The sequence below is a fragment of the Jaculus jaculus genome, chromosome 15 (genome assembly GCF_020740685.1).
Source record: "Jaculus jaculus isolate mJacJac1 chromosome 15, mJacJac1.mat.Y.cur, whole genome shotgun sequence".
Lineage (NCBI taxonomy): Eukaryota > Metazoa > Chordata > Mammalia > Rodentia > Dipodidae > Jaculus > Jaculus jaculus.
The window spans coordinates 74,936,864-75,225,221 of NC_059116.1; the positions used below are offsets into that span (position 1 = coordinate 74,936,864).

The 288,358-nt window shown below is 44.0% G+C and overlaps 4 protein-coding genes, 1 non-coding gene and 2 pseudogenes across 9 annotated transcripts; 6 read left to right on the forward strand and 1 right to left on the reverse strand.

The window, feature by feature from the left end:
- The first annotated feature begins 57,374 nt into the window (after positions 1-57,374).
- On the forward strand, positions 57,375-91,769 carry Gdi2 (GDP dissociation inhibitor 2). Its single transcript, XM_045135149.1, has 11 exons — positions 57,375-57,636; positions 66,868-66,975; positions 70,937-71,036; positions 76,022-76,156; positions 78,596-78,794; positions 79,816-79,947; positions 86,008-86,107; positions 87,751-87,922; positions 90,402-90,546; positions 90,758-90,812; positions 90,898-91,769. Exons 1-11 carry the CDS (start codon positions 57,592-57,594, stop codon positions 91,042-91,044), a joined length of 1,338 nt encoding a protein of 445 aa, XP_044991084.1. The 5' UTR covers positions 57,375-57,591; the 3' UTR covers positions 91,045-91,769.
- LOC105944320 lies at positions 61,950-62,497 on the forward strand (annotated as a pseudogene).
- Positions 91,770-98,267: 6,498 nt separating the features above from the next.
- Tasor2 (transcription activation suppressor family member 2) lies at positions 98,268-177,922 on the reverse strand. Of its 3 annotated transcripts, XM_045134594.1 has the most exons (20): positions 177,819-177,921; positions 150,938-151,060; positions 150,675-150,799; positions 150,574-150,593; positions 150,382-150,481; positions 143,493-143,593; positions 143,032-143,135; positions 141,562-141,634; positions 141,400-141,462; positions 139,192-139,881; positions 136,092-136,325; positions 131,057-131,927; positions 128,875-129,304; positions 123,937-127,689; positions 117,780-117,905; positions 116,500-116,653; positions 103,486-103,591; positions 99,387-99,568; positions 98,811-98,925; positions 98,268-98,483 (listed from the first exon to the last, which is right to left on the reverse strand). In XM_045134594.1, the coding sequence occupies exons 3-20, from the start codon at positions 150,698-150,700 to the stop codon at positions 98,480-98,482; spliced, it is 7,152 nt and encodes a 2,383-aa protein (XP_044990529.1). In that variant the 5' UTR covers positions 150,701-150,799; positions 150,938-151,060; positions 177,819-177,921; the 3' UTR covers positions 98,268-98,479. The 3 variants fall into 3 exon arrangements, with proteins under 3 accessions (XP_044990529.1, XP_044990530.1, XP_044990531.1); XM_045134595.1 differs by lacking the exon at positions 98,268-98,483 and having other exon boundaries at positions 98,807-98,925; XM_045134596.1 differs by lacking the exons at positions 98,268-98,483; positions 98,811-98,925; positions 99,387-99,568; positions 103,486-103,591 and adding an exon at positions 110,670-110,718 and having other exon boundaries at positions 177,819-177,922.
- Positions 100,299-100,406, forward strand: LOC123455148. The gene has a single exon (XR_006633707.1). It is a non-coding gene; the product is annotated as a U6 spliceosomal RNA (small nuclear RNA).
- On the forward strand, positions 150,928-151,941 carry LOC101594581 (40S ribosomal protein S7-like). Its single transcript, XM_045134769.1, is given in 3 exon segments — positions 150,928-151,028; positions 151,337-151,759; positions 151,761-151,941. Coding segments are annotated over 3 exon segments (705 nt in total).
- On the forward strand, positions 167,210-167,550 carry LOC101594868 (annotated as a pseudogene).
- A 34,742-nt stretch (positions 177,923-212,664) lies between the features above and the next one.
- On the forward strand, positions 212,665-241,292 carry Asb13 (ankyrin repeat and SOCS box containing 13). Of its 3 annotated transcripts, none has more exons than XM_045134916.1 (6): positions 212,665-212,740; positions 227,206-227,393; positions 229,046-229,196; positions 231,077-231,211; positions 237,402-237,593; positions 239,715-241,292. In XM_045134916.1, the coding sequence occupies exons 1-6, from the start codon at positions 212,698-212,700 to the stop codon at positions 239,840-239,842; spliced, it is 837 nt and encodes a 278-aa protein (XP_044990851.1). In that variant the 5' UTR covers positions 212,665-212,697; the 3' UTR covers positions 239,843-241,292. The 3 variants fall into 3 exon arrangements, with proteins under 3 accessions (XP_044990851.1, XP_044990852.1, XP_044990850.1); XM_045134917.1 differs by having other exon boundaries at positions 237,402-237,638; positions 239,715-239,842; XM_045134915.1 differs by lacking the exon at positions 239,715-241,292 and having other exon boundaries at positions 237,402-238,825.
- Positions 241,293-288,358: the final 47,066 nt, after the last annotated feature.

Consider the following 288,358-nt stretch of genomic DNA (forward strand, 5'->3'; position numbering starts at 1 on the left):
TCATATAAAGATCACAAAATACAACTGGCTCTCTGCCCTCTTAGTAAACAGAATAACTTTTGCCAGATGTCCACGGTTACTGGACTGTTTTGCTTGCTTGCTTGTCTTCTACGAGGTAGGGTCCAGGCCTCACTGGCACTCACTCTGTAGTCTCAGGCTGGCCTCAAGCTCATGGCGATCCTGGTACCTCTGTCTCCCAAGTGCTGGGATTCAAGGTGTGTGCCACCACAACTGGCTTCTCTGGGACATTTCTATGTAAATGTGGAAGACTGCATTTGCTACACACACTTGAGAAATGTCCTTTCTTTGTCTTATTATCAGTGACCAGCCTATTCTAATCACCTGAATACAATTAATGAAAGAAAACTCGAGAAATGCACTTGACTTCCCACTGGGGCCCAATTTCCCCTCATAAGTCTTACTCAGTTTTTCTAGCACACAGGGCTGTGTGTTACCTGTGATAACGTTGACACTGGTACTGAGCTAAGATCAACCTGGACTAAAGTAGGTTGTCAGAGACAGTAGACAAATAGCTTTGATTACATTTTTTCCCGTTTTATTACTTGGTTTTCAAGTTAGTTTCACGTGACCATTTCACCAGACCTCACCCAGGGTGCTGATCCCTCAGCCGCAGCCCCTGGCCATGGGTGACTGCACATCCAGGGTGGCCAGAATCTGTGCTGTGGGCCTGACTTCTCGTCACCCTGTTCTCAAGAGATGTCCCTGGCAACCCGTCCTGTCACTGCCTGACTAGAACTCCCTGGCAACCAGTCCTGACACTGCCTGACTAGAACTCCCTGGCAACCAGCCCTGACACTGCCTGACTACACTTCCCTGGCAACCAGCCCTGTCACTGCCTGACTAGACGTCCCTGGCAACCAGTCCTGTCACTGCCTGACTAGACGTCCCTGGCAACCAGTCCTGTCACTGCCTGACTAGAACTCCCTGGCAACCAGCCCTGACACTGCCTGACTACACTTCCCTGGCAACCAGCCCTGTCACTGCCTGACTAGACGTCCCTGGCAACCAGCCCTGACACTGCCTGACTAGACGTCCTTAGCAACCAGCCCTGTCACTGCCTGACTAGACGTCCCTGGCAACCAGCCCTGACACTGCCTGACTAGAACTCCCTGGCAACCAGCCCTGACACTGCCTGACTACACTTCCCTGGCAACCAGCCCTGTCACTGCCTGACTAGACGTCCTTAGCAACCAGCCCTGTCACTGCCTGACTAGACGTCCCTGGCAACCAGCCCTGACACTGCCTGACTAGAACTCCCTGGCAACCAGCCCTGTCACTGCCTGACTACACCTCCCTGGCAACCAGCCCTGTCACTGCCTGACTACACCTCCCTGGCAACCAGCCCTGTCACTGCCTGACTAGACGTCCCTGGCAACCAGCCCTGACACTGCCTGACTAGACGTCCTTAGCAACCAGCCCTGTCACTGCCTGACTAGACGTCCCTGGCAACCAGCCCTGTCACTGCCTGACTAGATGTCCCTGGCAACCAGCCCTGACACTGATTGATTATACCTTCCTAGCAACCAGCCCTGACACTGCCTGACTAGATGTCCCTAGCTTTGGGACCTACTGCAACAGCTTTTGCCAGTTTCTTCTGTGGCCCTTTCTCATTTGCCAAAGATAAGAATTTAAATAAAAATTTCTTCCAGTTCTTAGAGACAGACAATGATTTTCCCTTTTCTCTGGACCCAAAGCTGAGATGGAATGCTTCTTAGGCAAATAACTGTGAACCTTTCAGAGATGTCCTTTGAAATGATTAACCCACAAACAGCTCAAGATATTTTCAGCAAGCAGAAAATACCATTTGGGTTGGAGATGTGGCTCTGTAGGCCTTGAGTTCCATATCCTTACCACAACCCAAAATAACCATTCTGTAGTCTCGTTATCTCCACAGGGCAAATCGCAAGCTGAAACACACTCCAGATACACGCTCCACCTTGTGCGTCTGGCTTATGTGGGTCCTGGGGAATTAAACCTGCATCCTTTGACTTTGTAGGCAAGCGCCTTAACCACTAAGCCATCTCTCCAGCCCCTGTTTCATCTTAATGCTACTAGGTAGCCTTACAGTCAGCTAGAGTTGCTGTGGATAGCCTAGAACTCAAGATGTATCTGAGAGAGGCAGGTGCATTTATTTTCATTGGTTTGCCTTTTCCATTTCTTAACTTTGGGCCAGGAAGGAATGACTCATTGTACTTACTGGTATCAACTAACCCTGTGGATTTGTGGACATTTTAAAGCCCTTGTTATTGGTTCTTCTTCAGACTTGTGATGAGGTACAACCAACCTGTGGACCTTGTCATTACTGGGAGACCAGTGCTGGTTTATTTTTAATCTAGCCATGGAACGCCACTGCTTACAAAGGAGTAAGAAACAACTTGGAGATTTTCCATTATAGTGCTTGAAATATGCCTCTTTTAACTTTTTTTTAAATTAATTAATTTATTTATTTGAGAGCGACAGACACAGAGAGAAAGACAGGTAGAGAGAGAGAATGGGCGCGCCAGGGCTTCCAGCCTCTGCAAACGAACTCCAGATGCATGCGCCCCCTTGTGCATCTGGCTAACGTGGGACCTGGGGAACCGAGCCTCGAACCGGGGTCCTTAGGCTTCACAGGCAAACGCTTAACCACTAAGCCATCTCTCCAGCCCCCTCTTTTAACTTTTAAAAAAGTTTTTTTTTTTTTTTTTGAGGTAGTGTCTCACTATAATCCAGGCTGACCTGAAATTCACTATGTACTCTTAGGGTGGTCTTGAACTCAAGATGATCCTGCTACCTCTGCCTCCCAAGTGCTGGGATTAAAGGTGTATGCCACCATGCCCAGCTGTCAAGTAGCTAAATTTAATGTAAATAAAAAATTGTGGAAGCCGACTGTGGTGGCACATGCTTTTAATCTAAGCACTCAGGAGGCAAAGGTAGGAAAATCGCTATGAGTTCAAGGCCATCCTGGGCTAGAGCAAGACCCTGCCTCGGAAAAACCAAAAAGAGAATTGTGCAAAGAGGAATAGAACTTTCATGAAACTTTTGTTTTGTTTTGTTTTTCAATGTAGGGTCTCACTCTAGCCCAGGCTGACCTGGAATTCACTATGTACTCTCAGTCTGGCCTCGAACTCATGGCAATCCACCTACCTCTGCCTCCTGAGTGCTGGGATTAAAGGTGTGCACCACCACTCTAGGCTGGAAACAGTTTGATTGAGATGCAACTCACATGCTATATAGTTCCTCTATTTAAAGAATACACTTCCCCTGAGAAACATGGTTCATGCTTGTAACCCCAGCACACACACACACACACACACACACACACACACACAAACACACAAAACACAGCTGGGCGTGGTGGCGCACGCCTTTAGTCCCAGCACTCGGGAGGCAGAGGTAGGAGGATTGCCATGAGTTCGAGGCCACCCTGAGACTCCATAGTGAATTCCAGGTCATCCTGGGCTAGAGTGAGACCCTACCTCGAAAAAAAGCCCATAAAGTATACGAGCAAAATGGAGAGTGTGCGTGAGAAAAAGCTCTGGGGCTTCTGAGTGCGCAAGAAAGCTGCGCTCATTATGGAAAAGAAGGTAAAGGATCAGGACTTGTGACATGAGGCTTTTGAGCTATGGACCAGCCCAGCTTTCTAGTCACTTCTATTCTTTCCCTCCCAATAAACTGTTTCTGTCACTAGTCATGTTTCCTTGGTCCAACCCTTTGTTGCAGAATGCAAGAACCTGAAAAACTCCCAGAGGGTGCCTTGTGGACTTGGATCCAGCCCTGTAACAGTTTGGGAGGGATAATACATCTTAACATGGATCTGGTTACTAACGTTACATTTAGAATTTTAAAAAGTAGTAACTGCTCTGTCTCTTTCTCTTTGATGCACACATCCCCTTTCTCTCTCCCTTCTCTCTCTCTCTCTCTCTCTCTCTCTCTCTCTCTTTTTTGTTTGAGATAGAGTCTTACTCTAGCCCAGGCTGACCTGGAATTCACTATGTAGTCTCAGGGTGGTCTTGAACTCATGGTGTTCTTCCTACCTTTGCCTCCCAAGTGCTGGGATTAAAGGCATGCAACACCATGCCCAGCTTCTCTCTCTTCTCTTATTTCCCCTCTCCCCACTTCTTCTTCCTCCTCCATTAATAAGTCTAAGATCCAAGAAAAAAAAAAAAAAGCAGGGGATGGAGAGCTGGCCCAGGCTGGAGAGCTGGCTTAGCAGTTCAGGTGCTTGCCTGCAAAGCCTAAGGAGCCAGGTTTGATTACTCAGGACCCACGTAAACCAAATGCACAATGTGGCATATGCATCTGGAGTTCATTTGCAACAACTAGAAGCCCTGTAACACCCATTATCTCCCTCTCAAGTAAATAAATTATTTTTTTAAAAAAAGGCAAAAACTGGGCTGGAGACATGGCTTAATGGTTAAAGCACTTGCCTGTGAAGCCTGAGGACACCATTTCAAGGCTCAATTCCTCAGGACCCACATAAGCCAGATGCACAAGGTGGCACATGCATCTGGAGTTCGTTTGCAGTAACTGGAGGCCCTGGTATGCCTATCCTCTTTCTCTCTCTCTCTCTCTCGGTCACTGTCAAATAAATAAATAAAAATTTTTAAAAATCAGGAAAATGCAAATTAAAACTACTTTGAGATTCCATCTCACTCCTGATAGATTGGCTACCATCATGAAAACAAATGACCGTAAATGCTAGTAAGGATGTGGAAAAAGAGGAACTCTTCTACACTATTGGTGGGAATGCAATCTGGCCCAGCCATTGTGGAAATCAGTGTGGAGGTTCCTAAGACAGCTAAAAATAGATGTACCATATGACCCAGCTATAGCACTCCAAGGCATATCCTAAGGACTCATCTCATTTCCTTAGAAGTACGTGCTCAACCACGTTTATTGCCATTCAATTCATAATAGCTGGGAATGGAACCAGCCTAGATGTCCCTCAACTGATGAGTGGATAATGAAGATGTGGCACATTTTTATACAATGGAGTTCTACTCAGAGGTAAAGAAAAATGAAGTTATGAAATGTGCAGGAAAATGGATGGGTCTGGAAAGGATTATACTAAGTGAGGTAACCCAGGCCCATGTTCTCTCTCATATGTGGATCCTAGCTACAAATGACTAAACACTTGCGTAAGTAGAAAAAAAAACTCAGTAGCGTAGGCCAGTAAGCTAGAAAGGAGATATAAAGGGAATAGAAAAGGAAGGAGGGGGGACTTAATAGGATGGTATTGTATATATTGTAAGTAGAACAGATTAATGGGGGTGAAAAAGCCTAAGTGAGGTCAGGGGAAGAGATTGAATAAAGGGAAGGTGGAGGAAGGGCTAATCAAAATCTAAAAGGAGGGCTGGAGAGATTGCTTAGTGGTTAAGCACTTGCCTGTGAAGCCTAAGGACCCCAGTTGAAGGCTTGATTCCCCAGGACCCACGTTAGCCAGATGCACAAGGGGGTCCACACATCTGGAGTTCATTTGCAGTGGCTGGAGGCCTTGGTGTGCCCATTCTCTCTCTCTCTCTCTCTCTCTCTCTCTCTCTCTCTCTCTCTGCCTCTTTCTTTTTCTATCATTCTCAACTAAATAAATAAAAATAAACAATTTTTTTAAAATCTGAGGCTTATTAATAAGAGATTTATTAATAAATAAGTCATATGGAAACCTACCTTTTTGGATAATGGGATACATAGGAGCCATATATTGTTACTAGAATATTTTCAGTGCCATAGATGGGATAGCTTCCAGTGAGTTGTTGGCCAGGGAGGTCCTTGATGCCCCCCAAACATTACAGGCCATTGCCAAGGCCCTTGGTTTCCCACCAGGAATAGATGGTAAGACCCTATTGCTGAAGATTCCACATACTTGGGCTGCAAGGTCCCTGAGAAACCCTGCTGGAGCTGAGCTGAAAACTGCTTCCATGTAGACCAGCTGACAGAAAGCCAGAAAAAGCCACACTGCATGCAATTCAATGGGAGAGAGACAAATCACCAGTGAAGATACTCAACAGTGGACACTGCAAGCCTTATATTTGGCCAGCCAGGCCAATGGATGAAATCGTGGCATTTCTGTTATGGGGGAAACCAGCCACCCTCTAATTTGACTGGAGGCCCGCTCCATGGGAGGTAAGACATCCCTGATGCTGCAAACCTACAACAGGGGTAGTCATGAGCCCCATGAGTGTAATGTCTGCTGCTGTCTGGATAAAACTATATACTGTGCTCACCAAATTGCCCAGTAAGCACTTCTCTTAATGTTCATACCTATATATTAATGCTACTCTCACTTTTGGTTAAAGCAGCTTCTCTTTAAAAAAAAAAAAAAATTAGCCAGGCGTGGTGGCTCACGCCTTTAATCCCAGTGCTCGGGAGGCAGAGGTAGGAGATTCACCATGAGTTCAAGGCCACCCTGAGACTCCATAGTGAATTCCAGGTCAGCCTGGGATAGAGCAAGACTCTACTTCAAAAGACAAAAAATAAAAATAAATAACAAACTCCAGACACATGCGCCCCCTAGTGCATCTGGTTAACGTGGGTCCTGGGGAATTGAACCTGGGTCCTTTGGCTTTACAGGCAAACGCCTTAACAGCTAAGCCATCCCTCCAGCCCCAGAAGCTTCTCTTTTCAGATGGCAGTGACCTTGGGATGACTCAGAAGGCATCATGGTGCTGGAAAGAAGTGACCACAGGGCTTAGTACTGCAATATCTCGACCACACCTTCCAAGGCTCAGGGTCTAATGCAGAAGAGGTGGTGGAAAGAATGTAAGAGCCAAAGGAAGGGTAGGACTCCTTACAACGTGCTCCTCCAGACACAAAATGGCCTGGATATCCATGTCCTCACAGTGCCTGACACTACCTGCACAAGACCATCATAATAGGAGGAAAAGATGATGACATCAAAATAAAAGAGAGACTTCCTTTTCCTTTGTAATTATCACTTTTCCTATGTGATAATTACATAATTAGGATTAAATGAACCAACATGTGTTAGATACCTTAGCAAGGGTCTGGTCAAAATGGAACGTGAAAATTCTGGTGTGAATTTGTGTCAGAGTGTGCTTCACAAAGAGCGCTGGAACACAAAACAGGTGACACTGTTTCTGAAGGAGCGCCGTATTTTATTAATGAACTGAACCGCATTCACTGTACTAGTCATGTGCTGCTGGAGAAGATTACTAGGAGGAACCCAGTTTTAATTTTTTTACTTTATTTATTATTATTATTTAATTTTTTTGTTTTGTTTTGTTTTGTTTTGTTTTGTTTTTCAAGGTAGGGTTTCACTGTAGGCCAGGCTAACCTGGAATTCACTATGTAGTCTTAGGGTGGTCTTGAACTCACGGTGATCCTCCTACCTCTGCCTCCAGAGTGCTGGGATTAAAGGAGTGTGCCGCCATGCCCGGCTGGTTTTTATTTTATTTTAAAGTTTCTGTTATTGTTTTTTCGAGGTGGAGTCTCACTGTAGCCCAGGCTGACCTGGTACTCATTCTGTAGTCCCAAACTGGCCTTGAACTCACAGATCCTCCTACATCTGCCTCTGGAGTGCTGGGATTAAAGATGTGCACCACCGTGCCTGGCTAGTTGCTTACTATTAAAGGACATTAGAATGGAAAGGGGCTTCCAGCAAGGAAGGAAATGCCAGAAACACGGGGGTGGCGAGGAGCTGAGGGCTGAGGACCGATGGGCCCAAAGCTCACTGTCCCGCACCGCTGCCAAGCCAGCTGCAGAGGAGGAGCGCTTCCGGGAAGCAGGGTGTGGACGGGCCGTCTCCTCGTTCATCAGGCCTTGTCTGATTTTCTCCTCCAGGCATCAAGGGGCCTGGGGGTCTGGGGGTCTGGGGAGCACCGTGCTGAGCATGCAGGCATGAGCACCAGATAAAAGGTGGGCCTCAGGCCTCAGGTAGCCTTGGACCCTAGAGAGCCCTTGACCTCAAAACCCCTGAAACGTGATGTGATTATTTTGCAAAATGGAAATAAATCTGCCTCCTGGTTCACAGTGCCAGCAAAGAAAATTCTACTTTCTAACTGCTTTATCCACACAACAATGGGGCCTTTGTTCCTATCCTGTAAATCTGTGGACTCCCCCTGCCACACAGGCCTGTAATGATTAGGCAGGGAACATGCAGTCCTTTGATAATGGCTCTTTCTCCCATGTCTAAATCAAAGTGACAAACTTGCGGGTGAGGACTCGGCAGACATAAGCGAGGCTTTGAGGCCTGACCCTGAAATGAAGACGCTCCCCAGGGGAGACAAAGCGCCAGGTCCCTGTGGACAGCGACACTCGCCTTAGTAGCTCACACTATCATGGAGGGAAATCTAAGCCACCCAGAAACATGTTTTTCTGACCCCACGTGTGGAGTTAATCAGCCCTCTGGCCTGCCTTCTCATGTGCTTTACAGGGCTCAGTAACGTTGACACAAAATGTAAAAATAGTCATTTAAGTGGAACAATTCAGTGACACATAGGATTCACACATGTTACCTCTTCTTCCAAAGCATTTTTCGACACCCAAATGGAACTGTAGCCATCACGGTCACTGTCGATTCTCTGGCAGCTTTCACAACAACCAGTCTGTGTTTTGTGTATTTACTTATTCTGAATATCTCATACCAGTGGATTCATACTAGATGTGATTTTTTTTTTTTTAATTTATGTGTGTGTCTATTTGAGAGAGGGGACACACAGCTAAGAGAATGGGCTTGCCAAGTCTCCTAGCCACTGCAAATGAACTCAGGCACACGCACCACCTTGTGCATCTGGCTTTACATGGGTACTGGGGAATTGAACCTGGGTCCTTTGTTTTTGCAGGCAAGTGCCTTAACTGCTAAGCCATCTCTCCAGCCACTGTATGTGATCTTTTGTTATTGTTAATTAATTTTTTTTTTGAGGTAGGGTCTCACTCTAGGCCAGGCTGACCTGGAATTCACTCTGTAGTCTCAGGGTGGCCTCAAACTCACAGCGATCCTCCTATCTTTGCCTCCCCAGTGCTGGGATTAAAGGTGTACGCCACCATGCCCAGCTTTATAATGTCAGTTTTACATGTTGAAGCCTGTATCGGTACTTTTTTTTTTTTTTTCTTTCTCTCTTCCTTCCGTCCTTTTTTTTTTTTTTTTTTTTTTCTTTTTTGCTGTTGTTGTTTTGAGGTAGTATCTCACTCTAGCCCAGGCTGGCCTCAAACTCACAGCCATAATCCTTCGACCTCATCCTCCAGAGTGCTGGGATTAAAGGCATGTGCCACCACACCTGGCATCAATCCTTTTTTCCTATTCCTGTGTGTACCTGTGTGAACGCACGTTTGGAGGCAGGTGTGTGGAGGCCAGAGGACCACCTTGTGTGCCATCCTCGAGAATGCCGTCCACCTCCTTCGAAGCAAGGTCTCTTGTTGGCTTGGAGCTCTCCAGTTAGGCCAGCCGGGCTGGCCAGTGCCGCCCTGGATTCTGTGCCCGCACCACCGTGCCTAGCGCTTTGTTCAGTGGATTCACGGAAGTCAAACTCAGGTCCGCATATTTGTGATGCAAGCACTTTGCTTTCTGAGCTATCTTCTCAGCCCAGCTCATTTCCTTTTATAGTGAGTGGAATTTGACTGTACGGAGGATCACATTGTGTTCATCTACTGCTGGACACTTGGACTCTTCCTTCTGTTGTCAGCAGGGCCACCGGGAACACCCGTGTGCAGAGCCCGCTGGGTACATACCTGTGAATAGAACTGCTGGGTTATGTGGTGATTCTGTGTAACATTTTTAATTTTTTTTATTTATTTATTTGAGAGCAACAGACACAGAGAGAAAGACAGATAGAGGGAGAGAGAATGGGCGCGCCAGGGCTTCCAGCCTCTGCAAACGAACTCCAGACACGTGCGTCCCCTTGTGCATCTGGCTAACGTGGGACCTGGGGAACTGAGCCTCGAACCAGGGTCCTTAGGCTTCACAGGCAAGCACTTAACTGCTAAGCCATCTCTCCAGCCCTGTATAGCATTTTTATTTATGTTTGTTTATTTATTTTTATTTTACTTATTTTTTAATTTATTTTTGGTTTATTTATTTATTTTATTTAGTTTTGGTTTTTCGAGGTAGGGTTTCACTGTAGTCCAGGCTGACCTGGAATCCACTGTGTAGTCTCAGAGTGGCCTTGAACTCACTGTGATCCTCCTACCTCTGCCTCCCAAGTGCTGGGATTAAAGACGTGCACCACCACACCCCACTATTTATTTATTTTGAGTCAGGGACTTGCCAGACTGGTTTCTGACTCATGATCTCTGTATCAGCCTCCCAAATACTAGGATTGTGAGCACTATTATGATCTGTTATGTTTTTATTATTATTATTATTAGGTTTTTGAGGTAGGGTCTCACTCTAGCTCAGGCTGACCTGGAATTAACTCTGTAGTCTCAGGATGGCCTCCAGCTCATGGGAATCCTCCTACCTCGGCCTCAGGAGTGCTGGGTTTAGAGGAGTGTGCCACCATGCCCAGCTCTATTATTATTATTATTATTTTGAGGTAAGGTTTCTGCTCTAGCCCAGGCTGACCTGAAGTTCACTATGTAGTCTCAGGCTGGCCTTTTCTTGAGGGCTGGGATTAAAGATTAAAGGTGTGTGCCACCATGCCAGACTGTTTAACTTTTGTTTTTATTTTTATTTTTTTGAGTTTTGATTTTTGAGGTAGGGTCTCACTCTAGCCCAGGCTGACCTGGAATTCACTATGTAGTCTCAGGGTGGCCTCGAACTCAAGGAGATCCTCCTACCTTTGCCTCCCAAATGCTGGGGTTAAAGGCATGAGCCACCACGTCTGGCTCTTTCGATGTACTGACGTATCCTGGTTCTCCTCAGTGTTCCCCACCATCTGCCCTGCACAAGCACACCCCAGAAACTGCAAAAAATTATTATTTTATTTGTGAGCAGAGAGAGAGAGAGAATATGGACATGCAAGGACCTCTGGCCACTGCAGACTCCAGACGCATGAGCTACTTTGTGCATTTGGCTTTAGTGGGTACTGGGGACTGAACCCAGGGGATAGGTTTCACAAGCAAGTGCTTTTAACCAATATGCCATCTCTCCATCCCAAATTAAAAACTAAAGATAAAAAGCTAATAAAGGGCTGGAGAGATGGCTTAGCAGTTAAAGTGTTTGTTAAAGTGTTTGCCTGTGAAGCCTAAGGGCCCAAGTTCAATTCCCCAGTACCCAGGTAAGCCAGATGCACAAGGTGACTGTTGCAGTCAGGTTTACATTGCTGGCAGAAAATATTTGACCAAGAGCAGCTTATGGAAAAAAAAAGAGGGGGGTTTATTTTGGCTTACAGACTTGAGAGAAAGCTCCATGGGGGAGAACTATGGCATAAGCAGAGGGTAGCCATCACCTCCTGGCCAATATCAGATGGACAACAGCAACAAGGGGGTGCACCAAACACTGGCAAGAGGAAGCTTGTTTTAACACCTATAAGCCTGCGCCTAACAATACACTGTCTCCAGGAGTCTTCCGTTCCCAAATTGCCACCATCCAAGGACCTAGCATTCAGAACATGTAAGTTTACGAGGGACACCTGAATCAAGCCACCATAGTGGCACACGCATCTGGAACTCATTTGCAGAGGCTGGAGGCCCTTGTGCACCCGTTCTCTCTATATATCTGCCTTTTCCTCTCTCTCTGAAATAAATACATACATACATACATAAAATATTTAAAAGGCTAATAAATGCAGGCATATACATTCTCCCTTTTTCTGTCTCTCTCAACACACACACACACACACACACACACACACACACACACACACACACCCTCCCACAATGATATTTCATTCTCTCAGTTCACTCTGGCTCCCCACTTGCCCCTGGAGCACAGAATCTACAAGCAGGTCCCTCACCCACAGCGAGCAAATTTCAAATCCGGGCCTGTAGGTTCTTAGCTAGTAGGTGCTGGGCTGGGGTGTCATGGCACCCCATGACACTATACAAACACAGAGGTGCTGGGAACACAGCTGATGGGTACCATGCAGCCTTCGGGCTGGTGACTGTGAACCCTGGGACATGTGGAGTGTGGGCTGATTTCTCTGAGATTTGTCCCACATTTTTGATGCTGATACAATCAGATGGAAGAGAAAAGGAGCCACTAATTTGTATCCAAGTGGATCTTCCTTTTGTTTTAGGATAAAAATGATCCAGAGGAGCAAAACATTTCCTTGGACATTGACATCTTGATAGAAACCAGAGGCTTAAAGCAAAGAGATTCAATTCTAAGGAAGAAATTGTAGGATTCCAAGTACTTTACAAGACAGAGGGAACTGCCTTTATTCTAGGGGCATATTCTAGTGAAGACCAGTAAGTGAGAATCAGCATTTCAGCTGTGAAGAGAAGGGCTGAGCTCTGAACTTGGAGGTCACTTGCATCTGAAGGCAATAATGTGTTCCAGCCCCTTCAGATCTGGTCCAGGATGGACCCTTAGCAAGCATGTGACAGAAGAATGGACCGACAACCTATGAAAATTCCTCGTGGAAGCAAGGACAGTTTTTAGGTGGCCGGGGGGAGGGAGGGAACTCCAGGGGAGAAGCCCAAGAGAGAGAGACATTACACGTACAAGCAGCAGTGCCCCATTGAGAGGAACAGGGTGTTACAGAGCCCAAGGCGGGAGAAGCTAGGTAAATCCACACCGGTAGCCCAGCGTGCCTCATGGACTACCATGATGCTCTGGCATGGGCCTCATCCTCGTTTTACAGATGAACAACTGGAGCCTGAAGGGATTAGACACCATGCCCAAGGCTATGCCACCAACAACTGGAAGGGCTGGAAGCCAAACATGTGTTTGGCACCACACTATAGGTTATTTTATTTTTTGTCTAAAGAGCACAGAAATGGAGCTGAACATATTGTCACACTCCTTTAATCCTAGCAGTGGAGAGGCAGAGGCAGGCAGGTCACTAAGAGTTTGAGGCCAGCCTGGGACTACAAGTGAGTTCCAGCCTGGGTTACAGTGAGATCCTATGTTGGAAACCATGCCCCCCCCCCTCAAAAAAAAAAACCAGGGCTGGAGAAATAGCTTAGTGGTTAAGGCACTTGCCTGCGAAGCCTAAGGACCCAGGTTCAATTCCCCAGGACCCATGTAAGCTAGATGCACAGGTGATGCATGCATCTAGTGTTTGTTTGCAGTAGCTAGAGGCCCTCTGAAATAAAAAATAAAAAGGAGAAAGTTTAAAAAAAATTACAGAAATGAAGCCAGGCGTGGTGACACACACCTTTAACCTCAGCACTTGGGAGGCAGAGGTAGGTAGATTGCCGTAAGTTCGAGGCCACACCCCGAGACTACACAGTGAGTTCCAGGTCAGCCTGGACTTGAGTGAGACCCTACCTCGAAAACACAAAAATTAACAACTAAAATAAATAAATAAATAATTACAGAAATGTACTGGAGAAGATGACAGTGGTTAGAGGTGCTTGCATGCAAAGCCTGCCAGCCAGGTTCAATTCCCCAGCACCCACATAAAGGCAGATGCTCAAAGTGGTTTGCACATGTGGAATTTGTAGCAGCAAGAGGCCCTGCAACACCTATATACTCTCTCATCTCAACAAACAAACAAACTTACAGCTGTGAGTTCTGGTGTCCAGCTTTTACACGGGCTTGGGAGAGCTGGACTCGGATAGTCAGGGTTGGGCCGCGGGTGTTTTATCCACCAAACCCCCAGCCTCGCAAGGGGAGTGAGCGTCTCCTACCTCCAAATGCTAGTTTCTCAAAGTGAAACCGGCTGTGGTGGCACACTTTAGTTCCAGCACTCAGGAGGCAGAAGTAGGAGGATCGCAGGAGTTCGAGGCCATCCTGAGACTACAGAGTGAATTCCAGGTCAGCCTGGGCTAGAGTGAGACCTTACCTCAAAGAAAAATTTTAAAAAAAAAAAGAGTTTCTTTCATGGGAACCTGAAGAGGGCCTTCCCTGACCTCATTTGGGTCACATGTCCATCATTTCTCAATGCAAAACACAGACACAGCTGTTAATCCAGAGGGAGTCAGAGGTTCTTTATCTGAGCCAAATATGAGCAGCCACGGCCTGGGAACAGAGTTTCAAGTTACCCCGGATGACATGTTCCATTGTGTTAGAGATTACATGAACTTTTGTGATCACAGGACAAGAGAAATTAGGTCCTGACAGGAAGGAGGGATTCTTTCTCCAAAAGATAAAGGTGGGCTGGAGAGATGGCTTAGCAGTTAAGGCACTAGTGTGCAAAGCCAAAGGACCCAGGTTTGCTTCCCCAGGCCCCACGTAAGCCAGATGCACAAGGCAGCACATGTGTCTGGAGTTCACTTGCAGTGGCTGGAGACCCTGGCGCACCCATTCTCTCTCCTCTTTCTCTCTCTCTTAAAGAAATAGATTTTTAAAGAGAGAGAGAGAGAGAGAGAGGAAGGGAAGCTAATCAGACAAAAGAACAAGTGGCTGGGAACCGCCGTGCTGCGGCCTGAGCTGCTTCTCCAGTTCCTGCTCCGCTCTACCCACCAGCGCTCAGAGGGCGGAATGCCTTTTGCGTGCAGGACAGAACACAGTGAATGCCAAGGAAGAGCCCCATTTTCTGTCACAAGGTCACCTAAGAACAAAAACACAATCAACCCGATTTAAAAATGAACAAAGAGGAGCCCGTGGCGCACACCTTTAATCTCAGCACTCAGGAGGCAGAGGTAGGAGGATCACTGTGAGTTCAAGGCCACTCTGAGACTCCATAGTGAATTCCAGGTCAGCCTGGGCTAGTGTGAAACTCTACCTCAATAAACCAAAAAATTAAAACATATTAAAAAAATAACAAAGAGGGCTGGAGAGATGGCTTAGCAGTTAAATTGCTTGCCTGCAAAGTGTAAGAACCCAGGTTCAACTCCCCAGTACCCATCTAAGCCAGATGCATGAGGTGGTGCCTGCATCAGGAGTTCATTTGCAGTGGCTGGAGGCCCTGGCACACATATTCTGTATTCTCTCTCTCTCTCTCTCTCTCTCTCTCTCTATCTATCTATCTATCTTCATCTATATGACTCTTAATCCTTCTCCCTCTCTCTCAAATAAATAAGTAAAAATAATAAAATGTCTTCTGATTTCCTCTGCTATCGTGGTTCATTGCATTTGCCTGATAGCTCTCCGTGTCTTCTTACAAGACCTTCAGAATCAAATGATTCCTTGCCAAGAAACAAAAGCAAAAATGTCCCATTGCCCAATGGATTTGGATAAAAACTGGTAACAAAATCAGGTACAACTCCAGGAGGAGAGATTGGAAAAGCACCGAGCTGGGTCTGTGAGACTTTGCTTGCTGGTGCAGCTAGTCATGTCACGCCGAGTCAGTCACTGATTGATCCTACCAAATGGAGCCAAAAATGTCTGCCCTGCAGAGGTTTCTGCATATTAAATTGGAATCTGATTTTACTTTCTATCTGATCTACATGGATGTGTTGGTCCAAAAATAAATATAAATCCATTTGGATGGCTTAGCGGTTAAGCGCTTGCCCGTGAAGCCTAAGGACCCCGGTTCGAGGCTCAGTTCCCCAGGTCCCACGTTAGCCAGATGCACAAGGGGGCGCACGCGTCTGGAGTTCGTTTGCAGAGGCTGGAAGCCCTGGCGCGCCCATTCTCTCTCTCTCCCTCTATCTGTCTTTCTCTCTGTGTCTGTCGCTCTCAAATAAATAAATAAAAAATTAAAAAAAATATATAAAAAATATATAAATCCATTTGAAAAAACTTAAATTTAATTTAATTTTAATTTTAAAATAAACAAGGAGCATGAATAGTCATTCCTCCAAAAATATCTACACAGGGTTGAGGAGATGGCTCAGTGGTCAAAGGTGCTTGCCTCAAATAAATAAGTGAATAAAGCACACAAATATGTACATACACACACACACACACACACACACACACACTCTCTCTCAATCAACAAATGTGTGAGAAAATTGAGCCGGGCGTGGTGGTGCATGACTTTAATTCCAGCACTCCGAAGGGAGAGGTATGAGGAGGAGGATTGCAAAGAGTTCAAGGCCACCCTGAGACCATGTAGTGAATTTCTGGTCAGCCTGGGCTACAGTGAAACCCTACCTTGAAAAACAAAACAAAAAGGTAGTGGGTTCTCCCAACTGATATTCACAGTCAGATGATTGTCACTAGGAAAATGCAAACTCCACCACTTCATAACTACTAAAATGGACATAAGATTAAAAGAGGCTGGGACTGGAGGGATTGCTTAGTGGTTAAGGCGCTTGCCTTCAAAGCCTAAGAACCTAGGTTCCTTGCCTATTTCTCTCTCTCCCTCTCAAGTAAATAAATTAAATTTTAAAAAAACAACATTCCTACGGAGGGGTGTGTGTGTGTAGCAGCAGAGGGCCTCAGGTGAATGCTGTCTATCATCCTTTGAATTTTGTTTGTTTGTTTTTGTTCAAGGTAGGGTCTTGCTCTAGCTCAGGCTGACCTGGAATTCACTATGTTGTCTCAGGGTGGCCTCAATTCTCCTGCCTCTGCCTCCCAAGTGCTGGGATTTTGTCTATCATCTTTGGAAACAATGTCTCCCATTGGCTGGCCAGGGAGCCTCAGGTATCCACCTGCTTCTACTTCCTCAGTGCTGGGATTATGAGTGCTACTGCGCCTGGCTTTTTTTTTTTTTTTTTTTTTTTGGAGGGGGGAGTTGTTTTGTTTTGTTTTGAGATAGTTTTTTTTTAAAGAATTATTATTTTTGTGTATTATTTATTTATTTATTTGAGAGTGACAGAGAGAGGAAGAGGCAGATAGAGACAGAGAATGGGCGCGCCAGGGCCTCCAGCCACTGCAAACGAACTCCAGATGCATGCGCCCCCTTGTGCATTTGGCTAATGTGGGTCCTGGGGAATCGAGCTTAGCTTTCACAGATAAGCACTTAACCGCTAAGCTATCTCTCCAGCCCGCACGCCTGGCTTTTTTTTAAACATAAATTCTGCCTGGTGTGGTGGTGCACACTTTTAATCCCAGCACTCAGTAGGCAGAGGCAGAGGTGGTAGGATCGCTGTGAGTTTGAGGCCAGCCTGGGCTACAGTGAGACCCTACCTTGAAAAAAACAAAACAAAAACCATGGCTTAGTGGTTAAGGCACTTGCCTGCAAAGGCAAAGGACAGCAAAGGTTTGATATCCCAGAACCCACGGAAGCCGATGCACAAGGTGGCACATGCATCTGAAGTTCATTTGCAATGGCTAGAGTCCTTAGCATGCCCATTCTTTCTCTCTTTCTCTTTCTCTCAAAAAAAAAAAAAAAAAGCAAAAAATATCATGAATTCTGAGCATGAAACTCAGTCCTCATGGCAAGCACTTTACTGACTGAGCTATCTTCCTGGGGAAATTCTTTTTTGTGTGTGTGTGTGGCGGGGGCGGTGGTAGGGTCTCACTCTAGCTCAGGCTGACCCGGAAATCACTATGGAGTCTCAGGGTGGCCTTGAACTCATGGCAATCCTCCTACCTCAGCTTCCCAGAGTGCTGGGATTAAAGGCATGTGACACCACGCCCTGCTCTTCCTGGGGAAATTCTTGAAGCCCTTTCTAAGTAGTTATATCCCCACTGCTACAAACAATGTACTTATAATATCCAGTTTGGCCCAGTGAGGAAAATACTTTTCAAAGGATAGATGTTGAGAATCAAGCTGGAGCTGAGGTAAAAACCTTCTCCTTCTAGACCAGCTGACAAAAAGCTGGACAAAGCTATGCTGCATGCAGCCCTATGGGAGAGACAGAAGTCATCAGTGAAGAAAAAAAAATAAATAATGGACACTGCAAGCCTTAGGTTTGGCCAGTCAGGCCAAATGACCAAACGAGTACAATACTGGCCTATTTGTTATGGGGGAAACCAACTGCTCACCAATTGGACTAGAGGTCAACTCCACGGGAGAGAACACATGACTGGTCACAAAAGCCTATGGTGTGCGAGCTCATGAGCCCTAAGGGTGTAGTGCCTGCTGGTGTCTTTGCTTAATGCACATATTATGCTCCAAACTGCCCAGTAACCACTTCTCTTAACATTCATGCCAATACACACACACACACACACACACACACACACACACATATATACACACATATATATATGTTTCTTTTAGAACAATACAAATTTATTGTTACAGTTCTGAAAGTCATAATGCAAAGAGATTTCCCAGGCTAAAACCCAACTTGACCTGGACATTAGCAGGGTCATGTTCCTTTGGAGCCTCTGGGGGAGAATCCACTTCCTTCCCAGGCCCAGAGGCTGCCTTCCTAGACATGAGACATCCCTCCGGCCAGCAATCATATGACTCTCCCTCTGATGGTCCTCACATTTCCTCTGCTCTCTTCTACTGTCTTCTTTTTTCTTTTTCTTTTTAAACTCTTTTTTTTTCTCTTTTTTTAAAAAAAATTTTTGTTCATTTTTATTTATTTATTTGAGAGTGACAGTGACAGAAAGAGGCAGATAGAGAGAGAGAGAGAGAGAAAGAGAGACAATGGGCGCACCAGGGCTTCCAGCCTCTGCAAACGAACTCCAGACGCGTGCGCCCCCTTGTGGCATCTGGCTAACGTGGGTCCTGGGGAATCGAGCCTTGAACCAGGGTCCTTAACATGCCCATATATTAATGCTACTCTCACGTTTGGTTAGAGAAGCTTCTCTTTTCAGATGTGAGTGGCCTCTGGGATGACTCAAAAGGCACCATGGTGCTGAGAAGTGAGAGAAGTGTTGAGCACTGAAACATCTTTATCACACTTTCTAAGGCTCAGAGTCCATTGTGAAAGAGGTGGCAAAAAGAATGTAAGAGGCAAAGGAAGAATAGGCCAGGTGTGGTGGCACACACCTTTAATCTCAGCACTTGGGAGGCAGAGATAGGAGGATCACTATGAGTTTGAGGCCAGCCTGAGACTACAGAATGAATTCCAGGTCAGCCTGGGCTACAGTGAAACCCTACCTCAAAAAAATAAAAATCAAAGGAAGTGTATGACTGCTTACAATGAAATCTTCCACACACAAAATGGCCTGGATATCCATGACTTCACAATGCCTAACACTACCTACACAAAATCCTCATAATAGGAAATAAAAATAAAAATAAAAGAGAGAGCTGGGCATGGTGGCGCACGCCTTTAATCCTAGCACTTGGGAGGCAGAGGTAGTGTTGTGCCATGACCCCTGACCAGGAGCCAGGACCCCCGGTCACCCAGGAGTCACCTAGAGGACCGCCACAGAAGCCAAGACACTCGAATGTAAAAGCAACAGGTTTCTTTTAATGTCAAGCTTAAGCAGGGACTCAATCCACACAGACCGACGCAGCGGGAGTGGGAGAGAGCCCCGACCTTCTAAAAGTAGGGGTTTATAAAGGAAAAAGAGTGGGAAGGGGGCAAAAGGGTTACATCACATAGCATCTTTTAAAATGATTGGTTCCAAGAAGGCGCGCGCGCGAACATTTCTAGTTACTCATCTCTGGTCAGCAGACTGCTTGCAGATCCTATCTTTTGCAAGGGGCCGGAGGCCCCCAGAGCTAAGTATTTCTGGAATGTCCTGTTGAGCAAGCGAGCATGAGTTTCAGAAGCAAAGGTCGGCACTTTAATCAGTTAGTTCCTTATCTGAGCCGAGCCCGGGATCCTCCTTTGTTCACAATGGTTTGTCCTACAATGGCAGTGTCATTGTTTAATTAGTTACGTGTTATTTCTTTCTGGTCTCTCATTTCCCCCTCTCTATGTGTCTTGGGGAGCCTATCTAGGGTCCCTATTTGAGTGTTTAAATATTTCCTGTATCTATATTGGTTGTCACTGGTTGGTAGGAGTGATTTCTTTGTACCATCAATTGGATGGTGCCTAGCCGTTGTTTCATAAACTGTACCAGCTTATTTAAAATACAGGGGCCAAAAGTAAGCAATAGAAGTAGGATGAGTAGGGGTCCTAGGAGGGTGGATATCAAGGTAGTGAACCAGGGGGAGCGATTGAACCATGATTTAAACCATCCTTCTTGAAGTATGCGTTCACGTTGCCGCTTCTCTAATCTCTCCCTTATTTTAGTCATTGATTTTTTAATTACTCCAGAATGATCAACATAGAAGCAACATTCTTCTCCTAAAGCTTGACATAGTCCCGCTTGTTGTAGAAGGAGTAAATCTAAACCCCTTCCTTTAAGAACACCAAATCTAGCCCTCTCCGGTTTTGAAGTACAACCTCAGAGAGCGAGGCCAAAGAATCTTTGAGATCTTGTATCTCCTCATGTATGAGGTTAAGATCTCTGTCCACTAAGGCACTGAGTTGTGAAAAATGCTGTTGGGAGGTTACCAGCAAGGCAATGCCTGTTCCCGCTCCCGCAATACCAAGTCCCAGGAGCACAGTCAGGGTGAGGGCAGTTAAAGGCTCTCTATTTGGTTTAATGGCAATGCCTTGATCTATAGTAGATGTAAAACTTTCAGAATCATGAATGAAAAATCGTGGCAAAACTATAACTACAACACAATAGTCCTTAGTCTGTAAAAAGTCCTTGTTGACAATAAAGGGAGTCAGCCCCATGGAACAAGCAAGATAGGAGTTACTAGGGGCTTTAGTATATATAAAGGAGTCATTGATAATAGCAGTTTGGTTGCATACCAGTTCAAGAGTCAGAGGAGGGAGCATATCAGGGCCTAATAGACACAGTCCGAGGCCAGAAATGGATGCAAGAGTAATACCCCCCTCTGGGGCAGAGTGTCAGAATAATCCCTCTGCACTGTTAGTAGACACAGGAGATGGCAATTCCCTCATAAAAGGGAGGTCCTAGAACTTTTAATCTGTATGGCATTTTAACCAAGCTCTATAATTTTATTTGAGGAACTTTAAATAAACTTATTTTAAGTAAACTTTATCTATGACAACAGGAACGTATGGTATAGACAGTCTGTTTCCCTTTTATTTCTCCCTCTCATGAGAAGACACTCTAACTGCTTTAGGGGACTGGGTCGAAGACATCAGATCATTTACTACTTCCTGCTGAACGGGACATGAAGTGGAGACTTGTTGCAGTTAGAGAATCTCTCCTAGAGAGGGGAACTATTTTAATGTACCCCAGAGTGTAGGAAGATAATCTTGAAAGATAACTTTGGAAAGAAAGAATAAAAGTAAGGAGTTACTGAGAAGTGAACACACAGCAAACTGGTCTTTTTGTAGGTCGAGGGAATCCAGGTAGACAGGCTTGGATCATCTCAGGACCATCTGAGGATGAGCTGGCTGAGATTTTCTTTCAGAACTGTTCATTAAATGGCACAGTAGTATTTAACATGGCTTGTAAAACAGATGAGATGCTAGCAGAGTTATTAGAAACATATACATAACATTTAATCTTAATAATAAAGAGCTATTTTTTTATCTTTGGTTATACATTTCTCTCTGAGTGTTTAAGACCTTGTAGATAGCCAAAAGTTAATTAAGGATTAATTTTGGAGGTCATTAATGGCTCTCCAAAGAGACTTTAGGGACACAGGAGTAGCCCCATAGCTTACTGGTGTCTTTTGCCTGTTAGGATGAGTCAGCGCCATGCTAGCCAAGTAGTTTTCCCTTCTTTGGGAAGTCAGGAGGACTGATTGCTCCTCAATTGTGACTCTCCTGTTTTACATTGTACACCACTTTTGTTTGGGTCTCCATATCCTCCCTGCTCAGGAAGACAGGTGACTTACCAGGGGGCCAGTGTAGAAGTGTCCCATCATCTCCAGTGGCCTCATGACATGGGAGCATAGGCCAAAATATTGACACTTTTTACTCCGATGATTCCAATTGGCTTTGGCTTCTACATAGATGATTAACACACTTAGAAAGGAAGTTACACCAGCTTGGATGTATATACATATAGAGCACATTTAATTACTGAAATAGACTTAACTAAAGAATGGCACAGAGCTTCTAAAATCATTTTGTCCTATCTTTAAAATTTTTGTTGTACTGTGGTAGCATAAGTCATATATATATCTGAGGTATAGAAAGTAGGCACATCTCCCATTTTAAAAATCCAACATTTATAAGTATAGGCAGAACCTGTTAACAGTCTTGAAAACAGTACCAGTTGATTTACTTATTTAACCTAGAAAACATGTAAGACAGTATAAGGTCTTAGCACCTGTGTGAAAACATCTTTGATTAGTTCAGATACCTGTGTGGGTACAAGTACCCAGAGAACATTGGAAACAGAACCATGGAGCTTGATTTTTTTTTTCTTTTTTTTTTTTTTTCATATGAGGACCACTGTTTGAGCATGAGGCTGTGCCCTAAAGTAGGGAATATGTCTTAAGGGTTAATTTTGTTATAAGCACTGGACTTAAGATGCCAAAATTGAGACAGTTACTTTACATATAACAGAGTAGAATCTGGTCTTTTCTGAGCCCAAACAGCTAGCTAAATATTAATATAACCCTTGATAAATCTTTTTGAAAGAAAAAAAACATTATTTGACAACCAATGATTTTGACTTAAACTTGATAACTATTGATTTCATGCACCACAGAAATTTATTATTAACATAAAACAATTTTATGTTTTACCCATGACTTAAATTTGATAAAGCTCAAGCAAACTATCCCAACATACTTCAGCCTGAAAATTTTTTTTTTTTATCACTGTAGCCAATATCCTATTTAAGTTCCTTTCTTGTCTCCTTTTCCTCTTTATTTTTTCTCTCTTTTGCTTCCTTTTTTTTTTTTTCTCTCTTATGATAAACCTTTTTAGCTTCCTTAATTATGTCTGTCAAAGCTAGATCTTGTAAACCCTCCAGATGTTGTAATTTTTTTTTAATGTCTGGAGCGGACTGCCTTATCTATGTCATTGTTATCGCTGCCTGTTGACCCGGAGAAGTAAGGCCAAAAGGAGTATATCTCCGGGAAGCCTCCATCAAGCATTCTAAAAAAATAGAGGGAGGTTACCTTAGCCAGATTTGCGGGGCGGCGAGCAGCCCCCCTGAGACCTGCCATCAGATCCTGGCAGTAGACTGTCAGTTGCTCCATACCTTCTGCCGTATTGTAGTCCCAGGTGGGGCGGGTAGTCGGGAAACTGCCATTTATTATGGCAGGGTCGGTGGTGGGATCTCTTGTAGGCCCTGGAACGAGTTTGCGGGCACTTTCAGTGATCCTGCCTCGCTCCTCAGTGGTGAACAAAACCTGTAGGAGCTGCTGACAATCATCCCAGGTGGGCTGGTGGGTGAAGAGCACAGTTTCTAACAGATTAGTCAGTCCCCTAGGATTCTCAGAGAAGGGAGCATTCTGAGAACGCCAGTTGTACAGGTCACTGGTGGCAAAAGGCCAATAGTGAAAGGGCTGATTCCCATCCGCATCAATGGGTCCAGCAGGGCGGAGCGGTAGAGCCATTGTCTGGTCAGGGACTTGTGGGGTAGCTGCCCTCCGGCTCCGTGTAGCCTGAGCTGGTCCCTGTGGATTTGGAGGCAGGCTGGCTGGGGCTGGGGCCTCTAATGGAGGTTGGGGAGGATTAGGGTTGGGAGGAGGTACATAGGGGGGAGGGAAGATGTTGATTTCCTCGTTTCCTCCTGTGAGGATGGGGGCCGTCACCTCTGCAGTGGGTTTGGTATCTCTTTTAGGGGAGGCGGCCAGCACCTGTGAAGAAAGGGGTAGGGGAGGAAGGAAGGGCTTTATCCAAGGAAGAGGTTCTTCTATCAAATTTCTCCAGGTCGCAATATAAGGAATTTGGTCAGGGTGTCCACTCCTAGGACGAAAAACAATTTTTTCAACTTCTAATATGGTATTCAGGTGAAAAGTTCCCTCTGGTGGCCATCCTACATTAAAGGTGGGCCACTCAGAGGTACAGAGTGTGATCCATTTGCCTTTTTTAACAGCTATTCCGTTCTCTCAGGCGACACTTTTGACATCCTTCCAGTGTGCCTGACAGAGTCCTAGAGGAGAAGAAGGTGTCTGTCCCATGTTATAAACGTCCAGGAAAAAGCGTCCGTAGGATCAGGGTGAACGTAACACACAGACATACAAGTACAACACAAACACAGAGGGCCCAATAGAGAGTTATGCACACTTCAGAGCTAAATTCAAATCCGTGATGGCCAAACGAGTCTGTGTCCTTAAGAGACAGCTCAACAATACCAAACACGATACAAATGGGAGCTGGTCTCCCCAAATCCGTGATGGCCAAACGAGTCTGTGTCCTTAAGGGACGGCTCAACAATACCAAACACGATACAAATGGGAGCTGGTCTCCCCAAATCCGTGATGGCCAAACGAGTCTGTGTCCTTAAGGGACGGCTCAACAATACCAAACACGGTACAAATGGGAGCTGGTCTCCTCAGTAGGTTGGCTCTGTCCTCCAGGACAGGGTTCCTACTCAAATGAGGGGGCAAGACGTCTCAAGCCTCCTCCAGGTCTGCCCTTACGGTGCGTCCACCAGGGACATAAGACCTGTCCAAAATTACAGGACTACAAATGCCATGAATGCGGCTTGCCAGCAAACTGAAAGTAAAAGGGAAGAAAAAGAAAAGGAAAAGGAGCGCTCAGTTACTCACCCGGCCGGTCAGAGAAGAAACCTTCGGGGTCTTGGGTTCGTTGGGGGTCTCTAGGGATCACGGGCGAGCCCCCAAGATGTTGTGCCATGACCCCTGACCAGGAGCCAGGACCCCCGGTCACCCAGGAGTCACCTAGAGGACCGCCACAGAAGCCAAGACACTCGAATGTAAAAGCAACAGGTTTCTTTTAATGTCAAGCTTAAGCAGGGACTCAATCCACACAGACCGACGCAGCGGGAGTGGGAGAGAGCCCCGACCTTCTAAAAGTAGGGGTTTATAAAGGAAAAAGAGTGGGAAGGGGGCAAAAGGGTTACATCACATAGCATCTTTTAAAATGATTGGTTCCAAGAAGGCGCGCGCGCGAACATTTCTAGTTACTCATCTCTGGTCAGCAGACTGCTTGCAGATCCTATCTTTTGCAAGGGGCCGGAGGCCCCCAGAGCTAAGTATTTCTGGAATGTCCTGTTGAGCAAGCGAGCATGAGTTTCAGAAGCAAAGGTCGGCACTTTAATCAGTTAGTTCCTTATCTGAGCCGAGCCCGGGATCCTCCTTTGTTCACAATGGTTTGTCCTACAATGGCAGTGTCATTGTTTAATTAGTTACGTGTTATTTCTTTCTGGTCTCTCAGTAGGAGGATTACCGTGAGTTCGAGGCCACCCTGAGACTCCATAGTGAATTGCAGGTCAGCCTGGGCTAGAGTGAGACCCTACCTCGAAAAACTAAAAAATAAAAATAATAAAAGAGAGACTGATTGAGAGGAGGGAGAGGATATGATAGAGAGTAGAATTGTGAAGGAGAAAGTAGGGGAGGGAATTATCATGGTTTATTGTCTAAAATTCTGGAAGTTAGCTGGGTGTTGTGGCGCACACCTTTAATCCCAGAACTCGGAAAGCAGAGGTAGGAGGATTGCCCTGAGTTCGGGGCCACCCTAAGGCTACATAGTGAATTCCAGTTCAGCCTGGCTTGAGCGAGACCCTACCTCAAAAATAAAATAAAATAATAAAATAAAATAAAATAGAAAAGAGTCCTTCAGAGTGGAGGAGAGAGCTCTGCCTTTGACCCCCTCTGGCCATCATTCAGTGGAGAAGCCTTGGGAAGGTCATGAACAAAGGTTTCTCTTGAGCAGAGGGCTCACCAACATTTGGGCAGGAAGTTCCTGTTCATGGAGATTTGAGTGGTGCATTCTAACATCTGGGCCTTTTCCCTTTTCCTGAGTCATTTGGGTTTGCATCATGGTTAGTGAATGGCAAAGATCATGCAAGGCCAACCTGAGGCAGGAGAAGGAGCTTGTTATTGGGGCTGTCTCATGGGAGAAGAGAGCAGCCAGCCTGAATCCGGATGGTTTGGGTTTTTTATAGTTTTTCTTTTTGGAAGAGGGGACAAAAGAACTGAGGAATTCAGGGGAGAACAGGGACCAAACTAATTAATCAGGAGAGGCAGGGACCAAGCTGAGGAGCTAATCAGAAAACAGATTGCCATCAGAAGAGAAGCCAGGTGGTCTGCAAGATAAGATCAGCAGGAAACTGTGGCGGGGGCATTGAGGGGTCAGGCAATGTAACCCTCGAAAGTTGCATCAGTCAGGCTGCTGTGGTTCTCTTCCTTCACCTCAACCCCATCTTGGGACTCTTGTCCTAACATTCCACATTGTGCCAAGGATAGAGGGTTCATTTTTCCCACTGAGGCTTCCCGCTCTCAAGGAGCATCGGCCGGGTGTTTCGGGGGATGCTGCCGTCAGCTGTCCCCTGGGAGCAGCAGAGAGTCAAGTCTGAGGAGGCTAATGAGTCGGTACTGAGTGGAAGAAGGATAGGTTAGTAGAATTTGGATATTCTGTCCTCTCCCTCATCCATCCTACTGGTGAGATTTTCTACAGTTTTTTATTTCATTAACTGTGTTCTTCATGCTAGTAATTCTGACTGGTTTTTCTTTATTATTTCTATTTCCCTATTTATGTCTTGTATTGCCTTCTTTATTTCATGAAATTGGTGTCCTGCCTCTTCTTTGATTCCTTTGGTTTCCTCTTTGATTTCCTCTTTGATTTCTTCTTTGATTGTTTTCATGTGTTCTTTGACCTCTTTGAACATATTTATAATTATTCTTTTGAACTCTTTCTCAGGCATTTCCTCTAACTCTTTCTCACTGGAGGACATTTCTGATGCATTAATACTTTTAGGTGGATTTATATTGTCTTGCTTTTTAGTGTTTCTTGTGTTATAATGTATATATTTTTGCATCTTGGATTAAGTTAATGCTTGGGTTTTTCTAGCTAGCTGTGTATTCTTAGCTGTATCAATTGATTTGATGTAATATATTTTCAGGGTAGGACCTTAAGGTATTAGGTGTGGCTCTTAAGACTCTCAGAGTATCTACAAAGATGTTCTTAGGGGTTGAGTTTCCCTGCTATAGGAGTATTCAAGCAGGCTGAGTGGAATAAAATACAGGTAGATTCTAAAATTTAACTAAGCACTGTACACATTCAATCAAAAACAGCCCCGAGTGTGTATGCAAGAGTAGTTATTATAATGACCAGATCCTCTATCAACAAAGAGGTTTAGATTTCTGGTCTGTTGAGGGTCCAAGTCAGCTTGTGACCAAGTGAGACCCTTCCCTGGTGCAATCCCAGTTACCTTGGGTGATTTTGGTCTCAGTCAAGTTGCTGCCTGGGTCATCGGGCTGCTGTTCTGATTTCTGGAGCTGGGCACTTGCTTTTCCTACGGGGCAAACTGAGCCGCTGCTGCTGCCTCTGCTGCTGCTGTAGTTGCCACTGCTGGAGCCACCACCGCTGCTGAAGCTGCTGCTGCCATGTCCACTGCCGCTGCTCCCCCCGAAGCCGCTGCTGCGGGATCTGCTGCCGCTGCCGCTCCTGGGTCCGCTGCTGCTGGGGCCGCTGGTACCGGTGCTGGAGCCGCTGAAGTTGCTGCCGAACTCTGCTCCTGCTTGGGTCCCGCTGTCAGCCCAAGTTGGCGTGGCCGGGTCCCGGGCCGCTGCTGTGTTCGCTGGAGCTGGGCTCAGGCGGTGGGGGAGGGGAGGGAGCCGCGGCTGCTCTGGTTGTCTCGCTGCTCCACGTGTTCTTCTACCTCGCGGTCTTCTCCGCTGCTCGCTGCCACTCTCCCCTCACGTTTCCCGAGTTGCGGAGAGCGCGGTGTGAGGGGAAAATCCCGCGCCTGGCTTTTCCTGCGGCTCGAGCTGAGTCTGGTGGTTTTCTGCTGCCCCGCGGCTGCGGCGGTTGGCCGAGCTCCCGGAGCCACTTTTCCCGCCTGTGCGGGCTCTGGATGCTCTATAACTCTTCTACTTCTCCGCTGCTGCCTCAATTTCCTATACACCTCACTTTTTAGTAAAAGTGTGTATTTTGCTGAGTTTTTTTAGTCTTTTTCCCCCCTAGGCTGCTTTGGCGTGTTACCTACGCCGCCATCTTAACCGGACTATCGGTTAGTAGAATTTGGTTGAATGAATGATTTGTAAAATTATGTGCCTGGTTTTGGATGCATTTCCAAAGACAGAGGGCTATCAAGAGCAAGAGAAGCTAGGCAAGGTAGCACATGCCTTTAATCCTAGCCCTTGGGAGGCAGAGGTGGGAGGATTGCCATGAGTTTGAGGCCACCCTGAGACTCCATAGTGAATCCCAGATCAGCCTGGGCTAGAGTGAGACCCTACCTCAAAAAAACAAAAAACAAAAACAAACAAACAAAAAAAGAGTAAGAGAAATATCCCCATTAATGGCTCGAGTAATGGTAATGGCCATGACCAGACAGTTCCAAAGATATCCCATGGTTCTGAAGACAGTGGGGCTCCAGGATAGACTATCAGCCAGAGTTTGGAGCTTTTTTTTTTTTTTTTTTTTTGAGGTAGGGTCTCACTCTGGTCCAGGCTGACCTGGAATTCACTCTGTAGTCTCATGGTGGCCTTGAACTCACGGCGATCCTCCTACCTCTGCCTCCCAAGTGCTGGGATTAAAGATGTGCGTCACCACTCCCAGCTTGGAGCATTTTTATCTGTAATTCTACTTTACCCAGTTGGCTTATATAACAGCAACATTCCTCGTCTAGGAAGAGAGAGGCTCCTCACTTTTCAGCTGTGAAGAGGTCGAGGCCTTGATGGTTCTGAGGACAACTGATATCAGTGAGGTGAGCTGTGCCGCAGCAGGTGCAGGGCTGAAGCGGAGTCCTCAGTGGCTGCACTCAGTGCTGTGAAACTATTGATAAGAGATTAGGCTGAGTCTCAGCCCTGTAGCTGCTATAGAGAAGTCAAGACTTATTCCTGTTAGTATAGGTAAATGGGCTGCAACCAGCTCTGGATGCACTTTCCTCAGGCAATGGGCCAGTCTATTTTATCTGGTCATCTGAAACAACAGCAAATCCTGTTCTTCAGGACCCCTGTGGGGTGGTAGTAGAGCTTTCATCTATGTATACCATGTGTGGTCAAGGTCAGGTTGGGGAGCAGTGAAATTCTGGAGCTTTAGTAGGTAAGCTCTTCTAGAGTGTCTAGACAGGAGTGTGTAAATTGCTCAGGTAGAGCTAGCAGGGTAGCTGGGTTAAGCAGGGGATAGGAGTCTACAGTAACGTTTGAATTGTCTAGAAAGGAAACATGAGAAAGTTGGTTTGGATGGGTTATGGTTGAAGTGGCCTCCACTCTAACCTGGGGTTCCCATTAGCATTTCATGTCCTGGCGGGCAACCCAGGGGACCCAGGTAGATGGAGCTGGATTGTCACAGAACCTCTGAGTGTGAGCTAACTGTAGATGAGAGGATACAAGGTTGAGATTGCAGTTAAGGGCTGGAGAGATGGCTTAGCGATTAAGGCGCTTGCCTGCCAAAGCCAAAGGACCCAGGTTCGATTCCCCAGGACCCAAGTAAGTCAGCTGCAGAAGATGGCACATACATTTGGAATTTGTTTGCAGTGGCTGGAGGCCCTGGCATGCCTACTCTCTCTCTCTACCTGCCTCTTTCTCTCTCTCAAATAAATAAAAATTTAAAACAATATATTAAAGATTGCAGTTAAGTACACAACATACCAAAATTAGCAGAATTATTATCAGAAGCGACAGGCATGATCATCAAGAAGATCTAGAAATTTACAAATGGTGTGGTTTATGTCTGTTCTTGTCACAGTGAGCATGTCTATCTAAAGTTACAGTCTGGGCTGTAATGCTTAAATTCTTTAAGATATACCTTACTTTCTGGTTATATTTTTCTATTGAGTGCTAAGACTAAGTAAGTTGCCAATGTTTAAATATATATATTTTTTTTTTATTGAGGTAGGGTGTCACTCTAGGTCAGACTGACCTGGAATTCACTATGTAGTCTCAGGGTGGTCTCAAATTCATGGCGATCCTCCTACCTCTGCCTCCCAAGTGCTGGGATTAAAGGCATGCGCCGACACGCCTTGCAACCAATGTTTAACTTTATACTGTAATTTTGAAGGCCAGCGGTGGCCCTTTAGGGACCCAGGAGGAGCTCTATGGCTCTCTCAGCATTTGTGCCGTCTGTGGGGATGAGTGAGGGCTGTGCCGACCACATGGTTTCCCTTCCCTTGCAAGTGTTAAGGATCTTTCCCTGTTTTGACTCTCCTTCTGTAGACCAGACAGTGAATGGAATCCATTTTCTTGGTCTCCATGTCTTCGTTGATTAAGAAGATAGGTGACTTACCAAGAGCTTTAGGGCACCCTAGAGAAAGAAGTGTCCCATCATCTCTTGTGCCCTTTTGATCTGGAAGGACTGGGACCAAAATATTGGGTATGCTTTTAACCCTAAAGTCCTCATTGGTTCTGGCTGCTACATCTGCTTGTTAAGCACCCAGAAAAATGGAAATATACAGTATGCATGTACCTTTTCCTTTAACAAAACAGAGCTAGTAAAAACATGGTATTACAGGCATGGTGGTGAATGCCCTTAATCCTAGCACTCTTGGGAGGTAGAGATAGGAGGATCGCCATGAGTTCAAAGACACCCTGAGACTGCATAGTTAATTCTAGGTCAACATGGGCCAGAGTGAGACCCTACCTTGAAAACACAAAACAAAAGAAAGAAAGAAAAGAAAAAAAGCATGATATAAAAAAAAAAAAATCCTTGCCAGATATGGTGGCGCACAACTTTAATCCCAGTACCTGGGAGGCAAAGAGAGGAAGATCGCTGTGAGTTCGAGGCCACCCTGAAAATACATAGTAAATTCCAGGTCAGCTTGGGCCAGAGTGAGACCCTACCTTGAAAAACAAACAAACAAACAAAACCCTTAACATTTTGTTGTAACATTTAATTTATGTTGTCTGATGACATGGTAAGCCATATCTGAAAGATAGGAAACATCTATTATTTACTATTTGTAAATACAGACAAATTATGTTAACAGTCATGGAGACAATTTTTATTAACAAAAAGATAAGTATTAACTCTGACTTTCATTTAGTTTGAGTGGCCTGGTGAGAGCCACCAGTTTTTTCCAGTGCACCATGAGGGGTGTACTTTTAATCTCACAGGTATTTCTAGGAGGACAACCTGTTATCTCAGGGGACAGTTAGTTATAGTGGCCAGAAATTTTTCTTGGAGATTAACAGGCCTAACACATCACGGCTGTACACACGGTTGTTTATCACAGTTAATTAGAAGGGCCATTGCTGTCAGTGCTGGGAGTCAGGCCGGCCTCAAACTCCAGATTTGTGTCTGTTTCCTGAGCAATTCTTTATTTTTTTTTAGAGCAAGAGAGAGAGAATTGGTGTGCCAGGGCCTCAGCCACTACAATCAAACTCCAGATGCTTGTGCCATCTAGTGGGCATGTGCAACCTTGCACTTGCCTCACCTTTTGGCATCTGGCTTATGGTGGGATCTGGAGAGAGATCAAACATGCAACCTTAAGCTTTGTAGGCCAGTGACGTAACTGCTAAGCTATCTTCAGCCCCCAAGCAACTCTTTTTTTTTTTTTATTGACACCTTCTGTACTTACAGAAAATAAACCATAATAATTCCCTTAATTCCCTCCCCTCCCTCACTTTCCCCTTCACAAATCCATACTCCATCATATCCTCTCCCTCTTTCCATTATTCTTTCTTTTATTTTATTTTATTTTATTTTATTTTATTTTATTTTATTTTATTTTGATGTCATCATCTTTTCCTTCTATTATGAGGTTCTGTGAGGTCATGGATATCCAGGCCATTTTGTGTCTGGAGGAGGATGTTGTATGGAGTCCTACCCTTCCTTTGGCTCTTACGTTCTTTCCACCACCTCTTCTGCAATGGACCCTGAGCCCTGGAAGGTGTGATCGAGATGTTTCAGTGCCGAACTCTCCCCCATCACATCATCTTACCACTATGGTGCCTTTTGGGTCATCCCAGTGGTCACCTCCATCTGAAAAAAGAAGCTTCTGTAATCAAAAGTGAGAGTGATCTGGGTGTGGTGGTGCACACCTTGAACCCCAGCACTTGGGTGGCAGAGGTGGGAGGATTGCTGTGAGTTTGAGGCCACCCTGAGACTGCATAGTGAATTCCAGGTCAGTCTGAGCTAGAGTGAGACCCTACCTCAAAAAAAAAAAAGTAGAATTAATATATGGTTATGAATGTTAATTAAAGTGCTTTCAAGGTAGTTTGGTGGGCAAAATATATGTATTTAGCCAGACAAGAGCAGGAGTTATACTCCTAAGGCTCATGACCTTCTCACCATAGGCTTTTGATTAGGTTTTCAGTATCAGGCATGTCTTCCCTCCCATGGAGTGGGTCTCGAGTCCAACTAGAGAGCAGTTGGTTTCCCCCATAACAGATATGCCACTATTGCACCTGTTGGTCTGACCAGCCAAACTTGAGGCTTGTAGTGTCTACTGTTTTCACCATTGATGGCTTCTGCCTCCCATTGGGCTGCAAGCAGTACAGCTTTTTCCAGCTTTCTGTCAGCTGGTCTACACAGAGGAGGTTTTTAGTTCAGCTCCAGCAGGATTTCTTGGTGACCCTGCAGCCCAAGCATGTGGAGTCTTCAGCAATAGGGTCTTACCATCTATTCCTTGTGGGAAGCCAAGAGCCTCGCCAATGGCCTGTAATGTTTTGGGGGCATCAAGGATTTCCCTGTCCAACAACTCACTGGAAGGTATACCATCCCTGGCACTGAAATTTTTGTAGAAATAGTCTACGGCTTCTGGGTGTGTGTCATTATCCAAAAAAGTAGTTTATCATATGACTTAATCACAATTTCCTGAATTTTTATTAACCCTCCCCCACCCTTCTTTTACTCAATCTCTTCCCTTGATCTCGCTTAGGACATTGCACCCTCAGTAACCCATTCATCTACTTACATATATATAATACCAGCCCCTTAAGTCCACACCTTTCCTCCCTCCCTTGCTGCCCCTTTCTAGCTTACTGGTCTATGCTACTGAGTTTTACTCCAACTCACACACAAGTCTGAATATTTGTAACTAGGATCCACATAGGAGAGAGAACATGTGATGTTTGGCTTTCAGGGCCTGGGTTACCTCACTTAGTATAATCCTTTTCAGATCCAACCATTGCCCTGCAAATTTCATAATTTCATTTTTCTTTACTGCTGAATAGAACTCTATTGTATAGATGTACCACATTTTCATTATCCATCAATCAGTTGAGGGACATCTAGGCTGATTCCATTTCCCAGATATTGTGAATGGAGCGGCAATAAACATGGTTATGCAAGTATCTCTAAGAAGAGTCCTTTGGATTTATAACTAGGAGTGCTATAGCTAGGTCATATGGTAAATCTATTTTTAGTTGTCTCAGGAACCTCCACACTGATTTCCACAATGGCCAGACCAGATTGCATTCCCACCAACAGTATAGAAGTGTTTTGTTTGTTTGTTTGTTTCTTTTTTTTTTTTTTTTTTGCATCCTTGCCAACATTTTTTTTTTTTTTTTTGTGGGGGCGGTTTTGATGTAGAGTCTCACTCTAGCTCAGGCTGACCTAGAATTCACTATGTAGTCTCAGGGTGGCCTTAAACTTACAGTGATACTCCTGCTTCTGCCTCCTGAGTGCTGGGATAACACCTGGCTTTCTTGCTAACATTTATTGTCCTTTGTTTTCTTGATAATAGCCATTCTGACAGGAGTAAGATGGAATCTCAAAGTAGTGTTAATTTGTGTTTCACTTATGGCTGCTGAGCAATTCTTTACCAGCATGTTCTACCCCATCTGGCAAAATCTGGTGAGTCCCAAAAATGTCCTTAGTAGCTTGAGGGTCTTATAGCTGTATCTCTCAGGAAACTGAGAGGCCTGATGGTCTAACCAATGGCTGGGTCAGTTTTGGATTGTGTAGTGGTTTGATTCAGGTGTCCCCCATAACTTACATGCTCTGAATGCTAGGTCCCCAAGTGATAGCAATTTGGGAATTGAAACCTCCTGGAGGTGATGTATTATTTATTGTTGGGGGCGGGCTTATGGGTGTCATAGCCAGCTTCCCCTTGCCAGTGTTTGGCACACTCTTCTGTTGCTGTTGTCCATGTGATGTTGCCCAGGAGGTGATATCCACCCTCTGCTCATGCCATCATTTTCCCTGACATCATGGAGCTTCCCCTCAAGTCTATAAGCCAAAATAAAACCTTTTCTCCCACAAACTGCTGTTGGCAGGTTGTTTTCTGACTGTGACAGATGGTATCAGAGATAAGAAGGGTTGGACATAGAACAAATCAAGCTATTTCTTTTCTCTTTCTCCTTTTTCCCTCTACCCCTCCCTTCCTTCTTGTTGTCAAGCAGGTCTAGCTGAGGAATGGTATCACCCCTCAGGCCTCCTCTCCTAGAGGGTCTGTTGCCTGGTGTGAGGAAAACCAGGTGATGTCCAGTCTCATTTAAGAGAGAGTGGGTCCCAATGGAGCCCTGACACCGAATCATCGCTCCCTTCTAAGAACTCCTCTACGGGGGCATAGAGAAGGATGTTTTCCACACATTGGAGGATCTGAACTTGAATATGAGACAAATAACAATGGCTTTTGTCATTAACAGTAAACTTTTATCAGTTTCATTTTATAACCATTTTTATTGTTCTATCAACAAACTCAAATCAAGTCATTTGCTAGGGATTAAGTTATTGTAATAAGCAGTCAGCCTATCTAAATTTTGATCTTTTAATTGCATGTGTAAGGCAATCTAAAATAGGAGTTGAATTTTAGAATTTGTTTTTGTTACTTAAAAATCTCTGGCTATTGTTGTAGTAGATATAAACAAGCACTGCTGCTTTTAAAGTTGAAAATCTAGAAGTCTGTCTTTAGTAACTTAGACTCACCTTTAAATATAAATATGTACCGGTGTACATTTTAGTGGCTTTATTCTTTCTGTCTAAACTGCACTAGACACACACTTAATCCTGATACAGAAATCTATAACAATCAATCTGATGCACTGTGTCTAGGGTTACTTTGATTAACATAAACCAATTTAATGTCTCATTAGTCTTATTACCCATGACTATTAAATGAAGCTTTGACCAGATATCTGATAATTTATATTTAAACTACATTGTTTATAATAACAGATTTTAGCATTGCAACTCATTTTGGTCCAAGAATTGTGAATGGAGCTCCTGAGAAGTTGAGAAAGCACACATTTTGCATAGTTATTAGAATATGGGGAGACATCCATGTCTCTCTAAGAACAAAAGTTACAATGAATGAAGTTAGATTATATCTTTTACAAAACCTGAGTTATAAACACAACAACTATTCAGTAGAATTAGTTTTATAAAAGAAAAAATTAGAAGCTGGGCTTGTTGGCACAAGCCTTTAATCCCAACACTCAGGAGGCAGAGGTAGGAGGATCGCCCTGAGTTCTAGGCCACCCTGAAACTACATAGTGAATTCCAGGTCAGCCTGAGGTAGAGTGAGAACCTACCTTGAAAACACAAGAAGACAGAAAAAAATCAATGCCGGGTGTGGTGCATGCCTGTAATCCCAGAACTCGGAAAGCAGAGGTAGGAGAATTGCCAGGAGTTTGAGGCCACCCTGAGAAAACTACATAGTGAATTCCAGGTCAGCCTGAGCTACAGTGAGACCCTACCTCAAAAAACCAAAACAAAAAAAAAAAAGTAAAGTAGGAAAAAACTATTAAAGTTGGTGTGGTGGTGCATGTCTTTAATCCCAGCACTTGGGAGGCAGAGGTAGGAGGATCACTGAGTTCAAGGCCACCCTAGATTACAGAGTAAACTCCAGGTCATCCAGGGCTAGAGTGAGTGAAACCCTACCTTGAAAAACCAAAAGAAAAAAAGAAAAGAAAGAAAGAAAAAGAAAACCATATAGTATTGTTTTGACATGTTAAACTAAGCTCTGGGATGTAAACTAACACCATGGAAACGTTGGGGCGTGACTCAGGAGTCCTCTCCTGTGAAGCAGGCTAAGCATGGGACTTTCTCAGGGTGGCCTCAGTGTCACACACAGGGAAGGAAGTCCTGGAACAGCTAAGGACCCAAACACTCCCACAGAACTACAAATGCCAAGTGACCTGCATATACAAAAACAGCTGGCTCACCAAGAGTCTAACCCTCAGAGCAGTGTCCCCAAAGGGCAGGTAAATATTGAGTAGAATGAGCGCCCAAGTATTTACACGTAACGTAAGCAAGCCATATCCTGAAACAATTCTGCCCTGCACACACATCACCTCCTAGCACTGAGGTGTGCAAAGTCCCGAGAGAATTCGAGTCCTAGAAACTCACCGGTTCACCAACTGGGAGGACAGTGTGGGAAAGCTCGTGGCGCACAGCAAGCAGGTGGAAAGTCTTAGCTAAATCACCTTTCCAAACGAATGTCTTCTGCAAGGACTTCAGGAAGGGAAAGGTGGCATGTCTGGCAGGGCCCAAGGGAGGAAGACCTAAGAGAAAAGGTGAGGAGGAAAAGAAAAAGAGGGGAAGATGGAGAAAAAGAGGAAGAGCAGGAAAGTGAGTACGCAAGCCAACAAAGGTGCTGTGATAGTCCAGGGCAGAGCACGCCTTCAATCCCAGCATTCGAGAGGCAGCGGTGGGAGGAGGGCCACGAGTTCAAGACTTGCCTGAGACTACATAGCAAATTCCACGTCAGCCTAGACTAGAGTACCCTACCTTGAAAACTCGAAAAGGAAAAAAAAGCAAAAAACCCTCTGTTTGTTGTTTAAGACAGTCTGGCTAGCTATGTAGCCCAGGCTGGTGATCATCCTGCTTAACCCTTCTGAGTGCTGGGATCATAGGCATGAACATGGCTTAAGGTGAAAAATGCAACACACACACACACACACACACACATATATTTTTTTCAGGGTAGGGTCAAACTCTAGCCCAGGCCGACCTGGAATTCACTATGTAGTCTCAGGGTGGCCTTGAACTCACAGTGATCCTCCTGCCTCTGCCTCCCGAGTGCTGGGATTAAAGGCATGTGCCACCATGCCTGGCACAACACATATATTTAACTTGTATTTTAGCTGCTCTCTTGCTGTGCCAACCAACTAAACTATAAGGAAAGCAAACCAGCCAGTCAGGCCAAGCCTATCAGCTTAGGCACCCTCACAGAGAAAGCACGGGGACAGCTTCCTGGGTGAATAGTTTTACTGAACTGACACAGGAAAACTGAATTCCCCTAACCTCAGTTCCAGGCTTCAGAGCTAAAGCCTGCTCTCTCTGCTTGCTGAAGGTCAGTCATGGTCACACCCTTCCTTCGGGACAAGCAATACCTGTGAAACTGAAAGAGTTTTGCTGAGCAGGCATCAAGTACTGAGACCAAGCCGGGCATGGTGGTGCACACCTTTAATCCCAGCTCTCAGGAGGCAGAGGTACGAGGATCACCGTGAGTTCGAGGCCACCCTGAGAACACATAGTGAATTCCAGGTCAGCCTGGGCTAGAGCCAGACCCTACCACAAACCCCTCCCCCCCCCAAAAAAATTATCGAGATCAAAAAAATATAAGCTATTTAAAACTACTTCTGCATTTTACACCCAGCCTTAAACCTTTAAGTAGATGCACCCTACTTTCACTGTGTATTGCAATCTCAGGCTGGCCTTAAACTCATAGTGATCCTCTGTGTACTTTTTTGTTTTTGTTTTTTGAGGTAGGGTCTCACTCTAGCTCAGGCTGACCTGGAATTCACTATGTAGTCTCAGGGTGGCCTCCAACTCATGACGATCCTCCTACCTCTTTGCCTCCCAAGTGCTGGGCTTAAAGGCATGCACCACCACACCCAGCTACCTCTGGGTACTTTGTTTTTTCTTTTCAAATTTTTTTATTAACAACTTCCATGATTATAAAAAATATCCCATGATAATACCCTCCCTCCCCCCACTTTCCCCTTTAAAACTCCATTCTCCATCATATCCCCTCCCCATCTCAATCAGTCTCTCTCTTATTTTGATGTCATGATCTTTTCCTCCTCTTATGGTGGTCTAACGTAGGTAGTATCAGGCACTGTGAGGTCATGGATATCCAGGCCATTTTGTGTCTGGGGGAAGTACGTTGTAAGGAGTCCTACCCTTCCTTTGGCTCTTACATTCTTTCCACCACCTCTTCCACATTAGACCCTGAGCCTTGGAAGGTGTGATAGAGATATTGCAGGACTGAGCACTCCCGTCACTTCTTTCTAGCACCATGACGCCTTCTGAGTCATCCCAAGGTCACTGCCATCTGAAAAGAGAAGGTTCTCTACCAAATTAATAATATAAGGGTATGAACATTAAGAGAAGTGCTTGCTGGGCAGTTTGATAAGCATAGTATATACATTTAGCCAGACAGCAGCAGACATTACACCCCTAGGGCTCATGACTACCCCTGTTTTAAGTTCTCAGTATCAGGGATGTATTACCCCCCATGGAGCAGGCCTCCAGTCCAATTAGAGGACAGTTGGTTTCCACCATGACAGACATGCCACTATCATACCCGTTGGCTCATTCAGCCTGGCTGGTCAAATATAAGGCTTGCAGTGTTCACTGTTGAGGATCTTCACTGGTGATTTCTCTCTCTCCCATTGAACTGCATGCAGAATGGCTCCTTGCAGCTTTCTGTCAGCTGGTCTACATGGAGGAGGTTTTCAGCTCAGCTCCAGCAGGATTTCTCAGTGACCTTGCAGTCCAAGTATGTGGAGTCTTCAGCAATAGGGTCTTACCATCTATTCCTGGTGGGAAACCAAGGGCCTCGGCAATGGCCTGTAATGTTTTGGGGGCATCAGGGACCTCCCTGACCAACAATCACTGGAAGGTATCTTTGAGTACAGTTTTAACTCCATCTTTTCACTCAGTGTGCTTCAACCATTCCTGTATTAATACCATTTTATATTTTCTAATATTTGCTTTTTTTTTCCAGGTAGGGTCTTTTGCTCCAGCCCAGACTGAACCAGAACTCCACTCTAGCCCCAGGCTGGCCTGAATTCACACTGATTTTCCTACCTCAGCCTCCTCCAAAGTGCTAGGATTAAAAGGGCCAAGACTATTTTCTAAAAGTCTTTACTGTATTTTGGAAAATACACAATTTAAAAGGTTTTTTTTTTTTCAAGGTAGTCTTGTTCTAGCCCAGGCTGACCTGGAATTCACTATATAGTCTCAGGATGGCCTCAAACTCACAGTAATCCTCCTATCTCTACCCCATGATTGCTGGATTAAAGGTGTGTGCCACCACAACCAGCACTAATTTATTTACTTATTTGAGAGAGGGGCAGATAAAGAGAGAAAATGGGCATGCCAGGCCTCCAGCCACTGCAAACAAACTCTAGACACATGTGCCACCTTGTGCATCTGGCTTACATGGGTACTGGGGAATCAAACCTGGGTCTTTAGGCTTCTTGGGCAAGTGCCTTAGCTGCTAATCCATCTCTCCAGCCCCTCAAAGTTTTTTAAAAAATATTTTGTCCGGTGTGGTGGCACACACCTTTAATCCCAGCACTTAGGAGGCAGTGGTAGGAAGATTGCTGTGAGTTTGAGGCCCCCCTGAGACTACATAGTTAATTCCAGGTCAGCCTGGCCAGAGTGAGACCCTTCCTCAAAAAAAAAAAAATACAAATTTATTTGTTTATTTGAGAGCTTGTTTGGAGATTCTAGCAGGGGAGCACAGCTACTCCTATGCCCTTGACCGCACACTGGTCCTCTATTTGGGGACGGCCGTCCTCTTTGACCGGCCACGCAGCTTTGCGAGGGCCACATGTGCAGTGGTGAGGGAGGAGGAGACGCCGGCCTGGCCAGCCAGATCAGCCGAGTCAACCCTGGTGATCAACGGGCGACAGTCGTCGCAGCCACACCACCCTCACATCCTGATTGTTCATTTATTTCAGAGAGAGGGAGAATGGGCACATCAGGGCCTCGAGCCACTGCAAATGGCTTTGCAGGCAAGTGCCTCACCACTAAGCCATATCTTCAGCCAATTTTTTTTTTTAAGTATAAAGTCATACCATGTGGACCCCCAAAAAGCTACCAAAAGAGAGACTTCATTCAGTTACCCATGACGATAGGAGCTGTTTAAGTTGACTCAGCTATTCTGTGGAAGCTTCTCAGTTCTCGATGCTTGGCTGAAAACCCAGGCATGGCTCTCCACACTTAGAAAAGCAGCACAGAAAGAAAAAGAAAAAGAAAAAGAAAAAACGAGAAACAAAAGAGAGCTCTAGGTCAGCCGAGGACGACAGAGTGCAGTCCAGGTCAGCCAGGGCAAGAGTGGGACAACCTCAAGAAAACCAAAAAGAAAAAAAAAAAGAAGAAGAAGAAGAAAGAAAGAAAGAAAAAAGAAAAAGGGAAGCTGGGCATGATGGTACATACCTTTAATCCCAACACGTGGAAGGCAGATAGGATGACCACCATAAATTCAAGGGCAGTTTGGGACTACAGAGTGAGTTCCAGATCAGCCAGCATTACAATTAGATGCTCCCTAAAAAAAAAAACAAGGACTGTAGTGATGTTGTAGTGGTTTGATTCAGGTGTCCCCCATAGACGTAGGTGTTCTGAATGCTAGCTCCCCAGCTGATGGATATTTGGGAATTAATGCCTCCTGGAGGGAGTGTATTGTTGGGGATGGGCTTATGGGCTTTATAGCCAGTTTCCCCATGCCAGTGTTTGGCATACCCTCCTGTTGCTGTGGTCCACCTTACGTTGGCCAGGGAGTGATGTCCACCCTCTGCTCATGCCATCGTTTCCCCCTGCCATCATGGAGCTTCCCCTCAAGCCTGTAAGCCAAAATAAACCTTTTTCCCAGAAGCTGCTCTTGGTTGGGTGATTTCTACCAGCAATGCGAACCGGACTGCAACAGTAAAGTGGTACCAAGGAGTGGGGTTGCTGCTAAACACCTGACTGTGTGGCTTTGGCCTTTTGGAGCTGATTTTCAAGAGGAATGTGGGAGGATTTGAAACTTTGGCTTAAGAGATGCCTTGCAGTGCTGTAAGTACAGCTTGATGGACTATTCTGGTCTGAGCTGCAAGACCTGAATGCAATAAGAACCATGGACTGTGAGGTTTGGCTTATGAGGGTGATAAAGAGCTTTGCTTGGACTGGGCTAGCAGTTTGTGTGAGAAGCTTGCTCCTGTGCCCATGTCCTGAGAAGTTGTGCAGGGTTGCTTTGCGTAGAAATGAACTGGTGTGTGCAGAGGGATACGGTACAGAAAGAAAAATCTTTGGGTGAACTGCTGCCTGTTCAGCTGCAACTGAGAGATTACAACCTTTGAGACTGGGCTAGCTGACCTGTGCTGGGGCAACAGAAAGAATGTCAACTCTTTTGAAGGGGCCTGAGTGCTCAAGGAGTGTCCTGTTCTTCAAAGTCTGCTTTATTCCCCCCCCTGGATTAACAAATTGGCACCCTACCTGGTATCGTGGAGTATAAGAAATGCTGGAAAGAGGGTCATTGAGTTTGCAACACGGTCTTGTGTTTTGGAAATGGCCATGGGCAGTGTGAAGCAGGTTTGCTTGTTGCCTGCATAGAGACCCCATGGGGCCATGAGGATGAACCGTGGCTTGCAGTGGAGACCCAGTGGAGATGCCGGGACCATGAGATGGCTGCCAAGGAGCTGCCGGCCCCGATGATGTTTCCCAGGACTGTGAGTAGCCTAGCTGGAGGGGCGGAATTGGAATGCCAGAGACTTGTTGCTGGTTAGAATTATCGGACTTGAAGATTTGTCACTGGCTAGTGTTGCTGGACTTGAAGCTACAGAGTTTGATGTTTTCCCTAGTTGTTTTAAATCTTGTATTGGTTGAATGTTTCTTTGCTATGCCCATTGCCATCTATTGCAGTGTGAGTATTTATTCTGTGCCATTCTGGGTTTTTTGAGGTTATTTTTTGGTATTATGGCTCAGTTAAAAGACCTTGAACTATGGGGATGTATGAACGTCATTGGAATTGATAAAAACTGTGGGGACTTTTAAAATGAGATGAATGCATTGCATTTTACATCATGTATGATTATCAGTTTATGGGGGCCAGGGGCGGAATGTAGTGGTTTGATTCAGGTGTCCCCCATAAACGTAGGTGTTCTGAATGCTAGCTCCCCAGCTGATGGATATTTGGGAATTAATGCCTCCTGGAGGGAGTGTATTGTTGGGGGCGGGCTTATGGGCTTTATAGCCAGTTTCCCCATGCCAGTGTTTGGCATACCCTCCCTCCTGTTGCTGTGGTCCACCTTACGTTGGCCAGGGAGTGATGTCCACCCTCTGCTCATGCCATAGTTTCCCCCTGCCATCATGGAGCTTCCCCTCAAGCCTGTAAGCCAAAATAAATCTTTTTCCCAGAAGCTGCTCTTGGTTGGGTGATTTCTACCAGCAATGCAAACCGGACTGCAACAGATGTGTTTGGAATTTGTTTGCAGTGGCAAGAGGCCCTGGTGTGCCAATTTTCCCTGTCTCTCTCTCTCTCTCCTGCTCCCCCTTGCAAATATTTTGAACAACATATAATATGTATGCGTTTTTAATATTTTTGTTTTGTTTTTCAAAGTGGGGTCTCCCTCTAGCTCAGGCTGACTTGGAATTCACTATGTAGTCTCAGGATGGCCTTGAACTCACAGCGATCCTCCAAATTCTGCCTCCTGTGTGCTGGGATTAAAGGTGTGTGCCACCACGCCGGGCTGACTCTGGCTTTCTCCACATCATTACGCTGTAGTTTAACCCTTCTGGTCATGTCAAGAAACATCGCTACACAGCACATTTTGTTTATCCACTCACTTATGTAGGTGGAGAGCTCTTTGCTACCGTGTTTGACAGATTTTTTATTTGAAAGATGAAAAGAGTCAGAGAATGTGCATACCAGAGCCTCCAACTAGTGCAAATGAACTCCAGATGCACATACCACCTTGTACATCTGGCTTACATGGGTTCTGGGGAATCAAACCTAGGTCCATAGGCTTTGCAGGCAAGAGCCTTAACCACTACATCATCTCTCCAGCCCCCATATTTTAAAATTTGATAAGCATGTTAGTACATCCTCTTATACACCAGGAAAAAATATTTGGGCGGGACTGAAGAGATGACTTAGTGGTTAAGGTGCTTGCCTACAAAACCTCAGGACCAGGGTTTTATTTATTTATTTATTTGTCCTTTTTTTTTTTTTTTTTTTTTTGGTTTTTCGAAAGAGGGTCTCACACTAGTCCAACCTGACCTGGAACTCACTATATAGTCTCAGGGTGCCCTCGAACTCTCAGTGATCTTCCTACCTCTGCCTCTCAAGTGCTAGGCTTAAAGGCATGTGCCACCACACCCAACAAGACCAGGGTTTTATTCCCCAGTACCGACATACAGTCAGATGCCCAAAGAGGAGCATGCATCTGGAGTTCATTTGCAATGGCTGGAGGCCCTGGCATGCACATTCTATCTGTCTCTCTGTTTGCAAATACATAATTTTTTTTTATCTATAACCAAAGAATGAGTTCTGGCATATAGGATTTACGTATAGTAAATAAGTACTTCCAGGCTCCTTTCCAAAAAACAGCTATGACAATAACGTTATCAGAGCCCTTTCATGTAACTTCTCCCAGGGAGAGTGCAGCGTGCAGCATTCCTCAGGCTTGCGTGGGCTTGCTCAGGCTCCTGGAAAGGCGTCTTGACTTCTTAGTATCTCACAGCAGACGCTGAAGATCCCTGTGTGGACAACAGAGGTGGCGTCAGGGACAGGGACGGCACACTTTGGGAGACAGGGAGAGATCAGTTTCTGGCTTGTTTTCAGCCTCACAAGGTCATTCTATGCAACTCTTGTTGCAGTACGAAGGCTTGTTTTCTGGCTGCCGTGATGACTTACTTTTCTGCTATCTGAGAGAAGACAAAATGTTCTTTCTACTACGCTGCTATGTCTTTCTAGTAGGAGTCAAGACAACGCCTGGGACAAGTAAGATTCAGTGCTCAAAACTGACTTTTCCAGTAAAGTGAGGCATTTATTCATGAATTGCTGACAAGACTCAAGTTCAGTTCTGACAAAACGATAACATCCTGTTGATATAAAGAACTGGGCTGATTTAGAAATCCATAAATTAAGCCTGGTATGGTGGCACATGCCTTTAATCCTAGTACTTGGGAGGCAGAGGTAGGAAGATTGCCATGAGTTCAAGGCCAACCTGGGACTATAGAGTGAGTTCCAGGTCAGCCAGGGCTAGAGTCACACCCTACCTTAAAAAAAAGAAAACCAAAAACTCAAGGTGGCTGGAGACATGGCTTAACAGTCAAGGCACTTGCTTGCAAAGCCTTACAACCCGGGTTTGATTCCCCAGTACTCATGTAAAGCCAAACGCACAAAGTGGCACCTACATCTAGTGTTTGTGTAAAGAGAATGGCACACTCCAACAGGAGGACGTTACAATCCTAAACATATATGCACCCAACATGGGGGCTCCCAAATTCATCAAACAAACACTATTAGAACAAAGGTCACAGATACCACCAAACACAGTGGGGGTGGGTGACCTTAACACCCCACTCTCATCAATTGACAGGTCATCCTGGGAAAAAATAAACAGAGAGGCATCTGGACTAAATGAGGTCATAGAAGGAATGGACCTAACAGATATATACAGGACATTTCATCCAAAGGCTGCATAATATACATTCTTTTCAGCAGCACATGGAACATTCTCTAAAAAAGACCATATATTAGGACACAAAGCAAATCTTTATAAATTCAGGAAAATTGAAATAATTCCTTGCATTCTCTCTTACCATAATGGAATTAAACTACAAATCAGTAGCAAGAAAGGCTATAGAGCATACACAAAATCATGGAAACTAAGCAATACACTACTAATGATGAATGGGTCAAGAAAGAAATCAAAAAAATTATAGAAACAAATGATAATGAGAACACACCATACCAAAATCTCTGGGACGCAATGAAGGCAGTTCTAAGAGGTAAATTTATAGCATTAACTGCCTATATTAAGAAATTAGAAAGGTCGCAAGTAAATGACCTAAGGCTTCACCTTAAAGCCTTAGAAAAAGAATAACAAGGCAAACCAAAAATCAATAGACGGGAAGAAATAATAAAGATTAGGGCAGAAATTAATGAAATAGAAACGAAAAAAAAAATCCAAAGAATTAATGAAAGAGTTGGTTCTTTGAAAGGATAAGCAAGATTGATAAACCCTTAGCAAATTTGACCAAAAGAAAGAGAGAAGAGACACAAATTAATAAAATCAGAGATGAAAATGGTAACATCACAACAGATTCCAGAGAAATTCGAAAAATCATAGGGACATACTATAAAAGCATATACTCCACAAAGTATGAAAATCTGAAAGAAATGGATGATTTCCTTGATTTATATGACCTACCTAAATTAAATCAAGATGGAATTAATCATTTAAATAGACCTATAACAAGCATGGAGATCTGAACAGTTATCAATAATCTCCCAACTAAAAAAAGCCCAGGCCCAGATGGATTCACTGCTGAATTTTACCAGACCTTCAAGGAAGAGCTAACACCATTGCTTCTGAAGCTTTTCCAGGAAGTAGAAAAAGAAGCAATTCTATCAAACTCCTTCTATGAAGCCAGCATCATCCTGATACCAAAACCAGGCAAATATAGAACAAAAAAAGAAAATTACAGACCAATCTCCCTCATGAACATAGATGCAAAAATTCTCAACAAAATATTGGCAAACAGAATACAAGAATATATCAGAAAGATCATTCACCCTGACCAAGTAGGCTTTATCCCAGAGAGCAGGAATGGTTCAATATGTGCAAATCTATAAATGTAGTACATTATATAAATGGGTTGAAGGACAAAAATCACATGATCATCTCATTAGACGCAGAGAAAGCGTTCGACAAAATCCAACATCCCTTCATGATAAAAGTCCTACAGAGACTGGGAATAGAAGGAACACATCACAATATAATAAAATCTATTTATGACAAGCCTACAGCCAACATATTACTAAATGGGGAAAAACTGGAAGCTTTTCCACTAAAATCAGGAACAGGACAAGGGTGTCCACTGTCCCCAGTTTTATTTAATATAGTTTTGGAAGTCTTAGCCATAGCAATAAGGCAAGAGACACACATAAAAGGGATACAAATTGGAAAGGAAGAGATTAAGTTATCATTATTTGCAGATGACATGATTCTATACATAAAGGCCCCTAAAGACTCTACTAGCAAACTGTTAGAGCTGATAAACACCTACAGCCATGTAGCAGGATACAAAATAAATACACAGAAATCAGTAGCCTTCATATATGCTAACAACAAACACACAGAGGATGAAATCAGAGAATCACTCCCATTCACAATTGCAAAAATAATAATAATAATAATAATAAAGTACCTTGGAATAAACCTAACCAAGGAAATAAAGGATCTCAATAATGAGAACTTTAAAACACTCAAGCGAGAAATTGCAGAAGACTCTAGAAAGTGGACAAACATCCCTTGTTCCTGGATTGGAAGAATCAATATTGTGAAAATGGCAATCTTGCCAAAAGCAATCTATGCATTTAATGCAATCCCTATCAAAATTCCAAAGGCATTATTCATGGAAATAGAAAAAACAATCCAAAAATTCATTTGGAATTACAAAAAACCTCGAATAATACTGAGCAACAAAAATGAGGCTGGTGGTATCACCATACCTGATTTTAACCTATACTACAGAGCCATAGTAACAAAAACAGTGTGGTACTGGCACAAAAACAGACATGTTGATCAGTGGAACAGAATACAGGACCCAGATGTAAGTCCAGGTAGCTATAGCCACCTGATATTCGATAAAAATGCCCAAAATACTCATTGGAGAAAAGACAGCGTTTTCAGCAAATGGTGTTGGGAAAACTGGATATATATCTGTAGAAGGATGAAAATAGATTCTTCTCTCTCTCCATGCATAAGAATTAAGTTCCAATGAACTAAAGACCTTAACATCAGACCTGAAACTGTGAAACTGCTAGAGGAAAAAGTAGGGGAAACCCTTCAACATATTGGTGTTGGCAAAGACTTTCTGAATACAACCCCAATTGCTCAGGCAATAAAACCACAGATTAATCACTGGGACCTCATGAAATTACAACTATTTTGCACTGCAAAGGAAACAGTGAAAAAAGCAACCTACAGGATGTGTCATTGCCATCTGAAAAGAGAAGGTTATCTTTCCAAAAGGGAGAGTAGCATTAATATATGGGTATGTTTTTTAATAGAAGTGCTTACTGGGCAGTTTGGTGAGCATAGTATATATTTTTAGCCAGACAGCAGCAGACATTACATCCCTGTTGTAGGTTTTCAATATCGGGAATGTATTCCCTCCCATGGAGCAGGCCTCCAGTCAAATTAGAGGGTGGTTGGTTTCCTCCATAACAGACGTGCCATTATTGCACCCGTTGGCTCATTTGGCCTGGCTAGCCAAATATAAGGCTTGCAGTGTCCACTACTGAGTACCTTCACTGGTTATTTCTCCCTCCCATTGAACTGCATGCAGTGTGTCTTTTTCCAGCTTTCTGTCAGCTGGTCTACATGGAGGAGGTTTTCAGGTCAGCTCCAGCAGGGTTTCTCAGTGACCTTGCAGCCCAAATATGTGCAGTCTTCAGCAATAGGGTCTTACCATCTATTTCTGGTGGGAAACCAAGGGCCTCAGTCATGGTCTGTAATGTCTTGGGGGCATCAGGCAAGAACTTAACTGCTAAGCCATCTCTCTAGCCCTGAAAATGTTCTAGTAACAATCTGTGGCTCCCGTGTGTCCCATTGTCTAAAAAAGTAGGTTTCCATATGACTTATGTATATTCTCTTAGATTTTGATTAGCCCTCCCTCTACCTTTCCTTACTCAATCTCTTCCCCTGACCTCACTTAGGCCTTTTCACCCCCATTAATCTGTTCCTCTACTTACATATATGCAATGCCATCCTACTAGGTGCCCCCCTCCCTCCCTTTCTACACCCTTTATATCTCCTTTCTAGCTTACTGGCCTGTGCTACTGAGTTTTCTTCCAACTCACACAGAAGTGCAGTCATTTGTAGCCAGGATCCACAGAGAAAGAACATGTGACGTTTGGTTGAACATGTTCTCTTTGGAACAATGTGCAAGCCAAATGAAAAGGCCACATACACACAGTCCCCACTTCACTACTAGCTAGTGTCAACCCTAAGTTATGTGAGTGAGGGCACACTTTGTTATTTATTCATTAGCTGTGTGTAAATGTGTGCCAGGGTCTCTTCCCACTTCAATCTAATGCATGTCTGGCTTTATATGGGTTGGGTATTGAACCCAAGTTGGAAGGCTTTACTTTAACTGCTGAGCCATCTCCTCAGGCCTGAGGGTACCATTTTATTTTTAAAATTAATTATTATTATATTTATTATTATTATTATTTTTATTATTATTATTTTTGTTTTCCATGGTAGGGTGTCACTCTAGCCCAGACTGACCTGGAATTCACTATGTCTCAGGCTGGCTTTGAACTCACAGTGATCCTCCTACCTTGGCCTTCCAAGTGCTGGGATTATAGGAGTGCGTACCTAACTTTTTATTTATTTATTTATTTATTTATTTATTTTGTTTTGTTTTTCAAGGTAGAGTTTCATTGTACCCCAGGCTGATCTTGAATTCACTATGTAGTCTTAGGTTGGCCTTGAACTCACTACAATCCTCCTGCCTCTGCCTTGTGAGTGCTGGGATTAAAGATGTGCCACATCACGCCTGATTTACCCAGCCTTTTTTGTTTGTTTGTTTTTTTGGAGGGGGTTCTGGCTTTTAAAAAATATTATATTTATTTATTTGCAAGCAGAGAGACAAGAGAGACAGAGAGAGAGAGAGAGAGAGGGAGAAGGAGAGAATGGGCGCATCAGGGCCTCCAGCCACTGCAAACAAAGTCCAGATGCATGCGCTACTTTTTGTGCATCTGACTCCATGTGTGTACTGGGGAAGCAAACACGGCCATTAGGCTTTGTAGGCATTTCAATGTCCTGTCTTCAGATGACTGCAGCCCCGGTCACTGATTAAGACTTCTTTTGTTTTTTGAGATAGAGTCTCACTCTAGCTTAGGTTGACCTTGAACTCACTCTTTAGTCCCAGGCTGACCTCGAACTCACAGTGATCCTCCTCCCTCTGCTTCCCAAGGGCTAGCATTAAAGGTGTGTGCCACCAAGTCTGGCAAGGGGTTTTACATGGTTTTTATTTTCATTTATTTGGAACACACACACACACACACACACAGTGCAAGAGAAGCGCATGCCAGGGCCCTTGTCCCTGCAAATGAACTCCAGATGTGAGTGCCACATTATGCATCTGGTTTTATGTGGGTAGTGGGTATTGACCCCTGGGCAGGGGACTTTGCCTTTAACCACTGAGTCATCTCCCCAGTCTTCTAATTAGCAATTTAATAAAGCAGTGAGAGACCAAGCAGGGTACTGATAGAATAATGTTTGAGGGGAGTGGCAGAGCCAGCTATGTGAAGAGGTATGGGAGGAAGAAGAGGCTGATAATTATAGGACCAACAAAAATGCCAAAGGTCCATTGGGTAGTCAATGCTGGATTCTACAACCTGAAAGACTAACGTGCTTGGACTTTAATGAAAGGAATGGCACAAAAAAATGTAGGAGGGTGTGGTGGTTTGATTCAGGTGTCCCTGTTGCTGTAGTCCACCTTATGTTGGCCAGGGGGTGATGTCCACCCTCTGCTCATGCCATCGTGTTCCCCTGCCTTCGTGGGGCTTCCCCTCAAGCCTGTAAGCCAAAATAAATCTCTTTTTCCCAGAAGCTGCTCTTGGTTGGGTGATTTCTAACAGCCATGCGAACCGGACTGCAACAGTGGGTATGCAGAAGGTACATTAAGCAATCACCATATTGGTGAATTTGAAAGTTAAAAATATTTTATTTGTTCATTTCAGAGAGAGTGGGAAGGAGGGGCAAACAGAGATTTGAGTTTGGGCGTGCCAGAACCTCCTGCCACTGCAACTCCAGCCACATGCTCCACTTTGTGCATCTGGCTGTATATGGGTACTGGGGAATCAAACCCAGGCCATTGGGCTTTGCAAGCACCTTTGACCACTGAGTCATCTTGCCAGCCCTGAATTTGCATTTTATTATAAATGCAAAATAAATGCAGAAACATGAACATGACTGGATTCATGTTTTAACAAGTGAATGGGACAGAATGGATGCGGTAAGATAGATGCAAAAGCTTGTTGAGAAATGTCTGTAGTGGTCCAAAGGAGAAAAAACTGGTTTGGATTAAGGTTCACTCTAATTTTCTTTCCTTAGATTTAGTGTCTTCCTTTGTGAACTGAGGATGGAAGGTTTGTAGACACAGATTAGAAAGCAATTATTCCCAAGCATCCAAATATAAGCAGGACTCCTATCTATTGCCTTGTGTCAAGATCTGAACTATTTTCAAGGTAAATGAAGTTCTTACTGTTTTTCCCCAACCAACCTACTTCCCCAAACCTAGGTTTTGCTCTAGCAGGAACTAAGAACATCTGTGGCCTTGCAACCCACTGGACCAATTAGTGGCTTTCAAGCCATTTCACTACCTACAGTTTTTGTTTTGCCAAATTATTTGACAACTGACAACTGGCATAATTGGGATGGAAGATTCCAGATGCTACAGAGGAGTTTTGGATAGACTCCTCAGTCTGCTGAAAGCCCAGGTTGTTGATTTTGTTGTTTTTTTATTTATATTTATTCATTTGAGAGAGTGAGAAAGAAGCAGATATAGAGAGAGAATAGCCACAGCAGTGCCTCCAGCTGCTGCAAATGAACTCCAGATGCATGCACCACCTCATGCATCTGGCTTATGTGGACCCAGGGGAATTGAAACTGGGTACTTTGCCTTTGCAGACAAGTGCTTTAACCACTAAGTTATCTCTCCAGTCCCTAGGTTGTTAATTTTGTTTCTTGTCCTTCTGCATACTGTAAGAGAGAGAGAAAGGGGGGGGGGAGAATGATCATACCAGGGCCTCCAGCCACTGCAAATAAACTCCAGACACATGTGCCACCTTGTCCTGGGAATCCAGCCTGGGTCCTCAGGCTTCACAGGCAAAGCACCTTAACCGCTAAGCCATCTCTCCAGCCCTTCAATTTCAATCTTATTATTTAGAATCATGGTGTCATAATAGTAGCCCAGCTTGGTTTAAGCTCACTGTGGGGATCAGGCTGGCCTCAGATTTGCAGTCTTGCCCCTCCCTCCTCAGTACACTACCATGGCAGGCTCCAACTTCAATTCTGAGCAGTCATTTGTCTTTCTAAGTATTGCCAAAGTCTGAAGTAATCAGGACAATGGTAATGTCATTGTATTCAAACCCTCTTATTTAATTGCCTTATAGTCTACTCAGAGAAATAGGTTCCTATCATGGAATTTTCAGGAGTGTCTCATAAAGGAAACATTTTCAGGGGTTGGGGATGTGACTCCATAAGAGTGCATGCCTAGCATGCATGAAGTCCACAGTTCCAGCTCCAGAACCACAAGCATCCAAATATAAGCAGGACTCCTATGTAAAACTGGGTAAACTGGGCGTGGTGGCGCATGCCTTTAATCCCAGCATTCTGGAGGCAGAGGTAGGAAGATCACTGAGTTTGAGGCCAGCCTGAGACTACAAAGTGAATTTCAGGTCAGCATGAACTGCAGTGAAACCCTACCTTGAAAAACCAAAAAGAAAAAACATGTATAAAGCCAGGTTCAGTGGTGCACATCTCTAATCCTAGCATTTGAGAGGTGCAGAGAGGGGTCCGGAGCTCAGGGTCATTCTCACCTACTTCAGGAGTTGCGAGCCAGCCCCTGGAGCTAGCAACATGAGACCCTCCCTTCCAGGAAAGAAAAGAAAAAGAAACACAAGTTCTAATAGTTACTTATATTCGGTTGGCAACTTAATGCAGTACATTAATAAATGTTCAAAGGGCCCATCAAGCAGTGATGTACCACCATGGTTATGAGTATGTCAAACCACACACTGATTATAAACCAACCATTTTTTTCTTTCCTTTTTTTTTTTTTTTTTTTTTTTGTAGGCAAGGGCCTTAATGGCTAAGGCATCTCTTCAGCCCTACACAATTTCTTTTTGTTTTTATTTATTTTATTTTTAATTTTTTGTTTATTTTAGTTTATTTATTTGAGAGTGACAGACAGAGAGATAAAGAGGCAGAGAGAGAATGGGCTCGCCCGGGCTTCCAGCTACTGCAAACGAACTCCAGAGGCATGTGCCACCTTCAAGCCTCAAACCAGGGTACTTAGGCTTCACAGGCAAGCACTTAACAGGCTAAGCCATCTCTCCAGCCCTATTTATTTTTTACTGACAACATCCATTATTATAAACAATATCCCATAGTAATTTCCTCCCCCCCCCCACTTTCCCCTTTGAAACTCCACTCTCCACCACATCCCCTCCTCCTCTCAATCAGTCTCTCTTTTATTTTGATGTCATCATGTTTTCCTCCTATTATGAGGGTCTTGTGTAGGTAGTGTCAGACACTGTGAGGTTATGGATATCCAGGCCATTTTGTGTCTGGAGGAGCACGTTGTAAGGAGTCCTACCCTTCCTTTGGCTCTTACATTCTTTCCGCCACCTCTTCTTCAATGGACCCTGAGCCTTGGAAGATGTGATAGAGATATTTCAGTGCTGAGCACTCCTCTGTCACTTCTCAGCATCATGGTGCCTTCTGGGTCATCCACAAGGTCACTGCCATCTGAAAAGAGAAGCATCTCTAACCAAAAGTGAGAGTAGCATTAATATATGGGTATGGACATTAAGAGAAGTGCTTACTGGGCAGTTTGGTGAGCATAGTATATACATTTAGCCAGATACCAGCAGATGTTATAATACCCCTGGGGCTCATGGCTACCCCTGTTGTAGATTGTCAGTATCAGGGATGTATTCCTTCCCATGGAGTGGGCCTCCAGTCAAATTAAAGGGTGGTTGGTTTCCCTCATAACAGACATGCCATTATTGCATCCGTTGGCTCCTTTGGCCTGGTTGGTCAAATGTAAGTCTTGTAGTGTCCACTGTTGAATATCTTCACTGGTGATTTCTTTCTCTTCCATTGAACTGCGTGCAGCATGGCTTTTTCCCGCTCTCTGTCAGCTGGTCTATATGGAGGAGGTTTTCAGCTCAGCTCCAGCAGGATTTCTCAGTGAGCATGCAGCCCTACAGCCCTTTCTTTTTTCTTTTCTTTCCTTTTTTTTTTTTTTTTTTTTTTTGGTTTTTCAAGGTAGGGTCTCATGCTAGCTCAGGTCAACCTGAGAGTGGTGGCGCACACCTTTAATCCCAGCACTTGGGAGGCTGAGGTGGGAGAATCGCTGTGAGTTCAAGGCCACCCTGAGACTACATAGTTTATTCCAGGTCAATCTGGGCCAGAATGAGACCTACCTCAAAAAAACAACAACAATGACAAAAATAAATAAGTAAAAAAATGTTTTTGTTGTTGTTTTTGAAAAGATATTTTATTTCTTTGAGTGAATGAGAGAAAGAAAGAGGCAGATAGAGAGAAAGAGAATGGACATGCCTGGGCCTCCACCCACTGCATACATACTCCAGACACATGTGCCCCCTTGTGCATCTGGCTCATGTGGGTCCTGGGGAATCGAATTGGATCCTTAGACTACCCAGGCAAACACCTTAACAGCTAAGCCATTTCCCCAGCCCATGAATTTTTTTTTTTTTTTTTTGAGAGGGTTAAATTTAGAGGAACTTTATTAGATCAAGAGATGGAAAGAGGGGAGATTAGTCAGGCATGGTGGTGCATATCTTTAATCCCAGCACTCAGGAGGCAGAGGTAGGAGGGTCACCATGAGTTTGAGGCCACCCTGAGACTACATAATGAATTCAAATTTCAGGTCAGCCTGGGCTAGAGTGAAACCCTACCTAAAAAAGATGAAAAAAAATAGAGGGGTGATTAAGAAGAGCTCCTGCCCATGGGAAGGCAGGAGGGAGTAAAGCCCATCCCCCTCTCCCCTGCTGTTTTGTGATAGGACTTTATTATCTAGCACAGGGTGGCTGGACCTTGTGGTCCTCCCAAGCACCAGGCTTATAGTGGACCTCCACGCTTGACCCTTGCGGTTCCTTTTGATGTTTTCCCACGGACCAGTTCCCTGACTCCCTGGTCTTTGTTGAAGGTGTAGGAAAGTAACAAAACTCGAAGTTGTGGGAGTGCATGCCTCCTTTCTCTCAGGACCAGGCTTTTCCTGGCATTTTCATTCCATCAGGAAATGTCTTTGATATATTTTGAGCCCAGCATGCTTCACTATCTCTAAGAGCTCTGCATTCTGAAACGAGGCCATCCTTCTCTTACCTGCCAGACTGCATAATGAATTAGTCATCTGCAGAAAAATCTCAAGTTTGATTTTCAGTCTTTCGGCAAATTTCCTAGCTTTTTTTCTTCCTTTCCTTGAAGAAGTCTTAGGTGGGTCACTGAGAGCCTTCTCAGGTTTCTTCCATTTTTCTCCTTCCACCCATTTTTGAGCTTTACCAAGTCCCAAAATCATAACTAATGTGGTTAAGGTGAGGGAGTCTCAGATTGTAAGCTCCTGCGATTTAAATCTTTTTTTTTTTTGAGGCAAGCCCAATATCCTAGCCTTTTTCTTTTTTAAATTGAGAGGGCAAGCCGGGCTTGGTGGTGCATGCCTTTAATCCCAGCACTTGGGAGGCAGAGGTAGGAGGATTGCCGTGAGTTCGAGGCCACCCTGAGACTACATAGTGAATTCCAGGTCAGCCTGGACTAGAGTGAGACCCTACCTTGAAAAACCAAAAAAAAAAAAAAAAAAAAAAAAAAAAGAGAGAGAGAGAGAGAGGGCAAGAGAGAGTGAGACAGAGAGAGAGAGAATTGGCGCTGCAGGACCTCCAGCCGCTGTCATCAAACTCCAGATGCGTGCGCCCTTGTGTGCATGTCTAACTTGTGTCGCCTTTGCATCTGGGTCCTTAGACTTCACAGGAAAGAGCCTTAACTGCTAAGCCATATTTCTCTCTCTCAAACAAATAAATGAATAAAATTTTAAAAAGTTATTTGGGGAGGGCTCAGTGATTAAGGACTCCAGATGCATGAGCTACTTTGTGCATCTGGCTTTACATGGATACTGGGGAACTGAAATCTGGTCCTTAAGCTCTGAAGGCAACTGCCTTAACTGCTGGTCCATGTTTCCAGCCCCAAAAGACTTCTTTAAAAATTCTTTTTCATTGTTTTTTTGAGGCAGGGTTTCACTATAGTCCAGGCTGACCTGTAATTCACTATGTAGTCTCATGGTGGCCTCTAATTCACAATGCTTCTCCTACCTCTGCCTCCAAGTACTTTATTTATTTTTTTTTTTTCAGGTACGGTCTTGCTCTAGCCCAAGCTGACCTGAAATTCACTATATAGTATCAGGGTGGCCTCAAACTCATGGAGATCCTCCTACCTCTGCCTCCTGAGTACTGGGACTAAAGGCGTGCGCCACCACAGCCGGCTGACTTTTAAAGGAGTTACTTCCAAGTCTTTCATACGCTCATATGTACTAATTAAAGAACATATCCTATAATTTTGGGAGGGATTTGTGTGTGTGTGTGGTGTTGGGGATTGAATTGGTATTCCAACTAAACAGACAGGGTTTTATGCAAGTTAGAGGCAAATGCTCTTCTGAGCTATACATCCTCCTTACCCCTTTCCAGGGCTGTTGATCTGTTTGTCAAATACGCCTTGAAAATGATTCTCTCTCAGGGTGTCCTTGAACTCACAGCACTCCTCCCACCTTTGCCTCTGGAGTGCTGGGGCTAAAAGCGTGCACCACCACACTCGGCTTGTTTCTAAGGTGTTTTATAGTTTACTGATTTCCCCCAAAATTTATATGGTCTGGGCTCATAATTTTTTTTTGTTGTTATTTTTTTGTTTTTTGAGGTAGTGTCTCATTCTAGCCCAGGCTGGAATTCACTGTGTAGTCTCAGGGTGGCCTCGAAGTCATGGTGATCCTCCTAACTCTAGCTCCCAAGTGCTGGGATTAAAAGCGTATGCTACCATGCCCGCCTAATTTTTTAAGAAATGTTTTATTTTTATTTATGAGAGAATGAGCCAGCCAGAGCCTTCAGCCCCTGCAATCGGACTTCAGACCCACACAACGAACGGCCTTAACGGCTAAACCATCTCTCCAGCCCTCTCAGAATCTTATCTACTGAGTGAACGATGGACCCTGTCTCAAATGGGGTGGAAAGCAAAGACCAAGCCCAAACGGTGTCCTTTGAGCTCCAAACTTGTCCCAGGGCACACCTATGTCCACACTCACACACATGAACTAATTTGACGTCAAATTAATTAAGAAAATACTACTAGCTGGGCGTGGTGGCGCACGTCTTAATCCCAGCACTGGGAGGCAGAGGTAGGAGGATAGCAGCAAGTTTGAAGCCACCCTGAGATGACAGTGTATACCAGGTCACCCTTTTTTTTCCGACACCCTACCTAGAAAAAAAGAAAGTTTGCTCAGATAATAAATTCAGAGAGCTCAGAGCACAAAGCAAGTGGTACTACACAGAGTGGAGGTCGGGATCCAAGAGACCTCGTTGCTGAGAGATCGATGGGTGCGCGGCGGCCTGGTGCTTGCTGTTGGAAGTCCTCTCCGGATCCCGACAACCATGCCACTTGGGTAAAGAGAACAACTGAGACGCAGTAAACCATTTGAATTTCAAGGTTCAGGATCTAGAATCAGGCAGCAAGTCAGACCACAGTCAGTTCAGTTAACCATATTTATTTATTTGAGAGACAGACTCAGAGTGAGAGAGAGAGAATGGGCACGCCAGGGCATCCAGCCTCTGCAAACGAACTCCAGACGCGTGCGCCCCCTTGTGCATCTGGCTAACGTGGGTCCTGGGGAATCAAACCTGGGTACTGTGGTTTCGCAGGCAAACGCCTTAACCAGTAAGCCATCTCTCCAGCCCGGTGAGCCGTATTTACACACACTCTCTCTCTCCCCCCCCCCCGCCTGCATGCCGTGATCCAGCGTTTGCCTTATACTGGCACATTTTGGGCAGCCTCGGGCCTGGGATTGGCAGAGGCGCAGTCGCTTGGCTACTGGGGTAGATCGAGGTCGTCTTAGCTCATAGTGGGTTTGCATTTCAACCTAGTGCGCAGAGCACGTACGAGACCCATGGGGGCCAATTTTCACCCAAAGTACGGACACCGATTTGGGACAAGTTTATTTGTCGAGGCGCCTCAAAGAAGCGCACCGCAGAACAGGCACGTACATTCGGGGCTAGGCGGCCTGTGGGTAATGGCACGCTCCTAAGCGTAGGCCGTCGTGATTGCCCGCGTTCCTCATCCACGTGGCCCCACACGCGACACAAACGCGCCCGCTCAAAGTCCAAGGGCGGCGCGGATCGAGATCGTGGCGGCCATGCAGCTCACACCGTGCCCTAGCCGCGTGCAGCCGCTCCTACTGCCGTGGCACAGACAGACCGAGAGCCGGAAGCCCAACGGCGACGTCCCGCCCTCCTCTCGCGAGTGGCGAGACAGGAAGAAGGTTGGGCGAGCGGCGGAAACGCACCAATGAGAGTGCAGGACCCGAGTGACTGACGGCGCTGGCGACCTGTCCGCAGGCCCCGCCCCGGCTGCGGAGCCCCGGCCGCCGCCCGCCGCCCGCCGCGCTCCGCTCCTCCCCGCTCCCCTGCCCTCCCCGGCCGGCTCTTCTCTTCCCCTGTGAGGTGGCGGCCGGCCTCGCCTGCCTCCCCGTCCGCTCCATTCGCCTCTCCTCCGCTCTTCCCCGTTCTCCCTCGGCCCAGAGCGGCCCGAGTCCCGACCTCCGGGTGGCCGCAGAGCCCCGGCGTGCGCTCCTTCCTCGGACCCTCGGCCTGCCCCGCCACGCCTGCCCACCATGAACGAGGAGTACGATGTGATCGTGCTGGGCACCGGCCTGACGGTGAGCTGTGGGCCGAGGGCGGGCGGGCCCCGGATTCGGCTTCCCCAGCGGCGGGCGGCTGAGTTCACCCGGTGGGCGCCCCGCGTCCCCGCTCCAAACCGATCCGCCGGTGCGGGCGGCTCCTCGCGGGCGGCCTCGGGCAGTGGCTCGAGGCGGATGGAGCTGCACGGGTTCGAGGGCGCCCAGGCGTTCAGGGGGAGCCCGAGACGAGAAGCGCAGGGCTTGGCTGGGCGTGTGCAGCCTGTGATTGGGGGGCCAGGATCAAACGAAAGCAGGAAGGAGGACGCGCGGCACCAGCCTGCCCCGGCGGCCTGCGCGTCGCACTTCCCCTTTGGGTCGGTGACCTGTCTCGATTGGAAGCAGCGGGCGGGCGGGGAGTCGCCGCCCGCAGGCCGCATTGCCTTCTTAGCTTGTAGCCACCCCTGCGAGCCAGCCTGTGCAAGCCGGGCTGAAGGCTTGCTGACAGATCGCCGGTTCGGCATTGTTGGAGAGTTTGGTTAACTTGGCGTTTTGGAATGAAATAAAGAAATGAGCTGTGAAGGAATCCCTCCCCTTTCCTAAGAGGCCTTATTAATTTCTTCAAACGTCCAAGCCTCCACCGCACTTACTGGGCGTCTGTAGAATTGGAAATGTGCTTATCCTCAAAAGTTGCCTATCACATGCTTTGGCACCTGACTTTTGCCATGTTTTCCCTCGCTTTGGTTTGTTCTGTGCCTTCACTGTCTCTTCTGGATGTTTTCCCTTAAAAAATAGCTTGGTGACGGATTGCTACAACCCAAGTTCTCTGTACTGCTCGCTCCTGCACGGAGTTCGAAGGAAAACCGGTAACATGGAAGACACATTTGTAATATGTAAAGTGTATCGATTATCATAGTATATTTCTTTTTTTTTTTTTTTGTTGGTTTTTCGAGGTAGGGTCTCACTCTAGCCCAGGCTGACCTGGAATTCACTATGGAGTCTCAGGGTGGCCTCGAACTCACGGCAATCCTCCTACCTCTGCCTCCCGTGTGCTGGGATTAAAGGCATGCGCCACCACGCCCGGCTGTATATTTATTTTCTTGCGTATCGGTGTCCTTAAAGATACTGAGATTTTCTCTTGCAAACACTGCAGACATGTTTTTCTTTATTTATTTGAGAGGGAGAGATAGACGGAGGGAATGGGCACACTAGGGCCCCCATCGCCACTTTGCATCTGGTTTAAGTGGTTCCTGGGGAATGGAACTTTGGTCCTTTGGCTTTGCAGGCAAGCGCCTTAATTGCTAAGCCATCTCTCCAGCCCTGCAAACAAGTTTTTGTATCTTGTATTTTTATTTCTGATTTGAGAAAGTGAAGACTAGGCCGGGAGTTGTGATGCACGCCTTTAATCCCAGCATGCGGGAGGCAGAGGTAGGAGCTGTGAGTTTGAGGCCACCCTGAGAGTACATAGTGAATTCCAGGTCAGCCTGGGCTAGAGAGAGACTTTACCGCCCCCTCCCCCACCCCCCCGGAAAAAAAAAAGAGAAGACTGATGAGCTTGCACAAATAACTTGGAGAGAGAAGCAACCATTTTGACTCAATTTAGGAAAACTTTGACATTCCGACTGGGTTACTTGATCAAGAACACTGACCAGATGAACGTGGATGTAAATCTTGAAAATTCTCAAAGTCTGACTTCAGATATCTGAGTCATTAATATAAGCCAACACTTCACATTTCCTGAAATGTATCATCTCTGGGTACATTTCCTTTCAGAATGCCTTGAAATGGTTTTAGATTTCTTTTGGCAAGAAAAGCTTTGAGATTCAGATAATTTAAAAAAAAATTATTTATTTGCAAGCAGAAAAAGAGAAGGAGGAGAAAAAGAGAGAATGAACGAGTATGGGTGCACCAGGACCTAATGCTACTACAAATGAACTCCAGACACATGTGCATCTGGCTTTATGTGGGTCCTGGGGAATCAAACCCAGGCCAACAGGTCTCAAGCATGAGTTACTGACCTCTGAGCCACCTCTCTAGCCCTCTGTTCATTTTGTTAAATTTTATTTAATTTTAGTTACTTCAGGGAGATAGAGGCAGAGAGAGAAGAGAATGGGTGGCCTTCAACCACTGTAAATGAATTCCAGATGTGTGGGCCACCTTGTGCATCTAGCTTACGTGGGTTCTGGGGAATTGAGTCTGGGTCCTTTGGCTTCACAGGCAAATGTCTTAACTACTAAGCCATCTCTTCAGCCCCCCTCTGTTAAGTTTTTAAGGAAAAAGGTATTTTTCTGTTTAAAGTGATGAGTAATGATTGCTAGAGATTTTATTTGACTAGTCCAGAAATAGACATGTGACTGTCCAGGAGTTAGTATCCAATAGAGTCTATTATACAGAAAACCATTTAATCTTTTGTTGTTGTTTTGTTTTGTTTTTTTGAGGTAGGGTCTCACTCTAGTCCAGGCTGACCTGGAATTTACTATGTAGTCTCAGGGTGGCCTTGAACTCATGGCGATCCTCCTACCTCTGCCTCCTGAGTGCTGGGATTAAAGGCGTGTGCCACCACGCCCAGCTATTTAATCATTTTGATTATGGGGGATTTGGTTCAATATCTTTTCTTCTTTCTTTCTCTCTCTGTCTCTTTTTTTGCTTATTGAGATAGAGTCTTACTCGGGCTGACGTGGAATTCACTATGTAGTCTCAGAGTGGCCTTGAACTCACAGCACAGCAATCCTCCTACCTCTGTCTCCTGAGTGCTGGGACTCTAGGCATGTCCTGTTTCGGTTTCTTTTTGATGGTGAGTTGAGAAGACTGTAGGATACCTAAGTGAACAGATCTACTCACTGCAGGTTCTGTTTTTGTTTTGTTTTTAAATACCTAACTGTACACTTAGTATGTGGTGTATTTTGTCCACTCAGTGAGTACTTTTGCTACCAGCTTATTATAAGAGACAGTTCCATTGTTCTTCCATGGTTGTTGCTAGTCTTTCAGATTTGCCCATGGGTTAAGGTCAGTTGAGCATAGACAAGTGAGTACAAAGCCATCATGCCAGTTTGCACAGGCCTAACTCAAAAGTGGCTGATTCTGACTGTTAGCAACCAAGATAGAGACTTCATTTTCATGTGGATTGTGAACTTTTTGAAGAATGGTGCATGCATACATACATACATACATGCATAATTAGAAATTAGATGATTATCTGCTGCAATGATAACCATGGGCCGTCTTAGATTTTGTTAGATGTTCTTTGAGCATTGTACAATTCGGGGCAATTTATTTATGAGAGAGAGAGAGGACATGCCAGGGCCTCAAACCACTGCAAAAAAAATTCCAGACGCATGCACCACCATGTTCATATGGCTTACGTGAGATCTAGGGAATTGAACCTGGGTCTTTGGTCTTAGTAGGCAAGTGCCTTAACTGTTAAGCCATTTCTCTTCAGGCCATATTGTCATCATAAATAGAAGCAATGATGACAGGGTGATTGGAATCTTTCAGTTTTTTTGAGGTGGTGTCTCACTATAGCCTAGGCTGACCTGGAATTCACTATGTAGTCTTAGGGTGGCCTAGAACTCATGGTGATCCTCCTACGTCAGCCTCTCAAGTACTGGGATTAAAGGTGTGCACCACTATGCTTGGCTTTTTTTTTTTTTTTTTTTGAGACAGAGCCTCACTCTAGCCCAGGCTGACCTGGAATTTACTATGTAGTCTTAGGGTGGTCTTAAACTCACAGCAATCCTCTTACCTCTACCTCCCAAGTGCAAGGGTTAAAGGTGTGTCAGATTAATTATTTTTGTTTATTTTATTCCATTTCCCAAATTACCCACTTTCTCTTATTTCCATTTTTCCCTTTTTCTACTCATGTGGAAGTTTTCTTTAAATACCTGCCCATGAGCATGATGTGTTTGTTGTCTGTACACTTGTCTCTTCATGTTTTCATGGGAGATGCTTGGTGTTTTGGCAATCTCCTAGATACCAAAATTAGATGCTTCTCAAATCTCTTTTATAAAAGGCATAGAAGGGCTTGGGATGTACCTCAGTGGTATTTGTGCACTATATGTAAGGCCCTTCAGGTTTCATTCCTAGTGATGCAAAAGTTAAAAAAAAAAAAGTACTATGTGTGTGGTGACACTCACCTCTAATCCCAGCACTGGGGAGGCAGAGGTAGGAGGATAAATGAGTTCAAGACCACCCTGAGACTACATAGTGAGTTCCAGGCCACCTGGGCTAGAGTGAGACTCTGTCTTGCCCACCCCAACCCCCTACCCCGCCAAAAAAGAAAGCATTGTCTCGCTCTGAATGAACTCAGTATTTACTTAACACCATCCGAAAAGTTCTGTTTGTAGTCTGGTGTGGTGATGCACAAGCGTGATTCAGCACTGGGGAGGTGGGTCACCACTCTGCTCGTTCACTGCCAGCCTGTCTTGGAAAAAGGAAATAAACATGGGGGTGCTGTTGCAGGCACCGCCAACGTGGAGACTTCGTGCCAAGTGCCCTTCTTAGTGCTTGAACGCCCCAGCCTGAAGTTGCAGAAGCCGCCCTGGTGCCCATGCCCTTGGTGGTGAATGTCTGCTGGTGGTGTCTTACTTCCTCTTCACTGGAGGAATGATTTATGACGTCATTGTCGAACTTCCAAGTGTTGGCCGATGACTGATGAGCAAGGGCATCAGAGGCCAGTAGCTTTCTTGGCCTATGGAGAAAATGGATTGTGTATTATGGAAGGACTCCCATCTGCCTTCCTGTTTACAATGGGAGGGTTAGGTTTCATAATCCTGGACCATTCCAGTGCACCAAATATTCCAAAACTCAACAGATTTCTTCTCTTCATTGGGTTTGTGTCCTATGGAGTTTGTTCATGGCTAAAGGGTTCATGAGAAGGAAATTACCAGGCTGTCTGATGGCTTAGTACCTTTTGAAAGGAAACCAGCATTCCTGGATTTGCTCCTGTTGATGAAGGTGTACAGGCTGAGCCCATTCTCCGAGAAAACTGAAGTATGAAGAACACAGTAGAGGAAGCACTGAGTGAAGAGCAAGGAAGCATCTTAATTCAGACTGCATTTCTTGGTATCAGAGACAAGATCATTACAGTATTATCTTTTCCTGGTGACCTATTCTGATGTGCTAGTGATATCAAGTGGGCATTTTCTGCTCAATCTGTATTCTCAGGGTGGCCTCAAACTCAGAGTGATCCTCCTATCTCTGCCTCCCGAGTGCTAGGATTAAAGGCATGCACCACCACGCCCATCAACTTTTCATTTCTTAAACATACTCCAGTTCTGAAACTGTGATACTGAATGAAGTGACTTGTTTTAAATGAGAGTGAAGAATTGGTGTGCCAGGGCCTTTGCTACTGCAGATGAACTCCAGACACTTGCACCACCTTGTGTGCATTGGCCACCTTGTGCATCCGGCTTATGTGGATCTGGGGAGTTGAACCTGGGTCCTTAGGCTTCACAGGCAAGCGCCTTAACTGCTAAGCCATCTCTCCAAACCCTATAGTGATTTTTTATAGGAAAATGACACTCATATTTACTAATACTGTCTCTAATACTCCTCTGAAAAGTTCTTTAAGTAGTAGTGGGGACTCTGTATGTCCATTGTGGTGTAAGTTTTCCCAAAATCTTTTTCATTCAAAATTTTTATTTTTTAATATTTTTTAAAGATTTTTAAAAATTTATTTATTAGAGACAGAGAAAGGGAGAGAGAGACAGAGTGAGAATGGGTGCACCAGGGCCTCCAGCCACTGCAAACAAACTCCAGACTCATGCAAGACCATGTGTATCTGGCTTATGTGGGACCTGGAGAATTGAACCTGTGTCCTTAGGCTTTGTAAGCTTGTGCCTTATCCACTAAGCCATCTCTCCAGCCCCAAATTTTTATTTTTTGTTATTGGCAACAAATAAAGTCAGTGGCCTTCATCAGCTGTGAATGAACTCTATACATATGTGCCCCCTAGTCTCATGTGCAACATTGCATGCTTGTGTCACTGTCTGGCTCACATGGGACCTAGAGATTGGAACATGAGTTCTTAGGCTTCATAGGCAAGTGCCTTAACAGCTAAACCATCTATCCAACCCCTCTAACTTCCACCCCCTTTTTTTAAAGTAGGGTCTCATTCTAGCCCAGGTGGGCCTGGAATTCACTATGTAGTCTCAGGGTGGTCTTGAACTCACAGTGATCCTCCTATCTCTGCCTCCCAATTGCTGGGATTAAAGGTGTGCGCCACCATGCCCTAACTCTCCCTTTTTATTTAATTAATTTATTTTTATTGACAATTCCATAGTTGTAGACAATAACCCATGGTAATCCCCCCCTCCATTTTCCCCTTTGAAACTCCACTCTCCATCATATCCCTTCCTCCTCCCAATCAGTCTCTCCTTTATTTTGATGTCATGATCTTTTCTTCCTATTATGATGGTCTTGTGTAGGTTGTGTCAGGCACTGTGAGGTCATGGATGTCCAGGCCATTTTGTGTCTGGAGAAGCATGTTGTAAGGAGTCCTACCCTTCCTTTGGCTCTTACATTCATTCCGCCACCTCTTCTGCAATGGATCTCAAGCCTTGGAAGGTGTGATAGAGATATTTCAGTGTTGAGTATTTATGTCACTTCTCAGCACCATGGTACCTTCTAAGTCATCCCAACATCACTGGTCACTACCATCTGAAAAGAGAAGCTTCTCTAACCAAAAGTGAGAGTAATGTTAATGTATGGATATGAACATTAAAAGAAGTGCTTACTGATCAGTTTGGTGAGCATAGTGTATACATTTACCCTGACAGCAGCAGATGTTACACCCCTAAGGCTCATTTCTACCCCTTTCAGGGATGTATTCCCTCCCATGGAGTGGGCCTCTAGTCCAATTAGAAAACAGTTGGTTTCCCTCATAACAGACATGCCACTATTGCACCCATTGGCTCATTTGGCCTGGCTGGTCAAATTTAAGACTTGCAGCATCCACTGTTGAATATCTCCACTGGTGATTTCTCTCTATCCCATTGAACTACATGCAGCGTATTTTTTCCCAACTTTCTGTCAGCTGGTCTACATGGAGGAATTCATGATGTAGCTTCAGGGTAGCCTTGAGCGCATGGCGATCTTCCTACGTCTGCCTCCCAAGTACTGGGATTAAAGGCATACGCCACCATGCCTTCCTAAAAGTGAGTAGTATTCTTGGTATTATTGTGAAAATAGTTTTTACCTTGGGACTCTTGGGGGTCCTAGAGAGCTTTGAACCTAGTTACTTTGGGCTGCATGGGTTATATCATGGTGTGTATAAGTGTAACTAAGAGAAAGCATCAGTCTCCTCCCCGTCCCCCAAGGTAGTGTCTTTCTCTAGCCCAGGCTTATCTGGAACTCATTGTAGTCCTAGGTTGCCCTCAAAATCATGGAGCTCCTCCTACTCCGCTTCTTGAGTGCTGGGATTAAGGGCATGTGCCACCGTGCCTGAAGGCTTGACAGTTTGTTTATTTTATTATTATTATTTTTCCCCCCTAGTTAAGGTCTCATTCTAGCCCAGGCTGACCTGGAATTCATTCTGTAGTTCCAGGCTGGCCTCAAATTTACAGTGATCTTCCTACCTCAGCTTTCTGAGTGCTGGGATTAAAGGTGTACACCACCATGCCCAGATTGACAGTTTTTTAGCATTTTAATTTAATTAATTTTTTTGTTTTTCTTTATATATACATATATATACATACATACATATTTATATATATATTTTTATGAGAGAGATAGAGAATGGGCATGCCAGGGCCTCTAGCCACTGCAAACACTCCAGACGTGTGCACTCCCTTGTGCATCTGGCGAACATGGGTCCTGGGGAATTGAGCCTTGTACTGGGGTCCTTAGACTTTACAGGCAAGTGCTTAAATGCTGAGCCATCTCTCCAGCCCCACCCCTTTTTGTTTTGTTTTGTTTTTTGTTTTTTTGAGGTAGGATCTTACTCTAACTCAAGTTGACCTGGAATTCACTATGTACTCTCAGGGTGTCCATGACGATCCTCCTACCTTCCCCCCATCTCCCATGCTGGGATGAAAGGCGTGTGCCACCATGCCCCACTATTTTTTAAATTATTTATTTACATATTTAATCATTTGCAAACAGAGAGAGCGCATGTGCATGCACGCAGGAATGAATGGAGGAGTGGACACCTAGGGTCTCTAGCTGCTGCAAATGAACTCCAAATACATTTGTCACATTGTGCATCTGGCTTAATGTGGGTACTAGGGAATTGAACCAGGCATTGCAGGCAAGTGCCTTAACCACTGAGCCATGTCACCAGTGAGTAAGTTTGTTTTAGTTTTTTATTTTATTTTATTTATTTTCGAGAGAGAGAATGGGCATGCCAGGGCCTTCAGCCATTGTAAATGAACTCCAGATGCATGTGCCACCTTGTGCATCTGGCTTACATGTGTCCTGGGGAATTGAACTGAGGTCCTTTGGCTTTGCAGTCAAACACCTTAACTTAAGCCATCTCTCCAGCCCCTTGTTTTGTTATTTTGAGGCAGGGTCTTGCTGTAGCCCAGGCTGACTTGGAATTCACTATGTTGTCTCACGTTGACTTGAACTCACATGATCCTCCTATGTTTGCCTCCTGAGTACTGGGATTAAAGGCTTATGACACTACCCCAACCTGTTTTGTTTTTTTTTTTAATATAAAAGAATACATTTTAGGGCTCAGTGGTTAAAGGCACTTGCTTGCAAAGCCTGATAGCCTGGGTTCAACTTCCCAGTGCCCACAATAAAACCAGGTACACAAAGTGGTGCACATATCTGTAATCCATTTGCAGTAGCAGGAGGCCCTGGCATGTCTATACTCTTTCTCAAACAATTGGATAATAAAGAATAATGCTAGGTGTAGTGGCACATGCTTTTAATCCCAGCACTTGGGAGGTAGCGGTAGGAGGATTGCCATGAGTTCAAGGTCAGCCTGAGACTACATAATAAATGCCAGGTCAGCCTGGGCTACAGCAAGACTCTACCTCAAAAAAAAAAGTACATTTTAAATGTTCTGTAAGGCAGGGATTAAAGGCATGCACCACCATGCCTGGCTCTGTACGTCTTTATGTGTGCGGTCACACATACGTGAATTGCTCTCCAACTTACTTATTGAGACAGAGCCTCACACGTACCTAGAGCTTTCTGATTGGGTAGACTAGGTAGCCAGCTTGCCCCTGTGGTCCATCCGCACTGTCCTGTATTTCTGTGGATGCTGGAGATCCTACCTCAGGTGTCTGTGCCTAGTCTTCTTTTGAAACATGTTTCTGCTTCCTTTAGGAATGTATCCTGTCAGGTATAATGTCAGTGAATGGAAAGAAGGTTCTTCACATGGACCAAAACCCCTACTATGGAGGAGAAAGTGCATCGATAACGCCACTGGAAGATGTAAGTAGCAGTATGAATCAATGTGCTTGTGTCTGAATACAGTTTACCCACAGCTCTCCTCTCTACCCTTTGGCTTATTAAATGGAAAGTCTGCAGCCCTGGAATGTTGGGAGCTTCTTAGTCTGGGGTGTACAGTCACTACCTCATTAGACTTAATACCTCAAAAATTATTTCCATATTCAGAAATATTGAAAAGTTGAAGGAATATTACCTGTGCATTCAAAACTCTATATATTTCTCTTATATTAAAAATATTTTAGGGCTGGAGAGATGGCTTAGTGGTTAAGCGCTTGCCTGTGAAGCCTAAGGACCCCGGTTCGAGGCTCGGTTCCCCAGTTCCCACATTAGCCAGATGCACGAGGGGGCGCACGCGTCTGGAGTTTGTTTGCAGTGGCTGGAAGCCCTGGTGCACCCATTCTCTCTCTCTCCCTCTATCTGTCTTTCTTTCTGTGTCTGTCGCTCTCAAATAAATAAATAAAAAATAGACAAAAAAAAAATTAAAAAAAATATTTTAGCTGGGCATGGTGGCACACGCCTTTAATCCCAGCACTCGGAAGCAGAGGTAGGAGAATCACCGTAAGTTCAAGGCCATCCTGAGAGTACAGAGTGAATTCCAGGACAGCCTGAGCTGGAGTGTGAGACCCTACCTTAAAAAATAAAATAAAAATTATTTTTTTTGAGAGCATGAGAGAGTGAGAGAAAGCGGAAGGTGGGCAGATAGAGAATGGGTGCACCAGGGCCTCTAGCCACTGCAAACAAATTCCAGGTGCATGCACCACCTTGTGCGTATGGCTTATGTGGGGCCTGAAGAATATAACCTGGGTCTTTTGGCTTTGCAGGCAGGCTAAGCCATCTTTCCAGCCCAAGTAATCTGTTTTACAAACAAGGATTAACTAAGGGTTTCAACACTGTACTTGTGTTGCTTCTCTTTATTCTTTTTTTTTAATTATTAAATTTTTATATTTGTTGAGGGAAGTATGGAGTGAAGCAAAGGCATTGACATAGCTAGAGATCCCATGAGGAAGGCCTAGGGGAAAAAAGCATGGAAAGAAAAAGGAAAGTTCAAGAAACCTCTTTATTCTTTTAAAAGAGTTTATTATTAGTAATTAGAAACTTTGGGCTGGGGAAATGGCTTAGCCATTAAAGCATTTGCCTGTGAAGCCTAAGGACCCCAGTTCATTTCCCTAGGACCCACATAAGCCAGATGCACAAGGGGGCACATGTGTCTGGAGTTCGTTTGCAGTGGCTGGAGTCCCTGTGTGCTCATTTTCTGTCTCTGCCTCTTCCTCAATCTCAAATAAATAAATAAAATTAAAATTAAGTAAAAGGGAAACTTTATATGGACAAATCATGTGTTGGTCCCATTCCCCTTCTCCTACTTCTCTTTATTCTCTTAATCTACAAACCTCTCCATCCCTCTACCTTTTTCCTTTCCTTTTCTTTCTTTCTTTCCTTCTTTCTTTCTTTCTTTCTTTCTTTCTTTCTTTCTTTCTTTCTTTCTTTTTTTTTTTTTTTTTTGAGGTAGGGTCTCACTTTAGCCCAGGCTGACCTGGAATTCACTATGTAGTCTCATGGTGGCCTTGAACTCATGGTGATCCTCCTACCTCTGCTTCCCAAGTGCTGGGATTAAAAGCATGCACCACCATGCCTGGCCTACCTCACCTTTTGAGAAGTCTATGCTAGTTTGTTTTTTTAAATGTGTGTGGGGGGGGGGGGGGAAGGGAGGGAAAGAATTGGTGCGCCAGGGCCTCCGACTACTTCATTCGAACCCCAGGTGGCTGCAGCACCTTGTACATATGTGTGACCTTGAGTGCTTGTCATTTGTGTGTCTGGTTTACATGGAATCTGGAGAGTTGAACATGGGTCCTTAGACTTTGCAGGCAAGTGCCTTCACCACTAAGCCATCTCTCCACCAGCTGTCTTTTAAAAATAAATAAATAAATTAGTTAATTTATATTTATTTGAGAGAAATAGGCAGATATGCAGAGAGAGAGAGAATAGGTACACCAGGGCCTTCTGCCACTGCAAATGAACTCCAAACATGTGTGCCACCTTGTGCATCTGGTTTATATGGGTTCTGGAGACTTGAACCTGGGTCCTTTGGCTTTGTCGGCAAGCAGCCTTAGCTGCTCAGTCATCTCTGCAGCCCGTAGTTCTTACTGTTTTGTTTGTGCGTCTCTAGGCGCACACTGACTTGGGGTTCCCTGTAGTCTCATGCTGCTCTCAACTCAGTGATCTCCTGCCTCTTGTGCTCAAATGCTGGCGTTAAAGGTGTGCACCGTCATATCTGGCCAGGCTTTTTATGTTATTTTATCTTATTTTTCTGTGAAAGAAAGAGAAAGGGGCACATGGAGAGAATGGGCACACCAGGGCCTCTAGCAACTGTAAACTAACTCCAGACACATGTGCCACCTTGTGCATCTGGCTTACATGGGTATTGGGGAATAGAACCTGCCTGGATCCTTAGGCTTCACAGGCAAGAGCCTTAACAGCTAAACCATTTCTTCAGCCCAGGCTAGTTTTTTTTTTTTTAATTATTTGAGGGGGGGGGGCAGGGAGAAAGGGGTACACAGAATGAATGTAGGCACACCAGAAGTTCCTGCCACTGCATGTGAATCCAGCACATGAACCACTTAGTGCATATGACTTTATGTGGTTACTGGGGAATTGAACCCTGGCTGTCAGGTTTTGCAAGCAAACAGTTGATTTTGAAACACTTGATTTCTCCATGATACATTAGTAGGAACACAGTGGAAATGAAGGATGAGCTTAGCACATTGTGGGGATTTTTTTTGTTTTGTTTGTGTTTTGTTTTTTAGAGATAGGGTTTCATTCTAGCCCAGGCTGACCTAGAATTCACTATGTAGTCTCAGGGTGGCCTTGAACTCATGGTGATTCTCCTGCCTCTGCCTCCTAGTGCAGGCATGCACTGCCATGCCTGGCTTAACTATCTTTTCTATTGTGAAGAATCTAAAGTTTATTTTTTTAACTCCTGTAATTTCAAAAGCAAAATTAAATGTGTGTAGCTGTTTTGTTTTGTTAGGTGTAGGGTCTTGCTGTAGTGCAGGCTGATGTGGAATTCACAGGGATCCTTCTACCTAGGCCTCTCAAGTTCTGGGGTTAAAGGCCTGCACCACCACGCCCAGCCTTTTTTAGCTTTTTATTCAAGACAAAATGTTTTTTTTTGTTTTAAATATTATTTATTTATTTGAGAGCGTGAGAGAGGAGAAAAGGCAGATAGAAAGAGAGAATGGGTATGCCAGGGCCTGTGCTACTGCAAATGAACTCCAGACACATGTTCCTCCTTGTGCATCTGGCTTGCATGGCTCCTGGAGAATTGAGCTGGGATCCTTAGGCTTAACAGGCAAACACCTTAACTGCTAATCCATTTCCCCAGCCCTCAAGACAAAATGTTTTAAAAATTTTACAATAAGGAAGATACCTGTAGAATTTGAATGTCATTGATTAGTACTCTTGTTTCTTGTTTTTTCTGCTACTAAAATAAAACAACAAAAAATCCAGACATGGCTCTTCTCGCCTTTAATCCCAGTGCTCAGGAGGCTGAGGTGGGAGGGTTCCATGAGTATGAGGCCAACCTGGAATAGAGTGAGACCCTGTTCCAAAACAATCCAACCAAAAATGAAAAACAAACTTCTGCAGGATTTGTCTTAACATTTTTGGGTTACAGAGTATATTTAATTCATTGGGACCTTGTTATAAATTATATCTGATTAAAAATAGGGTCAGGTGTGGTGGTACACAGCTTTAATCCCAGCACTTGGGGGACAGAGGTAGGAGAATCACCATGAGTTCAAGGCCACCCATAGACTACATAGTCAGTTCTAGGTCAGCCTGGGCTCTAGAATAAAATCCTACCTCAGAAAACCAAAAAAAAAAGCTTGTTTATTATAATGAAAAGTTTTATTTCATTACATTGTGCATATTTTTGTTCTATTTTTAGTTGTACAAAAGATTTAAATTACCAGGACAACCACCAGAATCAATGGGGAGAGGAAGAGACTGGAATGTTGACTTAATTCCCAAGTTCCTTATGGCTAATGGTAAAGAATTTTAACTTAATTTCTTGTAGCACATCAAATCTGGTCTGAAAGTCATGAGTATCTGGGTATGAGGACTGGAGCTTTTTGAATGGCAACAGTATGGCTAGGAAAACATCTCTTAGTGTCTGCAGTTGATAAATGTAGACTTTGTAAAACACTAAACTTTTCACATAATTTCCAACATTTGGTACAAACATGGTGTACATTTTTTTTATATGGTAAGGATCTCTTATAGCTTAGGTTGGCCTTGAATTTGCTGTGTAGCCAAGGATGACTTGAACTTCTAAACCTCCTTTTTTTCTTTATTAAACTCCAGACTCATGCACCACCTTGTGCATCTGGCTTACATGGGTACTGGGGAATTGAACCTTGGTCCTTAGGCTTTGCAGTCAAGTGCCTTAACTGCTAAGCCATCTCTCCATCCCTAACCCTCCTTCTTGCTGTACGTGTTTTATGTGGTGTTGGGGATCGAACCCAGGTTTCATGCATAGCAGGCAAGCCCTGTACCAATTGAGCTACATCTCTACCCCTAGTTTGTAGGCTTTTGAAATTACTATTATTTTCAAATTTTTTACTTTACTTTAGACTGGGCAAGGGGGTGTGGTGGCAGCGGAGAATGGGGAAGGCCAGGGCCTCCAGCCACTGCAGAAGAGCTCCAGATGCTTGCGCCACCTGTGCATCTGCCTTGCATGGGTCTTAGGGATGTGAACCTGGGTTCTTTTGCTTTGCAGGCCTTAACTGCTAAGCCATCTCTCAAGCCCTGAAATTATTTTTAAATTTTTTACTTATTTGAGACAGAGAGAGATGGGGGGGGCAGATAGAGAGGATGGGCGCACCAGTCCTTCAGCTACTGCAGACAAACTCTAGATGTGTGTGCCACCTTGTGCATCTGGCTTACATGAGTCCTGGGGAATTGAACCTGGATCCTTTGGCTTTGTAGGCAAGTGCCTTAACTGCTAAACCATCTCTCCAGTCCTGGAATCACTTTTTCATATTAAAAATAACTTAGAGGAATAAAATAGCTTTTTTAGCTGATCATGGTGGAACATGCCTTTAATTAATCCCAGCACTCCAGAGGCAGAGGTAGGAGGAACTGTGAGCTTGAGGCCAGCTTGGACTACACTGTGAGTTTCAGGTCAGGCTGGGCTAGAGTGAGACCCTACAGTCAGTGAATCCTCCTATCTCTGCCTCCCAAGTGAATCCCAGCGCTTGGGAGAAAATGGTAGGAGGAGTGCTTTGAGTTTGAGGCCACCTGAGACGATATAGTGAATTCCACTACCTGGAAAAAAAAACCTCAAAAAACAAAACAAAACAAATCTTTTTTTTTTTTTTTTGAGTTTCTGTAATATCTGTACTTTTCTTTTTCAAGGTTATTTTGCAAAGCTAAACTTTTGAGGTGAGTATGATGGTTCATGTTCCTAATTCTTTTCTTTTTTTTTTTTTTTCAAGGTAGGATCTCACTTTAGCCAAAGCTGACCTGGAATTCACTATGGAGTCTCAGGGTGGCCTCGGACTCGCTGCGATCCTCCTACCTCTGCCTCCCGAGTGCTGGGATTAAAGGCGTGCGCCACCATGCCTGGCTTCATGTTCCTAATTCTTGCATTTGAGATGGGAGTGATGGCTTGTGCTTGTAATCCCAGCAGTGGGATGATTGCTGTGAGTTTGAGGTCATCTTGGACTGCATGTGAGTTTCAGGATTAACAAGTCTCACAGTGTGAGACCCTATCTTCAAAAGCAAAAAGCAAACACAAAAAAGAAAGAAAGTAAAATAAATTATTCATCCTAAATTTGCATTAAATAAATAGTAGGCATGTTCTTTTTGTTTTGTTTTTTTTAATATTTTTTGTTTATTTTTATTTATTTATTTGAGAGTGACAGACAGAAAGAGGCAGATAGAGAGAGCGAGAGAGAGAATGGGTGTGCCAGGGCCTCCAGCCACTGCAAACGAACTCCAGATGTGTGTGCCCCTTGTGCATCTGGCTAACATGGGTCCTGGGGAATCGAGCCTCGAACCGGGGTCCTTAGGCTTCACATGCAAGTGCTTAACCGCTAAGCCATCTATCTCTCCAGCCCTGGTTTGGTTTTTTGAAGTAGGGTCTCACTCTAGCTGAGGCTGACCTGGAAGTCACTATGTAGTCATAGGTTGACTTGAATTCATGGCAGTCCTCCTATCTCTGCCTCCCAGTGCTGGGATTAAAGGCGTGTGCCATCACGCCTGGGATGGCATATTCATTTCTCTGTTTTTTAAGTTTATATTTAAAATATTTTTGTTTGTTTTGTTTTGTTTTTTGGAGGTAGGATCTCACTCTAGCTCAGGCTCAGCTGGAATTCACTAGGTGAATTCACCAGGGTGGCCTCGAACTCAGGGCTATCCTCCCCCTCCGCCTCCCAAGTACTGGGATTAAAGGCATCTGCCACCATGCCCAGCTGTTTGATATTTTTATATCACTAAGTGAAGACCTCACTTGTGTATTCTCTAAAATTTACAGTTACCTAACTGAGCTAGGCATGGTGGTGCACACTTTTTAATCCCAGCAAGCACTCAGGAGGCAGAGGTAGGAGGATCACCGTGAGTTTGAGGCCATCCTGGCATTACCTAGTGAATTCCAGGTTAGCCTGGGCTAGAGTGTGACCCTACCTAGAAAAATCAAAAAACAAACAAACAAAAATTCTAACAGAATTCTTAAATTTTATTATGTAAGTGATAATAAAATTAGAAAACGCAGTGGGGCTTGGTAGCACACCCTTTTAGTCTTGGCACTTGGGAGGCAGAGGTAGGAGGATCACCGTGACTTCCAGGCCACCCTCAGACTACACAGTGAATTCCAGGACTAGAGTGAAGCCCTGCCTCAGGGGAGAAAAAATCAGAAAACAGTTAATTAGAAAGGAGATAAAATTTCTATCATAATCCCAACCATCTAAATTATTTTTGCAGTCCTAGGGATCAAATAAGGTTGTTGTTCTTTGTTGTCACATTTGCTTTCACCAGCGACACTGCCTCCTCCTTTCAAATACCTTCAGTCTCCCACAGTGTTCATTTCAGTTTTTGTCGTATTGAAGGTAAAAGTTGGACCTTTTTTTGTGTGTTGTTCTTTTCACTGTAGCCAGGCTGACTTGGAACTCACTTCCAGGGTAGACTCAAACTCACTGCGACCCTCGTCCTCTGCTTCCCAAAGTGCTGGGATTAAAGATGTGCCATCATCCTTTTTTTCTTTTCCCACAAAGGGCTCCATCTTTGTTGTTTCCCATGACTTAGAAATCCAGTTTTGATCATTTCAGTTAACAGTTTGTCTCTTGAGGCTGTCAGCACTGGAGTGGTTCTTAAGAATATGAAAACTTTTCCCTTGGAAACATGGAATTGCTGTTTTTGAAATAGAAGGTCTGGGTAAAATTGTGAAAGATCATTTAAACCAAAGCCAGTTTCAAGGAGTTTTCTCTCCTCTGATTTACCTTCACCTCAGAACTACAAGAATGCAGTACAGTCAGTAGTTGTCTGTTAACATTTCTACCAGCTGTGTCAATAGTCTATTGGTCTTGGCACTCTGGTTCTCTGTTTTGTTTTTTGGTGTGTGTGTGTGCGCGTGTGTGTGTGTGTGCGTGACATCTTGTGAGGCTTTTTTTTTTTTTTTAAATAACTAGGTGGGACTATAAATGTAGATAGATGTGTACAAGTACAAAGAGGTTCTTTTCTCAAATACCTGAATTAATGATTTTCATTTGAGTCTTTCAAACTTGCATTTTTTTTTCTGAGTAGCAAAGGACTTTTACTTTACACTTTCCTATGTACCTGAAATGTCTGGGCACTGCGTTTTAGTGGACTGTACTGTGTACTTTTTGTTGAAAACTTTCTGTAAACACAATTGCCTTGTTCAGTTTTGTTGTAAACTGACTTCCTATAAGATGCACTGTTAATGTGCTTTCTGATGTGTGTTGGATAAGAGTGATAAAATAAAGCTTAAAAATAAAAGAGAGGAAAAAAAAGGTGCGCCATCATGCCTGGCTTCCTACTTTTTTTGCGGGGGGGGGTTCAAGGTATGGTTTCACTCTAGCTCAGGCTGACCTGCAATTCATTATGGAGTCTCAGGGTGGCCTCGAACTCACAGCCATCCTCCCACCTTGGCCTCCCGAGTTCTGGGATTAAAGGTGTGCACCACTGTGCCCAGTGTTCCTACATTTTTGACCACCATGAATACCACCTTGCATTCAGAGTGATCCTCCTACCTCTGCCTCCCAAGTGCTGGGATTAAGTCAGGCATGTGGCACTATGCCCAGCAGCCCTCCTTTTTTTTAAAAATTCTTTCAGAACTGCTTAAAGTAATTTTGATCTCACAAATATTTTTTATTTATTTATTTGAGAGAGAGAAAGAGGCAGAGTAGAGAGAGAATGGGTGCACTAGGGCCTCTAGCCAATGTCACTGCAAATAAACTATAGACACATGTGCCACTTGGTGCATCTAGCTTACCTGGATATTGGGCAATCAAACTATAACTGCTAAGCCATCTTTCCAGGCCAGATTTGTTACTTTTGATATATTTTAGTATATGAGAATTCTTAGGCTCATAGTCAGATGATCTTTCTAGTGGTAAACTTTATTGATCTGATGTTAAGGCTCTTTTTCCTATAAATTGACTTAGAAAATGAAATGTTTTTTGTGTTGTCAGTCTTTGAGACATAATGGAAACTGTAGAGCAGCCTAAATCCATTTGCAATAAATAATACAAACCTCATACGACTAATGAACATTTTATAGCCTTTGCAAGCAAAGTTTATTTGCCCTGAAGCTGTAGCTTTAAAACACGTGCATAGGCTTATTTATATTCTGCATTGTGCTGTTTGAAATGTGTCTTTGAGGGTTGGCTGGTAGTAGTTACTGTACGTTGTTACAGAGATTCACGCTATTATGGTTAGCTTGTGTGTTCATATTTCTGCTAATTGTACTGACCGTAAAGTGGATGCTGCTGTTTTAATTGTGCACCTCTTCTAGGTCAGCTGGTCAAGATGCTGCTGTACACAGAGGTCACGCGCTACATGGATTTCAAAGTGGTCGAAGGGAGCTTTGTGTATAAGGGAGGAAAAATCTACAAGGTTCCTTCTACTGAAGCAGAAGCCCTAGCATCTAGTATGTAATTTTATTTTATTTTCTCAGAGTACTGAGATTCTGTAGTGCAAAGGACTCTCAGACATCATTATCTAGTCAACAAATACTGAATGTTTGTTTGTATTCCAGACATCACTGTAGGCTCTTGGGCACGTATCAGGAAACTAGTTTTTTTTAAGCTCTACCTCATTTACTTAAAAAAAATTTTTGTTGTTGTTGTTGTTTATTTATTTGAGGACGACAGAGAGAAAGAGGGAGGAAGGGGGAAAGAGCGAGAATGGTTGCACCAGGGCGTCCAGCCACTGCATACGAACTCCAGACATGTGCGCCCCCTTGTGCATCTGGCTAACATAGGTCCTTAGGCTTCACAGGCAAGTGCTTAACCGCTAAGCCATCTCTCCAGCCCTTACTTACTTTTTTATTTGTGTTTTTTTAAGGTAGGGTCTTGCTCTAGCTCAGGCTGTCCTAGAATTTAATATGTCAGGGTGTCCTCAAGCTCATGGCGATCCTCCTACCTCTGCCTCCCAAGTGCTGGGTTTAATGGTATATGCCACTATTATCCCTCTACCAGCTCTATAATTTCTTTGTTATGATTTTTTATGTTTATTATTAATAACAAGGTGTTTTGTATAGATATATCATGTGTTGGTACCCTTTTTTCCCTCGTCCCTGGCCCCATTCTGTTGGGGACGCTCCTCAGTGGGGTTGCAGGTATTCCCCATAGGGTTGTAGTTTATGTGTTGTGGGAGCAGTAGTCAGTTATTTTTGAAGTGGGGGAGGGAATGCCTCTGGGCATGATGTTTCCACCTGTGGCTCTTACAGTCTTTCCGCCCCCTCTTATGCAAAATTCCCTGAGCTGTGGACGGTGAGTTTTAAGTCTACTTTGGTGATGAGCTCTTAGGAGCCTCTGGATCTCTACTTTGGTAGGTGTTGAGTGTCTTCAGGGTCTGTGTCTTAAACCCTGGTGCTGATTATCCGGAACAGTGTGGAAGCAGCACTCTTGCTCCTCTCCTCATTTCTGAAATACCTTCTGAAAAAGAAGAACAGATTCTCCAACAGAGAGTGAAGTCAGCATAGTTTAAATGGGATACAGCTCTGTAGTTTTCGTAAGCTTACTAATGGAAAGAGTACTGGTGATATTTTTTAAGGAATTATTAAAGAATAAAAAGCAACTAAATATTTAGGGTTTCATTAAAGTATGTAACCTATTTATCTCATGTAGTGATCCACAACACAGACAGACATTCAGATCCCATCGCAGATAATTTGTCCTTGGAAACTTAAGCACATTAATTCACTAGATTCCAGAGTATATCTTAGCATTCAGAAGAGAAATGAGGTTGGGAAGATGGCTCAGGGGTTAAAGGCATTTGCTTGCAAAGCCTACCAGCCAGGGTTCAATTCCCAAGCCAGACCCAAAAAGTTGTGCAACTATTTGGTGCACGTGCGTGTATACACACTCTGTCACTCATTCACTCTCTCTCTTAAAAAAGGAAAAATAGGGCTGGAGAGATGGCTTAGTGGTTAAGCGCTTGCCTGTGAAGCCTAAGGACCCCAGTTCGAGGCTCGGTTCCCCAGGTCCCACGTCAGCCAGATGCACAAGGGGGCGCACGCGTCTGGAGTTTGTTTGCAGAGGCTGGAAGCCCTGGCGCGCCCATTCTCTCTCTCTCCCTCTATCTGTCTTTCTCTCTGTGTCTGTCACTCTCAAATAAATAAATAAATAATTTAAAAAGGAAAAATAGGCCTGGAGAGATGACTTAATGGTTAAGGCACTTGCCTGCAAAGCCAAAGGATCCAGGTTCAGTTCACTTTGTGCATATGCCTTTATGTGGGTACTAGGCAATTGAGCCCCAGGCCATCAGGTTTTCTCAACAAACACCCTCTTAGAGATTTATTTTTTTATTTTTTATTTTTTATGTAGGGTCTTGCTCTAGCCCAGGCTGAGCTGGAATTCACTATGTAGTCTCAGGCTGACCTCGAATTCATGGCCATCTCCTCTGCCTCCTGAGTGCTGAGATTGAAGGTGCGCACTGGCACGCCTGGTGAGAGTTTTGATCGTTGACTGTGTGTAGATAAGGTTTGTTGGCACGTGTGTCTGGAGTTTACTCACTGGCAGGAGGGCCTGGTGCGCCCATTCTCACTGTCTCTCAAATAAATAAATGAAATACGAACAAAACGTTTTTCAAGGATGAAAATTGTCTTCATAGATAGTATTTTTAAAGTCAAATTCTTTGTGCTTAAAGGGGCACATAATTCAACTTACTTAAAATACGTGCTGGTTATATTTAACTTGTTTTCTGAGAACATTGAAGACTTGTTTGAGCATGTTGTCCACATTTCATGTTATATTCAAGTACCCTTTGAACTAAAAAGCCCTAGTTAATGACATGGAGGTTTGAACTTTACTGTCAACATGGTTTAGTGTCCTTGTATGTGCTTTTTGAACAATTCTTTTTTCAGGCTTAATGGGACTGTTTGAGAAACGTCGCTTCAGAAAATTCCTAGTGTATGTTGCCAATTTTGATGAGAAAGATCCTCGCACATTTGAGGGTGTTGACCCTAAGAAGACTACAATGCGAGAAGTGTATAAAAAATTTGATTTGGGTCAAGATGTTATAGATTTCACTGGTCATTCTCTTGCACTTTACAGAACTGATGAGTAAGTTTTGTGGTTTTCAGACTTGTATTTATTTAAGTGTCCCAGTTCTTCTCCAAAGGGGAAATGATAGCAGAACAGATACAAAGCTATGTTGTACTGTGAAAGAAGAGGTTCTGGGCTGGATAATGGCTTAGCTTTTAAGGCACATGCCTGCAAAGCCTAAGGGACCCAGGTCCATTCTCCAGGTCCCATGTAAGCCAGGTGTGCATGGTGGCACATTTGTCTGGAGTTTGTTTGCAGTGGCTAGAAGCCCTGACACGCCTATTCTTTCTCTCTCTCTAATAAATAAATAAAAGTAAAAATCTTAAAAAGAAAAACAGCGTGGTGGCACACACCTTTCATCCCAGCACTTGGGAGGCAGAGGTAGGAGGATGGCTGTGAGTTTGAGGCCAGCCTGAGACTACATAGTGAATTCCAGCTCAGCCTGAACTAGAGTGACACCCTACCTTAAAAAACCAAAACCACCCAGCATCCTAAGCCTATCAGAAAAATACAAGTGCAGTTACTACTTAAATCTGCCCATCATGTGACCATTCCCCTACTTCATTGTTCAAGTCCCTATAAAGAACCTGCCCCCTGCTGCTCAGGACTCTTGTATGGATCCACTGCATTGGTGAAGTCAAGAGTCCAAGCTTAAGCCCGAAATAAAGCTCCTTGCCTTTGCATAATAAAAAACAAAAACAAAAAATGAAAGAACCAAAAACAAACCAAACACACCAAAAAAAAGAGGTTCTAAGCCAGGTGGTGTGGCTCATGCAGCAATTGGGAGGCTAAGGTGGGGAGGATCACCCAGGTATTTGAGGCTAGCTTGGCCTCCCGGGTGAGTTCCAGGACAGTCTGGGCTATAGTGAGACCCTGCCTCAAAAAACAAACAAAACAGAGGTTCTAAGTTGCAAGTTAATATTGGAGCCTTTTCAAAGAAATAAGAAGGTAATAGATTGAAATCACTTCAGGGAAAGATTTTTAAATGAACTAGAAGAAAACCAAAGCCCTTTCCTAATGTTTGTTTACTTTTTTCCAGCTACTTGGATCAACCCTGTTATGATACCATTAATAGAATTAAACTTTACAGCGAGTCTTTGGCAAGATATGGCAAAAGCCCTTACCTTTATCCACTCTATGGACTTGGAGAACTGCCTCAAGGATTTGCAAGGTGAGGTTCCATGTTTAATCTACTAGCTGAAACTTGTTGTTTTTTAAAATTCATTTTATTTTATTTATGTGTGTGTGTGAGAGAGAGAATATGAATGGGTACGCCAGGGCCTCCAGCCACTGCAAACACCAGATGCATGCATCACCTTGTATATCTGGCTTACATGGGTACTGGGGAATCGAACCTGGGTCCTTAGTCTTTGTAGGCAAGCACCTTATCTGCCATCCCTCCAGCCCAGCTTTATCTTGACTATTGAAAGTGAGATGTCTCTGGGGCTGAGGAGATGACTCAGTGGTAAAGGCACTTGCTTGCAATGCCTACTGGCCCTGGTTCAGCTCCCCACTACCCATGTAAAGCCAGATGCATAAAGTGGTACATATATCTGGAGTTTGTTTGTAGTGCAGAAATCATTCTCTCGCTCCTTTTGTTAAAAAAAATTTTTGTTTTTATTTGTTTCAGAGACATTGAAAGAGGCAGATAGAGAGGGCACGCTGGGGTCTGTAGCCCCTGCAAACTCCACTTGCATTTGCCACTATTGTGCATCTGGCTTATGTGGGTACTGGGGAGTTGAACCTGGGTGGCCTTGAACTCACAGTGATCCCCTACGTTGGCATCCCAAATGTGAGTGCTAGGATTAAAGATGTGTGTCAACCTACCCAGCTATTTTTTTGTTCATTTTTTTTTTTCCATTTTGTTCATTTTTTTTTTTTTTTTTTTATTTGAGAGCGACAGGCAGAGAGAAAAAGGCAGACAGAGAGAATGGGCATGCTAGGGCCTCCAACCACTGCAAATGAACTCCAGACGTGTGCACCTACTTGTGCATCTGGCGAACGTGGGTCCTGGGGAATTGAGCCTCAAACGGGGTCCTTAGGCTTCACAGGCAAGGGCTTAACTGCTAAGCCATCTCTCCAGCACCCAGCTACTTCTTTTTTTTCTCAATTTTTATTAACATTTTCCATGATTATAAAAAAAAATCCCATTGTAATACCCCCCCACACTTTTCCCTTTGAAATTCCATTCTCCGTCATATCCCCTCCCCATCTCAATCAGTCTCTCTTTTATTTTGATGTCATGATCTTTTCCTCCTTTTATGATAGTCTTATGTAGGTAGTATCAGGCATAGTGAGGTCATGGATATGCAGGCCATTTTGTGTCTGGAGGAGCATGTTGTAAGGAGTCCTACCCTTCCTTTGGCTCTTACATTCTTTCCGCCACCTCTTCCGCATTAGACCCTGAGCCCTGGAAGGTGTGATTGAGATATTACTCTACTCCAGTCACTTCTTTCTAGCACTATGATACCTTCTGAGTCATCCCAAGGTCACTGCCATCTGAAAACTGAAGATTCTTTACCCAAAGTGACAGTAGCGTTAATATAAGGGAATAAATATTAAGAGAAATGTTTGCTGGGCAGTTTGATAAGCATAGTATATACATTTTTCCAGACATCAGCAGATGTTTTACACTCCTAAGGCTCATGACTACCCTGTTTTAAGTTTTCAGTATCAGGGATATATTCCCCCACATGGAGTGGGCCTCCAGTCCAATTGGAGGGCAGTTGGTTTCCACCATGACAGACCTGCCACTATTGCACCCGTTGGCTCATTTGGGCTGGCTGGCCAATTATAAGGCTTTCAGTGTCCACTGTTGAGTATCTTCACTGGTGGTATCTCTTTCTCCCATTGAACTACATGTAGAATGGCTTCTTCCAGCTTTCTGTCCGTTGATCTACATGGAGGAGGTTATCAGCTCAGTTCCAGCAGGATTTTTCAGTGGCCTTGCAGTCCAAGTATGTGGAGTCTTCAGCAATAGGGTCTTACCATCGATTCCTGGTGGGAAACCAAGGGCCTTGGCAATGCCTATAATGTTTTGGGGGCACCAGGGACCTCCCTGGCCAACAACTCACTGGAGGTATCCCATCCCTGGCACTGAAAATTTTCTAACAACGATCTATGGCTCCTGAGTGTTCCATTGTCTGAAACCGAAGGATTCCATATAATTTATTTGCATCCTCTTAGATTTTGATTAGCCCTCCCACCACCTTTCCTTTATTCAATCTCTTCCCCTAACCTCACTCCTTTTCACCCCCGTTTATCTATTCTTCTACTTACATATATACAACACCAACCTATTAAGTACCATCCTCCCTTCCTTTTTCTTCACTTTATATCTCCTTTTTAACTTACTGGTCTCTGCTACTGAGTTTTTTCCTTCTCACACAGAAGCCCAATCATCTGTAGCTACGATCCACATATGAAGGAGAATATATGGTGCTTGGCTTTCTGGGCCTGGGTTACCTCACTTAGTATAATTCTTTCCAGATCCATCCATTTTCCTGCAAATTTCATAACTTCATTTTTCTTTACTGCTGAGTAGAACTCCATTGTATCTTCATTATCCACTACTCAGTTGAGGGACATCTAGGCTGGTTCCATTTCCCAGCTATTATAAATTGAGCAGCAATAAAAATGGTTGAGCACATACTTCTAAGGAAATGAGATGAGTCCTTAGGATATATGCCTAGGAGTGCTATAGCTGAGTCATATGGTAGATCAATCTTTAGCTGTCTTAGGAACCCCCACACTGATTTCCACAATGGTTGGACCAGATTGCATTCCCACCAACAGTGTAGAGGGGTTCCTCTTTTTCCACATCCCTGCCAGCATTTATGATCATTTGTTTTCATGATGGTAGCCAATCTGACAGGAGTGAGATGGAATCTCAATGTAGTTTTAATCTGCATTTCTCTGATGACTAGGGACATAGAACATTTTTTAAGATGCTTATACGCCATCCGTATTTCTTCCTTTGAGAATGCTCTATTTAGCTCCATAGCCCATTTTTTATTTGGCTTGTTTGATTTCTTATTATTTAACTTTTTGAGTTCTTTGTATATCCTAGATATTAATCCTCTATCAGATGTATAGCTGGCAAAGATTTTTTCCCATTCTGTAGGTAGCCTCTTTGCTTTATTCAGTGTCCTTTGCTGTACAAAATCTTGGTAATTTCATGAGGTCCCAGTGGTTAATCTGTGGTTTTATTGCCTGAGCAATTGGGGTTATTTTCAGAAAGTCTTTGCCAAGGCCAGTATGTTGAAGGGTTTCCCCTACTTTTTCCTCTAGCACTTTCAGAGTTTCAGGTCCTTAGTCCATTTGGACTTAATTCTTATTCATGGCGAGAGAGAAGAATCTATTTTTATCCTTCTACAGGTACATATCCAGTTTTCCCAACACCGTTTGCTGAAGAGGCTGTCTTTTCTCCAATGAGTATTTTTGGCATTTTTATCGAATATCAGGTGGCTATAGCTACCTGGGCTTACATCTGGGTCCTCTATTCTGTTCCACTGATCTACATGTCTGTTTTTGTGCAAGTACCATGCTGTTTTTGTTACTATGGCTCTGTAGTATAGGTTAAAATCAGGTATGGTGATACCACCAGCCTTATTTTTGTTGCTCAGTATTATTTTAGATATTCAATGTTTTTTGTGATTCCAAATGAATTTTTGGATTTTTTTTTCTATTTCCATGAAGAATGCCTTTGGAATTTTGATAGGGATTGCATTCAATGTGTAGATTGCTTTTGGTAAGATTGCCATTTTCACAATATTGATTTTTTCTAATCCAGGAACAAGGGATGTTTCTCCACTTTCTAGTGTCTTCTGCAATTTCTCGCTTGAGTGTTTTAAAGTTCTCATTGTAGAGATTCTTTACTCCCTTGCTTAGGTTTATTCCAAGGTACTTTTTTTTTTTTTTGATGCAATTGTGAATGGGAGTGATTCTCTGATTTCATCCTCTGTGTGTTTGTTGTAAGCATATAGGAATGCTACCGATTTCTGTGTTATTTTGTATCCTGCTACATGGCTGTAGGTGTTTATCAGCTCTTAACAGTTTGCTGGTAGACTCTTTAAGGTCCTTTATATATAGAATCACCCAACTACTTTTTAATACATTTTTTTTTTCCTTCCAGCACTGAAGATTGAACCTAAAGCCTGGTGTGCAGGCACTGTACCCCTTAGCTGCATGCCGGTCTTAAATTTTGTTTTTTCGAGGCAGGGTCTCACTCTAGCCCAGGCTGACCTCCGCTTCAGTCTTAAATTTTACACTCTGAACTGGATATGATTTTCCGTATGTATCATTCTGATTTTAGTTGGTGCATCCTGAGCACTGATGCTCCCCATTTCATGAGCTATTGTCCATTTGTACACTTCAGTGCTGCTCAGACTTCTAAGCATTTTTAAAGATAGAAAGCTGTGTTAATTTTTGATTTTTTTTCAGATATATATACATTACATGTATTTCCTCTCAGTTGGTGGCCTTTGTCTTAAGAAGTTATAAACACACACACACACACACACACACACACACGTTTCTGAGACAGCTTATGTATCTCAAACTGGCTTTGAGCTCACCAGATGACCTTGAACTTGGCCTTCTCTTGTCTCCATCTCCTGAGTGCTGAGATGACAGCCTGTCGATGAGGTGCTGGTGGTCAGACCCAGGCTCTGTGCATGCCAAGCAAGCAAGCACTACATCCCCAGTAGAAGGTTCACATTGTCATAAAGCCCACTAAACAAATTTTCTCTTTGCATGTTAAATGCATTTGAGTCCTAGCTAAGAAATGTGTGCTTAACAAGTAAGGACACAAAGAGAAATTATGTAGCTCTACTATTGAATATGAATCTATGGTATATCTGAAATAATGATCATGTGGAATGAGGTAGGGCTTTTCCTTTTTTCCCTCTGTTGACAATAGTGGTTCTAGCTCCATTTGTTAAAAATGTTGATATATAAGTAAATTAGCCATATATTTGGATCTACTTGTGAACAATTTTGTTTTCAACGTGGGGTCTCACTCTAGCCCAAGTTGTCCCAGAACTCACTTTGAAGCCCAGACTGGCCTTGAACTTGTAGCAATGCTCCTACCTCTGCCTCTCCAGTGCTGGAGAGATGGCTTAGTGGCTAAGGTGCTTGCCTGCAAAGCCAAAGGACTCAGGTTCAGTTCCCGGGGACCCATGTACCCACATAAGTCAGGTACATAAGGTGGTCTGGAGTTGTTTGCAGTGGCTGGAAGCCCTTGTGTACCTATTCTCTACCTCTCCCTCTTTCCTGTGCGTGTCTCAAACAATAAATATATAAAGGATTAAATTATTAAATAAATAAATCATTTTACAAAAGCAGATCAAGGAAGGAACTCCTTTGGGCTTTCTGAGATTTCCCCCCAAAATAGGGCCTCACTCTAGCTCAGGCTGACCTGGAATTCACTACGCAGGCTCAGGGTGGCCTTGAACTCACAGCAATCCTCCCACCTCTGCCTTCAGAGTGCTGGGATTAAGGGTGTGCGGCACCCCGCTGGCCTCCCCCCACCCCTTTTTTTGAGGCAGGGTCTCACGATAGCTCAGGCAGACCTGGATCTCACTGTGGGGCCCTAGCTGCCCTTTGACTTCATCAGTCCTCCTGCTGTAGCCTCGTGAGTGCTGGGATTAAAGCGGGTTACACCACCATGCCTGGCTCGTCAGTGCTTTTTCTTTTTTTTTTTTAATTATTTATTTATTTATTTGAGAGCGACAGACACAAAGAGAGAGACAGATAGAGGGAAAGAGAGAGAATGGGCGTGCCAGGGCTTCCAGCCTCTGCAAACGAACTCCAGACGTGTGTGCCCCCTTGTGCATCTGGCTAACGTGGGACCTGGGGAACTGGGCCTCGAACCGGGGTCCTTAGGCTTCACAGGGAAGTGCTTAACCACTGAGCCATCTCTCCAGCCCAGTGCTTTGTTTTTTTAAGGTAGGATCTTTACTGTAGTTCAGGAAGACCTGGCATTCACTCTGGGATTAAAGGTGTGTACCACCATGACCGGCATTTACTTGGTATTATGGTGAACTCTGAAACATTGGTTCACGTTTTTTACTCTTTATGTTGTAATTCATGCTTTTGTGACATAAGCTGACATTTTTTCTAGAAGGAAATTGAATTGATATATATTTCCTATAATTCATTCAGATTTAAGAAGGGAGACTTAAGCAGTTGAAGCTGTATTATAATTGAGATTTAAAATTTTTTTTTTTAGGTTAAGTGCCATTTATGGGGGTACCTACATGCTGAATAAACCAATTGAAGAGATCATTGTGCAAAATGGAAAAGTGGTTGGTGTAAAATCTGAAGGAGAGGTAAGTAACTTACAACTTGAAAAATGCTGCATTCTTGTGAAGAAAATTATACTATCTACTAAGTACTTATTTTGGTATGGACATTGATGAAGTACAGAGTTTTGTTTTTTTTGTTTTTGTTTTTTCCCTTTGAAGATAGGGTCCTGCTCTAAGCCTAGCTAACCTGGAACTCACTCTGTACCTACAGACTGCTCTTGAACTCATAGTGATCTTCCTTTCTCTGCCTCCCACATTCTGGGATTAAGGTGTTTGCCATCACTTAGATTTTTTTTGTAAATTTTGTTGTGTTTCTTTGAGATAGGGTCTCTATAGCTCAGGCTGACCTGGAATTCACTATCTAGTCTCAGGGTGGCCTCGAACTCATGACGATCCTCCTACCTCTGCCTCCTGAATGCTGGGATTAAAGGTGTGCGCCACCACACCCGACTTTTGGTAAAATATTTATTTATTTGCAAGCAGAGAGAGACATACAGAGAGAATGGGCCTGCCAGTGGCAGCCACTGCAAATGAACTCGACACACATGCGTGCCTTCATGCATGTGGCTTTACATGGGCGTGTGGAATCCAACCCTGGGGCTCAGTCTTCACAGGCAAGCGTCCTAACCCCGAGCTGCTTTCTCTCAGCCCCAGAACATGATTTCTTAAAGCCCTCTCCAAGGTTTTCTTTCATTCCACTCTTTCTTTTGGGTGGTTTTTTTCTTTATTTTTCCTGAGTCTTTTTATTAGGTATCCATAATTATAAATCAGAAGCCATACTTCCCTCTCTCACTCCCATTCATTTCATTCTTTGTTCTCCGTGTTAGGAAACTTCAAGACTTTGATACAAAAGAGGGAGCTATACTGTTTTTTGTTTATTTATTTGAGAGTGACAGACAGAGAGAAAGACAGAGGGAGAGAAGGGAGAGAGAATGGGCACGCCAGGGCTTCCAGCCTCTGCAAACAAACTCCAGACGCGTGCGCCCCCTTGTACATCTGGCTAATGTGGGACCTGGGGAACCGAGCCTCGAACTGGGGTCCTTAGGCTTCACAGGCAAGCGCTTAACCGCTAAGCCATCTCTCCAGCCACTGAGGTTTGATTTAGGAAGCCTAGCCTTAAGATTATGACGACACGCCCTTGCAGTGTTAGTAGCGGAGTGATTCTTTACAGGTGTACACAGTTCTTACACCAACTCCAGGAAATCAAGTGTACTCATCTGCACAATTCTTCATCTTGTTTCCTCTGTTTTTGGTGGGTTGTTTTTTTTTTTCTTTTCCCCTTTTGAGGTAGGGTCTGTCTCTAGCCCAGGATGACCATGAATTCACTATGTAGGCTCAGGCTGGCCTTGAGCTCACAGCAATTCTCCTGCCTCCCATGTGATGAGATTAAAGGCATGCACCATTTATCTATTTATTTATAGTAAGAAACAGAAAGAACCAGTTTCTCCTACATCTTATTTGTGAGGAAGGAGGGAAAGCGTATGAGCATGTGCCAGGGTCTCTTGCCACTGCAAACAAACTCCAAGCATGTGCCACTTAGTGCATCTGTTTTTTTGTGGGTACTGGGGAATTGAATGCAGGCCATCAGGCCTGTAAGCAAGCAGGCACTGTGACCATTGAGCAGTCTCCGCAGCCCCTGTAATGTTCCTTTTAATGCTTTGTTGTAGATTGCTCGTTGCAAGCAGCTTATCTGTGACCCCAGCTATGTGAAAGATCGGGTAGAAAAAGTGGGCCAGGTGATTAGAGTTATCTGCATCCTCAGCCACCCCATCAAGAGCACCAATGACGCCAACTCCTGCCAGATCATTATTCCACAGAACCAAGTCAATCGAAAGTCAGGTGAGCTTGGAACACAGCACAGGTGGGCAGAATCTTGTTCGATTGCTTGCTTAATATTTTCTTCCAAACTCCTAACTTTACACACTGTAAATGCAGTGATGAGATTGTAGTTTACATGTGGGAAGCAAAATGTGAGCCTTGTAGTTTCTAGTAACCCTGTGTCACTGCACTGAGGTAGACTGTGATGCTCAGAGTCTGTCACCATGAGCAGTCTCCCAGCTCTGCCAGTGTCCGTCTGTGGGCCTTACTCATGCTCATGAGTTCTGCTGATACCACTGCCTTTCGATCTGATGACATGGGCTAATTCTGTACATGGTTGTGGTCTTCATGATTATATTTTAAATTTCACAGTATGTCAGAAAACAGTGTTTATCTCTGTGATTCAGATCAGAACTTGGCTCTAAAATTGTAGTTTCTTAAGTTTGATTTAATCAGCAATTTTTAGACATCAGATATTCTTAATTAGAAACCCTACATCTTAATTATGTAAACAATTCACATGAAAGAGGTTATCATCTTTTCAACAGCTAAGAGCTATCTGTATTATTTATTTCCCATATTTGAAATCGTATTTCTAGAACAAGGAATTGAGACTTAATTTTTGAGTGGTTCCTAAGATCTCTGGATCTGTGAAAAATCTAATAGCCCCAAAGGGAGAGCCTTACTTTACCCTAGGGCTCACTGTAGCTTTAGGCTAGCCTCAAACTCAGAGATCCTACTAACGCAGCATCCCAGGTACTGGCATGTGCCACCGTGCCCAGACCATAATTAAAGAAAACATTTATTTGCACGTGTTTGTGTATGGTTGCACCAGGGCCTGTTCAAACCAGATGCTTGTGCCACTTTTAGTGTCTGGCCTAAGTGCAGGCTTCCATCTTCCTAGCCCCAAATCCAGTGATTATTTTGTTCATACTTTTTATTGAAGAGAGAAGGAATGGGTGCACCAGGGTCTCCAGCCACTGTAAACAAACTCCAGATAGATGCACCACCTTGTGCATCTGGCTTATGTGTGTACTGGGCAATCAAAACTAGATCCTTAGGCTGCACAAGCAAGCACCTTAACCACTAAGCCATCCCTCTAGCCCTAATTATTTTTTATTTATTTATATTTATTTACTTGAGAGAGACAGAGAGAGAAAGAGGCAGACAAAGGGAGAATGGGAGCACCAGGGCCTCCAGCCACTGCAAATGAACTCCAGACGTGTGTGCCCCCTTGTGCATCTGGCTAACGTGGGTCCTGGGAAATCAAGCCTGGAACCAGGGTCCTTAGGCTTCACAGACAAGCGCTTAACTGCTAAGCCATCTCTCCAGCCTGAAATTATTGTTTTTTAAATTCAAATTATACTTCTTTAGAGCAGTGCTGTATATGTAATGCCTTCTCAAATACTAAATTAAATATTAAAAATTTAGTTTTTAGTCAGGCGTGGTGGCACATGCCTTTAATCCCAGCACTTGGGAGGCAGAGGTAGGAGGATCACCGAGAGTTCAAGGCCACCCTGAGAATACGTAGTGAATTCCAGGTCAGCCTGGACCAGAGTGAGACTCTACCGTTATTTTATTTTCCCAAACCCAAGAATACTTTAAATCTGCAAATTTTACATTTATTCTTTTGTTGTTGTTTTTGTTTTTTGAGATAGGCAATCTTCCTACCTCTGCCTCCCAAGTGCTGGGATTAAAGGCATGCACCACCACTCCCGGCTTCATTTTTGCTCTTAGTGGGCGCACCAAGGCCTCTACCACAGCACACGAACTCCAGATGCATGTACCACCTTGTGCATCTGGCTCACTTGGATACTGGAGAATCAAATCTGGGTCCTCAGGCTTCACAGGCCTTAAACACTAAGCCATCTTTCCAGCCCTAATCTGCAAGTTAATTTCTTTCATGAATAAATGAAGAAATCAGTACTTACTAAATCCTTTTTTAGCCTTTCACAACCTTTCCAGGGCTGGAGAGATGGCTCACTGTTTAAAGACATGTGCTTGCAAAGCCTGAAGACCTGGGTTTGATTCCCCAGTACCTACATAAAGCCAGATGCAAAGTGGTGCATGTGTCTGGAGTTAAGAATGGTAGGAGGCTCTGGCATGTGCATACTCACTGTCTACCTATCTCCCTCCATTTCTCTCAAATAAATGAAATTTATGGAACATTATCCAAACCATAACAAGGCTAAGAGAAATTTCAAGTTATTAAGTATTTTTCCAGGGTTCAGTTCTTTTCCATATAGATCTTAGGTTTCCAAGAGCTTGCCTATTCCAGGTAATATATATATTTTTTTGTATTTGTTTTTCAATTTTTTGAGGTTGGCTCTCACTGTAGCCCAGGCTAACCTGGAATTTACTATGTAGCACTGAAATCACAGTGATCCTTCTACCTCTGCCTCCCAAGTGCTGTCTCTAGGTAAGTTATAATTGAAATGAACTTTGAGTGGTCTGTGGCCGCAGCTTGCCATCTTGAGCTTGTGTGCTGTTTTGTCTCTAGATATCTACGTTTGCGTGATCTCCTTTGCACACAATGTGGCAGCGCAGGGCAAGTACATTGCCATTGTCAGTACAACCGTGGAGACCAAGGAGCCTGAGAAAGAGGTCAGGCCAGCGCTGGAGCTTTTGGAACCAATTGAACAGAAGTAAGTGTTGGGCTTTGATGTTAACTGAAGCCAAGTCTGGCCTTGGTATCTGCTCTGTAGTTTAGTGACCATGGAAAGAAGACACCCTTTGGCTGCTGGGCTTACAGCATCTCATCTCTGTCATTCTTATCCTTTGGGCTTAGAAATTCAGGCAACACAGAGCCGTTGTGTGGGACCACCTAACCTGTCAATTTACTTACGCCCTGTGCAGGTTTGTTAGCATCAGTGATCTCTTTGTGCCTAAAGATCTGGGAACAGAGAGCCAGGTGAGTGTTGTCAGCTTGGAAGGCTTATCAGGCTTTATTAAGAAACAAGCCCAAAGTTTTAAGTGTTTGTAATTATTATTTCCAGATCTTTATTTCCCGTGCATATGATGCTACAACTCACTTTGAGACAACCTGTGACGACATTAAAGACATCTACAAAAGGATGACAGGATCTGAGTTTGACTTTGAAGAAATGAAACGCAAGAAGAATGACATTTATGGGGAAGACTAACAGCAGTACACGTTAATTAGGACAAATTTTAAATTTGGCAAATAATGTACATTGTATGAAATCAATATTGCAAGGCCTGCTTTTATAATCAGAATGGAGATTGAAGAGCGCTGTATCAGTAAACGCTCCTTCCCAGCACTTTTCTAATATCATGTATTAACTTGTCAAAATTGGTCAGTTCTGTTCCACTTAACCAAACTGGCTTTTTTTCCTAGTGAAGGAACAGTTCTTAACAAATACTGTTATCAATAGAGAACTGGACACAGTATTTATATCTTTTAATCAGTGTAACTTTGCAATTGTGGGCTTCTGCTCAAAAACTGGATCCATACAATTTGTGCCATCTTGATGTTGAGTCTAAGTTGAATGTTCCAGAGTCTAGGGCAGCATCACCACATTTTCCCTATATTTCATGTTACACGAGGGATTATAGCAGGGCCCAAATAGGATAGCGACGGGTTTGGTTTATTTCGGCATAAACTGCTCACCCTGGAGGAAGCCAGCAGTACATGGTTTTATCCTGGTAAAATTGATGAGAAAGGGCAAGGAATTTATCAAACAGCAAGTCAAATGTACAAGCATCTCTTTAATCCCACATGTGGCTTCTTCAATGGACCAAGCTGCAAGGCAGTATTGATTTGACAGAGCCTCTATTTCAATGATGTTTGTGTCAAAATGGCTCCAAATGATTTCTGTACTGCAAAATAAAGCCAAACTCAACACCACTGCTCTCTGTACTGGTCTTTGTGTTGATTTCAGAGGAGCTGAGCGCATGACAGGGACGAGACTGCACAGCACAGGTGCAGGCAGTGTGTCTCCCGAGCTGGAGGATTCTGTCCTCTGGCTTCCTTTCTTCTTTTTTAAAATTACTTATTAGGGCTGGAGAGATGGCGTAGCGGTTAAGCGCTTGCCTGTGAAGCCTAAGGACCCTGGTTCGAGGCTCGGTTCCCCAGGTCCCACGTTAGCCAGATGCCCAAGGGGGCGCACGCATCTGGAGTTCGTTTGCAGAGTCTGGAAGCCCTGGCGCGCCCATTCCCTTTCTCTCCCTCTATCTGTCTTTCTCTCTGTGTCTGCCGCTCTTAAATAAATAAATAAATAAGATTAAAAAAAAATAAAATTACTTATTGACAACATCCATTGTTGTAGAAAATATCCCATGGTAACTCCCTCCCTCCCCCCACTTTCCCTTTTGAAACTCCACTCTCCATCCTATCCCGTCCCCCTCTCAATCAGTCTCTTTTATTTTGATGTCATGAAAATTTCCTCCTATTATGACAGTCTTGTGGAGGTAGTGTCAGGCACTGAGGTCATGGGTATCCAGGTCACTTTGTGTCTGGAGGAGCACATTGTAAGGAGTCCTACCCTTCCTTTGGCTCTTACATTCTTTCTGCCATCTCTTCTGCAACAGACGCTGAGCCATGGAGGGTGTGATAGAGATATTTCAGTGCTGAGCACTCCTGTCACTTCTTCCCAGCACTGCCTTCGAAGTCATTCCAAGGTCACTGCCATCTGAAAAGAGAAGGTTCTCTACCAAAAGTCAGAGTAGCATTAAAATAGAGAAGTGCTTACTGGGCAGTTTGATGAGCATAGTACATACATTTACCCAGACACCAGCAGGTGTTACACCCCTAGGGCTCGTGACTTCCGCCACAGGTTTTCAGTACCAGGGCTGTATCCCCCCCCCCCCCATTGGAGCCACTATTGCACCCCTTAGCTCATTCGGCCTGGCTGTCCAAATATAAGGCTTTACAAGTGTCCACTGTTGATTACCTCCACTGGTGGACCCCCACCCCCCCCCACTGAACTGCATTGCAGGATAGCTTTTTCCAGCTCTGTCAGCTGGTCTACATGGGAGGCTTTCAGCAAGATTTCTCACTAACCTTGCAGCCCAAGTATGTGGAGTCTGCAGCGATAGGGTCTTACCATCTATTGCAGTCAGGTTCACATTGCTGGTAGAATCATCCACTTGAGAGCAGCTTGTGGGATAAAAGAGGTTTATTTTGGCTGGAGGGGGAAGCTCCATGATGGCAGAGATGAGTAGAGGGTGGACATCACCCCCTGGTATAACACCCATAAGCCCACCCCCAACAATACACTGCCTCCAGGAGGCATTAATTCCAAAGTCTCCATCACCTGGGAACCTAGCATTCAGAACACTTAAGTTTATGGGGCACACCTGAATCAAACCACCACATTCTGCCCCTGACCTCCATAAACTGAAAAGCATATATGATGTAAAATGCAGTACATGCACCCAACTTTAAGTCTCCATAATTTTCATCAATTCCAATGATGTTCATACATCCCCATAGTACAAGATCTTCTAACTGAGCCATAATACCCCCCCCAAAAAAAAAACCATAATGGCACAGAATAAACATTCACCCAGCAAAAGATGGCATTGGGCATAGCAAAGAAATATTCCACCAATACAATATTTAAAACAACCAGGGCAAACATCAAAGGAGTTTTAAGTCCAATAATTCTAACCAGCAGCAAGTCTCTGGCATTCCAATTCCGCCCCTCCAGCTAGGCTACTCACAGTCCTGGAAAACTTCATCCAGGCAGACAGCTCCTCGGCAGCCATCTGGTGGTCCCAGCATCCCCACTGCAACCCACAGTTCATCCTCACAGCCCCATGGGGTCTCTATGCAGGCATCCAGCAAACCTTCACATTGCCCATGGCCATTTCCAAAACACAAGACCGTGTTGCAAACTCAATGACCCTCTTTCCTGCACTACTTATACTCCACAATATCAGGGAGGGTGCCAATTTGTTAATCCAGGGGGAATAAAGCAGACTTTGAAGAACAGGACACTCCTTGAGAACTCAGGCCTCTTCAAGAGTCGACATTCTTGTTGCCCCAGTGCAGGTCACCTGGCCCAATCTCAAAGGTTGAAATCTCGCAATTGCAGCTGAATGGGCAACAATTCACCCAAAGATTTTTTTTTTTTTCTGTGCCATATCCCTCTGCTCACACCAGTTCATTCCTATGCAAAGCAACCCAACACAACTTCTCAGGGCACGTGGCCATAATGGCAAGCTTTTCACACAAACTGCCTCTAGTCCAGTCCAAGCAAAGCTCTTTCTCATCCTCATAATCCAAACCTTACAGTTCATAGTTCTTACTGCATTCAAGTCTTTCAACTCTGACCAGAATAGTCCATCAAGCTGTACTTACAGCACTGCAAGGTGTCTCTTAGGCCAAGGTTTCAATTCCTTCCATATGCCTCTTAAAAATCAGCTCCAAAAGGCCAAAGCCACACAGTCAGGTGTCTAGCAGCAATCCCACTCCTCGGTACTACTTTACTATTAGGTTCTCATTGCTGGTAGAAATCACCCAACCAAGAGCAGCTTGTGGGAAAAAAGAGGTTTATTTTGCTTTGCAGGCTCAAGGGGACGCTCCATGATGGCAGGGAAAACATGAGCAGAGGGTGGACATCAACCCCTGCTAACATAAGGTAGACAACAGGAACAGGAGAGTGCCAAACAGTGTTAAGGGGACACTAAGCTATAACACCCATAAGCCCACCCCCAATAATACACTGCATCCAGGAAGCCTTTATTCCCAAATCTCCATCAGCTGGGAACCTAGCATTCAGCACACCTAAGTTTATGGGGAACACCCGAGTCAAACCACCACACCATCTATTCCTGGTGGGAAACCAAGAGCCTTGGCAATGGCCTGTAATGTTTTGGGTGTATCAAGGACCTCCCAGGCCAACAACTGGCCAGAAGGTACCCCACCCCTGGTACTGAAAATTTTCTATTAACAATCTGTGGCTTCTGGGTGTTCCATTGTCCAAAAATGTAGGTTTCCATGTGACTTATTTATGTTCTTGGATTTTTTTTTTTTTTTTTTTGAGGTAGGGTCTCACTCTAGCCCATACTGACCTGGAATACACTATGTAGACTCAGGGTGGCCTTGAAATCATGGCCATCCTCCTACCTCGGCCTCCCCAGTGCTGGCATTAAGAGTACACCACCACACCCCGCTTCCTCTTAGATTTTGATTAGCGCTCCCTCCACCTTCCCTTTACTCAAGTCTCTTCCCCTGACCTCACTTAGGCCTTTCCATCCCCATTAATCTGTTGTTCTACTTATATATATACAATACCATCATATTAAGTGCCCCTCCCTTCACGTTAAAAAAAGTATATATATATTTATTTTTGTTATTTGAGGTAGGGTCTCACTCTAGCCCAGGCTGACCTGGAATTCACTATGGAGTCTCAGGGTGGCCTTGAACTCATGGCGATCCTCCTACCTCTGCCTCCCAAGTGCTGGGATTAAAGGCATGCGCCACCACGACCAGCCCTAAAAATATTTATTTATTTGACAGGAGAGGAGAGAATGGGCACGCCAAGGCTCCAGCCATTGCAAATGAACTCCAGACGCATGCGCCCCCTCGTGCATCTGATTAACATGGTCCTGGGGAATTGAACCTGGTTCCTTTGGCTTTGCAGGCAAACGCCTTAACTGCTAAGCCATTCCTCCAGCCCCACAAGTAGTGATTTTAAACAATTGTTTTAATTTTTTATTTTCAAGCTGAGATAAAGAAAATGGGTATGCATCCCAAGGCCTCTTGGTGGTGCAAAATGACTCCAGATGTATGTGCCACCATGTATATGGGCCTGGCTCCATAGGTACTGGGCAACTGAACCTGGGCCTTACACAAGCAAGTGCCTTTGACCTCTGAGCCATCTCTCCAGCCCAAGACAAGTGTTCCTGCCAGGGGTGGTGATGCATGACTTTAGTCCTAGCACGCCAGAGGCTGAGGCAGAGAAGTACTGCAGTGAGTTCAAGGCCAGGCTGAGAGTACAGAGTGAGACTCCACCTTGGAGAAAACAGTAAGTCTGTATCAAGTGACAAAACTGAGTGTCATAAAGTTTTAAAAAAAACCAAAGCTGGACATGGTGGTTCATGCTTTTAATCCCAGCTTTTGGGGGAGGCTGAGGTAGGATAGCTGTGAGTTTGAGGGTACATAGTGAATTCCAGGTCCTACTTGGAAAAACAAAAACCCTAAGAAAAAAGTAGAACAGACGCCCTAGCTAGTAGCTTTCATGTGATTTGCTAGCCGTTTTTCATACTGCTGTTCACTCTGCATGATTGATGCTCACCATTGAGAGGTAGGCTGCAAGTAATGGGGCCAGGGTGAAAATTCATACTGATTTTTCCTGCTGATGTTTTGATTTGGATCACTTTGTTACCGGACTAGCTTGTGCACTGTGGAAACCAGTAACAGCAGCTCCCTAGGATGATAGCCAATATCTGTAGACACCTCAGTCACTGCTGTACCTACAGAGCAAATTTCAAAGGTACTTTAAATGTAAGCAAAGGCCCAAGTTGGATTAGTGAATCATAAAAAGAACCAGAATATTCTTGTTTTTTATTTTGGGTTTTTCAAGGCAGGCTGACCTGGAATTCACTATGTAGTCTGAGGGTGGACTCAAACTCATAGCAATCCTCCTTCCTACCTCTGCCTCCCAAATGCTGGGATTAAAGGCGTGTGCCACCAGGCCTGGTACTATTCTTGTATTCTTTACTTAATGTATTTATTGAACACTTTATGTGCTATGCCACTGTGCACCAAGATGATGACAGAAGCGGGTCCCCTGGGGGAAGCTCATAGTTTAGGGGAGACATACTCCTCACTACGGTTTAAAAGCTACAGAACAGGCAGTGTGGAAACACAAAGGTAGCCATGTGGGTATTAGGGGAGGGGCTATGAGCAAGAAGAGGGAAAATATTTGAGGTGTGACTTGCAGAGAGTCACGTGTTTGGCAGGCAATTAAATGTTACTTTAGTAGTATCAAAGTAATTTACCAAATACAGATATGAGCTCCTCAGTCAATTCTTGTTCTTAGGAGATAAAGAAAATGATCTGAGCTACTTGTGAACAGTCTCCTGAAAAAACAAGCAGCAAAATTGAGAGAGAAAGAGGGAGGGAGAATGAGCATGCCAAAGCCTCTAGTCACTGCAAAGGAACTCCAGACACATGTGCCACTTTGAGCATCTGGCTTACATGGGTTCTGGGGAATTGAACCTGAGTCCTTAGGTTTCACAGGCAAGTCCCTTAACCACTAAGCCATTTCTCCAAACCCAAAACTGACACTTAGAAAAATTACTTATTTGAGGATAAAGAGGCAGATAGAGAATGGGCGCACCAGGGCCTCCAGCCACTACAAACGAACTCCAGACACATGTACCACCTTGTGCATTTGGCTTATGTGGGTCCTGGGGAATTGAACCCGAGTCCTTTGGCTTGGCAGGCAAGAGCCTTAATCACTAAGCCATCTCTCCAGTCCCCAAACTGGCATGTTTATTAAGTAGGAATGACTTGCCTAGGCCATTGACAGGGACAACTGAACTTTCCTTTGTGCACGTGAATGTGGTCAGGGTACTGACCTTTGGAAAGGAAAGAACACAATACAAGGGGACTGTGGTAACCAGAGCAACAAGAGTCCAGTCCAAAATCTATCTTGCACGATTTCTCTGAAAGCTAGTTGTTTCTCTATCAATTGGCCTAAAAATTGCTAAGAAGTTTAATTTTCACTATAAAATCACCACAAAAGCAGTTGAATAATTTTTAGTTGTCTTTATTATAAAAATGAAACAAATTACTTACAAAAACCTTTGTTTCAAATAGTACCTTATAAATGGCGTTTTGCTTGATGTTGTGTTTTAAAGATTACTATAGAAATTATCTCTAGTATCATAAATAAATGATTATTTTTCCCCAGAGGAGTGATTCTGTAGTGCAGTATATTAGAAATACTGAGCAAATGAAAAAGTTATAAATTTGTGCCACTTATGAAAAAAACCTTTGTGTAGTGTTTTTTTTTTTTTTATGTTAACAACAACAAAAAAAAACCATTTAGGATTATAAATTTAATTTTTTTTTGTTTTTTTTTTTTTGTTTTTCGAGGTAAGGTCTCACTCTTGACCAGGCTGACCTGGAGTTTACTATGTACTCTCAGGATGGCATTGAACTCATGGTGATCCTCCTACCTCTGCCTCCCAAGTGCTGGGATGAAAGGTGTGCGCCACCACGCCCAGCAAGATTATAAATTTTATGAGTGATAAAACATGAATACCATGCATTTCATACACCTTTTTGGCATTACTGTGTAAAAACAAAGCTATTAAAATAGATTTACTTTTTCTCTAATTGTGTAAACATGTAAAATTCTTGATTTCAATTGAAAGTTTTGGAGGCATGTTCAGAATGAAATAATTTATAACAGTACACAACATTTCAACCCAAAGCTAATGGCAACTGTGTCACTAGCAAAATACAAAAAAATAAAACATTGATTTTTCAAGAGAGTATTGTTCATGTGTATTTAGAGTTTCTAAAAACAAGAGGAAATACTCATTTGTTGTTAGCGTCCTCCAGGTCTATCTACGCTGTAACTCCAAAATGCAGGTGCATCACCTGTAGGAGCAAAATTGAGAAGTCAAAATGACCATGACATATTTTATAATGTGGGTGTCATCTGTAATGGGGCAAGCACCTATGCATCTTAAGGCTATACTGTGGTCTTACTCTGCCAACCCAGGTTAAGTGTTAGTGAAGTAGGCTGGTTATCTCATTTGTGATAATTAAGAATGGTAACAGCAATTCCACTCATTAATAAGTGAAAAAGTAAATATTTTAAACTTAAAATGTGAGATAATCCTGCCAAAAGCAGTTGCTGAACTATTTCCCTGTCCACTGCTAGTGACGCAGACTCATGACGGGGAGTTACACAGAGGTGCTTACCAATAGCTCCTCCGAAATGGAGAGGCTACCTTTTGCATATTTTCAATAAAGTAATTTACATCTGTAACAAGGATTCCATTACTTTCAAAGACTTCAGTGGACACAGCCGGCTTATCTGAAAAAAGAAAGTGAGACATGTCATTCACGTGTTCTTAAAAAACAGTGAGGTAGAGGAAGAGGAGGAAAGGCAGACCTGGTGACACCTGTTCTTCTCAGACAAGCCTCTGAAGACTGCCTTTTGCCTTTCCTTCCCTTTCCCCTTCCCTTCCCTTTCTCTTCCACGTGGTCTTTATGAAAAGCTTAGGCCAGATTCACAGAAATCTGTAGGAACTTGAAGGAAGTGCTTACAGAAGCTGACGAACCTTACTGGAGGACGCTTAGTTACACTCCCCTCAGCAGCCTTGTGTCATCTTACTTTGCATCTGTGCAGACAAAGCGTACTAAGTTTGTTCGTCGCTGTAAACCGTGGGGTTTACCCACATGTTTTAGTCATTCAATGGGTACTTGGAGGACATTTCTAAAAAACGACCTATTGGCATTCACTGAGCAACGATGGAGACTTTGGGCTGCATTTACCTGTTAGGAAGACAGCAAACCTGGTACTGGTATGCTGGATTTGCAGCTTTAACAAGCATTTCAAAATTCCTGCTTTTTTTGGCAACAGAGAGTCACAGTGGTGATAGTGAAGCAATTCAATGATATCTGCACTCTGGTATGACTTCAGGATCAAGTGCTTCTTCTGTGCAGTTGAATCCACTCTGGAAAATAGGAGCGCATGCTAATAATAGTAAAATTCATATTCCAGATAGATTTGTGGCCGTTTACTATTTTTTATTTTTCAAAGTAGGGTCTCACTCTGGCCCAGGCTGACCTGGAATTCACTCTGTATTCTCAGGGTGGCCTCAAACTCAGATGATCCTCCTACCTCTGCCTCCCGAGTGCTGGGATGAAAGGTGTGTGTCACCATGCTTAGCACCTTTATTTATTTATTTATTTTAAGGGAGGATCTTACTCTAGCTCAAGCTGACCTGGAATTTGTTATGTAGTCGCTGGGTGGCCTCAAAATCGTGGTGATCCTCCTACCTCTGTCTCCAAGTGCAGGGTGTGCTACCATACTCAGCCTTTTCACTGTATTTTGTTTTCTTGAGTTACTTTTTTGCCTTCATTTATCATGGGTTAAACATTCAATGAGAGCCTATTCTTTTCTTGATGTGTTTTTTACATGATGCACTTGACCTGTATGCTACAGTCCTGCTGATTGGTTACCTCAAAGCACAGTTAATTACTCCTTGGCGAACAGACTGCAAACACAGGCCTCCTTCCAAGCCAGTGACACGGCGCGCGCCCGCCCTGCACCTCGGCTGCCTGCCTGCGCAGCGGAGGCTCTCGTGCACACACAGCTCATTGCTCACCGACGTTAGGGTCATCAAATATTTGTACAGCAATAGATATATTATTAAAAATGTTTTACTTTTAAAATTTATTAGAGTGCTTGCTTTGGCAGCACATATGGTAAAATTGGAACTAATACAGAGAAGATTAGCATGGCTCCTGTGCAAGGATGACACGCAAATTCATGAAGCGGTCCATATTTAAAAATATGTGTATTTATGAGACAGACAGACAGACAGACAATGGGCATGCTAGGGCGTGTTATCTACTGCAAATGAACTCCAGATGTATGGACCACCATATGCATGTGCATCTGGCTTATGCTTTTATTTCTTTATTTTTCCAAGTAGGGTTTCACTCTAGCCCAGACCGACTGTGAACCCACTGTAGTCCAGGCTGGCCTTGAACTAACTCAAGGTGAATCTCTTACTTCTGCCTCCCAAGTGCTGGGATTAAAGGCATGTGCCACCACACCCAGATGTTTATTTTTAAATTTCATTTCAGAGCGAATGGGTGCCCCAGGGCCTCCAGCCACTGCAAATGCACTCCAGATGCATTTGTTACTTTGTGCATCTTATGTGGGTACTGGGGAATTGAACCCAGATTGTAGGTTTCACAGGCCCCTTTTTGTTTATTTTTATTTATTTATTTGAGAGTGACAGACAGAAAGAGGCAGAGAGAGATAGAGAATGGGCACACCAGGGCCTCCAGCTACTGCAAACAAACTCCAGATGTATGTGCCACCTTGTGCATCAGCTTACATGGGGGGAATTGAGCCTTGAACCCGGGTCCTTAAGCTTCACAGGTAAGTACTTAACCACTAAGCCATCTCTAAAGCCCCACTTTTCTTTTTTTCCCCGAAGGTAGGGTCTCACTCTAGCCCAGGCTGATCTAGAATTCACTCTGTATTCTCAGGGTGGCCTTGAACCCACAGTGATCCTCCTACCTCTGCCTCCTAAATGCTGGGATTAAAGGTGTGAGCCACCATGCCGGGCCCCTTATTTTTTAAAAAATATATTTTATTTTTATTTATTTGAGAAGGAAAGAGGCAGAGAGAGAGAGAGAGAGAGAGAGAGAGAGAGGGGGGGGGAGGGAGAGAGAGAGAGAGAAAGGGAGAAAGGAAGAAAGAGCACGCCAGGGCTTCAAGCCACTGCAAACAAACTCCAGGTGCATGTGCCACCTGTGACTTATGTGAGTCCTGGGGAAATCAAACCCAAGTTCTTTGCCTTTGCAGGCAAGCGCCTTAACTGCTAAGCCATCTCTCCAATCCTCCCACCACTTTTATTTGAGCCGGGCGTGGTGGCGCACGTCTTTTATTCCAGCACTCGGGAGGCAGAGGTAGGAGGATCGCGTGAGTTCAAGGCCACCCTGAGACTACAGAGTTAATTCCAGGTCAGCCTGGACCAGAGTGAGACCCTACCTCGAAAAACCAAAAAAAAAAAAAAAAATTATTTGAGAGAGAGAGAGAGACAGAATGGGCATACCAAGGCTTCTTGCCTCTGCAAACTAACTCCAGATGTATGTGCCACTTTGCACATCTGGCTTTATGTGGGTACTAGGGAATCAAACCTGAGTCCTTTGGTGTTGCAGGCAAGTGCCTTAACCACTAAGCCATCTTTTCAGGCCCCTCTTACTTTATTTTTTGCAACAATATCTTGCTCTGTTATTTCATGCTGTCCTGAAAACTCACTATTTTAGCCCAGGCTGGCCTCCTAAATGGAGACCTTCCATGTCCAAAAGCAGTGAACCTCCTAATATGCCTTTTCTGTACTTGTGACCAGATAGCCAAATTCATTAAAATCAGGAAGCCGTCAGAATTTTCTGAATTTCTGACCTCCTTTAAAATCTTGTTACTGAGCTGGGCGTGATGGCGCACGCACCTTTAACCCCCACACTTGGGAGGCAGAGGTAGGAGATTCACCATGAATATGAGGCTACCCTGAGATTACATAGTGAATTCCAGGTCAGCCTGGGCTACAGTGAGATAATACCTCAAAAGGGGGGGCATGCATGATGGTGCATTCATATACTCTCTCTCTTCTCTTGCCTCACAAATAATAAATGTTTATTTTTCTCTCTGTCTGCCTCTTCCTGTCTCTCTCAAATAAATTTTCTTATTTTCTAAGGTAGGCTCTTGCTCTAGTCCAAGCTAACCTGGAATTCATTCTGTAGTTCCTGGCTGGCCTAAAATTCAGCAGTCTGTCTATCTCTGCCTCATAAGTCTGGGATTAAAGATGTGCACCACAATGCCCGGCTAGGGAAAGCCTTCTCTGTATATTTGTTCTTCCAAGGTCTCCTGCACTCCCACCTATTGCTATGCTTACTCCTAGTGTTTAAAGGTAGCAGTATGCTAAAAGTAGTAAGTAAGTCAGAACTCCGAACTGTAGAGTTTATGCTCAGCCTCATATACTTACTAGCTTGATCTTGATTGTGTCTAGTTATGGCAGTGGAGGAGATATCAATGTCAAGCTCCTCCTGGTGCCTGACCCTCACATCTAACAGCCGTCTGTCCACCCTCGCCCAGTCTGTTGAAGCAAGGATCTCTGGCTACTCACCTAAGAACCTGAAGGCACACCCTGCACAGACAGGAACTTACATAGGTCCAGGTCTCTTCAGCCAGAGTCAAGTTTCTTTTAAAAATCACTGCTTTGTGGGCAGGGGAGATGGCTCCACAACTAAAGGAGCTTGCTTGCAAAGCCTGCCTGTGTGGATTTGATGCTCCAATACTCATGTAAAGCCAGACACAAAGTAGTGAATGTATCCGGAGTTAGTCTGCAATGCAAAATGTTCTGGAACGCCCATACTTTCTCTATTAAAAAAAAATATCATTGCTTTCGTGTTAAGGAGACTTGCTTTTTTTTATTTCCTAGGGGTAAAATTCAGGATAAACTCCGGTCACTCTTTTTTCAGCTTTCCCCTACTGTGGCAGTAATTTATGAATAAGCATCAACAGAAAGCACTAGCATCCAGCACATAGCTCCACTTAGTGCTACTGTTCACAGTAGCAGGGCCTTCATCTGTATCAGTGTGTGTGACTTAAAACCTGCACTTCTCTTACTCTGAACAGACAAATGACTCAGATAAACTCTGCTAAGGCATATAACATCTTTCACTAGACACCCTGCTACAAAAACAAAACCAAAAATCTGGCCAGATCTGGATCCTGCTCAGTGGGGAGGTGACTTCCATGCATGCACACACCACTGTCCTGGCTGTATCACCTGGAATGACAGGAGCACGTGAAGCCGGGGCGTTACACCCCTCGTCTACACAAACTCCTTACCTCACATCTTCCTTTAGCTTTTTATTTTCTCTGTAGTGAAGCAACCACTTCCATCTTCCATTTTCATTTAGTTTTTCCAAGGTTTTGACAATTTCCTTCAGTTGAACTGTAGAGTAAGCATAGCAAGACAGGATGTGTCTTAGGGTTTTGTTTTTGGTGTTGTTCATGCAAGGTTCAGCAATTACTGCTTGTGAATAAGACCCCTATGTCCCTGCCACTTACTTAGCTGGGTCATGTCTGTTCTCTCAAAGGCATGGCCCACTGCCCTTCAAATCAGTCCTACCTGCTAGTAGTAACACAATGGGAAGAATAAGCACGCGGCGGTGACCAGCAATAAACCTGACCAGAGCAGTCACACAACAGAACAAAAGCAGACCTTCAGTGCAGGAGCACGTCAAATGGAAGTTTCTAAGCGCAATTCACGATTAAGGTGATCTTTCTGATTCTGCAATGGTATCTACATTGAGCTCAGATAGGATCAGAACAGAAACAGGGCTGGATTATACCTTAAAATATCTGCCATAGCAGAAAGAATATAAGAGCCAAAGGAAGGGTAGGACTCCTTACAACATGCTCCTCCAGACACAAATTCCTGGATATCCATGGCCTCACAGTGCCTGACACTACCTACACAAGACCATCATAGGAGGAGGAAAAGGTCGTGACATCAAGATAAAACAGAGACTGATTGAGAGGGGGAGGGGATAGGATGGAGAGTGGAGTTTCAAAGGGGAAGTGGGGTGGGGGGAGAGAGGGCATTACCATGGGATATTGTTTATAATCATGGAAGTTTTAAATAAAAAAATTAAAAATATAAATAAAATAAAATTAATTTTTAAAAAGCCAAAAGACAAACAAAAAACAACAAAACCGGGCGTGGTGGCACACGGCTTTAATCCTAGTACTTGGGAGGTAGAGGTAGTTGGATCACCGTGCGTTGGAGGCCAGCCTGAGACTACATAGTGATTTCCAGGTCAGCTTGGGCTAGACTGAGACCCTACCTCAACAGACCCCCCCCCAAAAAAAGCTAAAAAAAAAAAAAAGAAATAATCATGTATTCTTCAGTGTCTACTGATAGCTTTAATTATATTATCTAATATCAAAAAGTATGTAATATGATGCACACTCATCATTCATGCAGCTTTTAGAGTCATAAAATAAATGTATATACTACTTGTGGTAGTTTGAATAGATGTTCCCCTAACAGATTCATTAGATTTCATTATTAAGCTTTTACTAAATAAAATTATTTATTAAGTTTAAAACAAATCTGCCAGGAGAAGTAATGTACCAGTGTTCCAGGAGATACTTAAAGAGGATGACTTTTAGCAGTCTTTTAGATTTCTGTGGTAACAGTGAGATGTTTGGAGTAGGTCATCAGAAGAAGAGTAAGGCTGACTCTAAGCCAAAAATGTTGGCAAGGGAAGGCCTCAGATATAAACCCATCACATTTAGCACAATTAGGAGTTTGGACACAGTGGGAAAAAGGAACAGAGATGCAGGTTTGCTGATGAAGATGAGTAGTGAAGTTAACAGAACTGGTTGGTCTAGGAGAATTAGTACATAAAAAAGTGTTTAGGGAGGGACGGAGAGATGGTTTAGCGGTTAAGTGCTAGCCCATGAAGCCTAAGGAACCCGACTGAAGGCTTCATTCCCCAGGACCCACATAAGCCAGATGCACAAGGGGGTGCATGCGTCTGGAGTTCGTTTGCAGGGCCCTGGCACGCCCATTCTCTCACTCTCCCCCCACCCCCCATCTCTTTCCCTCTCTTTCACTCTCAAATAAATAAATAAAAATAAAATTTTAAAACAAGTGTTTAGGGGGCTGGAGAGATGGCTTAGTAGTTAAGGTGCTTGCTTGCAAAGCCTAAGGACCCATGTTCTTCTCTCCAGATCTCACATTAGTCAGATGCACAAAGGTGAGACAAGTGCATGATTGCACATGCCCACTAGATGGCGCAAGAGTCTGGAGTTTAATGGTGGTGGCTGAGGCTTCAAACATATGTATCTATCTCAAACAGAATACAAGAATATATCACAAAGATGATTCACCCCAACCAAGCAGGCTTTATACCAGAGATACAGGGATGGTCCAACAAATCCTAATCAATACATGTAAGACACCACATAAATGGACTGAAGGAAAACAAAAAATACATGATCATCTCAAAAGATGTGGAAAAGGCCTTCAATGAAATCCAACATCCCTTTCATGGTAAAAGTCCTACAGAAACTGGAAACAGAAGGAACATATGTCAACATAATAAACCCTAGTTATAACAAACCTACAGCTAACATAATACTAAATGGGGAACAATTTGAAGCTTTTCCAATAAAATCAGGAACAAGACAAAGGTGTCCATGGTCCCCACTTTTATCTAATATAGTACTGGAAGACTTAGCTACAGCAATAAGGCAAGAGATACACATAAAAGGGATACAAATTGGAAAGGAAGAGATCAAACTATCATTATTTGCAGACGATATGATTTTATATATATGCAAAGGACTCTAAAGACTCTGCCAGCAAAGTATTGGCTTGATAAACACTTTTAGCAATGTAGCAGGATACAAAATAAGCACAGAGAAATCAGTAGCCTTCCTATATACTAACAACACACACAGAGGATGAAATCAGAGAAACATTCCCATTCACAATGGCCTCAAAAAAATAAAATAAAATAAAAAGTAATAAACCTAACCAAGGAAGTGAAGGATCTCTACAATGAAAACTTATGGCAATCTTACCAAAAACAATTTATACATTTACTGCAATCCCTATCAAAATTCCAATGGCATTCTTCATGAATAGACAAAAATAATCCTAAAATTCATTTGGAAGCACAAAAGAACCTCGAATATTTAAAGCAAATTTTAGTAACAAATATAAGGTTGGCAATATCACCATACCTGAGTTTAAGCTATATTACAGAACCATAGTAACAAAATCAGCATGGTACTGGCACAAAGACAGACACATCAATCAATGGAACAGAATAGAAGACCCAGATTTAAGTCCAGGCAGCTATAATCACCTGATTTTAGAAAAAAATATTCACTGGAGAAAAGACAGCCTCTTTTTTTGTTGGGAAAACCTGCTATCTGTATGCAGAAGGATGAAAATAGAACCTTGTCTTTCCCCATGCACAAGAATCAAGCCTAAATGGATCAGGGAATTTAATATCAGACCTGAAACTCTGAAACTGCTAGAGGAAAAAGTAGGGGAAACCCTTCAGCATGTTGGCATAGGCAATGACTTTCTGAATATAACCCCAATTGATGAGGATATACAACCACTAATCAGTCACTGGGAGCTCATGAAATTTAAAAGCTTTTGTACAGTAAAGGACACTGTGAATAGAGGAAAGAGGCAACCTACAGAACAGGAGAAAATCATTGCCAGCTATACACCTGACAGAGGATTAATATCCAGGATATACAAAGAACTCAAAAAACTAAAAAAAAAAAAGAAATCAAACCCAATTAAAAAATGGGCTATGGGGGCTGGAGAGATGGCTTAGCGGTTAAGCGCTTGCCTGTGAAGCCTAAGGACCCTGGTTCGAGGCTCGGTTCCCCAGGTCCCACATTAGCCAGATGCACAAGGGGGTGCACGCATCTGGAGTTCGTTTGCAGAGGCTGGAAGCCCTGGTGCGCCCATTCTCTCTCTCCCTCTATCTGTCTTTCTCTCTCTGTCTGTAACTCTCAAATAAATAAATAAATAAAAATTAAAAAAAAAAAAGAATCTGAAATGATACAGGAGTTTGGTTTAAAAAAAAAAAAAAAAAAAAAGGGCTATGGGGCTGGAGAGATGGCTTAGCGGTTAAGCGCTTGCCTGTGAAGCCTAAGGACCCCGGTTCGAGGCTCGGTTCCCCAGGTCCCACGTTAGCCAGATGCACAAGGGGGCGCACGCGTCTGGAGTTCGTTTGCAGAGGCTGGAAGCCCTGGTGCGCCCATTCTCTCTCTTCCTCTATCTGTCTTTCTCTCTATGTCTGTCGCTCTCAAATAAATAAATAAATAATTTAAAAAATGGGCTATGGAACTAAGTAAGGTTCTCAAACGAAGAAATACAGATGGCATATAAACATGTAAGAATAGTTCTATATCCTCAGCCATCAGAGACATGCAGATTAAAACTACTTTGAGATTCCATCTCACTCCTGTCAGAATGGCCATCAACATATGAGGGACTAGAGAGATGGCCTAGTGGTTAAGGCACTTGCCTGCAAAGCCAAAAGGACCTTGGTTTGATTCCCCAGGACCCATGTAAGCCAGATGCACAAGGAGATGCATGCTTCTGGAGTTCGTTTGCAGTGGCTGGAAGCCCTGGTGCACCCATTCTCTCTCTCCCTCCCCTCCAATAAATAAATAAAAATAAAATATTTTAAAATAATAATAATAAAAAAAAAACAAATGAGAGTTCCAGTTAAGATTGCGGCATAGGAACCAGCCAAAGGAACCTGAGAAAAAAAAAAAAAAAAAAAAAAGCAAAATACAGTCCTACGAAAAAGTGGGGTGTATAAGAAATTATCAATGGCAGCAGAGAAGTAGGAGAGATCCAGAGCATCTAGAACACACACAGACAGGCAGAAGCAGCTGCAACAGCGGTGGCACCAGGTCTGGGGGTCACAGCTGCAAGGCTCGGCTTGAGCCGCAGAAAAAGCCAGGTGAGGAGATTTTCCACACACACACTGGACCTCCTCACAAACTCAAGAAATGTGAAGGGAGGACTGCAGTGTCCAACAGAGGAGCAGATCATGAGGTAGAGGATCAGGTAGACCAGCAGGAGAAATAGAGCCACCATCCACAGTCTCCCCTCCCTCTCCCCCACTGCCAGCAAAAGTGCAAGCACCAGAGACTGGGGAAGGGAGATCACAGCATCCGGCACCGGTGACCAGAGCAGCAATCCAATGACCCAGCCAGCCTACCTGGGCCCACAGTGCACCAAAAAGGGACCCAAGCAGAACAGCTTAATTGAGACCAAAATCATCCCAAAAGGTGACTGGTATTACACCTGCCAAATAAGCCTGGTATATAGGCTTGAATCGGAAGTGCTAACAGCGCCTTGCATATCAGGATAAATTGTATGTTAAATATGATGGATTTGTCATTCTTAAATAAGCTATATACTGGCCTTGTCATTTGTTGCTTCCTGATTTATAATGGCTTTGTCTCCTCTTCTGTTGTTCATTAGGGAAGGGTCTCACTTCATCACAAGCTGACTTGGAACCCTCAACAGACCAGAAATCTTAACCTACTGGTTGACAGGATTAAGGGTGTGGGGCAATATACAACCTAAGGGACAGTGACTTTCTTAGAGGATCTGGCTGTAATAATACCTATTCTTGCATAAATACTCTGTGCTGTTTTTCATTGGTTGTGTACACTGTTTAGTTATATTTTAGAATTTACCTTTTTGTTTTTGTATTTCAAGGTAGGGTTTCACTCTAGCCCAGGCAGACCTGGAATTCACTATATAGTCTCTCAGGGTGGCCTTGTACTCATGACAATCCTCCTATTTCTGCCTCCCCAATGCTGGGATTAAAGACGTGCACCACCACGCCCAGCTCTGCCTGTATTTTGTTCCACTCAACCTACTTGAATACTCTCACAGCAGGCAAACCCAACATCAAGGGTCACTTTTGCAGATACTCTGAGAGTCTTAAGAGCCATACCTAGCACCTTGAGCTCCTACCCTGAAGATATATAAGATCAGACTGATTGATACATCTGATAATACTGCAGTTAATTAGAAAATCCAAACCTTAAATTAATCCAAGATGCAAAAATATGTACATTATAACACAAGAAACACCAAAATCAAGACAATATAAATCCACCAAAAAGTATTAATGCATCAAAAATGACCTCCACTGAGAATGATTTGGAGGAAATGATTATAAATATGTTCAAAGAAGTCAAAGAAGAAATCAAAGGGATGAAAGAGGAAATCAAAGGAATCAAAGAAGACACAGGAAACCAATTTAATGAAATAAAGAGATCAACACAAGACATAAATAAGGAAATAGAAATAATGAAGAAAAACCAGTCAGAATTACTAATAATGAAGAACAGAGTCAATGAAATAAAGAACTCTAGAAAAATCTCACCAGTAGAATGAATGAAGGAGAGGACAGAATATCTAAAGAAGACCAGATGGCAGATCAAATACAGTCCAACAAAGAGAAAGACAAACTTATAGAAAAGTATGAATGAGAATCCCAAGATACTCGGGACACTATGAAAAGATCAAACATGAGAATTCAGGGCATATTCACTCCAAAGACATAGTAGGCATCTTCAACAAAATCATAGAAGAAAACCTGCCCCAAATTGGGAAAGAGGTGCCAATATAGATACAGGAATCATTTACAACACCAGCCAAACAAAACCTGGAAAGAACCTCTCCTTCCATATTATAATTAAACTACCAAACATACAAACCAAAGAAAAAATATTGAAAGAAGTTAGAGAGAAAAATCAAGTTACCTACAAAGGCAAGCCTATCAGGATTACAGGAGATTGTTCAACACGAACTTTAAAAGCCAGAAGGGCGTGGAGTGATGTATTCCAAGTTCTGAAAGATAACAACTGTCAACCAAGGTTACTTTATCCTGCAAATACATGGAGAAAGAAGGACATTCTACAACAAAAGTAGGCTGAAGGAATATTTGAAGACAAAACCAGCTGTACAGAAAATACTTGAAACAATCCTCCATGCTGAAGAGAAAGAAAAGCACACATATAAGGAACCTGGAAAAAACAAATCATACTCAAATAGTAGTTAATACAAGAGAGCAAAGACTAGCCGGGCATGGTGGCGCACGCCTTTAATCACAGCACTCGAGAGGCAGAGGTAGGAGGATTGCCATGAGTTCGAGACCACCCTGAGACTCCATAGTGAATTCCAGGTCAGCCTGGGCTAGAGTGAGACCCTACCTCGAAAAACAAACAAACAAACAAAAGAGAGAGAGAGAGAGAGAGAGAGAGAGAGAGAAGCAAAGGCAAAACCAGAGGAACTACAAAAAAAAAAAAAAAGGCAAAAATAAATACATACCTTTCAATAATATCTCTTAATATCAACGGCCTCAATGCCCCAACCAAAAGACATAGGTTTGCAGACTGGGTAAAAGCAGGATCCTTCAATTTGTTGCCTCCAAGAAACTCACCTTTCTACAAAGGATGGACAGTATCTTAGGGTGAAAAGTTGGAAAACGGTATTTCAAGCAAATGGTCCTAGAAAACAAGCAGGGGTTCAACATACGCAAATCGATAAATGTAATACATTATATAAATGGACTGAAGGACAAAAATCACATGATCATCTCATTAGATGCAGAGAAAGCATTTGAAAAAATCCAACATCCTTTCATGATAAAACTCCTAAAGAGACTGGGAATAGAAGGGACATCTCTCAACATAATAAAGGGTATTTACGACAAGCCTATAACCAACATATTACTAAATGGGGAAAAACTGGAAGCTTCTCCACTAAAATCAGGAACAAGACAAGGGTGTCCACTGTCCCCACTTTTATTTAATATAGTACTGGAAGTCTTAGCCATAGCAATAAGGCAAGAGACACACATAAAAGGGATACAAATCAGAAAAGATCAAGTTATCATTATTAGCAGATGAAATGATTCTATACATAAAGGGCCATTAAGACTTTACCAGCAAACTCTTAGAGCTGATAAACACCTACAGCCATGTAGCAGGATACAAAATAAACAGAAGTCAGTGGCCTTCCTATATGCTAACAACAAACACACAGAGGATGAAATCAGAAAATCACTCCCATTCACAATTGCATCAAAAAAATAAAGTACCTTGAAATAGACCTAACTGAGGAAGTGAAGGATCTCTACAATTAAAACTTTAAAACACTCAAGCGAGAAATTACAGAAGACACTAGGAAATGGAAAAACATTCCTTGTTCCTGGATTGGAAGAATCAGTATTGTGAAAATGGCAATCTTACCAAAAGCAATCTACACATTTAATGCAATCCCCATCAAAATTCCAATGGCATTCTTCATAGAAATAGTAAAAACAATCCAAAAGTTCATTTGGAAGCACAAAAAACCTTGAATAACAATTTTCAGTAACAAAAATAAGGCTGGTGGCATCACCATACCCGATTTTAACCTATACTACAGCGTCATAGTTACAAACACAGCATGATACTGGCACAAAAGCAGACATGTAGATCAATGGAACAGAATAGAGGACCCAGATGTAAGTATGAGAGTAGCTATAGCCACCTGATATTTGACAAAAGTTCCAAAAATACTCATTGGAAAAAAGACCGCCTCTTTAGCAAATGGTGCTGGTAAAATGTAGAAGGATGAAAATAGATCACTCTCTCTCTCCATGCACAAGAATTAAGTCCAAATGGATTAAAGACCTTAACATCAGACCTAAAACTCTGAAATTGCTAGAGAAAAAAGTAGGGGAAACCCTTCAACATATTGGTCTTGGCAAAGACTAAATATAACCCCAATTGCTCAGGCAATAAAACCACAAATTAACTGCTGGCACCTCATGAAATTATAAGGATTTTATACAGCAAAGGATACTGTGAATAAAGCAAAGACACAACCTACAGAAAGGGGAAAAAAAAGTCTTTGCCAGCTATACATCTGATAGAGAATTAATACCTAGGATATAAAAGAACTAAAAAAAATTACATAAGAAATCAAACAAGCCAATTAAAAATGGGCTATGGAACTAAATAGAGAGTTCTCAAAAGAAGAAATACAGACAACATACAAACATCTAAGAAAATGTTCTTCATCCCTAGTCATCAGGGAAATGCAGATTAAAACTACATTGAGATTTCATCTCACTCCTGTCAGATTGGCTACCATCATGAAAACAAATCCATAATGCTGGCAAGGATGTGAAGAGGAACACTTCTACACTGTTAATGGGAAAGCAATCTGGTCCAGCCATTGTGGAAATCAGTGTGGAGGTTCCTGAGACAGCTAAAAATAGATCTACCATATGACCCAGCTATTGGCCTCCTAGGCTTATATCATAAGAACTCTTCTCACAACCTTAGAGGTATTTGCTCAACCATGTTTATTGCCACTCTATTCACAATAGCTGGGAAACGGAAGCAGCCTAGATGTCCCTCACCTGATGAGTGGATAATGAAGATGTGGCACATTTATACAATGGAGTTCTACTCAGCGGTAAAGAAAAATGAAGTTAAGAAACTTGCAGGAAAATGGATGGATCTGGTAAGGATTATACTAAGTGAGGTAACCCAGGCCCAGAAAAACAAATGTTGCATGTTCACTCTCATATGTGGATCCTAGCTATAGATGACTGGACTTCTGTGTGAGTAGAAAGAAAACTATGTAGCAGAAGCCAGTAAACTAGAAAAGAGATGTAAAGGGAATAGAAAGGAAGGGAGGTGGGGGGACTTAATAGGATGGTATTGTATATATGTAAGTAGAGGAACAGATTAATGGGGGTGAAAAGGCCTAAGTGAGGTCAGGGGAAGAGACTGAGTAAAGGAAAGGTGGAGGGAGAGCTAATCAAAATCTAAGAGGATATAAATAAATCATATGGAAACCTACTTTTCTGGACAATGAAAACACACAGGAGCCATAGTCTGTTACTAGAAAATTTTCGGTGCCAGGCATGGGATACCCTCTAGTCAGTTGATGACCAGGGAGATCCCTGATGTCCCCAAAACATTACAGTCCATTCATTGCCAAAGCTCTTGGTTTCCTACCAGGAATAGATGGTAAGACCCTATTGCTGAAGATTCCACATACTTAGGCTGCAAGGTCCTTGAGAAACCGTGCTAGAACTGAGCTAATAACACATCCATGTAGACCAGCTGACAGAAAGCTGGAAGAAGCCATTCTGCATGCAGTTCAATGGGAGAGAGAAATAAGATACTCAACAGTGGACATGGCAAGCCTTATATTTGGCCAGCCAGGCCAAATGAACCAAGGGGTAAAATAGTGGTGGACTGGAGGCCTGCTCCATGGGAGGGAATACATCCCTGATCCTGAAAATCTACAGCAGGGGTAGTCATGAGCCCTAGGGGTGTAACGTCTGCTGCTGTCTTACTAGATGTATATACTATCCTCATCAAACTGCCCAGTAAGCAGGTCTCTTAATGTTCATACCCATATATTAATGCTATTCTCACTTTTGGTAGAGAACCTTCTCTTTTCAGATGGTAGTCACCTTGGGATGACTCAGAAGGTATCGTGGTACTGGGGAGGAGTTCAGGACTGCAATCTATCACACCTTCCAAATCTCAGGGTCCATTGTGAAGGAGGTGGCAGAAAGAATGTAAAAAGGAAAGGTAGGACTCCTTACACCATGCTCCCCCAGACACAAACTGGCCTGGGTATCCATGAGGTCACAGTGCCTGACATTATCTACACAAGACCATCATAATAGGAGGAAAAGATGATGACAACAAAATAAAATAGAGACTGATTGGTGGGGGAGGGGATATGATAGAGAATGGAGTTTCAAAGGGGAAATTGGGGGGAAGGAGGGCATTACAATGAGATATTGTTTACAATCATGGAAGTTGTTAATAAAAAAAAAAGAAAAAAAAACAAATGACAATAAGTGCTGATAAAGATGTGAAAAAAGAGCAACCCGTCTACACTGTTGATGGGAATGCAATCTGGTCCAGCCATTGTGGAAATCAGTGTGGATGTTCCTGAGATTGCTAATAATAGATTCGCCATATGACCCAGTTACACCACATCTAGGCATATATCCTAAGTACTCATCTCATTTCCTTGGAGATACTTGCACATCCATAGCTACTGCTATTCTATTCACAATAGCCAGGAAATGGAGCCAGCCTACATGTCCCTGAACTGACGAATGGATAATGAAGATGTGGCACATTTATATAACGCGGTTTTACTTAGCAGTAAAGAAAATCAAAATTATGAAATTTACAGGGAAGTGGATGGATCTGGAAAGTATTATACTTTGTAAGGTAACCCAGGCCCAGAAAGCCAAATGCTACATTTCCTCTCTTGTATGTGGATCCTAGCTCCAAATGTTTATATTTATATGTGAGTTGGAGTAAAAATTGGTAGCAGAGGCCGGTAATCTACAAGGAGGCATAAGGGAAGGAGGAGAGGGAAGGCTAAAGGGGAGGGCATTGTATACATTTTAGTAGATGAACAGATTACTGGGGTTCCAAGGGCCTCAGTGAGGTCTGGGGAAGAGACTGAGCAACGGAAGAAGGATGGGTTCAGGGTTAATGAAGTGCTCTTCTTTTCTTTTCTCTAGAAAGAGAATGGGCTCTTCAGGGCTTATAGCCACTGCAATGAACTGCAGATGCATGTACCAACATATGCATCTGGCTTATGTGGGTACTGGGGAACTGAACCTGGACCCTTAGGCTTCTCAAGCATGCTCTTTAACTGCTAAGCCACCTACCCACCCCTTAGTCAAAATTTAAGAGGGTATAAATAAGCTGTATGGAAACCTTTTTTGGACAATGGCACACCCAGAAGCCATAGACTGTTAGTAGAAAATTTTCTGTGTCAGGGATGGGATACCTTCCATTCCATGATGCCCTCAAAACATCATAGGCCATTGCCAAGGCTCTTGGTTTGCCACTAGGAATAAAGGTAAGACTTTACTGCTGAAGACTCAACATGCTTGGGTTGCAAGGTGACTGAGAAATCAAGCTAGAGCTGAGCTGAAAACCTCCTCCCATTAGACCAGCTAACAGAAAGCTGGAAAAAACTACACTACATGTAGCCCTATGGAAGAGAAAAGTTATCAGTGGCAGCAAACAGTGGACACTGCAAGCCTGAAGTTTGGCTATCCAGGCCAAATGAGCCAACAGGTACAATAGTGGCATGTCTGTTACAGGAAAAACCAACTGCTCACTAATTGGACCGGAGGCCCACTCCACAGGAGGGAATATATGCCTGGTACTGAAAACCTATGATAGGGAGGTCATGAACCCTAGAGTTGTAATGCCTGCTGGTGTCTGGCTAAATGCATATATTGCATATATAATATATATAATGCATATATTGTGTTCACCAAACAGCCTTGTAAGCACTCTCTCTTTTTTGTTTTCAAAGATAGGGTCTCACTCTAGGTCAGGCTGACCTGGAATTCACTATGTAGTCTCAGGGTGGCCCCGAACTCATGGCAATCATCTTACCTCTGCCTCCCAAGTGCTGGCATTACAGGTGTGTGTCACCACACCTGGTGTAAGCACTTCTCTTAATGTGCATACTCATGTATTAATGCTACTCTCACATTTAGTTGGAGAAGCTTCTCTTTCCAAATGGGGTTGACTCAAGTCACCATAGCGCTGAGAAGTGATAGAGGAGTGTTCAGCACTAACATATCTCCATTACACCTTCCAAGCCTCAAGGTTCATTGCAGAAAAGAAAGCAGAAAAAAAATCTAAGAGCCAAAGGAAGGGTAGGGCTGCTTACAATGCAATCTTCCAGGCACAAAATGGCCTGGACATCCACGTACTCGCAATGCGTGGTAGTACCTACACAAGACCAACACCTGATTATGACATCAAAATAGAAGAGACTGATTGAGAAGGGGAAGGAATTATGATGGACAGTGGATTTGTGAAGGGGAAAGTGGTTAAGGGAATTATGGAAGTGGTCAATAAAGTGGTCAATAAAGATCAAAATTAAAAAACCACAGTGAAGCCGGGCGTGGTGGCGCATGCCTTTAATCCCAGCATTCGGAGGTAAAGGTAGGAAGATTGCCGTGAGTTTGAGGCCACCCTGAGACTCCATAGTGAATTCCAGGTCAGCCTGGACCAGAGTGAGATGCTACCTTGAAAAACCAAAAACAACAACAAAAAAAACCTTCCGTGTTTAGCACAACACACAAAACCCTCAAGATGTGGTAACTTTTTTTTGTTTGTTTGTTTGATTTTTAGTTGATAAGTTCTTTTGATGAAGCATTACTGGTTGAGGAAAACCTGACCTGACTACCTTTCAGAGAAAGAAAAATGAAAAATTTAGAGACCAACCTAATGTTAAAGTTTCTAATAGCTTATCATCTGAAACCACAAAACCTCCTGAGTGCAGCAGCTCTTCATAACTGTCATTAAGAATGTCTTCAGGGCCGTCCACTCCAGCAAACACAACACTGGGGAGACGCTTTAGCTTCAGCAGAGAAGGAATCTGTGAGATAGAAGGCCACAAAGGTAACGATAAGCCTGCACGTTAAACGTTTTCATCACTTTTTGTTATTTCAAGGTAAGGTCTTGCTCTAGCCCAGGCTGACCTGAAATTTACTATGTAATCTCTGGGTGGCCTCAAGCTCACAGGGATCCTCTTACCTTAGCCTCCTAAGTGCTACTAGGATTAAAAGTGTGTGCCACTACGCCTGGCCTCATCACTTAAATGCAGCTTTGTTTTTATTCTGTGTGTGTGTTGGAGGCATGCCAGCAGTCTCATGCTGTTATGAATAAACTTGAAGTTTGAGTCACTTTGTATAGCTGGTTTATGTGGGTGGCTGGGGAATTAAATGCACACTGACAGGCTTTGCAAGTATGTGCCTTTAACTGCGGAGCCATCTACCTAGCCCCATTTCCATCCCTTTTCTACCCATGGCTTTCAAGGTTCAGTAGTACCTGGAAATAACTTTCACCTGGACTACCTACTGGCCACTTTGCCTTATGAAAAGGAGCATTTCTCAGTTCATCAGTGGCTATCAACTCATCAAAATTAGTTAAATGGCAGGTGTGGTAGTAAATATCTTTAATCCCAGCACTCTGGAGGTAGAGGTAGGAAGATCCCTGTGAGTTCAAGGCCAGCCTAGGACTACAGAGTGAGGTCCAGGTCAGCTTGGGCTACATGAGACGCTACCTCAAAAAACAGAAAAACAAAAATTCGTTAAATGGAACTCCCAAACTTCAGATATAGTTAAGGAGAGAACACATCTCAAGTTCAGGGCACCTGTAAATAACTATGCCACATAAACTCTGTGACAAGTGACTGTCAGCTAGCAGGTAAGAGTAAGGAGAATTCCCTAAGTTCTTCTAAGTTACCAGACATTTAAATTGTGGTCATATCTTTTCATAGTCCTTCTGTTACTATGAGTAGTTTCTGAATTCCACTTTGATTTACTCGGCCCTGCAAACACACTGGTGGCAGTACAGCGTGATGCAGCGTACACCTTCCTCCTAACACCTTCCGAGTGTTATGCTACCTCTTTCTTACACAAAAAGGCAGACACAGCTGTCATGCTACTGAACAATTTCAGTGCCTGGAGCACACCTTTTTGGTAAGACATTCCAAAACTTACTTGATGCAAATATGATGATATGTCTTCATTTTTGATGATAACTATTAATGTATCATTCTCTCTGTGATGAGCTTGGCAGAAATGTAGAGGTTCAATTTCTGTATGACCTCCTTTCCTCAGAATGTTCTGCAAAATTTACAAATAGTTATTAATGGGGAATAAAACTCAGGCCACCAAGCTTTGCAAGAAAGCAATGTTAATATTACCCGGAGCCATCTCTCCAGGTGGAGCTTCACTTTCTAATGCACGTGCTGCTGAAGCAAGCACGGTGAGGGGTTCACTTTCTGGTTGTGCAACACCATGGTGTTGTCAGATGCTTATTTTTACAATGTCATTAGCACTACAACTTAAAGCCAGGAGTAGTGGTGCATGTCTTTAATCCCAGCACTTTGGAAGTTGGAGGTAGGAGGATTGCTGTGTGTTAGAGACCAATCTGAGACAACATAGTGAATTCCAGGTCAGCCTGAGCTACAGCGAGACCCTACCTCAAATTAAGAAAGAAAAAAAAATCTCTCTCTTTCTCTCCCCTTAATAAATGACTGAATGAAATCTTTAAGGGTTGGAGAGAGATAGCTTAGCACTTAAGGCCTGTAAAGTCTAAAGACCCAGGTTTGATTTACCAGGTTCCACATAAGCCAGATGAACATGGTGGCACATGTGTTTGGAGTTCGTTTGCAGAGGATAGAGGCCCTGACACACCCATTCTTTCTCTTTTTCTCCTACTCTCTCTAATAAATAAATAAATAAATAAAATAAATCTTCTAAAAGAAAGAAAGAAAAAAAAAAAAACGCTGCATGCAGTTCAATGGGAGAGAGAGAGAAAAATCACCAGTGGAGATACTCAACAGTGAACACAGCAAGCCTTAAATCTGACCAACCAGGCCAAATGAACCAAGGGGTACAGTAATGGCACATCTGTTATACAGGAAACCAACCATTCTCTAATTGGAGTGGAGGCCTGCTCCATGGGAGGGAATATATCCCTGATACTGAAAACCTACAATAGGGGTAGTTATGAGTCCTAAGGGTGTAATGTCTGCTGCTGTCTGACTAAATGTATATACTATGCTCACCAAACTGCCCAGTAAGCACTTCTCTTAATGCCCTTACCCACATACTAATCTATTCTCACTTTTGGTTAGATAAGCTTCTTTTTCCAGATGGCAGTGAACTTGGGATGACCCAGAAGGCACCAAGGTGCTGAGAAGAAGTGACAGAGGAGAGCTCAGCACTGAAATATCTCTATCACACCTTCCAAGGCTCAGGGTCCATTGTGGAAGAGGTGGCAGAAAGAACGTAAGAGCCAAAGGAAGGGCAGGACTCCTCACAACGTGCTCCTCCAGACACAAAGTGGCCTGGATATCCATGACCTGTCAGTGCCTGACACTACCTACACGAGACCATCATAATAGGAAGAAAAGATGATGACATCAAAATAAAAGACAGACTGATTGAGAGGGGGGAGGGGATATGATGGAGAGTGGAGTTTCAAAGGGGAAAGCGGGAGGAGGGAGAGAATTATCATGGGATAATGTCTACAATTATGGATGTTGACAATAAAAGTAAAATTAAATTAAAAAGTAAAAAAAACTGAGGCACAGAGGAAATAAAAGTAAAAAGCTTAAAAAAGACAAAAAAAAACCTAGAACTGAAAAAGCCAACTCCTTTTCCCCTATTAGAATTTATTTATTTATTTGAGAGAGACAGGGAAAGAGACAGAGGGAGAGACAGAGAGAGAAATATGAACATGAATGGGTCAACAGGACCTCTAGCCACTACAAATGAAATCCAGATGCATACACCACTTTGTGCATCTGGCTGTATGTGGGTGCTGGGGAATCCAACCTGGGTCTTTAGGCTTCGCCAGCAAGCACCTTAACCGCTAAGCCATTTTTGCAGCCCCTGATGTGATGCTTCTGCATGAAGAAGGTTGCTGGGTTGCCACTGCACACTAGCTATATCCAAAACATTAGTCAGTTACTTTCTTTATAAAAATAATATGGGATGAGAGATAGCTTAATGGTTAAAGTCACTTGCTTCTAAAGCCTGATGACGTGGGTTCAATTCTCCAGTACCCACTAAAGCCAGGTGTGCTAAGTGGCCCTTATTCCCTCTCTCCTCCTGTCAAATAAATATAAATATAAATATATGTATGTATGTATGTATGTATGTATGTACGTATGTATGTATTGACTTTAGACCTTAAAATATTGACTTTGTCTATAACTCAAAATGGATGTCATGATTTATGGAGAAATTCTTTTTTTTTATTTTTTTAATTTTAATTTTTTTAAAACTCATGGCCACGCCCCCACATTAGCAAGTGCAGCCATTTTTTAAAAATTATTTATTTATTTATTTGAGAGCAACAGACACAGAGAGAAAGACAGATAGAGGGAGAGAGAGAGAATGGGCGCGCCAGGGCTTCCAGCCTCTGCAAACGAACTCCAGACATGTGCGCCCCCTTGTGTATCTGGCTAACGTGGGACCTGGGGAACTGAGCCTCGAACCGGGGTCCTTAGGCTTCACAGGCAAGTGCTTAACCGCTAAACCATCTCTCCAGCCCCCCTTTTTAAATTTTTATTCTCAATTTTTATTAAAATTTTCCATGATTATAAAAAGTATCCCATGGTAATACCCTTCCTCCCCCCCACACTTTCCCCTTTGAAATTCCATTCTCCCTCATATCCCCTCCCCATCTCAATCAGTCTGTCTTTTATTTTGATGTCATGATCTTTTCCTCCTATTATGATGGTCTTGTGTAGGTAGTGTCAGGCACTATGAGTCTGGAGAAATTCTTACAAGGACTTTTTTTATTTTTATTTTTTATTTTATTAGTTCTATACAAGTGTCTCATTTGAGCCTAAGCTGACCTGGAACTCACTCTGCACTCCTAGGATGACCTTGAACTCAGTGATCCTCCTACCTCTGCTGGGATTAAAGGCGTGAGCCACCATGTTTCACAAGACTCATCAACTCCTCTGCTGTGGACCACTTTCAATCTCAGTTTCAATAAAGGGCTTTGTAGATCCTTATCTTACAAACTCGCCTCAATGTCTCATCACTAAATAATGCTTCAGGACTCTTCAGAAGAATTAACCAGGGGCTGGAGAGATGGCTTAGCAGTTAAGCCTGAGAAGCCCAAAGGACCCATGTTTGATTGCCCAGTACTCATGTAAGCCAGTTGCACATGCATCTGCAGTGGCTAGAGGGCCTGGGTATGCCCATTCTCTCTTTCATCTGCCTGTCTAAACAAACAAACAAACAAAAAATAAAAATTAAAAAAAGGAATTAACCAGGTTAGGTTGCTGAGTTTATTTCTTTTTGAGGTAGGGTTTCATTTTGTTGCCATGACCCATGGTGATTCTCCTGTCTCAGCCTCCCAAATACTGGGATTATACATGTAAGCCACCACATCACATTGCACTCTTGATAGTATGCTATTCTCAAGTGTATTATTATTATTTTGCCTTCTGGATGCTGGGATTAAAGGCATGCACCACTGTACTCAGCTTCAAGTATATCTTACAATGTTTAATTTCTTATTTGAAAATTAATTTGAGCTTTGCACAGTTGATGCTTTTATTTACAACAGTGGCTACATGGTAAAATATTTTTGTGAGACAACGCATTCAGTATAGACAGCATGGTTTCTAGAAGCACTCCTTCTACAAAAGCAGCAGCATCACTGTGACTTCCCACCTACGTGAAAATCAGTCTCCCCTGACCTGGAAAGTAGTTAGAAATAAGATTACTATTCTGCTGCTTTAAACTTTTTTTTGTTTATTTTTATTTACTTATTTGAGAGCAACAGACAGAGAATGGGCATGCCAGTGCTTCCAGCCACTGCAAACGAACTCCAGACGCGTGCGCGTGGGTCCTGGGGAATGGAACCTTGAACTGGGGTCCTTAGGCTTCACAGGCAAGTGCTTAACTGCTAAGCCATCTCTCCAGCCCTCTGCTGCTTTTTTAAAAAAGATGGGAGCAGCTGGGCATGGTAGCACACACCTTTTATCCCAGCACTTGGGGAGGCAGAGGAAGGAGAGTCGCTAAGGGTTCCAGGTCAGCCTACCTCAAAAAAAATGTTTAAAAAAAAGATGGATGTAGAAAGAAACCAGGTATTTGCTCATTGTTGCAAAATATATATTCAAGTATTGTACAATCAAGGGTATGTAATTAACAAGCAAAATCAACTTTAAGTTAAAAAAAAAAAAACATGCCAGCCTGGTGGCATGAGCCTTTAATCCCAGCACTGGGGAGGCAAAGGTAGATGGATCACTTTGAGTTTGAGGCCAGCCTGAGCTACAGTGAGACCCTATCTCAAAAACAAAGAAAAAAATAATTTCTAGAGGAGAACAAAAGGATCCTTGGTTGCGGGGAAAGAAAAGGCATGTGGCATGCTTACTACAGAACAAGCTAGGGCTGGAGAGCTAGCTGACTCAGCAGTTAAAGCACTTGTCTCCAAAGCCAAAGGACCCAGACGTGAGTCCCCAGAACCCATATAAAGATAAATTCACAAAGGGGCCCTTGCATCTGGAACTTCATTTGCAGTGGCTAGAGGTCATAATGTCCCCATTCTCTGTCTCTCTCTCTGCCTCTTACTCATACTCTCTCAAATACGTAAATGTTAAAGAACAGACGAAGAAATGAAAACTACTTTATACCTGATTTATTTAGCCAACTCATTTATTTTGAAGCAGAGTCTCAATCTGTAGCTAAGGCTGGTCCAGAACTGACCATGTAGCCCAGGACCACCTCAAACTCTCAGCAATGCTGCTGTGCTCCCGAGTGCTGATTATAGGCATGGGTCACCATGCCCAGCTCACACCCCACATTTACATGACAAGACAGCAGCCAACTTATGGAAGAATAAATGTGACTCTTGAAGCAATGGCAATGGGCAGCTTAGAGTTCAGGTCTGTTACTGGTCAAGTTTCAGTTCTCCACTGGCAAAAAACACTTCTTAAAATGCACACCTGTTGCTACTCATCTTTTTTTATTTTTGGTTTTTGAGGTAGGGTCTCACTGTAGCCCAGGCTGACATGGAATACACTATGTAGTCTCAGCGTGGCCTCGAATTCATGGTGATCCTCCTACCTTTGCCTCCTGAGTGCTGGGATTAAAGGTGCGCACCACCCCTGCTCATCTTTTAAACTATCTTTCAGTGGCTTTCCAGAGACATCAGGTTAAAGTTGGACCATTCTAGTGCAACTTACGAAGCTCTTTCCTAACAAGGCTCCCTACAGTCGCCAAACTTGTCTCTTGACTGTAAGCTCTTTGTCCAGCCATGCTGAGTAGCCTTTGCCCCTGGCTCCTGACCTACTTCAAGAGCCTTCCCAGTGCTCCAAATGTGGGTTTTGTGGTCTCGCATGGTTCTCCCTGTGACACTGAACCCCTCTGGCAGTATGAAGTTTCAGTGGTAGTTCAATGACTAATTTTCATGAAACAGTACCATGGCAGACACATACATATTTAAGTGTATATGAAAGTATTTTTAGTGCTAAAATATCGGGTTTTCAGAAATTATCATTACCTACTTTTTACCCACTGTATGGCTTACTCAGAAAAGACCTACAAACAAACTTTTAAAAGTAACTTAAGAAAAATTGCTTAGTAAAACATGCCCTGGTGAGTACATAATCCTTAAAACTTGCTGTGACCATAGTAAAACCTAAACTTGGGGAGAGCCAGGTAGTCTTGACTCACCATTAGCTGTTTTCATTGCACCCTTCGGAATTTCTTTCTTATTTGAGTTACAGACAACACTTGCATTTAGCAGGCAGAAAAAAACTGAGCTGCAAACCTTAATACCCCGTTACCATGTTTTTTGAAGCCTAAACTGTTAAATTTATTACTTCTTGGGCTGGAGAGATGGCTTAGTGATTAAGCGCTTGCCTGTGAAGCCTAAGGACCCCGGTTCAAGGCTCGGTTCCCCAGGTCCCACGTCAGCCAGATGCACAAGGGGGCGCACGCGTCTGGAGTTCATTTGCAGAGGCTGGAGACCCTGGCGCGCCCATTCTCTCTCTCCCCCTCTATCTGTCTTTCTCTCTGTGTCTGTCGCTCTCAAATAAATAAACAAAAAAAAAAATTAAAAAAAAATTATTACTTCTTAAATAAAACTCAGAAAGCAATCAAAATAAATAAGCTGGCACTTTACCTTTGTTCTTAAAAGGAATGGTTTATCTTCTGTTTCAACAAGGTAGAACCAGAAAGGACTCTTACAAGCCTCCCTCAGAACACCTTTTAGTTTGACATGCAGAGTGTCACACAGATCGGTGATGATGTCTTTGTAGGATGGTGTCTGTCTCGGGAGAGAAGGGCTCAGCCCCTGAGAGGCGGCTTCTCTAGAAGCTGTACTTAACTCTCTTTCTTGGCTGTTGTTCATCATCACCTTATTAAACTCCGCATATTCACTGAGAATAAGTGAAATGTCATTTCGAGATTCTTTTGCAATACTGTTGTATTTCAGTTTGTTAAGGTGGAATGAATTTCTTTCAGAATTCTTAAGATTTCTACTGGAAGTACATTTCTCCTTCCAAGAGGAGGGGCTGTCCAGACTGCTGGGCAAGTGGCCTCTGCCGTGCTGACTGCGCTGTTGTGTGCCCGAGTGGACAACTGTTACCAGGATGGGACTTCTGCTCTTAGATGCAGGACGCAGATCTGGGGCCTCAAACATTCCCATTGCAGGGCACGTTTCCACTTCCACTTGAGTAGGTAACTCCTTAGGTGAGATGGTGAAAGGGGCAGACTGTTGAGAATCCCCTTTCTTTAATACCCGCTTGAGCTTATGTGAAAAGCGCAGACACTCCAGATCTAAAGTATTCTGGGTGGCATCATCTGCCACCTGCCAAGTGCTTGTCCAGGAGCTGAGCAGGCTGCATTTTGCAGGCAGACTCCGGCGTCTCTTCAGGCCATGCAAAGTTCTCCTTGTATCCTTGAACTCTTTTGTTATAGTAAAATTAGCATAAGTCCTGAGGATACCATGGGGATCTGGGATTTGGACATAACCTGGCACATACTTATCTTTCTTTAAGACAGAATACGGGCCAATAGTCCAGTTCTTGGGTGAAGTATGTATCTCCAACTCTTCAAGTTTGTTAGAGTAGGCTGAACCATCATTACTATTCTTTAAGTTCATACAAAGGTCATAATGATCTCTTATTTTGTCTTTGTTGCTGGCAAGACTACTCAAACTATATGATTTTTCCATGTCGACTTTGGGGTTTGCACAATCAACAGCATCCTGATCAGAGCTTCCAGAAAGGGGTTCATAGTATATGTCTGCAGTAATATTCTTCTCTGCATCTCTACTCAGGGCTTCTGAATTTGCCTTGGCTATGTGCCCCTCACTAATGCTTTCAACAGGAGCGTCATCTTTAGAGATCCCACAAGTAACGGTGTCAAAGGACTCTGGGATAAGGGAAGCATGTGGGGTTTTGCTGGTGCTCTTACCAGAGTTGGCTGTATGCTGGTAAGAAACCACACACGTGGGTAAGCCACTGTCATTCAAAAGCTCTCTCCTCTCACATGCTGTTGTGCCCTGCAGCATGTGGGCGAGTTTCTGCTCACCTTCTATAGATGTGGCATGAGAGTGAAGGCCAGCAGCCCTGAGGCCTGTGCGGTCTTCACACAACTCGGCTTCAGCTTCATTATTTGTAAGCAAACTGGCCATTCTGACTACTGGTATTTCCCGTGTTTGAAACTCTGGCTCTCTACGTACTGATCTGGTACCGTGGGTACATGTGGCACTATCTGAGGGAGAGGCAAGCTCTGGGATCTCTGGGTACATGTACACCTGTGTAACATCAGCTCCATCAATGGAAGCAGAGTTCACAGATTCAGCCTGCGTGTAACTGTCAACATGTGTTTTTAAATGGCTGTTGTGAACTGCTCTCTTGTTTTCAGGGCTAGTCTTCTGTTTTAATGACACATTCACAACTCCACTTACAGCACTTGTAGGAGGCAACATGTCAGCCAAAGGCTTATTTTCAACAATTTTTCTAGGACTAAATGGAGGTACATTAGACTCTGAGACAAAATGTTTCAAGCCCAAATTCGAGTCCTCTACACTAACCAGTTGCAATGAATTTCCTGGTTTTACTAGTTTTTCAAGAGGATCACTTCTGTATTTGGCAAGTGAGGTAGGCTTGTTTAACTCTGCACCATCACCCTGCACCTTTCTCGAGGAAAATGTCCCCTCACCATGCTCACTTGGGACCACTTGCTCGGTTGCTGGATCAGGAGCAGCTGGACAACCAGTTAATACCAAAGGCACTTCAGCAGACAGGTGGCTGTGCTGTCCTGGAGTGAACTTCGCTTGTTCCAATGGATGAGCAGGACTAACATAAGAATTTTCTTTTTCTGGCATGCCTAACTCTACTGACCCAATTTGGGATAATTTGTTACTTTTCTCACCATATATACCATGGTGTTTTAAGCTACATGGAGACACAGCCTGAGATGAATGTGTTTCCTCAGTAGGTACTTGAGGATCAGGGCTGGAAGGGGGTGACACCTCAATGAGAGAATCAAAGGGAAAGCTGGAAGTCATATTAATTTCCTCCCCCATCTCAAGTGTACAATGTTCTTTAGAAAGCATTACTGTAACTGGTTTTAGAGTATCTCCTTTTCTCTCATTTCCTAATGGTTCTCCAGACACCAGAGGCCACAATGACATGTAACTAGCTGGCATCAGTTCTCTTTTCTTAATGAGGGTCGCCTCCTCTTCTAGCTCAACCACTTTCTCAAGTCCTTCTATAAGTCCTAAACTTGATGCTGCCACTTGTACTTGTTCCATTTCACCAGCTGGCATGGCCTCCCTGGGACTTGCAGGTGGTAATACTGTTAATCTTAGGTCAGTATCAGAATCTTCCCGTGACAACTCCTCATTCACAGATAGATTGGTTTGGTTGGACAATAGCAAATTAAATGACTGCAAAATCCTTTTATGGTTTGGACTACTCTGGTCACCATTCCTGAGTTCTAAAAAGCCATCTGAGGTATCACTTCTTGGAGCAATACAGTCAAGGGAACACTTTTTTCCCAGGGTAGGAGAGGTTACAGCACCCCGTGATGGCTCTGTCCCCTCTTCTGAGGGTGTGCTGAAGAGGTTTGCAGTCTGTAGAAGAGCATCTTGAGGACATTTCATTTCTTCACTGGCTGGCGAGTAACGAGGGCGTTTGGCTAACGGTACTGCATCCATCACTGATGCGCTTTCATCTGGTTGTGACGAGACTGAAAGAGGCGTCTCTCTCTGAACTGGATACAGATCCTCCCGTGCGTCCTTGTTCACTGAAGAGGCAGGAAGGTACTTAGCATCCTCCTGTCCTGACAATAGAAATGGACTGTCTGTAAGATCTAGTGTCTGCACCTTTTCCAACGTGGGCACAGGATGCTGAACATTCACAGCTGGTAATACTTGCTTAACCACCTCGGTATGAAAGTCTGTGGATCTATCAGCTATGCTTACTTCTGAACAGGCATTTTTACCAAAAGCAAGAGTAACTGGTTCCAGATTAATCACCATATACTCAGAATTATCACCCATCCTTTCCGGGGAAGGCAGACATCCATTATTCATGGGACTGCTATGCTGGACAAAGTCTTGTACAACACCGGTTTTTGTCTGCATTGTTGGATGAAAAATATCAAGTTTGTTTTCAAGGGTGCTGAACACAGATTTTGGGCACATCACTGACTGACTGCTAGTGCCATCGTAAGCTGTGGTGAATGTGGTTTGTGTGACAGTGTCATCACAGGAAACCATTCCTGTGCCGTCACCTGACTGAAAGCTTTTGTCTTCACTAGGAATACAAGATCCATTAGTTTGGGTACTTGCTATACCAGAAGGCACAACATTAGAAGCCTCTAGTTTATCTGATAAATCTTGTTTAGATTTTCTTCCAAATACCTGAAATGACAGGAAAAAAAAAAATTACATATGGGAAGTAAAAACTGTCTCATCTTTTGCATTTTCTTTTTTTATTGTGAGGTACGGTCTCACTCTAGCCTAGGCTGACCTGGAATTCACGATGTCATCTCAGGGTAGCCTTGAACTTAGGGAAATTCACCTACCTCTGCCTCCCAAGTGCTGGGATTAAAACCATGCCTGGGAATATTTTGAGTTTTTTTTTTCCTTTTATTTGAGAGAGAGAATGGCTACATCAGAGCCTCCAGCCACAGCAAATCAACTCCAGAAACATGCACTACCTTGTGCATATGTCTTTATATGGGTACTAGGGAATCAAACCTAGATCCTTAGGTTTTGCAGGCAAGCTCCTTAACCACAAGCCATCTTTCCAGTCCCGATCTTTTGAATTTTGTAATCTCTAGATAAGCAAGCCCAACAAATTAGAATTTTTTCCACTGATTAGATGCATGCGCCATCTTGTGCATCTGGCTTTACGTGGGTACTGGGGAATTGAACCTGGGTTGTTAGGCTTTGCAGGTAAGCACCTTAACCACTAAGCCGTGCACACAGGCCCTTGTGCTCTATCGCTGAAGCGCACCAGATGCTCTTCTCACAGTGTTAGCAGAACTGGACACGGTGCTGGCACTGCTCTAGGCAGGAGGAGGTTATGAGTTTAGGGTGGGTCTGGGCTACATAGCCAAACCCCACTCCCAAATAAACAGAGTGCAGACTTTAAGAGCTGCAAAATGTTAATTATATAACCAATCTTTTAAATGACTCTTTTGGGAGCAAAGTAGCTAGAAAGTGACAATTTAAAGGCCATATTTAAATGCAGACTATTATGTTAAATATCACAACTCAACTAAAGAATGTAGTACTAAAGAAAAATGTTCTCAATTTTACTATTAACGAGCTTAAAGATAACTTTTTGTTTTGCTTTTCTGAGGTAGGGTCTCATTCTAGCCCAGGCTGACTTGGAATTCACTATGTATTCTCAGTGTGGCCTTGAACTCACGGCAAACCTCCTACCTTTGCCTCCCAAGTGCTGGGACTAAAGGTGTACACCACCACGCCTGGCTTCATTTAAATATTTTAAAGCTCCAGAACACTGGGCTGGGGAGATGGTTCAGCAGGTAAGAGCACTTCCTGCAAGCAGGAGGTTCTGGGGGTCCTCGGTAGCCTTACCTCATTATCACCAGAATAGATGAAACTCTGGCTTTCTGAGGCATCCAGATGGCAGTGTCCAGCAAAAAGTTCTTTTTGTTCATTCTGGACACAGAGTTCCAAGTCTCTGGTTGTTGGTGGTTTAATGAAAGGAAGCATGCAGTCAGGTCCAGGAAAGGGTACTTCAGCAGCACGACCATTAGACATTGTGTTAGTCTCCAATAAAGGGTCCACAGGACATCTTTCAACACCGGAAAGCTCTTCAATTTCACTGAGGTCAATAGACTCTAAGCTCCTATTTATACACACATATTTCGCTGGGTTTCTATGTTCTACCACTTTGCGAGGTGATCCCATGACTCTGTTCTTTTTGCTGTAAAATAGAGCTACCCACATATGAAGTAAAAGCTTCACTTCTTCCATATTTTCAGGCAAATTCATGTTCCAAGGCCTGAGATTTTAAACAACACACAAAAAATAACTGAAAACGTTTTGTTAATTACCATAAACAAATCCTTCATTATTAGTATGAGTTTATACAGTGAGTTTTAAGTCAGTCTGGACTAGAGTAAGACATTACCTCAAAAAATAAATGAATAAAAAATAGAAACAGTTCACCAAGTAGCTAGCTGAATGTCATTTCATAGTTAATCTTTCCTGCTAATAGCAACTACCATTCATTTTGACAGACCAATCACTGGCCTTAGGATGTAGCTTCCATTAAACCCACACTGGCAAATGTTACTCAGGGCCAGAGGGAGGGCTTAGCAGTTAAGGCGCTTGCCTACAAGCCTACGAACTCCTGTCTGGATCTCCAAGTTCCGTGTAGCCAGACACAATTTTGCACATGCGCACAAGGGGGCACACATGTGGAGTTTGTTCACAGCAGCTGAAGGCCCTGGCACGTCCATTCTCTTGCTCTCTCAAAAAATAAAACAACACAACACAACAAAACCCAACTGTTGCCCAGACTGTTACCCTCCACAGTATTCAGTTCAAGATTTGTTAGAAATTTAGACTTTGAGGCTTCATGCTAGATTGAATCAAAACCTTCAATTGAGTGATTCCCAGATCCAAAATGATGACTGCCTAAAATATACCTTGACCCAGGTCACAGGGTAATAAATGAGGTGAGAAAGCCTTGATAAAAAGCTGCATTAGTTGATAAACTTCAGGGCCTATGATGTTAGCTACTCTGCTGTTTACTGACTTGACTCCTACTTCTTTTTTTTGTTTTTTTGGATTTTCAAGGTAGGATCTTACTCTAGCCCAAGCTGGTCTTGAATTCGCAGTGATCCTCCTACCTCGGCCTTTTGAGTGCTGGGACTAAAGGCGTGCACCACGGCACCCAGCCTGATTCATTTTTCTTCGTCTTGTTTTTTTTTTTTTTTTTTTTTTTGAGGTAGGTTCTCCCTCTAGCTCAGGCTGACCTGGGATTTACTATGTAGTTTCAGGATGTCTTTGAACTCATTCGCAGCAATCTACCTCTGCCTCCTGAGTGCTGGGATTAAAGGCGTTAGGCCACCACGCCAGGCCTAATACCTGCTTCTTAAGGAAGGTTTTACAGAAGCAGTCACTCATGGACAATCATTCTCATCAATTGGGAACAAGCTATAACTTTTAACTATTTCTTCTGGAATTTGGTTTGTATTGTGAAGTACAACTTCTTTATCTCACATTACTTTACCTAAGATTCTTACTTCAAGCATATAATTGGAAGATCATAAATACTTTAGGAAGGAGCACTACAAATGTAAAGTAATTCATGAGGCTGAAGTTATATTTAAAAAGCTTTCCATCTTGGGCTGAAGAGATGACTTAGCAATTAAGGCATGTGCCTGCACAGCCAAAAGACCCATGTTCAATTCTCCAGGACTCATGTAAGCTAGATGCACAAGGTGGCACATGCATTTGGAGTTCCTGTGCAGTGGCTACAGGCCTTGGTGCATGCATTCTCTTCCTCCCTGCCTCTCCCACAGATAAATAAAATATTTAAAAAATATGTTTTAAAAAGCTTTCCATCTGATCACTGACAGTGGCAAAACTTACCTGTCATTCTCAATTGTCAATAAACACAGGCTTGACATTACTAAGTTACAACTTTACATTTTTGCTTCAAAAACTCAGCACAATATTCCCACGGTACCACACTGATGTTAGCAGAAAGCTGAGCCCATTTTCATCGAGTTTCACTCTTACTTACCCATGTAATGCTCTTACAACAGTTTTCTCCAGTGGGTTACTGGTATATTTGCTATCTAAGCTGAATGCATATCCTGCTTCACATTTGAAAGTGACCTTAAGGGAGCCATCAGAGTTAAGCACTGTATGAGAGCAAAAGAAGTCTTTTAGGTTGGAAGATACACATCGACTTTTCCGCTTGATTAACGAATCCTCAGGAAGCTTCTGTAGAGGAGATGTGTTCTGCAGATGCCGGAACGGCATGACTTTTCCTACGGGAGTTCCAGCTTCAGGACCTTTTGTCCCATTCTTGGCAAAAGCAGGGCTTGGTAACCTTCTCTGATGTAGATGCTTCTTTGACTGCTCTGCAAGGAGCAAAGCATAGGAGTGTTCCACGGCCACAGAGCTTTGGCCGGTGTCTGAGGGTTCCTGAGCTTCTTCAGAGAGTACTAACTGGGCTTGAGCAGGAGGCTGACTTCCAGGAAGCAGCTTTCCTTCTTGGCTCACAGCGAAGTCAGACTCTGAATTACTCTTCCTATCAGAAGGTGGTTTAGGTTGTGGAATACTTTTTTGGCTTTTAACTCCCCTATGATATTCATGGTCAGAGGTACTATGCAATGAATTTTCTTTAGAAGGTAAAACAGTACTCTGTGGCAGCTCACAGATGGGAAGGGCCTTAGGCTCACATGATGGTGTGCAAACAGCAGCAGAGCTTAATGCCAGATCAGCCAGCATATTTAAGGCTTGGGAGTCAAAACTGATAACAGAGTTTTCTGGAAGATCTTTTGGAGCCACTCCAATTCTTTCTGATTGAGCTATACATATGTTAATTCCATCTTTTGGACCATCTGATGAAATTTCTGATTGAAGATATAAAGTAGTTTCTCTCTCAGCTTCAGAATAAAAAGCAAAAAGGACAGATGACAAATAAGTGACATTGGTTTTTCACAGAACATTGTGCCATATCAATCTATCTTTGCCTCCACTAGCTGCAAACGAACTCCACATACATGCACCACCTTGTGCATCTGGCTTACGTGGGTCCTGGGGAGTTGAACCTGAGTCCTTTGGCTTTGCAGGCAAGGACCTTAACCGCTAAGCCATCTCTTCTAGCCCTTAGATGCATTTTAGACTGAAGCCTCTTTTAACCCTCTACTATAATGTATTGACCTAGAAACAAATCAACATATTTATATATATTAATTTAGAAAATCATCACCCAGGGGCTGGAGAGATGGCTCAGTGGTTAAGGTCCTTGCCTGCAAAGCCCAACAACCCAGGTTTGATTCTTCAGTACCTACAGAAAGCTAGATGCACAAAGTGGAGGCTGTGTCTGCAGTTTGTCTGTAGTAGCTGGAGTCCTGTAGTATCCATAGTCTCTCACTCCTCTGCTTGCAAATAAAAAAAAAAAAATTTTTAAATCATCCAAGAAAACCCAAAAAAACCCCAAAAACCCGCATGTACTTCCAAGTAATGCTAGCACTAGAGAGGCCGAGGAAGGAGGATGGCAGGTTAGAAGATAGCCTGGCCGGCACAGAGCGCTCATACCTTGAAAACAAGTGAGCACTGAGCTCAAGAACACACACTGTTCAGCTCAAGGGCTGTGCAGGCAAGTAATGTAACTGCTAAGCCATCCAGACCCCCACTTCTTTTTTTTTCTTTATTTTTATTTATTTATTTGAGAGTGACAGAGAGGGAGAGAAAGAGTGAGGGAGGGAGAGAACAGGCACACCAGGGCCTCCAGCACTGCAAATGAGCTCCAGATGCATGCGTCACCTTGTGCATCTGGCTTACGTGGGTCCTGGGAAATTTGAGCCTCAAACCAGGGTCCTTGGTCTTCACAGGCTAAGTGCTTAACTGCTAAGCCATCTCTCCGAACCCCTCTCCACTTCTTTTTTGTAGAAGGGTTGCACTGTAGCTCATGGTGACCTCAAATTCATGGTGATCCGTCCACTTCAGCCTTCCAAGTGCTGGGACTAAAGATGTCTGTCAACCTGACTGACTAAACTTTACTTTGAAAAATAAAAACCACTGCCTTTTCACTCCATCTTCAGAGGAGGAAATCTGCTATTTTTCTTTTTGTAGATAATGAAATCTAACCATTTGCCCTTATCAGAAAATTCACATTTTCTAATGGTTTGCAAAGCATTCAGTACTTAAATTCATCCTTTAACGATGCTGTTTTGAATGGGCATGGTGATACACACCTTTAATCCCAGAGGCAGAGGGAGAAGTATCACTGCGGGTTCGAGGCCAGCCTAGGACTACAGAGTGAATTCCAGGTCAGCCTGGGCTAGAGTGACACCCACTCAAAAAATAAACAAAACTAAGAAATTAAGATTAGTGAGGATCAAAGCATATGGAAATTCTCTTACACTGCACAGAACCTGGATGGGTAGAGTAGATGTACCTATACTGAGGTGCAAACTAACCCAAAGGGAAGGAGCAGGTCAGGAGACAACAGCAAGTAAATATGGACAGACAGGTAAGACTGCATCATAAATTCCTTTCAGAAATAAGCAAAAAAGCCAGGCATGGCTCACAACTTTAATCCTAGCATTTCGGAAGCAGAGGTAGGAGGATCGTTGTGAGTTAAGAGGCCACCCTGAGACTACATAGCGAATTCCAGGTCAGTCTGAGCTAGAGACTCTTTCTCAAAAAGACAAACAAATAAACAAACAAGCAAACACCCCCCCACACACACAAATGAGAGTTCAAATTTAGACCTCCCCATCAGAAAGTTCTGTTGCCATATAAGCCTCAACTTCCATGCAATGACCACAGGTTTTAGATATTAATGAAACTTGATCAAGCACATTCATACCATTCCAACAAAATGAGTTTCTTTCTGAAGTACCATCATCTATGTGACGTGTGTGTGTAGGTATGTATGCACATATATACATTATATATGATTATTATTATACACATTATATATTATATATAATTATTATATATGATATATATTATTATATATACTATTATATATATAAAATCTAGTAGTTAAGATGCTTGCTTGTAAAAGGTAAGGACTTGGGTGTGATTCCCTAGGACCCATGTAAAGCCAGATGCACAAGGTGGCGCATGTGCCTGAAGTTCTTTGCAGTGGTTAGAGGCCCAGTTGCCCCCATTCTATCTGCCTGCCCCCCTCAAATAAATATTGTTAAAAATCCAATAAATAAATGAGGGCAAAAAAGAATCTGGGAAACTACACTGAAAAACAGATACAATTATAACAGCATGAGGGAATGAAGTCTGTGTTACATAAAATAACACACATCACAACAGGACCTAACATCAAAAAGGGTCCCTGATAAAGACTGTGCAGTTTGGGGGGGAAAAAAGCATCATCTACAGGACCACTTCATACAAAGAAAAGTAGACTAGAAATAGTCACAGGAGTAGATGTGTGTAGTAGTAGTGTGTCAGGTGTATGGAGGTTAAGGCTGATGTGACAATAGAACTTTCTGATGAGGAGGTTATGTCTAACAGCTGGAGATATATGACTAGAACAGTCAATATTTTGTTTACCTATCTAAGCTTTACCAAAAGTAAAATAAAAAGACAGGTGTGGTGACACACACCTTTAATCCCAACACTTGGGAGGCAGAGGTAGGAGGACTGCTGTGAGTTCAAGGCCACCCTGAGATTGCTGACGAACTCTAGCTCAGCCTGGGCTACAGTGAGACCCTAACCTCAAAAAAGAAAGAAAGAAAAAAAAAGTCAAATAATTGGGCATGGTGGCACACGCCTTTAATACCAGCACTCAGAAGGTAGAGGTAGGAGGATCTCCAAGAGTTCAAAGCCACCCTGAGACTCCATAGTGAGTTCCAGGTTAGCCTTGGCTAGAGTGAACTCCTACCTCAAAAAACCAAAAACGTAAAATAAATTAAATGACTGCCATTTAAACCAAATACACAACTCTGAATTACTGCTTATAATAATTCTTAGATAAAATCATACCATTTTATTTTTGTGTGCTTTTAAAAAAAACTTCTAAATTGACATTTCGAGATGTGTGTAAGGTATTTTGATCATAATCCCTTCCTCAAAGCTTCTTTTGTACCCCCTTCCCCTGAACCCCTCTTTATATATATGTATTATTTTTTGGCCCTCCTCCATCATCCATGACATGATGATGGGCCCTATAACATATAGTGTAATGAGTGACTATGAGGTCATATATGATGGCCAACTCATGTCCAGAACTACAGCAATTATAAGCAGTTTTCACACAAAACACTGCCAGATACTACTTACATGTGTATTTAGTCATAAATGAGGAACATTTGCACTGACTCTTAGAAAGTTCATGTTAAGGCTTTGTGTGAATTAAAAAATAGAAAGTACTGTTCGAGTGTCTGAATCTTTGTAGCTTTGTAAAACAAAAGAATTATAAACAGTTTGCTCAAAAATGTTAATAATGCAGAATCTTACGGCAATTTAATTTTAAAAGTTATTTCACCGTTTTAACTTTAAAAAAGTATTTTGTTTATTTATTTGAAAGAGAGATAGATAGATACAGAGACAGGCAGACATATAGAGAGAATTGGGCATGCCAGGGTCTCTAACCACTGCAAAATGAACTCCAGACACAAGTGCCACCTTGTGCATCTGGCTTTATGCGTACTGGGGAATCCAACCTGGGTCCTTTGGCTTTCTGGTAAATGCCTTAACTGCTAAGCGACCTCTCCAGCCCAACTCTTCAAAAAACTGTTTTTATTTACTTATTGCAAGGAGAGAGACAGAGAGAATGAAAATGAATGAACGAACTTTAGACACATGTGCCACCTTTGTGCATCTGGCTTTACATGGGCCCTGGGGAAGTAAACCCAGGCTGTTAAGCTTTGCAAGCAAGTGCCTTAACTGCTGAGCCATCTCTTGAGCCCTCTAACTTGAGAATGGTTAAAGTAAGAAAACAAGCTATTTGTGTTGTGTCTGAACTAGACTATGAAAGAATCACTGACACCCCAACCCGTCTCCATGTGCAGGAAGACCTCTCCTCTCCTCCCTTCTCCTCCCTTCTCCTCCCCTCTCCTCTCCTCTTCTCTCCTCACCAGACTGCGGCTGCTTTCTGTGTCTGGGCTTCTGGTGGCCTCGGAGCACAGTCCCCTTCCGTTTCTTCTTCACAGGGGGCTTGGCCTTTGGGATGACTTGAGCTTTCTCTTGCTTCCGTGCTCTTTTAGTGTTTGTTTTCACAGGAACATCTTTTGAATTCGAGTAAGGAGGATCTGGGTTCTTCCTGACCGGTTTGGTCTTCTGTACAAACTGGGCAGTCAGTACTTCGGCACCTTATGTAGGAGAGACGCGGTTAGCCGGCAGGGTGAGCTGTGCCTTTTACCCAAGTACTTGGGAGGCGGAGTTCTAATTCGAGGCCAGACTGGAGCTAAGATTCTACATTAGCTTGGGCTAGAGGAAGACCCTACCTCCCAAAAAGCAAAAGAGGAAAACATACCAATTTTTAAGGAGAAGTGGTCCTGATGCTTATCAACATCACCTTTCTCTGTATTTCTACTTTTCTAGAGGGATAGCTTTGGTAATGAATAAACTATGAAACTGTGGAAACCGTTACATTATTATTATTATTATTATTATTATTATTATTTTGTTTTTCAAGGTAGGGTTTCACTCTAGCTCAGGCTCTCCTAGAATTCATTACATAGTCTAAGGGTGACCTCGAACTCACAGCAATCCTCCTACCCATGCCTCCTGAGTGGTGGAATTAAAGGCATGCGCTACCACACCCGGCTGTGTTACCTTATTTTGTGAAAAATAAAGCAGAAGACTGGAGGGATGGCTTAGTGCTTGCCTACAAAGCCAAAGAAACCAGGTTTGATTCCCCAGGACCCATGTAAGCCAACTGCACAAGGTGGCACATGCATTTGGAGTCGTCTGCAACACCTGGAGTCCCTGGAGTGCCCATTTTCATTCTCTTTCTGCCTTTTTCTCCCTTTCAAATAAATAAATAAAAAGTAAAAATAAGTATCTTAGCCAGGTGTGGTGGTACACACCTTTAATCCCAGGACTCAGAAGACAAAGGCAGGAGGACCGCCGTGTGTTCAAGGCCACTGTGAGAGCCCATCTTGAGTAAATAAAAAGGCAGACAGCAGGCTGCAGGGGCGAGTGTGCACAATTTCAGCACACGGGACAGAAGGACTGCCATGTAACCTAATGTGGGCTACACAGTGAGCTCGAGGCCAGCTTGGGCTATGTAACAATATCCTGTCTCACAATAATAATAAAATAATTAAAATAAAATAAAATAAAATAAAATAATAAAATAAAATAAAATAAAATAAATACAGCAGCAGTTAAAAGTTCTCACATACGTATCCTTCATTCTCTAATGAAGAGAAATAATAACAACCTTATGTTTACAAAGAGCTGTATTACATATTTACTTTACTACTCATAATCATTATGATCTTTTAAAAAAATTATTTTTAAATTTTTTTAATTAATTAGTTTTGTACTCCGCGTATACAGTCAATTTGGTACCACTGTCAGGCTCATCCATGTCCTAGCCCCTCTCCCATCATTATGCTCTTAATACCATCTGAAAAGATGGGATTTTGTTAATAAGCATTGCTCAGTGTCTTGTTTCTTAAAGTGCATGTGACAACCTCCTCATAGGTTGTAAAGTTAAGTTCAGCTGGGCGAGGTGACACATGCCTTTAATCCCAGCACTTGAGAAAGCAGGATCATCGTAAGTTAGAGGACAGCCTCATAGTACACAGTGAATTCTAGATCAGCCTGAGCAGAGTGAGACCCTACCTCGAAACACCAAAAAAAGAAATTTAATGTGTCACAACAGATTTTTTTTTCATTAAATGGAGTAGAATGGAAGCTATCAGATAGTACTGCAAACAAAGAAAATTTATCTCTTGAAATTTTCAGTATGATACTAGGCAATAATATCAAACATGAGAAATATTAATATTAATGCACTATATAAATGACCTATAAGCTGATTCACACAAAACAGGAGTTCAGTGTGCTTGGTCTGGAACATATTTTCAAATACCTATGTAGTGATTCAATGATGCATATTGCCATAGTTTCCACCACTCTCCTAAATCAGCATACACTCACACTGCTCCTCAAACTGTAACAGGCCAGAAGTCAACTATTGATTAAGGGTAGTATTTGTGAAGCTGCAGGGCCCTTGAGAAGGAGGCTCTTGCTTGGAGGTGGTGTGTCACTGAGGGTGGGCTTTGGAGTGAGAGAGCCCAGAACCAAGCCTACTTACTTCTGCTACTGTAGATGTGATGCCCACCTGACTTTGCTCCTCTTACAACTGTGTGTCTAAAATAAACCCTTTCCTTCTATGAGCTGTTTCTGGTAGGCATTGTGTCCCAAGAACAAGGTAATTGAAATAATAGAGTTCGCAAACTTTTCTGTGAAGAGCCAGAAAGTTTGTACTTTCAAGGTCTGAAGGTCCTATTTTTCAACTCTGTTCATGTAGATCTGAGAGGACCCAGAGATGACATGGGTATGAATGAATGGACTAAAAAAATATGTATATTTTTAATTTATCTGTAAGCAGAAAAAGATAGAACAAACAAACAGAATGGGCACATCAGGGCCTCAAGCTGCTGCAAATGAACTCTAGATGCACACACCACTTTGTGCATCTGGCTTTATGTGAGTACTGGGGACTCGAACCTGGGTAATTAGGTAAAAGATGACATAGAAACTACACTGCCAACTTTGTAATAATGAGATACAGTTGGGTGTGATGGTGCATGCCCTTTAACCCCAGCACTTGGGAGGCAGAGGTAGGAGGATGACTGTGAGTTTGAGGCCACCCTGAGACTACATAGTGAATTTCAGGTCAGCCTGAGCTAGAGACCTCAAGGAAAAAAAAAAAGAATGGGATATAAATATGTGGTTGGCCAAGTGTTGACTAATAGGACATAAGCTTTTGATGACTAGGCTCTTGAGATATCTTGGTTTTTCCCATTTCTTAGATTTCAGCTCATATCTTGATCATGGCTTCTTAAGCTTTGGCATGTATACATATCATTGAGAGAAAAGTTGGCATTTCTAAAAACCTTTTAAGCCATTGCTAAGCTACAGTCCACATGAATCCAGACAAGAACAGAGGTTGAGATCAATAACAGTAACAGTAATATTATTCACATTAATTGTGCTTACCTCTTTTTCTCTTCGGAGAAAACTGTCCTTTCGCTAACTTAAGAGTTGTTGAAGTGTGCAATTCATTGTCTGTCCAGGGTACAGCTCTTTCAGGCAGCGGGCGACACAGGTTTACCCCTGCTGGAGGGCTGGCCTTTCTCTTTGGCTGAGCTCTCAGGGCTGAAGCTGGACTCACTACAACCACAGCACTCTCCTCTGTCAACATGTCCTCAGCACTTTTTTCTGTTTCTACTTCTGCTTCAGAGTCAAGGAACTCAGGATCTGGAGTCATAACTAAAGAAAATCCAGCATCACAGACCCCATCAGAAATACAAGGAGAAAGAGGATGCTCTACCAGCGAATCCAAAACAGTAGCAACTTCCAAAGTATAACCATCAGGGTCTGAAAGGTAAGCCTTCAGCTGGATGAGAGAATCCAACGAGCACTTTTCAGGTGGGGGAACCAAGTCAGAACCAGTGGACCATTTCCTAGCAAGTCCAATTTCTTTTACTGCATCCCAAGGAGCAGCCATCAATGAAAGGCTTTTGTCCATCTTATACAGTTCTTGGAAGTTATGCTTGACTAACATGTTTGGAGGGGTTCTTTCTTCAGAAAGTGATTTTTTTGCTTCTAGAAGTGCACAATTAAAGGCAGGTAAAATAGGTATCACCTTCAAAGAAATATCATCTTCAATTTTCAAGTCTTGTACTCCTAAAATGAGTAAAATAAAAATACACATATATTAAAAACCTAACATTGTTTTGGCTTTTAACAAAACACATAGGATAGAATGCTTTAAATTTCAAAATTATCAAACAGGACTGGAGTGGTTAAGGCACTTGCCTGCAAAGCCTAAGGACTCAGGCTTGATTCCCCAGTACCCACATACACCAGATGCACACTGTGGCACACGGATCTGGAGTTCATCTGCAGTGGCTAGTGGGTCTGGGCACCCACTCTCTTTCTCATAAATAAATAAAATTTTTAAAATATCAAATGCTTAAATATTCCATAGTCTTTAAAATGAAAACATAAAATGGCACCTAATAAAAGACTTATGGAGGGCTGGGCTCAACAGTTAAAGGCATTTACTCAACAAGTCTGCCAGTCTGGGTTTGATTCCCCAGTAACCCACATAAAGTCAGATGCACAAAGTAGCACATGTCTGGAGTTCATTTGCAATAGCAAAATAGCAAAAAGTCCTGACACACCTGTATACACACATTTTCTCTAATAAATAAATAAAAAAGCAAAAAAAAAAAAAAAAAAAAAAAGGGGGGGGGGAGGCTGGAAAAATGGCTCATCAATTAAGGCACTTCTCTGCAAAGCCTAACAATCCAAGATCAATTCCATAGTACCCATGTAAAAGACAGATGTACAAAGTGGCCTCCAGGCACTGCAAATGAACTCTAAAGGCATGTGCCACCTTATGTGAATGTGTGACCTTGCATGCTTGTGTCACCTTGTGCATCTGGCTTATGTGGGACCTAGAGAGCCTTACTTGGGCCCTTAGGTTTCACAGGCAAGTGCCTTAACCACTAAGCTATCTCTCCAGCCCTTCATTATTTCTTCTTAACAATATTTTTATTTATATGCAAGGAGAGAGAGAGAAAGAGAGAGAACACATATGCACATGTGCCAGGGCCTCTAGCACTGCATATGAACTCCACATGAATCAACTCCACTTTGTGTGCCTGGCTTCACATGGTTACTGGGGAACTGAACCAGGCGAGAAGGTTTGTCAAGCAAGTGTCTTTAACCACTGATTGATCACCCCGGCCCCCAACTTCATTAATTCAAGCAGGAACTTAGAAAGGTAGATTCCAGTATGATTTTTAATAGATCACTACGAAATCTATGAAAAACAACATTGGCTAAGCAGTGTCAATTTAAAATAGCTCAAGCTTTGAATTGAACTAAAAACTGTCATACTGAGGAGGATGTGAATAGCAATCAAATACTATAACTTTTCATTTAAACTGAACTAGAGCATTTTGGAGATAGATCTCAGGACAGAAACGTTGGCAACCATGATGGACGCGGGTCTGAAGCCAGCGGAAAGCATGCATATGCCTAATGAGGAGGCTAAGGTGCACTTGAACGTTAACGGTAGAGAGCTGCTTAAGAGGAAAAACATCATAGTGTTCTGTACTACTGAGAAGTCAAGTCAGATGAGGAATGAAAAATGATCCACAGATTAAGCTGGGTGTCACTGTGCCTGTCACTCACCTGTCGACAGAGGTGAATGGAATAAATGTAACCCATGCAGACCCATCTGCTCAGCTCCGAAATCTACAGAGTAAGAATCAGAAGAAAAGTTAGGTTCTGATCTTATAAAATAAAACTAAATACTTTGGGGAAAAAAAAAAAACATTTTAAAGCTGTCCTTACCTGATTCTGCTATTAAGGCTGATGATGTAAGCAAAATGAAAAACCCCCTGTCTTCTAAGCATTTGATGATTGCCTTAAACATTAAAAAAAAAAAAAAAAGATGATGATGATTCTTCAGTATCTCTCTCCTATTTTTGGATCATAATTTTTATTTATTTTGTTTTTTTGTTTTTCAAGGTAGGATCTCACTCTGGCCCAGTCTGAACCTGGAATTCACTATGTAGTCTCACAGTGGCCTTGAACTCACAGTGATCCTCCTACCTCTGCCTCCCAAGCACTGGGATTAAAGGCATGCACTACCATGACCGGCTTGGGATCATGATTCTATTGACCTCTCATTTATTTCTATATAGTCCAAAAGTGGCCTCAAACTCACAGCAATCCTCCTACCTCTGCCTCTTGAGTGTTGGGATTCAAGGTGTGTGCCACCAAATGAGGCAATTCTAAAAGGTGGGCTATCTCAAGTCCCTCCACAAATAAATAAGCAATGAAGCTTAGAAATTACGCATCATAAAAGCTGAATGGAGCTGGGCATGGTAGTGCACACCTTTAATCCCAAGACGTGGAAGACAGATGTAGGAGGACAGATAGCTGTGAGTGTGAGCCCAGCCTGGACTACAGAGCGAGTTTCAGGTTAGCCTAAAAAAAAAAAAAAAAAAAAGCAAAACAAAACAAAAAGCTGAATAGTATTTTGGTCAAGCAACTATTTCAAATATCCTCACACTGAGGAACCCCTGGTCAACAGGACAGAATTCCATGTTCCACTAGAAATTTCTCAGTTGAGTCTTGGTTCCTATGTTATGGAAACTAGAAGAAATCACTTTTATAAACTTGGAGACAGTGATAAAGATGGCTTTAAAAGAACTGTCACATCCTTTGAGGAGGCTGGAGAAATGGCTTAATGGTTAAGGCACTTGCCTGCAAAGCTAAAGGACCCAGGTTCGATTTCCCAGGACCCATGTAAGCCAGATGGGCAAGGGGGTGCACACATGTGGAGTTCATTTGCAATTGTTGGAGGCCTTAGAACACCCATTCTTTTAAAAAATATTTTATTTTTACTTATTTGAGAGAGAGACACAGGCAGAGACAGAGAAAGAATGGGCACACCAGGGCATCTAGCCACCACAAATGAACTCCAGATGCACATGCCACCTTCTGCATCTCGCTTACGTGGGTCCTGAGGAATCGAACCAAGGTTCTTTGGCTATGCAGGCAAGTGCCTTAACTATTAAGACATCTTTCCAGCCCTTGGTGCATCCATTCTTTCTCTGTCTCTCTCCCTGCCTACTTCTCTCTCTCAAACAAAGAAAAATAAATTAATGTAGGGGGTGGGTGAAAACATCAGTCAAAATGTTATGTCAATAAATATTAAGCAGTTAAAATCCTTTCAACAAGCTAAAATAACTCAGATAACTAATACTTAGACATCAATTTAAGGAAAAAAATAATTTTGTAAATAATGGTTCTTACCAATTGTTTATTTTTAATATACTCTGTTAGTTTATCTATATTTTCCCCTTGTTTGTTTGACAGTTCCACCTCATACAAATCGAAGCACAAATTTTGGCAATAAACTGCAAAGGAAATCAGAAAAATGGAGGCTTTATCTTTAATGTGCTATTACTTATGATTCATTCACTTTATGTTATGAAAGAACTAGTAATACTACTCAAATATCATTCTCAATATTTCATTACAAAACTATGTTAAAAAGTTAGTAACTGTTTTAAAACTATGTTTTCATTGACACTGCTACAGTATTAATAAACAAACAAATTCTAGGCAAAATATACATATTAAATCTAGTTTTAAGAATCACTTAAAATGACATTTAGAAGTGTATATGACTGCATATGCATGTGTGGAAGAAGAGTAGACAATAACTGAAACCAAGCTCAGGACATGTGGTGTGCCATTACATTTCAACAGACCTTTCTCCTCCAAGTAATTCCGTCTTCTAAAGGCATCTTCTGGTAATCTTTCTTTCAAAGATGACACTTTCATTACATACTTAAAATCTAGTTCCTGTGGTCTAAAACATACAAAATTATCAAGCAAAGTAATAAATACTTAAATAATATTCTATAGCTCCATAATCCCTAATTTTCTATCATAAATCCAAACAAGAAGATAACCACAAAAAGTACTTAAACTAAAAAAACTTCAGGTTATGTAATACACATATTTATAAACAGTATACTTTCATACATGACCCATAGATGTGGCATACAGATATGCATACATTTTCTAAATACACATATTTTTGGCATCGCCAAAATATCCAGAGGTAAAAGCTATATATATTAAAACTATGAATGTCTAAATATTATGCATTGAAAATGATTGGTAAGATTGCATTGTGCCACAGAATGAAATATATAGAGACTTTTTGTATCATCTCCCAAAGACTTTCTCTTTCTTTAGAACTTATTTTGGGCACTTGGAAGGTGGATCACTGGTTACAGGCACTTGCTTGTAAAGTATGCTGGCCTGGGTTTGATTCCCCAGGAATCAGATGCAAAGAGCAGATGCAAAAAGTGGTAGATGTGTTTGGAGTTTGCTTGCAGTGGCAAGATGCCCCGGCACGTCTATGCGTACTCTCACTTCCTCTCAAATAAATAAAGTTAAGAAAGTATTTTGAAGTATTATCCAACCATAAAACTTGTAAAAATAGTAGAAAGGATTCCAGTACACAGTTCATTTTTTAAAAATTTGCTTTATTGTTCTCTCTATTCACACATAGTAATATTTTTGATGCTTTTGAAAGTAAGATGCAAACAACATGCCTTTTACCTAAAAAAATTCTTCGCATGTTTCCTACAGAAAAGAAAATCTTGCTGGGTGTGGTGGCATACGTCTTTAATCACACCCAGCACTCGGGAGGCAGAGGTAGGAGGATCGAGGTTGAGTTCAAGGCCACCCTGAGACTACATAGTGAATTCAGGTTAGCCTGAGCTAGAGTGACAGACTCTACCTCGAAAAACAAAACAAACAAAAAGAAAATCTTGAGCTGGAGAGATTGCTCAGCAATTAAAGATGCTTGTTTGCGAAGGCTAACAACCTGGGTTCAATTCCCCAGTGCCCATGTAAAGTCATATGCACAAAGTGGTACATGAATCTGTGGAGTTCATTTGCAGCAACTGGAGATATTAGCATGCCTATATTCTCATTCTCTCTCAAATAAATAAACTGTAAAAAGAAAGAAAATTTCCTGGGGCTGGAGAGATGGCTTAGTGGTTAAAGGTGCTTGCTTGCAAAACCACACAGGCATTCATTTGCAGTAGCAAGAAACTTTGGCGCATCCATACACACACAATTTTAAAGGAAAAAAATCTTATACAACAAAGCAAAAACCAAATCAAGAATTCACAGTGATGCAACCTTATTCAAAGTTCGCTGTTTCACTCTGGTCCTTTATAAACAACACCATCACCCACCACAACAACCTGGAAGAACCAAAGCCCAAGATCCTTCATAAAAGAAAATATTTCAGCTGGGTGTGGTGGTGCATGCCTTTAATCCCAATAGTTGGGAGGCAGATGAAGGAAGATCACTGCGAGATCAAGGTCACCTTGAGACTACATAGTGAATTCCAGGTAAGCCTGGCCAAGAGCAACACCTACCTCAAAAAATATTAAAATAATAAAAGACGGAAAACACATACATAAGGAAACAGGAAAAAATAAACTACACTCAAATAATAGTTATTATGAGAGTAGAGGAAAAAACAGAAGAACTACAAAATGAGAAGAATGGCAAGAATAATAATGACTCTTAATACCAACAGCCTCAAGGCCCCAACCAAGACACAGGTTTGCAGCCAAGGACACTGTGAATACAGCAAGGAGGCAACCTATCAAACAGGAGAAAATCTTTGCCAGCAATACATCTGACAGAGAAGTAATATCCAGGATATACAAAGAACTCACATGAGTTCAAGGCCAGCCTGAGACTACACAGTGATTTCTAGGTTAGCCTGGGCTAGAGTAAGACCCTAACTCAGGGGGAAAAAAAAAAAAGAAAAGCAAATGGCATTTAAACATCTTAAAAAAGCTCTACAATCTCTTAGTAGTCATCAGGGAAATGCAAATTAAAACTACTTTCAGATTCCATCTCATTCCTGTCACAAGAGCTATCATCAAGAAAACAAATGACAATAAACGCTGGTGAGGACTGGGGGAGGGGGGAGAAATCCTTCTAAACTGTTGGTGGGAATGTTATCTGGTATAGTCATTGTAGAAATCAGTGTGGAGGTTCTGGAGATAGCTAAAAATAGATTTACCATATGACCCAGATATACCACTCCTAACATAGATCCTGAGGACTCATAGCACTACCTTAGAAATACTTGCACATCTATATTTATTGCTGCTCTATTCACAACAGCTAGGAAATGGAACCAGGCTAGATGTTTGGACTTGTATTGTGAGTTGGAATAAAACTCGGTAGCAGAGGCCAGTAAGCTAGAAAGGGGCTATAAGGGAGAGAGGAGATGGGAGGACTTAAGGGGATGGCACTTTAGATAAGTAAATAGAAGAATGGGTTACTGGGGGTGGAAAGGCCTAAGTGAGGTCAGGGAAAGAGATTTAGTACAGGAAAGGTGAGGGAAGGTTAATCAAAATCCAAGAGGGGGGCTGGAAGGATGTCTTAGCAGTTAAGGCATTTGCCTGCAAAGCCAAAAGACCCAGGTTCAATTCCCTAGGACCCATGTTAGCCAGATGCACAAGGGGGTGCATGAGTCTGGAGTTCGTTTGCAGTGGTTGGAGGCCCTAGCGTGCCCTTTCTTTCTCTCTCTCTCTCAAATAAATAAATAAAAATTTTTAAAAAATCTAAGAGGGTATGAATAACCCATATAAAAACCTACTTTTTTGGACAATGACACACCCAGAGGCCATAGATTGTTGCTAGAAAACTTTCAGTGCCAGGGATGGGATACCTTCCAGTGAGTTGTTGGCAAGGGAGGTCTCTGATGCCCCCAAAACATTACAGGCCATTGCCAAGGCCCTTGGTTTCCCATCAGGAATAGATGTTAAGACCCTAATGCTGAAGACTCCACATACTTGGGCTGCAAGGTCCCTGAGAAATCAAGTTGGGGCTGAACCGAAAACCTCTTCCATGTAGACCTGTTGACAGAAAGCTGGACAAAGCCATGCTGCATGCAGCTCCATGGGAGAGAGATGCCATCTGTGGAGACAGTCAACAGTGGACACTGCAAGCCTTAAGATTGGCCAGCCAGGTCAAATGAGCCAACGGGTGCAACAGTGGTACGTCTGTTATTGGGGAAAACCAACTGCTCTCTAATTGGACTGGAGGCCTGCTCCACAGGAGGGACTACTTGCCTATTACTGAAAACCTATGATGGCAGAAGTCATGAGCCCTTGGGTGTGATGCCTACTGTTGTCTGGATAAATGCATATATTATGCTCACCAAACTGTCTGGTAAGAACTCTTAATGTTCATACCCATACATTAATGCTACTCTCACATTTGGTTAGAGGAGCTTCTCTTTACAGATGGTGGTGACCTCGGGATGACTCAAAAGGTGGCACAATGTTGAGAAGAAGTGGCAGAGGAGTGCTCAGCACTGAAACATTTCTTATTACATCTTCCAAGGCTCAAGGTCCATTGAGAGATGGTGGAAAGAATTTAAGAGCCAAAAGAAGGACAGGGCTCCTTATAATGCACTCTTCCAGACACAAAATAATTGCCTGAATATCCATGACCATCATAATGGGAGGAAAAGATGATGACATTAAAAGAAAAGACTGAAAGGGGGAGGGGATATGATTTATAGTAGAGTTATAAAGGGGAAGTGGGGGGAGGGAATTATCATGGTTTATTGTCTATAATTATGGAGGTTATCAATAATAATAATTAAAGAAACTATTTCCTCTTCAGGATGACAGAATGTCCTTTCAGTCTCTTTGTGCACCTGGCTTTATGTTGGTGTTAGGGGATCAAACTTGGGCTAGGAGGACTTTGCAAGCCAGTGCCTTTAACCACTGAGCAATCTCCCCAGCCTTGATCTTAAAGAATGAAGGCCATTTTGCAGAATGCTTCTCTACCTAAATAAGTCTAATGTCCCCTTCGATTAGACTAGCAGCCACACTACAGAGAACGGTGGCACTGTGGGGCTGGAGATGCAGCTATCAGTGTCAGCCGTCACGTACAAGGCTCTGGATTCCATGCCCAGCTCCATAAAACATACAAACAAAAGTGGCACTGCGTCATTCTTTACACACTGTTTCAAGAAGCACGGCACATCTACTTCACTAACTTTACCACTTAGGGTTAAAATTGTGGTTTTGAAAATATATCTGGGTATTTTAATATTTTATTTTTATTTATTTATGGGGGGGGGAGAGAATGGGTGCACCACGGCCTCTTGCCACTGCAAACAAACTTCAGAAGCATGCACCACTTAGCTGTGTTTGGCTTTATATGGGTACTGGGGAATCAAACCTGCAACCTTAGGCTTTGCAGGCCTTAACCACTAAGCCCTCTCCAGTCCAAAATTGTGATTCTTGCTACAGTAGAGTTGAGGTTAGTGTGCAAGTTGTATGTAGACAGATGCTGTATGCAAATATTACCAAACTTTCACACCTACTATCTGTACCATCTACTTATTATATCTCATATTTTCTATATTTAATAACTGTACTCTATAGTAAGAAGAAAGAATCTTTCCTTCTTGCTTGTTTATTCACAAAAATCTTATTTTATTACTTGTAGGTTATAATATCTTTGCTGCCTGTTTGTAAAAATGGCCAGCAGATAGAAAAGTCTGACAGCATTCTCTTTATCTGCCTCTTCCTCTCTCTCAAATAAATAAATAAAATATTTAAAAAAGTTTGACAGCAATCAGTTCTCACCTCATTAAAAAAATTTTTTTTCTTTTCTTGTTTGTTTTATAAGCAGGGTTTCACTGCAGCTCAGACTGGCGTGGAACTCACTCTGCAAGGCTGGCCCCAAACTCTCAGCAACTTTTCTGCCTCTGCCTCCCAAGTGCCGGGATTGAAGGCATGTGCCACACCATGTCAAACTTAAAAAGTATTTTGAAAAATATTTATTTGTAAGTCCAGAGAGATAGAGAAGAGAAAAAGAGAATGGGCGCACCAGGGCCTCCAGCTGCTGCAAACAAACTCCAGATGCATGCACCACTTTCTTTCTTTTTTCTTTTTTTGTTTTTTATTTATTTGAGAGCAACAGGCATAGAAAGAGGCAGATGGGGGGGGGGGGAGAATGGGCATGCCAGGGCCTCTAGCCACTGCAAACGAACTCCAGACACGTGCACCCCCTTGTGCATCTGGCTAACGTGGGTCCTGGGGAACCAAGCCTTGAACCAAGGTCCTTAGGCTTCACAGGCAAGCGCTAACTGCTAAGCCATCTCTCCAGCCCCACCACTTTCTTTATGTGAGTCCTGGAGAATCAAACCTGAGTCGTTAGGTTTTGTAGGCAAGTGCCTTAAACTGATGACTTATCTTCTCCAGCCCTTGAAAAATATATTTTTTTAAATATTTATATGTGTGAGAGGGGAGAGAGAATGGGCACACCCAGGGCCGCCTGCCACTGCCAACAAATTCTAGATGCCTGCACCCCTTTGTGCATCTGCCTTTATATTGGTACTAGGGAATCAAACCTGGGTTGTCAGGGTTTGCAAGCAAGCGTCTTTAACCGCTGAGCTATTTCTCCAACTCTCACTTTGTATTTCGATTAAACTATGTTTTTCTTTCAACAGTTTGGTGTACAATCTAAGAAGAGGCTGAACAAAAAAAATTTCATAAGATATTCTTTATAGTTGCCCAGAACAAAATATTAATCCTGATACTTCATTCCACTATCAACAGATGTAACAGCTACTTACCTTATTTAATAGTCTTAGAAGAGAATCATTTGAAAATTAGATACTGAAAACCTTGTTTCTATATTTTATGGGCTAGAGAGATGGCTTGGCTGTTAAGGTGCTTGCCTGCAAAGCCTAAGGACCAAGGTTTAATTCCCCAGTACTCACATAAGCCAGATGCACAAAGTGGCACATGCATCATGAGTTCATTTGCAGTAGCTGGAGGTCCTGGCAAACCCGTTCTCTCTATCTGCCTCTTTTTATCTCTTTCTCTGCTTGTAAGTAAATAAAAATACTTTATTAGGCAGTTGTGGTGGCACACGCCTTTAATCCCAGCACTTGGGAGGCAGAGGTAGGAGGATCACCTTAAGTTTGAGGCTACCGTGAGACTACATAGTAAATTCCTGATTAGCCTGGGCTAGAGCAAAACCCTACCTCAGAAACCCCCCCCCCCAAATATAAATTTACTTATGAGTGAGAGACAGAGAGAGAATGGGTATGCCAGGGCTTCTTGCCACTACAAACTCCCAGAAACATGCACCACATTGCAAATCTTTATAAAATCACAATCATAGGAGTAAATGGCTTGTGCTCTGGGCAAGTTTCATTTGTTTTAGAGAAACCTCTAATACCAAATAATTTATTTAGCCAGGCATGGATAGTAGGTATCTACAGTCCCTATATTTGGGAGGCTGAAACGGAAGGATCACTTGAGCCTACAAGTATGAAACCAGCGTGGGTAACACAGCAAGACCTCATCTCAAAACAAAAATTTGTTCTGAGATAATTTTCCCATTCACGGGTTAGAATTTGGATCACCTGTGTCATGGCGTTAATACACTCTACACACCTACTCACATGAACCCCAACCTAAAACCAAGCAGTCACTATACTTCACATTAATGCTACCCATTAACATTTCAAAATGAGGTTCCAGATGTCAAGTATGAGTAAGGACACAAAAATGCACTACTTACAGTTGTGACGGAAAGACCGTGCCACGCGTGGGCCATAGAGTTATGTCACTTAGCAAACAGCCTTGAACAACTAGTCTCCCTTTCCATGGACAGATGAGACCTTTGAAAAAACCAGGGAAAAGAGAACTGATTACTTTGTGAATGAAGCACTAAGGGAAAAACTCTGTAAAAACAAATGAAGTAACTTCTTACCATTGTTAGTGGGTTCAATTCTAGAAAGCAAGAAAAAAGTATTTTTATTAAGAGAAAGAGAATAGACAGTAGCAAAACTACATCTGGACATAACTACTCACATGCGTTCATGAACTGGTGCTGCCATGTTCTTAGGTTCCCTCTACTAGAAAGCTACAGTTAACAAGGAACAGATCTGCCTGGGTCACTTAAGAACAGTGCTGCCTGTAAGTTGATAGAGGTAATTCTGAAAGAAGAAAAATAATTGTTATCAGCAACATGGAACTGCGAATGAATTAAGTTTACCCAATGCTACCCGCTCCTGGAATATAACCCATCAGATTTAGAAATGTATCTTAAGTATACTTATTCCCAATGGCTGTACCTGATTCAGTTCAAAGGCACAAAAATGACTTGTCTGTTATCTGGAGCCATATGGCAAGTCACAGCCAGAAGACGGCCCAGTGTAGTAACTTGTATAATTCTCAAACACAAACTTGACTTTTCTCTAGAATAAAAATAGTAAGACTAATTAGTTGTCTTCAAAGAGCAATAATATTAACCTTAGGAACCACTTTAAAAATAGTACATAGGGATATGGAAGTGTTTCCACCAGTAACTAAAACAAAAGTTGTATTTCTTGGAAAAATAATTGTATTATAGAATTACCCACAAAACCCTTAAAATTATATTTCAAAACAGCTATGTATCTAGGCAATTTTCTGAGGCAACTATCTAGAGTTTTTATCATGACATCAAAGATTAAATGACCAGCTCTTTCTAGGCCGGCGCTCAAGGACAAAGCCACGTTCAGCTCGAGTGCCAAGATTGTGAAGCCAAATGGCGAGAAACCAGACGAGTTCGAGTCGGGCATCTCTCAGGTGCTGCTCGAGCTGGAGATGAACTCAGACCTCAAGGCTCAGCTGCAGGAGCTCAACATCACCACGGCCAAGGAAATTAAAGTTGGTGGTGGTCAGAAAGCTATCATAATTTTTGTTCCAGTTCCTCAACTGAAATCTTTCCAGAAGATCCAAGTTCGGCTACTGCATGAATTAGAGAAAAAGTTCAGTGGGAAACAGGTAGTTTTCATTGCTCAGAGGAGAATTCTGCCTAAACCAACAAGAAAAAGCCACACGAAAAATAAGCTAAAGTGTCCCAGAAGCTGTACTCTGACTGCTGTGCATGAGGCTATCTTTGAGGACTTGGTTTCCCAAGTGAAATTGTGGCAAGAGGATCCGCGTGAAACTGGATGGCAGCTGGCTCATAAAGGTTCATTTAGACAAAGCCCAGCAGAACGTGGAGCACAGGTTGAATGAAACCTTTTCTGGTGTCTATAACAAGCTCACAGGCAAAGATGTTAATTTTGAATTTTCAGTTGTAAACAGATGACCAAATAAAGTCATCATTCACAATTTTAAAAAAGATTAAATGACCAGACAAAATTGAAGAAAACCAGTTTTTAAAAAACATTTCATTTATCTATTTATTTATTTGAGAAAGAAGCAGAGAGAGGGGGAGAGAGAATGAGTGCACAGGACCCATAGCCATTGCAAACAAACCCAGAATCATGTGCCACCTCATGCATTTGGTTACATGGGTACTGAGGAAGAATCAAATCTGAGTCCTTTGGCTTTGTGGACAAGCACCTTAACCACTAAGCCATCTCTTCTCCCTTAAAACCAGAGTTTTTTTTTTTTTAATTTTAGGATTTTTATTTATTTATTTATTAGAGATAGAGGGAGAGACAGACAGATGGAGTGAGAGAGAGAATGGGCACATCAGGGCCTTTAGCCACTGCAAACAAACTCCAGACACATGACACCATGTGCATCTGGCTTACATGGGACCTGGAGAATCGAACCTGGGTCCTTAGGCTTCACAGGCAAGTGCCTTAAATGCTAAGCCATCTCTCCAGCCTGAAAAAACCAGTTTTGTTGTTTTTGTTTTTGGAGGTAGGATCTTGCTCTGTCCCAGGCTGACCTGGAATTCACTACATAGTCTCAGGATGGCCTAGAACTTATGGTGATCCTCCTACTTCTGCCTCCCGTGTTGGGATTAAAGGCTTGTGCCACCACAACCAGCATAAAAACCAGTTTTTAATAAGGCAAATTAAAGAACCTACTATCGCTACTGATGCACTCAATGAACAGCTATTCAGTGACTACAGTATTTCAGAAGATGAGTTTCCAACTGAAGTATTAATCAGGTGTAAATTATGCAAGTGCCCAGTAAGTCAGCATGGGCAAGATGTAATAATATGCTCTAAAGACAACTGGCCTTGACTAATGAAAAGTCAATAATATTTCCTATAGGCTTCATCAAAGGTTAAATAAAGTATACTGGGGCTGACTGTGTAGCTCAGTAGAATCTTTTGTGGAGTGCTTGCTTAGCAACCATGAAGCTCTGGGCTTGATCCCCAGCACTGCATAGAACAGGCATCATGACATACACTTGAGAGGGGAAGGCAGGAAGATCAAGTAGGACAGTGAGAGCTGAGAGTGATGGTGCACACCTTTAATCCCAGCAGCTGTGGGGGGGAGGGGGAAGGGGGGAGAGGGGACAAGGAACAGGGGAGGGGGAGGAGGGGGAAGGTGGAAGGAAGTGAAGGAGATAGGAGAAAATCATCGACACAGGATATAACCTAAGTGAGCCTCAAAGACATTATGTTAAATAAACTAGTTATTTATGAAGGACTGTATATCCAGCAACTCCAATTACATAAATGTTTGACTAGGCAAATATACAGAGGCAGAAAGCATACTAGTGGATTTAAGAGTTGGTGAGGGTGGGGAATGGAAAATCACCACTTTCTGTCATAGCATTTCTTTTTTGGGTAATGAAAAAGGCCTAAAAATTGTTAATGGTTATACAAAATTATGTTAATACACAGGAGAACACACACACTGAATCATAGAATTTAAATGTGTGAATCCTACTGCCTGTGAATTATATCACAATGAAAGTACTTTTTAAAAATAGTAAGACAGCAGAGCATGGTGGCGCGTGCCTTTAATCCCAGCACTTGGGAGGCAGAGGTAGGAAGACTGCTGTGAGTTCAAGGCTATCTTGAGACTACATAGTGAATTCCAGGTCAGCCTGGGCTAGAGTGAGACCCTACTTCGAAAAAATAAAAATAAAAATAAAAGCAAGAGGGCTGGAGAGATGGTTTAACAGATAAGGCTCTTACCTGCGAAGCCTAAGAACCAGGCTTAATTCTCCAGGTCCTATGTGAGCCAGATGCACAAGGTTGCACACGCATCTGTAGTTCATTTGCAGTGGTTGGAGACCCTGTTGTGCCCATTCTCTCAGTCTCACAAAAGATTAAAAAAAAATAGCCAATATAGCCACAGAGCCCAATGACCTTTCTCAGTCCTCACTGCCACACTGCAATCTGTACCAAGGCACCCCAGAACATTTCTCTTCTGGAGGTTTTCCTGCTTTGTTTGAGACTCTACTCAATCCTCCTTTCTCCTACCCACAAACAGCCCCCCCCCCCATCTCTGCATATCCTGGTCCTATTACCTCAAAGTTCTATGCTTGGCTATCTTCTATATCATTCCACATTAATAATGCCTGAACTTCAATTCCACACTCAATCCAGGTTCTGGGTCCCCTTATTGACTATTTTTACCACCTGCAAGCTATATTTTAAAAACACATATGAGCTGGGCGTGGCAGCACACACCTTTAATCCCAGTACTTGGGAGGCAGAGGTAGGAGGATCACTGAGAGTTTGAGGCAAGCCTGAGACAACAATATGTGAATACTAGGCTAGCCTGGGCTAGAGTGAGACCTTACAACAACAACAAATTATATATATATATAGCTAATCATGTTCTTAACCATTACCTATTCATCTCTCAACTCAGCAAACTTTCCTGCCAATATTACCATAGTATAAAGTCTTGACTCTTACTACTCCTAACATTCCATAGTCGCCAAGTTAGCAGTGCATTCTATTATCTATTCTTATGTCACTTTGACAGTTTAGAAGATTCTTAAGGAAGTGTGAGCCTCTTGGCACTGAAAAAAACCTTTTAAACTTAAAACTCATTTTTAGGGGGGTTGGTTTTTTTGAGGTAGGGTCTGTCTCTAACCCAGGCTGGCCTGGAACTCTATAGTTCCAGGCTGGCCTCAAACTCAGTGATTCTCCTGCCTCCGCTTCCTGAGTGCTGGGATCAAAGGCGTGTGCTACCACGCCCAGCACTCCACCTCCCCAGCACTGGGGTTCCAGGCACGTGCCACCACACCCAACTGTAACATGGGTGCTGGGATCTGAACTCAGGTCTTCAAGCTTGTGTGGCAAGTGCTTTACTCACAACGTTTTCCTCAGTCCTCATTTTTGTTTTTTTTGGTTTTTCAAGGTAGGGTCTCCCACTAGCCCAGGCTGACTTGGAATTCACTCTATATCTCAGGGTGGCCTCGAACTCAGTGATCCTCCTACCTCTGCTTCCCGAGGGCTGGGATTAAAGGCGTGTGGTGTGTGCCACCATGGCAGGCTAGTCCTTTATTTTTTTAAATTAATTTTAAATTTATTTATTTGAGACGGGGTGGGGGGGAATGGTCACGTCAGGGCCTCTAGCCACCACAAACAAATTCCAGACACACGTGCCACCTTGTGCATTTGGCTTATGTGGGACCTGGAGAAAGGAACCTGGGTCCTTAGGCTTCACAGGCCTTAACCCTAACCACTAAGCCAGCTCTCCAGCCCTAGTCCTCTTATTTCTTTACAAATTGAATGTAACTTGGGCTAGAGAGATGGGTCAGCTGCTAAAGGTGCTCACTTGCAAAGCCTCACAGCCAGGTTTGATTTCTCAACTAAGAAATCCAAGACCTGTTACAGCAACTTTTGTCTGTGCTCTCTTAAATTTTTAAAAGATTTCTCACGTGAAGAAAGTAATCTAAGGGCTGGAGAGATGGCTTAGCGGTTAAGCGCTTGCCTGTGAAGCCTAAGAACCCCAGTTTGAGGCTCAATTCCCCAGGACCCATGTTAGCCAGATGCACAAGGGGGCGCATACATCTGGAGTTTGTTTGCAGTGGCTGGAAGCCCTGGCGCGCATGCGCGCGCTCTCTCTCTCTCTATCTGCCTCTTTCTCTTGTCACTCTCAAATAAATAAATAAAAATAACAAAAAAAAATTTAAAAAAGAAAGTAATCTAAACAAATCACAATGATGAATTACTTTTAGTACGGGAGCTATAGTATGTCCTGCCAAACTCAACACTGTGGACTGTACAGTAACTACAGCTGACCAAGAGCAGCTGCAACTGCAGTGTTGTGGTGGTGCTAGACAATAGCTCTGGTTGTTTTGTTTGTTGTTGTTTAACTTATACCACATGATGGCCTTTCCCCCCCCCCCCAAATCAAGTTTCCAAGTAAGTCTGTTAGGTTCCTTTCAAAAGACTATTTCTCACTCACCAGACACAATAAAAATCTATTTCTGGCTGGGCATGGTGGCTCATACCTTTAATCCCAGCACTGGGGAAGAAGAGGTGGGAGGATCACCATGAGTTTGAGGCCATCTTGAAACTATGAATTCCAGGTCAGCCTGCACTAAAGTGGAGACCCTAGCTCAAAAAAATTAAAAATAATAATTAAGCTTAATGTATATTTGTAACACTTAACCATACTCACTCTTTATTCTTTTCTAATTTTTTTTCTTTTTATCAAGGTTCGGGAGGGTTCGAAAAGCATAATCCAACTCTTTACATTAAAGTTCAAATATTAAAAAGCATGAGCCCTGGGGATGTAATGCCTGCTGGTATTTGGCTAAACGCATATACTATGGTCCCCAAACTGCCTAGTAAGCACTTCTCTCAATGCTCATACTCATATTAATGTTACTCTCCCTTTTGGTTAGAGAAGCTTCTCTTTTCAGTAGGCAGCAACCTTTGGGATGATTCAAAAGGCACCATGGTGCTGAGAAGTAGTGCTCAGCACTGAAACATCTCTCATACCCTCCAAGGCTCAGGGTCCATTGTGGAAGAGGTGGCGGAAAGAATGAGAGTCAAAGGAAGGGTAGGACTCCTTACAATGCACTCTGAATTTCAGACACAAAATGGCCTGGATATCCATGACCTCACAGTGCCTGAAACTACCTACACAAGACCATCATAATAGGAGGAAAAGATGATGACATCAAAATAAAAGACTGATTGAGAGGGGGAGAAGATATGATGGGGAGTGGATTTGTGAAGAGTAAAGTGGGAGGGAATTATCAGGTTTATTGTCTATAATTATGGAAGTTGTCAATAAAAAAAATTAAAAACATTGCCAGGCGCAACGGCTCATGCCTTTAATTCCAGCATTTGGGAGACAGAGGTAGGAGGATCGCCATGAGTTCAAGGCCACCCTGAGACTACATAGTGAATTCCAGGTCAGCCTGAGCTAGAGACCCTACTTCAAAAAACAAAAAACAAAACAAAACAAAAAGTTAAAAAGAACGAAAAACTTTTGTAAGGTAGGGTCTCACTTTAGTCCAGGCTGACCTGGAATTCACTATGTTGTCCCAGGCTGGCCTCTAACTTACTCATGGTGATCGTCCTATCTGTGCCTCCCCAGTGCTGGGATTATAGGCATGGAAACACCTGAATAAAAAAAAAAAATTAATAAAAACTAACATGAGGGCTGGAAAGGTGGCTTAGCAGTTAAAGTACTTGCCTGCAAAGCCTAAGGGGCCAGGTTCGATTCCCCAGAATCCATGTAAGCCAGATGCACATGGTGACACATGCACCTGGGATTTGTTTGCAGTGGCTAGAGGCCCTGGAGCACCCATTTTCTCTCTCAAATAAATAAATATAACATGAACAACAGATATAAGTTGTTATCTAAAACTAGACTATCAAAACAAGATCATGTCAAGTAAAATAATTTACACTAATTTGTCCTAATACTTCAATTACCAAGATATTTTAAGAACTCTTTCAAAAACAAGCTTTCTAGTACCAAAAATAAAACATTGGAAGCCTAACTGTAGATGAAAATGGGCAGTGTTGGTCAGTGTCTAGGATTGGTCAATGTGGCTCAATTGAGACACAGGTCATGCTTCTATCACAGTCAATGCAAAATACTGATCTAAACAAGTGAGAACAAATAAAAATCAGAGAATTTTAAAAGTGTATTACTCAAAACACAGAGAAACCTGTGCAATTTCAAATTCATTTTACAAACAATGTTGTCAGCCCAAACACAAATTAAGAATTCCTTAGAATTGGGCTGGAAAGATGGCTTAGCGGTGAAGCACTTGCCTGTGGAACCTAAGGACCCCAGTTCGAGGCTTGATTCCCCAGGACCCACGTTAGCCAGATGCCCAAGGGGGCGCACGCATCTGGAGTTCATTTGCAGTGGCTGGAAGCCCTGGCTCGCCCATTCTCTCTCTGTCTCTATCTGCCTCTTTCTCTCTCTGTCACTTTCGAATAAATAAATAAAAATAATTTTAAAAAAAACTCCTTAGAATTTGTAATTTTGAAAATTTTACATTAAATATATTTAAAAAAATTTTTAGGGGCAGGCATAGTGGCAAATGCCTTTAATTCCAGCAATTGGGAGGCAGAGGTAGGAATCAGTTCCTGTAACTGGAGGAATAACAACAGAATGACACATGTGGCCCTAGATGGCAAGAAAGGGCTGGAGAGACGGCTTAGCCATTAAGGCGCTTGCCTGTGAAGCCTGAGGACTCACGTTCTACTCTCCAGGTCCCATGTGAGTCAGGCGCACATGCCTGGAGTCTGACTATGGTGGCTGAGGCCCTGCTGTACCAATTCTCTGTCTGTCTTGCATAAAAAAAAATTAGTCTGTTGGGCTGATCTCAAAAAAAAAGATAGCAAGACAGATAGATTTCACAACAACAATACTTGGAAGTCTGTTTTTTTTTTAATTTTTTAAAAATGTTATGAATTCCAGATGCATGTTCCACATTGTGTATCTGGCTTTACATGGGTACTGGGGAACTGAACCTGGGCTGGCAGTTCTACACCTATCATTTTTGACTTGCTGTACTAAAAAGGTCAGCAAACTATTCAGATATTCACAGACCTTACATTTTTATGTTCAATCATGCAATTCTCATTAGAACTATTTCCAAATTAATATGGTAGGGCTTTTTTTAAAAAAATAATTTTGTACTAGTGGTTCTGGGTACCCAAATCAGGATTTCTTAGGAACTAGGTAAGTGCTCCACCAATGAGCTATTCTCCCAGCAGTATATGGTGTCTTTTATCTATATAAAGTTAATGAGCATTGTTTTAACTCATCAGGTGGGGTTTATGAATTTGTGTTTTAGTGGTATACTATTAATCTTAAATAGAGACATGGCTTAGTGGTTAAGGCACTTGCCTGTGAAGCCTAAGGACCCAGGTTTGATGGCCCAGTACCCATATAAGCTAAGATGCACAAGATGGCACCGGTGTCTGGAATTTGTTTGCAGTGGCTGGAGGTCCTGGTGCACCCACTCTCTCTCCCTCTAATAAATAAATAAAAATATAATAAATGCACTGTCATGTTTAGTATAAAGATATTGTTAAATGCTCTTGTGCCACTTACAAGAAAATCCCAAAAATATTAATTTTTTTCAGGGATGATTATATTTTAAAGCTCACCTTTGATTCTGTTTTAACTTACAAAAGAAGGTGACAACAAAGTTTAAAAAAATTGTTTTTTATTTATTTATTTATTTATTTGAGAGTGACAGACAGAGAGAAAGAGGCAGATATAGATATATATGGAGAGAGAAAGAGAATAGGAATGGGTGCGTCAGGGCCTCCAGCCACTGCAATAGACAAACTCCAGACGCATGCGCCCCCTTGTGCATCTGGCTAACGTGGGTCCTGGGGAATTGAGCCTCGAACAGGGGTCCTTAGGCTTCACAGGCAAGCACTTAACTGCTAAGCCAGCTCTCCAGCACCTCCTTGCCCTTTTTACATTTGTACATTCCAGAGGGAATTACCATGGGATTTTTTTTTTATAAACATGGGAAAATGCTAATAAAAATTAAAAAATAAAAATAAAAATTTGTACATGCCACCAAAATGCTCTGGTTACAGAAGTAGTGAATTTCCACAAGGATAAAATATGCTCCTTAACTAAATAAGCTAGACTTTAGTAGGTGGGGTATTAAATATTCTTTCTCCTAATAAAAATACTTAGTAGCAGAGGCCAGTAAGTTAAAAAGGAGACATAAAGGGAAGAGAAAGGAAGGGAGGAGGGTACTTAGTAGGTTGATATTGTATATATGTAAGTACAATGATTGAGATGGGGAGGTAATATGATGGAGAATGGAATTTCAAAGGGGAAAGTGGGGGGGGGTGAAGGAATTACCATGGGATTTTTTTTATAATCATGGAAAATGCTAATAAAAATTTAAAAATAAAAAAAAATAAGTAAATATTCTTTCTCCTAATGAGGGAGCAGGTGTACATCAAAAGTTCTAAACAGTGTGTATTTCACCATACCAAGCTATTGTGTATAGACCATTAGCAAGGGATTTAATTAAGTGTTATTAAATCTTACTATTGAAAAACAGAAAATATACTCTAGGCACATTTCTTACAATACAAGTAGTAATTTAATGAGAAACCAATTTAAGAAGACAAGAAGGGGAATATTTACTATGTAGATAATGAAAGATTTGTCCTACTACATTAAGATACATAGAATAAAAATGGAAATTAACATTTTAGAAATTATGATTAGCCAGGAGACACACTTTGAAATATTTCCAATTTATACATTTAAGAATCAGAACAATCTCCCAAACAAGAAAAAGCTAAACTGCAAGTACCCATGTAAAGCCAGATGCACAAGGTGGTATATGCATCTGGAGTTCATTTGTTGCAGTGGCTAGAGGCCCTGGCATGCCCATTCTCACTCTATCTGGCTCTTTCTCTCTCCCTCTTTCAAATAGATAAATAAAATGTTTCAACTTTTTTTTTTTAAAGCTAAATTGCAGTGACAAAGCAAAGAATATTAAAAGCAGTCAGAGACAAGATAATCCACACACATTTTACTTAACAGCAACAATGGAAGCCAAAGACAGAGGAAGGAGTCTTGTATATACATGTGCATACAAGATACTCAAACACCACACACACAAAAGCAAAAAAAAAAAAGGAAGAAATAACAAATTAATGTAAAGTAACACGAAGCTGGGCGTGGTGGGGCACTCCTTTAATCCCAGCACTCTATTACCATGAGTTTGAAGCTACCCTGAGACTACAAGGTAGATTCCGGGGCAGCCTGGACTAGAGCGAGACCCTACCTCAAACCCCCCACCCCCCAAAAAGTAACAAGAGACTAGAAATACAGAGCAAATAAAATACAAAAAACTACTTTAAATGCAACTGAGATGAAATGTTCTGACTTTTTAAAATTATACTTTAAAATGTTCCAGGACACATCTGTAATCTCAGAACTAAGGAGGTTGAAGAGGTTATTATCTGTGTAAGAGCAACACAGGCTATGTACAGTCTCATCTTTTTAGCAGTCCTAGGAATTGAATCAGGACTAAGCATCTGTTCTATTACTGATCTATCCCTCCAGCCCTACCAGACACTCTAAATGACACTTACCGAAATTATACAAGGTTTTTTTATTCATTGAAAAGACTAATATAATTGATAAGCTATAGGTAAGATGAACCAAAAAGTAGGGCACAGGGCTGGAGAGATGGCTTAGCTATTAAGTCACTTGCCTATAAACCCAAAGGACTCGGGTTCGATTCCCCAGTACCCCTGTAAGGCAGATGCACAAGGGGGCCCACAAATCTGGAGTTTGTTTGCAGTGGCTGGAAGCCCTGGCATATCCATTCTGTCTCTGTACCTGCCTCTTTCCCTCTCTATAAAATAAATAAATAAAAATAAAATATTTTAAAAAATCAACTGGGTGTGGTAGTGCATGCCCTTAATCCCAGCACTCAGGAGGCAGAGGTAGGGGGGTCACTGTGAGTTCAAGGCCAGCCTGAAACTACACAGTGAATTCCAGGTCAGCCTGGGCCAAAGTGAAACACATCCTAAAAACATCAGGCACTAATGTGAAGAGATAATCAACATTAAAATAAAAAGGAGGGCTGGAGAGATGGCTTAGTGGTTAAGAACACATGTTTCAATCTCCACATCTCATTTAGCCAGATGCACAGTGATGCAAGCGTGCAATGCAGTACATGCACATAAGGGGGTGCATGTTTGCCTGGAATTTGTGCACAGTGGCTAAAAGGCCCTTGTGCACCCTTTCTCTCTCTCTCAAAAATAAAATACTAATTAACAAAAAAAGTCTTTAAAAATGGCTGCCCAGCCACTCCCCTCCAGTCCCACCCTTTATAGTGAATTCCAGGTCAGCCTGGGCTAGAGTGAGACCCTACCTTGAAAAAAAAAAAAGATGAGAGTATTACCATGGGATATTTTTTATAATCATGGAAAATGTTAATAAAAATTGTGAAATAAAAAATAATAAAAATATAATTTAAAAAAGAGGCATAAAATTAGGGTAAGGAGAAATATATATATAATGTGTGTATACACACACACACACACACACACACACACACACACTCTTTCTCTCTCTCTCTTTCTCTCTCTCTCTCTCTCTCACACTCACTCACATTGAAAAGAACCCTGGAGTTAGAACAGGATATTAAGAGTAGCATTTTTTTTTCCGGTGTGCCTTTGAAATGTAGTTTTAACTGTCTAAAGGTATTTTAATGATTATTTTAGCAACAGGAAACGTCTGTTAACTTATATAACATACATCACATTAAAAAAAATTATTTATTTTTATTTACTTAAGAGCGATAGAGAAAGAGGCAGGGAGACAGACAAAATGGGCTCACCAGGGCCTCCAACCACTGCAAACGAACTCCAGATGCATGAGCCAACTTGTGCATCTAGCTTACGTGGGTCCTGGGGAGTTGAGCCTTGAACCAGGGTCCTTAGGCTTCAGAAGCAAGCACTTAACCGCTAAGCCATCTCTCTAGCCCCCTACATCACATTTTTTAAAGTATCTACAAACAACAGAAAACAAGCACTCAAATAGGAGACATGGGACAAAAGAAAACATCCTACTGGCTAAAAACACATTTTCTTTTGTTTAAGTAAGCAGAAAAATAAATACTACAATATACTACTTTTACTTCCACAAAACTAGTAAAAATTAAAAACTTGGACAATGTCATATATAAAGAGAATAGGGAGGTTTTACTCATAACTGCTGGAAAATAAACCAGCACATCAATGAAAGTTCACTAAGGATGAACAAGCACAAAAACAAAGCCTTCCGAGGATCCTAACACTCCCACTATTAATCTGACAGTTGAAAGTGTGGTACACATGCCCCTGGGACATGTGCAAGAACACGCATGGCAACAGAAGGTAGAGCAGCAATGGTGGAAATAATCAACACAGTGAAGCAATATTCTCACAATACATTGTATTTTAATGCAAATCAATGAATTAAAAGCAGAGTCTCTCAAAGTGGTAACACATGTGTTTTTTTTTTCTATATAAGGGCACATGCCATCATTTGGAAGACCTGCACAATTTGGTGAACCAGTATTTTCCAAATGACCAATACATGGGTGACATGTCGCCTTGATTGAGCATGAGAAGATTACTCATAAGGTTTCAAATTTACAATTTTTTGTAATTCCAAAGAAAATATTAGCACCCAAACTGGTGAATATCAAAGAATATTACTACTTGAAAAAGTTATTAAAATGTACTCCATTTTCCAACCATTTAGGCTATATGAAGCCAGATGGGTTTTTCTTATACTTCAATGAAAACAACCTACCACAACAGACTAAATGAAGTACACCTTTAGCAATTAAAGGTGACATTAAGGGTATTTGCAAAAAACAACAAAACAATGCCACTAACATTTTTTGAAAAGGAAGTAGTTTTTCTCTCTCTCTCTTTTTTTTTCTTTTCTTTTTCTCTATTTTTTTTCTTTCCTAGGTAGAGTCTTGCCCAGGCTGACCTGGGATAACCTCAGGTGGCCTTCAACTCATGTTGATCCTCCTACCTCTCCCTTCCAAGGGCTAGGACTAAAGGCGTGCACCACCATGCCTGGCCAGGAAATAGTGTATTTTTAGTGGTGGCACATGCCTTTCCCAGCACTCGAAAGTTAAGAGGGAGGAGGACTGCCGCGGGTTCAAGGCCACCCTGCGACTACATATACTGAATTCCAGGTCAGACTGGACTACAGTGAGAGTCTACCTATAAAAAAAAAAAAAAAAAAAAAAAAAGTGCCAGGTGTGGTGGCACACGCCTTTAATCCCAGCACTCAGGAGGCAAAGGACAGCCATGAGTTTGAGGTCACCCTGAGACTCCATAGTGAATTCCAGGTCAGCCGGGGCTAGAGTGAGATCCTGCCTCAAGAAACAAAAAACAAAACAAAACAAAACAAAGTTATTTAGGTTGTAAAGAAGGGAAGCCCCACTTCTGGGTAAGATGGTAGCATACTAGCCACACCAAAGCAGCCTAGGGGGAGAAATAAACAGAAACAGCAAAATACACTCTTCTACTGAAAAGTGAAGGTGTGTAAGTTATTACCAACCACAGCAGAGAAGCAGGAGAGACCAAGATCTTCCAGGAAGGAGGAAACTGGCCAGCACCCCACCTAGGTACCAGCAGCCCTGGTCCGTGAGCCCACCCAGCCAGCAGAGCAGAGCTGCATGAGCAGAAACAAGGTGAGGGATTTTCCACTACCATCAGAGTCCTGGAAAGGCAAGAAACCTGGACAGGAAGGCGGCGGAGACCAGCTGAGCAGCTGCAGTGCAACCACGGCACCCTGCAAGTCTCCCATCCCCAAACGGCGTGGGCCCTGAATGTCCAGTCTAGAGAATTCACCTCTAGCTGCCCAGCCCCGAGAGAGAGAGAGAGAGAGAGAGAGAGAGAGAGAGAGAGAGAGAGAGCGCGCGCGCGCGCGCGCGCAAGGTGGGTACTCCACACAGCTGAGAATGGAAGTCCTCCCAAAAGGTCACAGGGCCTACTTGTACAAAGCCAGATACATAGCCCTGCACTGCAGGTGCTATTCTCCTTTCCCCATCAGGAAAAGTTATGTAATACATTTGAATAATACACCCTTGGTTGGCTTTACCCTTCTCAAATAAGCTGTATTTTGGTGTTGATTTTTGTTGCCTTTCATGTTCCCTTATTTTCAGGGCCTTTGTTTTTTTCTTCTGTCATTATTGAGGGCAGGGACTGAGTGTTTCCGACTAGAAATCTCAACCTCCTACTTGACAGGATTAAGGGTGTGGAGCAACACACACCCTTAGGAACTATGATTTTACTAGATTATCTGTTTAGTTTAATCCCCACGCTTGTTTATACTCTGTGCTTGTTTTGATTGAATGTATATATTGCTCAGTTGAATTTTAAAATTTGCTAGGAATTTTTTCACCCAGTCTACCACAATACTAGAAGGCAGGCAAGCACAACACTAGGGTCACGGGTGCTGTCTCTTGGAGTATAAGAGCTGTAACTGGCACCTTAAAGTCCTGCACTGAAGATAGATAAAGTCAGATTGACACCAATAAGAACACTGTAAATAATTAGAAAACACAACCATCAAAATAACTCAAGATGCCAAAATCTCTACATCGTATTACAAGAAAAAAGACAATACAATCCCACCAAAATTATAAATCCATCAGAAATGACCTCCAATGAGACTGCGTTAGATGAAATGCCAGACAAGATTAACAAAAAAGGAGATTATATCTATACTCAAAAGAATCAAAGAAAACCAACTCCTGAAAGAATCCCAAGAAAATACAGGAAACCAACTTCATGAAATAAGGGAGTCAATACAAAACATGTGTAAGGAAATAGAAATAATGAAGAAATACCCCAAAACATTGCAGGCCATTGCTGAGGCCCCTGACTTCCCACGAGGAATAGACCCTACTGCTGAAGATTCCACATACTTGGGCTGCAAAGGCACTGAGAAATCCTGCTAGAGCAGAACTTAAAACCTCCTCCACAGAGACCAGCTGACAGAAGGCTGGAAAAAGCCACACTACATGCAGTTCAGTGGGAGAGAGAGAAATCACCAGTGAAGATCCTCAACAGTAGACACTGCAAGCCTTATGTTTGGCCAGCCAGGCCAAATGAGCCAACCATGCAATAATGGCAGGTCTGTTGTGGGGGAAACCAACTGTTCTCTAATTGGACTGGAGGCCCACTCCATGGGAGGTAAGACATCCCTGATACTGCAAACCTACAACAGGGGTAGTCATGAGCTCTAGGGATATAATGTCTACTGTTATCTGGCTAAATGTATATACTATGCTCATGAAACTACCCAGTAAGCACTTCTCTTAATGTTCATATCCATATATTAACGCTAATCTCACTTTTGGTTAGAGAAACTTCTCTTTTTAGATGGTAGTGATCAGTGACATTGGGATGACTCAGAAGGTACCATGGTGCTGAGAAGTGACAGAGGAGTGCTCAGCACTGAAATATCTCTATCACATCTTCCAAGGTCCATTGCAGAAGAGGTGGCGGAAAGAATGTAAGAGACAAAGGAAGGGTAGGACTCCTTACAAAGTGCTCCTCCAAACATAAAATGGCCTGGTTATCCATGGCTTCACAGTACCTGACACTATCTACACAAGACCCTCATAATAGAAGGAAAAGATGATGGCATCAAAATAAAATAAGAGACTGATTGGGGGGGATATGATGGAGAATGGAGTTTCAAAGGGGAAAGTGGGGGGAGGGAGGGAATTACCATGGGATAGCTTACAATTAGGGAAGTTGGCAATTAAAAAATTAAAAGAAAAAGAAAAATACTGATCAGAAATACTAGAAATGAAAAACAGAGTAAGTCAAATAGAAAACTCTGTAGAAAGTCTCACCAGTAGAATGGATCAAGCAAAGGAGGCCAGAATATCGAAACTAGAAGACCAGGTGGCAGATCTAATGCAGGCCAACAAAGAGAAAAACTAATAGGAAGGCATGAGTGGGAATTTCAAGACATTCGGACGCTATAAAAAGATCAAACATAATTCAAGATATAGTAGGAGAAAAATTTCACTCCAAAGGGAAAACTTCCTTTAAGAAGATAAGGACGCCTACAGAGTGTCAAACAGACAAAAATCAGGAAGGAACTTCTCACTGTCACATTATAATAAAACTCCAAAACACACAAACCAAAAAAAATACATTCCAAGTAGCTAGAGAGAAAAATCAAGTTATATACAAAGGCAAGCCCATCAGAGTAACAGCAGATTACTGAACATAAACCTTAAAAGCCAGAAGGGCATGGAGGGATGTATTCCAGGTTCTGAAAGATAACAACTGTCAATCAAGGTTACTTTATCCTGCAAAGCTGTCCATTCAAATAGAGAAATAAGGACATTCCACAACAAAAGCAGGCTAAGACAAAACCCACTCTACAGAAAATACTTGACAGGATCCTCCATGCTGAAGAGAAAGCAAAGCGCACATATACGGAACCTGGAAAAAACAAACCATACTCAAACAATACTTAAGAGAGCAATGGTAAAACTGGAAGAACTACAAAAAAAGAAACATGGGCCCGCCCGCCCCATGTACGATGTACAGGTGACATACTGCGGCGGTGTCAGGGTGAGGGACGCCATATTTGCCGGTGTGGCCGGAGCCATCAACAACAGAAAGTGCGCGGGCACCGCTCGGGGGATGTCTTACAAGCCGAACTGGACCGTGCACATGCCTGCCACCCTCAAAACCGCAGGAAGTGTCCACTCGCCTTCCACCAGCATGGCGACATCCTCCCAGGACCATCAGCTGTTGAGCAACTATGGGCTACCATCGCTAGGCTGTACCCAGGGAACCGGGAACAGCCAGGTGCCTCGGAGCAAATATGCCAAGCTGCTAGCCATCATTGAAGACCTGGGAAAGGAGATCAGATCCACATATGCAGGGAGCAAGAGTGCCATGGAGCGGTCATCCACGCCCGAGGGCTGGTTCGGGAGTGTTTGGCTGAGACAGAACGCAATGCCAGATCCTGGTCTTATTAGATCTGAAGGTCCTGTCTTTCTACAAGATGGGAGGTTACAGTTCATCTCTCCTGTTGAGACAAAACTCTTTGTTTTCAAAATGGTAATAGTTTAGTTTTTTCTACCATGGTTCACTATGCTCTATACCTACACCCTCAAAGATTGGGAAAAGATTTTGCAGTAAAATTTGCATTTTAAGTCATTAGGATGACCCAAGGTTTTTTAAAATTTTATTATTTTTAGCATTGACTTAAAGATGCATGTGACATTACTTTACAGCAAACTGTCCTAAAGCCAGTGTCTCCCTTTAACTTTCTTTTGAACACATTTGCATCACCTGAATTGGTCTGCTCCTTTTCATAAGCTCGTCTGACTCTGAGGATTTGCAGTGCACACTGACAGCGCTTTACTCCTAGCTGGCTCACCTGCCACACTGTAGATCCTGCTCAACAGAGCTTTGCTTAAGCATTTGCATGACTGAGGGTTTGAAGTCAATCTTAAAATTCATAAGTTATAAATACAAAGAAAGAGCAATCTACCAAACCTAACATGCACCCTGAACATTTTCATACTAAGAGTGTAGATTTTAGTTCTGTTTATTGTAAGTTGATCAAAACATCTGGAAGAAAGTGACTAAAATTGTTTGCATCTTTGTATTTATTACTTTGTATTTATTACTTGATGTAATAAAGCTTACTTTCATTAAGAAAAAAAAAAGAAAAATGGTAAAAATAAATACACACTTTTCAATAACAACACTTAATATCAAGGGCCCCAATGCCCCAACCAACATTTGCAAACTGGGTTAAAAAGCGGGATCTTTCAATTTGCTGCCTCCAAGAAACTCACTATTATACAAAAGATGGACACTACCTTAGGGTGAAAGGTTGGAAAATAGTGTTTCAAGCAAATGGACCTAGAAAACAAGCAGGGAAGCCAGGTGTGGTGGCACACGCCCTTAATCCCAGCACTCAGGAAGCAGAGGTAGGAGGACTGCCTAGAGTTAGAGGCCACCCTGAAACTACATAGATTCAAAGTCAGCCTGGGATAGAGTGAAACTCTACCTTGAAATAAAAAAATTAAAAAAAAGGAAAGAAAACAAGCAGGGATCGCTACCCTATTATCTATAGGGTAGACTACAGAAAAACATTAGTTAGGAAAGATTAAGGAGGTCACTTTATATTGATTGAAGGCAAACTCCAACAGGAGGACATTACAATCCTAAACATATATGCACCTAACATGGGGGCTCCCAACCTCATCAAACACTATTAGAACTAAGGTCACAGATAACACTAAACACAGTTGTAGTGGGTGACTTCAACACCCCACTCTCATCAATTGACAGGGCATCCCAGCAAAAAATAGAGAAGCATCTGGAATAAATGAGCTCACAGAAGACATGGACCTAACAGATGTCTACAGAACATTTCACCCAAATGCTGCAGAATACACATTCTTTTCAGCAGCACATGAAACATTCTCTAAAACAGATTATGTATTAGGACACAAAGCAAATTTTATCAAACACAGGAAAACTGAAACAATTCCTTGCACTCTATCTGATCACAATGGGATCAAATTACAAGTCAATAACAAGAAAAGCTGTACAGCATACACAAAATCATGGGAACTAAACAATGTATTGCTAAATGATGAATGGGTGAAGAAATCAAGAAGGAAATGAGAAAATTTGTACAATCAAAAGATAATGAGAACACAACATACCAAAACCTTTGGGACACAATGAAGGAATCCTAAGAGGGACATTTATAGCTTTAAGTGCCTATATTAAGAAATTAGAAAGGTCGCAAGTAAACAACTTTAATGCTTCACCTTAAGACCTTGGAAAAAAGAACAAGGCAAACCAAAAATCAGTAGATAGGAAGAAATAATAAAGATTAGGACAGAGAGGGATGGAGGAATGGCTTGGCAGTTAAGTTGTCTGCCTGCAAAGCCAAGGGACCCAGGCTCGATTCCCCAAGACCCACGTTAACCAGATGTACAAGCAGGCGCATGTGTCCAGAGTTCATTTTCAGTGGCTGGAAGCCCTGGTGCACCCTTCTCTCTCTTTTTCTCTGTCAAATAAATAAAATAAATAAAAATAATTTTTTAAAAAAGGATTAGGGCAGAAATTAATGAAATAGAAGAACCCCCCCCAAAAAATCTAAAGAATAAAACAAAGATAAACAAGACTGATAAACCCTTATCAAATCTGACCAAAATAGAGAGAGAAGAGACACAAATTAGTAAAACTAGAGATGAAAAATACACCATGAGCCAGGCATGGTGGCATACACCTTTAATCCCAGCACTCGGGAGGCAGAGGTAGGAGGATCACCGTGAGTTCAAGGCCACCCTGAGACTCCATAGTGAATTCCAGGTCAGCCTGGGCTAGATTGAGACCCTACCTTGATTTAAAAAAAAAAAAAGGCACCATCACAACAGATATTAGAGAAATTCAAAAAAAATCATAGGGACATAATATAAGAACATATACTCCACTAAGTTTGAAAATCTGAAAGAAATGGTTGATTTCCTTGATTTATATAACCTGCCAAAATTAAACCAAGATGAGATCAACCACTTAAATAGACCTATAACAAGTATGGAGATCCAAGCAGTTATAAGACTCCCAACTAAAAAAAGTCCAGGCCCAGATGGATTCACTGGTGAATTTTTCCAGACCTTCATAGAAGATCTAACACCACTGCTTCTTAAGTTTTTCCATAAAACAGAAAAGGACGGAATCCTACCAACCTCCTTCTATAAAGCCAGTATCACCCTGATACCAAAACCAGGCAAAGATAGGAAAATAAAAAAAAGAAAGAAAGAGAGAGAGAGAAAGAGGAAGAAAATTACAAACCAATCTCCTTCATGAACACAGATGCAAAAATTCTCAACAATGGGCTGGAGGGATGGCTTAGCAGTTAAGGCTGCCTAAAAAGCCCAAGGACCCAGGTTCAATTTCCCAGGACCCACATTAGCCAGATGCACAAGGAGGAGCATGAGTCTGGCATTCGTTTGCAGTGGCTGGAGGCCCTGGCACACCCTTACACTCTCTGTTTTTCCCTGTCAAATAGTAAATAAATAAATAAAAATTCTTTTAAAACATTTTTTTGTATATTTTTATTTATTTTATTTATTTGAAAGTGATGGACAGAGAAAGAGGGAGAGAGATTGAGAGAAAATGGGCATGCCAAGGCCTTCAGCCACTGCAAACAAACTCCAGACGAATGTACCCCCTTGTGCACCTGGCTAACGTGGGTCCTGGGGAATCAAGCCTCAAACCAGGGTCCTTAGGCTTCACAGGCAAGCACTTAACTGCTAAGCCATCTCTCCAGCCCCTAAATAAAAATTCTTAACAAAATATTGGCAAACAGAATATATCAGAAGTATCATTCACCCCAACCAAGCAGACTTCATCCCAGAGATGCAGGGATGGTTCAACATATGCAAACTGATGAATGTAATACACTATATAAATGGACTAAAGGACAAAAATAAATATAAAAAATAACACGATCATCTCAATAGATGCAGAAAAGGCATTTGACAAAATCTAACATCCCTTCATGGGAAAAGTCCTATAGAAACTGGAGAATACAAGGAATAGATCTCAACATGATAAAGGCTATTTATGATAAGCCTACAGCCAATGTAACACTAAATGGGGGGAAAACATGAAGCTTTTCCACTAAATTCATGAACAAGACAAGGGTATCCATTATCCCCACTTTTATGTAATACTGAAAGTCTTACCACGGCAATAAGACAAGAGACACTTATAAGAAGGATACAAAGCTGGGTGTGGTGGCAAATGCCTTTAATCCCAGCACTTGGGAGGCAGAGATAGAAGGATCACCATGAGTTTGAGGCCAACCTGAGACTACATAATTAATTTTAGGTCAGCCTGGGCCAGAGTGAGTCCCTACCTGGGGGGGGGGATATGAAAGGAAGAGATCAAATTATCATTATTTGCAGATATGATTCTATACATAAAGGACCCTAAAGACACCACCAGCAAACTGTAAACACTTTTAGCAATGTAGCAGGTTATGAAATAAACACACAGAAATCAGTATATAGTAACAACAAACACACAGAGGATGAAATCAGAGAATCACTCTGTATCAAATAAAGTGAGTTGCATGAAATAAAATAAAGTACCTTGGAATAAACCTAACCAAGGAAGTGAAGGATCTCCACAATGAAAATTTTAAAACACTCAAGCAAGAAATTGCAAAAGACACTAGGAAATGGAAAGACATCCCTTGTTCTTGGACTGGAAGAATCGATATTATAAAAATGGCAATCTTACCAAAAGCAACCTACACATTTAATGCAATCCCCATTAAAATTCCAATGGCATTCTTCACAGAAATAGCAAAAACAATCCTAAAATTCATTTAGAAGGACACAAAAAAATCCTCAAATAGCAAAAACAATTATGATCCATGAAAATAAGGCTGGTGGTATCACCATACCTGATTCTAAGCTATATTATAAAGCCATAGTAACAAAAACAGCACAGTATTGGCACAAAAAAACAGACAAGTAGATCAATGGAATATTTCTGATTAAAGAAGCGTCTCTTTCCAGATGATGGTGACCTTGAGATGACTCAGGAGTGCTCAACACCGAAACCTCTCGATCACACTTTCCATGGCTCAGGGTCCATTGAGGAAGAGGTGGCGGAAAGAATGTAAGAGCCAAAGGGTAAGACCCCTCACAACATGCTCCTCCAAACATAAAATGGAATGGGTATCTATGACCTTGCAGTGCCTGACACTACCTACACAAGACCATAATAAATGGAGGAAAAGGTGATGACATCAAAATAAAACAGAATGACTGTGGGGGAAAGGGGTATGAGAGAGAGTGGAGTTTCAAAGGGGAGAGGGAGGGAATTACCATGGGTTATTTGTCTACTGTTATGGAAGTTGTCAGTAAAATAATAACTTTTTTTAAATGTTATTTATGCTAAGACAAAATGGATTTAGTTTTTATTATTTCTTATTTACTAATTTGACTTTCTTTTGAGGTAGGGCTGTACTCTTGCCCAGGCTGACCTATGATCACTCTATGGTTCCAGGCTAGTCTTGAACTCTCGGTGATGCTCCTACCTCTGACTCAAAGATACCAATAAACATCTGTGTTAAAAGTGATCAGAGAGCCGGGCATGGTAGCACACGCCTTTAATCCCAGCACTTGGGAGGCAGAGGTAGGAGGATCGCCAAGAGTCAAGGCCACCCTGAGAATACAGAGTAAATTCCAGGTCAGCCTGGGCTAGAGTGGGGCCCTACTTCAAAAAACTAAAAGACAAAAAAAAGGGATAAGAGGTAGAGGTAGGAAGATAACTATGAATTTGAGGCCAGCTTGACACTACATAGCCAATTCCAGTTTAGCCTGGGCTAAAGCAAGATCCTTCCTCAAGAAAACAAAAGTGGTCACTTCATGGGCTAGAGAGATGGCCTGGTGGTTAAAGGAACTTGCTTGCAAAGCCTGATGACCTGATTCGATTTCCCAGTACCCATGTAATGCCTGATGCACAAACTGGCACATGTGTCTGGAGTTCATGTGTAGAACTGGGAGGCCCTGGAAAAGCCTATCTGCTCTCTCCCTCCTCCCCTCTCTCTGCCTGCAAATAAAGTATCATTGTAAAAAAGTGGGGCTGGAGAGATAGCTTAGCGGTTAAGTGCTTGCCTATGAAGCTTAAGGACCCCAGTTCAAGGCTCAATTCCCCAGGACCCATGTTAGCCAGATGCACAAGAAGGCGCAAGTGTCTGGAGTTCGTTTGCAGTGGCTGGTGGACCTGGCGTGCCCATTCTCTCTTTCTCTCTCTCTCTGTCACTGTAAAATAAGTAAATAAAAACTAAAAAGTATATATTTTTTAAAAACTGGTCCGGGGCTGGAGAGATGGCTTAGCGGTTAAGCGCTTGCCTGTGAAGCCTAAGGACCCCGGTTCGAGGCTCGGTTCCCCAGGACCCACGTTAGCCAGATGCACAAGGGGGCGCATGTGTCTGGAGTTTGTGTGCAGTGGCTAGAAGCCCTGGCGCGCCCATTCTCTCTCTATCTGTCTCTCCCCCTCTGTCACTCTCAAATAAGTAAATAAAAATGAACAAAAAAAAAATTTTAAAAAAAGTGGTCCGTTTAACACCTAAGGCAATAAAATTATCACTAGATAGAATATATACATACAAACTAAAGAACTTTGGGGTCCTCAATAGTTCTAAAAATGTAACCAAGTACCAAGACCAAAACACTTTGAATTATTATTATTTTTTGTTTGTTTGTTTTTGTTTGTTTGTTTTTCAAGGTAGGGTCTTACTCTAGTCCAGGTTGACCTGGAATTCACTATGTAGTCTCAGGGTGCCTTGAACTCATGCCGATCCTCCCACCTCTGCCTCCCAAGTGCTGGGATTAAAGGCGTGCGCCACCACACCCGGCCCACACTTTGAATTATTAAGCTTCAAGCACATACTTCAACATAAATGAATCTTGGAAACACTGTATTTCAGAGAAACAATTCACAGAATATAAAAGTAGGATTCTCTTAAAACAAAGTTTAAAAATAGGTTAAGGTAATATGTTGGTTAACAAAACGCACCACAGTGCTAATGCAAGGAAAGCTTTCCTTCTTGGATAAACATGCAAAAAGTCTAAGGTACCTGTGGTTTCTATTAAGCAAGGTATATAGATATTCTGCTTCCTTTTTTTGTAAACAGCACACACATTTCACAAAAAAATTCAAAAGAAACAGGAAAGACCCATGTGCTCTCAGAATAAAAAACTCAGAACAAAGTCTGCTCTCAAACTAATTCATTTTTTAAAAATATTTATTTGCAAGCAGAAAGGGGGAAGAGTATGAATGATGGAGCATGCCAGACCTCTTGCTGCTATGAGAGAACTCCAGATGCACATGCACTTTCAGCATCTAGCTTTATGTGCTGGGGAACTGAACCGGAGCTAACCCAGGTCTGCAGGCTTTGTAAGCAAGCACTTTTAACTGCTGAGCCATCTCCCAAGCCCAAAAATCAATTTACAAATGCAAGGCAATCACAATCAAATTCCCAACAAGAATTTTTTTTTTTTGAGGTAGGGTCTCACTCTAGTTCAGGCTGACATGGAATTCACTATGTAGTCTCAGGATAGCCTTGAACTCACTGCAATCCTCCCACCTCTGCCTCCTGAGTGCTGGGATTAAAGGTGTGTACCATCATAACTGGCCTTCAACAAAAATGTTTTTCAAGGTAGGGTTTCCCTCTAGTCCAGGCCGACCTGGAATTCAATAAGCAGTCTCAAGGTGGCCTCGAACCCACAGTAATCCTACCTCTACTCCCCAAGTGCTGGGATTGAAAGCATGTGCCACCACGCCCTGCAAGATTTTTTATAGAACTTGAGGAGATGGGCTGGGTGTGGTGGCACATGCCTTTAATCCCAGTACTTGGGAGGCAGAGGTAGAAGCATCACCGGGAGTTCAAGGCCACCCTGAGAATACAGAGTGAATTCCAAGTCACCCTGGGCTAGAGAGATACCCTACCTAGAAAAACCAAAATAATAATAATAATAATAAAGTTTTTGTTTCCCCAAAAGAAAAATGAAAGTATTACAAAGCTACCATAACTAAAACAGTATGGTAACTGCTAAGTAGATCAATTGTATTCAGGCCCAATAAAGCATAAACATAGGACAATGGCCCAGAAGTGTTCTAGATTCTTATTTAGCAGAAAAGATTAAAAATTAAGATAATATTTTTTGTTCAATTATTAGATGTTTAAGAAATACTTTTACCAGCCAGGGGTGGGTAGCAGGGAGATAACACACCTTTTGAGACAAGTAATTTAGAAAAGTACAATCACCTGGGGCAATTTATCAGATTATCTAGCATTCTCATAGTGATTTAGTTCTACAGAAATAATATAATGAATAGTTATAAAAGTAGCATAAAAAAATCACAACAACATTGTTATGAGAAAATCTTGAAGGCTAGAGAGATGGCTTAACGGTTCAGTTACTTGCCCACAAAGCCAAAGGCACAAGATGGCACATGCATCAGGAGTTCATTTGCAGTGACCAGAGGCTCTGGTGTGCCCATTCTTTCTGTCCCCTTCTCTCAAATAAATTAATTTTAAAAAGAAAGAAAATAAATCTTTAGCCGAGTGTAACGGCACACGCTTATAATCCCAGCACTTGGGAGAGAGAGGTAGAAGGATGGCCATGAGTTCAAGACCACCCTGAGACTACATAATGAATTCCAGGTCAGCCTGAGCTAGAGTGAGACCCTACCTCGAAAAACCAAGAAAAGCCGGGCGTGGTGGCGCACGCCTTTAATCCCAGCACTTGGGAGGCAGAGGTAGGAGGATTGCCGTGAGTTCGAGGCCACCCTGAGACTACATAGTGAATTCCAGGTCAGCCTGGGCTAGAGTGAGACCCTACCTCGAAAAACAAACAAACAAACAAAAAGTCACCAAAACAGAAAGAAAACCTGGAAATTAAATGTGAACAGAGAAATGAAAGATAAACACATTTACTATTTATTTGTATTAAAAAATTAGGGCTGGAGAGATGGCTCAGAGGATAAGGCGCTTGCCTGTGAAGTCTAAGGACCCAGGTTGAAGTTTCCGGGTCCCATATAAGCACAAAAGTGAGGCAAAGTGCAAGGATGCACATGCCCACTAGGCGGCACAAGCATCTGGAGTTCAATTTTGTGGCTGAGGCCCTGGTGCGCCAATTCTGTCTATAAAATAAAAATTTTTGGGCTGGAGAGATGGCTTAGCGGTTAAGCGCTTGCCTGTGAAGCCTAAGGACCCCGGTTCAAGGCTCGGTTCCCCAGGTCCCACGTTAGCCAGATGCACAAGGGGGCGCACGCGTCTGGAGTTCGTTTGCAGAGGCTGGAAGCCCTGGCGCGCCCATTCTCTCTCTCTCCTCCCTCTACCTGTCTTTCCGTGTCTGTCACTCTCAGATAAATAAATAAATAAATGAAAAAAAAAATTAAAAAAAAAAATTTTTTTTAAATGCATATATGTATGTATGTGTGTATGTACATACAACATTTAACAAATGTTTTCTTGGCAGTTTTGAGGACTGCTTTTAATACCCAAGTTTCTTTTTTTAAATATTTTATTTTTGAGAACTAGATAGGAGGGGAATGGGTGCGCTAGGGCCTCCAGCTGCTGCAAATGAATTCCAGGCGCATGTGCCCTCTTGTCCATCTGGCTTACATGGATCCTTGGGAACTGAACCTGGGTCTTGTGGCTTTGCAGGCAAGTATATTAGCTGGCTAAGCCAGCTCTTCAGGCCAGTTTTGAGGACTTTTAAAATTCATTTAAGCAAGTATGTTTGGGCTAAAAGAAATGTTCATGGCATGTCTCTATTTTGGAAAAGCTCTAGAAGCACAACATTTCAAACATTATCTTTGTTTCCCTTAAAATAATGTGGAGAGAATGCCAGCACTTGTTTTTTCTAACCTGGGTGGTATATACTGTATAGAGCTGTCTGCTTCTACAAGGCAGTTTTCCAAAACAACAGCATTCTCTTACACTATCAGGTGAATTACTTTGAAATAAGCGTCGTAGGTCATGTTACCACCAATTCTCTAATACTACATGGTCATCCCTTCTTTTAATGTCTTTTCGGGGGAACACTGTGGGTCCTGGGATCACTTAAGTTGTTAAACATTTTCAAAAACCTTATCATTCTAATTTTACTTCACAGAGAATGTAAAGAAAGGTGAGCATGGCTTCCTTAGAAACTTACGGGTTCTAGATCTATATGTCGTTATTGAAAGAAACGAGAATTTTCCAAGCCACGTTCTCCTACCAAGCGCGGGCTGCCATCCCAGCCTGTGACCTGCTGCTGGGCCGCACGGACCAAACCCGCGGTAATAAAGCATCACCGCAGCGCGCTGCTCAACGACCCTCCTGGGGTCCGAGCCATTCGAGGAGCGGCGCGCGCGCGGGCGCGGAGAAGCGCTTCCCAAGAGCCGCAGCAAGTGCGGCGGCCCTGCCCACCGAGGCTTGCAAACTTGAGCGCGGCGCTCGCTGGAGCCGACGCCGCCCCGCGAGGTCCCCGCGCCCGTGGACGCGCAGCCCGCGGCGGGGAGGCGGCGCGGCCACGCGGGGTGCAGGGGCCACGTTGTCGCGCCGGGCTCCGGGCGGCCCGCTCGTCCCCGCCGCCCGCGGCCGCACAAGCCGGGCAGCGCTCGCCGCCCCGCCCCGGGCGGGCGGACCGACGGACGCGCTCAGGCCGGGGCCGCGCCGCGCCGCGCCGCGCCGAGGAAAGGTTACCTGGGCCAGGCGCGGCGGCCGCCCGCGACGACTTCGGGACCCGGCTCGGAGTCTTTCCCATGCTCGGCCCGCCGGCGGCCGGCCAGGGACGACGGCGTGAAGCGTCCGCCGCTCCTGCCCTCGTCGCCCACCACCGGCCGCCCGAAGGGACGCGTCGGCTCCCTCGTGAGCTCGCGCCGGGCGCAAACAACCGGAAGCCGAGCCCCGCGGCCCGAGGGACCGCGGGAGGGGGCGGGGAGGGCGCCTAAAAGAAAGTGAAAACTCCAGCGCCGCGCGCGTCCCACCCGCAGCCGTGAACCAATCACGCGAGCACGGCCCGCGCGCAGGCGCGAACGCCCTCGGCGTCCACGTCGCTCCGGCTCCTGGTCGGCGCGCAGGCGTAGATACCCGCCGCTTCTCGCGAGACTTTCCCAGCCGGATCCGGAATGCGTTGCGGGAGCTCGGGGAGAGTGTCGCGGGGCTGGCCGGGGGCGGGGCCCGGGAGCGGTCGCCGTGTTCCGTGTTAAACGCACGTCTAACGAGGCCGGCTGGCTCGTTGGAGCCCGCGGAACGCTCCAGTGTGCTGTCGGTGCGGAGAACGCCGAGGTGGCGCCCAGCCGGGCCCTGGGACGTCGTCGTTCCCGCGCTGTGGACGCGACCGCGGGCCGCGTAGACGGGACGAGGACGCTGTCCAAGTTGGACCTGTGCAGGGACCTCGTGAGATGAGCAAACCCCGCACCAACAAAGGGTCGGAGGGGAAAACAAGCGTGGCAAGACTGGTGGGTAGGGTTGGAGGCTGAGACGACGGCCGATAAACGACAACGATGGAAACAGACTGTTTTGAAGTCAAAACCCAAATACGAAATTCACCAAATGGGTCTTTTAGAAGATTTGGAGGTAGAGCTTTCTCAAGAAATGAATTCATCGTTAAACTACTACTAAAGACCTTAAGAACTGAATTTAAGATTTTCAGGAACTAAGTCTTATAAAAGCGTGCAAAACCTGAGGGTTCAGTTTCATACACTCAAAACAACCACCCATGGGCTGGAGAAATGGCTTAGAAGTTAAGGCACTTGCCTGCAAAGCCCAACGCAGGTTCCTTTGCTTTGGCTAGAGGCCCTGGCACACCCATTCTCATTCTCCTCATTCTCATTCTTCTCATTCTCATTCATTCTCTCTATATATGTATATATGTGTATGTATGTGTGTGTGCATGTATATATGTTTTTAAAAAGAATAGAACCAGGCACGGTAACGCACGTGTTTAATCCCAGCACTTGGGAGGCAGAAGTAGGAGGATCGCTGTGAGTTCACGGCCACCCTGAGACTACTACATAGTGAATTCCAGGTCAGTTTGGGCTAGAGTGAGACCCTACCTTGGAAAACAAAAACAAAAAAACTCCACCCAGGTCAAGAAACAGAACATTGTCCATATTCTAGAAATGCCCTTTGGTGTCTTCCAATCAGAGCTTCCCCTTAATGGTTCCAACGTCCACTTTAAAACTCAAGCTCGCTGGGCATGGTGGCGCACGCCTTTAATCCCAGCACTTGGGAGGCAGGGGTAGGAGGATGACCTATAAATTCGAGGTCATCCTGAGACTCCATTGTGAATTCCAGGTCAGCCTGAGCTAGAGTGAAAAACCGGAGCTACCTCGAAAAACCAAAAGAAAAGAAAAAACAAACCAACCTGAAGCTCAAATTATGCCATTGTTCATTTCTTTTTCTTTCTTTGCTTTTTTTTTTTGAGGTAGGGTCTCACTCTAGCCCAGGCTGACCTGGAATTCACTATGTATTCTCAGGGTGACCTTGAACTCGCCGGGCTTTGATTTCTTATAATTAAGAGTAGGTGCCTTTCAAAGTTAATGAGGTCGTAAGGACTGTGATCTCATTCATGGGTAAAATAATGCCATTATTGCAGGAATGGGTTATTGTGGAAGTAGGTTCCTGGCAAGACAGTGAAATTTGGCATGATTCTGTCAGTCTTGTGTGCGCTCATTTGCCCTTCATAATGTTACCATTGCACCATAAAGACCTTCACCAAACCAGCCCCTTAGTGTTGGACTCCAGCTTCTAGAAGCGTGAATCAAATACATATTTGTTTTTTTATTTGCGCAGTCTGTTTTATTGTTTATAGCTGTAAAGAATAGACAGAAACACCATTCCTAGCCAAGTGTGGTGGTGCATGTCTTTAATCCCAGCACTCAGGAGGCAGAGGTAGGAGAATCGCCATGAGTTCAAGGTCAGCCTGCGCTAGAGTGAGACCCTACCTCAAAAAAAAAAGAAAAAAGAAAAAAAAATATTTCCCATCAAACCTAATCACTAATCTGACTTTAACAGTAATAGATTTGTTTTTATTTATTTATTAGAGAAAGAATGGATGTGCCTCCTGCCACTGCAAATGAACTCCAAGACAAACACCATCATGTGTATCTGACTTAAGTGGGCTCTTGGAAGTCAAACCTAGGTCCTTAGGCTTCATAGGCAAGTACCTTAACCACTAAGCAATCTTGCCATCCCAGTCAGTAATCTATTTCTTAGTCATAAAAATAAGCTGACCATCTAAGTATTTATTTTAAGCTTTATTATTTGCTTTCAGCTTGCATGCCGCATGAATATTTTTGTCTCTGTTCAAGACTATATTTTGGAGTATTTTGTTCTTCACTTCTGTACATGTGGATATAGCACATTTTCTTTTTCTTTTGTAAAATTTTATTTATTTGAGAGAGAGAGGCAGACACAGAGAGAGTGAGTATGGGCGCATCAGAGCCTGCCATTGCAAACAACTCCAGATACATGCGCCACCTGTGATCTCATTCATGGGTAAACCTCAAGCTGGGGAATCACAGTGTAGGCTTCACAGGCAAGCACCTTAACTGCTAGGCCCTATCTCTAGCCCAAGTTTTTTTTTTAAAAAAACAAAACAAAACAAAACAAGTATTTGTATACTAAGCACATTATTGGCTAACTTCACTTCTTTATACTGAGTTTGGTTAACTGAATTCTTATAGTGGGCAGAATACTAGCAGTTATTGCATAACAGTCTTAAGTACGCTTGTATATTTTGACTTGGCTCTTGGCCTCAGGAAATTCACACGAGAACACGTCTCATGTAACTGTTGTCTTTTCAGTTTAAGGCTCCAGAACACATATGGAGCCTATATGGAGCAGAAGTGATGCCAACTCACTGTAGATGAACAGAACTTTACCTATTCCAAAGACTTATGTTCTAATGAGTTTGAGAGTTAATGCTGAGTTTGAGGTAGTTCATTATGAAGTATTGTGGCAATAAAGATGACAGATGTTCAACTTGAGTAGATAATGCCAAATGTTTTACAACTTAGTTTTATCAAGTTATACTTCCACAAGTAGTGTATAAAAATTGTAGTTCTACATTCTTACTAAAACCTCTTAATTTTAACTATTATGAAGGCTACATTATGGTTTTAATTTGTATTGCTTCCAACTTTATTACTTTTCAAATATGTTTTAACTATTGAATATCTACACAAGTTTAAGAATAATCCTGAAATTTTTCTAGCTCTCAAAAATGTAAGATTTTCATTTAGATTATATTAATTATATAGATCAATTTTGGGGAGAGTTAATGTTTAATTTGAGAGAAAGAGTGAGAGAAAAAGACATATATAGAGAGAATGGGTACGCTAGGGCCTTCAGCCACTGAAAACGAACTCCAGATGCATGTGCCACCTTGTGCATCTGGTTTACATGGCTCCTGGGAAATCCATCCTGGGTCCTTTGGCTTTGTAGGCAAAAGCGTAACTGTTAAGCCACCTCTTCAGCCTTAGAGTTAACATCTTAATAGTCAATCCTTAATTTCGTAGAATATGATTCTCTTTTGGTCCTCTGAAAATTAAGCAATTTTCTTTTTCTTTCTTTTTCAAGGTAGGCTTTCTCTCTAGCCCAGGCTGACCTGGAATTCACTATGTAGTCTCTCAGGATGGTCTTGGTGATCTTCCTATCTTTGCCTCCCAAGTTGTGGGATTAAAGGCTTGCACCACCATGCCTGACTAGCAATTTTCAAATTTTCAGGGCAAAGATCTTGCACGCATTATGCTATTTATGTCTTTGTATTTTATGATATTCCAAATGGCTCTCAGACATTTTATTGTATTTTTAATGTATAATTTTTATTGACAACATCTATACTTACAGGCAATAAACCATAATTCCCTCTACTCCCTTACTTTCCCCTTTACAACTCCACTCTGTATCATATCCCCTCCCTCTCTTTCTTTTATTTTTTTCTTTTATTTTTTTATTTCTTTTATTTTGATGACATCATCTTTTCCTCCTATTATGAAGGTCTTGTGAAGGTTTTGCTAGGCACTGTGAGGTCATGGACATTGAGGCCAATTTCTGTCTGGACAGTTTCATTTTAAGGAGTCTAACCCTTCCTTTGGCTCTTACATTCTTTCTGCTACCTCTTCTACAATGGACCCTGAGCCTTGGAGGATGTGATAGAGATGTTTCAGTGCTGGACACTCCGTCACTTCTTAGCACTATGTTGTCTTTCGTGTCATCCCAAGGTCACCGCCATCTGAAAAGAGAAGCTTCTCTAACCAAAAGTGAGAGTAGTTTTCATATATGGATATGAACATTAAGTGTAGTGCTTACAGGCTGTTTGGTGAGCATAACGTGCATTTATCCAGACAACAGCAGACTGTACACCCCTGAGGCTCATAACCTCTGCCATAGGCTTTTGATTAGGTTTTCAGTATCAGGCATGTACTCCCTCCCATAGAGCGGCCCTCCAGTCCAATTAGAGAGCAGTTGTTTTTCCCCAAAGCAGACATGCCACTCTTGCACTTGTTCAGTCATTTGGCCTGTCTGGCCAAACTGGCGGCTTCCAGTGTCCACTGTTTTCACCACTGATGACTTCTGTCTCCCATATTACTGTAGGCAGGGCAGCTTTTTCTTTCTGTCAGCTGGTCTACAGGGAGAAAGTTTTCAGCTCAGCCCAAGCTTGATTTCTTAGTGACCTTACAGCCTAGGCATGTGAAGTCTTCAGCAATAGGGTCTTACCATCTGCTACTCATGGGAAACCAAGGGCCTTGGCAATAGCCTATAATGTTTTGGAGACAGGTAACTCCCTGGCCAACAACTCACTGAAAGGTATCCCACCCCGGGACTGAAAATTTTCTAGTAACAATCTACAGCTTCTGAATGTGCCATTATCTAAAAAAGTAAGTTTTTATATGTCTTATTCAGAATACCTTGAATTTTGATTGACCCCCCCCCTTCTTTTACTCAGTCTTTTCCCTTGGTCTCAATTAGGCCATTCTACTCCCCTTGACTTGTTCGTTCTTCCACTTACATATATACAAGACCATCCGCCTCAAGTTCTTCTCTCCTTCTCTTATACTTTTTTTTCTAGCTTACTGGCCCCTGCTACCAATTTTTGGTTCCAGCTCATGCACAAGTATAAATATTTGTTGCTAGGATCCACATATGAGAGAGAACATGTGAGGTTTGACTTTGTTGGCCTGGGTTACCTCACTTAGTATAATCCTTTCCAGATCCATCCATTTCCCTGCAAATTTCATAATTTCATTTTTCTTTACTGCTGAACTCCTTTGTGTAAATGTAGCACATCTTTATTGTTCATTCGTCTGAGGAGGGACATTTAGGCTGGTTCCATTTCCTAGCTATTGTGAATAGAGCAATAAACATGGTTATGCAAGTATCTCTAAGGTAGTGAGAAGAGTCCTTAGGGTATATGCCTAGGAGTGCTATAGCTGGGTCATATGCTAAATCTATTTTTTAGCTGTCTCAATCTTCACACTGATTTCCACAATGGCTGTACCAGACTACATTCCTACCAATAGGGTAGAAGAGTTCCTCTTTTTCTGCATACTTGCCAAATTTATTGTCATTGTTTTCTTGATGATAGCCATTCTGACAGGAGTCACCCACTACAATTGTGCTTGGTGTTGCCTGTGACCATAAGTCTGAGAGTGTTTTATGACATTGGGAGCACCCATATTAGGTGCATATATGTTTAGAATTGTAATGTCTCCCTGTTGAATTTTTCCTTTAATCAATATAAAGTGACCTTCTTTATCTTTCTTCATTAATGTTGGATTGAAGTATATCCTGTCAGATATTAGGGTAGCAACCCCTGCTTGTTTCCTAAGCTCATTTGCTTGGATTACTGTTTTCCATCTTTCACCCTAAGATAGTGTCTGTCTTTTATGGAGAGATGAGTTTCTTAGAGATTAACAAATTTAAGGATCCTGCTTTTTTTTTTTTTTAAATTTTTTTCTTCATTTTTATTTATTTGAGAGTGACAGAGACAGAAAGAAGGAGATAGAGAGGGAGAGAATGGGCGCGCCAGGGCTTCCAGCCACTGCAAACGAACTCCAGATGCGTGCGCCCCCTTGTGCATCTGGCTAACGTGGGTCCTGGAGAATTGAGCCTCGAACTGGGGTCCTTAGGCTTCACAGGCAAGCGCTTAACCGCTAAGCCATCTCTCCAGCCCAGGATCCTGCCTTTTAATCCAATCTTCAAGCCCATGATTTTTGGTCGGTGCATTGAGGCCATTGATAGTAAGACTTATTAATGAAAGATATGTATTTGTACTCACCATTCTTTCTGTTTTGCAGTGCTTCCTTTTTTCCCTTTACTCTTTTGTGTTAAGTGTTTTGAGTATGATTTATTTTTCCCTGTTTCCTCATATGTATGCTTTCCTTTCTCTTCAGAGTGGAGGATCCCTTCAGGTATTTGCTATAGAGCTGGCTTAGTGATCATCTATTACTTTAGCCTGTTTCTGTTGTGGAATGTCCTTATTTCTTTATCAATTTGGATGGATAGCTTTGCTGGGTAAAGTATTCTTGGTTGACAGTTGTTATCTTTCAGAACTTGGAATATGTCACTCCAAGCCCTCTGGCTTTTAAAGTTTGTGTTGAGTAATCTGCTGTGATCCTGATGGGCTTGCCTTTGTATGCGACTTGATGTTTCTCTCTATTTGCTTTCAATATTTTTTCCTTGGTTTGTGTGTTTGGTAATACAATTGTAATATGATGAGGAGAGGTTCTTTCCAGGTTTTGTCTGTTTGGTGTTCTAAAGGATTCCTGTATCTGCAAAGGCATGTCTTTCCCAACATAGGGAAAATTTTCTCCTATGATTTTGTTGAAGACACCTACTATGTCTTTGGAGTGAAATTATTCTCCTTCTACTATATCCTGAATTTATGTTTGATCTTTTCATAGTGTCCCAAATTATCTTGAAATTCCCATTCATGACTTCCTATTAACTTATCTTTCTCTTTGTTGGACTGTAGTATATCTGCCACCTGGTTTTCTAGTTTAGATAGTCTTTTCTCTCCTTCATCCAGTCTACTGGTGAGACTTTCTACAGTTTTTATTTGACTTACTGTGTTTTCCATTGTTAGTATTTCTGACTGGTTTTTGTTTATATTTCCCTATTTATGTCTTTCATTGACCTCCTTATTTTATTAAATTGGTTTCCTGTGTCTTCTATGATCCCTCTGATTTCCTTGAGAATATTTATAAGCATTATTTTAAAATCTTTCTCAGGCAGTTCCTTTAAATCAGTTTCACTGGAGGTCATTTCTGATGGATTTATAATTTTTAGTGGAATTATATTGTCTTGACTTTTGTGTTTCTTGTATCGTAATGTAGAGATTTTTGCATCTTGGATTAACTTGATGCTTGGGATTTCTAATTATCTGGATATTCTTAGATGTATCAGTCAATCTGATGTTATATGTCTGCAGGGTAGGAGCTTAATGTGTTAGGTGTGGCTCCTAAAAGCCTCTCAGAGTAACCACAAGGTGATGGGTTTGCCTGCTATGTGAGTATTCTAGTAGGATGGGTGGAACAAAATACAGCCAAATTCTAAAATTTAACTGAACAATATACATATTCAATGAAAACCAGCACTGAGTATTTATGCAAGAGTGGGAATTAAGACAAACATATCCTCTAACAAAGTCAAAGTCCCTAAGGATGTGTCTTGCCCCAAATCCTTAATCCTGTCCACTGGGAGGCTAAGATTTCTGGTCTATAGAGGATTCCAAGTTCAGCTTGTGACCAAGTGAGATCCTATACCAATAAATGACAGAAGAGGAGATAAAAGCATTATAAATCAGGAAGCATGTTAAGAAGCCCAAAATAAGTTATTTAAGAATGGCAAATCCAGGGCTAGAGAGATGGCTTAGTGCTTAAGCACTTTGCCTGTCAAGACTAAGTTCCCAGGATCAAGGCTTGATTTCCCAGTACCCACATAAGCCAGATGCACCAGGTGGCACATGCATCTGGAGTTGGATTGCAGTGGCTGGAGACTCTGGTGCATCCATTCTCTCACTCTCTCTTTCTCTCTGTTGCTCTCAAATAAATAAATAAAAATAAACAATAAAAAAAGAATGACAAATGCAACTAGACACAGTGACACATGCCTCTAATCTTAGCACTTGGGAGGCAGAGGTAGGAGGAACACCATGAGTTCAAGGCCACCTTGAAAATGCAGAGTGAATTCCAGGTCAGCCTGGGCTAGTGTGAGACCTACCTCGAAAAACCAAATCTGACTATCCATCAGATTTAACACATAATTTATCTTGACATGGAAGATGTGATTAACTCTTCCAATGCTAGTCTATATGCAAGTTTGTTTTTGGCAGATACTGACCTGGAAAGCCCAATTACCTTTTGGGATGGATTTTGTCTCAGCTATGCTGCATGCCTGCTTGGGTCCCTCTTTGCTGTGGGCTCAGGTAGGCTGGATGTGTTGGTGGGTTGCTGCTGTGATCACCTGTGTCAGGTGCTGTGTAGGTGAGCTCCCTTCCCTGACCAGGTCTCCCGTGCTTGCTGGTGCTCCTCCTGCCCATGGGGGGAGGGGAGGCTGTGTAGGCTGTCTGTGGTGGCTGAAATTGTTCCACTGGTCCTTGCAATCTTCTTCCTCATGAACCACTTTGTTGGTCCATCCTGTCCTCCCCTTCTGGTTTCTTGAATTTGCAAGGAGGCTGGTGTGAGTATAATTCCCTCACCTGGCTTTTCCTGTGGCTCAGGCAGAGCCTGGTGACCCCAGCAGTGAGGACCTGGTTCCACCGCTAAAGCTGCTCTGACTGCTCCTGTGGTCTCTAGATGTTCCGCATCTCTCTCGCTTTTCTGCTGTGGTTGACTATTGCTTATACACCTTCACTTGTTAGTAGAAGAGTATTTTGTTTGTTTGCTTGTTTTTTGGTTTTTTTTTTCCTTCCATAGGCTGCTTTGGCATGGTTCCTATGCTACCACTTTAACCAGAAGTCCTTTTATTTTATTTTTCTTTTCTCTTTCTTTTTTATTTTTATTTATTTTGAGGTAGGGTTTTGCTCTAGCCCAGGCTGACCTGGAGCCGACCTGGAATTCACTATGTGAGTCTCAGGGTAGCCTTGAACTCACATCAGTCCTGCTACCTTTGCCTCCCAAGTGTGGGGATTAAAGGCATGTGCCACTATGCCCAGCTCTTTTATTTTATTTTTATTTTTGTTTTAGCTTTTCATGGTAGGATCTCACTCTAGTTCAGGCTGACCTGAAATTTACTATTCAGTCTTAGGGTGGCCTCAAACTCATAATGATCCCCTTACCTCTGCATTCCAAGTGCTGGGATTAAAGGCATGCACCATCATGCCCAGCTAAAGTGAAATTTTACTTTATTAACATGGTGAATTACATTATTTGTGAATCTAAAACCAACATTGAATCCCTGACATGAACTTCATTTAGTCAGAATGTGTTAGCCTTTAAATATGTTATTGGACATAAAGTACAGATATTTTGTCAAGGATCCTGGCATTTACATGCATTAATTAGGTTACTGATCTGTAGTTTACTTATTTTGTAATATCTTTGATTTAGTTATTCAGTAATTAGCTTCATAAAATGAGATAATAAGTATTCCATTATCTTAATTTCTAAAAATTTTAAATCAAAATCAATATTCTCATAAATATTTAGTAGCATAAATTAATGAATCGGAGTCCACATTTTTCTTTCTAGAAGGATTTTAAGTATATATTTTATTTTTTACTAGATACAGATTTATAAAAAATACCTAGTTCAGAAGATAAAAGCCCTAATCACCACCACTTTCAAACCAAGTTGATAGTGGACATACTCAAAATTGTGTTTCCCGTAGAAGTACATTAAGAACTACACTATAAAGCCGGGCGTGGTGGCGCACACCTTTAATCCCAGCACTCAGGAGGCAGGTAGGAGGATCCCTGTGAGTTCAAGGCCACCCTGAGAATACATAGTGAATTCCAGGTCAGCCTGGACTAGAGTGAGACCCTACCTCAAAAAACCAAAAAAAAAAAAAAAAAAAGAACAACACTATAAGCAGGGAATGGTGCTGCACACTTTTAATTCCACCAGTCAGGAGGCTGAGGTAGGAGGATTAAGGAGGACCACTTTGAGTTCAAGGCCAGCTTTGTCTACAAAGTCAGTTCAAGACCTGCCTGGGCTAGAGTGAGACCCTTCCTCATGTCTGTCTCTCTCTTTCTTTTTCTCTTTCTCTTTGTGTGGGGAATGCCATACAGAATTTGGACTTATTTGTTTATTTTTTATTTTTTTTTATTTTGGTTTTTCTAGGTATGATTTCACTCTAGTCCCGGCAGACCTGAAATTCAGTATGTGGGCTCAGGGTGGCCTCGATCTCACAGCAATACTCCTACCTCTGCCTCTCAAGTGCTGAGATCAAAGGCCAGTACCAACATGTCCAGCTAAATTACTATTAACAAGAATATCTTTATTTTTAAAATAACTTATGGACTGGGGTGATGGCTTGGTGGTTAAAGGCACTTGCTTACAAAGCCTGATCGCCTAGGGTTGAATTCTCCAGTATCCACATAAAGCACAAAGTTTCAAATATGCCTGGAGTTCATTTACAGCAGCAAGTGGTCCTAACATGTCAATACCCTCTTTCTCTCCCCTCTTTCTCTCTTCCATGCCACCCACATCTGTGTGTGCACAAATAAATAAATGAAAATTTAAATTAAAAAACCTCATTGTCCACATTAGGCAATACTTCTTTCCCCAGTGGCATAAAAAGTGTTGCTTTCAGTTTTTCCTGGGGAGATGTGAACAAAGGTCTATTCTGAAGGATTCTGACCAAATGTGGCCTAGTGAACTTGTGGTAGAAAAGAAGCTAAAAGTTGAACTGATTCATTGAGTTACTGTAAGAGTAAATTGCTGAGGAGCTAAAACTTACCTTTGTCAGCGGATGGAAACATCCCAAAGAAGGAACTGTCCAGAAAGAGTCCAGAGGGATGACAAGAAGGAAAGACAGTTTAGGCTAAAACAAGGTAAAATGGAGTTCATTGTTAGGGTGGCCTGACTACAGAAATGATTGATATGCAAATTTCCACGTCCTGTTTGTTCACTTGCCCCTACCCTTAACTATGAAAACTATAAAATAGAAATAAAATCTCAGCTTGGGCCAGAGCTTCTTTGGAGGGCTACCTCAAGCTCTTCGGCCCCTGATTAAATAAAAGCCTCTACTTTAACTCATACTGGCATTGGAGTAATCTTTTCAGAGAATTTCTACAACAAATTCTTGAGTTTATTGGGGTTACTTACAGAATGTTGAGTGAGGGGTTACTGACAGAACACGGGCAACTGAAAAAGACTACGCGGGAAAGCCCAGCTCAGCCCCCGCATATGTTGTGACTCAGAACGTGATGAAGTGGCCCACACTTGGGGATTAACCTCAGAATCTGGAAAGGGAACGTTGGAGTTCTTGGTAAGGGAGGGAGCAGGGTGAGAATGAAGATGGGGTCATGGAGAGGGAGTTTTTGCATGAGGTCTCAGCCTAGAAGTAGAACAGGACAAGAAGGCATCACAAAAAACGAGTGGGAAAGCCAAGTGGGCCAAATATCGCAGGGCAGAGGAGCAGTAAAACAAGGGAAGGAGGTTGGCCATCTATACCCACCACGGAGATGTGTGAGGGAAAAGTCTAGCCAGAGTAGGATGGCAGAACTGGTCATGTGGCCCCCATATCGAATATAAGTGAGGCAGGCATACCTGCCACCTGGACTGTTAGGCCTGGCTCCTCCATTATTATGTGGACAGTCTTGTCAGGGGCTGAGGTCCCACGGCACCATCAATCTTTGGCCACCAGTCCCAGAATGGCGAGTGGCTCCTGTGGAGGATGAGGGGAAGGGGCTGGCTACCTTGTCAAGGCAGAGAAAGTCGACCTTCCAGTGTTCCTTTTTTTTGGTTTTTCGAGGTAGGGTCTTACTGTAGCTCAGGCTGACCTGGAATTTACTATGAATCTCAGGGTGGCCTCAAACTCACGGTGATCCTCCTACCTCCGCCTCCTGATTGCTGGGATTAAAGGCGTGCGCCACCATGCCCAGCTCCTTCCAGTGTCCTAAGGAGTCCACAGTGAGGGCAAATCATGGTGGCAGGCATGGCTGGGGCAAGCTTTGGTCCAGTGACCAGTGATGATTGTTGAGGTCTTGATGTCTTTGGAAGAGTGGAGAGCCACAGCCAGGAGCTGATACTTTTGCCTGTCTCTGGCCAGCCTATTGGTCATTCCTGGTCTGCTCAGGTCTTAAAAACCTTAAAGCCCATTTCAAGCAGATTTCCGGGGGTGGGGGGGATGTTGGGGAAGGTGTTGAAGGCCTTTCTCAAGGCATTTGACTTTTTTTCTGAATGCCATGGGAAGATTGAGATAGGAAGAGGGTGTTATGAATCAAAGCACCTTCCTGGGAAGTGGGTTGAGGCAGGTGTATTGAGTAAGTGCCTCTGTTAGGTATCCCATTAACTACTGGTTTTCATTGTGCTTTTGAGTTATTGAGGAGTTTAGTAAAATTAGCAACGTTGTAGGATGCCTTCTGGAGGCCTGCCAAGAGGCAGACAACCATCCTGTTCTGGGCCACCCTCCCTGTGGGTGGGGGATGTGGGTCTTCAGCAATAGGGACAGGGACTTGGTGGTTCCAGTCTGGGTCTACCCTCCCTGTGGGTGGGGGATGTGGGTCTTCAGCAATAGGGACAGGGACTTGGTGGTTCCAGTCTGGGTCTTCCCTGGGAACTGCCGTATTGCTGAGTGGATAGGTTGGGTCAGTTAGATGGATGTTGTTGGCATGGGCTGGGCAGCTACCCAGGCATGTTCATGTTTGTCTTGGGTGAGCATGGTAGATAGGGTGATACAGATATCATTCCAGGTAAGATCACAGGCCTGAGTGAGGTAGCAAAATTCTTTACCATAATGGGAAGGGTCAGAAGAAAAGGATCCTAGGCATGCTCCAATTTGAGACAGTCAGGCATAGAAAGTGGGACATGGTCATGTACAGTTCTTTCTGTCCCTATCACTCATGTAGAGGAAGAGCTCCCATCTCTCCATGAGCAAGTGCACTGAGCAGGAAGAAGAGAGGAGGAAAGGCGAGGATGGAGGTGGGCTGGGGGGCTGGGGAGGAGCGGGAGGAGCAGTGGGGGCAGTTGTTGCTGGCATTGCGATCAAGAGCTGGTGGTGAGGGAGAATAAGGTGGGGGTGTTGAATTTGATTTTGTCCCTGAAGCCTTGGCCAGAAAAATCTGGTGAGGAGGACAAGCAGAGCAGAGAGAAGGATGGACATGTACAGTGACAAGTGCTTGAATATAGGGAATTTTGGACTACTTGCCTGTGTGGTGGCAGAAGTTACCTAAATCAGTAAGAATTCGGAAATCAAAAGGCCTTCTGGGGGGCTAGAGAAATAGTTTAGTGGTTAAGGCACTTGCCTTCAAAGCCAAAGGACCCAGGTTCAACTCCCCAGGACCCACGTAAGTCAGATACACAAGGTGGCACATGCATCTCATGTTTGTCTGCAGTGGCTGGAGGCCCTGGTGTGCCCATTCTCTCCGTCTTTTCCTGTCCTTCTCAAATAAATAAATGAAACTAACATATTTTCTAAAGTGTACTGTTTGGGGGCCATATAGACCCATTCTCCAATTTATATTGTGGCCAAGCCATATTACTGTAAAAAATTACACAGTGAGATTTAATATTGTCCTGTAGTCTCAGTGGTTTTAAGTTATTAATGAGACAAGCTATGGGGGTGATGGGGAACGATTTGGAGGCCTTGTTTTCCATCTCAGGTGAGAGGCAAATGGTGCAGACACCAAGAGGAGACAGGAAAGAAGGAGAGCAGAGATGGAAGGAAAGAAACAGAGACGGTAAGAAGAAAATGTCCCGAAGCCGGCAAACCAAGCCAAAAGGCACCCTCTTAGGGCTCAGTAGTCCAGAGAGAGAGAGGGAGACCCAAGATGCCAAGGGTGCGTCTTTCTCAAGAACCTGGCTACCCAGAAGCAGGCAGGGGGTGTAGCCTGGCAGGTTGACACAGCTTGGATGAGAAAGGGGTAAACTGAGAACAGATCAACCGTCAGGAACAATTACTGAGGAGATGAAGAAGGGGAGAAGAGTGAAGCTGAATTGTGGTGGGTGGAAGAGCCAGCACCAGGCAGAGGTGGTCCAAGGCCTTTCGAGGGTCAGTGGCAGCTTGGTGTTCTGGTTGGGGAGAGGAAGTCTAGCCACCCGAGTGTGCCAACTGTGAGCCTCCTATCTGAGTCATGACACCAGCTGTGAGGGTTGTGAATGACCAGACCACGGAAGACTACTCTGAAGCAAAGTAAAAGTTTTATTCAGGAAAGACATGAGCTGCCAGGTGACTCATGAAAGAGGAGCACAGCACCTTTGGGTTTGCACAGGTTAGGTTTCATAAGGCTTTTTTTGCTAGGTGGGGAGCAGGGGAGTTAGGGGCTTGTTTGTGAAATTAGGTAAGGGAGTTTCTTTGGGGGAATTTTACTGTTAATTATAAGATTATGGTCAGGCAATTAGGGTGTGTCACCAAAACAGAGGTCAGGTGGCTCTTGAGATAAGGTAAACAGAAACTGTGGGCTAGAAACCAGGGAAAACAATGGATCAGGAGGTTTCTGAAAAATGTAGTCAGCTTGGTTCTTGTATTTTCCCATAAAGTCGCTTCTTGTGGCCATTTTGTCATCTGCAATGACTCCATCTTGGAACCTGGTCTGACCTAATAATGGCCAAATCTGAGTAGAAAGCCCATTTAAAATTTTGGCTTTGCTGTACAGGTTGGTGAGGCATGGAACTAGAGTTTGGTAGCAAGTAGTCACTTGATACTAAAATAAAGCTGGAAAAAATACAATTTATAGGGCTGGAGGGATGGCTTAGCAGTTATGGGACTTGCCTGCAAAAAAAGACCCAGGTTTGATTCCCCAGCATCTGCATAAGCTAGATGCACAAGGGGGTGTATGCGTTTGGAGCTCGTTTGCAGTGGCTGGAGGGCCTGGCATGCCCATTCTCTCTGTATCTCCGTCTCTCTCTACCTCTTTCTCTCTGTCAAAAAAATAAATAAATAAAATTGGAAAATTTGAAAAAAAAATAAAGCTGGAGGAGGCTTCACAGCTGGATGGAGACCTCAGGAGTGCAGAAAGACATCCCCAGTATTCACCCTCTGGTAGGCAAAAGCCAGAGGCAAGACAGGTGGAGGACCACTGGGGCCCAGAAAGATTACAGCCTAGGGTGCTAGAATGCCTCTGAGCTTATCTTAATGGTGTTTGGTGAGGTGTTGGATTGAAAGACCCCCAGAGGGAGACCTTCACTCAAGTCTCGAGATAGCACGCACCCAAAGACACACTGGAGACCAAACTTGCTGCAAAAGCATGAGGCTTTATTCAGGAAACCAGAGCTCTGGGGTCAACACATATCTCATGCAGGAGACAGAGGAGTCGACCCTGAGCCCTATTGGGTGTTTCTTTTTATAGGGTTTTTAGCAAGGAAGGGAAAGGGGAGGGGGTTTCACAAGGGTATTTGCCAGGCTTGTACAATTATGTCTACATATCTTATTTGTGCATAACCAGAGTTAAAGTCCTTGGTCAGGCTGTCTTGGGAAACTATTTTATTATTTTGGTTTTTCTCAAAACTGTATTTTTGTTTTTCCTCTTCCCGGGACATAAAGTTTAGGTTGACCCGACCAACCCATAACTTGAGCCACCCGCAGCCTATCTTTTAGCCTATTTTTGATTTACTACTTTCTGAATATACAGTTCAGGCTGTCCCCTAGCTGTAGCAACCAGCTGTTTCTTCACTAAGTTTACTTTAAAATTTTCTATCCTGCCTTTCAGGATGATGTGAGAATTAAATGGCAAGAGATGTCTATGCTGGAAGAAGGAGAGGGATAGGAAAGTGAATAAAGGTTAAAATGGGGGAGCAAAAGACTGGAAGCTGAGTTTCCTTGAAGCATTACTTAAACCTCAATACACGGTTTGAACCTCTTATGAAGACAAAGGTTGCAAAAGCTGGTCTTGTACTGGCAACTCTTCAGTCGTTTTAGTAAGTACAGTGGATGTTTGAACTCGCAAAAGGCTTCCGTATGAAAACAGAAGGTGACAGAGGAAAGAGATTCCGAAGTTTGGGTAGAGGGGTATGAGGGAAAGGTCACCTGGAAGGAGCTGGATTTGGTACCAGTTGCTGGAATCTGGGATTGATTGGAACAACATGAGAAATACGAGACAGAAAGAAAGCCAGCACAGACTATTATTTTTATTTATTTATTTGAGAGAGAAAGAGGGGGGAGAGAGCCCTAGGGAATGAATGGGCGTGCCAGGGCCTCCAGCCACTGCAAACAAACTCCAGACCTATATGCCCCCTTGTGCATCTGGCTAACGTTGGTCCTGGGGAATCAAACCTGGCAGACTATTGTTATTATAGGGACAGTAGCTCTCCTGGGGTAGAACTGCTTGCTATGCTTGAATGTGGGAGACATTGTAGATATATAAAGGGTGAGGGGTTGGGGGCGGAAGGAGGTCTTTGGGAGTGAAGAATGGAGGGCAGGGAAGGACTAATTGCTTGCCCAGGTGGCCTGACAGCACTTGATGCTGGATCTTTGAGTTATGAGCTCGCTTTGTAACACATGTCCCTTACCATGCTATTGTCCAGGAAACTTTTATGGTCCACTGAGGCCAGTGGTCCAAGGTTAATAGTTCATTAAGTCTTCATTGTTCATACAGTAACGTTCATGATTAATTTTTTAAAAAACTTAAAAGAACTCAACATGCAATAAAAGTTTATTCATACAAAAATAGATACATGGGTTATTAGTCACTAAGGAAAATATAATTTATTAGAGTTATACTTCAGATTAGAGAATACTTAAATCTTATATTTTTCTTTTTCTTTTTTTAATATTTATTTATTTATTTATTTAATTTTTATTAACATTTTCCATGGTTATAAAAAAAATCCCATGATAATACCCTCCTTCCCTCCCCCACTTTCCCCTTTGAAATTCCATTCTCCATCATATTACCTCCTCATATCAATCATTGTATTTACATATATACAATAACAACCTATTAAGTACCCTCCTCCCTTCCTTTCTCTTCTCTTTATATCCCCTTTTTAACTTACTGGCCTCTGCTACTAAGTATTTTCCTTCTCACGCAGAAGCCCAGTCATCTGTAGCTAGGATCCACATATGAGGGAGAACATGTGGCACGTGGCTTTCTGGGCCTGGGTTACCTCACTTAGTATAATCCTTTCCAGGTCCATCCATTTTTCTGCAAATTTCATAACTTCATTTTTCTTTACCACTGAGTAGAACTCCATTGTATAAATGTGCCACATCTTCATTATCCACTCATCAGTTGAGGGACATCTAGGCTGGTTCCATTTCCCAACTATTATAAATTGAGCAGCAATAAACATGATTGAGCACGTACTTCTAAGGAAATGAGATGAGTCCCTAGGATATATGCCTAGGAGTGCTATAGCTAGGTCATATGGTAGATCAATCTTTAGCTGTTTTAGGAACCTCCACACTGATTTCCACAATGGCTGGACCAGATTGCATTCTCACCAGCAGTGTAGAAGGCTTCCTCTTTTTCCACATCCTTGCCACCAACATTTATGATAATTTGTTTCATGATGGTGGCCAATCTGACAGGAGTGAGATGGAATCTCAATGTAGTTTTAAACTGCATTTCCCTGGTAACTAGCGACGTAGAACATTTTTTTAGATGCTCATATGCCATTCATATTTCATCCTTTGAGAATGCTCTATATAGCTCCAATACCCAGTTTTTGATTGGCTTGTTTGATTCCTTATTATTTAACTTTTTGAGTTCTTTGTATATCCTAGATATTAATCTTCTATCAGATATATAGCTGGTGAAGATTTTTTCCCATTCTGTAGGTTGCCTCTTTGCTTTTTTCACTGTGTCCTTTGCAGTGCAAAAATCTTTGTAATTTCATGAGGTCCCAGTGATTAATCTGTGGTTTTATTGCCTGAGCAATTGGGGTTTGCCGCGGACGGACTCTCGGGGAGATCAGGACCGAGGGAGAACAAGGGCGAAGGCTCAAGGAGAACTCGGGATTCGGCGAGGAAATGACAGACAGACACACTCTAAGTTGAATATGTTGCTGCGATTTACTGAAGTTTTCATCAAGGTTTTATACAGATTGAACAGGGAAACTTAGCAAGCCAACAAGTGATCTCAGAAATCATTAATCTAAACAATCTTAAGTATTGTTCTACTCTAAGCATACGTGTAGTGTTTATCAGGCAGGAAATGTACCCATTTTTTAAGAAGGACATCTTGCATCATTGACCACAGTTTTACATGAATAGAAGCTTGGGGTAAGGGATGTAAGGTGAACAATAGGTTATTTATTTTTTATAAACTGAGCAGAGAGCCATCTCTTGTCACTTATTAGATTATTTATATAATCCTCATATTTATTATAAAAGTGTTTTTATCTAAAAGACCATCAATATTTTAAGATTGATTTAATGTTTTTTTAGGAATTTTTTTCTTACTTGTCTAGAGTATAAGCACCAAGGCTTACGTGTCTTTTCTAAGCATTTTATAAATGGAAGAGAATGCCATAGCCTCCTTTTTCCTTTATAATTCATTCATCTATTACCGAATTTATCATATCCTCCCTCATAGGGGAATGGATCTAAGTAGATTCCAGCTCTAGGAGTCCACCATCTGCCCTTGATCAAGTACTGAACATATCCCCCAGGAAGTTTCCTGGTGGGAATGCCTAAGTTTTGTAACTCCTTTTCTGTAGAATTGTCATGCTTCTTACGAACATTACCGATCAACATTTCTACTTTCATATTCTCAGGCTCAGTATTGTTCTCAAACATCATAAACTGTTTTTGTTCTACACCATCAAAAATTGTCCTAAAGTTAATTTTTTATTCTTAGTAGAGTTATACATTCCCTCCATTGCCCTAATCATAGGAGGGGCACATTCAATACTCAAATTGTTTTTTGTACTCTGATTGCGTGCATGATTAATAGTAAGCGTAGCATAGAAACTAGCTGTTCTTTGACAAACAACTAGAAGGAAGCAGAAAAGAAATAGAACGCAGAAACAGCTCATTGGCGCCAGCAACTAGGTTGTTGTGACTTCATGGGCAGCAGGAACCATTACAGTAACTGACTGCCAAGGGGTCACCAGGGGCATCCCTCCGAAGAGTGCTGGCCCTCTGTCCTCAGCTCTCTTCCAGTACAGAAGCATCTCTGCTTGCTACACAGGCGAGGTCGCTGTGGACGTAGCAGGGGTTGTATTCAGAAAGTCTTTGCCAACACCAATATGTTGAAGGGTTTCCCCTCCTTTTTCCTCTAGCAGTTTCAGAGTTTCAGGTCTGATAAGGACTTTAATCCATTTGGACTTAACTATTGTCCATGGCGAGAGAGAAGGATCTATTTTCATCCTTCTGCAGATATATATCCAGTTTTCCCAACACAATTTGCTGAAGAGGCTGTCTTTTCTCCAATGAGTATTTTGGGCATTTTTATCGAATATCAGGTGGCTATAGCTACCTGGACTTACATCTGGGTCCTCTATTCTGTTCCACTGATCTACATGTCTGTTTTTGTGCCAGTACCATGCTGTTTTTGTTACTATGGCTCTGTAGTATAGGTTAAAATCAGGTATGGTGATACCACCAGCCTCATTTTTGTTGCTCAGTATTATTTTAGATATTCTAGGTGTTTTGTGATTCCAAATGAATTTTTGGATTTTTTTTTCTATTTCCATGAAGAAAGCCTTTGGAATTTTGATAGGGATTGCATTAAATGTGTAGATTGCTTTTGGTAATATTGCCATTTTCACAATATTGATTTTTCCAATCCAGGAACAAGGGATGTTTCTCCACTTTCTACTGTCTTCTGCAATTTCTTGCTTGAGTGTTTTAAAGTTCTCATTGTAGAGATTCTTTACTCCCTTGGTTAGGTTTATTCCAAGGTACTTTTTTTTTTATGCAATTGTGAATGGGAGTGATTCTCTGATTTCATCCTCTGTGTGTTTGTTGTTAGCATATATGAAAGCTACTGCTTTCTGTGTATGGATTTTGTATCTTGCTACATGGCTGTAGGTGTTTATCAGCTCTAACAGTTTGCTAGTAAAGTCTTTAGGGTCCTTTATGTATAGAATAATGTCATCTGCAAATAAGGATAACTTGATCTCTTCCTTTCCAATTTATATCCCTTTTATGTGTGTCTCTTGCCTTATTGCTATGCCTAAGACTTCCAAAACTATGTTAAATAAAAGTGGTAACAGTGGACACCCTTGTCTTGTTCCTGATTTTAGTGGAAAAGCTTCCAGTTTTTCCCCATTTAGTAATATGTTGGCTGTAGGCTTGTCATAAATAGCTTTTATTATATTGAGATATGTTCCTTCTATTCCCAGTCTCTGTAGGACTTTTATCATGAAGGGATGTTGGATTTTGTCAAATGCTTTCTTTGCATCTAATGAGATTATCATGTGATTTTTTTGTCCTTCAACCCATTTATGTAACGTATTACATTTATAGATTTGCGTATATTGAACCATCCCTGCATCTCTGGGATAAAGCCTACTTAGTCAGGGTGAATGATCTTTCTGATATATTCTTGTATTCTGTTTGCCAATATTTTGTTGAGAATTTTTGCATCTATGTTCTTGAGGGAGATTGGTCTGTAATTTTCTTTTTTTGTTCTATATTTGCCTGGTTTTGGTATCAGGGTGATGCTGGCCTCATAGAAGGAGTTTGGTAGAATTCCTTCTTTTTCTATTTCCTGGAAAAGCTTAAGAAGCAATGGTGTTAGCTCTTCCTTAAAGGTCTGGTAAAATTCAGCAGTGAATCCTTTTGGGCCTGCGCTTTTTTTAGTTGGGAGATTATTGATAACTGTTCAGATCTCTATGTTTGTTATAGGTCTATTTAAGTGATTAATCTCATTTTGAGTTAATTTAGGTAGGTCATATAAATCAAGGAAATCATCCATTTCTTTCAGATTTATTTTTTTTAATTTTTAATTTTTATTTATTTATTTGAGAGCAATAGACACGGGGGGGGGGGAGAGAGAGAGAGAGGGAGAGAGGGAGGGAGGGAGAGAGAGAATGGGCATGCCAGGGCCTCCAGCCACTGCAAATGAACTCCAGATGCATGCACCCCCTTGTGCATCTGGCTAACGTGGGTCCTGGGGAATCAAGCCTGGAACCGGGGTCCTTAGGCTTCACAGGCAAGCGCTTAACCACTAAGCCATTCTCCAGCCCCATTTCTTTCAGATTTTCATACTTTGTGGAGTATATGCTTTTATAGTATGTCCCTATGATTTTTTGAATTTCCTGGAACCTGTTGTGATGTTACCATTTTCATCTCTGATTTTATTAATTTGTGTCTCTTCTTTCTTTTGGTCAGATTTGCTAAGGACTTATCAATCTTGTTTATCCTTTCAAAGAACCAACTCTTTGTTTCATTAATTCTTTGGATTATTTTTTTGTTTCTGTTTCATTAATTTCTGCCCTAATCTTTATTATTTCTTCCCATCTACTGATTTTTGGTTTGCCTTGTTATTCTTTTTACAAGGCTTTAGGGTGAAGCATTAGGTCGTTTACTTGCAACCTTTCTAATTTCTTAATATAGGTACTTAAGGCTATAAACTTACCACTTAGGACTGCCTTCATTGTGTCCCAGAGATTTTGGTGTGTTGTGTTCTCATTATCATTTGACTCTATAAATTTTTTGATTTCCTTCTTGATTTCTTCATTGACCCATTCATCATTTAGTAGTGTATTGTTTAGTTTCCATGATTTAGTGTATGCTCTATAGCCTTTCTTGCTACTGATTTGTAGTTTAATTCCATTGTGGTCAGATAGAATGCAAGGAATTATTTTAATTTTCCTGAATTTGTTAAGATTTGCTTTGTGTCCTAATATATGGTCTATTTTAGAGAATGTTCCATGTGCTGCTGAAAAGAATGTATATTCTGCAGCCTTTGGATGAAATGTCCTGTATATATCTGTTAGGTCCATTCCTTCTATGACCTCATTTAGTCCAGATGCCTCTCTGTTTATTTTTTCCCAGGATGACCTGTCAATTGATGAGAATGGGTGTTAAAGTCACCCACCACCACTGTGTTTGGTGTTATCTGTGACCTTAGTTCTAATAGTGTTTGTTTGACAAATTTGGGAGCCCCATGATAGGTGCATATATGTTTAGGATTGTAATGTCCTCCTGTTGGAGTGTGCCCTTAATCAATATAAAGTGACCTTCTTTATCTTTCTTGACTAACGTTGGACTAAAATCTACCTTGTCAGATATTAGGATAGCAACCCCTGCTTGTTTTCTAGGCCCATTTTCTTGAAACACCATCTTCCAACCTTTCACCCTAAGATAATGTCTATCCTTTGTAGAAAGGTGAGTTTCTTGGAGATAACAAATTGTAGGATCCTGCTTTTTAACCAAGTCTGCAAACCCATGTCTTTTGGTTGGGGCATTGAGGCCGTTAATATTTAGAGATATTATTGAAAGGTGTGTATTTATGTTTGCCTTTTTTTTTTTTTGGTTCCGGTTCTACCTTTGCTTTCTTGTGTTAACTAGTATTTGAGTATTGCATGTTTTTTCTAGGTTCCTTATATGTGTGCTCTTCCTTTTCTTTAGCATGGAGGATCCTATCAAGTATTTTCTGTAGAGCTGGTTTTGTCTTCAAATACTCCTTTAACCTGCTTTTGTCATGGAATGTCCTTATTTCTACGTCTATTTGAATGGATAGCTTTGCAGGGTAAAGAACCTTGGTTTACAGTTATCTTTCAGAACTTGGAATACATCACTCCAAGCTCTTCTGGCTTTTAAAGTTTGTGTTGAATAATCTTCTGTAATGCTGATGGGCCTGCCTTTGTAGGTAACTTGATTTTTTTCTCTAACTGCTTTCAATATTTTTTCCTTGGTTTGTGTGTTTGGTAATATAATTGTAATATGATGAGGAGAGGTTCTTTCCAGGTTTTGTCTGGCTGGTGTTCTAAAGGCTTCCTGTATCTGCATTGGCACCTCTTTCCCAATTTGGGGGAAGTTTTCTTCTATGATTTTGTTGAAGACGCCTACTATGCCTTTGGTGTGGAATTCTTCTCCTTCTACTATGCCCTGAATTCTTATATTGGATCTTTTCATAGTGTCCCGAATATCTTGAAATTCCCACTCATACTTTTCTATAAGTTTGTCTTTCTCTTTGTTGGACTGTATTAGATCTGCCACCTGGTCTTCTAGCTTAGATAGTCTGTCCCCTCCTTCATCCATTCTACTGGTGAGATTTTCTATAGAGTTTTTTATTTCATTAACTATGTTCTTCATTGCTAGTAATTCTGACTGGTTTTTCTTTATTATTTCTATTTCCTTATTTATGTCTTGTATTGCCTTTTTTATTTCATGAAATTGGTGTCCTGCATCTTCTTTGATTCCTTTGATTTCCTCTTTGAGTTCCTCTTTGACTACTTTGATTTGTGCTCTGACTTCTTTGAACATATTTACAATCATTCTTTTGAAATCTTTCTCAGGCATTTCCTCTAACTCATTCTCACTGGAGGTCATCTCTGATGCATTATTACTGTTAGTTGGATTTATATCGTCTTTCTTTTTAGTGTTTCTTGTGTTATAATGTATATATTTTTGCATCTTTGATTAAGTTAATACTTGGATTTTCTAGCTAGCTAGGTATTCTTAGCTGTATCAATTGATTTGATGTTATATATCTTCAGGATAGGAGCTTAAGGTGTTAGATGTGGCTCTTAAGGCTCTCAGAGTATGTACAAAGGTGTTCCTATCAGTTGAGTTTCCCTGCTATGGTAGTATTCAAGTAGGCTGAGTGGAATAAAATACAGGTAGATTCTAAAATTTAAGTAAACACTGTATACATTCAATAAAAAAACAGCACCGATTATTTATGCAAGAGTAGTTATTATAACAACCAGATCCTCTATCAACAAAGAGGTTAAGATTTCTGGTCTGTTGAGCGATCCAAGTCAGCTTGTGACCAAGTGATACCCTTCCCTGGTGCAATCAATCCTAGTTACCTTTTTAGATGATTTTGGTCTCAGTCAAGTTGCTGGCTGGGTCGTTGGGCTGCTGTTCTGATTTCTGGAGCTGGGCACTGGCTTTTCCTGCAGGACAAACCGAGCCTGGCAACTGTGGCCCTGCAGAACTGCACTCCCGCTGCTGGAACTGCCACTGCTGCTCCTGAAGCTGCTGCTGCTGGATCTGTCACCTCTGCTGGGTCCACCACTGTTGCTTCTGGATCTGCGACTGCTGCCTCTGAAGCTGGTGCTGCTGGATCTGCCACTGCTGCCACCACTGGATCTGCTGCTGCTGGGGCTGCTGCTGCTGGTGCTAGAGCCGCTGATGTTGCTGCGGGACCCTGCTCCTGCTTGGGTCCCGCTCTTCGCACAAGTTGGCGTGGCTGGGTCCCGGGACTGCTGCTCTGTTTGCTGGAGCTGGGCACAGGCAATGGGGGAGGTTGGAGGGAGCCTCAGCTGCTCTGGTTCTCTCACTGTTCCACGTGTCCTTCTACCTTGTGATCTGCTCCTCCGTTGCTCACTGCTGCTCTCCCTTCATGTTTCTTGAATTGCGGAGAGCTCCAGTGTGAGTGGAAGCTCCCCCCACCTGGCTTTTCCTGTGGCTTGAGCCAAACCTGGCAGCTTTCTGGTACACTGCTGCTGCCGTGTCGGCAGACCTGCTGGGGCCGCTTTAGCTGGCCTGTGTGGGCTCTGGATCTCTTCTACTTCTCCCCTGCCATTTCGATTTCCTATACACCTCACTTTTTAGTAACAGTGTGTATTTTGCTGAGTTTTTTTCAGTCTTTTCCCCCCCTAGGTTGTTTTGGCATGGTACCTAAGCCGCCATCTTAACTGGAAGTCTTATATTTTTTCAATAAGCCTACTTCTTTGTTCTAAATCCCTATAAAAAACCTGCCCCCCTGCTGCTCAGGACTCTTGTATGGATCCACTGCATTGGTGAAGTCAAGAGTCCGAGCTTAAGCCCCAAATAAAGCTCCTTGCCTTTGCATACACATTTCGCTCTCCTTGGTGGTCACAGAGGCTCTGAGAACTGGGCATAACATTTGGGGTATCGTCCTGGATCCCCCCCAGAGATCCTCAAGACCACCAACACATGGAGCTCAGGTTGCCTGCTGGTAAGTATGTTTCTGTTTCTGTTTCCTTTTCTTTTTTCTTCCCTTTTTTTACTTTCAGTTCTCTGGCAAGCCACATCCACGGCATCTGTAATTCTGTTATTCTAATCAGATCATACATCCTGCTGGACGCACCATAAGGACAGACCTGGAGGAGGCACGAGATGTCCTGCTCCCTCATCTGAGTGGGGGCTCTGTTCTCTGTGATACAGCAAACCCGCTAATCTGAGTGGGGGCTCTGTCCTATGGGACAGAGCAAACCTGCTAATCTGAGTGGGGGCTCTGTCCCTGACAGAGCAAACCTGCTGGGGATACCTGCTCCCATCTGTACCGTGTTTGGCATTATTGCGCCGTCCCCTAAGGACTCAGACTCTTCTGGCCATCACGGATCTGAATCTGTAGTGCGCATCTGGTACTTTTGGGGCCCTGTGTGTCTGTAATACATGTGTGTCTTGTCATTGTCCTAATCCTATGAATGTTCCTCCCCTGACTCAATAATATGGGACAGATTCCTTCCTCCCCTTTAGGACTCTGGAAGGACGTCAAAGCAGTTGCCCATAACAACGGGGTAAACGTTAAAAAGACAGATGGATCACATTTTGTTCCTCTGAATGGCTACCTTCAATGTAGGATGGCCACCAGAGGGGACCTTTCACCTAAATACTATACTCGAGGTTGGAAAAAATTGTTTTTCGCCCTAGGAGTGAACACCCTGATAAAATCCCTTATATTGTGACCTGGAGGAATCTGATAGAAGAGCCTCTCCCCTGGGTGAAGTCTTTCCTCTCTCCCTCACCCCCTCTTTTACAGGTGCTGGCAGTTACACTCAGCAGAGACGCCAAGCCCACTGCTGAAGCCTCAGCCCCAATTCTTGTGGGGGGCACTGATGAGATGGACAGGGTGGGTGAGTGCTCTCCCAGAGGGACTGGGAGACATCGGCCCAGGCGGCCTTGCCTCCATGTTTTGAGGGCTGGCAGGTTTCTCTTCCTCCTCCTTTATTTTCGGTTCGCGCCATCGTGTGGGAGCAGACATGACGAACTGGCAACTGACGTCTCTTGGCTGAGGCCACTCTTCAGTATTGACTGAAGGCCAGCCGTCCTCTGCCTGGACCCTGGCAGCCCGTTGGGTGTTGGCAAAAACCCTCTATTTCTCTCTGACACACACACACACACACACACACACACACACACACAAACTGGTAACATATCGATCTCTTAAAAGCCTATAGGGCAGGTCGCCGGCCTCCTAAACTTTTGGACAGGCTCACACCTGGGTTTTTGGGGAATCCCCCGTCTGCCCATGCAGGTGCCATGTCTCCGTCTCCTCTCCCAGTGGCCCCCAGTGGGCCCACTCCTTCAGCAGCCTCCCAGTGGGCCGCCTTCTTCAGAGGCCTCCTGGCAGTCCTGGAGGACCCCCCCCCTCCACCTTTTCCCCTTCAGGTAGTCAGAGTCCTTGGCCTCCCGGCAGTCTTCTTGGCCATTACCTCCACGTGTACTAGACCAGACCCTTGGGCAGTGCCGGGAATAAGGCAGGGCTGATGCAAGGGGTATACAAGCCCCGCCCAGCCGCAATAACGCTCCAAAAAGTGGCAAGAGAGGGGAAAAAAATGTAATGTCCTTAAAAGGAGGAGGCAACTGATCTGACTTCTAGGCCGGCCAGCCTGAAGATAGCAACAATATTTGTCTTAGTTTAATGTCTTATTGATATAAATGACATAAAATTGTCTTTAGACTACTCACTTGTTAGGGAGTGATAGGATTGATTAATTTGGTGTAGTTTTTCATAATAGCCTTGTAAGAAAGGTGGTTAATAATGGGATGAGATAACTTAATTAAAGAAACTGGAAAGAAGTTTTTCAATGTTGGGACATAGAATGCTCATTAAAAATGCTTTTTGAGGGCTAGAGAGATGGCTTAGCGGTTAAGCACTTGCCTGTGAAGCCTAAAGACCCCGGTTCGAGGCTCGGTTCCCCAGGTCCCACGTTAGCCAGATGCACAAGGGGGTGCACGCGTCTGGAGTTCGTTTGCAGAGGCTGGAAGCCCTGGCGCGTCCATTCTCTCTCTCCATCTGTCTTTCTCTCTGTGTCTGTCACTCTCAAATAAATAATAAATAAATAAATAAAAATTTAAAAAAATGCTTTTTGTGTGGTACTTAGATGAGAATGTTAAAGTATATAAATGAGGATGTGTGTATATAGGGAAGAATTTTCAGGCTAAACCTAAATGCCTTGCCTAAAGTTAGAGATTTTCCAACTGTTTACAAATTCTTAAGGATACTCTAAAAGTTTTATATAGGGACATAGTCTAAATTCATCTTATATTAGACACAGGTGATGCCTATGCTAGGTGGGTCACAAAGTCATAAGTACAGATGTAATTGGAGGTTTAACCAGGTTAAACATAGACAAGAGTCTATCACCTTGTGTTTTGCAAATGGGTAAATTTACTATGTAAAAACAAACAACTTCAGAATAGGATAAGGAATGTCAGGATGCTTATTTCTCTGCCTTGTAATTTCATTTTGCCCTTGCTTTACAACATATGCTACTTAAATTCATAAAAAGCTGGACTCTGAAAACACAGATGGAACCCCCTTTATCTCAGACCCCATGCAAGTTTAAGCCGTGTGTCCCCCAGACTCTGACTAGAGAAAAATGGCCAATTGTCTCTGACAAGGGAAAAGGAGTACAGCATATGACTGTGGTTCTCTTTAGTTCTCTTTTGAACACCTAAAGTCACATCTGTTAGATAAAGTTTCTCACTAGACAAAATGTTAAATAGGTAAACCGAGTCAAGGTATTTGATCAGCTTACAAACTCCTTACATAAGGCAAGCATCAGGCTTACCTAATGTGTATATCAGGGTAAGAACCCCTTCATTGAAACATTTAATTGGATTAAATCTAATGTTTACCTGATGCCAAGGTTTTAATCAGTGGAGAAACTGAGTCTTATGAAAAGGCCTCACTCATTAACAGGTCACTGATGCTAACTTTATATGATTTAAGGGTTATAAAACTGGCTCTAAGACACTCTCAGTAAAGTAAATTATAAAGGCTCACATAGAAATGGTTAATTTCCAAAGGTGAAGTACTCATACCTAAAGACATTGTGACTTTAAAGATAGCTTCTGTCTTATTTATGCTAACTATTGAATGGTCATAACTAGGTTTAATCACTTAGGTTTAAATGATTTAACTTCAGTAATGATAACTTTCATCTTCCTGGGATATGTTGGGATAGCTTGCTTAAGCTTTATCAAATTTAAGTCTTGGATAAAACATAAAATTGTTTTATGTTAATAAAAATTTCTGTGGTACATAAAATCAATAGCTATCAAGTTTAAGCCAAAATCATGGGTTGTCAAATAACGTTTTTTTCCTTTCAAAAAGATTTATCAAGGGTTATATTAAAATATAGCTGGCTGTTTTGGTTTAAAAAAATAATTTCAAGCTCTGTGGTTCTGTTTCCAGTGTTCTCTGGGTAATTTGTACCAACACAGGTATCTGAACAAATCAAAGATGTTTTCAAACACAGGTGCTAAGACTTTATACTGTCTTACTTGTCCTTTTCTGACAATTTCTAGGTTAAACTAGTTAGTTTGTAAATCAATTGGTACTGTTTTCAAGACTGATAACAGGTTCTGCCTATATTTATAAATGTTAGATATTTAAAATATAAGATGTGCCTACTTTCTATACCCCATATAAAAGGCTTATGCTGCCACAGTACAACTAAAATTTTAAAGATAGGACAAAATGATTTTAGAAGCCCTTGTGCCATTCTTTAAGCCTATTTCAGTAATCAAATGTGCTCTATATGTACATACATCCAGGCTGGCTTAACTTCCTTTCTGGGTGTGTTAATTACCTATGTAGAAGCCAAAGCCAGTTGGAATCATCAGAGCAAAAGGTGTCAATATTTTGGCCTGTGCTCCCAGGTCATGAGGCCACTGGAGATGATGGGACACTTCTACACTGGCCCCCTGGTAAGCCGCCTGTCTTCCTGAGCAGGGAGGATATGGAGACCCAAATAAAATTGGTGTACAGTCTCAAATAGGAAAGTCACAATTGAGGAGCAATCAGTCCTCCTGACTTCCCAAAGAAGGAAAAACTACTTGATCAGCATGGCCCTGACTTATCCTAACAGACAAAAGACACCAATAAGCTACAGGGCTACTCCTGGGTCCCTAAAGTCTCTTTGGAGAGTCATTAATGACCTCCAAAACCAATCCTTAAATAAATTTTGGCTGTCTGCATGGTCTTAAACATTCAGAGAGAAATGTATAACCAAAGATTTTAAAAAAAATATTTGTACAGCCTTTAATGGCACCCAATAATAGCTCTCTATTTTCAAGGTTAAATGTTATATATATATATGTTTCTGATAACTCTACTAATGTTTCATCTGTTTTACAAGCTATGTTGAGTACTACTGTACCATTTAATGAACAGTTCTGGAAGAAAATCTCAGCTTGCTCATCTTCAGAGGGTCCTGAGACAATACAAGCCTGTCAACCTAAATTCCTTCAACCTCAAAAAGGACCAGTTTGCTGTGTGCTCACTTCTCATTAATTCCTTACGTTTATTCTTTCTCCCCAGTGTTCTCTTCCAAGACAATCTTCCTACACTATGGGGCTCATTAAAGTAGTTCCTCTCTCTGGGAGAGGCTCTCTAACTGCAACAAATCCCCATGTTGTGTCCCATTCAGCAGGAAAAAGTAAATGATCTGATGTCTTTGTCCCAGTCCCCTAAAGCAGTTGGAGTGCCTTCTCATGAGAGGGAGAAATAAAAGGTGATTGAATCTACTCTTCCTACAATAAGGAGGACTATGCCAAGCCCTGGGAGAGCAATGTTGCCTTTATATAAAAAAAATTCAGGTATCGTTAGAGATAGCTTAGCCATAGTCTGCAAGAAACTAGAGGAAAGGGCTAAAACTAGACAGCAGAATCAAAATTGGTATAAATCCATGTTTGATTGGTCCCCATGGCTAACGACCTTGCTTTTGGCCTTAGCTGGACCCCTGATTCTATTATTGTTGTTACCAACCCTTAGACCCTGCATAACCAATGAACTAATATCTTTTGTCAGGGAATAAATTAATGCAGTACAACTCATGGTGCTAAGAACCCAGTACCATCCTTTACACCCTCTTCCCTAATAAAGACCCAAGATTGGGTCCTCTTAAGGTACAAGCAGAGGGAGGAATGAAGGACTCAGGAACCAGAGGAATGCCATGACAGGCTTCAGAGTCACCAGTAGGCCTAAGTTTCTGTTTCCCAGCAAGGTTTAAATAAGAATTTAACAGTTACTGAAAAAAGATCACAAATTGCTTATGCCATACATTTCTATAGTCATAAGACAAATTGCTTAAGTTCCTCAAACGCATATAGCCAATCACAATAAAGGTTACCTAATCTGCTTGAAATTCCCCTAGCCCCTGCCCACCAGCTCTGCCCCCCAGCATCCTAAGCCTATCAGAAAAATACAAGTACAGTTACTACTTAAATCTACCAATCATGTGACCATTCCCCTACTTCTTTGTTCAAATCCCTATAAAAAACCTGCCCCCCTGCTGCTCAGGGATCTTGTAGGGATCCACTGCATTGGTGAAGTCATGAGTCTGAGCTTAAGCCCGAAATAAAGCTCCTTGCCTCTGCATACGCGTTTGGTTCTCCTTGGTGGTCACTGGGGGCACCGAGAATTGGGCATGACAGCAATAGGCTTCAGTTTTGTCAAAGTTCATCAAACAGAATAGCATACTGATGCAGGAGCTTGAAATCCTGGGGAGAATTGATCTTCATAAAGATGCAGGAGACCCCAGGCCAGTGAACCCTAACTTTGGGTCCTTGTCCAAGTTCTTCAAGAATTGGAAGATGGTGACTCAGAGAAAGGTAAATTATGAATTATGAGATTCATTTTAGGGGTGAGTTAGAATCCACAGGGAAGGCAAGAAGGAAAGCCCATGGCAAAAGAAGTTCTCCTTCCCAGCCTGATGATTGGGAAGGGGGATGGGAGATAGAGAAAATCACCCTCACTTCTCTGGGGAAGAAACCCCTGGGGAAGGGACACACACACACACACACACACACACACACAGAGAGAGAGAGAGAGAGAGAGAGAGAGAGAGAGAGAGAGAGAGAGGGAGAGAGAGCGAGCGAGAGCACAAAGCAGGCGAGCCCATGTGTTGTGGGAAAAATCCCTTAGGAGACATGAACACCTGGTCTTCTCCCCAGATAGAGCACAGATGACAGACCAAAGGATGATGACAAAACCAGTTTTGATGAGCCAATGAGTTTAATTGGGATTACTTACAGAGCAGGGTAGGCGAGAGCTCACCAAAACTGTGTTCCTGGAACAGCTTGTAGAGCGCACAACAGGTCAATCAGGGAGTCTCATCTCTAAGCACTTGTTTTTTCTATATGTAGTCCTTGGGATCTTGCAGCCCCCTTTCCCAGATTTGTTGACTTCCTGAATCTCTGGAACATACTTCCTCCAACCCCTCTGCCCCCCGCCCCCCAAGGGAACCATTTTAGTTTCTAACTAACATAACCTTAGTGAGTGGCTGTGTGACCTTTAAGGTTCAGGTCTTCCAGACTTGACTTCCTGAATCAGAGCCTCCTCCCTCCCTACAGGAGAGAAGGAGGAATCTGCTATACAACACCAAGCCAAAAGATTCCCCTCAGAGGGGCCATCTGAGAGGATTAAGGGAGGGTAAGGAGCAGAGCTTAGACCACATACATGAAATCAGAACAGCACCCAAAACAAAGCAGGAAAATGCCTAGACAAAAAGAAAACCCGGGATGGAGGGATAGAGGGATGGATCAGCTGTTGAGGCGTTTCCCTGAAATATCTAACGTCCTATTCTACAGTACCCGGGTAAAGCTAGATGTGCAAAGTGGTGCATGCACCTGGAGTTCATCTGCGGTACACAGAAGCCCTGGTGCACCCATTCCCCACCCTTAGAAATATATCCAGTGGACAGAGAGAGATCAAGATCTCTCTCACACAGGGAGTTAAGTCAGAGGGTCAAGAGGGATAAAGGGCCAAAATAGAGAGGGAGAAAGCACTAGCAAGCAAGCGAGTTTGTTGCACTCAGGTTTGCATTGCTGGCAGAAAACACTCGACCAAGGGCAGCTTGTGGGAAAAAAGGGTTTATTTTGGCTTACAGACTCAAGGGGAAGCTCCATGATGTGAGGGGAAAATGATGGCATGAGCAGAGGGTGGACATCACCTCCTGGCCCACATCAGGTGGACAACAGCAACAGGAGAGTGTGTCAAACACTGCCAAGGGGAAACTGGTTATAACACCCATAAGACCACCCCCCAAAATTCACTACCTCTAGGAAGCTTCAATTCCAAAACTGCCACAAGCTGAGGACCTAGGATTCAGAACACATAAGTTTACTGGTGGACCCCTGAATCAAACCATCACAGACCCCTTACGCATGGTTCAGGCCCACTTATTTGAATGAAACCTCCAGTTAGGATAAGCCTCGGCATCAGACTCAAGTGTGTCAGGGAGGAGCCCGATTCTTGGTGAATTCAAGAGACCCATTCAGAAAGGCCCAGCCCACAGGCAGGCTAAGCCAGGGGCAACTTGAGAAAGAAACAATAAGCTGTTGGGAAGGACTGATTGTTTATAGCCATCTTGGATGAGACTGGCTCAGACATGGGTTCTAGTCCTGTCATGGCAGACAAGGTAGAATCCATGTTTCTGTGGGCCAGTCCCTTGTTCATACCTACCAAAAAAAAAAAAAAAAAGCTGTCTTGCTCCTAACCCCTTATCAATATATACATTCTGGCTGTTAGTGGAAAAATTGTCTCTGAATATTACAGAAAAAGGAATTAATTTCAGAGAATGTACTTCTGAATATATAAAAACTTAAAAATATTTTCTGTCATAAACATTGAAATAGCAACAGAATGGAGGAAAAAACATCATTCCACAAGTAATTGATTAGCAAATATTTGGCAAATTATTTACACATGGTCACATATACGTGCATATTTATATAGCTTACATTGTCTACACTTATCTACCTAATCCTCGTTAGAAAAGAAATACTGAAGAATATAGAAACATATCACATTGTAAGAGGGGACAACATAACACTAAGTATCTCAGTATAGAAATCTACTACATTTAATAAAATGTGCTGAAGTGTGGAAGAAAAATGCAAAAGCCAAGATAAGTGGCCAAAAGCATACAGCTCATTAATATATAATGCTCATTAATAGTCTTGACATTTTATTCCAAGGCCTGAGGGTCTGCAAGGAAAGAGAAAAGTAAAGGGAAACACAGGACTTGACCTCAACAGACTGTTTACTGAAGCACAGCAAGAGCTGCGCCCTGCCTGCGGGATGGAGGCTGAAGCTGAGCTCGGCTGGGCTTCGGACGTACAAGCCGGATCCTAAGAAAAACAGACCCGACTAGGTGCACGTCCAAGGGAGGTAGATAAGGAGTTTGTGGCTGTATGTGTCCTTGCTCAGAATAGGCTTTTCCAGGAAAATTGTCTGGGAGACTGTCCCAGATGGTTTCTGTTCGTTCAAGGCCTTCTGCGCTAAGGGACACTGTCAGGCTGGTCTGGGGCTGCCTGCCTCAGATGCTTCTTTAAGACCTGTTAGTCTTAAGGATAGTTATTAACCCTTCAGTTCCCTCTGGTTTTCAGGGAGAGTCATTAACCCTTCAGGGTCTGCATTCCCAGGAGTTTGGGATTCCAACAGATCCCATACCGCTCAGTACCTGCCACACTGCCTGTGGCCTAACCTGAAGATGAGCACGGGAGGCCTGACATCAGAGATGTCATGCAGGGCCTGTCTGTCTCCACAAAGGATAATTTTTACATTGAAGTCCAAATTTATTTCTTCCTTTTGTGAATCTCCAACGAGGCTGCAGCTAACTTTGACAAGATTATATCTGATTAGATAAATGAATGAATGAGTGAATGAAGAAATAAATAAAAATAAACGCCAGGCGTGGTGGCGCACACCTTTGATCCCAGCACTCGGGAGGCAGAGGTAGGAGGATCGCCATGAGTTCGAGGCCATCCTGAGACTACATAGTGAATTCCAGGTCAGCCTGGGCTACAGTGAGACCCTACCTCGGAAAACCAAAATAAATACACAAATAAAAGCTCACCCAGTCGTTGACTTGGAATCATTTGAGAAGTTTTTCATTGCTACCAGGCCATTCCCCAGCTTCCGTTTGCTAAGTTTTGCAGGGGGACACTGGATTAAAAACTCTGTAAAGAAAAAAATTATTTTTTCCCAAATGGATGGGGCTTGGGGCAGCCGGCGCCCTGCACCGCTCGCGGCCCGGGCCGCCGGCGCGTCACGTGTCTGCGCACGTGCACCGCGAACAGGCTCCTCGGAGCATGCGCGCGCCGCTGCCCGCCGACGCGCACGGAGCCGCTCGCCGCTCCCGCGGGCCGCATGGAGCCCCGCGCCGGGGACGGCTGCTTCCTGGGAGACGTGGGTACGTGCGGGGTCAGCGCGCCCGAGCGTCCCGGCCGCGTCCGCGCTCGGGTGCGGTGCGCTCGCGGCCCGAGGTCGGGGTGACGCGGGCGTCCGGCGCGGCGCGGGCTGCGGGCCCCGCAGGGTCCGCGGGCGTCCTGAGCCCCGGTGTTGGCCCGGAGGTCCCTGGGGCGTTGGGGCGGCCTGAGGGTAGAATGGTTTCCAGGGCAGAGGGGCGTTCGTGTTGCGGAGAAGCCCGTTTTTTCGTGTCTGTGAGGTCACAGAGTGACGGGAATGAATGGCAGGAGAGCTCTGAAAGCCTGCAGTGGAAAGGCAACACCCGCCGGCCGCGGTGGCGCACGCCTTTAATCCCGGCCCCCGGGAGGCAGCGGTCGGAGGATTGCTCTGGGTTCGAGGCCACCCTGAGACTACAGTGAATGCCAGGTCAGCCTGGGCTAGAGTGAGCTTGACCCTACCTCGGAGGAAAAAAAAATCAAACAAAATAGCGACTCCCTCCAAAAACCTAGGGTACTTTTACACTGGCAAAAATACTAGTGCAAATAAAACCAAAAGTCTTAAGGGGGAATGTAGCAGAAGGGTGAATTGCAATCACACAGGGCAGAAATACACATACTTTTTTTTTTTTTTTTTTTGAGGTAGGGTCTCTTCATCTGGAACTCACAGCAATACTCCTACCTCTGCTTCCTGAGGGCTGTGCCACCACGTGTGCAAGGCAGAAACATTTTAACTGAGTCTTGCAAGCCCTGACCTTCAAAATGATCAAAGACATTTAATAAGCATCTGCTTTTACTTGGCAGTTCCACCCCAGGTTGGTACAAGACTTTGACCCTGGCAGTGTGATTTTTCTGTATTTGATTCAGGTGAATAAGCAGTGACTAACAACCGTAGCCTGTTTCACTACGTGTCTTTGTTCAGGAAGAGGCTCAGAGCTGTGGTATCAAAGTCCGACATGTGGCATACTTCTGCAGTACTTGGGAAACAGACAGCAGGGCCAGGCTTTCCAGCAGACGACTCTACGGCAAGACCTTGCCTCACAAAAGTGTGCCATCACTTGGGAGTATAGTTTCTGCACAGTCTATGGAGAAGTAAATCATATGCTAAGCTGCTGGGTGCACACCTTCTGCAGTTCATCTGTGTGTGTGTGTGTGTGTGTGTGTGTGTGTGTGTGTATTATTATTATTATTATTTTGGTTTTTCAAGGTAGGGTCTCACTCTAGCACAGGCTGACCAGGAATTCACTACGTAATCTCAGGGTGGCTTTGAACTCATGGTGATCCTCCTACCTCTGCCTCCTGAGTGCTGGGAGGCATCTGGCTCCTTCTAAAAAGTTTTTTTTAAATTTATTTTAATTTATTTATTTGAGACACCACACACACACACACACACACACACAGAGAGAGAGAGAGACAGAGGGAGAGAGAGAGAGAGAGAGAGGGAGAGAGAGAGAGAGAGACAGAGAGAATGGGCACACCACGGCCTCTAGCCACTGCAAACGAACTCTAGATGCATGTGCCACCTTGTGCATCTGGATCCTGGGGAGTTGAACCTGGGTCCTTTGGTTTTGCAGGTAAGTGCCTTAACTGCTAAGCCATCCCTCCGGCCCTCATCAGTACTTTTGACATTGTCACTTTTTAAATTTAATACAGTTCTCCAAAAATATGTTATGCTTACATTTTTTTTATTTCCAACCTGATTGAATCAGCTGAATGTGTTGAACGCCGCTGTCCCAGCAGAAGATAGGTCAGCCATAAGGCTTTTCACCCATTTAAAAATTTTGACCTATGATTATTTGTGTTGTACTTAGACCAAAGCATTAGGGGTTCCACTTTTATTTATTTATTTATTTTGGTTTTTGGAAGTACGGTTTCATTTTAGTCCAGGCTGACCTGGAATTCACGATGTAGTCTCAGGGTGGTCTTGAACTCATGGTGATCCTCCTACGTCTGCCTCCCAAATGCTGGGATTAAAGGTGTGTATCGCCATGTCTGGCTTTCAGTTTTTAAATATGTAAAGCACTTCAGAGATTTGATTATAAAGTCTTCCATGATGGCCGTTTCATTAATTATGAAGACTTTAGGGAGAGCCTAAGAGTCTGTAGCTTTTCAAATGTTCTTGAGTTCACCTCATAGTTGTTGGCTCCCAACTTGGGTTTTGGTTTTCTTTTTGTGTGCACGTGCAGATGTGTGTGCCCTGCATGTGTTTACGGAGGCCAGCGGGGAACGTCAGGTGTCTTCCTCACTCCTTGCGCTTTCCTTGATGCAGGGTCTGTCACTGAAACCAGAATGCCATTTCAGTCAGACTGGCTGACCAGTGAGACCTTTTTGATTCTCGTGTGTCCACCTCCCACAGGACTGGGGTTGCAGACTGCTTATGGAGGTCCTAGGGGTCAGACTCAGGCCCTCGTGTTTGCTTGGCTGAGCTGTCTCCTTGGACCTTCCTTTTAGTTGTTTGCTTATGTAGATGTATTCTTCCTCCTCCTCTCTCAGTAGGATGAGGCTGTGCTGGGCTGAGTCAGGTGCACCCTCGGTCCTCAGTTGATGGCAGCTAGGGAGGCCGAGCCTCGCTGGAGGCGCAGTGCTGGGGCTTGGTCCTGTGGCTCATTAGCTCCTAGCTTGCTCTTGTTAGCTGGTCACTCTCCTGCTGCTGCTGTCCACCTGCTGTGGAAGGGAGAGACGTCCAGTCTCTGCTCCTGCCCCGCTTCCTCCTAGCGACTGTGTGCGACAGTGACAGTGAGAGATTTTTCCTCCCACGTGCTGCCTTTGGTTGGGTGCTGTATGGCAGCAATGAGAAGTAACTACACCTGAGGGGAAGGGCCAGAGAAGATCCTGTGTGTAACTGGGGATGCTGCCAGCTCTACCAGGTTTTACTTCTGTTGGGGAGCAACAAGGACTATTCAGTAATAAAGCAGCAATCCAGGGCATTTGTTAAGAGTGACAGGGACACTTAGACTGAGAAGCTGTCCTAAAATAGGAATTATTCACCAAGGACTTGCTGCTGACGAAAAAAAAAAAATATCAGAAAAGCTATATGGGACCAAAAATGGTATCCAAGAATGGGTCTGGGAGATGGCTTAAACATGCTTACTTGCCAAAACCTGCCACCCCAGGCTCAGTTTCCCAACACCCATGTAAAGCCCAGTACACAACGTGGTGCATTTGTTTGCAGTGTCAAGAGCCCTAGGGTGCTTTTTTTCCTCTGCTCACAAATAATAAAAATTGAAAAAAAAATCAAAGGAAATAATAGTAAATTATAAACACAACACTTTTATGGGCAAAACAGTGTACATCATTATCTTATTTTCTTCATAAAATGGGCCTGTGAAACCTTAGCTCCTATAATAAAGAAGGTAAGAAGAATAAAATGAAAGCATCTCTAAAGTTCCTCAGTAGAAATGAGAACACAACTCAGGCATGGTGGGGCATGCTCTCAGGCTGAGGCAGGAAGACTGAGTTCAAGGCTGGCCTGGACAGCAGAGCAAGACCCTCTCTTAAAAAGATAACAAAGAGCAGGGCACGGTGGCGCACGCCTTCAATCCCAGCACTCGGGAGGTAGAGGTAGGAGGATCGCCATGAGTTTGAGGCCATCCTGAGACTACATAGTGAATTCTAGGTCATCCTGGGCTAGAGCAAGACCTTACCTCAAAAAGCCAAAAAAAAAAAAAAAAAAAACAAAATAAACAAAAACAGCTAGGATGAGAAGGCCACCTGGGCTCACTCTCCTCTTTCTCTACTGTGTGTCTGGGGCTTGGGAACTGAGGGAGGAGTACCTCTGTGTGTATAGTGTGTGTGTGTTGTGGGTGTGTGGGTGTTTTGAGGTGTATGAGTGTATGTGGTTGCAGGTGCACGCAGATGTGCATGTTGTGGAGGCCAGAGGACACCCTGGTATCATTCCTCAGGAATGCTGTCCATCTTTCTTTGTCCTTTTCTTCCCATTCCTTCCCTTTTCCTCCCTTCCCCTTCTCTTTTCTTTTTGAACAGGGTCTCTCCTAGATTGGCCAGGAAGTTTTAGGCATATGCCTGTCTGCCTTCCCAGAACTGGGCTACAGGTGTATGCACCGCACTGCTATGCTATGAGGATAGCTGGGGATTGAACTCGGGTCTTCATACTTGCAAGGCAACACTTTGCTGACCAAGCCACCTTCCTAATCCAGACATGAGTGTGAAGGAGAGGAGGAGGTAGCAGATTGTGGGGGAGTGAGGACGGGAGGAAAGAGCTAAATGTATTTGCAGAAAGGACGCCTGGGAACCCATCGCTCTTCACGCCCAGTGTCATTCCTTCTTCCCAGTTCTTTCTCAGGTGATCTGTTTTCACTTTCTGTGTCTTTACTTTCACTTTCTTTCCCCTGCTGTTGTCTCGGAGTTGTGATTGCTTTGTCCCTCCGAGAAGGCAAATTGGTTTTATTTACTTTTGTACCTCCTTGAGTATGTATTTCTGGGACTTTTCAAGTGCAGGGCTGCACAGGCCATTTCCATGCAGGTGTGCTGTGTTCTCCATTACACACTCTCTGCCCGTTTCTCCCCTCAGTGCATGGATGCCATTGCTTTAAAAAGCCACATTTATGCCTTGAAGTTTACTAGCAAAATATTTGGGGGATTCACAATTAAAACATTTTAAAAGGGCTGGCGAGATGGCTTAGCAGTTACGGTGCTTGCCTGCAAAGCCTAATGACCAAGTTTGATTCCCCAGTACACAGATAAAGCTAGATGCACAAGGTGCCATTTGCAGCAGCGGGAGGCCCTGAAATGCCCATTCTGTCTGTCTGTCTTCTATCTCTCTGCTTGCAAATAAATTAAAAACTCTATATATTGCATTTATTTATTTATCTGAGGCAGAGAAAGAGGCAGAAAGAGGAAGAGAATGGGTGTGCCACGGCCTCCAGCCACTGCAAACAAACTCTGGAAGCATGCGCCACCTTGTGCATCTGGCTTATGTGGGTGATGGAGAATCCAGCCGGGATGCTTTGGCTTTTCAGGCAAGCACCTTAACCGCTAAGACATCTCTCCAGCCCCCAAACTATATATATTTTAAAAAACATTTAAAAAGACATGCCTTGGGCTGGAGAGATGGCTTATGGTTAAGGTGTTTGTCTACGAAGCCTGGGGACCTAGGTTCAATTCCCCAGTGTCCATGTAAGGCCAGATACACAAGGTGACACATGTGTCTGAAGTTTGTTTGCAGTGGCTAGAGATACTGGTATGCTCTGTCTCTTTCCTCTCACTCATAAATAATAATAACAAAAAAGAAATGGCTGAAGAATATCTGAAAAAGTAACAAAACATCTGGATGTGGTGGTGTATGCCTTTAATCCCAGAACTCTGGAAGCAGAGGTAGGATTGCTGTGAGTTCGAGGCTACCTTGAGACTATATAGTAAATTCCAGGTTAGTCTGAGCTAGAGTAAGCCCCTACCTTGAAAAAACAAAAGTCATAAAAGTCGGCTCAAACTTTTAAGTAAGGATTTCTACAGTTGTAGAGCTGTATTTTTCCCTGGGGAATCAAGATACTGCTCATTTCAGGTCTACTAAAATATAAATGCAGTTTTGCATTTATATTTTATATTTATATCTTTATATTTATATCATATCCAGTTTGGTAGAGATGATTAATAACATTTATGTGTCTTCCTTCACTGGACCATCTGCAGGCACACTTCTGTCTTTAGTTACTGCATAGGTTCTGCAGAACAGATGCTGTCATTCTTTTTTTTTTTAATCTTATTTTAATTTTTCTCAATTTTTTAAAACATTTTCCATGATTCTAAAAAAATATCCCATGGTAATACCTTCCCTCCCCCCACTTTCCCCTTTGAAATTCCACTCTCCATCATATCCCCTCCCCATCTAAATAAGTCTCTCTTTTATTCTGATGTCGTGATCTTTCCCTCCTCTTACGATGGTCTTGTGTAGGTAGTGTCAGGCACTATGAGGTCATGGATATCGAGGCCATTTATGTCTGGAGGGAGCACGTTGTATGGAGTCCTACCCTTCTTTGACTCTTACATTCTTTCCGCCACCCCTTCTGCATTAGACCATGAGCCTTGGAAGGTGTGATTGAGATGTTACTCGGTACTCTAGTCACTTCTTTCCAGCACCATGATACCTTCTGAGTCATCCCAAGGTCACTGCCATCTGAAAAGAGAAGATTCTCTACCCAAAGTGAGAGTAGATGCTGTCATTGTTAAAGTGGGGAGAGGAGTAAGCCTCAAAGTGCTGGAGATAAACCCAGGAGGGCAGAACCTAGTCTTTGTCCCACACCTTTACTGACCTGTCCTTCCTGGCCATCATTGTTGCGCTTTTTGTCAGTGTCCTTTCCTGAGATGTCAGTCACATGACTTTTCTGCAGTCCTTCTCAGATCTGATGTTCATTGAAATGGGCACAGGTCTTTCTGGGGCACTGAGGGATGTCACTCAGGACTACTAACTCTTCCCTGAGAGCTAAAAAGGAGCCATTCAGCACTTTGAGAACCTTTCCACAGCATCTAGTGCCCTGCCATAGGCATTCATGCTGCTTCGCTGCTGGCTACCTCCCTCTGTCTGCATTTATTTATTTTAATTAATTAATTTATTTATTTTTGGTTTTTTGAGGTGGGGTCTCAGTCTAGCCCAGGCTGACCTGGAATTCACTATGGAGTCTCAGGGTGGCCTTGAACTCATGGTGATCCTCCTACCTCTGCCTCCCAAGTGCTGGGATTAAAGGCATGCGCCACCACGCCCGGATCTTAATTTATTTTTATTCATTGATTTTAATTATTTATTTATTTTGTTTATTGAGGTAGGTCTTGCTTTAGTCCAGGCTGACCTGGAATTCACTATGTACTCTCAGGATGGCCTCAAACTCATGGCATTCCTAGCTCTGCCTCCCCAAGTGCTGGGATTAAAGGCATGCACCACCACACCCAGCTTTATTTATTTATTTTTATTTTGAGAGAGAGAGGGAAAGAGAGAGAGAGAGAGGTAGGTAGGGAGGGAGGGAGGGAGAGAATGAACATGCTAAGGTCTCCAACTGTTGCAAATGAACTCCAGATGCATGCACTCCCTTGTGCATCTGGCTTACATTGGTCCTTGGGAATTGAACCTGGGTCTTTTGGCTTTGCAGGCAAGTGCCTTAACCACTAAGCCACCTGTCCAGCCTGTATCTTCATTTATGGATGGAGCATGTCAGAGGGCTCATCTCATGAACATTTGTTGGAGTATTTTGGGGGAAGGACTTATTTCAGAGTCTCAAGCTCTTTCCACTTTTAAAACATTTCTGCAACCAGAACCCAGATCCTCTTTTTAAGGGCAGGGTGTCTCATGGAACCCAGGCCAGTCTCAAACTGGACTTTGGACCTCGTGTCTCAACCTCCTGAGTGGCACTGCACTTGGTTTTATGTTGTGCTGGGGAACAAACCTAGGGCTTGGGCTCAAACAAAGGGACTCTGTCCTTTGGAATTAGTAGGATGCTGGTAAACCAGCTTGGGGTAGGAGGCATGATACAAAATAACACGGTGGTGGTCAATAAAAGGTTTAAAAAAAATAACATAAATGGGAAAGTGTGGGGGTGGGGAGGGAGGGAATTACCATGGGATACATTTTGTAATCATGGAAAATGTTAATAAAAATTTTAAAAAAAGAAAAAGAAAAAAAATAACATAAACATGAAACTGATTTGCTACCTGTTCTGGTATAAATACATCATGGCTTTCTGGCCAGCAAGAATTCCTGGCTATTTAGCAATGGACTGTATGGAACTGGCCTTGCACACCACTTCTTAAAGAAGGCCAATTTCTCATGCATAACCACACATGCAAAATAAATTTAAAAAAATTAAAATCTAAATAGCTGGGTGTGGTGGTTCATGTTTGTAGTTCCAACACTCAGGAGGATGAGGAACAAGAGGACTGCTACAAGTTCAAGGCCAACCTGGGCTACATAATAGGATCCTGGGGGGAGAGAGGGAGGGAGTGCGTAAAAGAAACATAGAAGTGATCACCTCCCAGACACAGAATGGCCTGGATATTCGTGCCCTCACAGTGCCTGACACTACCTACACAAGACCATCATAATAGGTGGAAAAGATCATGACATCAAAATAAAAGAGAGACTGATTGAGAAGGGGAGAATGGAGTTTCAAAGGGGGGAGTTGCCGGGGGAGGGTATTACCATGAGATTTTTTTTCATAAGCATGGAAGTTGTTAATAATTTTTTTTTTTAAGAAGTGATCAGACAATTACAAAAGTTCATGCTGTATTTTTGATTTTATAGGGGTATTTTATGGTATCTATCAATTTTTGAAATGAAATTTAACTTTCATAAGTGATTCCATATATTCCTGTGCTACACATAAAACATACATCTCTAAATTGTTGAAATTAAATGATTATAATTTTCTTTTGTACTTTTCTACAAATTCTAAACAATTATATATTACCTTAATAGTAAAATAAATCAGTTTTTTTTTTTTTTTTTTGGTTTTTCAAGGTAGGGTCTCACTCTAATCCAGGCTGACCTGGAATTCACTATGGAGTCTCAGGGTGGCCTTGAACTCATGGCGATCCTCCTACCTCTGCCTCCTGAGTGCTGGGATTAAAGGCATGTGCCACCATGCCTGGCTTTTTAGTTATTTTATTTTTTCGAGGTAGAGTTTCATTCTAACTCAGGCTGACCTGGAATTTACTATGTAATCTCAGGTGGCCTTGAACTCATGGCGATCCTCCTACCTCTGCCTCCCAAGTGCTGGGATTAAAGGCATGTGCCACCACGCCCAGCAAATCAGTATATTTTTTAAAATTAAAAAAAAGGCCAATTTCTACCACAGAGGATCTAGACTGAAGGTTCACTGGGCAGTGTCTGTAGGATTCTCAGAGACCTCTACTCAGGATTATACAGTCTGAAGAGAAGCCAGACCATCGCTTTCTCTCTCTAAGGACAGCCTTGGGTGTCATGCATTAGGCACCATCAACCTGTTGTTTTTTTTTTTTTTTTTTTTGAGGTAGGGTCTCACTCTAGCCCAGGCCTGGAATTCACTCTGTAGTCTCAGAGTGGCCTGGAACTCCAGTGATCCTCCTACCTCTACCTTCTGAGTGCTGAGATTAAAGGTGGCCACCACTGCATCTGACCTATCCACCTTTTTTGAGACAGTCTCTCAGTGGCCTCACAAAATGACTAGAATGGCTGGTCAGCAAGCCTCAGGGATCTACCTGTCTCTCTCTCTCCAGTGCTGGGGTTACAGGCCTGAGTTACCATGCCTGACTTCTTTCTAACATTTCTTATGAACCAAACTCAACAAATCAAGTATTGTACTGATTGCGCTATTTCCTTTGCATGAAGTAGGGATGTTTTTTTCTTTTAGCTTTTTTTTTTATTATTATTGAGAACTCCCATAATTATAGTCAATAAACCATAATTCTTTCCCCCTACTCACTTTCCCCTTCACAACTACACTTTCCATCATATACCCCTCCCCCTCTCCATCAGTCTTTTTTATTCTGATGTCATCATCTTTTCCTCCTAGTATAAGGATCTTGTGTAGGTAGTGTCAGGCACTGTGAGGTCATGGATATCCAGGCCATTTTGAGTCTGGAAGAGTGCATTGTAAGGAGCCCTAATCTTCCGTTAGCTCTTACCTCTTCTGCAGAGGACCCTGAGCCTTGGATGGTGTGATAGAAATGTTTCAGTGCTGAGCACTCTTTTGTCACTTCTTAGAACTATGATGCCTTTTGAGTCATCCCAGAAGTCACTGCAAAAAGGGAGAGTAGCACTAATATATGGGTATGAACATTAAGAGAAGGCTTACTGGGCAGTTTGGTGAGCATAATATATGCATTTAGCCAGACACCAGCATGACCTAGGGGTCATGACTTCTGTTCCAGGTTTTCAGTATCAGGTATGTATTCTCTCCATGGAGCAAACTTCCAGTCAAATTAGAGGGCAGTTGGTTTCCCCCACAACAGACATGTCACTATTGCACCTTTTGGCTCGTTTGACCTGGCTGAGCAAACTTAAGGCTTGCAGTGCCCACTGTTGTGCATCTCCACTGGTGACTTCTCTCCCCCATGGAGCTGCATGCAGCATAGCTTTTTCCAGCTTTCTGTCAGTTGGTTTACACAGAGGAGATTTTTAGTTCCTCTCCAGCTTGACTTCTCAGTGACCTTGCAGCCCAAGCATGTGGAGTTGAGGTAGGGTTTCTTGACTGAGCCACAGAAAAAATTACTAAGGTGTTTTAACACAGACTTAAGAACAGGCATTTAGGAAAGGATAGCACACACCTGCAGGCAGGTGTGGACTTCTCCAGAAAGAGTTGCACCTGTGTGTCCTGACAGTACCATGTATATGATTTTGTGGCTTCTGAAGTTACATTTAAAAAATTTTTTTTGTTTTGTTTTTAGAGGTAAGGTTTCACTCTAGTCCAGGCTAACCTGAAATTCACTATGTAGTCTCAGGCTGGCCTTGAACTCATGGTGATCCTCTTACTTCTGCCTCCCGAGTGCTTGGATTAAAGGTATGTGCCACGAGGCTCAACTCTGAAGTTACATTTTTAAAGCTGCAAAGAGACTGTCTCTTTTGGTAAATGAGACCATAGATTGGTTCCTGAGGTACTTTTGATACAATTACAATCTGGTAAGATAAAAACATGGATCACAAAGGGATTAAGACATGTCTGTTACAGTAAGTGTACTTTATAGCCTTGCTTGTGAGATTCTTAGAAAATTGCAGGTTTATAGCTGGTAAAGGAGAAAAGCCATGCTTAGTCATATATACTTAGGCATTAAGCATGGCCCATTGTATGAAAGGAATATTGTTTCTATGTAGGCAGCCTTCACAGCAAATTTTATTAATTATGCTAGAATTCTTGACTTTCAGCTAAACTCTGGTGAGGGGTTCCTTTCCCTTCCCATGTCATGTTAATTTCCCCCGTCTTTCTGTGTGTGTATGAAATTTTATTTTTGAGGCAAGCCTGACAGACTAGCCTTTTTCTTTTTTTTATGAGAGAGAGAATGAGAATTGGTGAACCAGGGCCTCCAGCCACTGCACTCGAGATCCAGACATGTGTGCTACTTTGTGCATGTGTGACCTTGTGTGCTTGCGTCACTTTGTGTGTCTGGCTTACATGGATCCTGGAGAGAGGAACACAGATTCTTAGGCTTCACAGGCAGTCACTTTATTCAGTAAGCCATTTCTCCAGCCCTTGATTAATATTTAAAAAAAATATTTATTTATTTATTTATTTATTGAGAGAAAGAGGCAGGGGGGTAGAGAGAGAGAATGGGCACACCAGGGCCTCTTGCCACAGCAAACAAACTCTAGACACATACTCCACTTTGTGCATTTGGTTTTATGTGGGTACTAGGGAATTGAACCTGGGTCCTTTGGCTTTGCAGGCAAGTGCCTTAACTGCTAAGCCATCTCTCCAGCCCAAAGAGATTTTTTTTTTTTTTTAATTTCTCAGGGTAGGGTCTCACTATAGCCCCAATTGACCTGGAATTCACTGTGTAGTCTCAGGTTGGCCTTGACCTCACAGTGATCCTCCTGCCTTGCCTCTTGAGTACTGGGACTAAAGATGTGCACCACCGTGCCCGGCTGTGTTGATTACTCCTCATTGACACCTTCACTGGACTTGGAGTCACAATTCTGGATGTAGAACCTGTCACCGAGGAGGAAAGGCACTCCTGCAGTGCCCCAGCCTGCGTGGAAAGGGAGAAGGAGCCGCGCCGGCACTCTCCTGTCTTTGTCTCTTACTGGCCGTTGCCCTGTGCTCCTGCCGCAGCTCTGTATCCCCAGAAACTGCATTCAACTAGCCCTTCTTTGAGGTGGTTTGTCAGGTATTTTATCACAGCAATGAGTAAAGCCACTCATATAGTTACTCTTTATTTTATTTCATTTTTTTGAGGTAGGGTTTCACTCTAGCCCAGGCTGACCTGGAATTCACTCTCGTCTGGGGCTGGCCTTGAATTCACAGCAATCCTCCTACCTCTGCCTCCTGAGTTCTGGGATTAAGAGTATGCACCACCATGCCCATCAGTTACTCTTTTAATATTTTATTTTTATTTATTTATTTGAGAGAGAATGGGTGAGCCAGGTCCTCTAGGGATTCCAAACGAGCTCCAGACGCATGCGCCCCTTGTGCATCCTGGGGGGTCGAACCTGGGTCCTTTGGCTTTGCAGGCAAATGCCTTAACCACTAAGCCATTTCTCCAGCCTCCAGTTGCTCTTTTACAAAAATAAAAACAGCTGGGCATGGTGGTGCATACCTTTAATTCCAGAACTTGGGAGGCAGAGGTAGGATTGCCATGAGTTCAAGGCCACCCTGATACTACATAGTGAATTCCAGGTCAGCCTGGGATACTGCAAGACTTTACCTCAAAAAACCAAAAAAAAAAAAAAAAAAAAAAGAAAGTAAAAACATTCTAAGCTGGGCATGGTGGCACATGCCTTTAATCCCAGCACTCGAAAGGCAGAGGTAGGAGGGTTGTATGAGTTTGAGGTCAACCTGGACTACAGAGTGACGACAGAGTCAGCCTGGGCTAGAGTGAGACCGTAACTTGGGAAAAAAAATTCTAATTATGATAAAAAGCATCTGGCATAAAATTTACATCTTAACCATTTTAAGTATATTATGTGAGTTATTGTATAATGATTACCACCCTCTACCCACAAAACTTTTTATATACCCATTAGACAATAAGTTATTAAAAAAATTATTTATTTATTTATTTTTTGAGGGAGAAAGAATGAGGGAGGGAGGAAGAAGGGAGGGAGGGAGAGAGAGAGGGAGAAAATGGGCACACCAGGGCCTCCAGCCACTGCAAATGAACTCCAGACACATGTGCCACATTGTGCATCTGATGGTTTATGTGGGACCTGGAGAACTGAACCGGAATCCTTTGGCTTTGCAGGCAAACACCTTAACGACTGAGCTATCTCTGCAGCCCAATAAGGTATTTTTAAATACCTTATTATAAAACAAACAAAAAACATATCTCCATATACCTATTAGACAATAATTCCCTGTATTAGCCAGTGTTCTCTAGGGGAACAGAACTGATAGAATGAATTGTGTTAAAAGGGAATTTATTGGATTAGTTTAAGGCAATCCAACCAAGTGGTTGCTCAGTCTACGAGGCTGGACTGCTCAGCCTCAGCAGTCCCCATCCAGCAGTGAAGGCCTGGAGGTTCCTGGAGAGCCGCTGCTCTTCAGTCCACGCTGGAAGGCAGCAAGCAGCACAGGCAGCCAGGTGGGAGGAGGGGAGACTTTCCTCCCAGAGCTTCCTCAGACAGACACCCCTCTGAGAGGGGCTGCCCACTCTGGGGGAAGGATTTCTTCCTCAGTTAATCCTTCCTGGAAGCAGCCTCAGAGGCCCACTCAAGAGCAATGTCTGTGGATTCCTGAACAGATGAGTTGACAACAGAACTTACCCACCACCACGCATACTATTTCCCCTCTCCTCTCCCTCTGTCCCTTCCCACCTCTAATAACCATCGATCTGCTGTAATTGGTAACTAGCCACTCCTGCTATTCCTCAGTACCATACATGACTTACTGTTTGGGTGGGGGCCATCCTTCTTGCAAAGGTCCTGTGTGCAGAGATGCAGGTGCTGTGACTGCAGGGGCCAGTGAAGAGCTACAGTGCGCCTGTGCAGGGAGGCCGTGAGCAAAGTCCAGAGCACAGGTGCTCCTTCGTGCCTCGCCGAGGAGTTTGAGTCCATCCTCCCGCTAGTCGGGATTGCTCATTGAATTTTTAAAAACTTTTTACAACATTAAAAGAATATTTCTTAAAATTTATTTGAGAGACAGAGAGGGAATATGAGTGTGTGCACCAGGTCCTCTTGCTGTTGCAAATGAACTCCACTTTGTGCATCTGGTTTTACATGAGTACTGGGGAATTGAACCCAGGCTGTCAGGCTTTGCAAGCAAGTGCCTTGAACTGCTGAGTCATCTCTTTAGCTCATTGATTTTTCTTTTCTTTACTTTTTTTTTTTGGTTTTTCGAGGTAGGGTCCCACTCTGGTCCAGGCTGACCTGGAATTAACTATGTAGTCTCAGGATGGCCTCAAACTCATGGTGACCCTCGTACCTCTGCCTCCTGAGTGCTGGGATTAAAGGCATGCACCACCACGCCTGGCAAGCTCATTGATTTTTTTTTAAATACTTTTTTAAAAAAAATTTATTTATTTATTTGAGAGCGACAGACACAGAGAGAAGGACAGATAGAGGGAGAGAGAGAATGGGCACGTCAGGGCTTCCAGCCACTGCAAACGAACTCCAGACGCGTGCGCCCCCTTGTGCATCTGGCTAACGTGGGACCTGGGGAACCGAGCCTCGAACCGGGGTCCTTAGGCTTCACAGGCAGGCGCTTAACCGCTAAGCCATCTCTCCAGCCCAAGCTCATTGATTTTTAATAGTATGCATTTGATCACTTGTGGTGTCTTGAGTGTCCGTTGGCCTGGACGGGAAAAGCAGGCTCTCAGCAGAGTTCCGTTTCTTCTCCAGGTTTCTGGGTGGAGCGCACCCCTGTGCATGAGGCAGCTCAGAGGGGGGAGAGCCGGCAGCTGCAGCAGCTGATCGAGAATGGCGCCTGCGTCAACCAGGTCACGGTGGACTCCATCACACCCCTACACGCAGCCAGTCTGCAGGGCCAGGCGCAGTGTGTGCAGCTTCTGCTGGCAGCTGGTGCCCGGGTAGGTGACCCTGAGGGGCAGACCCCTACCTGGCTGCAGCTGTGGGAGTGGATGGGGCAGACTTGAGAGCTTTCAAGGGAGAAGAGGAGACAAGACTTGCTTCCTAGCATGCTCACACCCATGGGCAGACAGGGTACCCCAGAGAGGCTGCTCAGCAAAGGCAAGGAGAAGGCAGAACTGGATTCTGGAAGTCGGGGGAGATGGGGGGGTTGTGCCAGGAAATGGGGCTGGGAAAGTGGTTATGGACAAGGCGGTTTTAGCAGCGTGAAAGTAGGGGTGCTCTAAGATGGGCAGGGCAGCTACATCCTCGGCATAGGCTCTCCTGGGCAGCTGGGCTTGAACTGCACAGCTGCTCTGTGGGCTCAGTAAACAGTGCCAGCGCTAGGATGGCCACGCGGAGTGCTGGCAAGCCCGCAGGGGTTGGGGGAGGAAGAAGGGAACAAAAATGAACTTGTGCTTTGGGCCTTTCCTAGTGTGCATATTCATGCCATGGTTTCATTTGCCAGGAATGTCTTCTGTCCTGTGAAATACCTGGTATAGGCTCTGGGGAGCTGGCAGGAGCTGGCACTCAATTTACTGGAATGACTTACTGGAGTGCAGAACTCACCAAGGGGGATGGAGGAAGGCAGCGTATTATCTACTCTCCTTAAAGGTTTAGAATGGATACAAAAATTAAAAAAATTTTAGAGAGAATGAGAGCAAGTAAGAGAGAATTGGTGTGCCAGGGCCTCAGGCACTGCAATCCAACTCCAGACACTTGTGCCACCTAGTGGGCATGTGCAACCTTGCACTTGCCTCACCTTTGTGTCTGGCTTATGTGGGATCTGGAGAGAGATTGAACATGGGTCCTTAGGCTTTGCAGGCAAGTGCTTTAACAACGAAGCCATCTCTCCAGTCCCCCCAAAATAATTTTTATTATTTATTTACAAGAAGGGAGGGAGGGAGAAAGAGAGAGAGAATGAATATGGTAGCACCAGGGCCTCTTGCCACTGTAAAAACTCCAGATGCGTATGCCACTCTGTGCATCTGGCTTTACGTGGGTACTGGGGAATTGAACCCAAGGCCATCAGACTTTGTAAGCAAGCACTTTTAAACACTGAGCCATCTCTCCAGCCATAACATGGATAATTTTTTTAAAAGCTTAGAATGGGTCTCAAATTTGACTGGATCAAAATATATTATGTATATGTTATAATTATCAATAATTTTAAAGCTTAGAATAGAACAAGTTTAAGCATGTATCTATGTCAAATTCTGACTTGGATGAATTTGAAATGGAAACTGGCAAGCTAGGGAGTTACCTTTCTCCTGGCCTGTGATTTTCACGCTAGATAGGGCACATTACACAGTCTGGGGCCCTCCTTTTAGCTGAGGCTTAAGTTCAGGCTCATCTTTTCCTGTTTTGCAAGCTCAGGCTCTCCTCTCCTGCTCTAGGCTCATTGGTTGCCTGGGGGTTGTAGTGTGGGTGAGGCTGAGCTGTATCTTGCTGGTGGCAGGAACGACCAGAAGGTGTTCCTTTCTCTTTGAATTCTTGCTTGGCTTTGCGCCTTGGTGCATAATCACAAACTGCACTGAGATGAGAAAGTATCTCTGGTGCAGTTACCGCCCCCCCCCCCACCACCGTGCTGACATTGTTTCTCCTCTGCTTCGAGGTGGACGCCCGCAACATCGATGGCAGCACCCCTCTCTGTGATGCCTGTGCCTCAGGCAGCATTGAGTGTGTGAAGCTTTTGCTGTCCTATGGGGCAAAAGTCAACCCCCCTCTGTACACAGCGTCCCCTCTGCATGAGGCCTGCATGAGCGGTGAGTCTACTTATTAGGGACCATTGAAATGATCCTGTTGCAGATCACTCAGAGCCCAAAGGATACTGACGTGGAATGGATTCATTTACCTTTTTCTTTTTCTTTTTTTTTTTTTTTTTTTTCTGAGAGAGGGTCTCACTCTGGCTTAGGCTGACCTGGAATTAACTATGTAGTCTCAGGGTGGTCTTGAACTCACGGCGATCCTCCTAACTGCCTCCCGAGTGCTGGGATTAAAGGCGTGCATCACCATGCCCGGCTTGAATGGATTCATTTAAAAGGTGTTTGGGGCATGCCTTTAATCCCAGCACTCCGGAGGCAGAGGTAGAAGGATTGTTGTGAGTTTGAGGCCACCCTGAGACTCATAGTGAATTCCAGGGCAGCCTGGGCTAGAGTGAGACCTTACCTTGAAAAACAAAACAAAACAGGAGAATGGAATTTCAAAGGGGAAAGTGTGTGTGGGGGGGGGGGGGGAGGGAGGGAATTACCATGGGATATTTTTTTATAATCATGGAAAATGTTAATAAAAATTAAAAAAATTAAAAAAAAGAAAAACAAAACAAAACAAAAAAAGAGTTTTGGGGAAGGAACAGTAGTGTTACAGGGTGGCTCTGTTCTTTTCTTGTCTTGAAGGAAAGAGTCCATCAAGAGACTGATAGTTTAAGCAGAACTTTATTTAGCAAAGCAAACGCTCCAAGGAAAGATTGGTGTGAGCTGCCCTACGGTCTCTGCTGTGCACATGTTAAGGACGTTTTTATGAATATTTATGAGGTAGATGGCATATGGGGTAAAGTGGCACTTCTCTCTAAATCATGGTGGATCTGATCTTCCTTTTGTGAGTATTTCTTCTAATGATCCTGTAGAAAATTCCACAGAAAGGCAGGGACTGGGGGCTATCACCACAATATAAATGTTGTTGTAATGATGTCAGGTCTGTTGAGGATATATATTGTTCATTAGAGCTCATGTGTGGGAAAGTGCTCTGGTGCCTTAGTCTCTGATATAGCATTAACAATTTAAGTACAACTTCAAGGATGTCTAACCATCAGGAGACACAGTTCCCCAAATGCACCTGCAGCTTTCCTTGGTTACCTTATAGCTAACTCCTTTCCTACTTGGCATCAGTAGGATTTGCTCTGAGGGAGAAGTGCAAAAACAGTGAAAAAATGACTCAGGGTAAGCTGGGAGTGATGACACCAACTGGAAAAAATTAGCCAGGAGCAGGGGCCTCTGGGAAGGAGGAGAGGAGACTCTGTAGTGGTCGACAGTCAGATGAGCCTGGCCAGCAGACAGTTGTGGGGGTGGGGCTCAGCTTCGGGGAGAGGGGTGGAAATTGGGTTGCTACCAACCACAAGGAGGCAGTTAAGCACTGAGGGCAGGTGAGTCTGAGGCAGAATATCCGGGAAAGGAGAGCAAGGGACCCAGATCCTTTACACAAACTTCGCAGAAGACAGGACAAGCAAGGAAAGAGATGCTGGAGAGTGAGCTGCATAGTGAGAAAGCCTGAGAAAGGCTCACTCACCCAGAAGACTAGAACAGGGTGCCAGGCTCCCCAGGCAGTGGTGAAGGCCGGCCTTGAAGGGGGAAGTTGATCAAGAGTCTTCTCTACCGTTCCCAGGTGGAGGTCCACATCTGACCTCAGCAGGAGGGTGGCTGTGACCCTTCCTTCCCACTGCCAGGTGGTTGTGAATCCCCCCACTCCTGAGGAGAAGGAGAGAAAGACATGACTCTCTGGTGGCTTCTCAGGGGCACGTAGGTCTGTAGCTCTTTATGCTGGTGACTGCTCTGCTCCTTGCGCCGCCGTCCTAGCTACTGCTGCTTGTCACGCTCGTCTTCCCGGCTCCATGTTCACGAATGCTTCCGTCCTCTCCATGTTCCGCAAGGGAGTTCCGAGTGTGTCAGACTTCTCATCGAGGTGGGAGCTAATCTGGAGGCCCATGATTGCCATTTTGGGACCCCTCTACACGTTGCCTGTGCTCGTGAGCATCTGGACTGTGTCAAAGTGTTGCTCAATGCAGGTACGTGGCTGTTCAGTTAAACTGTGTTTGCTGTGTCGATGACTTGCCTGAGCTATTTCCTGAGCAGAGAGCTGGGCGGGGCAGAGGCCCACGGAGCAGGTTTGAAGTGAGTTCTGCCACGTATCAGGAGACCTTTTGCCTCTGCTTCTGTACTTACAATAAAACCTATTTATTTTTCAGTTTGTTACTATATTATTAGCTTGGCTGACACAACACAAGCGGGGTGATCTGACAGTGGCTCTCGTCAGGAGGAAGAGTCTCAACCAGTAGTGCCCTGTCCACGAGGCTGGTGCTCAGTAGTACCAGTTTGGCACTGAAGGCCTGGGGCATTCCAACTAGTAGCAAGGGCAACTAGGCAGAAAAGGCTCTTTTTAGCCAGGTGTGGTGGCGCACGCCTTTAATCCCAGCACTCGGAGGCAGAGGTAGGAGGATTGCTGTGAGTTCGAGGCCACCCTGAGACTACATAATGAATTCCAGGTCAGCCTGGGTTAGAGTGAAACCCTACCTTAAAAAAAAAGTCTCGGGCTGGAGAGATGGTTTAGCGGTTAAGCGCTTGCCTGTGAAGCCTAAGGACCCCGGTTCGAGGCTCGGTTCCCCAGGTCCCATGTTAGCCAGATGCACAAGGGGGCGCACGCGTCTGGAGTTCATTTGCAGAGGCTGGAAGCCCTGGCGCGCCCATTCTCTCTCTCTCCCTCTATCTGTCTTTCTCTCTGTGTCTGTCACTCTCAAATAAATAAATAAAAAAAATTAAAAAAAAATTAAAAAAAAAAGTCTCTTTTTCCTGGAATCTCTTTATATATAGACTGCCACTGGAAGAATTGTCTTCTCTGGGGGAAAGGTGTTACCCTTCAATTTATTCTCACTGAAAATGTCCTCACAGACTTGCCCAAAATGTATGCCTATTATTATTATTATTTTTATAAAACCCATTTTTCAGGGATATAGGAGTATGTGTGTGTGTGTGTGCACATGCATGCATGTGCATGTGAAGGCAAAAGTATAACCATGGGTGTCATTCCTTAGGCACCATTTTAAAAAATATTTTATTTATTTATTAGAGACAGAGAGAGAGAGAATGAATATGGATGCACCATGGCCTCCAGCCACTGCAAATGAACTCCAGATGCATGTGCCCACCTTGTGCATCTGGCTAACGTGGGTCCTGGAGAATTGAACCTGGGCACTTTGGCTTTGCAGGCAAACACCTTAACTGCTAAGCCATCCCTCCAGCCCCCTTAGATACCTTTTTTTTTTTAAAAAAAATTTTATTTATTTATTTGGGGGAGAGAGAGACAGAAGGAGGCAGAATGTATATGTAAAGAGAGAGGGAGGGAAGGGGAGTGGAGAGTGGGCACACTGGGGCCTCTAGCTGCTGTAAACGAACTCCAGCTGCATGTGCCACCTTGAGCTGGCTTATGTAGGTCCTGGGGAATTGAACCTGGGTCCTTTGGCTTTACAGGCAAGAGCCTCAACTGCTAAGCCATCTCTGCAGCCCAGGCACCTTTATTTTGACACAGGGTCTCGTTTGCCTGACACTCACCAAGTAGCCTAGACTGGCTAGCTAGTAAGCCCTGGGGGTCTTCCTGCCTCCGTGTCCCCAGTGTTGGTACACCACCATGCCTGGCCTTTTTAAAACATGTGGATTTTGGTTAAGCGCTGGCCTGTGAAGCCTAAGGACCCCTGTTCGAGGCTTGATTCCCCAGGACCCACGTTAGCCAGATGCACAAGGGGGCACACGCATCTGGAGTTCCTTCGCAGTGGCAAGAGGCCCTGGCACACCCATTTTCTCTTTCTATCTGCCTCTTTCTCTCTTTGTCTGTCACTCTCAAATAAATAAGTAAAAATAAAACAAAATAAAATGTGGATTTTGGGGATTGAACTCAGGCCCTATTGCTTGCAAGACAAGCACTTCACCAACTGAGCTATCTCCCCAGCCCCCTCCCAAGACGCACCCAGGAGGATTCTTAATAATGTTTCCACAGTACCTAGTGTATAGTTGGCAGTCAACAAATGTGGATGCCTGATTCTGGAGGAGCCGGGCAGCCATTCACGACAGCTGCCTGGTGAGGTTGCTGACTGTCAGCGAGCTGGGGTGCCATGGAAGTGGAGCTGGCAGTATACAGGAGAATGGAGTGTGTGGAGTCCATTTATTTTCAGGTGTTTGAGTAAAGGCTCCGTGTAGATGAAGTCTTCCCGGGTTCAGGACAGGTGGAGTCTTTCTGAATATTTTGGCCCTCGCATCTATGTGTGGGCTGAGGAAGGTCAGGACACCAGTAGCAGCTGGGTCAGTGGTCGGAGCGCTTCTTGGCTCAGCTCACAGAGTGCAAAGGCAGCACGGGGAGCGTGTTGGACCCTGTGGTTCACGCCCTTCGCTTTCGCACTTGTTTTCCTCAGTGTTCATTAGCTCTCTACTATGACGATGGCCAAGTGACCATAGCAGATTCAAGCTTAAAATCCAACATTTCACTTGCTGGGGCCTCTTGCAGTTTTTCCAGAAGAGTCCTTTCCTGACATCCGTGGTGCATCCCAGTGCACTCCCCTAGTGTTCCTTTGCCCAAACTGGATCCCATGTCCAAACCTAAACTGATCCCTGTGGTCCCAACTTTGCCGAATTCTGATTGCTCATATGTGCGTAGGTGCATGTGTGGGGGGAGGGAGGCTGTTACTTGCACCAGTTGCTGAGGTGAGACCGAGGGGGCTTGCATCCATCAGAGCTGCTCTTACCTCGCTTCCACACTGCCATGTGCAGTGGCTAGTGTGGCCAGCTTGATGGCAGGTAGAATCACAGTGGAAACAAGTGTCTAGCCTTGCTTGTGAGGGGGTTCTAGCCTTTAGGTGAGCTGAGGTGGGAGGTCCCGTGGTGACTGCGTGGCTTCGCTCCTTGGGCTGGGGGTCCTAGACTGCGTGAAAAGGAGAAAGTGAGCTGTCTGTCTGTGTCCTCGTTCCTAATGTACATAGGTATGTGTTTTATCTCTGTGTTTTGGTAAGATATACATCATCACGTGAGGCTTGTGTTTTTTTCTTTCTTTTTCAAGGTAGGTTCTCCCTCTAGCCCATGCTGATCTGGAATTCACTGTATAGTCTCAGGGTGGCCTTGAATTTAACCTGATCCTTCTACCTCTGCCTCCTGAGTGCTGGGATTAAAGGCATGTGCCACCATGCCTGGATTTAAGACATGTATTTTTTTTTTTCAAGTATTTTGTGTTTATTAGACTATAAAAAATAGATTAAAATTATACCTTTAGGTATTGTTCTTTTTACTGTATGTCACACATCATAGCATATTCCAGGAGGCTAGAGCACAACCTCAAAGTTTCAGTACTCTCCTTTCCACCTTCTTCTGAGACCAACCCTCTCTCTCTCTTTTAATTTTTTTTTAATTTTTCAAGGTAGGGTCTCACTCTAGCCCAGGCTGACCTGGAATTCACTATGGAGTCTCAGGGTGGCCTCGAACTCATGGTGATCCTCCTACCTCTGACTCCCGAGCTGGGATTAAAGGCGTGCACCACCACACCTGGCTTCTCTCGTATTTTTAATGGACACAGATGATGTTGGGATGTATGTATGTGTGTACGTATGTATGTATATTTCACTGTTTCTATTTTTATCCATCACTAACTTTAAAAAAGTATTTATTTATTTGAGAGAGAAAGAGGCAGAGAGAGAATAGACATGCCAAGGCCTCCAGCTACTGCAAATGAACTCCAGATGCATGTGCCACCTTGTGTATCTGGCTTATGCAGGTACTGGGGAATTGAACCTGAGTACTTTGGCTTTGCAGGCAAGTGCCTTAATTGCTAAGCCATCTTCCTCCTATTCCTCCTGCCTCTTCCTCCATTGTTAAAATAGAGGAAGTTGCTTTCCTTCCATGCTGGTAAGTGTATTACCAGAATTACTTGGTCTCAAGATTTTGTTGACTTTAGAATTTAGTTTTAGTTTTTATTACAAGTTGTGTATTCAGTATTAAAATGTAAAATTAAACTGTTAAATTATTTACTCCTTTGAACATGTATTGGAAGAAAAACCATTGTAAGGTGTAGGTGTGACCAAGACCACACACACTACTCTGAGGCAAAGTTGAAAGCTTTTATTTGGGAAAAACAAGCTACCAGGGCTGACTCTCAAGAGAGGAGCACAGCCAGCTCCTTGGGCTTTATAGGGCTTTTTCAGTTGGGGGAAGGTGAGGAAGGAAAAGGAAAGAGATCATTATATTAAAATAGCTAGGGTATGACACCAGATCAGTGACCATGTGACTTAGGAGATGAGGGGGCAGAAAGCCAAGACCTGGCAAGGAGGGGATAATGACTGGGAGGTTTCTTGAGGAATGTGGTTAATCCACTTTCCTATGCCTCTGTCACTATTCTGCTGACCTTGGTGACTCCTCTGTCTTGGGAGCCCATCCTGACCTAACTAACATGATGTAAGATAGTGATTGGATCATCAGGAAACTAGTTTTTAAATTTATTTTCTTTGCCAGTGTAGTGTGTATAGTGGTGTGTGTGTGCATTGCGTGTATGGGCAGATGTGATCTAAGGTACATGGAGGCCAGAGGAGAATGTTGAGTATCCTTTCTCTGCCATTCATCTCCTTGAGATGCAGTCTCTGAAGGGGCAGCTCTAGCGATTCTTTTTTGTTTTGTGTGTGATTTTTTTTTGTTGTTGTTGTTGTTTTTTTGAGGTAGGGTCTCACTCTGGTCCAGGCTGGCCTGGAATTAACTATGTAGTCTCAGGGTGGCCTCAAACTCTCAGCAATCCTCCGAGTGCTGGGATTAAAGACATGCACCACCACGCCCGGCTTTTTTTGGTTTTTCGATGTAGGGTCTCACTGTAGTTCAGGCTGACCTGGAATTTACTATGCTGTCTCAGGGTGGCCTCGAACTCACTGCAATCCTACTACCTCTGCCTCCCAAGTGCTGGGATTAAAGGTGTGCACCATCACGCTCGGCTTGATTTATTTATTTTTTTTAATTAGGCAGAAACTTTGTATGGGCACATGTATTAATGCCATCATTCCCCTCTTCCCTGCCCCCATTCCGCAGAGGGTCCTCCTTAGTAGGATTGCTGGTGTTCAGCATGGGCTTGTGGGTTCTGAGATGTGAGAGCAGCAGTCAGTCATTGTGGAGGCGATGCCTCTGGACATTCCCTCCCACCCTATGGCTCTTACAGTCTTTCCACCGCTCTTCCACATTACATAAATAAATGGCATGTGGCACACGTCTATGAGCCCAGCATTCAGGAGGTGGACACAGGAGAATCAGAAGTTTGAGGTCATGCTGCAGATTATATTTGAGGCCACTCGTGGATACATGAGACTTTGTCTTAGAAAAAATGCTGTATTTAGGTACTAATTTTATGCATCTTTCTGAATGTCCCCCAAAAGATGAGGAGGGCAGAGCTGAATTCACAGTTAACCTTTGGATTACCTTATTTTCCTCTTTTGTTTCTCCTTTTCTAGTAAAAAAAAAAAAGGGAATATTTATTCCATCATACAACAGATTTTTAAAAATATTGTCTTTATTTATTTGCAAGGAGGGAGGGAGGGGGAGAGAGAGAGAATGAATGAATGAGAATGGGCATTCTAGGGCCTCTAACTACTGCAGACAAATAAGATGCATGTACCACTTTGTGCATCTGGCTTTACATGGGTACTGGGGAATTGAATTTGGGTCCTTAGGCTCTGTAGGCAAATGTCTTAACTGCTAAGCCATCTTTCTAGCCCTAAAAATACTTATATTCATTTATTTGCAAGCAGAAAGAGATAGAGACAGAACGGTTGCATCAGGGACTCTAGCCACTGTGAAGGAACACCAGATGCAGTGCCACTGTGCATCTGGCTTTACCTGGGTCCTAGGATCATTAGCTTTGCAGGGAAGTGCCGTAACCGTTCAGCCGTCTCTGCAGCTCCCCAGCAGACTGTTTGAACCTAGTGTGCCTGTGGCTGAGTGGCTGTGTCCGCTTGGTACGCCTGTCCATGGACAGGTTTTCGTGCTTGGGTGACTCAGGCTGGGCTTCCAGAAATTGAAGGGCCTCTGGGGACAGACAGCATAGGAGCTCAGAACTTGCATAGCAGAGCTTGTCTTGATTCTGTTTTCAGGGTGGGGGTTGCTTTTGCATGCTGTCAAAGAGAGACGTACAGGCTAGGTTTTCTCTTGGTTCCCTTTGGCACACATGTTCTCTTTCTGGCTCTCCAGGGGCCAATGTGAATGCTGCGAAACTCCATGAGACAGCTCTTCATCATGCGGCCAAGGTGAAGAATGTCGACCTTATTGAGATGCTCATAGAGTTTGGAGGCAACATCTATGCCCGGGACAACCGAGGGAAGAAGCCCTCAGACTACACGTGGAGCAGCAGTGCCCCAGCCAAGTGCTTTGAGTACTATGAAAGTGAGCCACAGGGAAGGAACATGGCAGAAGAGGGGCGGAAAGAGTGTAAGGGCCGAGGATGGGGGGGGCGCTGTGCAGTGCTGCCTTCCCTTGTGACACGTGCTGCTCTCATGATCTCGCGGAGGCTGTGGCTGTGGCTTTCTGAAAAAGCTTGAGCCTGTCAACATTCTGTCATGGGTCACCGAGCGGCTCCTGTGGCCCTGCTGCTCTCTGCACCACTTCTGGCAGTTACTCGTTGCTGGGGTGGGGCTCCTGTTCTTCAGTGGTATGGCCCCTGGTGAGCTGCCTATGCTCCAGTGACCCCTGGCCCATGCTCATGCTAGCGACCCTGATTTCACTTCGTGGGCCACATACACACAAAAGAACATAGGGAAGGAGCTGGGAAGAAGGGGTTTAACGAGCGTGAGTGAGGGGTACAAGAGGGCAATGGGGTGAATGTGATCAAAATCCATATGTACATGCATGAAATTGTCAAAACTAATCTTTTTTTATACACAATGGCAAAATTTATTGTAGTAAATATAGTAGCAAATTCATAAGCTACATTGGTTTCCTTGGCTGCCATATGCCAAGTAGTCCCAATTTCCCCAGGGTACCTGGCCATTGGCAAATACAGATTCTTCTATTCTGATCTTCATTACCAAATGCTAATGCTGGGATCACATTGATAACTATGTCTATAGAGCTTTATGCATGCGTATACACAGGTTATAGTACGGCTGCAAAGGGCTAGAGACGATGCGGAGCTCAAAGAGGCCGAGAGCTGAGGCTGGCGTGAGGAGGGTCGCTACGGTAGTTAGATGTTCACGGACTGCTAGAGGGGAGCTGCTAGGAGCTGCGGGGTCACGAGTGAGGCCAGCGCCAGGGTGGAGTGCGGACCTTGGAGAGAAGGTACAGGGAACAGGCAGGGTGCGCGGGTGCAGGACCAGGACTGGACGGACGGACAGCCAGGAGCTCCTGCCCTCACTAGTCTCCGCAGACACGCACGCCGGTGGTCAGATGACAGACAGGCGGTGCCTTTGTCACTGCAGGAGTACGTGTCCTCTTATTGGAACCAAGTGAGAATGTGGGATCCTGTGTCAGCGGGGTATGTTCACTAAGTCCTGGCCTTTCTGATATAGCTTTTAAAAAATATTGTATTTATTTATTTATTTATTTAATTGGTTCTATTTATTTGAAAGAGAGAGAGAGGCAGGTAAAGAGAAAGAGAGAGAGAGAGACACACACACACACACACACACACAGAGAATGGGTACGCCAAGACCTTCAGCCTTTGCAAACAAACTCCAGACTCCACCTTATGCATCTGGCTTTCATGAGTCCTGGGAAATCGAACCTGGGTCCTTTGGCTTTGCAGGCAGGCACCTTAACCCCTAAGCCATCTTTCCAGCCCCCAATATAGCTTCAATATGTCTGCGTATTCATACACTCCTAGTTGACTTTTTTTTAAATTTAATTTTATTTTTTTCTTTTCACAATTTTTATTAACATTTTCCATGATTATAAAAAATATCCCATGGTAATTCCCCCCCCGGTCAAAACTAATCTTTAAATATTTCTGTATTTGGAAAGTGAAAACAAGAGAAAGTGAACCAGCCTCTATTGTGCAGATGCCCCACTGTCCCAGGCCACCAGGCACCCCATCATTCAACTTGAACCCCAGTTTGCTAGTTCTCCTTAAGCTCCTGTCCTGTGCCACCAGCATGCGCATTGGAAGGCTTCTGCCTGGGTGGCTGCTTCTGACTGGTGCACCAGGTCTTCTGTCTCCTGGTGGCCTGTGGCGTGGTTGAGGGAGGGGTGCAGAGCAGCAGGAGGGACCCCCTGCCAAGGTAAATCTTACCTCGTGCCCATTTGGTGGCTGTTGAACCTCCTAGCCACTGAGCAGTTCTTTCTGATGTCTCTGTGCCAAAACTAACACCTTCCAGAAAAGCCACCAGCAAATTGAAATCCCCATGGACATCACCTGAATTTCATTTCCTGGTCTTTCTTTCGTGACCTTCGATAGGAGGCAGGCCTGTGAAAGTAGAGGCTTTTCCAGTTGCACCTCAGTGTTCATTAGGTTGTCGGATGTAGGCTTTTGGTTGGAAATAACTCATACACTTCTTTGATCTCCTTTTCCAGAGACACCTCTGTCCTTGTCACAGCTCTGCAGGGTGAGTTTGAGGAAGGCGGCTGGTGTTCGAGGGCTGGAGAAAATCGCCAAGTTAAACATACCTCCCCGCCTCATCGACTACCTTTCCTATAACTGAGCTGCAGGCAGGGCCAGGCTGCCTGGTGACTTAGCTGGCTGTCACTTGCTGCACCCAGCCTTGGGCCCCAAGGCTTCTGCTGTTTGTCTGAAGCGCCATCATCAGCTGTAGAGAGAACAGTGGAGCCTTTTCTTGGAGGAGCTCTCTGAGGCCTCAAGAGTGTCTTGGGTCACATTTGTGAACATGACCCTTGCTGATCCTCTGAAACTCATGCTTCACTCTGGGGTAGACTGAGCTCTCCAGTTTTCTCTTGTCACCAACACTCTCAAAGGCACTCAAGACAGATGGTTCAGGTTGCACAGGGGAGGCCAGGCAAGGCTGGGGTCTTAGGACACAACTGTCAATGTTCCTATGTCTTGGTGGCATGTCACAGAAGTATCAGGTCCCAGGTAGCCTGGAATGATCATTCTGCTGACCTGCCACCTGGACTTTCTTTGAAGGGCAGCAGCTGGCACTTTCCCAGGTCTACCTGCACCCAAGTCTATCCAACTCAGGGGCTTTAGATGGGTCAGACTGGGGAAGGGTCAAGCAGTGTTTCTTAGGATGTTTGTCTGAAATATTAGGGCTCAACTCTTTTAAAAAGTTAATGTAGGTTGAAGAACCTATAGAGGAGCTGTATGTATGTGTGGGTGGTGGATGGGTGGATAGACAGATAGACAGACAGACTGCAAGACTTCAACAAGGATTTGTATATTAGCCTTATAAACAATAGGTAATGTGAAGGCCTTGTGGTTTATACTCTCATATGTAGTCATTTCCAGTGTAAAGGGCTGATAGATTGTTTAGGGGTAGTTTTTCCATCTGTTTCTATATTTGCCAAAAGAATTTTTTGCCCACTTTTTTTTTTTTTTTTTTTGGCTAGCCTCTTGAAGCTATGTCACTAGTAGAAAAGATTGGTGATATCCTAGCTTCCCTAACGTGCATGGGTTCACTCATCTTTGCAGATGCTTCTGGAATATCTGTATTGCACAACACATAAATCCACAGCTTTGAACTGCATCAGAAGGTGACTTATTGAGGCAGAAAGAAGTTGTTCCTTTCCTATAAATACTAGAAATAAGTCTTTCTTTATTATGGGCCACTAGTTGAAATATTAAGTCCTGTACTTAGACTACATTTTCCTAACCTTCTGTGTAACAGTAATCATGATGATAAGCCCCCCATGCAGCACAGAGTTGCACGTGCATGCAGAGGGTTTGCACTGAGCACTCACACTGAGGAGAGCCATCCTACTCCGTTAGTCTTAGCTATGAATCTGAACAGGTCCGTGTTTCTGCATGTCATGTAACGGCCGTAACTTTGTAAGGAGCAATGAGTTCTGCCTCTTCCTTCTTTGTAACAGAAACTTACCTCTAACGATGAAGTCTGATAGCCTCATCCGATATACCTCTCAATGTCCAGTCGGGTCCCTACACCACAATTGCTCAATAAAGTGGCTGAATGAAGCTCATCCTGGTGTTCATGTGGCCTTTTGATCGCCGGGGCGGACATGCTGTCTAGACTTGAGCTCACGTGAGTGAAGAAGGACAAGGCAGCTCACATTTGGGTCCTCTGCCCATAAGCAGAGATGTGATGATGGACGGGCTTCTGTGGGCCTGGGTTGTTTCAGCTGCAGAACTGGGGTGACCTGGGTCACTGAAAGGATCTTGACTGACACCTTCACCACTTAAGTAGGAAATAAGGCCCCCAGTAGTTTTATAGGTTTTTGTGAGGCCAAAGTTTGGTCATTAAAGGATGCTTTGAAAAGCATAAAAGACATGAAATTCATGTGGTTATGACTGTGTTGTCTGATTGTGAAGTTCTCAGCTGGTGGCACTAATAGGGAAGGTGGTGGAACTGGTAGGAGCTGCACTCTTACTGGAGCAGGTGGGTCACTGGGGGTGGCCTGGGGGCTTTATAGCGCAGCCTCATTTCCAGCTCACTGCTTCCTGCCGGCGGGAATGTGATCGACCCTTGCTCCTGCTCCCCTGCCTTCCCTACCGCCATGGCTGGAGCCCCTTGACTGTAAGCTGGAATAAACCTCTGTCCTTAAAAGTTGCTTCTTGCCAGGTTACAGCAATAAGGAAGGAAGCTAATACAGACCCTCTCTGGTGGTGCACATGTCTGTAGAGCTTACATCTGCATAAGCTGTTCTCTGACTTCCAGGTACTACCCTATCTTTCAAGGGCACTGTGATTAGAAAGTCTTCTAGTTTATAGCTCAGAAATCAATGTGCAGTTGAAAGATTATATGTTTATACAACATAGAACTACCTTATATAATGTTAACTAGTTTATTATGTGTAAATGTATATATATCAAATGACAATCAAAATATAAAATGATCTTTTAGTAAAACATTAAGACAAGTGGGGCATACTTATAATCCCAGTACTCAGGAAAGTGAAGCAGGAGAATCACAAGTGTGAGGCCAGCCTGAGATATGCTACAAACTGAGATCTTGTTTCAATTAAAAAAGAAAACAGCTGGGTGTAGTGGTGCAAGCCTTTGATCCCAGCACTTGGGAGGCCAAGGTAGGAGAATTACTGTGAGTCTGAGACTACATAGTGAATTTCATTCAGGTCAACCTGGGCTAGAGTGAAACTCTACCTTGAGAAAAAGAAAGAAAGAAAGCCAGCCAGGTGTGGTGGCATATGCTTTTAATCCCAGCACACAGGAGGCAGAGGTAGGAGGACTGCCATGAGTTTAAGGCCATCCTTAGACTACATAGTGAATTCCACGTTAGCTTGGGCTACAGTGAAACCCTATCTTTAAAAACCAAAATAAATGAATGAATGAATGAATGAAAGGAAGAAGGAAAGAAAGAGGGGCTGGAGAGATGGCTTAGCAGTTAAAGTGCTTGCCTGTGAAGTCTTAAGGACCCAAGTTCTCCAGTACCCACAAAAGTCAGATGCACAAGGTGGAACATGCATCTGGAATTCATTTGCAGTGGGTAGAGGCCATGGTGTATGCTCTCTCTTTTTCTGCCTCATTTTCTCTCAAATAAATAAAAAAAACTATTTTTTGAGGGCTGGAGAGATGGCTTAGCAGTTAAGCGCTTGCCTGTGAAGCCTAAGGACCCCAGTTCGAGGCTCGGTTCCCCAGGTCCCATGTTAGCCAGATGCACAAAGGGGCACACGCGTCTGGAGTTCGTTTGCAGAGGCTGGAAGCCCTGGCGCGCCCATTCTCTCTCTCTCCCTCTATCTCTCTCTCTGTGTCTGTCGCTCTCAAATAAATAAATAAATAAAAAAAAAAAAACCTATTTTTTGAAAAAGAAAAATCATAACAACAATAGAAAAATAGAGCAAAGGATATGAACAGGAAATTTACAAAAGGGAGAATGCCCACTCACAAAAAATGCAAAGTAATAAACATTTAATTCAACAAATTGATACCATATATCATTGTTTTCTGGTTTTTGTTTGAGATGAGGTGTAGCCATCCTGCTGTAGTCTCCAGAGTGCTGGGATTACCAGAGCATGCGCCATGCCTCACCCCACATACCATCAACAAACGTTGGAAGATGCTGGGATTACCAGAGCACGCACCATGCCTCACCCCACATACCATCAACAAACGTTAGAAGATGGATAGTTTTATAACAATGAATGATAGACCATACTGGCAGACAGGACTGCACAGAGCACCAATGGGAAGCTATCAGGCGACATCTGGCACAGTTTAAAAGTGTGCACTGCATGTTGCAGTAGTTCTGTTTCATATAAATGTACCCTGATGACACTCAGTCATGTCACAAGGAGACATGTGAAATTTGCTGCACCTAAGTTTATAGTAGTAAAACATCCTATCAGGAGGGACCAACTTGCAACTATTCTTTTTTTTAAAAGCTTTTTTTTTTTTTTCTGTTTTTTTTGAGGTAGGGTCTCATTCTAGCCCAGACTGATCTGGAATTCACTATGGAGTCTCAGGGTGGCCTCGAACTCATGGCAATCCTCCTACCTCTGCCTCCTGAGTGCTGGGATTAAAGGCATGTGCCACCATGCCCGGCTTTTAAAAACTTTTAAAAATTTTATCATTTATTTGTAAGGAGAGAGAAAAATGGGCACACCACTGCAAAAGGACTATAGATGCATGTACTGCTTTGTGCACCTGGCTTTCCTTGGATATTGAGGAATTACACCTGGGCCATCAGGCTTTGCAAGCAAGTGCCTTAATCACTGAGTTATCTCCCCAGCCCTGCATATATTCTTTTCTGAAAAAAAGAATTTAATTTATTTATTAGCAAGCAGAGAAAGAAGAGACAGATCTCCAGCCACTGCAAAGGAACTCCAGATGCAGGTGTCACTTTCTGCATCTGGTTTTACATGGGTATTGGGGAATTGAACCTGGGTCCTTTGGCTTTGCAGGCAAGCGCCTTAACCCCTGAGCCATCTTCCAGGCCTGCATCTATTATTGTAATGACTACAGTCTATAACTGTCAAGATGGTTACGTGTCTTGACACAAACAGTCCTAACAATGTATATATAGTGGAGGTAAAAAGGTTGTAAAACCTTGTCTGTGACTAGTGTAAGTATTTTTTCCTAATTGTGTACAGAGTAACCCGAGCAGGTAAAACTAGCTGTGTGTACCGTAGATGCATAAAGTAACAGAGACCGCAGGTCAGCGCCTTGGGGTAGGCCAAAGAACTTCCAACTCTGGTGCGTCCTGTCCTGCGTGCGGAAGTGGCTCTTCGTGTTGGAGGTGAGCAGAAATGGGCTGTGAGAGCTCGCAAGGGCGGTGCATGCCTGCGGTCCTGACACTTCGCAGGCTAAGGCGAGAGGCTCTCGAGTTGGAAGCCAGCCTAAGCCATACAGTGTCAGAAAAATGAAATAAAAAGAAGGAATGTAGGTGTTACCATGTGTCTTGGTATTTACCTTTCTACGAGAACTTTTAATAGGTGGACATACTGTAATTTGGTCACAAGCCCTCCCACTACCTCTTTTGTCTTTCTCTCGACTCCTGTTCTACTGAACACCCTTTTTCCAAGTAGCTCCTCTCCTATTTTGATGTCTCGTTCTTTTTCCTCTTTTTTTTATGTCCACTTCCCTCATCTATGGCAAGATGTCGACAAGCTTGACATTGTGCTTGCCTTACCGTGGTAGCCACGCCCGCTGCGAGGCCATGAACGCGCCAGGAGTGTCCTGCGCTCCTCTTTCTGTGGCTCTGACATTTTGACCCCTCTATCTACTGTGTTCCCTGAGCCTTGGATGGTGTTATAAAGATGTCTCATTTAGTGCTTTGCTCTTGTTAGCCTCTTGCTTTTAGCACCTTGATGCATTTTGAGTCTCATTATCTACAGCCATCACCAAAGAGAGGCTTTTCTGGGTAGTACTGAGAGCCACACTAGCAGTATTTCTGCTCCTCCTCTGCAGTGTCCCTGAGCCCGGAGGGTGGGATAGAGATGTCTCACCCAGTGATGAGTCTTGGGTCTCCTCAGTGTCACCACCATCTACAAAAACAGGTTTCTCTTATCTCCAAGTAAGAGCATCACTCCTCTGTAAACATTTAGAGGGCGATTTGATGCCTGATGCATCCATGTAGTCAAAGCAAAGTGGTACTTCCCCACTTGCCACCTGCCCACAGCCTGAGATTTCCCCAGCCACAGGCTTTTGACTTGGTTTTGAGTGCCAGCCATGAATTCCTCCCACAGCGTGGGTCTTGAATTCAGTCAGAGAGCAGTTGGTTACCCCATACTGACTTGCCATTATCACACCAGTGGGTACAACATGTGTCACTGGTCAGTTGTGTCACTTGCAGGACCCACTGCTGGTGAAGGCCTTTTCTCTGCCGGCAACATGTAGTGTTTATTACTGTTTCCAGCACTACGGCACCTAGCCATTGGGGAGGAGGTGACCCACGCAGTTCCAGCTTGATTTCCCAGTGACTTGCTACCAGCACATGTGGCGTCTCAGCAATCCAGTCTGACTGTGTAGTTCTTGCAGGAAACCAGGGCATTGGCAAAGGCCCGTATTGTTCAGGGGTGCCACCCACAGTTAGTGTCTTCCACCTCAGTTAACCTGAGAGACTCCTCACAGGCATGCCCAGAGGCTGACCAAGTAATTGTTCCCAGACACAGATTCTGTGTCCTGTCAAGGTGAAAATATGAACCATCACACTCATCCTTTGCAGAGTCAAAGGCAGGGTCTCCAGGGAAGAGACCCCTGCTGAGCCGCCCCATTCCAGGGGCTGCCTGGCTCTGGCACATAGGAGCCAGGGGGATGGGAAGCGGTGCCGGTGGAAGCTAGCTGCTGGTTGTTTCTGGCTTCCCTGGGATCTTCAGCTAAGGAGTAGACTCATGTCTTCCTGCCTGTGGTATCCTATCCACTTTGTTTGTTTTTTTTGAGGTAGGGTCTCGCTCTAGCCCAGGCTGACCTGGAATTCACTGTGCAGTCTCAGGGTGGCCTTGAACTCATGGCGATCCTCCCACTTCTGCCTCATGGGATTAAAGGTGAGCACCATCACACTTGGTCCCTCCTATCCACTTTGTATGTGAGTGTGGAGAGACCTTGGAAATCACCTGGGACAGAAAGAATGCTCTGGCATGCCGGTTCCTCCTCCCCCCCTGCCCCTCCCCCCCACCCCTGGTGGGTTACCTGGTTAGAAAGTCTGCTTTCAGGGTAGGGGAGATGGCTTAGTGGATAAGGTGTTTGTCACATAAGTGTGAGAACTGGAGTGTGGGTCTCCAGGACCCACATAGAAATGACTGGCTGTGTGGGGGTGGTGGCCGTCGCTAAAAGAGCTTGAGAGGCTGAGGTGGAATCTCCTGAGCTCGCAGCCACATTCACTGAATTGGTGAGCTTTGGGTTTGAGTGAGAAGCTCTTACTTTGTAAGTAAGGTGGAGAGTGATAGAGAAAACCTTCCTACGTCAACCTCCAGCCTCACATGTACCTGCACACATTTGAACCACACACATCCATGCACAATTTCAAAAAGCCTGCCTTCAGGGGCTGGAGAGATGGCTTAGCCGTTAAGTGCTTGCCTCTGAAGCCTAAGGACTCTGGTTCGAGGCTCAATTACCCAGGACCCACGTTAGCCAGATGCACAAGGTGGTGCACATGTCTGGAGTTCGTTTGCAGTGGCTGGAGGCCCTGGCATGCCCATTCTCTCTCTCTCTCTGCCTCTTTCTCTCTCTGTCTGTCCGTGGCTCTCAAATAAATAAATAAAAATAAACAATTTTTTTTTTTTGTTCCAGGGACAAAATCCTTTCCTTCCCTCTAACCAGTGGTGTCCTTTATTCACTGAAGGGAGCGTAAAGCTGGGTCAGAGAACAGAGCCCTCCAGCTTGCTCATGTTGTAAGCAGCTGAGGTGCCCACAGGCTGAGGCGGCACCACAGAGGCTTTGGCAGGGGCCGCACCCTCTGGGCAGCCCTGTTTTCCATGGGATGGCCTTGGAAAATATTTCAGTCTTCAGAGTCTTGCCTGCTCTCATTTCCCCACATAGCACATGTCCCTCAGAGCTAGACCCTAGTTCCACTGTCAGGGAAATCTTGTGACTGCTGCCAACTTAAATGAAAATACATCTTAAGTTGGTCCAGTCTAAACAGAGTGCTACTGAAAAACCTGTTTCTAAAGTATGAATTAATGGAAGAAAGCTCGCTCTTTCTCCTCCCTCATTTATTTGTTTAAAATAGTACTTTACTTCCTGGCAGCTGGTCTCCAGGTGTGTGGTTCTTGTGAACACAGTTTTTGAAGCTGGGGAGAATTTGCTCCTGAGTTGAGCCAAGCTTGCCCTTCATTTGTGGGTCTACATGGCAAGAGATCAAGAAAGGCGACCCCCCTGCTTCTTGTGTCAGTCTGAGTCCCTAAGCTCTCTATGTACTGTAGTAGGGAAAGAGCCAGGAAGAGGCAGGAGAGAATATTCTTCCTCCTACCCCCTTCCCAGCCTTTGTTTTTGTCTTTTTTTAAAAATAATTTTATTTATTTATTTGAGAGTGACAGACAGAGAGAAAGAGGCAGATAGAGAGAATGGGCATGCCAGGGCCTCCAGCCGCTGCAAATGAACTCCAGACGCGTGCGCCCCCTTGTACATCTGGCTAACTTGGGTCCTGGGGAATCGAGCCTTGAACCGGGGTCCTTAGGCTTCACAGGCAAGCGCTTAACCGCTAAGCCATCTCTCCAGCCCCCCTTTTTTTTATTTAACCAGTGATTCCATTTAGGGCTCTCTTTTTAGTGGGCATGAAGGATATGCGAACACATAAAACCAGATGTTGGTCCTGAAGGCTTTCAGAGTGTGGCACTGGGAACAGCACGGGAATAGATACCACACGCCAGGCAGTGGTGAAATCCTCACTCCTAGCAGGACGGTATTAAGTGGTGAAGGTCTCAGGATGGAGCCTGCAGAGTGAGGTCAATGCCTTAGATTGCTTACTTTCCTCTGTGCTGTGACAAAATACCTGACAGAAGCAGCCGTAGGTTCCCGCAGACCGTGGGATGGGGTTGCTCACATTCAGAGTCCTCTTCCTCCTCAAGTTATGCGTCTCTAGCCATGCCCTCACAGATGCACCCAGAGGAATGCGTTACTAATTTCCCAGGAGTTTCTCAACCCAGCCAAGTTGATAAGCAAAGTTAGCCATCATGCTTAAACACTATTTGGAGCATTTCTCAAGTGTGATGTCTCCGAGTGCATTGGAAGAAAGGCTTCAATGATTTGCAGTGACAGGGTTGCCTCTTGAGAATTTAGGGACTACCATATGCTAAGCAATAATGTTGCTTAAAATTTGATATGTAATGAAATTGCTACTATGGTATACTACCTACTAAACATTGATTTCAGGGGATATTTTGGGAAAGCAGTGAGGTTGGGATTCTCAGGGCCTTGGGGACAGGTGGACCTGTCAGAGCAAATCATAAACTTTGATTTAACACTGGGGAAGTTCGATGGGGGTATTAAACCTTCCAAAGTCATGTAATCTCTCCTGCATCCCTTCCCTTTCCTTTCTTCCTTTTTTAATTTTTTTTTTTTGTTGTTGTTGTTTTTTGAGGTAGGGTTTCACTCTGGCCCAACCTGGCCTGGAATTCCCTATGTATTCTTAGGCTGACCTCAAACTCATGGTGATTCTTCTATCTCTGCCTCCCAAGTGCTGGGATTAAAGGCATGTGCCACCACGCCCTGCTTCCTTTCCTTTCTTTTTAGGCAGGGTTTTGTGTAGCCCAGGTGAGCCTGGAACTCACTCTGTAGCTGAGGATGACCTTAAACTTTTGATCTTCCTACTTGTACCTTCCTAGTGATGGAATTAACAGGCATGTCCCACCACACCTGGTTCATGTGGCCCTGGGGACAAACCCAGAGCTTTGTGCATGTTAGGAAGCTATCCCATTTCTTAAACTTGCAGCATGCACTAGAGTGACCTGAGGTTCTTATTAAAATGCAGGTTTCTGGTCTGGAGAGATGGCTTAGCGGTTAAGCGCTTGCCTGTGAAGCCTAAGGACCCTGGTTCGAGGCTCGGTTCCCCAGATCCCACATTAGCCAGATGCACAAGGGGGCACATGCATCTGGGGTTCGTTTGCAGAGGCTGGAAGCCCTGGCGTGCCCATTCTCTCTCTCTTCCTCTATCTGTCTTTCTCTCTGTGTCTGTCGCTCTCAAATAAATAAATAAAAATTAAAAAAATAAATAAATAAAATAAAATGCACGTTTCTGGGCTGTATCCCTAGTAAGTTTCAGGTGGAACCCAAGAATGAGCATTTCCAGCAGAGTTCCAGAGGTACTGGTGCTGTGCAGGGAGGAGTCACAACTTGAAACTCACTGTTCTAGTTGACTGCATTTTTCTCCACATCATTCTCTTTCATTTTAGCTTACAGTCTTGGCTTAACCCTGAAGTCTAGTGCTTTGGGGAGCCTGTCTTTGAGTCTCACAGAATTGGGGGTGGCTGGCCACAACCAAGGCTCCTTTTCCACTCTGGCTCCACTCTCAGCTTCCTCTAACTGGAAGTGTGCTTTGCAGATCTTGGCTGAAAGAATCTCATTATGTATTTCTCTCTGCCACCCCTTGTTAGACTTCCAACTGCAGGCAAGCATTTGAAATTCGGCAATTGTACTTTGTGCCCACGGATGACCACAGGTTACCTCAGACCAGGTGTGAATCATTATTTCCCACCTGACGTTCCAGACACTGAGGTAAAAGACTGATGAACAAAAGTGGTCCACAGACACCTACCAGTTCTTGTAATATGGATGAGTAAGACAAGCTAACTTGAATTGTGTTGTTATTTTCCCACATGAATCAAGGCCCTTTGTAAAATTTCACCCTTGAATAGCTTCATGATTTAAAAGGGGGAACTACCTTCATTTTTTCATATGGAAAGAATAAGCTGGATAAAAGTCCTACTCCTTAGATGGTCACTGGTGGACATGACCTCACATGCCATCGCTAACTCCAGAATGTGTATCTCTGCATTGTCAAGTAGCCACTACTTCCACAGTAAGAACATTTTCTTTCCCTCCCAGAAAGACTAGAGTGAGTCCTTGGCTATCTATGTTTTTTTTCTCAAGAAGTCCTTTTGCAAAACAAACAAACAAACAAACAAACAAACCTGGAACTTCTGGTCCTTTTGGGAAGTAAGAATGCTTATCTGGGCAGTGGCATGCTCCCAGGTGAAACTCTCAGGAAAGCAGCTGCTGAGTCAGGACTTTTTACACCACACCCAGGAGATAAACTCAGCTCCTACTGAGCCACATCTTTCAATATGGTGGTGATAGTGTCTCTGTGAGGCCAAGTGATAGACAGTAGTATCATCCATGCATCTATCTATCTATATCTATCAACTGTCTATCATCAACCATCTGCCTATCTCTCAATCATCTATCATCATCACTATCTATCAGTCATCTATTTATATGTCTATCTATATCTATCAACCATCTATCATCAACCATCTGCCTATCTATCATCTATTTATCATTATCATTACCTATATGTCTGTCTGTCTATCTATCTATCTATCTATCTATCTATCTATCTATCTATTTATCACCTGTCTCTTACCTTCTCATTGCTGGGGCCAAACACCTGACTAGAGCTGAGCAAAGCAGCTTATGGAAGGAAGGAAAGGGTTTGCTTCTATCATTTTTGAGAAAGCATGGCAGGAACAGACAGCTGGGTATCACATCTGCACATCAGCAGAAAGGAAGTAGAGATAAGTGAGCTCAGTGCTGTAAACAGGCCTGGGATATAGCACCCCAAAGCCAGTTTCCAGCAACACACTTCCTCCAGCAAGGCCTCATCTTCCAAGGCTCCACCAGCTGGGGATTAAGTGTGAGGTTTGATCACAAACATATGAGGCTTTGGGGACAAGTTACATTCAAACCACATTCCTCTGTTTGTCTGTCTGTCTATCTATCTGTCTGTCTATCTATCAATCTATCATCTATCTATCTGTCATCTCTCTATCTATCATCTAATCTGTTATTTACCTAGCTATATGTTGTTGGGAGCCACGCTGGCTTCGTCAGGCTTTGCTGCGTCAGCTTGTTTACTGCTTTTGCATCCTAATCGTTTGCACATGAGCATATGACGTTATCCTAACATGGCGGCTCACCTATCCCGATTGGGTGATGCAAAGTCGTCTGATGAGACTTAAGCCAATCAGACGACGCTTCACATCCACATGACCACAAGTATATAAGCTTGGCGCTCCGTAGGGTCGGGGTCCTTCTCTCTATCAGCTAGGAGCTCCCAATAAAGTGTGCTTGAGAAGAATCCTGTTGTTGTCGTTCTTCCTGCTGGCGGGAGGGACACAACAAGTGGTGCCGAAACCCGGGACTTGTCAACAAACGGCCAATTGAGAGGACCCCTGAGGATACTTCCGAGGGAGGATTCAGAACTCAACACACAGAGCGGCGGTACCGGTAAGTTCCCCTGGATGTGCTATATGCTAAGTTTGGTCAACGCATATTAGCACATCATCAAGATAGCATGTCAGAGTCTAAAGAAAATAAAAGGGGAAAACAAAAAAAGGTTAAAATAAAAAGAGAACCTAGGTTTCAGACAGAACAGAATAAAAGTGCACAGAATAAAAGTGAAACACAAAAGGGAGGGCCAAATTCAGGTCCGAAGCTATATCCAGATTTGACGGAATTTGCAAATTTATATATAGAAAGTTCTAGTGAATCTGAGGGAGGGGGAGCTGTTTGTGTTTTTCCACAGGGCCAAGCTGATCTATCTGAGTGCCAGAGCAGTTGACTCAAATTGTATGTCATGAGAAGACAAGGAATGACAACCTTCTTACTACTACTGATGATCCTGAGCCTGCTCCTGCCGATGATGATAAAGGGAATTAAGATGCAATTTTGGGCTGTGGCCAGAACATGGCCTGTCCCTATGCCAGTTCATTCCTATCTATCTTCTGCATTTTCTTTCTTTAAGGAAAGGGTGGGGGTGGCTATGTTCGGCGCAGCCCTTCTGTGTGGTATGGTGCTCTGTCTCTGGCTTATCTGTCGAATCAGACGACAACGTCAGCAGGATAACGTAAAGATTGTTCAGGCACTGATGGCTTTGGATCAAGGAGCATCTCCACAAGTGTGGCTGGCGAGCCTGCGAGATGGTTAGTTCCACCCTGCCTACTGTAAGGCCTTTGCACACCAAGTGACCTTGTTGTCATTGCACCTTGGAAGGCTTACATCCCATGGTTAGTTCCACCCTGCCTACTGTAAGGCCTTTGCACACCAAGTGACCTTGTTGTCATTGCACCTTGGAAGGCTTACATCCCATAGTTAGTTCCACCCTGCCTATTGTAAGGCCTTTGCACACCAAGTGACCTTGTTGTCATTGCACCTTGGAAGGCTTACATCCCATGGTTAGTTCCACCCTGCCTACTGTAAGGCCTTTGCACACCAAGTGACCTTGTTGTCATTGCACCTTGGAAGGCTTACATCCCTGTATGAGCAGCCTTTGCACCCCGAAGGGATTTTTCCCCTTGCACTCGGGAAGGTGCTTAAGCAGGCTTTTGGTCTTGGGCTCTACCCTCGATCGGACTGGCCATCATGAGGGCTGGTCCTGGATCGGGTATCCTGAGGTTCAAAACAATTTTTATAAGGGGGAACTGTTGGGAGCCGTGCTGGCTTCGTCAGGCTTTGCTGCGTCAGCTTGTTTACTGCTTTTGTATCCTAATCGTTTGCACATGAGCATATGACGTTATCCTAACATGGCTGCTCACCTATCCCGATTGGGTGATGCAGAGTCGTCTGATGAGACTTAAGCCAATCAGACAACATTTCACATCCACATGACCACAAGTATATAAGCTTGGCGCTCCGTAGGGTCGGGGTCCTTCTCTCTATCAGCTAGGAGCTCCCAATAAAGTGTGCTTGAGAAGAATCCTGTTGTTGTCGTTCTTCCTGCTGGCGGGAGGGGCGCAACAATATGTCTTTCATCAGCATTATCATCATGATCTATTTCCTATTATGCACTATCTGTCCATCTAGCCATCATCAATCCATACACCCATCATCATCATCATCATCTCTATATTATCTGACTACAAAGTGCAGTTAACTTCTCGGGCTGGAGAGATGGCACAGTGGTTAAGGTGCTTGCCTGCAAAGCCTAAGACCTCAAGTTCAAATCTCCAGGTCCAATGTAAGCCAGATGCACAGTGACCTAAGAGCACAATGTTACACATGTGCGCAAGGGCGCACATGCATCTGTAGTTCGTTTGCAGTGGCTGAAGGCCTTGGCACGCCCATTATCTCTATCACTGTGCTCTGCCACCCTTCACAAATGAATAAAGAAAAATTTAAAGTGCACTTCTCATTGGTGGGAAAATGAGGCAGCCTATGGAAAGAAGGGGGATTGTCTCAGATGGATGGCGCTGAGGGGGCGCTGGGAAGAAGGGGTTTACCTCAGACTGACGGGCGCTGATGGGATGCTTCGTCTTGGTGAGGGAAGCATGGAAAGAGTAGGAAGTTCGCGCACATTTGTGGGTGGATGTAGTCTCAAAGCTGGGCTGATGAACTTCAAGGTCTCTCCCTGTGGCACACCTCCTTCAGCAAGGCTCTACCTCCCGAAGGTTCTACTAGAGAGAGACTGAGTATGAGGGTTATAGGATACATTTCACTTTCATATCACCACAACTACCTATGTATGTATGTATGCAAGCATCCATGCATGATCTCTCTCATCTCCCTTTCTATCATCTACTTACCCACTTACCTACCTTTTTTATTCATCCTTATCTACTATTGCTATTACCTACCATGTATACACGCATCAAGCATCCATCCCTCATCTATGATTATCTCTCATTTTCATCATCATCATCATCATCATTAGTAGTAGTAGTATTTTGTTTTTCAGTGTTGGGTCTCATCTAACCCATGCTGACCTGGAACTCACTATGTAGTCTTAGTTTGGCCTTGAACTGGTAGCAGTCCTACCTCTGCCTCCAAGTGCTGGAATTAATGGTGTGTGACATCACACCCAACTCATCATCCTTATTATTTCTATTATTTATCATCTACCAACCTACCAGTCATCCATCCATCTCTCTATCATCTATATATCATTGACTTGTTTATGTGTGATTGAACAGACATGTATTGAATGCCAAACCATGGTTCTGAACTGGGTCCTGGGGAGCGGAAATACACAGGTATTATCTTCCCCATAAAAGTTTGCTATTGGGCTGGAGAGATGGCTTAGCGGTTAAGCGCTTGCCTGTGAAGCCTAAGGACCCCAGTTCGAGGCTCGGTTCCCCAGGTCCCACATTAGCCAGATGCACAAGGGGGCGCACGTGTCTGGAGTTCGTTTGCAGAGGCTGGAAGCCCTGGCGCGCCCATTCTCTCTCTCTCCCTCTATCTGTCTTTCTCTCTGTGTCTGTCGCTCTCAAATAAATAAATAATAAAAAAATTTAAAAAAAAAGTTTGCTATTGCTGGGCATGGTGTCTTTAATCCCAGCACTTGGGAGGCAGAGGTAGGAGGATCGCCAAGGGTTCAGGGCCTTCTGAGACTACATAGTGAATTTCAGGTCAGACTGAGCTAGAATGAGACCTTACCTCAAAAAACAAAAAACAAAAGTCAAAAAACCACAAAAATGAATAAATTAAAAATAAATAAAAAGAAAGTTTGCTGTTGAGAAGCAGATAAAAGCTGTGTAGACAATATCAATATCAACTTATTAAAAGCCAGACTAGAAGGAATTCCATGTAAGAAGAAAATGTGCCTGAGAATTTTTCAGCTTTTACATCTATATGTGGTTGGAGATGTTTCATGAGTGAAGGGATGCTGAGTTGAACTTTGACTCTCCAGTCAGGGAGTGTCATGAAGTAAATGCCTGTGCTGGAAGGTTCTGTTCTGGTAGGGGCTAGGGGCTGGGATAGCTCAGAGTGGGAGGGGAGAGGTTCTCTCAGGAGTTCAGGAAAGGCCATGGGTGAGGGAGGAGAGAGAAGTCTATGGCCGTCAGTTCAGAGGAACCGGGCAGTTGCATTACTTAAGGGTGGCATGTGATAGCTAGGACATGACCTTGGCCCTCTGGAATGCTGTCTGCTTTCCTGTAGCCGAATCGTGACAATAAGAGAATCCCTGCAAGCCTTACTGTGGGGCCGTAACTCACGCTGGAAGTAGTCTCAACTTAGTTTGGGTTTCCTGGGTCATGGTGCAGACCAGATTCCTCCCATCCTCTCTCTACTCTCCTCATGGCCATAACAACCTCTGAAGGTCACTGTTTCTGGGGAACTACCAATCATCTCATGGCATTTCCTTTCTGAACTTGGACATCAGAACCCTCTTCCCCTAGTCTTTGCTCCCAAGAGTTTGGCGAATGTTGACACCAGCCAGTCAGGTAGCTTCTGCGTGTTGTTTCCTAATTCCAGCTATAGACACAACCTATGTGTGGGGTGGAGCGGGCGTCTGGACTGTCGTCAGTTCATAATGCCGTCAGGTTCCATAGACACGGCCTGTGCATGGGGTGGAGCGGGCGACTGGACCTTCATCAGTTCATAATGCTGTCAGGTTCTATACTTTTCTTGCTCAAGTAAATGTTAAGTTTATTTGACCTCAAACTTTCTTTTTATTTATTTATATATTTGAGAGAGTGAAAGAAGGAGAGAGATGAAAAAAAATCAATGAATATGAGTGTGCCTGGGCCTGTAGCCACTGCAAGCAAACTCCAGATACATCAGCATCTGGCTTCATGTAGGTAGTGGGGAATTGAACTTGGGTCCTTCGGCTTTGCAGACCAGTATCTTAACCACTGAGCCATCTCTCTAACCATCAAACTTTATTTTAATGGGCTTCAACCTGAATTTGGGGATGGCTGAGGGATAGAAATTTGTCTATAACATATAGATACTTGGTTTATTTCCTTTATAGGATATACTTTTACAGATCCAAGAATTAATCCGTGTATACTGGTTGAATCAATTGACTGAAGATGATGATGTGGCTAAAGACTCTCATCTCCAGTTGCCAGGCTGTGTATTATACAGTTCCTATACTGGGATGTGAATGGAGCCTCCTGGGATTATGTAGGGTCGTGTCTGGCGTTTTGGTGTTGATCCTTGTTCTAATGGACAGAGTTTAGGCTATGTGTTATTTTCCTCTGCTTCCACAGTTGTGTAAGCTCTTGATGCCTTAAATGTAAATAGTGTAATAATCAGTCTAACTACAAGTAACAGAAATCTGATGTTAATCACAAGAAATCTCCCGCCTTAAGTAAGAGGGCTGATATTTTAGAAAACCAGTCTAGGCAGAGTCCATGCAGCCTATAATTAAGAACATGGGTTGGCAATATTATTTTTCCTGTCAAGGGTTAGATAATAAGTATTTTTAGCTTTGTAGGTCATCTACTATGATTACCCTGCTCTGTTGTTATGGGACAAAATTAGTTTCAGATAAATGAGTATGGGACTGTGTTCCAATAAAACTTTATTTACAAAAATTGGTGGGGGCCAGATTTGGTTCATAGCTCATGGTTGGCCAACTCTTCAACATTTTTACAGTTTTCTTGACCTTTCTCTTGTGGTTCCAAATGCAGCTCCATTGGGCAAGTGTGTATTCTAGGCAGGAAGAACAGGGAAGGAGCTGGGCTGGAGGAAGTGTGTTTTTGTGTGTGTGTGTGTGTTGCTGTTTGATTACTTGTTTGGACACTGGAATTTCATGAAATACAGGGTGAGAAGGAGTAGACAGTAAGTAGCAGCTCCTGACACAACTGCCTCCTCCACCCTCCAGCTCAGAGAAAAGTAATGTGTTTCTGGTGCCTCTGACTGACTTCTCCCTGCTATTAACTCCCCAGAGAAGAACGCAATCTTCCCAGTCTACATTTGCAAAAGGATGACTTTGATCTTCCAACTCTTGTCCTAGAAACGAAAGCGCACACCAATCACTTCAACAGCTCCTTCCACAGCCCTTGGATTTCCAGGTGGGGAATGAAAGGAAGGAAGAGACAGGCAGGGAATGCTGTGCCCTGCACACATAGCTGTGATTGTTAGCAGCTTTGGGTGCATGGAGACGGGAACGTGACATGGATACAGGGTGTGACTGATGATGTGTGTTGGGTACCAGGCATGATCTTCCCCGGTTTTTCAAGGGTTAAAGGAAGCAGTTTCTGGAATGTCCCTTGACCATTCCTTCCAACACTATTTCAGGTACAAGTATTCTTAGCCGGTGTGGTGGCACATGCCTTTCATCCCAGCACTCGGGAGGCAGAGGTAGGAGGATCACCACGAGTTGGAGGCCACCCTGAGACTACATAGTGAATTCCAGGTCAGCTGGACTACAGCAAGACCCTACCTCAAAAAAACAAAAACAACAACACCACAGCAACAACAACAACAAAACACCCCATGCTTTGCTTCATTTTCCAGAAGAGCTGAGACTCTGTAGATCTCTTTTTAAAAAAATATTTTATTCATTCATTTATTTGTTTATTTAAGAGAGAGAAGCAGATAGAGAGAGAGAGACAGACAGAGGAGTGAATGGGAGTGCCAGGGCCTCTAGCCACTGCAAACAAACTCCAGATGCATGAGCCACCTCATGCATCTGCTTTACATGGGTCCTGGGGTATGGAACCCAGGGCATTAGGCTTTGCGGGCAAGTACCTTACCCTCCAGCCTCTACAGATTTCTTTTTCTCTTTTCCTGTGTGTGTGTGTGTGTGTGTGTGTGTGCACGCATGTGCACGCAGGTACACATGTGCCAGGACAAGCCTATGGAGGTCAGAGGATACCGTTTGGGTGCTGGTTCTCGCCTTTTTTTTAAAAAATATTTTATTTATTTATTTATTTGAGAGCGACAGACACAGAGAGAAAGACAGGTAGAGGGAGAGAGAGAATGGGCGCGCCAGGGCTTCCAGCCTCTGCAAACGAACTCCAGACACGTGCGCCCCCTTGTGCATCTGGCTAACGTGGGACCTGGGGAACTGAGCCTCGAACTGGGGTCCTTAGGCTTCACAGGCAAGCGCTTAACCGCTAAGCCATCTCTCCAGCCCCTCGCCTTCTTTTGAAACAGGTCTCTCATTCTGTTCTTGTTCACTGCTGCATTCCCCAGGATCGCCGGTCTGGGAGCTTCCAGGACATTCTCCTGTCTCTGCTTCCCATCTCACATTGGGCATGCTGGTCTTACAGAAGCCTGCTTCCCTCCCCGGGCTTCTGGCTTTTACACAGGCTGTGACAATCTGAACTCAGGTACCTGTGCCTGCGTTATAAGTACTGTGTCCATGGAGCCGCCTCCCCAGCCCCGAGACCCTGAAGGTCTCCCAATCTCTCTCTCTCTCTCCTCCTTCCCTCTCCCCATCTTCTCCTCTCCTCCTCTCTTTTTCTTCTCTCTGTGTCTTAGTATCAAACCCAGGACCTTGTGCATACTAAATAAGTACTCTATCACTAAGCTACATCTCCAGTTCTCCTTGACTTGTGAGCCACTTGACGACACTGCAGTCACTAGACTCCCTGACTCGGGGACAGCCACGCTATCCAGGGACCTCCAGCACAACTGGCTACTTCTCTGTTCTTTCTCATCATTTCTCCTTTCCAGAATGTCTCTTTGGTGAGGACTCGATAGGACATGAAGAAAGATGCCTGAGTGAACACTGAAGTCAGAAAAGGAGGGAGCCCGTGCCCTCCAGCTGTCCCTGCGGGCTGCCGCAGATGGTGGCTGCGACCCCGGCTGCACACAGGCTCGGCAGGGCTCTCTGAAGCCTGTCTTAGCCGTGACCTCTTCCTTTCCAACTCTTTACCCACTGGCTTGGTCTCTTTTCAACTGTGTAGGACTCATCCATTTTTATTTCTTTGAGACATGCATAGACTCAATATAAAGTTCAGGCTAGTCATGAACTCGAGATCCTTCTGTCTCAGCCTCCCACGTGCTGGACTTGCTTGTAGGTATGGACTGCATGCCACTCATAACTTCCCCTGCTTTTTGATGCATTCCTGGACATGCTTGCTATGCATGGAATTTCATTTCCCCAGATTCACACCTTGAAGCAGTAACTCCCCATGTGACCGTATTTGGAGATGGCACCTTGAAAGAGAGATTAAGGCCAAGTACAGTTGTAATAGTGAGCTTTGATATCACAGAACTCGTGTCCATAATGAGGAGGGGGAGACCAAAGGTGCATCTCTACATAGAAGCCACATCAGGACACAACAAGAAGGCACCTATATGCAAGGTAGGAAGAGACCCTCATCTACCTTGACAGCCTGACCTTGAACATGTAGCACTCAGAACGGTAAGATGCCTTTGTTCAAGCCACTCCATCGGTGGAACTTTCTTATGAACATTGGCCTGATACTTTAATCCCGTGTCTATGCGACACAACAGTCCCAAAAGGAGCAAGTTTAAGTGTGGATTCTGGACATTGATGGCCCTGGAGACTACCAAAATTTATAAATGCAATATAATCTGAACACATTTCTCAGATATCCATGCTAACAAAGTGTGATGGCTACTTTCCACTGTGAATTTGATGAGGCTTAGACTCATCTAGGTGCCAATCCTCTGGGTGTGTCTGGGAGGGAGTTTCCAAAAAGACTGAGCCGAGGAGGAAGGCGCCATCCTTAATGTGGGTAGCACCAGTGTGTGGTTGGAGTCCCAGTCTGAATACCATGAAGGAAGCGAGCTGAGCGCCAGCACTCGGCCCCTCTGCTTCCTGCAAGAGGAAGCTGACTGTGGTACCCCAAAGCCTGCTCCCAGCAGCACACCTCCTCCAGCAAGGCCCCCCCCCCAAACTGCCCTCAGAGGAGGACCAAGCATGCAGGACACGTGAGTTTATGGAGGAGGCCTGATTGAAACCACCGCGGCTCATTAGAGGGAAATCCTTTTATATTTCGAGACTCAGCTTATTGATGGTCCTGTGCCCCTTCTTTTGATTCTTCCTGGAAAATCACGCCCATTCTGGGTCTCCATGGACATTGCTTGTAATGATACTCTCATCATTTGGCTTTTTGTTTGTTTGTTTGTTTTTGCTTTTGTTTTTTGAGGTAAGGTCTCGCTGTCTATCTATCCCAATCTGACCTGAAATTCACTCCGTAGTCTCGGGTGGCCTTGAACTCACAGTGATCCTCCTACCTCTGCCTCCCCAGTGCTGGGATTAAAGGCGTGTGCCACGACACCCTGCTGCATTTGGCACCTGTGAGGGTCTCCAAACTGGAAGTGCTCTGAGGATGGAGATCAGGTCCTATGTGCCCTCAAGCCCAGAAGGAACTCTGCCTTTGTGGGGGGTCAAAGGGTGAAGAAACAGCTCTCCTGAACTGGTTCAAACTCAGGGAAGCCTTGCAGAAAGCCCTGGCCTTTATGTGTCCAAGTGCCCGGACATCGGGTCAGAGAGGCCATGGCGCCCACCTCAAGCCAGTCAGCAGAGCGAGGGACGGGGGCCTGGGGGGTGGGCTGCATCGAGCATGGCCCTGTGGATGCTCTGCTCCTCTGCGAAGCTTCAGCTGCAGTCCTGGTGCCCACACGGTGCTCTTTCCGGGACTGGTGAGGCTCAGTGAAAGCGAAAGAAGAAAGGTGTGTGTGTGTGTAAGCACAGCTCTGAATTCTTGAGTAGCCACTCTGTCTCACACACTCCTCACAAGAGCCACATTGTGGAAAACCTGCTGTTTTCTGATTTAAATATCAGCAGAGGTCTGAGAGGTTCCAAGGAAGAGCTGGTGAGTGCAGAGGCTGGCCTGGAACTCACTATGTAGAAGAGGCTGGCCTCAGACTTGTAGCAATCCTCCTGCCTCTGTTTCCTGAGTGCTGGTATTACAGGCATGGGCCACCATGCCCAACTTGAAGTTAGCTTTTTAGTGTCACCATCAAGCTCTTATAAACTCGGGATTCTCTGTATGAGTGAGCCAAGGATTCATCCCCAAATATTAGTTGGTCACTAGTTGATGCTGGTGTGTGGAGTGCCACCCATCTGTTCTTCAGCATTTGTGGAAGTGACCCGTGACTCCCACAGTTGTCTCTCCCCTCTCCCCCGGTCCCCTTCTCTCAAGGCCAAACATCTTCCTTTTATTATTTTGAGACAGGGTCTTGCTATATAGCCTAGGCTGGCCTTGAACTCATGATTCTCCTGATTCTGCCTCTGTACAAGTGTATGCCATCATGCTCTGCCTAGGGCCCTTCTTTTCTGACGTCACCAGCCTGGACACACTCCTCAGAGGGCTGCTGTATCTCAGGGAGTGAAAGTTCCCTGAACAGAGGTTAGACAAGGCTGGCTTCAGACTTACAGCAATGCAACTGCCCTACCTGCTGAGTGCTGGAATAACACACACGTGCTACCACACCTAGATTGAAATTAGCATTGTTTTTTTGAGGTAGGGTCTCTCTATAGCCCAGGCTGACCTGGAATTCACTATGGAGTCTCAGGGTGGCCTCGAACTCATGGCAATCCTCCTACCTCTGCCTCCTGAGTGCTGGGATTCAAGGCATGCACCACCATGCTCGGCTGAAGCTAGCATTTTTATTTTTGGTTTTTGAGGTAGAGTCTCACTCTAGCCCAGGCTGACCTGGAATTCACTATGGAGTCTCAGGGTGGCCTCGAACTCACAGCAGTCCTCCTACCTCTGCCTCCCGAGTGCTGGGATTAAAGGCGTGTGCCACCATGCTCAGCTTGAAGCTAGCATTTTTAAAATGAGTTATTTATTTATTTGAGAGAGAGTATGGGTGTGCCAGGGCCTCCTGTCACTGCAAACAAACTGCAGATGGAGGTGCCACTTTGTGTGTCTGGCTTTATGTGGGCACTGGGGAATCGAACCCGTGCTATCAGTATTTGCAAAGAAGCACAAGTAATTACTGAGCCGTCTCTGCAGCCCTGCAATTAGCTTTTTAGTCTCAACATTAAGCTCTAATAAACTAGGGGCTCTCTGGGTGTCTTTAGTTTTCACCAATGAGCCAAGGCCTTACCTCAAAATATCTGTCATTTGCTTGTTGGGCACAAAATTACGACCTTGAGGTGTCAATGATCAGGCTTCCTTAACACCCTTGGCCTAACTCTGGGTGAGAGGTGTAGGTGGGGCCAAGCTCAGGGCAGGCTGCCCAAGCCGGCTTTGCACCCAGCCTGCTGTTTCAATACGTGGCCACACGGGGGCAGCAACGCCTTTGCAATCCTAGCTAATAACCTGGGAAGAGTAGTGGGAATCTGGCCAAGCGTGGAGGGCCTGGCTCAGAGCACCCCTCACTGCTCCCCAACTCTTAGAAACCCCTGTAACTCCGACAGCACCAAATGCAGCTCAGGAAAACAGTGCTGTGGAGTTGGAGCTAGGCTGACGTGTCACTGTCACCACTGAACTAGTGGCTTTGGGGGAGTGTTGCCTCAAACCATTCCTCTGAACTACTGCAAAGCGCCAGACGCAGCCCTCTGCGAGGACCCTTTCTGCTTCATGTTAAAAGCCCTTTTCAGAGCCGGGCGTGGTGGACACACCTCTAGTCCCAGCGCTCGGGAGGCAGAGTAGGAGGATCGCAGTGAGTTCGAGGCCACCCTGAGTATACATAGTGAATTCCAGGTCAGCCTGGGCTAGAGTGAGACCCTACCAAGAAAAATTTTAGGGGCTTAGTGGTTAAGGCTCTTGCTGGCAAAGCCAAAGGACCCAGGTTCTATTCCCCAGTACCCATGTAAAGTCAGATGCATAAGGTGGCACATGTGTCTGCAAACATTCCTTTGCAGTGACTAGAGGCTCTGGCGTGCCCATGCTCGCTCGCTCTCAAATAAATAAATGAAATATTAAAAAATTCAATTTCATGTTTTGTATTTTTGGTAGCTTCATAGAGCTAGAATTAACAGAAAGTGTATTTGTTGGGCTGGGATGATGGCTCAGAGGTCAAAGGCGCCCCCTTGCCAAACCCAATGGCTCCCATTCAATTTGCCATTATTCATGTAAAGCCAGATGCACAAAGCGGCGCATACATCTGGAATTCATCTGCATTGGCAGTGGGGCACCCATTCTCTGTCTTAAATAAATAAACAAGTAATTTAAAAAATGTATTTGCTGGTGTACTCCTTTAATTCCAGCACTTGGGAGGCAGAGGTAGGAGGTGATAGTTTGAGACCAGCCTGGGACTACAGGGTGAATTCCATGTTAGCCTCGCCTAGAGTGAGACTCTACCTCGAAAAATACCAAAAAATTAAAAAAAATAATGTATTTAGGGTGTACAATGTGATATTTTGATTTGTGTGTGTGTGTGTGTGTGTGTTTTGAGATAAAAATCTCAGCCTAGCCAAGGCTGACCTGGAATTCACTATGGAGTCTCAGGGTGACCTTGAACTCATGGTGATCCTCTGCCTCTTGGGTGCTGGGATTAAAGGCACACAGCACTACGTCTGGCTCCGACATGCTATCTGGACATATGTGTATACTGAGAACTGCTCACTGTAGTGAGAGTAATGAACGTTGTGCTTTTATGTGTGGTAAGAACACTCAAGACAGACTCAGCAGATTTTAAGTTCATAGTGCAGTATCCTTAGCTGTGGAGAGGAGGCTGTGCGTTAGAGCTCAGAGGACTCGTTGATCCTGCCTAACTGAATGGTTCTATTCTTTGATCAGTCCAGATTTTAATTCTGCAAGAGACACACTGGGAAGACAGCACTGCTGATTTCTGACACCTGCTGGCCTTGCCTTTGCCTAGATGACCTAGATATTTTATTTATTTACTTATTTGAGAGAAAGAGAATGGGCACAACAGGGCCTACAGCCACTGCAAACAAAAAGTACAGAGGCATGCTCCCCCTTGTGCATCTGTCTTACATGGGTCCTAGGGAAATGAACTGGGGTACTTGGCTTTGTAGGGAAATGTCTTAACTGCTAAGCCATCTCTCCAGCCCTATTTGCACTTTTTTTTTTCCCTGTTAGCCACCAGGCTGTCCAGGAATGTTACTTGGAGGTCAGGAGCTGGGAAAGTTTTGCCTGGGGGCTATCTTGGGGATGTTGGCCGGACACAGGCTACTAAGTGACCTCAGTAACTGAAAACTTGAAACTTTTCAGCCTTGCTCCTAAGGCCTGAGGTAGTGTTTGAGTTTGGGCGGGGGGGGGGGGGGGGGGTGGGGGGGGTGGGAAGCGGAGCCAGAACAGAGTCCTAGGGATGGATTCCATTAGCATCTTGGCCACTGGCCCCTGGACAGAGTTAGCTGGATGGCTGACTGAAAACACGCAGACAGTACCCACCTCCTTGTTCCTGGGCCGAGTCTGAGGGCCTGGGGCAGGGCTCTGGACTCTGCATGCTTTTGACCCTCTGCCACTTTGGTGGACTAATGCCTGCGAGTGAATCCGAGGAACAAATGTTTGTCAGTGGTGGGTATTTTCCCCACTCTCTGCTCCCTTTTCATTTCTTTGCTTTTAATTCCGATCTCTGTACCTTAGAATTCTGGAAAGAGGGATGTTAAAAATAGCAATTCTTTGGGAGCAGTGTTTCCTCATCTGTTTAGTCTGGGGTGATGTCCTGGCCTTTCCCAGACTGTGGTCACCGAGCAATGCTACTGATGGCGCGCTCCCCAACACCCCTCCGCTCCCGGGCACAACCTGCCGCGCACGCTGGCGCAGCAGTATTCGTCCTGATGGGCTCGTGGCCGGGACCTAAATTCTGCCTCCGAGTTGCCGCGGGCTAAGGAGAACCGACGGGCTCAGAGGGCGGCGAGCAGCGTGCATTCAGCGCACCCGCGAAGACGCGGCCGCCTCGGGCACTGAAGTCACCTAGGCGGCTCCTCCGCTCCGCGGGCACAGCTCCCGGGACTCCGGCCGCCGGGCACGCGCTGAGCCCCTCAGCCCGGACACGGCCCGCCCCCTCCCCAGCCTGTGCTCCGAGCCGAGCCGCCGAGCCCCCAGAGCCGGGAGGAAAGGGCGGGGCGGGGCGGGCGGACCGTCCAACAATTCCCAGCAACAGTCACAAGGCGAGGCCGGGGAAGGGCCGGCGCCAGGGCAACGGTGCCCAGGGAAGGGTGCCCGGCTCCGGCACAGAGGAGGCGGCCGTGGGCAGGCTGCCGCGGCTGCCCACTGCCCGGGCACCCTCTGCCCGGCTCAGTGCCCCTTCGGGAGGCGCCTCCCCACCCAGGTCTCTTCCTCCAGCTCTGCTCGCAGGCCAAGGCATAGGCGTGCCCTTCCCGCTCTCTGCGGGCTCCTCATCCCAGGGCTTCGGTGGGCCAGCGGTGGGCAGGTGGTATGGCCCTCTCCTCAGCAGGGGTGGCCTCGGTGTGGGTGAACTGCCAGCTCCCATGGACCTATGAGACTGGGGGATGGGTCATCGAAATTGAGCAATTCCTTTCTTCTCCGTTGAAAAATCCTGTGAGATTAGAGAATAACTGACCTGAGACTTTTTTCCTTTCCTTTCCTTTCCTTTCCTTTCCTTTCCTTTCCTTTCCTTTCCTTTCCTTTCCTTTCCTTTCCTTTCCTTTCCTTTCCTTTCCTTTCCTTTCCTTTCCTTTCCTTTCCTTTCCTTTCCTTTTTCCCTTTCCTTTCCATTCCATTCCACAGCAAGAAAAGAAGAGTGAGGTTGAGTGAGATGGGCACATAGAGAATGGACACGTCAGGGCCTCCAGCCACAAAACTCCAGATGCACGCACCACCTTGTGTATCTGGCTTACCTGGGTCCTGGGGAATCAAACCTGGGTCCTTGGGCTTTGCAGGCAAACGCCTTAACCACTAGGCAATCTCTCCAGCCCAAGACTATCTTTTAGGAAGGAAGAATTGGGAAGATTTTTTTATTTATTCATTCACTCACTCGATCATTCATGGGCTTAAAGCTTTCAGCCTTGAATGGGGACCACATCATTCCAGTCTCTCTAGATGGACAAGTGGCCTAATCCAAACAGCTGACTCAATAGAATGGTCCTCTGTGCACAGGCTCGGGGCAGCTCTGAGGTGTGGACAGCCAGGCTGCACAGCCACAGGGAGAAGCGCGGGACTGCAGCCTTGACCCTTGGCTGGCCGAGGCCGCAGCTGTTACCGATTACCGCGCCTGCCTGGGCCTGGAGCGCGAGAGGAAATGCTGATGCCTCCCACAAACTGCAGAGAAAAAGTGCAGGTTTATGGTTTCGTGGAGCCAGCCGGGCTCTGTCTCCACAGCCCAGGCCCAGAGAGCTGTGTCCTTACAGCAGGCCCGAGCCAAGGCGCTGGCGGAGCCTGCAAGGCTGGGCACGTGACTGTCTGCATTGCTGCCCTTGCCTGCCGCAGCGTGCACGCGCATGCGTGTGCGCACAGTGTGCGGAGGCCCGGGGAAGGCTTGGGCTGTCATTTCTCAGGTGCTGTCTACTGCTTTTGAGACAGGGTCTCTTACTGGCCTGGAACTCACCGAATAGGTTAGGCTGGTGGGCCAGTAAGCCCCAGGGAGCCGCCTGAATCTACTACCTCAGTGCTGGGCTTTGGGTTTTGTTTTATTTTTGTTTGTCTCGCTGGGATTAAAGGTGTGTGCCGCCATGCTTGGCTCAACTTTTTGTTTTTTTTTAACCAGTCTAACTATCTCCCTAGCCCCTGTCCTCTTGAACACGAGCTAGAAACTTCTGAAGTCTCCATCTAGAACTGGCCTGCTTCTGCCACACTTATCAGAAGAGTGCCGCCATCCTGCTTGAGCTTTCGCAAAGCTGAAATTGCGGTCCTTACTTGGCCCTCTGAGCTTCCTTCCTGTTTACTCCCCAGAAACTCAGGGATAGTGACACTTCTCGTTACCAGTTCTTTGAAAGGCTGTGCATATTGTTTGATTCAAGGAAAAATGATCTGCATCCTAGCTAATTTTACTAGAAACCTGTAATTTGCAAAAAACAGGTCTAGGTCTCTTTTACGTATCAAATCCTCAGATTATCTCTGTGGTCTAGATACTGCTGTCATTTCTAGCTTGCTAACTGGGAAGAAGGTCAGAGAGGTTAAGAAATACACACCAGCATGCATACTAGTTACACGGGATACTTGGGATTCCTGCTAGGACACGGGATATCAGAATCCATGCTTTTCAAACAATTTTTTTTTTTGAGGTAGCGTCTCACTCTAGCCCAGGCTGACCTGGAATTCCCTATGTAGTTTCAGGGGGGCCTCAAACTCATGGCAATCCTCTTACCTCTGCATCCCAAGTGCTAGGATTAAAGGCGTATGCCAACACACCTGTCTGTGCCCTTTTTTAAAAAAATACTTATTTATTAGACACACACACACACACACACACACATTGACTGACTGTGTGCCAGGGCCTCTAGTCATTGCAAACAAACTACAGATGCATGCGCCACCTTGTGTGTCTGGCTTATGTGGGTTCTGGAGAATTGAATCTGAGTCCTTTGGCTTTGTAGGCAAGTGTCTTAACTGCTAAACCATCTCTCCAGCCCAGAAACTTTTTTTTTCTTCATTTTTTTGTTCTAGCTTAAACTGACCTGGAACTTAATCTGTAGCCACAGGCTGTCCTCAAACTCAGTGATCCTTCTACCTCAGGCTCTTGAGTGCTGGGATTAAAGGTATGCACCACCATGCCCAGCTTTTTTTTTTTTCAAATTTTATTTATTTACTTGAGAGCGACAGACATAGAGAGAAAGACAGATAGAGAAAGAGAGAGAATGGGCGCGCCAGGGCTTCTAGCCTCTGCAAACGACCTCCAGATGTGTGCGCCCCCTTGTGCATCTGGCTAACGTGGGACCTGGGGAATCAAGCCTCGAACCGGGGTCCTTAGGCTTCACAGGCAAGTGCTTAACCGCTAAGCCATCTCTCCAGCCCGATGCCCAGCTTTTAAAAACATTTTTATTGACAATTTTTATACATGTACATAATGTATTTTGATCATAATACCCTTTCAAAAGTTCATTTTTATCACCATTTCCTCTTTCCCTTCCATTGAGCACCCTCTTCTTTCCAAATAGTCCCTCACAGCCAGGCATGGTGGTGCACACCTTTAATCACAGTGCTTGAGGAGCTGAGATAGGAGCATTACCAGGAGTTCAAGGCCAGCCTGGGATTGCAGAGAGAGTTCCAGGTCAGCCTGGGCTAGAGTGAAACCCTACCTCAGGGGGAAAAAAACTATGAATAGTTCCTCTTCTATCTATCTATTTCCTTCCTTCCTTCCTCTTTTCTTTCTCTCTCCCTCCCTCCTTCCATACCTTCCTCTCTCCCTCCCTCCCTCTCTCCCTCCCTTCCTTCCTTCCTTTCTTTTTATTTATTTATTGTTCTTTGAAGTTGGGCCTCACTCTAGTAAGGCTGACCTGGAATTCACTATGTAGTCTCAGGGTGGCCTCAAACTCATGGTGATCCCTCTACCTCTGCCTCCCGAGTGCTGGGATTAAAGGCGTGCACCATCATGCCTGGCTCTTTTTTTATTTTAAAAATTTAATTAATTAATTTATTCGACAGAGAGAGAGAGAAAGAGAGAGAGAGAGAGAGAGAGAGAGAGAGAGAGAGAGAGAGAGAGGGGAAGAATGAATGGGCATGCCAGGGCCTTCAGCTGCTGTAAACGAACTCCAGATGCATGTGCCACTTTGTGCATCTGCCTTATGTGGGTCCTGGGGAGTTGAACCTGGGTCCTTTAGCTTCACAGGCAAGTGCCTTAACTGCTAAGCCATCTCTTCCTTCCTTCCTTTCCTTCCTTCCCCTCCCCTCCCTCCCTCGTTCCTTCCCTTCCTTCCTTTCTTTTGTCCCCGCCTTCATCCATAGCAGAAGGCTGATGGTCTCAATATCGTGCTGTTCTTGCGCAGGTGACCCTGTGTAGTCATGAGTGGACAGGTATGTCCAGGAGAGCGCTCTGAACACCTCCAATCCTGTGCCTCTGACGCGCTTCCATCCCCTCCTCCTCAGTGTTCCCTGGGTCCTGGACAATGTGGCAGCGGTGTCTCCTTTAGTGCTGAGCAATCAACAGTCACTTCTTAGCACTTCGATGAGTTTTAAGTCACTGCCAACTGAAAAGGACACTTCTATGACCAAATCTGTGCTCATAAGCATAAATATTTACTCAATCTGCTCAATGTATTCACATTTTTTTTTTTTTTTGAGGTAGGGTCTCACTCCAGCTCAGGCTGACCTGGAATTCACTATGGAATCTCACGGTGGTCTCAAACTCATGGCAATCCTCCTACCTCTGCCTCTCAAGTGCTGGGATTAAAGGCGTGCACCTCCACACCCAATTTAGGATGAGGATTTCTTAACAAAAGTGAATACATTGAAGCAGGGCATGGTGGTGCACGTCAGGTCAGCCTGGGCTACAGTGAGACCCTACCTTAAACAACAACAACAACAAAAGAAGTCTTGGTCCTGAGGGTAGGCTCCAAATTCCTCTGCGCAGTATTGAAGATCCTACCCCCGTTTCCCTATCTACCTTCATCTCTCCCAGCCTCCTGCTAACGTCTGAGGTGGGAAAGGCGGTCTCCTCTCACGCTGCCTCTGCCTGCCGCCTTTCTTTCTCCAGTTGCAACATCAGAAACCCTTGATGGTTCTCACGATGTATGGCTCCATCCTTGTCTGCCTGCCCTGCTTGCCCCTTAGGCAGTGGCTCTCCGTTAGTCTCTTCCCACTCCCACAGAAAATTACCGAAAGTCAGACAGTGACGACTGTCACAGATGAGAGGACCAAAGCAGGTTGAAAAGTGTCTTGTCTTCCCTCATCAGGAGAGTCTACATGAGAGGCTGGGGACAGGTCTCAGTGGGTGAATGTGCTTGCTTGCAAAGTCTGATGGCCTGGGTTTGATTCCCCAGTACCCAGTACACAAAGTGGCACCTCTGTCTGGAGTTCATTTGCAGTGGCAGGAGACCCTGGTGCACCTATACTCACTCTCTGCTTGTTTCCCATTCTCCCCCCTCTCTAAATCAATCAGTATAGTTGAAAAACAGAGAGAATGAATGAATGAATGAATGAGAATGAACATGAGACGTGGAACTGGAGCCCGGTCCCATGGTTCTGGGGTAGAGCCGGCGTTCTCCACCTACAGCCGCTCAGGGCATCGAGAAGCCATTGAAAGGGAGCCAGACATGTTTGCAGCTGGCCAGTCACTGCACTAGCCAATGGAACACTTCCTGTAAAGAAACCCACAGTGTTTTTCTTTCCCCATATGCAGACAGAGGGAGGGAATGCACAAAAATGGAAAAGTAAAACTAAACATGTGCCCTTGATTCTCCAGACACCTTTTCTTACGGTAATCATCTGACGGCTTGCGTGATCGGTGGGGACCATGCCATGTAGACTGCTCTGGTGCTCAGCGGCGCATCGTGCCCCAGGGTGGGGGTGGGGGTGGGGAGAGACTGAGCAGCATGAAAAGAGCGAGGCCGAGTGAGCGGAAACTTGGCCAGACCCCGGCGCTGCTGCTGGTGGCTGCAGCCAGACAGGAAAACCGAGATGGTGTGAGCAGAGACGGCTGGAAGGAGAGTTGCTCTAAGAATTTAGGGAGGGATCCTCTTCCAAGGGGTTGGGGGCCTCTGCAGACATGATCTCATTATTCCCCCCACCGCTGGGGTCCCCTTGGGGCTGAAAGCCAGGAGTCTAGGCCCCTTGTCAAGCTCAAAGCAAACGCAAACTTAGCTCATTTTCCTAACAAGGCCTTGTTCTGAAGTTTGCTTACAACAGCAGAGGGACCAGAAAGTACCACCCTCTACCTCTACCCTGCAACGCTTGACAGCCAGCAAGGACAGCCTCCTCAAACTGCAGGGAGCTGTAAAAATACTTGGATTCCTGAGGACAAACATGGCTGGGAAAGAGGGAATAGTTGTTCAGATTCATTCTGTATTGAGGAGTCTGTCTGTCTTTTCAACTTGGTTTGGTAAGAGGAGATGTTAGCTATGAAAAGTGAGGCAGGCATGTTCAAAGACACGCTCCTGTAAATGCACTTTGACTAAAACTGAATACACCTAAAGGCATCCTTTCCTTAAATTATTTTTTATTTTATTTGTTTGAGAGAGAGAGAGAGAGAGAGAGAGAATGGGAGTATCAGGGCCTTCAACCCCTGCAAATGAACTCCACATACATGCACCACCTTGTGCACCTGTCCTATGTGGGTCCTGTGGTGATCCTCTTACCTCTGCCTCCCGAGTGCTGGGTTGAAAGGTGTGCGCCACCATGCCCAGCTTTCTACTTCTTTTTTAAAAATTTTTTTTTTTATTATTTTTTTTTTTTGGTTTTTTTTCGAGGTAGGGTCTCACTCTGGTCCAGGCTGACCTGGAATTAACTCTGTCATCTCAGGGTGACCTTGAACTCATGGCAATCCTCCTACCTCTGCCTCCCGAGTGCTGGGATTAAAGGCGTGCGCCACCACGCCCGGCTAAAAATTTATTTTATGTTATTTATTTGAGGCGGGGGAGAGGCAGCTAGAGAGAATGGGCATGCCAGGGCCTTCAGCCACTGCAAACGAACTCCAGACACATGTGCAACCTTGTGCATCTGGCTTACATGGGTCCTGTGGAATCAAACCTGGGTCCTTTGGCTTTGGAGGCAAGTGCCTTAACTGCTAAGTTATCCCTCCAGGCCATACACCTCTACTTGTACTTATTGGTTGCACTCACTCACCAAGATGTTAGTCCATTGTGGTCAGTTACAGAGAGGTCTTAGGGTCCAGGGAAAGGGGATTTGAAGGTTCTCTGTGTTTTGGGTCAAGGACATAGTGCTATCATCCAGACAGTGTTGTTTTGAATCTTTGCTGTGCTGTTTTTTGTTTGTTTGTTTTTTGTTTTTTGGTTTTTTTGAGGTAGGGCGTCACTCTAGTCCAGGCTGGCCTGGAATTCACTATGTAGTCTCAGGGTGGCCTTGAACTCACAGCGATCCTTTACCTCTGCCCTCCGAGTGCTGGAATTAAAGGAGTGTGCCACCACGCCCGGCTGCTGTGCTGTTTTTATGAACACTTTTCTGGACACTGGTGGATACAAGGTATGTCAAAGCTGACCTTCTCAGCAAGCAGGAGACAGACCTGTACTCATGACAGGTGCTGGATGAGGGTCATGAACTTGGGACAGAAGAAGAGTGTTTGGCAAGTGTGGCTGGTCCCAGACGCCAGGATGAAGCTCGGTACCAGTGACGCCATCTCAGTCTACATAGCAGCCTGGAGAGCTGCTTCCTGTTCTTGCCCACTCGCTGCCTAAGCATTGTCAGGCTCAGGGCATTGGTGCTGTTGACAGAATAGGAAGGTGGAAAAAATGAAAGAAAAGTAATTATTCCTTAATAAGCTAACCTGGTTCCTGGGATTGAACCGGGGCCTTGTCCCTGCTAAGCCTGTGCTCTGCCATCGAGCTACACCCCCACCCAGCAGAAAGGCATGCTGTCACTGGTTACTGGCTATGTGAACAAGGGAATCAGGTCCAGAACGCAGGGTGCCAGGTGGGCCCCTAAGTGGCCCGATAGTGTCCACAGGAAGTGGAGATAAGGCTGTTTGCCACAGGGCGGCAGAGGTAGCTCCATAGCAGAGAGCCTGCCTGGCGCGAGTGAAGACCGACGTTCCACCCTCACAAAGAGAGAAGCTACTGAATGGCGTAAATAAAATAATACATAAGCTTGCTCAAGCCAGGGCAGGCCGCAGTCACCACTGCACATCGTCATTTAATGGGCTCACTCCAGTCTTGGGTCTATGGAAGCCTGTGCAATGAATGTGTCTTTTTGGGTGGCTTTTTGTCCTCACTCCTTTGTATCCTATCTTCTGAAACTGTGGGCTTGGCTTCAAAGCAATCCCACATCAATGCAAAAATGACTTGATATGAACACAAAGCACAGACATTCATGCTTTTTTTTTTTTAATTATTTATTTATTTATTTGAGAGTGACAGACACAGAGAGAAAGACAGATAGAGGGAGAGAGAGAATGGGCGCGCCAGGGCTTCCGGCCTCTGCAAACGAACTTCAGACGCGTGCGCCCCCTTGTGCATCTGGCTAATGTGGGACCTGGGGAACCGAGCCTCGAACCGGGGTCCTTAGGCTTCACAGGCAAGCGCTTAACCGCTAAGCCATCTCTCCAGCCCGACATTCATGCTTTTGAAAGAAAGTAGACTTATTCAGATTTATTCCTACAAATTTTACAGTAGAACCTGGAAAGTGCCCGATGAGTGTGTTCACTGACCCACAGTGATCTCGGGATTGTAAGGAATCACCTTATTTAAGCCCTTGGAAAACAAAGTGAATATTCAGGTTCAGCTAGGAAGGCACAGGCCATTGATGGTTGATAATGACAGAATAAGGAAGGGGAAATTATGGAAGAGAAGTAGTTATTTTTAAAGAAAAATAAGGAAATAGCTAAAAGATCACGACCAAGAATGAAAACCAGTTTGCTAAGAAGGATACTATTTGAATCTCAGTCAAGAATGGTAAATATTTTCTTAACTTAATAAAGACTCTGTAGCTTGCTTTTTACAGGAGAGTATTGGTTAAATTTAGGCTTTGGCCCTGAAATTTGAGATCAGTGAAAATCTAGCACTTTATCCTTCATGGATATCATGAAAATAACACTTTTAACTGAGGAAACTAGGGAGTATTTTTGACCCCGGCATGGTTAACCATGTTGTGGTGGTTTGATTCAGGTGTCCCCCATAAACTTATGCTTTCTGTCCAAATGCTTAATCCCCAGATGAGGGCAATTTGGGAATTAGAACCTTGTTGGAGGTGTGTTGTTGGGGGCGGGGTTATGGGTGTTGCCAGTGTTTGGCACACTCTCCTCTTGCTGTTGTCCATTTGATGTTGGCCAGGAGGTGATGTCCACCCTCTGCTTATGTTACCTTTCTCCTGCCATCATGGAGCTTCCCCTCAAGTCTGTAAGCCAAAATAAACCCTTTCCTCCCCCAAACTGCTTTTGGTTGGGTGCTTTCTTCCAACAGTGAGAAACTAGCTGCAACCCATGTCCTGGTTAGAGTCTCTGCTAATCATTTTCCATGCTTCCCAGCTGCGCAGCAGATTCCCACACTTGGAATTGTGGGGAGCTCCACAGTAAACGGTTTCTTGAACTAGGCAGGCAGGATGGTCTGCACTTGCTAGAATTCTTATCTGTTAACTAGACCTGTTTCTCCACAAACAACCTGGACCCCTTCTGGGAGGGAGGCCTTTCTTAGAATTTAAACACTGTAGTTGGTCAAGTTCAGCCCCTGGAACTTGCGGTCAGGGCTAGCCTCTTCCTGTGACAGCCCCTGGCCCTAACCAACCAGCTGTTCCTCTGGTTCAGCTGAGCTGGGAAGGTAGGACCCACCATCACAAGGTCATAATACTTTTGCCAGGGGAGGGCAGGCTCTCTGAGCTGCCTGATCACTTAGGAACGTCCAGTGTTGGAGAGTTTCCCCTCAGCTCAATGGAGCCAAGAGGAGACCCCCCCCACCATCCCCCGCCCTTCCTCCCCACAAGGCAGGAGCTCTTTGAACTGTCTTTTCTCTCTTTCCACTTTTTCCAGGCCCTCCACGTGGAATCTCTAGCTGTGTGGGTGCGTTTCCTTGGCTCTGTACTTCCCTAAGTAAATGTAGTAAATTAATAATTATCCTTCTCAGTCTTTTTCATTCATTTCTTTGAACTTGGGGTTTAGGGTTCAAGGACTTTCTTGAACCCTGAGCACCCTGTTACAGAATGGTCAGGCCATGGGAAGAAATTAAGTTCTCTACCTCTCTGGTGGTCATGCAGCTCTGTGGCTTTTGATGGATGAAAGAACATATTGTTTTCCAGTGTTGCAATATCTCCTTCTTTTTGCTGCCAATCTAAAGAAACTTGAGACTCTTCACAGCGAGGGGCTGGATGGGAGATGCCCTTTGCCGGCTGGAGTGTGTACTAAATACAGGTGGGGGTGGAATATGGACTACAGAGAGACAGGCAGCAGGCAGCCACTCCCTTAGGAAAGTCCCGCTCCATTCCAATTCTTAGTGTTTGTTTTGGCCCCAGGCAGCAGACCCCTCGGGGAAAGAGGAACCTGGTGGAACAGCGACAGGGAGGAGGCATTTGAAAACCACAGGGTTAGTGTAGAGATGGTTCAAAACACACCTAACCAAAATACTGAGCTTAGGGTGGGACAGGCACATTGATTTCTGGGCTGTCAAGACCAGTGTACAGAGCCAAGTGCATCCAGATTCATAGTTCCTGGTAGACCTGGATTTCCTGGAAAGCCTTCCACAAACTGGTCCCAATGCCTACTTAAAAGACCACAGCAGACCAGCTTTCTGGTCCCCATTGCACAAGCAACAGCTCTGGGGTTGATGAATTTTCATTTGTGAAGAAGACTTCTGAGGGCTGGGGAGATGGCTTAGCAGTTAAAGTGCTTGCCTGCAAAGCCAAAGGACCCAGGTTTGATTCCCCAGGACCTACATAAGCCAGATACACAAGGTGGCACATGTATGTGGAATTTGTTTGCAGTGGCTGGAGGACCTGGTATGCCCATTGTCTGTTTCTTTCTCTCAAATAAATAAACAAAACTTTAAAAATATTTAAAGAAATACAAGGCTTCTGAGAGCCAGGCATGGTGGCACACTCCTTTAACCCCAGCACTCAGGAGGCAGAGGTAGGAGGATCACCGTGAGTTTGAGGCCATCCTAAGTGTACACAGTGAATTCCAGGTTAGCCTGGGCTAAAGCAAGACTCTATCTTGAAAAACCAAAAACTAAACCAAACCAAAACAAAAGGAAAGCTTCTGAAAGAAAGACTGGTGGAGGCTTTTATGAGCCATGGCATTTGTGCAGAGGTCAGAGAACAACTTTCTGAGGTCACCCACCACCTTTCACCTTGTTTGACACAGGGTCTCTCATCCTCTGTTCACTACTGCTTTGGCCTGGCTCGTTGGTCTATGAGCTTCCAGGAAATTCTCCTGCCTCTACCTTTTTTTTTTTCTTTGTTTTTGAGGTAGGGTGACCTGGAATTCACTATGTAATCTCAGGCTGGCCTTGAACTCACAGTGATCCTCCTACCTCTGCCTTGTGAGTGCTGGGATGAAAGGTGTGTGCCTCCATGCCTGGTTTGCCTCTGTTTTTATTTTTATTTATTTATTTTTGTTTTATTTTTATTTATTTGAGAGCAACAATTTGAGAGCAACAGACAGACAGACAGAGAATGGGTACACCAGGGTCTCCAGCCACTGCAAATGAACTCCAGATGCATGTGCCACCTTGTCCATGTGGCTTACGTGGGTCCTGGGGAATCGAGCCTCAAACTGGGGTCCTTAGGCTTCATGGGCAAGCGCTCAACCACTAGGCCGTCTCTCCAGCCCTGTCTCTGTCTTTAGTCTCACCATTGGTGCACTGACATAGCAGAAGCTCATCACGGCTCACGCGGACGCAGGGATAAAAATTTCGGTACTCAGGCTTTTGTGGCACTTGTTGTGTCCACTGAGCTATCACCCTGCCCCCTTCCTTTTTCGGTCAGGGCCTCATGTAGCCCAGATTGGCCTTGAACTCCTGACCTTCCTGCCTCTACCTTTCAAGTGCTACAGTTGTAGGCATCCACCTCTACGCCTAGTCTGTGTGGCTCTGGGAATGAACCCTGGGCTTTGTGCATGCCAGGCAAGCACTCCATCAGCAGAACTGCTTCGCCAGTCCCTATGCGCCAAAGTGTAGACCCCAATCCAGGCTGAATCTGTATTCTTTTTAAAACTTTGTCAACAACTTCCATAGATAGAGGCGCTATGCCACGATTGCACTCTTCCGTACCGCCTCCTTCTGCCCACCCTCCACTGAATCCTTCTTCTTTCCAACCAGCCGCTCCTCTACTGTGATGCCGTCGCTTTTTCTCCCCTGTTACATGACGTCATCACTTCCCCTCCTACTATCACTTCCCTTCCTTTGACTGGTACATTCTTTCCACCACCTCTTCTGCAATGGTCCCTGAGCCTTGGAGGAGGAGATAGAGATGTCTACCCAGTGCTGAACACTCCACTGTCACTTCTCAGCACTTTGGTAAGTTTTGAGTCACCCCAGAAGTCACTGTCATCTGAAAAGAGAAGTTTCTCTAAACAAAAGTGAGTGTAGAGCCAGGTGTGGTGGTACACTCCTTTAATCCCAGCACTTGGAAGGCAGAGGTAAGAGGACGGCTGTAAGTTCAAGGCCAGCCTGGGACTACAGAGTGAGTTCTAGGTCAGCCTGAGCTACAGTAAGATCCTACCTCAAAAAAAAAGTGAGCAAAGCATTAATATATTAATATGTAATATATTAATACATTACTGTATGGGTGTAAACATAAGTATTTAGAAGGCAATTTGGTGGGTATAACATGTACATTTAGTCAGACAACAGTAGTAGTTTCCCCTGGTTATGAGACAAAGAACCTGACAGTATGAAATCCGCAACAGAAGGACTGAATGGCTAAGGACTGTCCTTGTGGGGTCTACGCATGCTGCAGGCGTCTATCAAAGTCAGGTGGGACCTGAAAAAGGAACATGGAACAAGGTGTTGGTCTGGTTTCTAAGCATGGCTTTTAACAGTACATCTCCTGTTACTGTTTGAATGAGCTGAAGTTCTCTGATGAAGAGCTGTGGACGATTTGACCTTGACTGTCTAGAACACTGTGATTGTGGAGAGATGCAACATCGACTCTAAAACTGGCTTGGGCTGTCTTTATTTGAATGACAGAGAAAGAAGGAGGGAGGGAGGGAGAGATAGAGAGAGAGACAGAGAGAGAGAAAGAGAGAGAGAGAGAGAGAGAGGAGAATGGGTGCACCAGGGCCTTCAACCACTGTAAACGAACGAATCCAGATGCATGTGCCACCTTGTGCATCTGGCTAATGTGGGTCCTGGAGAATAGAACCAGGATCTTTTGGCTTTGCAGGCAAATGCCTTAACCACTAAGCCATCCCTCCAGCCCATGTCTTTAGTCCCTTTCAATAATCATTTACTAGTAACTTCTGTATCTGACCTAACATCCTCATGACTACTAAATAAAATCCCAGGAATGTGCAGCTGAGCTTGACACACCTCTAGCCCCCACCAGCCCAAAAGTTAAAGATTCTCTGCCTCGCTGTCATCAGCTGCTGCTGTTCCTCTGATGTGATTGGTAAATGTGTTGACTCGTGACTTTCTTCTGCTCTGTGACTGCAGGCTCTTGCAACCTCTTAGAGGAACGTGCCATGTCAGGGTAATTTGACTTCATGTTCCTAAGTCATGGTCACTCACATTTGGCTCAGAACAAACTCTTCTTTCCTTTAAAGCACCGGTGTTATGTCAGCATGTGTATATGTCCTCGACGGGCCTTTATAGTAACAATATGGTGAAGTTTTAATGAATGCAGTTTGCATGCACTTTGGATTACTAGGTGGATTGGTTGCCTCATTGCTGTGACTAAATATCATGCAAGAAGTAATTTGATGGAAGAAGGGTTCATTTTGTCTCACAGTTTGGTGGCAAGAACAGCCCTGGGCTGTGATGGCAGCAAAGTAGGGAAGCCGGTCAAACACCATGGGCAAACAAACGTCCATGGGCAGGAAGGAGAGAGAGAGAGAGAAAGAGAGAGAGAGAGAGGAATCCTGGTGCCTGGCTTGCTCTCTCCTTTGTTCCTTCTTTGCAGTGTGGGACTGAAGCATAGGGCTGATGTTGCCACACTCAGGGTCTCCTCAAAAATGGACAAAGTGTTTAGAGGTAGACACAGATTTCTTTGCCATTTAAGTTCTTTCTTTTCTACTCTCTTAAGGGATATTCAGGGCACTGTCACTGTTAAGCGCAGGCCTGAGGCAAGGGCTGGGATTTCGAAAGGAACGAGCAGGAAGGTATCTGCCGTCAGACACATCGCCTTCCTCTCATAATCACATTTGTACGTTGCTTACGTCCACACATTCTGTGCAGTCTGAATTCTTCTACAGTTATAGTTATAACTATGGTTATCCAAACCAACAGGGCCAGAAAGGAGAAGCTGGGCCACCTAGCCCAGGCCCTTCAGAGCAGGTTGGGTACTTGGAAGTCAGTCATCCAGGCTGCGTTTCTCCAGGACCGAAATTCAGCATAGTGACAATATGGTGAAGCTTTAATGAATGTAGGAGATGGAACTCATGCTCTATCAGAAATGGCCAATCTTTGGTCATCACACCATGACATTGTCATCTGCAGTGTGTTTGTGCACTCACAGCTTTCCTGTGATGCAGGTGGCCCATGGGCAGCCTCTGTGTCGTGCCTGTGAGTCCTGGTGTAAACCTAGCTGTCAGAGGCCTCCCGGCAGATATGGCCTAGCAGTCTGCCTGCCTCCTGAGGGAGCAGTGGGTGGAGACCCAACAGGGAAGGCTGGACTGAATCCTGGGCTGTCACCCACGAACTGTCTGAAGAGAAATCCTGGGCTTCTGCTGCATCTCGGTTTTCTCTCTTGAAAAGGTCATGTCCGGGTGGGGAGATGGCTCAGTGGTCCAGTACTTTCCCTGCAGCACGAGCCCCTGAGTTCAGACCTCAGCACCCACACACACTCCAGGAGCGGCTGTCCATGTCTGTGTCTCTGTCTGGTGAGGTAGAGGTGGGTTGATCACGGCACCTCTTAGTCTAGCTGAGTCAGTGAGCTGCAGGGTCCCTGACAGACGCCGTCTCAGAAATAGAAACAATCAGAACAGTTGAGGAAGACACCCACCCACAGCCTCTGACATCAGGCATACAAATACACGCACTTACATACACGTGTGCACACATATGTACATGCATGCACACACACACACCACGCCAGTACGCAAGCAGCAAAACTGGCTGTACCAGCTTTGCTGCAGGTCGTTTCTCATGTGTCCAGAGGCGCATGCTGACAACGTGCCGTCTTCCCAGCAACAGAAGGAAGAGGCCGAGGACGGCTCAGGCCTCCTAGTCCACTGGCCCCTCCTCACGAAACATTGGCTATGCTGCAAAGTCCTCCTGGGCTTGCCTCCTTTTTCCTCGCCTTGACTGAATTCCTGAACTGGAAGCATGGGCTTTGCTGATCCATGTGCTCCCTGCCCACAACTCTGAGGGCACCATGGAAACTGCTATGGGCAATAGCCTTTGAACTCGAGTTTGTGAGAGCTTAGCGAATCCATAATTGTGCATTGATAGTGATGACAAAAGCAGCCCGTTCTGGTTGCTTTATACACCTCTGGCCATGCCTTAGTGACCAAATACCTGAACGGGAATTTTCCAGGTGAGGACAAGAGCTGAATGAGAGGCTTTTCCAAGGTCCTGGATGTGGGAGGTGGGGCAGGGCCCAAGACTCACATGCCTCAGCGGGGGAGACATTCCCAAGTGGCCTACAATATATACTACACTCTCCTGGAAAATGAGGAACCAACCTTATGTGAGTCCCAAAGACAGCTCAGTCTCTGAGCTTGAGACCTGGTCATATTTTTAATGTAATCTTCATCTCTCCACCAAGGATCTCAAAGCTGATTAATTTTTATATATTTTTATCTTTTTAAATATATTTATTTATTTGCAAGGAGGAGAGAAAGAGAGAGAGAGAGAGAGAGAGAGAGAGAGAGAGAGAGAGAGAGAGAGAATGAGAGAGAATGGGCATTCTAGGACTTCTTGCCACTGTAAATAAACTCAAGATGCATGCACTACTTTATGCATCTGGCTTTATATGGGTACTGGGGACTTGGAACCTGGGTCAAGCAGGCATTTGTAACAGGTGAGCCACCTTTTCAGCCCCTGACTAGTTTTCTTGCTTTGTTGTTGTTGCTTTTTTTGTTTTTAGAGGTAAAGTTTCACTCTAGCCCAGGCTGACCTGGAATTCACTATGTAGTCTCAGGGTGGCTTCAAACTCATGGTGATCCTCCTACCTCTGCCTCCTGAGTGCTAGGATTAAAGGCGTGTGCCACCACGCCTGGCCCCTGACTAGTTTTTAAAGAATCTGTTGTGTTTTTTAAATATATTTTACATTTCTAGTCTCTTAAATCCTGGAATGAGTGGCCATGTTAGAGTGACCAAGTAATTTATTTCCCAAAGCAGGCCCCTTTCCAAGTGCGGTGGTGATGCAGGTTGCGAAGCTGTGTGCTAGATTTGGTTGAGGTCCGTACTGCTGGTCTTTCTAAGCCTTAGCTTCCTCATCTGTCACATACTATTGTTTTAATCTGATATTGGCCTTAGCCACCTAACCAACATCAGCTACTTTATAGTAAGCAGTAAATCTTATTTTCTGGGGGGTGGGTTTCATCTGATTTTAGAATATATGCTAGAAGCAGAACCTTCTGGGGTCAGGAAATAGCTTAATTTATAATAGTTCCTTAGTTCATAATAGTTGCAAGCATGAGAAGGTAAATTTTATTCCCCAGAACCCATCTAAGTGCCAGGTGTGGTAACATGTGCCTGTAACCCTGGTGCTGAATGGGTGGAAACAGGTGGGTCCCTGAGCTCACTGGATCCCAGACTCGTCTAATTGATGTGCCCCAGGTCAATGAAAGACACTTTCTCAGCCATTAAAAAAAAGAAAAAAATTAGCCTGAGACTACATAGTGAATTCCAGGTCAGCCGGGGCTGCAGTGAGACCCTACCTTAAAATACCAAAAAAAAAAAAAAAAAAAGGAAAGAAAAAGAAATTAACATACAGAATCATTTTTTATAATATTAAAAAATATAGGGCTGGTATAGATGGCTCAGCAGTTAAGGTGCTTGCCTGCAAAGCCCAAGGACCTGTGTTCTATTCCCCAGAACCCCCATAAGGCCAGATGCACAAGGTGGTGCATGCATCTGGAGTTCGTTCTTTGTGATGGCTAGAGGTCCTAGTGTGCCCATTTACTCTCTCTCTGCCTCCTTCTTTCTCTATCTCAACTAAATAAAATATTTTTACAAATATAACAAGATAACTGTATATCAATTAATGAATAAGTAAATAGATTATGACAGGTTACACCTTGTAATATCATTCAACAAAACAAATAAACTACTTACTGGGACTGCACCATGCATTCATTCATAAACACACATATACACACCCCAAAAGACCCTTTCTCAAAGAGAAGTGGACAACATACTTGAGGATGACCCCAAGGTTGTCCTATGGCCTCCAAATGCATGCATACACTTGCGCATGTTCATAACATACACACACATGCCCACACACATACAAACATTCTACACACAAGCATGCATACCATATACACATGAAAAGAAAAGGAAAGAAAAGAAAAATCATCAACTATCTTATTCAGCGTGGACCCTGTGTGCACACTGGTACAATAGTGTCCAAACTGTTATGAGAACCCTACTTTTAAAATTTCTATCTCAACATCTTATTTTTATTTATTTATTTGAGAGAGAGAGAGAGAATGTGCCTCTAGCCACTACAAACTACAGATACGCACTCCACCTTGTGCATCTGGCTTATGTGGGGCCTGGGGAATTGAAACTGGGTCCTTTGGCTTTACAGGCAAGGGCCTTCATCGCTAAGCCATCTCTCCAGCCCCTTTTTTTGGTTTTTCGAGGTAGGGTCTCACTGTAGCCCAGGCTGACCTGGAATTCACTCTGTGGTGTCAGGGTGGCCTCGAACTCATGGTGATCCTCCTCCTTGTGCCTCCCAAGTGCTGGGATTAAAGGTGTGCGCCACCACACCTGGCTCCTATTGCTTTTTGAACTTAACCAGTGAAGAAGCCAAGCAGTGTGGCCACTACGTGAGCCCTGGTGAGACCTGTCTGCACGGCTGGTGGGGCTTGCACAAAGCTTGGGAACTTGCTGCGCCCGTCTTTCCCAGTCTGCCTGGCGCGGGGGGGGGGATGTCTTCTGCTCTTATTCCCATAAATCTTTCCCACTTGCTACTTTGACGCTGCACTGCACTCAGCCAAACCAAAGCAAACTAAAGAAAAACAAGTTTAACAGAACTATAAATGATTTAAAACCATGAGAGTTCTTTCTCAACTTCAACCTTGCAGGCACTGCGGTTCATTGTCTTGCCAGTGCACACCAGCCGTCCCCGTGACTGCTCCTTGTAGCCGGGTTTGCCACGCTCAGGGGCGCTCAGACTCACGCCCGCCTCTTGCCCTTCGGCCTAGCTCCATCAAGCCCATTCCTCTACTTCCTTGGCCTCCATTTAGCCTCCCACGGGCCTAATCATGTTCTAGCCCCCCAGCTGGATTTTCACTTCTGGTCTTTACCTCCCAGCATCTCCTGCCTTGTCCACAGACACCCTTCTAGAAACATCTCATTCATCCCTCCACCTATTCTGCTAAGGACTCTGCAGTGCACAGACAGTTCTCAGGATGCTGTGGGCACGTGTTAGGTTGTGTGAGGGGAATTAATGAGGGATGGATAGGGCCACTTTATATTCTGCATTATAAAGACACAGTTGTGTTAATATTGTAGAAAGGCGTCTGTACATGCATGTCATGCACAGCTTAGCACATACACACCATTCTGAGTTAACACCCACGCACCCTGGGCCCTAGAGGAACACACGTTTGGTAGTGACAGGCACTACACAGTCTCGGCATCTCAGAAAGTGCCTGAGCTCAGATGTTCAGAGAAGGAGAGAAAAGTGCAAGGGAGGGCACACACATCAAGGTCTCAGAAACGTGTCTGACCTGTGTCCAGATCCCATAGAGGTGTTCAATGGAAATCCCCGTGCCAAGAGTGGCGCACTTCCCTGCAACTTGCTGGCCAGGGAGGCTTCTGAGGCTCCCAAACAATATAGGCTGTTGCCACCACCACTGCTTGCTCGCTAGGCCTCGGGGGTAAGACTCTACTGCTGAAGACAGCACACACCTGGGCTGCAGGTCTGGAGAGATCAAGTTGGGCCTGAGCTGGAAGCATCCTCAGTGCTGGCTGGCTTTCACAGTGCCCGAAGGTGCTATGCAGGCTGCTGGGGAGAAAAGTCAGTCATCAGTAGGTGTGAAGCAATATAATACTGACCTCCCTGGCCAGAAATACTCACTGGTGCAACCTACTGCTTAAAAAAATTTTTTTTTTAATTTATTTGCAAGGAGAGGAGAGAGAGAGAGGGAGAGAGAGAGAGAGAGAGAGAGAGAGAGAGAGAGAGAGAGAATAAGAATGGGCAAGCCAGGGCCTATTGCCATTACAAATGAACCTCCTGATGCATGTATCATTTTCTGCATCTGGCTTTACATGGGAATCGAACTCAGGCCGTCAGGATTTACAAGCAAGTGCCTTTAACAAATGAGCCATCTTTCTAGTTCCCAACTGCTTTTGATTGGATTTAAAGTCCATTGTAGAGGAGGGAATTCAAGCCTGGTACTGTAAACCTGGTTAACAGCATGGGGAGAGATAATAAGCCTCCGTGGGAAGCCATTGCTGTGGTTTTGCTAAAGGAACCTGACATGTCTGTCAAATTGCCTTCTAAATAGTGATGTTTATGCCCATCAATTTCTGCTGTTGTCTACTTTTGTAAGAGAGGCTTCTTTTTTCATTCGGGGTTGGTTATGACAGGGACTCATAACTGGTCAAAATGCTGACAATAAATGACTGTTGAAGGCTCAGCTCTAAATTTATATCACTCCCCCCACCACCTAAGGCTCAGAGAATATGAAAGGAGGACAGAAAGAATGTAAAAGCCTGCAGATGGGGAGGAGTGCTGTGGAACCCTATTCTCTGGGCATGTGTCTATTGCCCCTTGACCTCTCAGCTGCTGGGTTTAGGTCACACAGGACTGGGCCCATCAACATTCCATCTTGGAGGTGGGGGGAGGGATACCTAGGTTCTGCTCCCCCCTATACATTTAAAGGTTTAATGGTTGCAGAGAGAAAGAGATAGATAGATAGATAGGTAGATAGATAGAGAGATAGAGAGATAGAGAGATATGAGAGAGAGATTGATGAGAGAGAGATTGAGAGATTGATTGATTTTCTTTAGGGAACAGCCCCACTGGTAAGTTGTTCATGTTTTTATAAATAACCCCTCACCCATAAGTTATCCTTATCAAACTCTTTGGTTCACCAAAAGGAAGAAAGACAGGCAGGAAGGGAATGAGGGAGGGAGGAAGGAAAAGAAAGAGAGGAGAAGAGACGAGAAAAGCAGAACTATCTGGAAAAAGGATTTCCACAGTAGGGGTGGAAGAGGGATGAGAGAAGGTGTGCTGGAGGCTGTTAACATGACGGCAGAGAAAGAAGCAGAGGACAGGGAAGGAACCAAAAGCTGTCAGTAAAACCTTCAGGGTTGGAGAGATGGTGCAGTGGTTAAGGCACTTGCCTGTGAAGCCTACGGACCCAGGATCGATTCCCCAGTATCCATGTAAGGCAGATGCACAAAGTGGCACATGCATCTGGAGTTCATAGACAGTGGCTGGAGGCCCTGGTGTGTCCATTCTCTCTTTCTCTCTCCCTCTCTCTATCTGCATTGTTCTCTCTCCCTCTCTAATAAATAAGTTAAATAAATAAAACCTTCAAAGACCTGGGGACCTACTTCCACCAGGTAGGCCCCAAATCACAGTGATTGCACAGCCTCCTGAAATAGCACCACCAGGCAGACCACCAACATTCAAAACAAGCCATTTCAAGGCAAGGCAAGGCCTAGACCCCTTCTTTCCAATCAGCTACCCCCCCCCACTCCTTCTGTACCAGAATACCAAAGCTCATGCTGCCTGGCACCCCACATGCCAAACCTTTTTTTTTTAATGAACAAGAGAGAGAGAGAGAGAAAGAGAGAGAATTGGTGTGCCAGGGCCTCCAGTCACTGAAATTGAACTCCAGATGCATGTGCCCCCTTGTGAACATGTGTGACATTGTGTGCCTACATCACTGTATGTCTGGCTTATGTGGGATCTGGAGAGTCTAACATGGGTCCCTAGGCTTTGAAGTCAAGCTCCTGAACAACTGGCCATGTCTCCAGCCCAGAAGTAAGTCTTTAATCTGTGCTTTATCCAGAGAGCCAGCAGTTGCAGAGCGCAGTGACCCTGCATGTCATCTATAGCCAGTAGGCTTTATGAAAACTCAAACATGCATGTAATGCACTTTGTTTGCCAAGGCAGAGTCTCCCATTTGGGCCAGAGCTCACTGATTTGGCTAGTCTAGCTAGCCACTCACCCTGGTTTCCCTGTGTCCACCTCCCAAGTGCTGGGGTTCTGGTGCGGCAAGTGCTGTGTCCACGAGCCACCTTTCCAGCTCTGCTTCTGCTTCTTATCATGGTAGGGCCAGGAGAACCCGTCACTGCTCGGGCTCTCGTGATGGGTGCCCCCTCCATGCTTAGCGTCCTTGGGGCAGGAAATGGCATCTTGGTGAACTCCACGTCCAGTCTAGCATCCTCTCCTATACTGGGAAACTTACATAATCCATGTAGGAAAAGAAAGATGCAACTTGGGAGGCAGAGGTAGGAGGATCACTGTGAGTTTGAGGCAATCCTGAGAATACATAGTGAATTCTAGGTCAGCCTGGGCTAGAGCGAGACTCTACCTTGTAAAACAAACAAACAGACAAACAAACAAGGAAGAAAGAAAGAAAGGAAGAAAGAAAGAAAGAAAGAAAGAGAGAGAGAGAGAGAGGGAGGGAGGGAGGGAGGGAGGGAGGGAGGAAGGAAGGAAGGAAGGAAGGAAGGAAGGAAGGAAGGAAGGAAGGAAGGAAGGAGGGAAGGAAGGAAGGAAAGAAGAAAGGGAGAGAGAGAGAGAGAGAGATATTGAGAACACTGTGGTGACTGACAGCTGGGCAGCTGTGTCACGAGAGTGCTGACACACACCTCAACTGTGGAACTGGGCCACACCGCGGCCGTCCAGGTGCATCTGGCTCATGGGCTCCCAGCCTCACAGTGCTGGGCACAGTTGGCGAGGGGGCATCCCATACAACCTGGCTGTTTGTACCAGAAGGTAATTGCTAAGTCACCAGAAGCTAAAAGAGGATTAATCCAGGAAGAATAAATCAGACACACAAGAACCTGAAGGGATCTTAGAGATGACCTGGTCTCCACCTTTGAGTGTATATGGAGAGAGACTGAGGCCCAGAGGCAGGACAGGATTTGCATGAGAAAATGCTCGAATCTGAACTTGAGCTCTTGAAACTTTATCCTCTGATCTCTAGTCCTAGGTCTGCTGTTACAAATACATCGTAAAAATGGATACACCTAATGTTTTAAAGAATTTATGGAGCTGGAGAGATAGCTTAGCCATTAAGGCACTTGCCTGTGAAGCCTAAGGACCCAGGTTCAACTGGACCCGGGTTTGATTCCCCGGAATCCACACAAGCTGATGCACATGGTGGCTCACGTGTCGGGAGTTTGTTTGTAGTGGCTACAAGCTCTGGCACACCCATTCTCTCTCTCTCTAAAATAAATAAATTAAATTAAAAATGATTTTGCGGATCAAATAATCTATATTATTAGCTCTTTAAAGACTTAAAAATAAAAGTAAAAGCAGCCAGACAACAATACCTTCTATTCTTGGCTTTTCTGTCACTCTGGGGGGATTCTCATCTGTGGAGATGGTCTGAAGTCAGAACAACCATCAGGGTCTCTCCAGATTTGGTAATTCTTAAGATTTTCTCACCAGACTTTGGTTAAAGCAGTGCAGACATCACCATTCTGTCATGAACGGTGGTGAAGGCCATGGGGCGCCACCTCACTCCCTGAGTTATTTAGCAAGTTCACGGTTGCCTGGAGAAGGGGAGACATTTTCTTCAGTGCTATGGCCACTGGTAAGTTACCCACGTTCTGCTAAATTACACCCACTCATGCTCATGCAAGAAACCTTCATTAAATTCTCACACAAAAAAGAAAAGGGCTGGAGAGACGGCTCAGTGGTTAAGGTACTTTTCTGCAGAGCCTAACGACCTGAGTTCAGTTCCCCAGTACCCATGTCAAGCCACATTCACAAAGTGGCACATGTATCTGGAGTCCATTTTCAGTACCCAGAGGCCCTGGCATGCCATTCTCTCTCTCTCTCTCTCTCTGTCTCTCTTCTCTCTCTCTCTCTGCTTGCAAAAAAAAAATTAATTTAAGAAAGACATCAAAGTAGAAGTTGGACTAGTTGGGAAGAAGTGTAATACGTTATGTAAGCTGAGTGTGGTGCTGCTTGCCTTTAATCCCAGCACTCGGGAGGCAGAGGAAGGAGGATCACCATGAGTTTGAGGCCACCCTGACACCCTGACACTACATAGTGAATTCCAGGTCAGCCTGAGCCAGAGTGAGAACCTACCTCAGAAAACCAAAACCAAAACCAAACCAAAACCAAAAACCAAAAACCAAAACAAAAAAACCCACATTATGTACATGTATGAAATTGTCAATAAATAAAATAAATTCAAAATAGGACTGGAAAGATGGCTCAATGGTACAAAACCCAATGACCTATCTTCAGTTCGCCAAGGCCCACATAATGCCAGATGTGCAAGGTGGTACATGCATCTGGAGTTCATTTCCAGTGGCAGGAGGCCCAAGCACACC

Coding starts and splice junctions, on each gene's coding strand:
- Gdi2 (XM_045135149.1), top strand. CDS start 57,592: ATGAACGAGGAGTACGATGTGATCGTGCTGGGCACCGGCCTGACG. Junction 86,108..87,750: donor GTGTAAAATCTGAAGGAGAG/GTAAGTAACTTA, acceptor GCTTTGTTGTAG/ATTGCTCGTTGCAAGCAGCT. Junction 90,813..90,897: donor ATCTGGGAACAGAGAGCCAG/GTGAGTGTTGTC, acceptor TATTATTTCCAG/ATCTTTATTTCCCGTGCATA.
- Tasor2 (XM_045134594.1), bottom strand. CDS start 150,700: ATGGCAGCACCAGTTCATGAACGCAT. Junction 141,463..141,561: donor AGCCTTAATAGCAGAATCAG/GTAAGGACAGCT, acceptor CTTACTCTGTAG/ATTTCGGAGCTGAGCAGATG. Junction 139,882..141,399: donor CCATTCACCTCTGTCGACAG/GTGAGTGACAGG, acceptor TACTCATTTTAG/GAGTACAAGACTTGAAAATT.
- Asb13 (XM_045134915.1), top strand. CDS start 212,698: ATGGAGCCCCGCGCCGGGGACGGCTGCTTCCTGGGAGACGTGG. Junction 212,741..227,205: donor CTGCTTCCTGGGAGACGTGG/GTACGTGCGGGG, acceptor TTTCTTCTCCAG/GTTTCTGGGTGGAGCGCACC. Junction 229,197..231,076: donor GCATGAGGCCTGCATGAGCG/GTGAGTCTACTT, acceptor ATGTTCCGCAAG/GGAGTTCCGAGTGTGTCAGA.